This window comes from Toxorhynchites rutilus, chromosome 2, assembly GCF_029784135.1.
Source record: "Toxorhynchites rutilus septentrionalis strain SRP chromosome 2, ASM2978413v1, whole genome shotgun sequence".
Classification (NCBI taxonomy): Eukaryota; Metazoa; Arthropoda; class Insecta; order Diptera; family Culicidae; genus Toxorhynchites; species Toxorhynchites rutilus.
The window spans coordinates 195,702,385-195,990,742 of record NC_073745.1 but is presented as its reverse complement, the minus strand read 5'-3'; the positions used below and the strand labels follow the sequence as shown (position 1 = coordinate 195,990,742).

Sequence of the window (288,358 nt, the reverse complement as noted above, 5' to 3'; positions counted from 1 at the left end):
GAAAACATATTAACTTTGAAGAATCATATCTCAAAAACAGAAAAAAATCTCTGATATGGAGATATGTTATGTAAAAATCCTCAGCTTTTAAGAAAAATAATTAAAAAAATATATAACGCCCTCTAGGCCAAAGCCATGAAAACAATAAAAAACGACTACAATCAATAATTACGTGAATAAAATCAATTGTATTTGTAGGTTCAATATTTTTTAATAAAAGGCTAGCTCAATGCCGTCAATTTTATATGTCGTTCATTTGAATCGGTCCAGTGGTTCAAAATTTATTATTTAAAAAAAAAAGTCATTTTTGGGAAAAAACGGAAAACCGGACCACCTTAAAATGGAAATAGACACTCTAATAAAAAAAATCAAATGTATGGGTCTAATGTTTTGCGATAAAGAACAGAATTACCACATTTAACGAAAATCTGAGAACCACTATATCGGTTTCACATGAAATGGCTGTATATTAAAATGTATTTCTGTCTGTCTTTCTGATTCTTATGGATCCGGAAACTACTGAACCGATCGACATGAAAATTGGTATGTAGGGGTTTTTGGGGCCGGGGAAAGTTCTTACGACAGTTCGAGACCTCTTCTCTCTCTCCAAGGGAGGGCTGTTATACAAATGAAACACAAATTTCTGCATAACTCGAGAACTATGCGTACAAACGGTGCCAAATTCGGCATATAGAGGTTTTAGTGGGTAAAAAATGTTTTTTATGATTCAACACTCTTTCCTCCTCTTTAAGAGGGAACTGTCATACAAATGAAACACAAACTTCTACATAACTCGAGAACCAAGCAAGCAAACAAAACCAAATTGGACATTTGGAGGTTTTAGAGGGTAAGAAATGCTTTTATTGCGATACGACACTCCTTCTCCCTCTTTAAGGGAAGGCTGTCGTACAAATGAAACACAAATTTATGCATATCTCAAGAACTAATCAAGCAAACGGAATCAAATATGTCATGTGGACGTTTTAGAGAGCTAGGGTGCACAACTCGAAACTAATCAAGCAAATGGAACCAAATTTGGCATGTGATGGTTTCAAGGGCAATAAATGTTTCTCTGGTTGTTCGACACTCTTCCCCCTCTGTAAAGTAGGGGGGTTGGGTCTGCCATTCAAATGAAATACAATTTCCTGCCTATCCCGAGAACTGTTCAAGCAAAGAGGTAAGCGCCAAACTCGAGGAAGGAATCGTCCGATTTGAGATGTCATCATTTTATTATATTTTCTGTATCAAACATGTATTCCATGTTAGGGAGAACATGTTATTTGCAAGTGGTTGAAAAGTCTTGAACGAGAATCGTGCCTGAAAATAATTTGATGTTATAATGCCGAGTTTTGGTTGAAGTACTAAGAATTGTATAGTAAAAGTTAATTTTAGAAGATCAATCAATGAACAGTTCTGCGATTGGACCCATGAACGTGCGCTTAGTAATGAAATGTCAATGTTTGAAGATATTGATAGCAAAAAATAAATTTTGGGCGAGACGAAGTTTGCTGGGTCAGTCAGTGTTGTATACTCATAGTTAAAAAAAAACATCATTCATTTTTAATAAAATTTAGAAACTCTCGAATTAGATGGGCTGTTTCCACAATTTCTGGAAACGCCAAAGGTCCGACGGGTAACCCGCAGAGATGAATCCAGCTGTTGCTTGATGAAAAGCATAGGGGAAGTGGGGGGCAAAGTAGTAACCCTAGTGTCCACATAACACTACAATTCTCGTTTTTCGGAGAATATTGTAATTCAACTTATTGTTGTTCAAGATAGCAAGCGGTTTTCATTATAAAAATTAAAAATAGTACATTTTTAATTATTAGAAAAATTATAAAAGTTTGTATCTAGGACACGACCGCATATTTTCGACGTAGAACTACGCAATTATATTATGCTTATTTACCACTTCGAATATTATTTTAGAATGTATCGATACTTTTGTAATAGATTATGTTCTTCGTTACAAATAAATTTTTACGTACGTCCGTATTTGTACGTACGTCCTTTTAAGTTTGATATGATGCTTAGGACTACCAAAATATTTGAACGGGAAAATTGTCAAACGATCATTGTATTTTAATTTCCCTCTGAAATTATTGCACATCTCATGTTTACGTAGTTCTCGAACCGCGAAGGTTCATTCACCTCTAGTATCTGAAATGACGATTTTCCCAGGCTTCTCAGTTTAAAAGTACGTTTTAGGGAAACATATTCCGGTCTGCACAACGACAAGCGAGTATAAAAGTACTCAACATCAAAATTACCCCCGACTAGCATGTTTTGACAAAGCGGATTCCCCCATTCACATTGATTTTGAAGTCCGTGTTAGGGAAACACAGCTCAGTGGGAACAAAAATACCCCCGACTAGCATGTATATTTGCGAAGCGGATTTCCACAGATACATCGATTTTGAAGTCTGGTTGGGGAATCCGTAAATCGGGCCAATCAAAACATGGCAGTTAGGGCGTTTAGATAACGCTTGACATTTTACAGTTATTCAATTGTTCATCTCATGAAAAATAAAATTTTATTAATTGTGATAGACGCGTAGAAATATTTCCTGTCAATTGATGCAAACACCTTTTCGATCTGTTAAGAAGTGTTCGAGTTATAAGCATTCGAAATACGAGTAGGGTTAGCACGCAAATCGACAGAACAAATGTATGGGAAAAAAGGGAGTTCTTCCAGTTTTCATGAATTCAAACCGTTTAGAGATTGGCGAAATGTAATGAGGAGGCGATCTGGTGTAGTGGTTACATCCATATCTCTCACGCAGAGATCACGAGTTCAATTCTCACTCCCGACATTCTTCCGAAAATTGAAGTAAAAGTGACGAACCAGCCAAAATGTGTAGAAAGTCACTATAATAGAGAAAAAAAAAGAAATGTAATGTATAGCACAAATCATAGAGAATTTCCGACTCGTTTGATATGCAATTCATGAGTATTCGTTCACAGTGAAAATAGTTATTAAGGTTAACTTTATTTCATAAAAACGTGACCTGTTTTCTGATTTGGCACCAGTTTCCTGAAAGACGTAGTTCTACGTAAAAAAAGTTGAAGAATCGAACACTTTTTAAGTGAGGAGGTAAAGTGGTCACCTCTTTGGGGGCAAAGTGGTCACTCGCACATATCATGCTAAAAAGGATAGATTTATGCGTGGTTTCTTGTCCAAATATGTTCAAATCATTATTTAAATAGTAGGTACATGTATGATTTTTCTTTTTATCTGTATTATAGTGACTTTCAACTCATTTGGCTGATTCGTCACTTTTACTTCGATTTTTGGAAGAATGTCGGGAGTGAGAATTAAACTCGTGACCTTTAGCGTGAGAGGCATGGATGTTACCACTACGCCAGATCGCCTCCTCTACATGTATGAAATGAGCTAGGCCTTTTCACCTAGAGCCGTAATTGAAATTTTATCATACGTACAAAAACGTAGTAGGAAACACATATCGTTTTTCATAATGAGACTAGGTTTTGGTTGAGGTGGCATATTTTTCCTGGGTCAAAGACACAAAAGGGACCCCCTTGAAGAGGGGAAAGTGATAAGGTACATTAGTTTCTGAAAAAGGAACATTGTCAGTCATGAGCGTCCACTGCCCACTTTGCCCCCAAACAACAAAGTAATTTCTTTGCGAAATAATAGCTGAAATTGAACAAAATATGTGTTCACCTCTCCTAGAATATGTGAATAGTCGTCCAAACTGTTGATTTGTCGAAAATATCAGGTCAAATAAACTTAATTTCACGAGAAATTCCTTAAATTCGAAATGCACAAAACTACGTCCGAATGGCTACCGTGAAAGCGATTTTTGTTTTTTTTTATATTTTGACATGCGACAGCTCCACTGAAGTACAAGGTGACTCAAAAGTCATGAAATTCTTCAAACATAAGGTGACTATCAATACGGTGTCAATAGTCAATAAATATACTACCAAACAAGCAAGTGACCACTTCACCCCACGTGACCACTTTGCCCCCTCTATCCCTATGTCTGGCGGACGTTGACAAGTGTAGAGGTCTGATCTCGTCACTCCTATCCCATCTCTTCCTATCGCTTTAGAGCCGTCCGAGTAACGAATGATGTGGTCTGCGTATAAAGTGTATGGCATTGAATTTATCCTGAATTATTCTGAACATCGTTTTTCAGCCGTTCCTAATCCGTGAGCCCCTGATTCCATTCCAGTGAATTCCGGACATCAGTGGGAGCCCCTATCCGACGGTTTCGTCAAGGAGGTGGTTAGCCTGGACAATAGTAGACGTTCCGGTAATGTCCAGAGCCCCTTGTGCGTTATGAACGCTTTCCGTCCTTGCCTTATCCAGAGCATTGTACAGAGTACCTAAGTAAATATGTGTTGGTACAGCTTCCTGGACAAAACCTATGTTGCGGTAAGTCCAGTCGGTTGTCGGCTAAATACTGAGTCAGTCGTTGGTTTACTATGTCTTAAGCAATAATGTCGAGATAGAACGAGCTCAAATAAAATTTATTTGAATATCATTAGATCAAATACCTTCGAACTATTTCTGCGCTGCAAATTTATAAACATTCACGCGCTAGCGATAAGACGCAGGTTTCTTTAAAGATATTTTGGAAGGCAATACCAAATTTCTTCTACAGAACATTAATCTAAATGTCCATCACCTTAGCATTTAAGGTGGGTTTCCATTATTGGTCCACTGCACAAATTATATTTATAACACAAATTATATTTATAATATTAGGTAGTCAAAAAAGTCCTGCGGTATTTTTTTGTTTGAATTTTCATTTCTTCGTAAAATTAGTTACAATCATCTGTTTTAAGTCAAATATCCGCCGTTTTGTTCGATGACTTGTTCCCAACGAGATGCCAACTTCATAATACCCCTGTTATAGAAGCTCGCTTCCTTATTGGCAAAAAACTCGGATAGCCAATTTTCACAGGCCTCTTTTGTGGCTAACTTTTGACTACCTAGCTCGTTCACCATGGACAAAAACAGGTGGTAGTCACTTGGTGCAAGGTCCGGACTATACGGCGGATGCAAAAGAACCTCCCATCCGAGCTCCCGGAGCTTCTGGCGCGTCACCAAAGAAGTGTGTGGCCTGGCGTTGTCCTGATGGAAGACAATGCGGCCTCTGTTTATCAAAGATGGCCTCTTCTTCATGAGTGCTACCTTCAAGCGGTCCAGTTGTTGGCAGTACAGGTCCGAATTGAGCGTTTGGCCATAGGGAAGCAGCTCATAATAGATTATTCCTTGATAATCCCACCAAACACACAGCAGAACCTTCCTGGCCGTTAATGAGGGCTTGGCCACCGTCTGAGACGCTTCAGCGGGCTTCGACCACGACCGTTTGCGCTTCACGTTGTCGTAAGTGACCCACTTTTCATCGCCAGTCACCATCCGCTTCAGAAACGGGTCGATTTTGTTGCGATTCAGCAGCGATTCAAATGCGTTGATACGGTCAAAGATGTTTTTTTGCGTCAACGTGTGTGGCACCCATACATCGAGCTTCTTTGTGAATCCAAGCTTCTTCAAATGGTTAATAACGGTTTGATGACTTATCCCCAGCTCTTGGCCGATGCTACGGCTGCTACAATGCCGGTCTTTCTCGGCTAATTCAGCGTGGCGCATCTTCGAAGACCTCTACACCAGAACGAAAACGTTGAAACCATCATTGTGCGGTGGAAATGGAAACTGTATCGGGTCCATAAACTGCACAAATTTTATTGGCAGCTTGAGATGCATTTTTGCCTTTGTCATAGGAGTACTGTAAAATATGTTGGATTTTCTCTTTATTTTGCTCCATATTTGCGACACTATAACTCACGAACGACTTAACCAAACAAAACACTGTCAAGGACTATATTTGTAACTAAGGGCTTGCTACGCCCAGCTGCCTGCATGTACTTCTTCTTTTCCCTCCCACGGTCGGCTCAATTCCAGCAAAATTAGGTTTCTCAGAAAAGGGAAAACACCGATTATAGTTTCCTAAAGAGACGGTCTTTATTCGATTTATCGATCAGGGCCCGCCGCTGATACTACCTCGTTCCTGCGTTGACTCCACTTTCGGCGTAGATTGTGACTGCCGCTGATACTCCCTCGTTCCTGCGTTGGTTCTCCTGTTTGGCGGAGATTCGGATCGTCGCCGCCTTGTCCTCTCGTTCGTCGTTCAGGGTGCCGGTACGGATCCCCGGCCACGCCACACCGCGCTCTGGTTATATGACGGTAATCACCGATCTTGTAGTTCACTTCACGTTACTGCGCGACCGCTACAACCCACTGGATGGGTTTTGTACGGAAGGTGACTCCTTCTTCGACTTCGTAAAAGAATGTATTTTCGTTCCAATTTAACTCGATATTATATTATTCGCTCCAATCGACAACACGTCTAGTCTCTGAAACGTGGCTCGGACAAGTCCCGACTCGCTCCAACCGGAACCTCTACGACCCGCTAAATCCGGGTTGGTTTTCATCGCCTTCAGCACTACCAACCGCAGCGATGTTTTAATGTGTTGTGTAATGTTGTTTGTGCTGTATATAATCCTTAATTCGTTTTGTGTATGACTATGTGCCGTCTTTCTTTTAATTCTTAAATAGCTATTTTTTAATCTGTCATTTCAATTTTATTTTAGGTTTTATTTATCGAAATATAGTTTAGGAAATAATATGTTTTTTTAATTTTATGCGAAATAATAGCTGAAATTGAACAAAATATGTGTTCACCTCTCCTAGAATATGTGAATAGTCGTCCAAACTGTTGATTTGTCGAAAATATCAGGTCAAATAAACTTAATTTCACGAGAAATTCCTTAAATTCGAAATGCACAAAACTACGTCCGAATGGCTACCGTGAAAGCGATTTTTGTTTTTTTTTATATTTTGACATGCGACAGCTCCACTGAAGTACAAGGTGACTCAAAAGTCATGAAATTCTTCAAACATAAGGTGACTATCAATACGGTGTCAATAGTCAATAAATATACTACCAAACAAGCAAGTGACCACTTCACCCCACGTGACCACTTTGCCCCCTCTATCCCTATGTCTGGCGGACGTTGACAAGTGTAGAGGTCTGATCTCGTCACTCCTATCCCATCTCTTCCTATCGCTTTAGAGCCGTCCGAGTAACGAATGATGTGGTCTGCGTATAAAGTGTATGGCATTGAATTTATCCTGAATTATTCTGAACATCGTTTTTCAGCCGTTCCTAATCCGTGAGCCCCTGATTCCATTCCAGTGAATTCCGGACATCAGTGGGAGCCCCTATCCGACGGTTTCGTCAAGGAGGTGGTTAGCCTGGACAAAAGTAGACGTTCCGGTAATGTCCAGAGCCCCTTGTGCGTTATGAACGCTTTCCGTCCTTGCCTTATCCAGAGCATTGTACAGAGTACCTAAGTAAATATGTGTTGGTACAGCTTCCTGGACAAAACCTATGTTTCGGTAAGTCCAGTCGGTTGTCGGCTAAATACTGAGTCAGTCGTTGGTTTACTATGTCTTAAGCAATAATGTCGAGATAGAACGAGCTCAAATAAAATTTATTTGAATATCATTAGATCAAATACCTTCGAACTATTTCTGCGCTGCAAATTTATAAACATTCACGCGCTAGCGATAAGACGCAGGTTTCTTTAAAGATATTTTGGAAGGCAATACCAAATTTCTTCTACAGAACATTAATCTAAATGTCCATCACCTTAGCATTTAAGGTGGGTTTCCATTATTGGTCCACTGCACAAATTATATTTATAACACAAATTATATTTATAATATTAGGTAGTCAAAAAAGTCCTGCGGTATTTTTTTGTTTGAATTTTCATTTCTTCCTAAAATTAGTTACAATCATCTGTTTTAAGTCAAATATCCGCCGTTTTGTTCGATGACTTGTTCCCAACGAGATGCCAACTTCATAATACCCCTGTTATAGAAGCTCGCTTCCTTATTGGCAAAAAACTCGGATAGCCAATTTTCACAGGCCTCTTTTGTGGCTAACTTCTGACTACCTAGCTCGTTCGCCATGGACAAAAACAGGTGGTAGTCACTTGGTGCAAGGTCCGGACTATACGGCGGATGCAAAAGAACCTCCCATCCGAGCTCCCGGAGCTTCTGGCGCGTCACCAAAGAAGTGTGTGGCCTGGCGTTGTCCTGATGGAAGACAATGCGGCCTCTGTTTATCAAAGATGGCCTCTTCTTCATGAGTGCTACCTTCAAGCGGTCCAGTTGTTGGCAGTACAGGTCCGAATTGAGCGTTTGGCCATAGGGAAGCAGCTCATAATAGATTATTCCTTGATAATCCCACCAAACACACAGCAGAACCTTCCTGGCCGTTAATGAGGGCTTGGCCACCGTCTGAGACGCTTCAGCGGGCTTCGACCACGACCGTTTGCGCTTCACGTTGTCGTAAGTGACCCACTTTTCATCGCCAGTCACCATCCGCTTCAGAAACGGGTCGATTTTGTTGCGATTCAGCAGCGATTCAAATGCGTTGATACGGTCAAAGATGTTTTTTTGCGTCAACGTGTGTGGCACCCATACATCGAGCTTCTTTGTGAATCCAAGCTTCTTCAAATGGTTAATAACGGTTTGATGACTTATCCCCAGCTCTTGGCCGATGCTACGGCTGCTACAATGCCGGTCTTTCTCGGCTAATTCAGCGTGGCGCATCTTCGAAGACCTCTACACCAGAACGAAAACGTTGAAACCATCATTGTGCGGTGGAAATGGAAACTGTATCGGGTCCATAAACTGCACAAATTTTATTGGCAGCTTGAGATGCATTTTTGCCTTTGTCATAGGAGTACTGTAAAATATGTTGGATTTTCTCTTTATTTTGCTCCATATTTGCGACACTATAACTCACGAACGACTTAACCAAACAAAACACTGTCAAGGACTATATTTGTAACTAAGGGCTTGCTACGCCCAGCTGCCTGCATGTACTTCTTCTTTTCCCTCCCACGGTCGGCTCAATTCCAGCAAAATTAGGTTTCTCAGAAAAGGGAAAACACCGATTATAGTTTCCTAAAGAGACGGTCTTTATTCGATTTATCGATCAGGGCCCGCCGCTGATACTACCTCGTTCCTGCGTTGACTCCACTTTCGGCGTAGATTGTGACTGCCGCTGATACTCCCTCGTTCCTGCGTTGGTTCTCCTGTTTGGCGGAGATTCGGATCGTCGCCGCCTTGTCCTCTCGTTCGTCGTTCAGGGTGCCGGTACGGATCCCCGGCCACGCCACACCGCGCTCTGGTTATATGACGGTAATCACCGATCTTGTAGTTCACTTCACGTTACTGCGCGACCGCTACAACCCACTGGATGGGTTTTGTACGGAAGGTGACTCCTTCTTCGACTTCGTAAAAGAATGTATTTTCGTTCCAATTTAACTCGATATTATATTATTCGCTCCAATCGACAACACGTCTAGTCTCTGAAACGTGGCTCGGACAAGTCCCGACTCGCTCCAACCGGAACCTCTACGACCCGCTAAATCCGGGTTGGTTTTCATCGCCTTCAGCACTACCAACCGCAGCGATGTTTTAATGTGTTGTGTAATGTTGTTTGTGCTGTATATAATCCTTAATTCGTTTTGTGTATGACTATGTGCCGTCTTTCTTTTAATTCTTAAATAGCTATTTTTTAATCTGTCATTTCAATTTTATTTTAGGTTTTATTTATCGAAATATAGTTTAGGAAATAATATGTTTTTTTAATTTTATTCGAAGGACCCTATTCAGCAATTTTTTCTATTAATGTGTGTTTTCTCCTTTTTTTTTTGTTCTTAATAAATACCAAGGGCGGGGCAAACTTCAACAGGCAGCAAGACCCAACAAGTGACTTGTCACATATTATAGCGCGCAAAAATACCTTTCCAACAAGCTATAGTATGACTCGATACAATGAATACAACTAGAACTACGCGCTTACAACGACACCTCGCGAAAATACCGCAGGACTTTTTTGACAGCCTAATATATTTTTTATATTGATCTAGTCCGATTAGGCGTCGTGCACAAATTACGTAACGCGAGAAGGGAGGTCGAGGTTGCGTTACTTACTGTGTATTAGAGATAGGAAATTGCGTTACGTAGGGGGAGGGAGGGAGGTGGTCCAAAATACGGATTTTTAGCGTTACGTAATTTGTGCACGACGCCTTATGACAAGTATAAAAAAGTCTAAGTTTAGAAAACACATTTTTCAGAGTACGAATTCTGATAACATAATTCAGTCATTTGAAGTGTTGCTCTGGTTTTCGGTGACCAATGATGAAACAAACTGTGAATTCATCACATAGACTTTTTCATGAAGCTGACAGGAATAAATGTTCAACAAACGAACGTCCAAAAAAAATACACCCTATGTAATCTTCACAAAAAAATTGGAATTACATTTTCTCCCAATTCGGAAATTCGAAGCCTCAGTGGACACAATGATATTATTGCCTCATCGTGCTAACTATCCACAGCTGTGAGAGGTACTATCGAACACTAACGACTTTGATCATTAATTTTTCCAATTCAACCGTTCCAGTGCGGGAGCCATCCAATTCAAGAACTCTCGAGCAATGGCGGTGCAGTGGTTTGAAAATTTCCATATCATCGAACAAACCGGCTCCCCGGATATCGACGGTGAAGTAGAGTGAAGATGACGGCGGAAAACGCTTTTTAATTAATATGTAAATTTTAAATCTATTTCCGAGTTTGACGCTAACTTTACGTTCCACACAATTGGTTTCAAGATGAACAAAAACGATAACAGCCGACATCGGAACAGGGATGGGTGCTCGGGGAAGGTAAAGGGCTGATGAAGGAAGACTTTCAGCGGTACGTTTTTCCATAGCCTTAATTCGCGGAAGTTAATTGATGTCGAAAGATAGCTTTTGAGCTTAATGGTTGGTGTCGTTCTACATCACAGCTGTCCTTCTCTGTTGGAAAAAGATAATAACTTGAAAGAGTAAAGCGCGGATGTACCCGGAAAACAAATATTTGTACCGTAAAGGCCAACGCCCTCTAGAATTGTTCACATAACAATCAAATGATCGACTCCTATTTTTCTTTGTTGGTGCACAAATCTAAGCTACTGACAACGATCAGTTCTAAAGCACATTTGACGATCAGACAATAAGCACTTTGAATCATTGTAAGTTTATGTTTCAGACAAAACTACGAATGAGATCAATATCGAGATATACATGAAGAGAAAAGTATCTCGAACATCCGAACATCACGCATCGAAAATAAACATGAGACATACCTATATAGACTGCATCTGTTTGCTCTCCTATCATATCCGTACTACATCTATCGTGTGTATACAACTTTACTCACCAAACATGCGCCGACTAATTCAATCGGTTCGGTATATTCTCCCGCATCCCCTCCTTTCGCACCTTAATCGATGTCCTGTTTCGTAATATTACTCGTACCGGCACAGCAGCAGCTTCCGGCTACTGAAACGGTTCATCATTGTCCTGCACCCCGAACGCTTCAAAGCGCCCCCAAGGGGGTGGTGTCGGTGGGAGAACGATTAAATTTTACAACCGTGACATGATTCGTAAAATACTACTTCGCCGTTGCTGCTGCTGCGTGAAAATGGGATTGCAATTTGATCAATCATTAAAGGGAAAATCGGCGAGCGTGCGTAAATGCACAAACACGAAAACGGCATGTTGGACGTAAGCGGCCATGCATGAGGGTGCATTCGTGCGTTCCATTGTGTTATGATTCGGGCAGCTGTAGTAGTGGATAGTTTACGCATACGTAACGTTTGCATACCATGACGTGGACAAAATTCGATTCCATTCCGGGCTGGAATATTGAATATTCGGTTCGGTTACAGGGTTGAATCGAAAACATTCCTCATAGTATTCTCTAAGATCCTTGTTTCGTTTGCTTCAACATATCGCTGCGGACTTTAAATTTACTCTAGGAGAGATCCCGATCCTCGAAATCACCGACTTTCGCACCAAAGGACGACAGCAGTTCTCTATCGGGAATTATACTATCGTTGCCTAACGTATTTATTCCACACGGTCTCCTCCTTCAATTGTTTATAACTACTTCCTATAAAATTCCAAAATTTTAGTTTCCAAAAATCAATTCGATCTTTTGCTTCAAACAAACATTATTTATGAAAAAAAACTATGGTAAAAGAAATCATGAATCCGATAAAAAAAAACAATCCGAAAGCTTTCTTAGCCTTTGCAGGTTTATTTTTTCCAATAAGTGCTAACTCCTAAGTATGGCGTCCCTCTTAAAGGGTGTCCCGCATCAAATTATACCACGGAAAAAACGCAGTACAAAATTATAACCCATTAGTAAGCTTTCGACATATTTATTTCATTCAACTTCAATATCATAACCGTATGCTCGCACCTTACGCTTAACTCCACTCATAAGGTTTTGTACAACATCTGGCTACGGCTTCTTCTGTACCGAAACCCAGTTATTCTTCATGTCTTCCTCAGAATTGAGAATGCTTCCGTAGTGCCTGCTCCAGATAGCCCAGTATTTTCCGATGGGTCTTGGTTCCGGTGCGTTGGGGGGGGAGAGGGATGTGTCACGAAACTAGATCCAGCCAGATGATCATATGACCCTCGTGTTGCTTCAACAGAGGAAGCAGACGCTTCTGTAGACGCTCCTTGAGGTAGATCTACCCGTTTACAGGCCCGCTAGTCACGAACGGAGTACTACGTTTGCCACATGAGCAGATCGTTTTCCAAATCATGTATTTCTTGGCAAACTTTGAAAGTTTCTGCTTCCTTAAAGGGCGAACACGAAATTATTGCGACACCGAAAATGTCATGCCAATTTTGTTATAATGTTTAGAATCAAACCAAAATTTTAGGGTAGTTTTATACATATATTTACTTCAAAAATCAAAAGAAAAGTTAATCGATGGAGCCTTGCGTGTAAAATTGAACGCCTTTTTGCTTGATGCCCCCTTTCAAAGTCTTTACAGTGTCATCCGGTACCAGTTTCTCAGCCTTTTTTTCCATTTTCTTAACATGTCCTTCTCATCTTTGAACTGTCTTCTTGCTCTTCCGAAGTTCCCGCTTCATTATTGCCCAGTACTGCTCCACCGGGCGCAGCTCCGGACAGTTTGGCGGGTTCATGTCCTTTGGAACAAAATGGGCAGAATTGGCCTCATACCACTTCAGGACACTTTTAGAATAGTGGCATGATGCCAAATCTGGCCAAAATAGCGGAGCTTCGTCGTGCTGCTGCAAGAACGGCAAAAGGCGCTTCTCGAGGCAGATTTGTAGATCTCGCCATTTACTGTGCCCTTTGTCACGAAAGGCTCACTCCTCAGTCCGCAAGAGCAGAAGGCCTGCCAAACGAGATATTTGGAGGCGAACTTCGACATTTCCTTCTTCTTAAATTTGTCGTCCACATCGAACTTGCTCTTGCCGGTGAAAAACTCCAACCACGGGATTTGCTTAAAATCGGCTTTTATATACGCTTCGTCTTCCATCACACGGCAGCCATATTTTGTCAGCATCTTCTCGTAGAGCTTCCGTGCCCGAGTTTTAGCCGTCGATTGTTGCCGCTCATCGCGGTTTGGGAAGTTCTGTACCTTGTATGTATGTAGTCCAGCTCTCTTCTTTGCATTCTGGACGTAGCTCTGCGACATGCCGATCTTTTTAGCCAAATCACGGCTTGAGACGTTGGGATTTGCTTTAATCATCCGCTTCACCTTTCCCTCCGTCTTTTTGTTCTCCGGCCCCGGGTTTTCTTCCAGCTCCTTTGCCGTGGTCCAACGTCAACCGCTCCTGGAACCGCTTCAACACTCTGGAGACGGTTGAATGGTGAATGTTCAACATTTTTCCCAACTGCCGGTGCGATAGGTCAGGAAATTCCAGATTTTTGGAAACAATTTGTTCTCTCGACTCGCGTTGGTTCACCTCCATTTTCGTTGAATCGAAAAACACGACTTCGAGTTTGACAGCATGTAGACAATACACATCAATGAGAAAGTGTGCAAAATTTGGTTGATTTTTACCCAATGGTAAAAAAGTTATGCCCTGTTGAATGTGTCGCATTAATTTCGTGTTCGCCCTTTACTTCCTCCGGAACATCGGTAACAGTTCGGCTGGAAAGTTCATGAGGTTGACGTCTAGATGGCGCCTCGTGCAAAAATCTACTTGACTATCACAAAGCACCAACTTTGACACGTATCCATGTCAGAATTTGATAGCAATCGGTCGATTGGTTCGTGAGTTACAGCATTGAGAATAAAGCAACTTTTATTATTGTGAAAAAAAAACGAAAAATCCAAATTTCGTGTACTGATTGTAAAATTGCATGAATTGGGGTTCGAATTGCTTCCGCATCCACCGTATTCTTTCAATATGGCCCACAGGGACTATTTTCTGTTCGCAGACCTGAAGAGAATGCTCGCAGGCAAGAAATTGAAGACCGATGATGTAGTAATCACCGAAAATGAGGCCTATTTTGAGGAAAAACCGAAAGACTACTATAAAAATGGTATCGAAAAGTTGCATGATCGCTATAATCGCTGTATCGCCCTCAAAGGCAATAATGTTGAATAATAAAATTGAATTTTGCATAGATCAATATATCAGAGAGAAAAATCGGAAAATTTTCGGAAAATCCTGGAAGGCAAGAAAATTCGAAAAATTGAATTTTCACATGTTCGAAAATTACATCATAATAAGCGTTGTTAGTCCATTCGATATTTGCGCTATCGACATTGATCTTTGTTCGTAAGTGGAAATGGATTTTCAGGCGAAATAACGCATTTCCATATCTTATATCTATAAATAAAAATGGAAGGCCAAATGTGTTGGTAAGCGCAAAACCCGAGGAAGGAATGGTTCAATTTGAGTGTCTTCCCGTAGACCAATATAGCGGAAAGAAAAATCGGAAAATTGAATTTCCATATGTTCTTCAATTAACTAAGCGTTGTTAGTCCATTTGATGTTGGCGCTAACGAAATTGATTCTTGTTCATAAATGGAAAAGGATTTTCAGACGGAATAACGCATTCCTATATCTTCTATCTATATAAACAAAGATGAAAGGCCAAATGTGTTGGTGTGCTCTAAACCCGAGGAAGGAATGGTTCGATTTGAGCTGTCTTTATTTTGTAATATTCTCTGTATCAAACATGTATTTTATGTAACGGAGAAACATGTTATTTCCAAATTCTTGAAGAATCTTAAACGAGAATTGTGTCTGAAAATAATTTTATATTATAAGGACGAATTTTTGTTTTTGAAGTACTAGACAATTTATAGTAGCAGGAAATTGTAAAGGATCAAAGGGTAATCAATCAATGAAGATTTCAGTGGTTGGACTCACTAACGTTCACTTAGTAAGAAATTGTGGATGTTTGAAAGTATTCAAATCAAAAAATCTATTTTGGGCGGGACGAAGTTAGTCGGGTCAGCTAGTTATGAATAAAAATGCAACAAAACCTCCCATTCTAGCTCCTGAAGATTTTGACATTTGCCCGGTTAATTTTTGCACTGAAATATAAATGATATATTTCAAAGCAAAACTAAACCGAGCAAACGAATGCCTTCCGACGCTCGCTAACGCTCGGTCGGACCTAACTAAGGCTGATGTCACATTAGGCGGATTCACCGCCGCGGATTCCGCGAGTAAAACCGCCTAAAGGATCCATCTCCTATGTTTCAAACTCACCGGGCAATCTATGGAACACAGGTTTGTTTGCGAAAGGCCGTCGCTTCCGACGGCGGGTTGGCGGCCGACTCGGATTGTGTCACCTCGGCAGCTTAGGGCCGCCTCTGTTCCTCGATTGATGGAGACTACGTTCCCATTACATTGATCTGTATTGTATTTTTATGTGTATTTTTAGTGAAATCGTATTATTCGATCAACCGAAGCCTTAATGAAACTTTGTCCTCTTATGATAAGAATTCAACATTTCTCGTCGTCGAGTGGAAGTATGGGGGTACGTGAAGGACCGTTGCTATGTTAATAAGCCAAAAAATTTGGAGGAACTTAAAGAAGAAATAACTTGGATTTTCAACAGCATCGAAGTCGTAATGTTAGAGTTGTGCATGAAGAATCTTGTTCACCGTTTAAAACGCGTTATCGAAAAAAGGGATGGTCACATCGAAAATTTCTTAAAATAAGCTTTATTCTCATTTAAAAAAAAAGTTCACTTTTGTAGATGTTTTAAAAGTTTGTTGCGTGAGCGTTGAATCTGAAATGCCCTGTATTTGCGAGTGCTGACCACTTCGGGAAGATTACTTTCCTTCAGACGAACCCATTAATAGCAACACAAGTCAGAATTTGGAATTTAGTATTATTAAAACGGTGCAAAGTAGATGTTTCAATGCCAATTCCACCAAACCCACAACAAAAAACAATTCTAACGGCAATCTTGGTTTGACCAACGTTCTCGAGTCTGGCTTGTGTTTTAGGTTTTATCGAAGTTAAACTGAACAATAAGTCGTATTTTCTTTTTGTTGGTGTCCATCATAAAAAATGGCGAACAATCGATTAGTATTTCTGTAGGGACGGTTTTATTAATTGTGAATTTTATTTACGTTTGTGCCCATCGATACGAGAAAACCAGAGGATGTTGAGTATTTCGTGTTAATGTAGAAACATTAATTATTTTTTTCAACAGTTTACTATTGAACAGATAGCAATAATATTGTATGGTTCCGGATTATTTTTACCACTGCAACTCTCACAACCCGTTTGATATTCAGTTCAATTTAAATAACAAATGGTGTTTGCTGGGCCAAAATGTTACAAAAACTCAATTACACAGCAATTGTCCCAGATGCTCAAAGTTCTACGTCAAGCTTCCACTCATGCTACCATACCAAATTGATGTGAATTTGGATTCTTAGTGAGTCAGCTGTAGTAGAATATCCAGAAAATATTCCAAAATCCAATCACCTCAGGTCACTTCTTATATGAATTTTAAATGTATACAATCATCCTTTTTCCAACACATTCACTAGTCAACAACCATAGAATTCAACCTATGGTTCAATTGAAATTGAGGAAACCTATTCGACCCATTGCTAGCAATGGCTATCTACTCGTCCGTTCTTCCGGTATAGTTGAATAAATGTTGGATCTGTCTCGACACCACCGGACACACAAATACCGACGATGAATGCAAATCGCTGACCAATGCTACGTTCTCATACCAACACAGACGCTATCATCACATTTGATTATTGCGAGTTATTGAACGCCCAAATACTATTCACATCGACAATACACTTGCATGCGAGAGTTTGCACTTCGCCAGAATCCGTCCCGTTCACATATCCGCCGACGCACAGGGCATATGCGAAGACTTCACGATGCGGATGTGTACACATGATTCATTTTTGCACCTTGCCGGGACAGAGAAGTTTAGATTTACCTCTTTCATGCCTGAAAAGGTTGTTCAACTATTGTTGCAATTGTAAATAATATTTTTTTGGTGTCAAAATAATCTTCATCTTGTATACTTGATCAGAGCACTAACCACATCATGATGCAACGAAATGTTGAACACTAATAAAAACTGCAGCAAGGGCTGACAATCATCGTAAATACGGGGTTATCCACTTCGTTCGAAAATATAACCATATATTTTGAGTGCCCTCCAACTTGTGATTTTTATGCACTCGACAGCGCACAGGGTACTATCGACATTTTATGTAATTTTATAAGCTCTGTGACTTTTTCAAAAAATAATGCATGAAGATAAGGTATACGTTATTTAAAAACTGTCGCTACTTTTATACTATCGTATCGTACTAAGTGTTCGAAAAATTTAACAGCAACTTTGATCATCTGATAGCTTAGTTTATTAGCTACCACTTATCATCAATATCATTCAATGTTGTCAATGTAGTCAAAATTTTATCACCGGGCCTGGTTTAGATAGCTTACCGTCAACAGTAATGAACAGTTAGAAGTGCAACGAGGTGCGTCGTCTTTCAACAGGGCGGCGCCATTCGAATTTGGTTGTGAAAATTGCAATTAAATTCAAAAATTATGGACTATTGTTGATAGACCTGGCCATGGAAGGGGCACAAAACGTACATTTTTGTCACATACAAAAGAAACACATATTTCAACCAAACATGACAACTGAAAAATTTCCGGAAAACTGTGGAAGAAAATGGGAAAATTCTAAAAATTGAATTCCCATATGCTCTACAATTACATCGTGATCAGTGTTCTTAGTCTATTTGATCTTTGCGCTAACGAAATACAGGATGTTCAAAAAGTTCGAATACAACTTTTCATCGTTGTGTAGGTGCGCACCGTGTGCGTTAAGGTGGGACCAGAATACCGCGCTATGTGTCGCGTTGCGACAATTGTGATTTGACACTTCATTTTAAATATGTGTGTTTCCATTTAGTCGAACACAATAATGCGTTGCGTTATTAGCATCGTTGTACTAAACGCTAACATTTGTTCTAAACTGCTTGCGCCGAATTCGCGATGACAGTGGCATGGTGTCGACGTCTGGTGACAACTTCAAATTAGGGCCATAATTTGGGTCCAAAACTCATTAGTGTAATCTCTATCAGATTAGAAGACACGAAGCCGGTTTTTAAATTCTAAAATTTGAATGAAAATTTTCACATCATGTTATTTGACTACTTGAAACACGTGTTTCTGACTTTCATTGAACCATATGGCTAAACAAATCCAACATTGTTGCTGAATTTTTTCATCATAATATAGACTTGTCTTCATAAAAAAATCGCATGAGACTTTTTCACCACCTGCAAACAAAAATGTTTTTCATTCAACTAGAATACTATTTTGATATAGAAAAGCTAATTTTCATTCATAATTTTAATTTTGAAAACGTGTTCATTCCGACTGAAAATCATCTATTCTTTCACTCTCCCCTAAACTAATAAACGAAGCTCAATGCCGCCAGCGCGGATATGTCAATGTGTTGTTTTTAAAAACATTCAACTGATCCGTGGACACAACAAGAATAAGATTTTCATACGAATATTATTTTGTTTTTGTTTACATGAAAAGTGAACAAGATTTTCATACGAATTTTATTTTGTTTTTGTTTACATGAAAAGTGGTGACGCGAATGCTAGATTGTGACTGCAAATCGACTGCGTCAGGCGAATGATTTAGTACAAAACGCAAGCAATGACAGCTGATGAGAAGCAACGCACAACGCGGCATTCTGTTTCCACCTTTATGTGTGTCATTATTGGTTATTGGTGTCAGCTTAGGGCTATGCGAGATCCGAGCGGCCGCGTTCGGCGTGGACGACAGCAGCCATCAAGGTGGTGAGGGAGCGGATTCGTTGAAAAATTAATCGCTCGATCCTGGATGTGTCGATCGGGACTGCCCACACCATCATGACAACGGACCTGGGATACGAGCCGTACAAGAAACGCAAAGTTCACGGGATAACGAAGGCTACAACGATGAAGAGGCTGGACAGAGCCAAACCGATACTTTCGCGGTACACAGGTTAGAAGTTTGTATTTTCTGATGAGAAACTCTTTGTGTTGCAACAGCCGCACAATGTCCAAAATGATCGGCGGTTCCAGAGCGCCGCGTCGGTGATGGTTTGGGGGGCCGTGAAAAGCTCCCACTAGTGTTTATCGAGAAAAACATGAAATTCAACGCCGCGTAGACCGAGGTTCTGGAAAACACACGGCGAATATCGTCCAAGCGTGGTGTCGAGAGAATTTGACTGATTTTCTCGTTAAGACTATGTGCACTCCCAGCTCCCCGGACCATAACCCCTGGACTTTTATGTATGATCGTAAATGCTGTCCAAATAGAGCGAACATAAAGTTAGTACTATGGACCAATTCAAGAAGCTCATTTCCAAGATCTGGGACGAGATGTCGATGGACCGTTCGTGTCGCGTGCGATTCTTTTGAAAAACGTCTCATGCTCAAGATGCGCCTCCAAGAGTGAGGGGTAGGTTCGCTTAAAAAAAATAAGGACATCTAAAAATCCACTTAAGAATCGTGATTGCCTGGGGCTCTAATTTCCATCATAAGCACCTATTTCCGTGCTCTAATCCGCGATTAGGGACCGCTTTCATCAATCCCACACCCAAAATTAATTTTTAGCACATGTTTTGGCATCTTGATTTATTACATTAAATGAGCCTAAAAATAACAGAAAATGTGCTCCTCTCCCATACTGGTATATCATTTGTATAATATTGGGTTGGGGAAAAAGAAATGTCGTATTTCTGATCGAAATTTGACGCTTTTTTTAACATACTTAAAATTATCCAATTTAAGTCAAATATGCACCGTTTTGTTCGCAAACTTGTTGCCATTTAGAAGGCAACTTCATTATCCCCTCCTTATTTGCAAAAAATCAGACAGCCAGTTTTCGCAAGCCTCTTTTGAGACCAACTTAGTATCACCAAGAGCGTTTTGCATGGACCGGAAGAGATGATAATCACTTGGAGCCAGGTCCGGACTATACGGTGGGTGCAGTAGGCCATCCCATCCGAGCTCCCGTAGCTTCTGGCGGGTGAGGCCAAGCGTTGTCCTGGTGGAAAACAACACCATTCCTATTGATCATTTCTAGCCGCTTCTGATCAATCGCCTGCTTCAAACGGTCAAGCTGCTCACAGGAGAGAACCGAGTTAAGGGTCTGGACATAGTTGAGCAGCCCATAGTGGATGATTCCCTTCCAATCCCACCAAACACACAGGAAAACCTTCCTGGCCGTCAATCCGGGCTTGACGATGGTTTGGGTCGGCTGACCGCGCGTTTTTGCGTCAACTCGTGTGGCACCCATACATCCAGCTTTTTTTTGGAACCCAATCTTCTGCAAATGGTTCCAAACGGTTTTATGGTCTATACCCAGTTCCTGGCCAATCGAGCGAGTGCTCACATGCCGGTCTACTTGGATGATTTCAACGATTTTATCGGTTTCCACGACGATTGGCCTACCAGTACGGGGTGTCATCTTCGATAGCCACTACACCAGAACGAAATCGATCAAACCAACGCTGTGCTGTGCGAATCGTTACAGTATCAGGTCCATAAACTACACGATTTTTTTCGGCCGCCTTCATTGCAGTTTTACATCGCAGGTAGTAAAGACGTAAAATATGGCGAATTTCTTGCTTGATGGACTCCATCTTTGACGCGCTATAACTTTAGACTGAAAAGGACTATCACAACACTATCAAAACGACACTTGTAGCACAGATTGTCGTCTTTAAATAGCCGTATAGTATGACCCGATGCGATAAGTACAACCCAAGGTATGTTTAAGTGTTGCCATATATTGACAATATACGACATTTCTTTTTCCCCAACCCAATATTAGGCAGATTTGTATTCATTAGTCGAGTCAGTTAAAATAACCACTGACTGGACTAGGTCACCAGTCATCCTCGCTAGTCAACGCTAGTCAATTCATTTTCTAGTCAAGTCACTTTTTGTTGGCGGCGACTGCCGAAGCAGTTCTAGTCGAAGCGAAGCTGATGAGAGTAGAGTCGGTCCTCATTTTTGACTTCGGAGATTTCGGGCCCTGATCTTTACAGCCGGTGATGTATATAGAGTATTATATGGCCATGAGTGTAGTTGCTGTAGTGAATTGATCTCATTGGGTGTTAAGTTCTGCTTATGTATAGGAAAGGGAAAAGATAATGGGCATGTACTTTCGAGGAAGCGAAGCGGGTTTCTTAGGAAGACACATACAGAGAGCATATTATTAAGATCGCGGCTACTCAAGCTGTATATATACGTGAGTATACCCTTTCGTAAGGGTACTTTATAAAGGAAGTCATACCTTCGTGGGGGGATATGCAAAGTCCTGGTGCGACTATCACTTATTCCCTGAGTGATAGAACGAACTGACACTGCATACATTACAAACTGGAGTGCACTACAATAGATAATCTTTTAAATCAGCGACCAGATAAATTCATTAATTGCATTTTATACATAAGCAAACAACATGCTTGATATTATGACATCCTGGAACAAAATTACTTAAATTGTTAGTAGCAAGACCTACACGACCTACACCTACACAATAACTGATAAATGCCTATTATCGGTAAATGGAGAATAATTCATTATATGCATCAACTCATATTGTAAGCTAACGCCCTAATTTAGGTAAACAGATTGCTCGTTGCGTCGGGGAGGAAAGCGAGTGGTTTGTGAAATCGAAAAAAACATACCCATTTTAATCGTTAAATTGTTAACTTTTTTACTGATATATAACACAACATATGTCGCAATAACGATATTGAGTAATATGCGTTTGAAAACTCTTAATAACCCGTTACATGTTTCGTAGAGTGACCCCCTATATAGAAATCAAAGACAAAGTCCTATGTCAAAAGTGATTCATTATTTTTTAGAGAATTTTTATAGAGAATTTTTGTCATTTTTCATAAATAACCGTGTTCTACTAGTCAAGCCCTTTCATTTGATACCCATATTAATGAGATTTTGAGAAAATATGTAGTCCGCCATTTTGTAGTGGCAACCATCTTGGATTTACATTTATCATAAATAACCATATTCTACTGGTCAAGCCCTTTCATTTGATACCCATATTAATGAAGTTTTGAGAAAATATGTAGTCCGCCACTTTGTAGTGGCAGCCATCATGGATTTGAATTTTTCTCAAATAACCGTATTCTACTAGTCAAGCCCTTTCATTTGATACCCATATTGATGGGGTTTTGGAAAACCCATATTGATGAGGTTTTGAGAAAATATGTGGTCCGCCATTTTGTAGCGGCCGCCATCTTGGATTTTCAAGATTATGAAATACGCAGTTTTATAATGACTACAAAGATAAAGGTGTGTTCCAAATTTCTGATCAATCGGTCAACCGGAAGGGGGTCAAATTTCTATTAATGTGGGTCAGCGCTTCAGACAAACATGTTACAAACATACAAACATAAAAACATACAAACGTACAAACAGATAACAGGGCAAGCTAAATAAAACCGTTTGAAAATGCATGCAGATTAGCCCTCTTAGCGCGCTTCTATACTTCATGGCAGCCTTTTGGCTGTCTTACTTAAAATATCACGACGACATCTGATCCCAGGAGCTGTCCGAAAATTTGTTAAAGAATCGGAGTTGTCTTCTTATGGTTCGCTTTGGTTGAATGCAATTTGTTTTTTTTACAATCTGCTATAGAGAATTTTTGTTTTGGAGCTGTTGCCAATTGCTCGAATGACATGGTCAATTTACAGTCGATAGATTATTATTTTCTGCATCCAGTGGTGTAAAAACTCAATCACTCTGTTGTACCACTGATGGAGTGCTCCAACATTACCCAACAATCAAACTAAACGGTCCTTTTCAGGGCCACCAAAAATCAACAAAGAAATCAATAATGGAGTTTTACAAACATATCCAACATCAATATGCAACAAATCGCCTAAAGTAATCCTACGTCATGTGCGGTCGTGTCTCGAACACAACCTTCCTGTAACTTTTTCAACAATAGTAATACTACACTCTGTCCAACATCTATAAGACCAGCTAATGATCTTGCTGCTTTGTGTCATTGCGAACAAACAATTCTTCAACTTATATTCTAGTGTATTGGTATTTGTGACTACCATACACTGCATGATTTTCATATGTGTGTGTGCAAGTGCTGAGCGTAAGCCAAAGGTTTTGTATTTTTCAAGTGTCAAGTTTCTATAAGACCAGTTACATTTTTCTGTTGTTTTTGTTGTTTGGTCAATAAATCTGGAAAATGCCGAAGGGAAAAATGCTCGCGGAGAGAAAAGAAAGACAAATCGATGCATTTCACCAAGAAAATGTTGGTATCAGAAAAATTTCTCGTCGGGTTAGACGATCCCATCAAGTAGTGCTCATTTTTTTGACGAATCCTCAAGGATACGGTAAGAAGAAGAGAGCTCCGCGTAAATTGAAGCTCTCTGAATGGTATAAGCGGGAAGTAGCTAGAACGGCTTCGAATACCTAAGAATCACTTATGCAAATAGAGCAATATTTCAATTTAAATGTTACTCACATAAAGAGGGTTAAAAAGGTTAAAGCTTCTCGTTTTACACCATCTCACATCGGAAGACGTCTGAGTTTTGCCAAAGCTCACATGAACCGACAGTGGAACATGGTATGTTATGATAAAGAATGTTTCCAAAAGAATACATTTTGCTATATACCATAACGAAAAGCTCCTCAAGGTATATGTAACTTTCACTGTCGAAAAAAAGTTCCATTTGGATGGTCCTGATGGTTTCAACGGGTACTGGCGTGATTTACGGAAGAAGGAACAGTATTTTTCAACCAGGAATTTTGGTGGAGGCTCGTGCATGGTTTGGGCGGGATTCTGTGTAACCGAAAAGCTCAAGATAGCTTTCACATAGTTCAAGGATTACATACATGTTCTAGAATCCTCTCTCCTACCGTTTTTGCGTGGATATCGCCACAAAAAATCACATTCCAGCAAAACAATGCTACTACTCATATCAGCAAGGAAACTAAGCAATGGATTAAGGTCCAAAAACTTAATTTTTTGGACTGGTCGGCTTGCTGTACAGACTTCAATCTTGTTGAAAATCTCAGGGAGATCGTTGTACGCAGAATCTACATTGAGGAAAAACGGTACACCACGATTGGAGAGCTCAAGGTCGCAATTTCGGAAACATGGAAAAATATCGAGAAATTCGCTCAGCAGCATTTGGTAAATAGTATTCCAACATGAATTTTCCAGGTTATTAGCCGAAATGGCAAGGTTGCCAATTATTGACATGTAAATCAGCCGATCGTTTTGAATTTTTCATTGATAATACTTATGAATTTTGAATTGATCTTATAGATCTTATAGAAACTGGACAGCTGAAATTATCATATTCAAGCACAATAAATAAATAAACAACTCTTTTAACGAAACTGACGTTCAATATACTTTATTTTAAGCATTCAACAATGTATGAATGTATCATGTTGAAATTCTAACTGTTTGTGTTGCAACGAAATAGAATCAAGGTGGTCTTATAGAAGTTGGACAGAGTGTACACGTTATTTTTCGATTAACTCTTTCCTCATTAAAGATTTAGAAGTGTTTCGCCCTCTAACCGCGTTAATTCGAAAATCCGCGTGAAAATCGTAGCAAACCTGGTTGTATTTTGGAAAGGCACTCGTGAACGTGGTTGAATTGGTTCTAACTTGCTGATTTTGATATAGAAAAATTCCGAGATGCTTCATTCAAAGCAATTGATCAACAAATACCAAGATATCCAATAACGAGTTTAGAAATACCCAGCATGCTGTTGCTAAATTGACATCTATGATATAATTTTCTGTATCGAATATAATAATGGACTGATCCAGTTGTTGATCATCAACCAACCGCAAAATGCAATCATCTGATGAAGAATACTGCTCCGTATACTAAGTGGATTCAGCTGGGTATAAATTTTTATGATGAGTTCAAACCGAACAAACAAAACCATCTAGCGCAATTGATGTATGAACTCTAATAATTTCGATTATAATCTCATTAACGCATAGTCAAAAAAAGAAAAACTCTAGTAAAAGTGAATATAATCAAGCGGAATATTTCGCAATGTTTTCAACCATTGTTGCCTTTCATTGCATTTTTTCAATTTATGTTTTTCGGCGCCCACAATGAGAGTGTGAGCGGTTCGAAGAGATCAGGAAAAACTATTGATTTCTCGTACGTCAACATTCGCTATATTACTATACCTGCTGTTGCCGCTTCACCAGTATACGGCATTCGAACACTGCACTCACTGCACTCCGGCTCGACTATTGCACCAACACATTTGAATGCATTATCACAATCACCATCATCACTATCATCAGCCTATGACAGAAGCGAAAATCCTGAAGCAGCCATTCCATATACTTACACTGATAGCTAGCAAAAATCCGGAACGTGAGTTATTAAAAATTCATTTTCTGTCTGCGACAATGATTGTTTTTCCATTTTTGCTTAGTTTATCCTTAGGTAAATTTTTCGAATTATTGGTTGGGTGCTAACCAATTATTTCACTTTACACTATTGATAGAGACGTTGGCCACAAAAGTTCAACTCGTCTCTCGATTCAGTGGCATTAAACTGTTTCTGAACTGATAACGATTGTCTCTATGAAAAATTTGATTTCATAATCTCTCGAAAAACTATAAATCATCAATTTATGCACTGTTCAACAATTTAATCCGTTTATTTTTATCTCTAAACCCAAGAACACGCACTCGATTCGCAGAGCATGCCACCCACCACCCACATCTTTTTGGGAAAGTTCAATCTTACAACTCAGACAAATTCCTTCCAACGTAACATCTTCATTCCACTTCTCCTTCCCTTCTCCGAACACTTTTTCTCAAACAAATCCCTTCGTTATTTTTTCTTCTTCCGGTTTTTCCTTTCAAGCGACCCAAAATTCCTCACGATCACTTCGAACCGCGGTACCACGTCACGATTTTCCAAGACAGAAAACGATGGAAATACCGAAAAGGGGTTGCAATTTATCCGTGCAGCACAGCGCCGGCACCAATTCACACGGTTTGCCGCAAAACTTCGGCAATAGAAGTAAATTATGAGGTTTTAATCCATTTTTCTTCCACAGACGGTCGGCACTGATTTCTGACCCATCTTTTCGGCCATTTTTCTCTTCACAGGTGAGAGGGCCGGACTATTGATAGATCACCGATAAGATGCCGGAGGAAAACTTGCCACTTGCCGCTGGTGTAGTGCTTGGTCCAGGAATGAGGCTCAGCTTTTCACTCAGACTGTTTCTTGCTGTTCCTATCAATTGTCCGAACGAAGCTCGCCTCACGGCAGCCGAAGCAGCAGCGGCAGCAGCAGCAGCATCCAGCGATGGAAGTAGTTCAACCGCACACATCTGCCCAACATGCAGCATCCTTGCTCGCGCGAAAGGGTTGTAGTTCAGCCGGGTTTTTGATGCATTTTTTCAATTTTATTTTTGGTTGAATTGAATCAGAAACTTGTATTAACGTTTGACTTCAGAGGCCTAATGCAAGTATGTCTACAGTATAAAAATATCAGGAAGTAAAAAATAATAATAAAAGTTTTGTTCTGCTCCATGCCCACTTCAGAGGATTAAACTGGACGACTCATTCAATAGTTGATAGTTCATTTTTATACTCAAAATACAGTTGAAATGAACATCTCACAATAGGCTAAAAAAAAAGACATCCAAAATGTGTATTGTTGATGGAAAAACATTGCCATCGGCTTGATTTTTGAAAGAATGCAGTTTTATTTAAGCTATGCCACCAACGCCAGTTTGTTGTGGAAACAGCAAATTTAAATCGCTGTTTCCACAACCGATTGGCGTTCATCCATCAAAGTATGTGAGAATCTGTATCCAATTATTTTCTCCAACATGATGCGTTGAGCGAAGCATCAGGGAGAAGAATTCACATATTTTCCCAACTTTGTAGCATAAGTCGAGCAGGTTAACGTAGTTGAGAACCCGATTGTAATAATTATGGACAGCACTGATTTTTTCGAAATTAAAATGCAATTGAAACCATCCGTGTTAAATAATATAATGCCGTCCGAAATTATCCGAAGTAAAACAGATACAGTTTACGCGAGGATGTTTTGAGTTTTGTTACAAGATGTGTTTCGTTTCGTTTAGAAGTGTGCAGCTGTTCACCAAACCCGACATTTATCCTTCAACAACACTCAGCTTCAATTTATCCGAAAGAGAAATTGAACAGGCGAAGAACGTAAACATCGTCAAGAAGCTTTATCTCTTGATGCCTGAAGGAAAAAGACACTAAATATCCTTGGAATCCTTGTAATCAACAATTAAATTGATGAGTTTGAACTATTTAGTTTTAATCTTTATGAGCTATATGTGAGAACAGCAATACACTTCAATCTAGGATAACTCTACTTTAAGATGAGCTTGATTTCATGAATTTAAAGTACATGGTTTTGTGAGCTTCTTTGTATATGATTTGTAATTCTGAAACAAAATTGCTATTATAAAAGTAACATTACATGGGGATGGACTGTTTTTGATAAAAATACTTGGCATGACTAACTTTTCGGAAAAGTGTTTTTTTACAAGAAAGAAGGCATGTGACTTTTATTATGCTAAACGTTCATTACGGAAGAAGTTGTTATGTGAATATTGCTGTCCCTGCTCGTTCATCGTACTCTATCAGAACAGATAAAAAAATCACATCGCATCACTATGGAATTACGTCACAACATAAGGAAAATGGCGCTTGCGCCCCATCACAGTGGAAATGGCGCTTGCGCCACTCCGTTTTCAAGCTTTCACGTGGTAATTTTTTCACATTTCTGTAAATTTTCACAGTTGTTTGGAAGGATTTGGTATTCTTTATCGATCTATAATGGGGGCCTCCGTAGCCACATTGGTTGCGCGTTCGCTTAGTAAGCGATCGATCGTGAGTTCGAAACTCAGGGCCCTCATTGACCATCTTTGTGTTGTTACAGAATAACTACGTCCACGCAACAATCATCAGCGATGGAGATCGATCCACGGTCGAAATATGATCGATTCATCCATACAACTGCTCTGCTCTGCAAGACACATCGGGCTGCTGTTCTATAAATAACTGAACAATGATCAATCAACTGTCTCCGCTGTCCGGTCTAACTGGATAATGGAAAAACAGATAGAAAACTCTTACGCCTAAATGGCTGCTACTGTGTAAATGTGTTTACCATATGGAATGGTATAGAAGGGAATACTCTAACGCCGAAAAATGGCAACTGTGTAATGTGCTAATTATAGATATGATAAATATGTGACATGTACACGATTAAAATTGGGCTCTGTTACAGCTAAAATGCCAATGAGCCTGAAATAAATAAATGGGACAAAAAAAATCGATCTATAACAAAAAACGTAAAATGTCAATGTTGGCGCTTGCGTCACTGCGAGATTACGGCAGTAATAATGTGAGTCTGCACTGCCGTGATCTTGCAAAGTGACGCAAGCGCCAAAATTGACATTTTTCTTTTTATGTTATACAGGGTTTTCCATTTCGGGCTTCCGAAAGTATACAGCCCTGCGCTGACAACCGTTTGACATAGCTGTCAACCAAAGCGTTATATCGTTAGTTGAATGTCTGCCATTTTACAATATGGATCGTTTTAGCATCGCACAACGTTGTAATTTTGTTAAATTATACTATAAAAATGATGAAAAACCGGCAAATGTTTTTCGAGCATTACGGACGGATTTTGATCGTCATGGACGGCCTACAGAGCACACAATCGCTAATGTAGTGCGTAAATTCGAACAAACTGGATCTGTAGCGGATATTGTGAAACCTGTGCATCATCGTAATGTTCGTTCGGCCGAAAATATTGCTGCCGTTGCTGCCAGTGTGGAGGATGACCCGAATGTTTCGATTCCATGGCGTGCTCAGCAATTGGGCTTGTCAAACACATCATTGTGGCGAATTTTGCATTTGGACTTGCACCTACATCCATATAAAGTCCAACTGGTACAAAAATTAGAGCGTGGTGACCATGGAATGCGTCGGGCATACGTCGATTGGGTGAACGAGCAACAGCAGCAAAATGCTGAATTTTCGCTTCAGCGATGAGGCACATTTCGAGCTCGGTGGCTATGTGAACACCCAAAATTTCCGTATATGGGACTCAGAAAACCACACGTGATTGTTGAGATCCGTTGAGGGCCGTATTTCTTTGAAAATGAGGACGGCGAGACGGTAATTGTGAATAGTGAGCGCTATGGCCCCATGTTAACCGATTTTTTTTGTCACAAATTGAAGATATGGATACGGATGACATGTGGTTTCAGCAGGACGGCGCCACGTGCCACACAACACGAACATGACCATATTGCGAACGAAATTTGAGGGACGCATAATTTCGCGTTTTGGTGATGACAATTGGCCGTCCAGATCATGCGATTTGAACCCGCTAGTCTTTTTTTTGTGGGGTTATGCGGAAGACCCTCTCCGCAAACTCTTGAACATTTGAAAGACAGCATTCGTGAAGTTATGACCGAGATACCGCCCCATATGTGCCGAAAAGTCATCGAAAATTACCTGTTCCGGATCAAGGCGAGAGAAATAATTCCGCTCTCTCTCAGTGTTTGTGCGTCCAGTTACTGAAATAGAACAGAAAGAGAAAGCGATATAAAAAAAGAGTTCAATATTATTCCCTTCACTTTCCATCATGCATTGGATAGGATTATGGATGTGACTGTCCATTTCAATCCCACTAGTGTAATTATTTCAATAATTTCAATTTACCACATACGAAAGAATTTACTTTTTCGTACATACCTAATGTCGCTTCTCTGTCAACTCACAAACCGAAATATAACCATCAGCAAATTCAATTTTGCATTGAATAACTCAAAATGCTTAATATCGAAGCCGCAAAAATTACATCCATACGCGGAATCATCTTTGATTTTCGGTTTTTGTTTCCCTATTTCACTTTTGATCAGTATTCATTGTCATAGGATGGTTTAAATATTCTAGAATAGCATGTAGAAGGGGTTCCCATCAACAGAAATTTGAAATTCATAATGCAACTATACAAATCAACCACCTGTCCATCATACTCACACTGTCCGTCTTACTTCCCGGCTCCCCTATATGTCAGCATCTTCAACAAAGTACTAATGGAGAGAATCGTCCAAAGCTCACTTTACGATTGAACTGCACTGTCAACTCGCACCAGACTTTCTTCTTCCCACTCAGATTTCGATCACAAAAATGGAAGAAGGGGAAGAAGTGCTGAGAGGGACCCTTGTGGAAAGAAACCCTACTCCATACTCCTCCTTCGTAGAAAAAATTCCCGCTTCCCGCCATTTCCGATCGATGCTCGCGGGCAACGATGTTGTTCCGATGACCACCAAACGAGAAGTGGTGCATTTTCAAATCGCGGATGGCTTATTTATACCAAATAAGTTAAAAACAGGCAGAAACAAATGTATTAGTTGCTTGTTTCTGATGGTACGGGATGGAAAGCATACAAATCGGCAGAACAAATGTATGGGAAAATTGCAATGCTTCCAGTTTTCATTAACCCTTTGCGGTCGTATTAAATTTGGGGATGGGTATCGTACTGGTCGGAATTATTTTTCCTTGAAAAAGCAGTAATATATGCGGGATTATGAAAAAAAAAATTTTCATTTATTTTATGAACTATATATATAAGTATTAACCTAACAATGTATTTCAAAGTGATGTTTTAAAATAAAACATATATTTTTTAAATCGTTTCATGCAATTTTTTTCGAAATAGTCTCCATTAGTAAATCATATGAAGTTTAGTCAACACATAATTTTATTTTTATTATCCGTTGAATATGAGACACTTTTGCCATTAATGCAATAAATGTGTAATTAATGCTAGCAATGTGAATGCGAAAAAATCAGCACTTTTCAATTTAAACAAAGATTTTTTTACTGATTATTCAGATGACATAAAACACTTATGCAAACAATTATTCTGCTCTTCAAAAACAACTACTCCAACATAATTCAAACCAGTAGTTACTCATTCAACGCACTGTGCGTTATTTTGTGTGGGTGACTACTTTGTTTGGTACTGAGTACCGTTATCTATTACTCATAGGAGCACCGTATTGATTCGTGAACAGGTTCATTAGACATCAAACTTCGTTTAGGGAAAACATAAACTGATACTTGGTTGGGTAAAATATAAGATTAGCATGGTTTCTTGCTGTGGTGGCTGAGAGCAGACAAACGACCAAAAAGAGTTAATTTGAACCATTTAGGAATTAGGGAATTGTAATGTAGGGGAAGACGGGGTAAGACCGTCCCCCTAAGAAAACCAATTTTCATTAAAACGTCCTTCAGGATTTCCCCTATTTGTTGTACTACATATCATTGAGTATCTAATAATTTACTACTAAAAATGTGTAACTGTTGATTGTATAACTTGTTTCGCGTTTTTTAATCAATTTTTGAAACGATAAAAAATTGCTTTATATTTCGCTGGCGGGGTAAGAAGGACCACCCGCGAGGTAAAACGGACCATGACGGGATAAGACGGAGCGATGCTATTTTAGGCGATGCAGTTTAGTCTAGTAAAAATAACAGGAACAGGGTACTAAATATTTAGTGTTGTTCATAAACTACACACAAACTTCTGAGCAGACCATCAATATTCCACGTGCAGTGTTTGGCAAATATTCGTGAAAAATTTACCAAACTATCGGAATCTATAAGGACGATTATTCGACGACTTCCTTATGTATTTTCAGGGCATTTGTGTGTAAAGAGACGAGCAAAAAGATGGTATTGTATTTGATATGAAAGTCATTCAATATCACGATGTATGGCTCTTTTACCCCGTCGAAAGTGGACCGTCTTCCCCCCAGAGCACCTTTTGAACTATTTTGCATTTTCCACGCATTTTATATTACATTTTACATTCCTTTTAAGGGGGTTTTCTAGTGTAGAGAAACGAATTTCGGGCGTATTTTCGAGCTCCGCAAAAATAAAACGAAGAATTATTTTATATTAATCTTAAATCTAATATAAATATTAATCTTAAACGAGATTTGTGTCTGAAAATAATCTTATTTTATGATGACGAGTTTTGGTAGAATTACTAGGAATTTTATAGTAAAAGATAATTTTAAAGGGTTGATTAACAGATCAATCAATGAACAGTTTTGCGATTGGACCCATTAACGTGCGCTTGATAAGAAAACGTGGATATGATAACGAAAAATAAATTTTGGGCGAGACGAAGTTTGCCGCGTCAGCTAGTTTCTTATAAAACTTGAAGTGGTCCGTCTTACCCCGCCGGGCGGTCTTACCCCATCTTCCCCTATAGCATATCAAACAAATCTTAGAGATTTTTCGATTCGATTGGTATGCAAATCATCAGAATTTGTTCGCTGTAAAAATAGCTATTAACATTAACTTTATTTCAGAAAAACATCACCTGTTGATTTGGCACCCTTCCTGAAAGACGCAGTTCTACATCAAAAAAAGGAAAATCAACATTTTTTTTTAATTTTTTTTTAATTAATCCGTTTATTTTACAGGCTCAGTTACATAGGCTTGAAGGAGCCAGACTCTTAACTATATTTTTACTAAAATATATTAGGCTGTCAAAAAAGTCCTGCGGTATTTCCGCGAGATATCGTTGTAAGCGCGTAGTTCTAGTTGTATTCATTGTATCGAGTCATACTATAGCTTGTTGGAAAGGTATTTTTGCGCGCTATAATATAGTCCTTGACAGTGTTTTGTTTGGTTAAGTCGCTCGTGAGTTATAGTTAAAAACATCTTTGACCGTATCGACGCATGTGAATCGCTGCTGAATCGCAACAAAATCGACCCGTTTCTGAAGCGGATGGTGACTGGCGATGAAAAGTGGGTCACTTACAACAACGTGAAGCGCAAACGGTCGTGGTCGAAGCCCGTTGAAGCGGCTCAGACGGTGGCCAAGCCCTCATTAACGGCCAGGAAGGTTCTGCTGTGTGTTTGGTGGGATTGTCAAGGAATAATCTATTATGAGCTGCTTCCCTATGGCCAAACGCTCAATTCGGACCTGTACTGCCATCAAGTGGACCGCTTGAAGGTAGCACTCATGAAGAAGAGGCCATCTTTGATAAACAGAGGCCGCATTGTCTTCCATCAGGACAACGCCAGGCCACACACTTCTTTGGTGACGCGCCAGAAGCTCCGGGAGCTCGGATGGGAGGTTCTTTTGCATCCGCCGTATAGTCCGGACCTTGCACCAAGTGACTACCACCTGTTTTTGTCCATGGCGAACGAGCTAGGTAGTCAGAAGTTAGCCACAAAAGAGGCCTGTGAAAATTGGCTATCCGAGTTTTTTGCCAATAAGGAAGCGAGCTTCTATAACAGGGGTATTATGAAGTTGACATCTCGTTGGGAACAAGTCATCGAACAAACGCCTGTGATTAACTCCCGCCCACCGGCGGCGTCGTGGGCGTGTTATGACATGGTTCTGGTTCTGGTTCTGGTTCTGGTTCTGGTTCTGGTTCTGGTTCTGGTTCTGGTTCTGGTTTCTGATGAGAAAAGTGGTTCTTGTTTGTACTATAATCTAACAGCTATCGTGGCGGTTTTTCCCCACAGTCCCCACAACATGAGTTTTGAATTATAGAGGATTAAAACTGTTTCATTTCCCGCTAGCCTTGAAAAACCTAATCTTAGCTGAAAAAGGCCATTTGGAAGCCTAGCTGCCGCTGTCGACTGGTCGCTAGCTCAAGTACAGCTGAATCGTGAATGCATCGACAGCTTGGTTGATTTTTTCTACCGAAGAAGCTTTAATTTTCAAAATTCATTCATCAATATCGATTTCGTCAGTGTTAGGGAAATACCCTATGGTCAGAAAGTACCGGGAATTTTAAAATAAAACAAAATAGAGTTCATGCAAATTTATTTTATCTCCTTCAAAATTTGATCCATCTGAAGCAACACTTATTCATTAAGACTATTTCTGTCAGATGAATCAAATAATAATATAATAAAGAATAAAGAATAAAGAACACAAATGTGCGAACGCTTGACCCACTCGTCCATGCATCCCTGGTAGGCCGACGAAGGAATGACCTTTAGTTCCCTCGTCACATTCTCTTTGATCTCCTCGATCGAAGTTTCCACAAAGTGGCAAAGTGGTAAACGTATAACTGTTGTTCGGAAGGAACAGAGGAAGTGGCATAGTGAAACTTACATTTGGAAGCTGAGGTTGAAGTTATTGAGAACAATGGTACTTCAGTTATACCGTATACTCAATCCTCCCAATTGCCGCCCAATCGAAAAATATTGGGGAATTGTCAAGCGGAAATTGGAGAAGGATGTCATAATGACTCGGGATGCTGCAGACATGAAGAAATCGTGGAATGAAATGGCCGCGTAAGCGTAGTTCTACATCTAAAATCCATCAGTCATAGCGGGAATCGAATGATGATGCGTGGAACGTTAACCACTCGGTAACGGAAGCCACAAACAAAGATACCAGTGAACCTATCGGAGATAGTCAAACCTTATTCACCCACTCAAAACAACAGACCAACATAATTTAAAATGCTATTCAGCTTCAACCCTTTTGCAGCATTGTCAGTAGAGGCAAATTGCGAGATTGTCGTGGTAACGAAACCGTCCCAAAGTTTCACGATAGCAGCAATCCTTTGATTGTCATGGTGCACTTGCGGTTTATTCCCTTCTGCAGCTTCTCTGTAGTGCATCTGCCTGAGAGCCGAAATGCATCAACTCCACGTGTTGTGAGAATACTCTCTCTCTATGCAAAAATCGAAGCACTGATAAGTTCTCGTCCGCGTGCTTGTTCGTTATCTCACATTTTGTGTGTGAAGCAACGCGGTCGACGCAAACAGGAGCCACACACTGATCGATTACACGAGATTCTTAATACCTTTCCCGGGTCCACTGCGCATGTCCACTCTTTATTGATGGAGTACTCACCATGTTCGTGCTTCATCACGACTGTGTTGTGCAAGGATACCAGCCATCATCACGTCGTCATCGTCATCATTTGCTTCCAGTACTACGCACAGCCTATCAATGATCCGCAGCATCCGTGGATATAACCAAAAACTGCGGCGGCAACGTAAGCAGAAAAGCTCGTGGACAGCTGGGTTCCTTCAGCCAAATGTGTCCACCGTACCACCGTGCGAACGGTGCTCGTATTCGATGAGACATGTGGCATTCTAAATCGTGAAGAATGTGGTTTGAATTGAAACTAGTAGAATAATTTCAACCGAATGGTGAATTTTATGGAAATTGCACAAAACTGTATGAAACTTAAACATTGATTACAACTTTGAAGTTGTTTTCATTTATCAGGTTATATCTGCGCTGTACAGAATCCAACTTTATGGTTTTCGCTGATTGCTAGCAGCGGTGACAGGAACAACAAATAAGTTCAGCAGACAGCAGCAGCTCAAATTTGAGTTTTCCCAAATACCCGGAAAACTATACAGAGAATGGACTTGCTATAAATAATTAATTATTCTTCATTATTCCTGTATGCACTGGAGAGCGTTACTAATGTCGTTCCTAGCTTTCAAAAGTTTTCATCTTTCTCTGTTTTACTGTAGAAAAACCAATAATTGAATATTAAAAATTATTTTAGAAAATCTACAAATCTACGCTAGGTTTGGGAAACATTTATTGAAATTTAAATAACGCTATAATGTTTGCTCCCGGGATCTGTGGGGGAGTTGATCCTTACATATGTTTTATCGTCCATTAAAAAACATCCTCAGAGTTTTTCAGCACCTTCGAGTCTGTATTTTGACCACACGTTTTGTTTGAGATTCCGATTGGGTTGTTTACTTGTTCGGTTTGACTAGTTACTCTCTCGAAGACGACCCTTCGCACAGTTCAGCGACCAGCATCCAGTTTTTTCGTCAGCATCACCATCCAGTGTTGGCCAAATAGTAATATGGAACAAAACACTATCGAAAGGTTCCAATTCTGACGCCAAAAAAACGATTCCAATCGCCAAAAATAGGTGAAGAATTTCTAAATAATCAAATATTTAGGATCAGTTCTCTATTGAGATCCTCATTTTGGTTCGACATACTCTGAACAATGTTTGAACAAATTTTATTGATGAATAACTTTCATGCTGCAAAATCCGTCAATATTTGAATATGAAATTGAAAAGTCATAGTGTTTTTATTGTGCTCCCGTGGCCGAGTGATTATCGTCACACATCATCATACTAGGGGGTTCGGTTCGATTTCGGTTTTTCGTCAGAGGAATTTCTTACGGCATGCAAATGACGCAAGTAATACTTTCGTTGAGAAGGCCAAAGTTCCACTGGGAATGTTAGTGCCATCTAATAAGAAAAAGGTAGCTATATTAGGAAAAATAGCGTTCCGTAATTCCTCAAATGTTCTCTGCGGGAAGAAGCCAAAACTTATTTCCAATTGAACACTAAGGCGAATTTCTTCGTAGTCCCCTAACTATCTTCAGTTGGATATTACTTTGCCGAGTCCTAGTGGTTACTATTAAAAACAGAAGAATAACAGAAGAAGTGTTAGGGAATACCAAATCTAGCATATCATCAGCATAAACAACTTTCCAAACCATCAAAGAACCACCTCTTTTGGTAAAATTCCTTCCTTAGATCCCTACAGTAAAAATTGAATCCATCCGGACCATCGATGTGATTATTATGTAACTTGTTTATCCACAATCAGTATTCTTTAATTTTCAGTGGCAAAATTCCGAAAAGTTATCAAGAACTCAATTTAGAGTCTAGCAAGATAAATTCAAGTCAGATTCTTTAAGCTTTCTTTCGACGTAGGACTACGTCTTACATTAAGGGTGCCAAATCGGAAAACAGGTCATGTTTTTATGAAATAAAGTTTATGTTAATAACTATTTTTGCTGCCAGAGGATTTTAACGATTTCCATAACAATCGAATAGGAAATTTTCTAAGATTTGTTTGATATGCTATACATTACAATCATATAGTCTGTATATGGTTTAAATTGATAAAACTTGGAAGCATTCCCATTTCCCCATACATTTGTTCTGTCCATTTGTGTGCTTTCCCGAACAGAGCTGTCAATAACGGGCAACTTATGCAGCAACTAGAATAGAAACAACGAAGGGGGATAGCGAAAAGAGAATATTTGCGAAGTAAACTCCACGCTTGCATAGTGAGTAAGCTGTCGCTAGGGTATAAGTATTGCATCTTTCAGTGCCCGAAACAACAAAGGTCGCTTATTCTGCTCATTTTGTGTTCCATGTTTCCCCTCGAGTTGTGAACGCTAGCGGATATTTCGTGTGCATCGGCTCTGTTCTGATGTAACAAGCTCCTAGCTTTGTTGACGGTTTTAACCGAGAGTCAAGAAACGATTTTTCATAAACGGTCATTCTCGCGATGTTTCATTCTTATCGCTACAACTGTGTGCATCTGTTAGACTCGTGTTTGATGCTTGTTGAATTGCGATGCATGGAAGATGCTTCTCGTTAATTACTTAGTGCAATGCGTGCATTGATATAAAGAAACAAATTATGACATATGCCCAATTAGTGTGTTGTACTCGCAAAAGCCAGAAAGAATCGTTGCTTCTCGAAATGATTCTACAAAACCACGCAAGCCATTAAACCTTTTCAGAGTCCTTGGAGCTTTTTACTAAAGAGTTATATATGAAATTTCGACGTATTCGCAAAGAATATCTAAAATGATAAACCAACAAATTTCGAAAAAAAAGATTGCGTAGTCCTACGTCCTAAGCGGTCGTGTCTCGAATACAACCCCTCAAATTTTTTATCGAATTAGAAGCTTCTGTTTTCTTCCTCCTCTCTTATTGTTATCAAATCTGGGCAATTTCAATGAAATCATCTCAAAAATGCAGATTTTCAAAACATGTATATTCGATTCATTTGAGTTCGAGGAAATATGAATTTTCTACAGCAATTGGGAATTTTCAAGTGATTCAAGTGTAACTTGAGGAAAGGGCGTGTCGATTTTAGTAAGAGAAATCTTTGATAATTTATATCTTAAAAACTATGAGTCGTTCCGAAAATCATCTATATATATATATATATATATATATATATATATATATATATATATATATATATATATATATATATATATATATATATATATATATATATGTATATATATCTATATATATATATATATATATATATATATATATATATATATATATATATATATATGGATTTCTGTCTGTCTGTCTGTCTGTCTGCCTGTCTGTCTGCCTGTCTGTCTGATGATGATTCTTATGGACTCGGAAACTACTGAACCGATCAACAAGAAATTTGGTATGTAGGGTTTTGGGGCCGGGGAAGGTTTTCGTAATAGTTTGAGACCCCTCCCCCTCTCTAAGGGGGGGCTGCCATACAAGTGAAAAACAAATTTCTGCGTTACTCGAGAATTAATCAAGAAAATGAAACCAAATTTGGCTTGTGGAGGGATAAGCGTGCAATATATGATTCTATGGTGGTTAGACACTCCTCCCCCTCTCTTAGGTGGGGCTGTCATACAAATGAAACACAAATTTCTGCATAACTCGAGAATTAATCAAGCAAATGAAACCAAATTTGGCATGCGGAGGTTTGAGGGTGCAATAAATGTTTTTACGGTGGTTAGAAATTCCACCGCCATCTCTAAGGGGGAGCTGCCATACAAAATTAAACGGGGTCGATTAGAAGATCAATCAATGAACAGTTCTGCGATTAGACCCATGAACTTGCTCATAGTAAGAAAACGTGAATTTTTGAAGGTATTGATAACAAAAAACAAATTTTGGGCGGGACGAAGTTTGCTGGGTCATCTAGTGTCTTATAAATATATATAAACTGAGAAAAAATCAGTACTCTTTTTTTATTTAGAAAAAGAAACCTTTAATATGCAATATCTAAAATACGTATTTTTTATTTTTTTATTTTTTAAGAAACTAAAACTATTTTTGACGAACTTTGTGGAACATCGAATTTTTATTAATTTTCGAATCTTCGGATTGTTCTATTTTTTTCATGAATCCGTTTATTTTTACAGGCTCAGTTACATAGGGTTAAAGCAGCCAAACTCTTAACTATATTTTTACTAGAACATATTAACATGTTTCCTTAATTCTATGGTTAATAAAATAGGAAACCGATAACTCCCGGTCGACTCGAGTTTAGAAGGGTGACACATCTTCATAAGGAAAAGGATAGGATGTAAGGAGATCATAACAATGTTCACACTCACACTCCCATTCACATTCTCATCCACACTTCCACATCACACTCAATTCTTAAAACCAGTGTTTGCCAAATGATCCACTCATTGAAAAAATCGCTTTCGTTCGTTCAAATATGATCTTTCAGGAAACATTTCCCCCAGTATTCTTTTGTTGTTATGTGTTGCAAATCACGACACAAAAGAGAACGAGACAACTCTGCATCGGCTCGCACTTTATTGCACACCAGCATGCAAGCAAAGCTATCATATACGCTTTCGGTCAGAAAGCTTATTTTCTTCCTCTAACATTTGCATATCGACCTCTCCATGCATCATGAAACAGCAGGATCGTACGGACTACGCAAAACGAATGATTCATATTCAGCTAATATAGCAGATCCTGATTTTTAAGTCTCAGAGAGTGCAAACTATATGATTATTTAGCTCGATAGAGGCTAAGAGAAGGGTAGATCCATATTTTCCATTTTTAACGCCGCTATCCCTTGAAATGTGTATATTCATATAGACCGCATAGTTTCACTAGCAACACCGCTCCAGTGAGGAGCAAAAACTCTCGCGTTTTATCTCTTTTCCCATTCGCTGCTCTCCGCAAATGGTGACTGAATGAATGAACTTCATTATCCCCCCTTATAAACCCCCCCCCCCTTCTTATTTGCAAAAAACTCAGACAGCCTGTTTTCGCAAGCCTCTTTTGTGGCCAACTTAGTATCACCAAGAGCGTTTTGCATGGACCGGAAGAGATGATAATCACTTGGAGCCATGTCCGGACTATACGGTAGGTGCAATAGGACATCCCATCCGAGCTCCCGTAGCTTCTGGCGGGTCATCAAAGATGTGTGAGGCCGAGCGTTGTCCTGGTGGAAAACAACACCATTCCTATTGATCATTTCTGGCCGCTTCTGGTCAATCGCCTGCTTCAAACGGTCAAGCTGCTCACAGTAGAGAACCGAGTTGAGGGTCTGGCCATAGTTGAGCAGCTCATAGTGGATGATTCCCTTCCAATCCCACCAAACACACAGCAAAACCTTCCTGGCCGTCAATCCGGGCTTGGCGATGGTTTGGGCCGGCTCACCGCGCTTCGACCACGACTTTTTTCGCTTTAGGTTGTCGTACGTGATCCACGTTTCATCACCAGTCACCATCTTCTACAAAAATGGGTCGAGTTCGTTCCGTTTCAGCAGTGCATCGCAGGCGTCGATTCAGTCTAAAAGATTTTTTTTGCGTCAACTCGTGTGGCACCCATACATCCAGCTTTTTTTGGAATCCAATCTAATCTTCCAAACGGTTTTATGGTCTATACCCAGTTCATGGCCAATCGAGCGAGTGCTCACATGCCGGTCTACTTGGATAATGGGGTGTATCTTCGACAGCCACTACACCAGAACGAAATCGATCAAACCAACGCTGTGTTGTGCGAATCGTTACAGTATCGGGTCCATAAACTAAACGAATTTTTTCGACCGCCTTCGTTGCAGTTTTACCTCACAGGTAGTAAAAACGTAAAATATGGCGAATTTCTTGCTTGGTGGACTCCATCTTTGACGCGCTATAACTTGAGACTGAAACGGATAATCACAACACAAGATATGTTTAAATGTTGCCATATATTGACAATATACGACATTTCTTTCTCCCCAACCCAATATATTTGTCGTGTTATACCGTCATGTTCATGAAATTTTATGAATTTACTTATAATTTCCAACAACTTTTCCAAATACATCATTATAATAAAAATATATGTTTAGGAGTTACGTTAAAAATACATATGAAGACATGAAATAATATTAAATAATAAATACAAAACGTAGCGATATAAAAAATCTTTTTTTTTATCTTAATACAAACTTTTAACATATTATTCGTGTTGCACAATGAAAACACGAACAGTTTTGAAGATAGAATTGAAATCACAACAACACAAATTCACCTCGTTGATTCAACCGGAAGTTATGGGTACAAAAATAAACTTGTTTAGGTTATGCCTAGATTGTACCTGAAGTCAGGTATTTCTAAGGTACCTCTGTGCTAGATTCAAACATCGTTCATCAGTCTTCCTTAAGCCGCAATTCGACCTATTCGATTTTCTGGCAACATGTAGCTTGCGGTATAGAAGCACGTCGCACACAGTCTTTACATCGACGCAACACTAAACGACAGAAACAAATCTTCTTGATGCATGCTACGAGTCGATTGTTGTTGCTTTTTGTGGTACATCATTTTTCGACAAAATCGGTTGTGTTGATCAGTGTGGGCATTATCCAACAGCCAGCGGATCGGTGCGACGTTTGTAGAACAACATGGAATGGAATATAGAAAGAACGACGTCATTTATTGACGATTATCATAATTCACCCGAATTATGGAACAACAAAATACTTCAATACAAAGACATCCACATCAAAAAGGATAAGTTGAAGCAGCTTGCAGCTAAATACAACTGTACGGTGGCTGACGTGAAAAACAAAATAAAAAATTTACGCACTGCATTCCATCGCGAGCGCAAAAAGGTGCAACAGAAAAAGAGTGGCTCTTCTCCGGGTAAACAAACTAAATGGTTTGCTTATGAGCCATTGAGTTTTTTACTGGACGTGGACATACCCAAATCAACAATATCAACTGCTGGGAGTGATGAAGAGAACTTTGAGGTGAGTTTTCGTTTGGGTGCAAATAAGTGTGAGTGTGTTTATTCTGAAAAATATATTTGAAAAACATTAAAAGTTATGCGTAATTGTCCTGCCAAGGAACTCGTCCTTCGTCTGATCGAAAATATTTCATGAATTCATTTCTGACTTCTTTAGCTTCAAAAGTTGACTTCCGTGCTCGGTGTGGCAAATCCTGCAAACCAGTATCATCCTGGATAGCTGCTCTCCATGATCCAGGGATAATATTCCCATCTAGTGTTTCGATATCTAATGTTCCTTGAGGACAGTGTAGTGATCGCGATGTTTTACTCCTTCTCAAAAAGTTATGGAGATGAATACATGTTTTCGTGACAAGTTCTGCGTTTTCCAAATTAACCATCAGTGGTTTCCTAAACACACGGAACACACTTGCCAATAGCCCAAATGAATTTTCCACTACTCTTCGAGCGCGTGAGTGCCTATAATTGTATAATCTTTGGCTAGTACCTCTATCGTGATGACCACTGAAGGGTTTCATGATGTGTTCCTGTAGTGGAAATGCATCATCCGTTAACAACACATAAGGTGATAGATTATTGCTACCAGGAAGTGGTTCGGGGTCTGGCAATTTTAGCGTTCCTTTGGCCAATTTCTTATAAAATGATGTTTCTCGAAAAACACCTCCGTCAGATATTCTGCCTTGACAACCAACATTAGCATATATGAAATTATAATTTGCGTCAGCAACCGCCATCAAAACAATGCTAAAAGTTCCTTTGTAGTTAAAAAACATGCTGCCACTGTTTTTTGGGTTTTGTATGACGACGTGTTTTCCGTCACAAGCGCCTATACAATGTGGATAATTCCAGTACATTTCAAAATCTCTTGCTATCTTTCTCCATTCATTTTCAGAAGAAGGCATCTGAAAAAAATATGAACAATATGTGAATTTTTGTTTCGAATTCAAGTCAATTCACAAAAAGAGCGTATTACTCTAATTGTTGCAATAATTGATTTTTTTTCTTGTAGGAAGAACAACATCAACATGATCAAGCGGACCTACAGGAAGTAAACAACAAACGTGAAGAGGAGCGTCAAAAGTATATTGCCCCTAAAAGAAAACGGAAGAATTCACCTATTTCGGATCGCGAAGAGGAGGCATACAGTATTTTGAAAAATGCATGTCAAAGAGATGAGTGCTCAATTTATGGAGAATATGTGGCTAATGAACTGCGAAAGTTAAGCTCTGTAGAGAGAACAATTACTCAGCACAACATAAATAACGCATTATTTGAAGCGGGTATACGCAGACTTGATGAACTTGATCAAGCTAGTACACCTGTTTGCAATTCTGAAAGTAATTGTTTCACTGTTCTATCTTCCGAGACCGAGTATGTACCAACTATTACAAGCGCACCTTTGAGTACACAACTTCACAGCAACTGTAGTTACACTATTGTATCCCCAGAGCCATCTACATCCACATTGTCCCAATCTCAAAAAAATACCAAATAACTGATATGTTGGACGTTCTTGTACATTCTGAGTTCTTAATTATTAGATCGAAAAAAAAACTAAAATTTGTACTAGAACAATAAATCTTGTTATAATTTCAGTATAACCATATTGTATAAATATACGATTTGTAAAAAATAAAACTAGTTTCCTATACCAACACTTTCACTCACCCTGACAAAATCATTCAGAATGTCCATTAAAGCTCTGCATACCTCTGGAATAATTCTAGAAATGCTTGGCTCAGATATCCGGAACAGATACATGAGTGAACAATAGCTATCACCTGTAGCCAAATATCTCAATGTCACTAGCAGCCTCACATCAGGTGGTATTGATTCGCGAAAGTTTGTATCGATTTTTTTAATAATTGGCGAGATTTTTCCAAGTAAATATTGAAAATCCTCCATACTCATGCGAGTAAAGTTTCGGATTAAAGCTTCGTCCTCCACAACCAGTTTGTTGTATAAACTACTTTGAGCATCATGACTATCAAGATAAAGTTCTCTTCTCCACCACCGTGGCTTTTTTCTTTTCTTTTTACGGTTCAAAGCGATCACCAAATAAGCTGCTGCTGCGACTGTTTGTAAAGACATGATGCATTAAACTGCAGTTGCCTCAATGGAATTTCTATTGACGTATGCTACATGCATGAACGACGAGGCGCATTCGACCTAGATAAACAAATTTCGCATGCGACTTTAATTGAATGTTGTACCACACGCCGCAAACCTGTCTTCAACCAACAAAAGGAAACAAGCATCATGTCATATGTCGTACAGTGTTGACTCAATGGAATTGCGGCTTTACAGAGTGAATAATAGTATTCCACAATGGACTGCAACAAAATTTTCACGTGTTAAAGTCCGTCTCCGAAAAAACGGTAAGAAACGTTCATCTGAAAAACGTTTCTTAACCGTGTCAGTGATTTAGAAACTTAAGTTTATGGGATGCAATATCCTTTTAGACACATCTATGGAATTGCGAAGCTCTAACCAGACGCAGACTTCCACACGTTTCTAAGGTTACTAGCTGACCCGGCAAACTTCGTCCTGCCCAAAATGTGTTTTTTGTTATCAATACCTTCAAACATTCACGTTTTCTTACTATGAGCAAGTTCATGGGTCCAATCGCAGAACTGTTCATTGATTGATCTTCTATTCGACCATGTTGAATTTAACTTTTACTATAACATTCCTAGTATTTCTAACAAAACTCATCATTATAATAACAGATTATTTTTAGACACAGTTTTCGTTCAAGATTTTTCAACCACTTCCAAATAACATGTTTCTCCGTTATATGGAATAAATATTTTATACAAAAAATATGATAGAATAAAGACAGCCATAAATCGGACAATTCCTTCCTCGAGTTCTGCTCTTATCAATACATTTTGTTGGTTCTGGCTGCACTGCATTAGCCTTTTTCGATCTTAACTATGGGGCTGGTGCTAGCGGGTGCACTTTAGCCCTGTTCTCCTTCCTCTCAGTAACACCCGATCGAAAGTCCGCACACAACCTTCACACTCAGCTGCTCCCTCTTCACACCTGCTCACCGTCGAGGAGATCAATAAGGCCAAAGCGTATCTGACCCGATTGGCACCAAAATTATGATGGTTCTATTATCCTACGTTGTGTTTCTTCAGCTGTGGTGGGACAGCAACCGGGCAGCAATAATCAGCAGGGCAGAATTTCATGTTTGGTTGGAATAATTTTGGTTGAAATATGTGTAATATTTTTATGGGACCGCTTCTCCATACCATTATAGAAAAATTTCTCATACCCAAAAACCCTCACATCCCAAATTGTGCTTGATTAGTTCTCGAGTTATGCAGAAGTTTGTGTTTCGTTTGTATGGCAGCTTAGAGAAGGTGGGAGGAGAGTCTTACCATCATAGAAACATTTATTGCACCCTAAAACCTGCACTTGGCAAATTCGGTTTTATTTGTTTGTTTAATTTTCGTGTAATGCAGAAATTTGTGTTTCTTTTGTATGGCAGAACATTTATTAGAAACCATTTTTAGAAACATTTATTGCACCCTAAAACCTCAATATGCCTTATTTGGTTTTATTTGCTCGATTAAGTCCCCTAAGAGAGTGGGGAGGGGTCTCAAACTACCCTCAAACCCCTACTACCTATTTTCATGTTGATCGGTTCAGTAGTTTCCGAGTCCATAAGAATCAGACAGACAGACAGACATAAATCCATACATATATATATATATTAGGCTGTCAAAAAAGTCCTGCGGTATGCGGTATTATTTGGTTAAGTCGTTCGTGAGTTATAGTGTCGCAAATATGGAGCAAAATAAAGAGAAAATCCGACATATTTCACAGTACTACTATGACAAAGGCAAAAATGCATCTCAAGCTGCCAATAAAATTAGTTCAGTTTATGGACCCAATACAGTTTCCATTTCCACCGCACAACGATGGTTTCAACGTTTTCGTTCTGGTGTAGAGGTCGTCGAAGATGCGCCACGCTCCGGAAGGCCTGTCGTCGAAAATTGCGACAAAATCGCTGAAGCCGAGAAAGACCGGCATAGTAGCAGCCGTAGCATCGGCCAAGAGCTGGGGATAAGTCATCAAACCGTTATTAACCATTTGAAGAAGCTTGGATTCACAAAGAAGCTCGATGTATAGGTGCCACACACGTTGACGCAAAAAAACATCTTTGACCGTATCGACGCATGTGAATCGCTGCTGAATCGCAACAAAATCGACCCGTTTCTGAAGCGGATGGTGACTGGCGATGAAATGAAAAGTGGGTCACTTACGACAACGTGAAGCGCAAACGGTCGTGGTCGAAGCCCGCTGAAGCGGCTCAGACGGTGGCCAAGCCCTCATTAACGGCCAGGAAGGTTCTGCTGTGTGTTTGGTGGGATTGTCAAGAAATAATCTATTATGAGCTGTTTCCCTATGGCCAAACGTTCAATTCGGACCTGTACTGCCATCAACTGGACCGCTTGAAGGTAGCACTCATGAAGAAGAGGCCATCTTTGATAAACAGAGGCCGCATTGTCTTCCATCAGGACAACGCCAGGCCATACACTTCTTTGGTGACGCGCCAGAAGCTCCGGGAGCTCGGATGGGAGGTTCTTTTGCATCCGCCGTATAGTCCGGACCTTGCACCAAGTGACTACCACCTGTTTTTGTCCATGGCGAACGAGCTAGGTAGTCAGAAGTTAGCCACAAAAGAGGCCTGTGAAAATTGGCTATCCGAGTTTTTTGCCAATAAGGAAGCGAGCTTCTATAACAGGGGTATTATGAAGTTGGCATCTCGTTGGGAACAAGTCATCGAACAAAACGGCGCATATTTGACTTAAAACAGATGATTGTAACTAATTTTATGAACAAATGAAAATTCAGAAAAAAAAACCGCAGGACTTTTTTGACAGCCTAATATATATATAGATTATAAATCCCAAGGAAGTTTGATCTGTGTCGCCGATCAGGGCTATAAATTTCATCAGACAGATTATTTCTGATTGGCACCTATTAAGTTGTAGCTTACAGTCTACTTGTTCATCAATAAGCAGTAGATAAGCTTGAAGCGTAGTAGAAAAAAAAATGGGGCATACCACAACAGTTCAAAATTATGGACGCAATGGTTCACACCCAACAAGGGAAAAAACATTTACCCGAATGTACTATGTACAGATAAATTTAATTAGAAGGTGTTTTTATATTTAACTCGTTAACCCAGCAAACGTTGTTATTTCTAGTGAATATTTTGGTCGGTAAGTAACAATTTCCATGTACATTTGAAGAGAGTTTGTAACCTAAAGAATCTATCTACCTATCTATATATATAAAAATGGAGTGATGTCTGTCTGTCTGTCTGATTCTTATAGACTCGGAAACTACTGAACCGATCGACATGAAAATTGGTATGTAGGGGTTTTTGGGGCCGCGGAAGGTTTTCGTCATATTTTGAGACCCCTCCCCCCTCTCTAAGGGGGGGCTGCCATACAAATGAAACACAAATTTCTGCATTACTCGGACATTAACCAAGCAAACGAAACCAAAGTTGGCATGTGAAAGTTTTAGGGTGCAATAAATGTTTCTATGATGGTTAGACAGTCCTTCCCCCACTCAAAGGGGGGGCTGCCATACAAATGAAACACAAATTTCTGAATTACTCGAGAATTAATCAAGCAAATTAAACCAAATTAGGCATATGGAAACTTTAGGGTGCAATGAATGTTTCTATGGTGGTTAGATACCCCTCCCCCCTCTCTTAGGGGTGGCTGCCATACAAATAAAACACAAATTTCTGCATTACTCGAGAATTAATCAAGTAAATGGGCGGGACGAAGTTTGCCGGGTTAGCTAGTATGCTATAAATATACGAGGTCTGTTCAAAAAGTAACGCGGATATCGAATTTACGCGGGTTACGTATATTCGATTCTAGATTTTTTGTGGCGTTATGTTGGTACTCATGTCTCTCAATTATGCTGACAAGTACGGCTATTTTGAATGTTCAGTTAATTTTTGACAACTGCTTTTCTTACACGTGTTTTGGTTCATCTTCGAATTTTGCCAATTGCAAAAATGTGTTCGTGTTTTTCTATTTACTTTTATATTCTCCAAGGAATTCTATTATTCTAATTTGGGTGGAAACAAACAACGTTATAGATACGACTCAAATCAGATCAGCCGTATTTCAGTAACGAAACACAAATCTGAAGACCATCAAAGTTAATTCCAATTGAAGAAATTAACTCATTTTCAAAATCGATTTTTTCGAACTCACATTTAATTGCAGAATATATGTGTAGTAAATTTTTTCGAATTTTTCTATTTATCTTTAGTACACAAATTTCTGCATTACTCGAGAATTAATCAAGCAAATGAAACCAAATTTGGCATGAGGAGGTTTTAGGGTACAATAAATGTTTTTATGATGATTAGACACTCCACCCCACTCTCTAAGGGGGAGCTGCCATACAACTTATTCTTCTTCTTGAATGGCGTTAACGTTCCCTGTGGAACTTTTGCCGTCTCAACGTATGCATTAATTAGCGTCATTTATTAATACATAGCTGAGATTTCTTAAGCCAAGTAACACGCCTTGAATGTATTCCGAGGGGCAAGCTCTAGAATACGCGTGACCACAGTGCAAGCCGGAAGAAATTTCTTTGACGAAAAATACCCCGATCATAACGGGAATCGAACCCGAACACCCGGCATGATAATGTGATACGCTAACCACTCGGCCACGTGTGCACAAGCTGCCATACAAATGAAAAACAAATTTCTGCATAACTCGAAAACTAATCAAGCAAATGGTTTTAGGGGACACGAAACGTTTCTATGGTGAATAGACACTCCTGGTGGGTGGGTACTGCCATACAAATGAGGCATACATTTTTGCATAATTCAAGAACTAATCAAGCAAACGGAACCAAATTTGGCATATGGAGGTTTTAGGGGGCAATAAATGTTTTATGGTGGTTTGACACTCCTTTCACCTCTCTAAAGAGGGGGAGGGAGAGAGTGCTGAACAACTCGAGAACTAATCAAACAAATGGAATCAAACTTTGCATATAGAGGTTTTAGGGATCGAAAAACGTTTCTATGGTAGTTGGACACTCCTCACCCTCTCTAAGGCAGCCCCCATGGCTGCCATACAAAGGAAACGCAAACTTCTGCATAACTCGAGAATTAATCAAGTAAATGGAGCCAAATTTGGGATTTGAGGGTTTTTGGGTACAAGAAATGTTTCTATGATGGTATGACACCCCTTCCTCCTCTGGAAAGAAGAGGGGTCCCATCAAAATAATGCACATATTCCAACCAAACATATTCCAACCAAACACGACAATTGAAAATTTTCGGAAAACTCTGAAAGAAAATGGGAAAATTCGAAGAATTCAATTCGCATGTGTTCTACAAGTACATATTGACAAGCGTTGTTAGTCCATTTGATGTTTGCGGTAACGAAATTGATCTTCCTTCGAAAGTGGAAATGGGTTATAATGTGATAAAACGCACTCCTATATCTTCTTCTACCTATATTGATAAGAAACTCGAGAAAGGAATTGTCCGATTTAGGGCTGTCTTCATTCTATCATATTTTCTGCATCAAACATTTATTCCATGTAACGGAGAAACATGTTTTTTGCAAGTGGATGAAAAATCTTGCACGAGAATTGTGTCTGAAAATAATCTGATATTCTAATGTCGAGTTTTGGTAGAAGTACTGAACTTTTGTAGTAAAAAATAATTGTAAAGGGTAGATTAGAAGATCAATCAATTAACAGTTCTGCGATTGGACCCTTAGTTAGAGCTTAGTAAGAAAACGTGGATGGTATAGCGAAAAATAAATTTTGGGCGGGACGAAGCTTGCCGGGTCAGCTAGTTCATGTATAAATATAAGCGTTCCAATGAATATTATTTATCAGACACACTTATCACAGTTGTTTTTTTTTCAATTCGTAAAAAGGTAGGAAGGCAAAGTTCCTCGGGTTACGTTGCCAATGGAGAAGAAAAATATAATATGTTGAATAATTTCAGGTCGGCCATCCATCGCTCACAATTTCAAAAATTTAAATTGAAACACTTATAATAACCACTCAAATATGAGTTTCAATTGCAACTTCTTGTTTTGAACCAATCCGAGAGGGCAATTATACTTCGTCACGTTTGAATAAATATCATCATATCAACTATATGCGAGTGCTCTGACGACCGACATTGACGTTAAATATGAGAGAGCCTGTGAGCAAATGTTTTACCATATACCCATGTACAATATTCCACTTTATTCTGACCGCAGCTCGAACTCACCCCTCCGGGACTAACAGAGGATGTTTTTTGGGATGAAGATAGGTAACGACTATGATCCACCCCGTATGCAGACAGCACATCTCCTCCCACCTCCCACCAGTCAATGGGTTTGAAAATTGTGTTTATATTTGTGACTCCCAGTTCCACCAGACAAACTACCAGAGTTTTGTAGTACGTTCACGTGTATCAGAAATACTACTCGCATCTCGACATGACAAGGGTTTTCAATGAATACAAAACATAAAACGGAACTAATGGAAGCGCGTCTGCAGCAGCCCGCTTTAATCCGCTCAGCGTTGTGTGATGTTTAGCAAACAGGAAGAGTCATTGCATTCATGCGCGTATAATGCATGCAATGAAGGTAATAGTTTCGCAAATACAAACAAATTTGCTGGGAGGGGAACAAATCACAAAAAAAAATCAAAGTATCACTATGTCGCGATCAAATAGCTAGCGGAAACATCACGTTGATTTACCAGAATTTAAAAATGTAGTACTAACCTTTCCATATACGATGTCATCATCAAATTGTAGTCAGAGATCAAATTTGATTGTAAGAGTGGTTACCATGGCTAACGTGAATGAATTTATATAACTTCGTGTAAATTATTTAATTATCTGCCTTCAACGTATTTTCATACCATCGGAAGTCTATAAAAACCACAAAATATTTTAGAGATTTTGCAATGAAGGGTGTCTCACACTGTAGAAACTGTAGAACTGTAGAAAATTATGTAGAAAATTACCCATTAAGTATTTTCTCTTGAAAATTTGGGTAGAAGTAGTGTATAGTGTATTATTTAAACTGTATTTTTATCACTGTCAGTTTTACGAAAATTGGAAAAAAATGACGTCACCCGAAAAGCAACGTCGCGAATTGATTTGCGCAAGCACCTGAAAAATCCTCAACTCTCTCATCGGGACATCGGGAATCAACTCGGAATCTTACAACTAACGATGAGCCGTGTGATTAATCGTTACTAATAATAGTACCGGTAAGTTTCATCGTTTCTTTCAAAAATTAATGCTTTATTCTGCAAAAATGGTTACAAATTTAATATTCAAAGTATTGCTCATCCTAGTCACAACTTTTTCCCATCTTTCTGGCAATTCACGGATTTCTTTGCGGAAATAATCGGCCAGTTTGTCGGCTAACCATGAATCGATCCAATTTTTGACTTCATCAAAATTGACTTCTTAAAAATTGGAGAAGTGCTGGTCAACCAGGCCATGTTGCATCGATCGAAAAAGGTAGTAATCGAACAGAGCAATGTCTGGAGAATACGGCAAGTGGGATAGGACCTCCCATTTCAGCGTTTCCAAGTATGTTTTAACCGGTTTCGCAACATGCGGCCGAGTATTGTCGTGCTGCAAAATAACTTTATCATGCCTTTGCTCGTATTGTTGCCATTTTTTCTCAAACGCATCAATTGTCATTGGTAGAGGTACCCCGTAATGGTTTCATTCGGTTTTAGCAGCTCATAATACACCACACCCAGCTGGTCCCACCAAATAGGCAGCATAACCTTCTTGCCGTGAATATTCCGCGCGGCCGTCGATGTTGATGCATGGTCGGGGTATCCATACGTTGCCCGACGTTTAGTATTGTCGTTATGGACCCACTTTTCATCGTCAGTAACGATTCAATGCAAAAAACATTTTCTTTTATGTCGTTGGAGCAGTTGTTCGAACGTGAAAAACAGCGTTCGACGTCGCGTGGCTTCAATTCATACGGCACCCAATGTCCTATCTTTCGGATCATTCCCATTGCTTTTAAACGATCGGATATGGTTTGCTGAGCTACTCCAAGTGTATCTGCAAGTTCTTGTTGCGTTTGTGACGGATCTTGATAGAGTAAAGCCTCCAATCAAGCCTTCAAACTTTTTTGGCGGTCCGGAACGTTCTTCGTCTTCCCAGTCAAAATTACCACTTTTAAACCGTGCAAACCACGTCTGACACGTTCGCTCAGTTGGAGCAATGAAGTACCACTCCCCTCAAAAAATCTCTCGTTGGTACGAAATTCGACATATTCTAAGTAGTAAAAAACTATGTTGTTTACGCTTCAACTTTTTGACATATACTGAAAAAGACGCACAATGACATAAGCTTTCCAACGAATGTCTGGAAATTTGATTCACTGGAATAATAATCAAGTTACTCCATCTGTTGTAAAACCGAAGAAACTTACCGATAAACCTTATAGACGGACGGATGCAAGACAAGTCTATGGTACAAGGTGCAACTGTTTGGATAGTAAGTTGATTCGAGGAGCGGTATACGAAAACAGAATGGCGAAAAACGGAAAAGGGAATATTTACCTGAATGAGAGTGAGAGAAAAGTTGATTACAAACGTCTAAAATATTGCATTTCTCGAAAAATTTTATGGTATTCGAGAATCTGCAGCTACATGACCGCAGAGTGGTTTTCACGTACTGACTCACCTGATATTACATTTCTTCTTGCCTTGCTTTCTGTGCACTTTTCAAAAGAGCATGAACACTAACCGAAAGAACCACGCCCGGCTAAGATGATTTGATTCGCGAATAAAGGTGTGCTGCAAATTTAGCTGTTATTGCCAAACCTATCAAACTACTCGGTGAATTCATAGCAGATCTATAGAACAAGGTGCGCCCATTCGCTAACTAAGAAATGAATTGAAAAGAATCGTCGAATATTTTTCAAATAAAAGGATAGGTCATTTGATATGTCGATCATCTAAATCGGTTCAATGATTCAAAAGTTATGAATTTTTGAAAAAAGTCATTTTTGGTAAAAAGTGGAAAGAACTGATTTTTCCGACCACCCTAAAATTGAAATGGGCACCCTAATGCAAAATAAAAAAACGGGTCTAATGTTTAGCTATAAAGATCAAAATTACCACTTTTGACGAAAATCTGAGAACCACTATATCGGTTTGGCATGGAATGGCGTGTTGATTCACTTTTGTATAGTTTTTAGATGGCTGCATTTTCATCCACCTGGCAGTATGTTAAGCGCTTTGATTTACACCAGCTTGAGAGTTTGGCAGTTTTCGCGAGTGACATTGGTCGCAAATTTTGCAATGACAGGCCACCGCGAGGGATCGATAAGGGTATGTAAATGATTTTTTTATTTTTCGTTATCACATTTACGTTCTCTTACTAAGCGTACATTCACGGGTCCAATCGCAGAACTGCTCATTGATTGATCTTCTAATCTACCCCTTAAAATCACCTTTTCCACCACTATCACAAAACCTTCCCCGGCCCCAAAAAGCCCTACATACAAATGTCGATCGGTTCAGTAATTTCCGAGTCCATGAGAATCAGAAAGACGGAAAGACAGACAGAAATCCATTTTTATAAACAGTAGAACCCCGATTATCCGCGGAACAGTCTGGCTAGCTCACCGCGAATAACGCAGTAAAGGACTAAAAATGAGTTCTAAACACGAAAAAATATATTTCAGCATGAAAACTATGTTTTATCAATACAGAAATCATCAAACTATCTATTTATAAAGTCGTGTACACCAGTGGACAAATAATGTGAAAGCCATGATCAAAACCAAGACTCCTAGAAGTATATCTTAAGGTGGGCCAACTTGCTAAAACCGTTCCATTGTCTGGAGGAAAGGTAGCGTCGTTGTAGCACGGAGAAGCGCGTCTTTTTGTCGATAGACAGCAAAACACCACTAAAGAGGTTAGCAGGAAAATCCACCAATCAGCAAATGCCGCCAAAACCAGCGAAAGCGCTAAGGTACGACCTTCTCGGTTCGATATCCAAAGCACAATGAATGGAATCCTTCTTGTTCGTCTTCGTCTTCGTCTATAAGGGGCTTAAAATTGAAATTCACGAATAGTACCTCCTTTTGTACTAACTCAACTTGCTTGTACTAACAGCGAGCGAGTGGAGCTAGCGATGCAAAAATTTGGCTTGTCGGTGAAGGAATAGTCGAATCAGGCACGAACAAGTGCACATTCACTAAGAGCACATATTGTCGCCACAGCTTGATTGGATTGTCATAAATGATGATGTGTTACGCAGGTTTTGGAATCAATAATTAAGCATTTCTCGATTCTCAGAAACATGTGGCATATGCGACGCATATCAGCAGAAAATGATGTATATCAAACTCATATTTCATTACACAGTCCCTACAGAGTGCAGATGCACTGGATGTGAGGGAATAGATTACTTTTGCGAATCGAAGAATCACAACGTGGAACTTCCGTTTAGATAATGCTTGAGATTTTTCAATAATATTTCATGTTAGATACTACATTATTCAATGTAATAAATTGTTATGGTGTGCCCAAATCGATTGTCGCGGTCGATTTTCGTTTTTCAATTTTTTTCCCCAATATGATTCCAAAAGACATAATCCTACGTCAAAAAACAGGGTACACATTGGGAAGTGATATGTTTACGCATTCACCTACACAAAACTATTTCACATCCTACAGTTTATTTTGATCACATAATATAGACTATTCCATACTGTTGTTAGATACCAACTACAAAGGAAGAATACCTTCTTCAAAAATCTGCCAAGCTATTTAAAGCCATCTGCAAAGCTGGCAAAATAAAACAAACCATCGTCGTGCGATGACGGTCCTTCGTAGTAACCGATATGTGCAACCTGAGCTTGAATACTTTCTGTTTCCGTTAACCCTAGCGAGGCGATCTCTAGCCCATTCCTGTATAATTGTCGATCATGACCTTCATTCAGATGATAGCTATAAGTAGGAAGTACATCGTCATACTCCTGACCGTTATAAGGCAAAGCATCTTTTTTATGTTGCTGAACAGCTCGGGAAGTGATTGGTTGCAAGCTAGGGTAGTCAATCTCGGTGGGTGGGGAATAATTGAACGGATAATAGGTTTGCGATGTGACGAAAGCCTTATCCACGCGGTAGACATCCTGTACAGTTGCAGGATTTGGGTTGAATGGAGATGACGGCACCTCCACAATTTGAGAAGTCCGCGCAGCGTTAGGAGGTCTCCGACTGTGGAACGATACCGGTGACGACGGAAGGACGCCTGACGGAGGTAGTATTGGTTGCACAACTTGTACCGCAGGGGTCGGTATCTTTGCTATACCGGATCTAGCCCACGAGGTCAGCACATCCGTCAAAAACGGTTCGTATTCGGCGCTACCAATCGGAGGTGTCAGGAAGATCTGAAATATTGCAATGATTAGTCCGTAAATAGGATGATAACTGGAAAATTTTGCGATGAAATGGTATGAGAGTGTTTGCATCTCTCTCAATATGGAATTATAAAATGTATTGAAGTAATTGAAAATAAATAAATTTCTGGGAAAATATAATATAATAAACTTTTTGTAGAATAACATTATCACGAAATGTTTGTTCTTGCAAAAACAGAATTATGTGAAACACGGATGACAGGATAACAAAATATGCAATGATTGAAAAAGTTTTGACGTGGGACTACGTCTAACCGGAATATATGGGGGGGGGCGTTAAATGAAAACCTAAACACAGAACTTATAACTCGAACATTTCTTACTGGATCGGATAGATGTTTGCATCAATTGATAGGGAATATTTCTACGCATCTATCGCAACTGATAAAATGTTATTTTACATTAGATAAACAATTGAATAACTGTAAAATGTCAAGCGTTATCTAAGCGCCCTAACTGCCTCGTTTTTGTTGGCCCGACTTACGGTTTCCCCAACACAGCCATCAAAACTAAGCAGCCTTAGGGAGATCGGCATTGCAAACACATGAAAGTAGGGTGACTTTTGTTCTCACCGAAATGTGTTCCCTAACACAGACTTCAAAACCAAGTTGCCTGGAGGAAATCGGCTTTGCAAATAAATGCAAACAGCAAGTACTTGTGTACTCGCTTGTCTTTGTGCAGACTAGAATACGTTTCCGTAACACGGACACACTAACACTTAGAAACCTGGGAAAATCGTGCAGACACTAGAGGCGAATGAACTTCCAAGTCTCAAGCAAATTCGCGGTTCGAGAAGTACGTACACTTGAGAGATGCAAACTTCAGAGGGAAATCTATATATATAAAAATGGATTTCTGTCTGTCTGTCTGTCTGTCTGTCTGTCTGTCTGATTCTTATGGACTCGGAAACTACTGAACCGATCGACATGAAAATTGGTATGTAGGGGTTTTTGGGGTCGGGGAAGATTCTTATGATATTTCCAGACCCCTTCTTCTTCTTCAATGGCACTAACGTTCCTAGAGGAACTACGCCGTCTCAACGTAGTATTACTTGCGTCATTTTTATTAGTACTTAGTTGCGATTTCTATGCCAAATAACACGCCTTGAATGCATTCTGAGTGGCAAGCTCTAGAATACGCGTGAACACAGTGCAAGTCGGAGGAAATTTCTTTGACGAAAAATTCCCCCGACCAGAACGGGAATCGAACCCGAACACCCGGCATGTTAGTTATGACGCTAACCACTCGGCCAAGGGAGCACACCAGACCCCTCTCTAATGGGGGGCTGTAATACAAATGAAACACAAATTTCTTCATTATTCGAGAGTTAAACAAGCAAATGAAACCAAATTTGGCATGTGGAGATTTTAGGGTGCAATAAATGTTTTTACGGTGGTTAGACACTCCACCCCCTCTCTAAGGGGGGGCTGCCATACAAATGAAACACAAATTTCTGTATAACTCGGGAATTAATCAAGCAAATGAAACGAAATTTGACATATGAAAGTTTTAGGGTGTACTAAATGTTTCTATGGTGGTTAGACACTCCACCCACCTCTATAAAGGGGGGGCTGCCATACAAATGAAACGCAAATTTCTGCATTATTTGAGAATTAATCAAGCAAATGAAACGAAATTTGACATGTGGAGGTTATAGACTGCAATGAATGTTTTTACGGTGGTTAGACACTCCTCCTCCCTCTGTTAGAGTGGGCTGTAATACAAATGAAAAACAAATTTCCGCATAACTCGAAAACCAATCAAGCAAATGGAACCAAATTTGGCACGAAACGTTTCTATGGTGAATAGACACTCCACCCCCCTCTCTAAGGGGAGAGAAGAGAAAGGGGTCTGTCTTTATTCTATCATATTTTTTCTGTGTCAAACATTTATTCCATGTAACGGAGAAACATGTTATTTGCAAGTGGTTGAACAATCTTGAACAAGAATTGTGTCTGAAAATAATCTGATATTATAATGATGAGTTCTGGTAGAAGTACTAGGATTTTTTTAGTAAAAGGTAAATTCAACGGGGTTGATTAGAAGATCAATCAAAGAACAGTTCTGCGATTGGACTCATGAATTTGCGCTTAGTAAGAAAACGTGAATGTTTGAAGGTATTGATAACAAAAAACCATTTTTTGGCGGAACGGTATGTGCCGGGTCAGCTAGTGTAAAATAAAATGATCGTTGGATAATTCTTCCGTTCTCATAATACAAACGTCTCTGAAAAACAGGAAGTGGGTTATATCTATGGTATAACCGCAAGGGTGACGTAGGACTATCGTTGATTTAGAGATCATTTGTTTGAAGTTGAATCTAAATCCATCCTGAATGAATGAATAAATAAATATTTGGGTGACTTCAAAAACGAGAGCGTTACGTTGGAGGCTCAAGGTTTTTCTTGTTATGCATCCAATATTGGATACGAAAATTTTATACTGATGGGGAAGAATAATTTTCAGAAGCTTTCCTGTTAATTGCGATTGATTGAAAAATCACAAAACCAAATGTATTTGATTGCATATGGATAGAAAACATTAGAATAAACTATTTCGTTTCAATGTATTTTTCAATTCCCAGTGGAACTGGCAGAGTATTTTTCAGCAACGATTAATTCTTCTCAGATTTTCCTCGATACTCGAAGCCCACCAGTGGCTAATACTAACTCGATAACCACCTGTTAGTAGCATTTGATTGAAAAATATTTGGTCGCAGTGTTACACGGATAGAAAACATTAAAATAAACTCTTTCACATGAATGTATTTTTCAATTCCCAGGGGAACTGGCAGATTGTTTTTCAGCAATGATTAGTTCTTTCCAGCCCTCCAGTGGTTATTGCTAACTCGATAACCACCTGTTAATAGCACTTGATTGAAAAATATTTGGTCGCTGTGTTATATGGTTAGAAAACATTAAAATAAACTCTTTCACATGAATGTATTTTTCAATTCCCAGGGAACTGGCAGATTATTTTTCAGCAACGATTAGATCTTTCCGGAATTTTCTCGATGCTGAATGGCATCCAAACGAAAATATTCCTTTAAGTTTGGTCTGTAAAAAACTTTTCTGAACTCTTATCCATCAAATTTGGAGCCCTGAAAAGGGCAGTTGATTTTATGCTAAGCTAATAGCACGCTCTCCTCGGATACGATGGGCCAGCTGGATGTCCTTGGGCATGATGTGACGTGTTTTGCATGGACAGCACACAAATTGTTATTTTCGAATAGGCCTCCTGCAGCATCATAACCGCGGAACTTTGGAAGCGCAAATCGGTTTTGAAGTCCTGAGCAATTCCACGAATCAAATGCTGCAAAGGTAGATTGCGGATCAGCAATTCGGTCGACTTCTGATAGCGACGAATTTCACGCAAAGTTCCCGGTCGATAGCGATGTGGTCACACTCCCCGCGGCTGGTGTACTTATCCGAGCTGCTTTCGTGGTGCCTTACCACCGAAAGACTAACGAGCTGTGTGCTTGGTCCCACACAAACGAGTCCACAAGACGAGTCCTCACGGTGCGAGAGTAGAGTAAGAAATGAACGAAAGCAAAGGAAGCGTCATTTTATAAACCATAAAAGTATAAAATGTAAACCCCACCCTTATTATATTCGTAGCTTACTCTGAGAGAGAAACGAATAACATCGAAGTAAGTATGCAATAAGCTTATATAATAAAGAGGGTGGGGTTTACATTCTGGACTTTTATGGCTTATAATAAGTTGCTTCCTTTGCTTTCGTTCCAAGGTGCTACTGACATTCAACCGATTCGGACGTGTTTTTAGCGCCCTTGTGAAAGAGTACGGAAAAATAGGAGTTTTCTCGCACAACTAATCAAATGCTTAAAGCAGCCTTTCTGAAGGCTTGATTAGTCCTAAATACAAATTGATTTTCAGCATCGCAACCCGAGGATAGCAGAAGAGGATATCAGCAAACGTTCACTGCGGTGGCGGTGCTCACCGGTTCGCCGGAAAAAGCGCGCGCTTTTTCGGCATCACGCCCCTTTCTGGAACGGCGGAAGCCGTTCGAAAGGCATAAGCTGTGTGATAGTGACTAGTTTTGGTAGTGATAATTATCAATAATATTTTAAAATATATCCGCATACTGACGGTGAAGTGAAGAAAAATCCTAAAACGAAAATTTTACAGTGAATCGCTCGCATTCTTTCGAGCACATTGGTGGTTCTTATAAGTGCTTTCAAAAACATAGTGCGAATTTCTTGGTACATATCCGCAAGTGATTAGCCCAATATTAAATTTTTTCATAAAGTGCTCTGCAAAAGAAAAATCTTTTCTCCGGCTACACATAAGGTGTAGCCGACAATCAACATGGCTTCCAGTAGCTCAGGACCTCCGAGAGGCCGGGCTACAAACCTCTATGAAGGTAAGCCAACCGAAGCCACCGCTCCACTTTGGGCGGACCCATCGAATGGCAACCTGCAGATACTGCTCTTGAGGGCTACAGGAGACAAGGCTCTCCCATCCAACCCCTTCGTAGTCAGCAAGACTATAACGTCGGCAATCAAAAACTTCAACAGTGCCAAACCACAGAGAGACGAAAAAAAAGAATCTTCAATACATACTTACCACCAGGGATGAGGAATCAGTAGGTAAGCTTCTCCAAATTAATAAACTTATCGACAACACACCTGTAGAGATTATCTTTCACCCCACCTTAAACCAACGCAAATGCGTAGTTACATGCAGAGACGCGATTGATATAACCGAAACCGAATTGCTGAAAGAGCTTTCCGATCAGAAAGTGATCGATGTCAAGCGAATCACCAGAAAGGAAGGAGAAGAGATTATCCCCACAGCTACACTTATCATAACGCTTCGTGGAACCGTTGTTCCCGAATTCATTTATTTCGGTTTCATTCGCGCTGGGACTCGGAATTACTATCCAAATCCAATGCAGTGCTTCAAATGTTTTAATTTCGGACACACCAGCAAAAGATGCAAGCGTGAGAATCCGCTTTGCAGAAATTGCAGCAAAGAACACCCCAAAGATTTCAATTTTAAATTGTGTAATACCCCAGCACTATGCATTAATTGCCAAGGGAACCACTCCTCTTCCAGCAGGAAGTGCCCCGTATGGCTAAAAGAAAATGAAATCACAAAAATAAGAATCGATCGTGGTATCTCTTACAAAGAAGCAAAAATCATTTCCAACACCCAAAATGGTCCAACTTATTCGAGCGTCTTGCAAGACAGGCTCAACATTCGGGAACCAGTAGCTGGCTGCAAGTGCAAATGCAGCTGCGCCTCGGCCGTTTCGGCCGCTTCTAGTCGCGAAAGCACCCCCTCAATCATAGACACAACCATGACAGAATCGTCTACTGAAAGTTCAACAACCGAATCCGATAGTGAATCGGTAATTTCTATGGATACCTCTGAAGGCCCGAAAAAAAAACAAAAGAAAAATTTCAAAAGGTTCATCCTCAGATTCAGATCCAAAATCTGAAGATGAAACCCAAACTAACAAAGACAAGAAAAGAACAAAAAACGATCTAAGAACTACACCACCAACAAATAACAACTTAACAACACCAACAAGAAACAACAACACCAACAACAACACACATCAAACAAAAAACAACAACAACAAGGCACATTCCACAAAAAACAACACACACACAACAAACTCTCCAAATACCTCTACACCAAACAAGAACGACATCAATACCTCGAAGAAAGCTTCTCTTTCCAAGGGTAAAGGACAATCGAACTAATCCTCTTTGGATAGTCCAAACACAACACAACTAAGACTTAGGAATTAGAGTTAAAAACACCAACACATTCACTCCAATACAGAAATTCGGGATACAATGGAACATCAGAAGTATCCGACAGAAGATCTCAGAACTAAAAATGCTTATTTCGAACTTTAATCCTACAGTCATAGCCCTTCAGGAAACTATGACTCCAAACAATTTCGATGATTATTTCATACCAAAGTACATCACATACTTCAAAGAGGGTCCCAACCCCTCAAAGCACGGAGTCGCAATCGCAATCAAGGATAGCACTCCACATGATCTTCTCCTCATTACCACCGACCTTCAGGCAGTGGTAGTGCGCATTAAACACCCCTTTCAAATCACAGTTGTCAGCATCTACATTACTCCAAATTCTGATCCGGCTATTCTTCGCGGCCAGCTGGACCATCTGTTTAGCCAACTTCCCGCCCCAATCATGCTTATGGGTGATTTCAACGCCCACTCATACGCCTGGGGAGGCGCATACCTCGACCAAAAAGGATCCATCACTGAGGATTTTATCTCCGACCATTCCCTACTCCTTCTAAACAACGGCCAACACACCAGAATTCACCATTCTGGTACTACTCGGCCATTGATCTCACTATGGTATCACACAAACTCTCTTCAAAACTTTCTTGGAACATTCACGATGATACCTGCGGCAGCGATCATTTTCCAATTCTCATCTCCTTCGGCCAATCTTCTCCAGAGTTTCCGACAAGGCCAAGATGGAAATTTGAATACGCTGATTGGGCTGGCTATCAATTTGATATTGAAAACCGCCTTTCCGCTAAACAAGACTGGACAGCAGAGGAGTTCTCCAAAGCTGTCCTTGAGGTTGCAATGTTGCACATCCCTAGAACCAGTGGCATCCCTGGCAGGAAGTGTGTTCCATGGTGGTCGCCTGAGGTGAAGGCAGCGATCAAAGGTCGACGTAAGGCCTTACGCAAACTAAGAAAGGCCCATCCGGATAACCCCCATAAGCCCACTCTGCTCACAGAGTTCCAAAGGGCTCGCAACGAAGCTAAGACTGTCATCAACACAGCCAAGCACAACAGTTGGGTTAAATTCGTCAGCGAAATTAATCCCAACGCGTCAACAAAGGAGTTATGGAATAAGATTGGCAGGCTTCACGGCAAAAAAAGGAACAAAGAATATAATCTCCTTATAAACGGTCAATACACCAATGACCGGAAAATCATCGCCGAGGCGCTTGGAGATTTCTTTGCATCCGCCTCCTCCAATCAAAACTACGACCTAACCTTCCAAACCCACAAAACGGAATGCGAAAAAATTCCCATCGATTTTCACACCGATGTGGAATTTGACTTCAACAAAAACCTCTCCCTCAAAGAGCTCGATTGGGTACTGAACAAAGTCAAACAAGGATCCACAGGACCCGACGACATCAGCTACCCTATGCTGAAGAATCTACCCCATTTCGGGAAAAAAGCACTTCTGAAGCTCCTCACAAAGTTTGGGACAGTGGAACCCTCCCCAGCTGCTGGAAAGAGGGTTTAATGATCTGTATTCCAAAACCAGACAAAAAAAACCACCTTCTTGACAACTTCCGCCCCATCACTCTTCTTAGTTGTGTTGGGAAAGTCATGGAAAAAATGATCAATCGACGCTTAACGACGTTTCTAGAGTCAAACAAGCTGATTGATCCCCGACAATTCGCCTTCCGTGCGGGAAAAGGTACAGAGGATTGCCTAGTAGCAATTGAAAAAATTCTAGACGACGCAACCGAAAGTCTACATCAAATAGATATCGTTTCACTTGATTTATCCAAGGCCTTCGACCGGGCATGGAGGTACCCTGTGCTGAAAAGTCTCTTCGACTGGGGAATCCGTGGGAGGTTGGGCCTCTTCATTAAAAGTTTCCTCGAAAACCGGTCTTTCAAAACCATCATCAACAACCAAAGGTCTTCTCTAAAAATCCCAGAAAACGGTTTCCCCCAAGGCTCAGCACTTTCACCTACCCTTTTCAACATTGCTATGCAATCCATCTTCGAACACATTCCCGACCACATTAAAATTGTAGTCTATGCAGATGACATCACTCTTATCTCTACGAGCTGCTTCGGCTTAAATCAGAGAAAGAGGCTTCAAAAAACCTTAGACTCCATCCAAAACTGGGCTCTAAAAACAGGTTTCAAAATTTCCCCGGAGAAATCCAAACACTTGCACATAGGAAAGGCTCTCACAAGGAGAACCCATCTTCAGCTCAACAATATCCCGATCCCTACAATGAGGACATTGAGAATACTAGGGGTTACTTTCGACAAGAAACCCAACTTCCTATCACATTCCCAAAAGACCAAAATAGCCACCAGAAAGAAACTGAACATCATCAAGGTTATCGCAGGCAACCTAGCCTCTGGTCATAGAAAGACGCTGCTAAATGTTGTTTGGTTGGTCCCATAAATCCTCTACGGAATAGGCACCTTCAGCCGTGGCGGGGACAGGGTGTTAAACACCAATCTACAACAAAGCAATTAGGCTCGCAATTGGCGTTTTTCCCTCTAGCCCTACTCTCGCTGTAATGGCAGAAAGTGGGCATCTTCCCTTCACCCACCTGGTGACAAAAGCCATCACAAACAAAGCCATCCGTCACTTGTCACTCCCCGAAAGCGACCACAATGTCCCATTGATACATAGGGCCAAAACATGGTTGAAAAATCTCACGAACAAAGATCTCCCCGATATATGTGAACGCCCATCTGCTACGGGAAGAAATTGGAACGTCAAACCGCCGAACATTAACCTTGATCTTCTCAAGGCGGTTCGTGCGGGAGACCCTTCTCCAAAAATCAAAGCCTCCTTCAATAACTTCATTGCAACCAATTTTCAAACCAACCACCAGGTATACACAGATGGTTCAGTCAGTGCCGATGGAGTTGGCTGTGGAATTTTTGAGAGTAGATACATAGGTAGCTTTTCTCTTCCACCGCAATGCTCCATCTTCAGTGCGGAAGCTTTCGCTCTTTTAATAGCTACCAAAGAATGCACTCATGATTTCCTTCCTACCACAATATTTTCCGACTCAGCTAGCTGTCTCCATGACCTTCTAAGTGGAAACAGCAAACACCCATGGATAATACAAACAGAAGAGGCTGCTTCAGATAAAAACATCTCCTTCTTCTGGGTTCCTGGTCACTCAGCAATCCGCGGAAACACAGCCGCCGACATACTGGCCGGCAAGGGCAGCAAAATGGAACCCCCAGACATGCCCTGTCCTCCATCTGACATTGTCCGCTGGGTAAAACAGCAAGTCCGTGAAAGTTGGGACATAGGCTGGATAAACAGCCGTCCCACTCATCTTCATAAAATCAAAAGCTCCACTCTCCCTTGGGAGGACCGCCTCAATAGTAGGGAAAGGCGAGTCCTTACCCGTCTTCGAATTGGGCACACTAACTTCACCCACTCACACTTGTTCGACAAAGCCGAAAAACCCCAATGTGCTTGCAACGAAGCACCCGTTTCCGTTAGCCATCTTTTACTAGAATGTCAACATACCAAAGATGCTCGAGTCCGACACAATCTAGGTCAAAGTCTCCGAGATATCCTCAGTAGAGACGAGACCCAAGAAACCAATCTAATTGCGTTTCTGAAAGAAACCGACTTCTTTGGTAAAATCTAAATCGAAATACTAAGTACTTTTGAAATTGTTTATTTATAACAGCTTGCCACTTCACAGTCATGTATGCGTGTTTATGTGTGTATACACATGCATGTACGGGTCGGAAGGAAGGAAATCATACATGTGTATACACGCATTTAATAATAATAAATAGCAAAAAATACAATATATACTTACATACTCACATCTATCTTCTATCCATTACATTATACTTTAATCAACTCCCTATTCCTACAGCCACACACACCAAGGAGGATAAATCCATTAAATAAACCTCTCCATTTTTCAGCTCTACTATACACCATTAAATTCAAATCCACTATATTTTATCATCTATTCAAACTGTATTTCATTTCATTTCACCCCACCCCACACCCCACTCCTCCCCTCTTTCCTTCCCATACCACTCCCACCCCCTTCCACTCCTTTAATCCCACCCAAATCCTTTCCACTCCTTTCCTTCCCATCCTCCTGAGAGGGGCCTTTTTTTGTTTTTGGAGCACGCCCTGCACTTGGAGTCTAGGTCATTTGTGCTTCGTCACTGCGTCGGTCCTCGGATCAGTAAATATTTACTTTTCTTTACAGCATATATTAAATATCTTATGAAGCATAGGATCCCTTCCTACCTTCTTTTTTAACCGAGGGTCGAGCGGACAGATCTGATGAGTGATTTTTTGGTTTCCTTTTCGCCAGTCCCCTCTGGACTGGTTTTATTGTGGCCCTTCACTGGGCTAGAGGCGAATGAACTGCAAAGTTTAAAGCCTCTTAAAAACAAAGAAGAAGAAGAAGATGCTTTCGTTCATTTCTTACTCTACTCTCGCACCGTGAGGACTCGTTTGTGTGGGACCAAGCACACAGCTCGTTAGTCTTTCGGTGGTAAGGTACCACGAAAGCAGCTCGGATAAGTGCACCAACCGCGGGGAGTGTGACCACATCGCTATCGACCGGGAACTTTGCGTGAAATTCGTCGCTATCAGAAGTCAACCGAATTGCTGATCCGCAATCTACATTTGCAGCATTTGATTCGTGGAATTGCTCAGGACTTCAAAACCGATTTGCGCTTCCAAAGTTCCGCGGTTATGATGCTGCAGGAGGCCTATTCGAAAATAACAATTTGTGTGCTGTCCATGCAAAACACGTCACATCATGCCCAAGGACATCCAGCTGGCCCATCGTATCCGAGGAGAGCGTGCTATTAGCTTAGCATAAAATCAACGGCCCTTTTCAGGGCTACAAATTTGATGGATAAGAGTTCAGAAAAGTTTTTTGCAGGCCGGCCGAACTGAAGAAGCATTTAACGAAAATCTTTGTGTCGATGATAATTCGATACCGAGAAGTGCCATGGATATGGATTTGATAATGAAAAATATGAAATATATAACATGATGTAGTGAATATATCCCCATATCAAAGAAATCTCTTTGATGAAACTGTTTGCCGTTTGTTGTTTTTAATTGTTGGCACGAGGGGATTATTTTTGCTGAGTAAATTCCAAGAAAAAATCCATCCCTTCTTTAAGCGTGATTCATTCTGCTTCGGATCATTTCATACAAATTTCATACAAAAGATAAAGTGTCCAAGAGTTATATGATTGCTATCTATTGACTTGAAAAATTGTTGCAATAGCTTAATAATAGCTTCGAAAACAGGTTATTGAAATCATTCGTATCCGTATGTAGCGCGCCCTCTTGGAAACCCATTAATCTTATTGGAATGTGAGATGGGGAAGCTCATACTCACGTTTATGCATTATGCTGTACTCTTCCAATTAATTTCGTTTTTGCAGGCCGAACTGAAAAATTTTCAGTCGAGTTAACTCTCTTTTACAGTAATGTTTTTGAATCCGGACGCTTTTTAATCCGGACACTTTGCATTACATTCAATATCATATCACAGCCATAACATTTTTTTCATGTTGAATTTATGCGATTAATAGTTACTAACATAGTTACTGATAGTTACTAATCAATCGTATTAATTCAACATGCATAAAATGTTGTGGCTGCGGTATGATATTAAATGTAACGCAAAGTGTCCGGATTCAAATACATTACTGTATACTTACTTCGATGTTATTCGTTTCTCTCTCAGGCTAAGCTACGAATATAATAAAGAGGGTTGGGTTTACATTTTATACTTTTATGGTTTATAATATGATGCTTCCTTTGCTTTCGTTCATTTCTTACTCTACTCTCGCACCGTGAGGACTCGTTTCATCGGGACCAAGCTGACAGCTCGTTAGTCTTTCGGTGGTAAAGGACCACGAAAGCAGCTCGGATAAATGCAGCAGCGGGAAGTGTGACCACATCGCTATCGACCGGGAACCGGGAATTAGTCGCTATCAGAAGTCGACCGAATTGCTGATCCGCAATCTACCTTTGCAGCATTTGATTCGTGGAATTGCTCAGGACTTGCGCTTGCGCAGGAACCGACTTGCGCTTTCAAAGTTCCGCGGTTATGACGCTGCAGCTATCCATGCAAAACACGTCACATCATGCCCAAGGACATCCAGCTGGCTCATTGTATCCGTGGAGAGCGTGCTATATTAGCTTAGCATATAATCAACGGCCCTTTTCAGGGCTCCAAATTTGATGGATTAGAGTTCAGAAAAGTTTTTTACAGGCCGAACTGAAATGAGCATTTAGCGAAAATCGTGGTGTCAATGATAATTCGATACCGATAGGGGCCATGGATATGGATTTGATAATGAAGAATATGAAATACATGACATTATGTAGTGAATATTTCCCCATATCGAAGAAATCACTTTGATGAAACTGCATTATAAAATTATTTGCGTACGAATGCCGCAATCGATAGTCGACTCTAATTTGCGCTGGGTTATTTCCTCGGAGGACTCGATTCCTCCTTTGAGCAATAATAATCTCTTTCTGGCAAAACGAAGTGGTATGAATCACATTATTCGAAAGATAAAATGAAGATATTTTATGCCAATTTTCTTCAACCTCCAAACATCTTCTCTCCCGTTTGTCGTTTTTGCGTTCGCTAATCCTTTCTCACTTGAGAAATTGTTGAGTAAACATCGTTTGCCAGTGCGCGTAGAGCGGGAATTCCTCAAGATTCATTGCACCTCTAATAAATTGCCGAAAGACGTGGTCTTACTTTGATCGCACTTGATTGAAAAATCCAAAACGAAATGTATTTGGTCGCAGCATTATATGAGTAGGAAGCAAATGATTACTCGAAAATTACATGTTTTTCATGTTATGCATCCAATATTGGATACGAAAATTATCTACTGATGGGGAAAAATAATAGAAGCTTTCCTGTCAATTGCGATTGATTGAAAAATCACAAAACCAAATGTATTTGGTTGCAGTGTTGTATGGATAGAAAACATTAAAATAAACTCTTTCGCATGAATATATTTTTTCAATTCCCAGGGGAACTGGTAGATTATTTTTCAGCAACGATGATAGCAACGAGGGTTCCGCGCGTGTATGTGTGTGTGTGGCGGCTGCTCCGATGTTTCAAGCGGAACCGTGGCATCACTCTCCTCCTGATGGATTCCCTTCTGGCCTAAGGTGTACAAACAGGCACTTGGTAACACCGTTCATCAGCGCTTTCATGATAAACGAAGTGATCTTCATCACAACAGCGACAACATGCTTCAGTCGCTGTTTAATTATAACTGAGTGGGTTTACGAGCGGCGCTCGCTTATATACCGATTGGTGATTTCAATAGCCTATTTTGAAAGCAATTTTAAGGCTATTGAAACAAGTTTTTGGATGAAAAAGTAACAAGTATATAACGCGTAGACATTTTATCTTTCGAATGAAGTGTTTATCATACCATTTCGTTCATTTGTTTAGGAGCTATTAAAGCTCAAAATCTCGGTCTCCGGCGTAACGCTTTCGTTTTCGAAACTTTGATTTTACACCCCGGTATAGAAATGAAAGACGTAGTCCTACGTCAAAAAATCCGTCAACTTTTCGTCGCGTGTGAGAACGTCGAGTTTCGATGTAACGCAGGTGAAAACTGCGATTACCACCCAAAATCTTTCGTGAGGCACGTGGGAGACCAACATCCTGTTGAATATAACATCCTCAATTTGTGGAAGATGATACCAGATGGGGAAATCCAGACTATTTCAAAAAAGAAAAGGGTAAAGTTGGTTAAGGCTCAGGACGATTCAGCTTTAATTCGAGGTTATCACCAGAAGTTGGTTGAGCCGTGCATATTTGCCCTTCCTGCACCATGGCGTGGGAAGGTTTATGCGATATAATAGACCATATGCTCAAAGTGTTAAAACCTAAATATAATCAGCATTAAATGCGTAATGTGCGGGGAGTATATCCTGAATTAGAGTAAATCGCGCTAATGAAAATTCAGACGAAGAGTTGAAATCCGTAACAAAGATGGTGAAATCATACCGTAAAAACACCTATAAGCAAAGATTCAAGTACTCTGTTATCGCGATGCCACCAATTCCTAGCAAAACAAGGTGAGAGCACTACTTCCTGAAGTTTTTGCTGGATTGAGCTGCTTAAGCATGCCGAATTAGGTAAGAATGTATAGTAATCGTAATTCGCTTTCGATTTTAATTTCGAGACCTAGAGCGAGAAGTGTGTAAGCTTGATCAATTTTATTATTTGAATTTTTTAACCTCTTTCATAATCCATCTAGTAGTTGGAATGTCATCGATAAATACCACGAGGCGTCTGTACCGTTATATAATGCAACAGTATCCGCTCAAAAACACCAATGTTCCATTAGTCAATTCCTCCTCGAATGGATGAGAGCTCATGAACGTGTTTCCAAAATTGTAGGAAATCGACTTAAAGTACCTATTTGGCAATTCATGCACATACGACAATAAACTATGGGAGGGGTTTACTTCTGATATAACCGCAGATTGACGTGGGACCGCCGTTGGCTCACTAATCATTTGTTTGTGTTGATTAAACTAGTGATAGGATGAAGTTCAGTGAACTGAAGACATAAATGGGATATCTTCCAATGCAGCATTGAATAACCGAGTCAAAGTCTGTGTTAGTGAAACGCATTCCGGTAATCGTACACCGATATCCACTCGCTTCCTCCCCGACGCAACGAGCAATCTTTTTGCCTAAATTCGGGCGTTAGCTCATAATGTGAGTTGATGCGTAAAATGAATTATTCTCCATTTACCGATAATAAGCTTTAATTATATTATATTGTATGTTGTCCAATCAATTTGTGCTCAATTCATATTTTTATCGTGTAAGTCTCACTACTAACAATCTGTGTAATTGTGGTGTCATGATATCGTAATAATATCGAGTATGTTGTTTGGTTATGTGAAAAGGCAATAAATGAATTTAAATGACTGCTGATTTAGAAGATCGAAAGGGTATACCCACGTTAATCAGATTATGATAGCTTGAGTAGTCGCGATCTTACAGAGCTATAAAGTTATTACAAACAATGTTCCGGAAACGAAATGAAATGATCATTGAAACATTGTCCATCGACCATTATTTTATTTTTTCAGACAGTCTCAGCTCAATAGAGGTAATCCGCTCAATGAAAGTTGATAAACGTTCATCTTATTTCCTAACAAGAATAAGACATCTATTGAGTGTTTTGGTCGAAAAATTATTCAAGATTACCTTAGCATGGGTTCCCTCTCATTGCTCGATTCCGGGGAATGAGAAAGCGGACTCGCTAGCTGAGGTGGGCGCTTCAGAAGGCACACTTTTTGAAAGGCAAATTGCTTATAAAGAATTTTTTCACATTCCTCGTCAGGACACACTCGTTAGTTGGCAGCGCATGTGGAGTGAAGATGAGTTCGGTCGTTGGTTACACACGATTATCCCTAAGGTTTCGACGAAAGCTTGGTTTAAGGGATTGAATGTCGGTCGTGATTTCATTCGCTTGATATCTCGGCTTATGTCCAATCACTACAACCTAAACGCGCATCTCTATCGCATTGGGCTCGCAGCAAACAATCTTTGTGATTGTGGCGATGGCTACCACGACATCGAGCATATTGTCTGGTCGTGTATCCGGTTCCATGCTGCTCGCTCTCAGCTCTCTAGAGCACTGAGAGCAAAAGGCAGACAATTGGATATCCCCGTCCGGGATATCTTAGGTAGCCGTGATCCTGATCTTCTGCTTCATCTATACCTGTTCCTCAGAAACGCCGATGTCAACGTTTAATGATGTTTCCTTCGTTGTGTCCCTGTTTCATATCCCTCCTATCCGATCTATAAACTTTTACTTAGTCGCGGCAATACATACACACACTCTTTACAGATACACGGGCCAAAGGTTGTGCAGTCCACTGATGATTCAACAAAAGCCAAAGGTTGTACCGCTCATGACAACTCTACACGAACTGATGATTGCGCCGGCTAGTGACCATTCTATCCTGGATTCCTCGAGTCGAGAAAGACGCACCACGCTAGATATGGGGTACAGACTAGGGGGGCGTTGCTGATTAATGGTCAGCTGCATCCCAATAGGAAGTATCCCATGTCGGGCACAGGTACAGATCATTGAAGACAGCAACATCACAATTACGAAAACACTTGTAATACTAACCTCGAGCCAACCGCGAGTAATCGGTTACAACATAGTTATAAGGCAAACATTGTCAAAATATTGAACTCCCGGCCCCGTCAGGTTGACGCCATATGAGCCTTAATAAAAATATATATTTTGGATAAAAAAAAAAAAAAAACGTGGTAACGAAGGAGATAATGTTATTTTTATCTTTAATATATTTTTGTAGTCATATATTGATTTGACTCAGGCTTATATTTATGTATGTCTGTTTAAAAGATACAAGTACATACAGGAAACGGTTTTTCCAGGGCATCCATTGAAAAACTCAATTTAAATGCAATTACTACACACAATCACAATCCTATGTCAAGATCCCGTCCGTGCCCCTAGACCCAGACCCATCAACTTTTTTTTAAACTTTTCGATGTTCCAGTCAATACTACGTAAAAGTAGATAATTTGTAGACCATTTGACATTTTAGTATCGTTGATTTATTTTTAAGAAAAACATAAAATGACTTTTTGTTCCAAAATGGGCACTTTTAGGGTATGACATAAACAAAACCACTTCATAGTTTATTTAAAAAAATAATAATAAAAACAAATAATCAAAAGCCTGTATAACCCCCTTTGACGTCGGCTGGGGGTCCAGATCGTACCAAGCCGTCTTCAACGCATGAAAGTAGTTTTGCTTGTTCGTAACGTCAATTTTGTCCACCTTGTTGTCCATTCTTGCATCAGTCTTACGTTTCGGTCCTCTTCACGGTCGATAGGCCGGATGACCAGTTGGACCGCACAACGGCTTACCCCATACTTCCCAGCAATGTTTCGTTGAGACTCCTTACGCTGGAAGTCACGCACAATGAACTCATTTTCCGGAAGCTTCCTCAGCTTCAAAAACACGTCACTACGGACGAAAAGTTGACTAAACTGCTGCGAAAATTATGTTTGTTGGTGTAAACAACCATCTGTCGAAACCGAGGGGTGCATCGACGAACAAAACACGGTAAAACAAATTTACGCAAGTTGATTTGCTTTATGTCATACTCTAAAAGTACCCGTTTAGGAACATTTTTTTTTAAAAATAATTCAACGATATTGAAATAGCACAAAATTACTATTACTATTACTATTACTATTACTATTACAATTACAATTACAATTACAATTACAATTACAATTACAATTACAATTACAATTACAATTACAATTACTATTACTACTACTATTAATATTACTATTACTATTACTATTACTATTACTATTACTATTACTATTACTATTACTATTACTATTACTATTACTATTACTATTACTATTACTATTACTATTACTATTACTATTACTATTACTATTACTATTACTATTACTATTACTATTACTATTACTATTACTATTACTATTACTATTACTATTACTATTACTATTACTATTACTATTACTATTACTATTACTATTACTATTACTATTACTATTATGATCTCGGAAGCTCTCGTGTCGTCAGTTCACTGCTTGTTTTCGTCGCATTTTTTCTCGCTAAATACGAAGGTTTTTCCGTGTCGTATATTATCAGACGTGTTCGGACGCATGATAACAAGTCAACAATATCACATTCCTGTGTTTATTTATTGTGCTGTATTGTTGTGTATGAGTGTTTTTGTGCCTTGTGTTTTGCATATTCTTATAATTTGTCATCGCCATCGCTTATCTCTACCCGTTCGAAATCTCTGATCGTCTCGAAGTGCCACCTGGTAGCAAATCGTGGTAGTGCTGAAAGCTTGGAAGCTTGTCTCTCTGTGACAGCATAACTGTAGGCGCTTCGAACAACTGTTGTCACCGTCGTCCAGTGAGACATTGTAATTCAACTGACATTGTGATCTTCAAATTTGCTCTGTAATATGGATACGTGCCAAGTTTGTTCACGACCATTGAGTTCCGGAAAGGTGATAACGTGCAGTGGTTCGTGTGGCCTTATTTTTCACCACACTTGTGTGGGATTAACTAAGCACCACTACTCAGCATGGTCAGCAAAAGTCGGACTACTCTGGTTTTGCGACTCCTGTCGACTGCATTTCAACCCTGCTACTTACAATCGAGAGAAAGTTATCATCAAAGCGTTACGTGAGCTGTTAATACGCACGGACTCCATGGACACACGTTTAGGCAACTACGGCGACAATCTCCGCACTATCAACAAAACACTCTTTGGATCACAACAGCAACACAGACAAACCAGCCAATCGTTCGAAAAGTCAACGTTTCTCAACAACATCGATCAGCTCAACCTAGATGACACCATTGATCCTATTAACCGCTCGCGATCATGTGACGAATCATCGTTTTTCGAAGTTCTGGACGAAGTCAACAGCTCAGTTGCACAACCTGACAAACTCGTTGTGGGAAATAGACGTGTGAAAATTTTGTCCAATCATCATTCCAGGTCCACTTCTCAGGCGACTGCATCCACACCGGCAGCACCAATCGAAAAGCCCTGTGAATTATCCGGCAACGAACTTCCACCTCACGCTCAGAACGGAGGAAACAGTAACCGGTCTATTTCAGTTATCTCCGGTCATACCCTACCCATCAACGACAATCAAAACACTGACAATGTTAATCGGCACAGAACTGGAACTCTAAGCGTTGCCAAAGTTAGGCAGACTACTGACGATATAATAGATTACTACGTGACACCATTCACCCCAGACCAGAAAGAAAGTGACATCAAACAACACATTCATGACATCACAAACGTGGACTCAACGCTGGTCAAGGTGGTCAAGCTGGTTCCTCGTGGAAAATGTTTGGATGATCTATCGTTTGTATCATTCAAAGTGACCGTTAATAAAGCTATATCCAACGTGGTCGGCGATGGTTGGTACTGGCCAGAAGGAGTTAACATTCGTGTTTTCGATCACGACCAAAAAAACGGTCATATTTCATCTCGTCAAAACTCGACTTAGAACTTGTAAAGAACGATCAACCAGCACGTAAATCTGTCAATGTGGTCAACCCGGGACGCGCACAAACAGGCTCTATGGACAGCCCTTATCCTTTCAGCACAGTCGAGCCATATTTCATCGGTTCCTGCCGCAGTCGTCCCGGCCCTGTGTTCGAACATGGTGATGGGGCTGTCCAGCCTGTCTCATCAGGCAAGTACGTTAATTCACCGATCAGTACAACCCCTGATTCGTTGTTTGGTTTCAGTACTATTCCGTTTAATCGTCAACCCTCGAGTTTCTCTACAAAACGTGTTTCAACTCCAGGACGCAACAAACCTGCAGTTCCCGGCAACGTTATGTCCAACTGCCACGCCGGTGGGTTCGATTGTTCACGTACCATGACAACAATCAGCGTCAGCAACGGAGTGCCTCAACCTGATCACAGCTCTTTATCTATATACTATCAGAACGTCAGAGGCCTTCGCACTAAAACGACACAACTAAAGCTGAAACTATCGTGCTGTGACTACGATATAATCGTGTTTACCGAAACGTGGCTCAAATCCGATATCTGCAACACAGAGCTTACATCGGACTACACCGTATTCCGGTGCGATCGCAACGAGGCTACTAGTAACCACTCGAGAGGAGGTGGCGTCCTTGTTGCTGTGAAACCGACACTGCACTGCACGGCGGTGTCCATAGTTGATTGCAATCAGCTAGAACAAGTTGCTGTAAAAATATTACTTCCTCACCGATCGCTGTTTATCTCTGCTGTCTATATTCCTCCGGGCTCAGATGTTGGGCTATATTCAGCTCACGCCGTGACTGCTCAATATTTATTGGATCGTTCATCACCGAACGACGTTATCGTGCTTATTGGTGATTATAATCTTCCTCATCTACAATGGTGTTTCGAGGAGGACATCAACGGATACTTACCATCAAACGCGTCCAGTGAACAAGAGACAAATCTAGCTGATCCCATCTCGTCGTGTGGCTTGGTTCAAGTGAATTCGCATGTCAATTCGAACAACAGGCTTCTGGATTTAGCCTTCACGAGTTCTCCGGATATCACTGAGGTATTTCAGCCACCACTACCACTGCTGCCCATTGACGCACATCACCCTCCATTCATCCTGCTCGTGGACTTACAAAGCTCGGTCACTTGCCACCAAATCTTCCCAGCTTCGAATGAGAACGACATGGACTTCAGACGATGCAATTTTGATTCGCTGAACGTCGCGTTTTCGTCCATCGACTGGCAGCATTTTCTTAACAAACGGTCTGTTGACGCAAATGTTTTTCTGTTCTACGACAAACTTAACGAAATTATTCGCTCAAATGTCCCGCGCCGTCGTCGTAACTTAAGCAGCGTTAGCAGGAAACCTTGGTGGACAGCTGAGCTGCGCAACTTGCGTAACCGACTAAGGAAAGCACGTAAACGATTCTTTGCTCTCAGATCAGATGTGAATAGAGACTGGTTGCGTCAAATTGAATCATCATACAACGAATTACACACTTCCAGTTATCAACAATATATATGCAGACTGGAATCTAACTTGAAACAAAACCCATCGATGTTCTGGAGGTACGTTAAAGGACAAAGGACTACCAACCTCGTGCCAATCAATGTGGTCTACAATGACTCCACAGCCAGTACAGCTGACGAAGCCGCCAATCTTTTTTCTGACTTCTTCCAAAGTGTGTTTTGTTCTACTTCACCTGTACCTCGGCCGGGATGTTTCAACAACGTACCAACTCATAATATCCACCTTCCGATCTTCAGCTTTTCCAACGAAGAAGTACTCGGTGCACTGGTTAAACTGGATGCTTCAAAAGGAGCCGGGGTGGATGCTCTGCCGCCGTTGTTAGTTAAAAAATGTGCGACATCGTTGGCGGTTCCTTTGACGATGCTATTCAACAGCTCAATTGAACAGAGATGCTTCCCGAGTTTATGGAAAACCGCTTCTATGATTCCAGTTCACAAATCTGGCAGTTTGTACAATGTCGTCAACTATCGTGGAATTTCGATTCTCAGTTGCTTGGGAAAGGTTTTTGAATCTCTGATGCATAACGTCATACTAAACGCAACACTGCCGTTTATCTCAGATCATCAACACGGATTCATACCACATCGTTCCACTGTGTCCAACTTAATGTGCTACTCCAAGTTTCTGTTTCGTGAGATCGAACGGCGAAATCAAGTAGACTCTGTTTATATCGACTTTTCGAAAGCCTTCGACACGGTACCACACGCTTACGCAGTGCATAAATTGCAACACATAGGTTTTCCGACTTGGATTGCGGACTGGCTATTGTCGTATCTAACGGATCGAAAGGCATTTGTACAGCTCAACTCATCACGATCCAGCACATTCAACATACCGTCTGGAGTACCGCAAGGGAGTGTGCTGGGCCCTTTGATATTTGTCCACTTCATCAACGATGTCTGTCTTCGTATATCCTCCGAAAAGCTGCTTTTTGCCGATGACCTCAAGATTTTTCGTGTCATCGCATCTCCAATTGACTCTTTTTTATTGCAAACCGACATCAACATCGTCCTGAACTGGTGCAACGAGAATGGTATGAGTGTGAACATAAATAAATGCAAAGCGATCACTTTTAGCCGCAGTCGATCTTCATCCTCACACCAATATCGGATCGACAGTGCTTCTGTGGAACGCGTACAGTCTATTCGCGACTTGGGAGTGATAATGGATTGTAAACTTCGATCTCACGAGCACGTTTCCATTACTACGGCAAAAGCCTTCTCCGTGCTTGGTTTTATTCGCCGTAATGCTGCTCAGCTAACTGATGTGTATGCACTCAAATCGCTGTTTTGCGCATTAGTACGTAGCATCTTAGAATACGCTGTTCCGGTTTGGGCACCTTACCACGCGTACCAGATAATACGAATCGAGCGTATCCAAAAGCTGTTTTTACGATTCGCACTTCGGAACCTGCCATGGAATGATCCCTTAAACCTTCCTGATTACCAAGATCGTTGCCGTCTGATCAATCTTGAGCTCCTGTCGGTAAGAAGGTTGAGACTACAGCGGCTCTTCATATTTGACGTCCTGACGAATAACATTGACTGTCCTGATCTTCTACAAGAAATATCATTTACCGTACCCCCGCGACAGCTGCGACACTCTGCTTTGATCGCCATTCCTAGACACAGGACTAATTATGGATTCAACAGCTCTTTCTGTTCCTGTCTTAAGGCCTTTAGTGTTGTTTGTGATCAATTCGATTTTCATATCACCCGACAATGTTTTATATGTAGACTTAAATTATTAGCTTAAGTTATGATTAGTCTGTACGAGTCCATCGAAGACTGAACACAAAATAAATAAATAAATTACTATTACTATTACTATTACTATTACTATTACTATTACTATTACTATTACTATTACTATTACTATTACTATTACTATTACTATTACTATTACTATTACTATTACTATTACTATTACTATTACTATTACTATTACTATTACTATTACTATTACTATTACTATTACTATTACTATTACTATTACTATTACTATTACTATTACTATTACTATTACTATTACTATTACTATTACTATTACTATTACTATTACTATTACTATTACTATTACTATTACTATTACTATTACTATTACTATTACTATTACTATTACTATTACTATTACTATTACTATTACTATTACTATTACTATTACTATTACTATTATTACGGTTGTAAAAATTATGATACCACATGTTACAAATGTACTTCAACGTCACGATTGTTGTCACGTTGACGGCTGTTTTAAAAAAATAGGTTTGTTCAATTTTGATACGAGTTTTATTGATAAAGGAGTAAATCTCTGGGAGTGGAAGTGCTTCAATTATCTTTTATCCGCTAGGCACAAACCTCTTCGCCTTATCTTCTTAACAGCTGTTCAATTTGGTAACAGAGTACGATTTCACCAAATAATTTCCCGCCTTTCATCTCCTCAATGCAATCTTCCGCAGCTTAGAACAAGATTGCTTGGACGCAAAAGTCTATTCTCAAGGGTATATTCTTGAATGTCCAAACTTCAGAAATATAGAGAAATAAATTGGTTTTTCCATATTTCTAGACTAGAATACCTCCTAAATGATACATTTCATACCATTCTGGAAACGCTGGAATCATTATCAGAGCGACTAAACGACCGACGGGAAGTCACGAACGTCAGCTCAATATTTCCAAAATTAATGGAAGCATTAAACGTCATCAACTGCGCTGATAAAAATTTTGTGGTCGTCAGCGGACATATCTTTTAATCCTTTGCGGTCGTTTGTCTGCTCTCAGCCACCACAGCAAAGAGTCACACTAAATACTTTATTCATCGATGTAATAGTTTACATTTTGACGTAGGACTACGTCTTTGATTTCTATATAGGGGGGTCACTCTACGAAAAATGTAACGTTTATTAAGAGTTTTCAAATGCATACTACGCAGAATCGTTCTTATGATATATGTTATAATATATACCATTAGACGGCAAATTTATCCAGCATTTTTTTTCGCCTGAAACATCAGCAGTGGAAATAATAAAACAAGTGGGCAATTTAACAAACAAAAGAGGTATGTTATGCGAGCGGATGCGAAGGTAAATCATTCTTTCAACTTCGTTCCCATGAATGTTGTATGCAACACAAAATTGTGTGCAATAATTCAATCCAATGAGGTACATATAGAGGTGAAGCAGTAGGCGAAGTATACTTGTATTCGCATGCAAAATTTCGTGTCGTAATTATTTGCGTTCTCTATGAAATGTATATGGAAGAAACAAAACAATGTTCAAAATACTCACGTTTTCATGATGATTTGAGCCCAATTTCTCATGAAATCTTGCAACGGTTTGTTTTTTAACAGATGGTAATTGTATTGTTACTTATTTCCATTATTTTTATGGTAAAAAGGTCAAGAGAGCAGTCATATACTTATTATTTTTAATTGCTGTGCAACGTAAGAACTTCACGACACTCATAAGAGCAGTCATATTCTTAGTCCTCGGAAGCATTTACATTTTCGGTGGAAAGCTGCTTAATTGAACACTATTTTCTCACGTCACACACACCGACACTGAGACCCATAGTAATATCTATATGGTACGGTAAAACTAACGAAACTTCGTTCGTTTCTATGGCCGTGGGGGAGTGAACATGTTGTACTGAAATATCACTTTCATTCGTCTTTTTCAACGTAATTTCACAAATATGTGTAGTGGATATTTATGTCACATTATATTCATAATTCGCGAGAACTTCAATAAAATGTATGTTTTTCATTGATAAAACACATACTGAAAATAGCATTTTCACATGGATGTGGTAGGCAATCGAATATAAACACAACGACTGACGTCACTATTTAAGAAATAGTTATGGTAGCGCATGCTATGTCGCTCGAAAAATCACCATCTTCATTACCCTTTTTCCAGGACATTGAATTCAATCTATCAAATAAATTAGCAAGACCTTTTTCGAATGTTGAAGTAATCAGATGCAAGATTTCATGCATCAATCAAATGTCATGCAAGATTTCATCAAAGCAACGAGGAAAGTGGACGGCGCCAGTGGTTGTATGGTTAGCGTAACAGCCTCACAATCCGATCGGCCTGGGTTCAATCCCAGCTGGCGTCGTTGGGATTTTCTGAGGCGAAAAATCTCTGGTTACGTCTTCCTTCGGAGCGGAAGTAAAAGAAGTTGGCCCGGCTCATGAGTTGTTGAGTCTGATAGGTAGGAACAGGTGGAGTCGCCTCCCTGATGTCGGTGATTGGCACTAAAGTGGCGGAAATAGGCCGACGAAAAATAAGCGAAGATAAAAAAAAAAAAAAAAACGAGGAAAGTGTCACCCATCCATATATGAAGGGATGACGAACATTTTAAGCCAGTGTCTTCCGGGCTGCGAAAACATGGGCAATTGTACAGCGAAAAATGATAGCAATACTAGAAGGATGGCATCGATTATAATGTGAGGACTTATTGAGATCGGCATTACGTCGCATCACAAAAATGAAACGAAATAAAATATTAATAATCTTCATGACTCATATTCATGATTCTCAATGACTTTATTCCTTCTATGATAGATTGAGCAGTAGAACCAATACGATGTGATTGTGATAGTCTGCAAACGAAATTTGTTTCACCGAAAGTTTCTGCCAATAATAAGAATAACAATAAATAACAATATCACCATTTAAAATAAAGCAACTTCATGATTTCATATGTATTTTACCTCAAAATATCACGAAATCGTAAGTATTTTCAACTTGTTTTTTTGTTTTCTTCCCCATAAACTTCATATTCAATGTAATCAATGGCGATATATATATTTTTTCGTTTACCGATCCTCAGATTCTCCATCTACCATTCCACCCTGTTATGTGTCAGACTGATATTCAATAATCATTTTCAGTTAGACAGTTCCTACCAGAAGCTGAGTTTCTTTTTTTGTTCGTTACAAACTGTTTGACGGTTATGAGCACATAAAAGAACGACCTATTCCAGGGCTTCTATTTGAAGTTTCAAAAGAGTTGAACTAACAGATTTCTGAACAATGAAAAGAACTAAATTAAAACAAAACAACTGTTCTGAACAATCACAGTCCTACGTCAAACTTCTGTCCGTGCCCCTAGGCTCAGACCCTTATACTTTTTTCCAAATGAATTTTAATTTCTAGTGAACTTTTTTTTTCAGAGGCGAATGAACTGCAAAGTTTACAGCCTCTAAAAAGAAAAAAGTGAAGTAGTGAACTTTTTCACGAATATATATGGAGGCAATGGTACTCGGTGTAAACAAAATATTATTTGCGTGGAATTTTGCAATTTACCAGTGTTCTGACGTTTCATAACACGGTTAATTGCATTGATTATACGTTGAAAACGAACAAAAACATCCTTGCAGTTCTACAAGCAGTTCAATCTGGTAAGGCCGAGGTCTCTAGGAAAGAAATCATTTTAAAATGTTCTTAGTTTTGTTATAGCAGGTTATTATTTCAGTCCTATAATTATTCCTCTCCAAAAACTGTGAAGATATAACTTAGCCAACACATCCCACGCGGGATTGGATTGTTCCCTTTGGCCCTAAAGCCCTCAAGGAGTTTTCGGAATTCGAAAAAACATTTTTCTGAATTCCCAACTTCAGAATCGTTCAGCAGAGCAGCAGAGTAGCTATCCAAATTGACTCTCGTGTGACATCCATATAGGAACTCTATCCTCGTCATATATGCGCATAACAATCGAGATTCATGAATCGTTTAGTGAAATCTCGAACAGAACGAACAGTAACCACTATATAAACCGTATTCAACATTTATAATGCCAGCAATAATATTGGTTTACGCTATCAAAGCAAACTCCCAAAACTACTCGATAACTCAACCTCCCGTCAATAGTTGAACACGCCAAAAAATAATCAGTAGATAAACTTTCACGCGGTATATAACAATCATGTAGTGATAGTAAGGAACACGTAAGACAATCAAGTTCAGCGGAGTTCGTTGAAAGGAAGGAATCTACAGTGTCATGACAAACGAGCGCATCGTATAGCCAGCCACCCACCCACTCGAATCGACCAAGCCAACTAGCAAGACGACTCTTCGAATAGTAGTAGGTAGCTAGTGGCACCGGGAGTGGAAGTAAATTAGTTCGTAGGATGAGCAAATTTGCTTCGTTTCCGTCGCCGGCAACGACAAACTTTCGAGGAACAATTCTTATAAATGTGTACGTGTGAATGAGTGTGCACTCGCTAGTCGGGAAATTGTTTCAAGGCAAAGTTTATCGTCGTTTCCATACCAAGGATAAGGAACATAAATATTTGCCCAGATGACAACGAACATTTGACTGTTTTAGTTTAGTCCTGAGTGAGAAGCAATCGGGTTTTCTTACCTCTTCGATAAAATGATGCTGATTCAACGATAAGAAATGTCTGTCATCTTTCCACATGTGCTGCGACAGGTTTTCTTCGGTTTGCGGTGTGAGAATGGTGGATTTTTCTGGATCAAAACCCGACTGCGGGTCGGTGGAAAGTGTTCCTAAGCTGGATACATACACTTGCTGCGGTAATGGTTGTTCTTTGAACACAGCTGGCAAATTAGCCATTGAATGAGAATTGTAATTTTCCTCTCTCGGTGAATCATTTATCCGTTCTCCATCCCCGTCCTTCGTTACAACAGATTGAAGTAACATTTCCCGTTCTTCAGCGTTGGCGTTATTCTTCCGATGAGCTTGGAAATTTGAGAACTCTGTCTTTCCAAAGCTGAAACCACCATTTGCCAGCAAGGTTGACATCATTGGGAAACTAACCATTGACATTACCGTCATCATCATTTTACTGAAGCTGGAGACTGTTTTACCTATCCTCTCATTGATTTTGTAATAGTTCGCAGTCTCCTCGCAGCGAACATTCGTATACCAATCACAGACCAAGTATTTTTGGTTGAACAATGTTCCATTAGGGCAAAGAAAGGCGAAACCGCTTCCAGTGTCATCTGTATTGGCACATACTCGGAATACCTGACAGCGTGTCTTCTCGTCAGCATAATATCCTGAAACGGTGTTGATTTTTATTATTGGGAAAACAAAATATTATATTTTACGAGATTTGTGTAATTTTTTTTTGACGTAGGACTACGTCTTTCATTTCTATACCGGGGTGTAAAATCAAAGTTTCGAAAACGAAAGCGTTACGCCGGAGACAGAGATTTTGAGCGTTAATAGCTCCTAAACAACTGAACGAAATGGTATGATAAACACTTCATTCGAAAGATAAAATGTCTACGCGTTCTATACTTGTTACTTTCTGATCCAAAAACTTGTTTCAATAGTCTTAAAATTGCTTTCAAAACAGGCTATTGAAATCACCAATCGGTATATAAGCGAGCGCCGCTCGGAAATCCACTCAGTTCAAATTGAACAGCGATTGGAGCATGTTGTCGCTGTTGTGGTGAAGCTCTTCGTTTATCATGAAAGCGCGGATGAACGGTGTCACCAAGAGCCTGTTTGTGCACCTTAGGCCAGAAGGGAATCCATCAGGAGGAGAGTGATGCCACAAGCGGTTCCCCGGGAAGATCTCAAAGCAGCCGCTACACACACACATACACGCGCGGAATTCTTTCCGTTTGGATGCCATTCAGCACCGAGAAAGATCCAGAAAATAATCTGCCAGTTCCTCTGGGAATTTCAAAATACATTCATGTGAAAGAGTTTATTTGAATGTTTTCTATCCATGTAACACTGTGACCAAATATGTTTCAATCAAGTGCTATTAACAGAAGGTTATCGAGTTAGCATTAACAACTGGTGGGCTTCCAGTATCGAGGAAAATGTGGAAATATCTAATCGTTACTGAAAATAATCTGCAAGTTCCTCTGGGAATTTAAAATTACATTCATGTGAAAGAGTTTATTTTAATGTTTTCTATCCATGTAACACTGTGACCAAATACATTTGGTTTTGTGATTTTTCAATCAATCGCAATTAACAGGATAGCTTCTGAAGATTATTCTTCCCCATCAATAGGATATTTCCGTATCCAATATTGGATGCATAAAACCTTGTGCCTCCAACGTAACGCTCTCGTTTTCGAAGTCCCCCAAATATTCATTCATTCAGAATGAATTCAGATTCAACTTCAAACAAATGATCTCTAAATCAACGATAGTCCTACGTCACCCTTGCGGTTATACCATAGATATAACCCATTTCCTGTTTTTTATTTGGGGAACGGGAATTTTGAAATGTGATTTGGGTGTTTTTTTAATTATATTGGTATACACACCCCTAATGTATTGCAATGATTCAAAGAAAAGTACAGTTAGAGCTTACTGTTCCCATTTCCAATCTTTACGATCAGTATGATTCCTCATATACAACATATGAAACATTACTTCGACGATTCAATTACAAAGATCAAATGTTGCAAAGCATGTATACAGCCATTCCATGCCAAACCGATATAGTGGTTCTCAGATTTTCGTGAAAAGTGGTAGTTTTGTTCTTTATCGCAAAACATTATACCCGTATTTTTTTATTTTTTCAGTAGTGTGACCATTTCCATTTTTGGCCAAAAAAATCAAAAAAATCTCTTTTTTCCAAAAATGATTTTTTTGAAAAAATTATGCCAAAATAATTGCCAATTAATTGGATTCTAGTCGCATACATCCAGTCTAGTCGCATAGATATTTTGAACGAAGACAGAAAACATGTTAACTTTGAAAAATCATAATTTAAAAACGAAAAATAACACATCTCTGATTTTTGGATATGTTATGTAAAAAAGCTTTCAAAAAAAAAAATATAGCATCCTTGGTCCCAAAACCATGTAAACTATAAACAACTAATACAATCAATAATTACAAAATCAAAACCTTTTTTTTTCGCAAGTCTAATATTTTTCAAAAAAGACTATCTAATTGGCTTTAATTTTACGTGTCGATCATGTGAATCGGTCCAGTAAATCAAAAGTTATGAATTTTTGTGTTGGAAAAAATAGGAATTTTTTTTTTCTTCGAACCATCGGTTAACTATGAAAAATCATAACTCAAAAACGAAAAAAACGCCTCTCTTGTTTCAACATATGTTATGTAAAAAATCCTCAACTTTCCAGAAAAAATATAAAAACAGATAGCGCCTTTGGTCCCGAGACTATGAAAATAATAAAAAACGAGTAGAATCAATAATAACGAGAGCAGAATTCAAATTTTCTGCAGGTATAGTATTTTATCAAAAAGACAAGGTGACTGACTTTGATTTGATATGTCGATCATCTGAATCGGTCTAGTAGTTCAAAAGTTATGAGTTTTTAAAAAAAGTCCTTTTTGGAAAAAGAGGCAAAAGTTGGTTTTTCGGACAACCCTAAAATAGAAATGATCACCCTAATGAAAAAATAAAAAATAATACGGGTCAAATGTTTTGCGATAAAGAACAAAACTACACCAATTTTCACGAAAATCTGAGAACCGCTATATCGGTTTTTGCATGGAATGGCTGTACGAATAACTAGCTGATCCGGTGAACTTCGTCCCGCCCAAAATTTTCACGTTTTCTTACTAATAGAACGTACGTGGAAAATTGGTACTACAGAGAGAATATGGAGAAAAAGGGGTAAATACAGAAGATATTTTAAAATAAAGACAGCCCAAATCGAACCATTCCTTCAAGTTCAATTTCTTTAGCGCAAACAACAAATAGACTAAAATTTTACGATATTTCCGCTATATTGATCTATGGGAAGAAACGAGTACAACAAAATAAAGACCGCTCAAATCGGACCGCTCCCTCTTAGAGGCGAATGAACTGAAAAGTTTTAAGCCTCCTAAAAAGTCACAGGAGGGTTGTGTTCAAGACACGACCGCAGAGTTGACGAAGGATTCCGTTAGGCTATCTTTGCATGTTGATATTGGATATGTTTGAAGAATTACATTGTTAAACTCTTCGATAATGATTTGAGTCTGCTTGGTCTGGTTGTTAGGTATTATTTGTTCACTCCACCAGTGTCCATAACCGAGTGATAGTGATAGAAGGATGGTGAATAGTCATTAGATGGTGCGTATCACGTACCAAAGCCGCCCTCTGTTGTTCTGGACGAGATGGCTCTTGTGTTATGTATGGATGAAATAAAGAAAAAAAAGCTCATCAATGTAATATAAGATAATTATCATTATCGAACACAGGTTTTCTCACCAGAAAAAAAGTGGTAATTTCATTTATAATTTTTTATTTTCTGGATGTTTATGTAAATAATTTTCTGGATGTAGACTATGAAAATAATAAAAAACGAGTAGAATCAATAATAACGAGAGCAGAATTCAAATTTTCTGCAGGTATAGTATTTTATCAAAAAGACAAGGTGACTGACTTTGATTTGATATGTCGATCATCTGAATCGGTCTAGTAGTTCAAAAGTTATGAGTTTTTAAAAAAAGTCCTTTTTGGAAAAAGAGGCAAAAGTTGGTTTTTCGGACAACCCTAAAATAGAAATGATCACCCTAATGAAAAAGACGGGTGGGTAATGTCGGGGACATAACCGGAGTGACGTAGGACTATACAAAGGGGACAGCTTTTGTTAAATATATATTTTAAATATATTGTTTCATTTTCATCTCCTACGTGAATATCTACCTATCTACCTGAAAAATGGATTAGTTCACTGTTTACTCTTTATGAATATGTTGATGGTTCTGAAAAGAACCTTTGATGTTGTGTTTTTGTTTTCACTCGATATTCCCATCTTGTTCGGTTAAACCTTCCTGTTTAGCTATTGCATTTGCCACTCGCCACAGCTTTCACAGTTGGAAAATTTCTTCCCATCCAGCTTGTGACATGTTGTTCAGTAAATTACATTTAATGCGACGTGCCGGAGAAACACTTTGCCACTCACTGAAACTAATTGTTGCCTTGATGAGCGTCGAACCGAAGCTGCTCTGTTCTTGATGCGGGTTTTCTGATTGTCGTGAGTAGCTTTGCAAGCCAACTCGAGCACTCCGATGGCCGAAACTCTATAATCGCTGTTAGGTATACTGGTGCTCCGGCCTAGTTACCCTTGCGGAGCAATCAGTGAATGCGACCAACAGGGAACTGGAGACCTGCACGGTTCGAGTGAGACTTTGCCTTTCCCTTAACTTGTCCTCCTTTGTTACGTCCACGATGCCGATGCCGATATTTTTTTGTGGTCCGCGTGTTTTATACTCTAGCGGTACACACTCACAGGATAGAGACAAATCGGCAGACTCAGCCAGAGGGGCGAGTCCAACGAGACGAACGAATGAGCGTTAAAAGGGAGCGATGGCAAAAAAATACATTCATTACGATTCGTTCGCTCGTTGGATTCACATGCAGGCTAAAAAGGGTCCTTTTCAGGATCACAAAATTATCTTCAATGTAAAGAGTTTATTGTTTTGTTATCACTCGATATTCCCATCTTGTTCGGCTAAACCTTCCTGTTTAGCGATTTGTTGCCACTCGCCACAACTTTCACAGTTGGAAAATTTCTTCCCATCCAGCTTTGTGACATGTTGTACAGTAAATTACATTCAATGCGACGTGCCGGAGCGCCACTCAGTGTCGCATTGGAGGCGATTTTAACCTGTAATTGAACATTTGCGAATACAGTGGTACAGTGTCGACTTTCAATGTGGGGTCATAATTTGGATCTCTATGTTTACAAAAATGTCCATCTAAATAAGTCGCATTACATGTCCGTCCAATTAGCTAAATGTCGAACTAATTGTAAATTACTGTACTTTCAATCTGGAAACAATTTAAGAATTGGTGAAAATTGAATAATCAGGAAAGTCCCCAACTATCAATAAGCTCAGAACAACTGCCAAATTCACATACTCATCAGATCCTGGCAAACAAATTATGAAAAAATCAATTTGTGTTTCATTATTATTTTGGATAATGTTTTAGAAAGCATTGAACTGTATTTCCTAAATTCTTTTGACGTAGGACTACGTCTTTCATTTCTATACCGGGGTGTAAAATCAAAGTTTCGAAAACGAAAGCGTTACGCCGGAGACCGAGATTTTGAGCGTTAATAGCTCCTAAACAACTGAACGAAATGGTATGATAAACACTTCATTCGAAAGATAAAATGTCTACGCGTTCTATACTTGTCACTTTCTGATCCAAAAACTTGTTTCAATAGTCTTAAAATTGTTTTCAAAACAGGCTATTGAAATCACCAATCGGTATATAAGCGAGCGCCGCTCGGAAATTCACTCAGTTCAAATTGAACAGCGATTGGAGCATGTTGTCGCTGTTATGGTGAAGCTCTTCGTTTATAATGAAAGCGCGGATGAACGGTGTCACCAAGAGCCTGTTTGTGTACCTTAGGCCAGAAGGGAATCCATCAGGAGGAGAGTGATGCCACATACGGTTCCCCGGGAAGATCTCGAAGCAGCCGCTACACACACACACACATACACGCGCGGAATTCTTTCCGTTTGGATGCCATTCAGCATCGAGAAAGATCCGGAAAATAATCTCTGGGAATTTAAAAATACATTCATGTGAAAGAGTTTATTTGAATGTTTTCTATCCATGTAGTAACACTGTGACCAAATACATTTGGTTTTGTGATTTTTCAATCAATCTCAATTAACAGGATAGCTTCTGAAGATTATTCTTCCCCATCAGTAGGATATTTTCGTATCCAATATTGGATGCATAAAACCTTGTGCCTCCAACGTAACGCTCTCGTTTTCGAAGTCCCCCAAATATTCATTCATTTAGAATGAATTCAGATTCAACTTCAAACAAATGATCTCTAAATCAACGATAGTCCTACGTCACCCTTGCGGTTATACCATAGATATAACCCACTTCCTGTTTTTTGGAAGGTTTAATGGCCCTGAAAAGCGCATTGTTTTATTGAATGGTTCCAATTTAGAAAACTTAGTACTCGTGGTTTTGAAAAAAAACCATTTCGAACGCCCTCGATGCCGCCTTGTTCTGGATATGCCACCAAAGCAGTTTGTATAAAGAACAAACATTTTTCTTCTGCTACCTGATGCCGTTTTGCGATTGCGTTTGCTACTCGCCACTCGCTGCAACTGCCTGTTGTCTTGATGTCCACCGAACCGAATGTGTTCTGTTCCGAATGCGGGTTTTCTTATCGTCGCGAGCAGCTTTGCCAGCTAACTCGATCACTTCGGCGGCCGAAACTATATAACGCCGGCTAGGTGGACTGGTGCACTGGTACTAACGCGCTCGGCCTAGCTACCCTTGCGGGGAACTCCAGATCAACACGGTTCGAGCGGGATTTTGCCTTTCCCTTCACTTTTCCTCCTTTGCCATATCCAACCATGGCTGCTTGTGTTGGTTTGTTGATATGTTGTGATGCGAACCGATGTGGTGTACGGTTTGAATGAGAATGATCGTTACGGCAGCGGAGCGGGGATTTTTAAGCTGACTGGCTGGCTCGAGAATTACGCATGTGTGAGACTGCGACCAATGTTTCGTTCATTTTTTTTTCTTTTTCCTTTCCAATCGTGCTTCATTCTATTTCGCTGCTGCTCTGGTTGCCCGTTTTGGTCGGTACGATTTGAGGAGCACAAAATGGACCAATCAAAAATGGGCACATAGTGCATTTGGACAATGCTTGATATTTCACAATTATTCAATTATTTATCTCAAGAAAAATGAAATGGTATTCGTTATGATAGATGCGTAGATATATTTCCTATCAATTGATGCAAAAACCTTTGCGATCTATTGAGAAATGCTCGAATTATAAGCGTTCCAAATCTTGCATTTTTTCCTACTTGTTCAGTGCCTAGATTTCCATTTCACCCTCTATATCTTCCGGTTAGACGTAGTCCTACGTCAAAAATAAAAAAAAATACGGGTCAAATGTTTTGCGATAAAGAACAAAACTACACCAATTTTCACGAAAATCTGAGAACTGCTATATCGGTTTGGCATGGAATGGCTGTACGAATAACTAGCTGATCCGGTGAACTTCGTCCCGCCCAAAATTTTCACGATTTTTTACTAATAGAACGTACGTGGAAAATTACTACTACAGTACTACAGAGAGAATATGGAGAAAAAGGGGTAAATACAGAGGATATTTTAAAATAAAGACAGCCCAAATCGAACCATTCCTCCAAGTTCAATTTCTTTAGCGCAAACAACAAATAGACTAAAATTTTACGATATTTCCGCTATATTGATCTATGGGAAGAAACGAGTACAACAAAATAAAGACCGCTCAAATCGGACCGCTACCTCTTAGAGGCGAATGAACTGAAAAGTTTAAAGCCTCTTAAAAAGTCACAGGTGGGTTGTGTTCAAGACACGACCGCAGAGTTGACGTAGGATTCCGTTAGGCTATCTCTGCATGCTGATTTTGGATATGTTTGAAGGATTACATTGTTAAACTCTTCGATAATGATTTGAGTCTGCTTGGTCTGGTTGTTAGGTATTGTTTGTTCACTCCACCAGTGTCCATAACCGAGTGATAGTGATAGAAGGATGGTGAATAGTCATTAGATGGTGCGTATCACGTACCAAAGCCGCCCTCTGTTGTTCTGGACGAGATGGCTCTTGTGTTATGTATGGATGAAATAAAGAAAAAAAAATGAGTGGGTTATATCTATGATATAACCGCAAGGTTCACGTGGAACTACCTTAGCTTAGCAATCATTCGTTTGTATTGATTAAATTCTTGATTGAATAAAACAGTTTCCAAATTCAATTGAGTTCAATATATTTGCTCTGTGAGTGAAAAAAATGAACAAATGCCGTGTAAAGTCAATTCATTTATTGTGATTGATTGTTCTTCGTTACAAGTAAATTTAATGACGGACCTTTTACGTTTGGTATGATGACTAGAACAAAATATATGTACGGAAGAATTATCAAACGTTTGATGAACCAGCCTAAGGCTGAAAATCTTTCCAATAAAGACAAAAAAAAATTATCAAACGATTATTTTATTTTACATTTCCCTCTGAAGTTTACATCCCAAAAGTGTACATACTTCTCGAATCTCGAATTTGCTTGAAACTGGGAAGTTCATTCGCTTCTAGTGGCTGCACGATTTTCCCAGGTTCCTAAGTTTAGAATATCATGTTAGGACAGACATATTCCACTCTGCACAAAGGCAAGCGAGGACAAAAGTACTCGCAGTTTGCATTTATTTGCAGAGCCGATTTCCCCAGAAACCTCGGTTTTGAAGTCTGTGTTAGGGAAACACATTTCAATCGGAACAAAAATACCCCCGATTTGCATGAATTCGCAATGCCGATTTCCCCACGCTTCATGGATTTGAAGTCTGTGTTAGGGAAACACATTCCAGTCGGAACAAAAATACCGCCGACTTGCATGAATTTGAAATACCGATTTCTCCAGGCACCTTGGTTTAGAAATCTCTATTAGGGAACACATTTCGGTGGGAACAAAAGCTCCCCCTACTTTCGTGTGTTCTTTTTCTTCTTTTTGGCTTTAAGAGGGTTTAAACTTTCCAGTTCACTCGCCTCTAGGCTCTTTCGTGTGTTTGCAATGCCGATTTCGCTGCTTGGTTTTAAAGTCTGTGTTAGGGAACATTTTTCGATGAGAACAAAAGTCCCCTACTTTCATGTATTTGTAATGCCGATTTCCCCAAGGCTGCTTGGTTTTGATGGCTGTGTTAGGGAAACCGTAAATCGGGCCAATCAAAACGATGCAGTTAGGGCGTTTAGATAACGCCTAATATTTTACAGTTATTCAATTGTTTATCTAATGAAAAACAACATTTTGTTAGTTGCGATAGATGCGTAGAAATATTCCCTATCAAGTGATGCAAACATCTCTCCTATCCAGTACGAAATGTTCGAGCTATAAGCATTCGAAATCTTTCATTTTTTCCTGCATGTTCTGTGTTTAGGTTTTCATTTTACGCTCCATATATTCCGGTTAGACGTAGTCCCACGTCAAAAAGCTCATCAATGTAATATATGATAATTATCATTATCGAACACAAGTTTTCTCACCAGAAAAAAAAAGTGGTAATTTCAATGCGATTTTCAATTGGGCTAACAGCACCAAATACGATATGTAGAGCATATGTGAAATCACTTTTTCGAATACTCCTTCATTTTTCCAATTTTTCTCATCGCATGAATTTTCCTTGGGGAAAAAATATCGTTTCATATTTCAAGTCATGTTAACACAATATCTACCATATACAATTTTACACTTACAGTTGTGCTAAAAGTTTCACAATACATGATCGGTCATTGATATGAAATTTCACGAAGCTACCAACATAAAAGTTCCAAATTCAAATTTTATTTATATTCTATCAAGCATAAGTTCTATTCAGTTCATTGAAACATCATTCTTCAATCAACCCATAGAAAGATTCTTTTTGGAACGAAAATAACAAATAAAACACTCGTTCATCGCTCCCAACTTATTCGCCAGCACGTATGCAATCAGCAATGTCCACGCTAGATACAATGAGCGTGGACATTGCTGATTGCCTATTGTGTGCGTCGTTAGTTAAACTATCGACCGCGAGGGTATTTACATGCGGATTTCCCCCAAACACCTTGGATTTGAAATCTCTGTTAGGGAATACATGTCGGTGGGAAAAAAAGCTCCCCCTTCATTCATGTATCTGCTATGCCGATTTCCCTCAGGCAGCTTGGTTTTGATGTCTCTGTTTGGGACCCGCCGCATGTGTCGTCAATTTGACCAATCATAAGCGGGTATTTCCGTTAGGATAGGGGTTGAGATTTTTCAATTGTTCGATAGTTATTTTCATGACATATATTATTTTATTCAATCTGAAAAATTGTTATGGAACGCCGAAATTGATTGGCGCAAAAATCTCATCAATCCATCATGAAATGACTTAGCAATAAGCATTTGAAATTGGACAATTTTCTCGGTGCGCTCGATTTTCGATTTTCAATTTGTACCTCAATATGTTCCCAAAAGACGCAATCCTACGTCAAAACAAAGAACCGAACCATTCCTTCATCGGGTTTTGCGCTTACCAACACATCTGGCGTTCCATTTTTATTTTTAAAGAATGTAATTGTTCGAAAAGCTACTAACTTGATTCCAAATCAGTTCAAATATAAAGATATCGAATGTAAGAAAACCTCTTGAGAAATCAAAGACACGAAAGAAAATGTTTGTTTTATCGCGGTGGTGGCGACAGCAACCGATTCGGGGTAGATTTTCATCTTCAATTTTTTTCTCCTAAATACCCACTACAGCCACAGGCGATACTATATATATTTCGCATAGAATCAACAATTCTGAAGTGTGATTCAATCATACACAAACACCCTCAGTCTAACAGTATAAAACCTGACGCGGAACGTCGTATTTAAGATTTCTCTTCTGCTTTGCTTTTGCGCGTCAGTGCAAGCTCTGCATAATGAATGAGTTCCCCTCACAGCCCTGAGTTAGATAACGGAGATAGGGCAGTCCAACCTGTCCTGTCAGACAAGTACGATTCTATTCCGACCATAACAGTCCCTGATTAGTTGCACGGTTTCAGTACTACACAGTTCGGTCTTCAATCTTTAAGAATCTCTACGCAATTCGTTTCGACTCCGAGATGCAACAAAACTAGGCACATGGAAACCCCTAATTTTATTTATATATCACCGTTTTCGTTTTTTTTTTTTTTTTAACCAGTTCATTTATTTGTAATCGCATCAATCGCTCAATCGCATAAGCTTTGCGGAGCCGCTAATTAAACCGTTTTCGTTCTAGACTGAAGAATATAAAATATACTAAAGTATACAATATTTCATATCCTAATTAGAAAGGATGCTTATTGTGACAGATTATGATCGAAATCGTTACTCGCTCACTCATAAAATGCACAAAGACATGATTTATTCATTTATTTACAACTAGCTGGCGCGACGAGCTTCGTCCCGCCCAAAATAGATTTTTTGATTTGAATACTTTCAAACATCCACGTTTTCTTACTAAGTGAACGTTAGTGAGTCCAATCACTGAACTCTTCATTGATTAATTACCCTTTGACCCTTTACAATTTCCTTTTACTATAAATTGTCTAGTGCTTCTACAAAAAATCGTCCTTATAATATAAAATTATTTTCAGACACAATTCTCGTTCAAGATTCTTCAAGCATTTGGAAATAACATGTTTCTCCGTTGCATGGAATACATGTTTGATACAGAGAATATTACAAAATAAAGACAGTTCAAATCGGACCATTCCTTCATCGGGTTTAGAGCACACCAACACATTTGGCCTTTCATCTTTGTTTATATAGATGGAAGATATAGGAATGCGTTATTCCGTCTGAAAATCCTTTTCATCTTTCGAACAAAAATCAATTTCGTTAGCGCCAACATCAAATGGACTAACAACGCTTAGCTAATTGTAGAAAATATGGGAATTAAATTTTCCGAATTTTTCGATTTTTCTCTCCGCTTTATTGATCTACGGGAAGAGACGAATACAACAAAATAAAGAAGGCTATAATCGGACCATCCCTTCTTCGGGGTTTCCGCTTACCAATAGATTTTGCCTCACATTTTGATTTATATAGATGACGCTACATCCCTTTAAGAGATTGGATCTGCAAGGCTGCTGATTGCCAATCATGCAACAGCCAGCCTTGGCGATTTTCTGGGGGCTGGGTTCGTCGTAGAGTTGCGCCAGTTCGTGGTTCTTTCTGCTTCTTCCGTTTTCCTGTACATCACAGTACATTGCTCTGAGCACCACGGCGTTCGAAAACACCAAGTGCTTGTAAGTCCTCTTCGAACATTGTCCATGCTTCGTGCCCATAGAGAATAATCGGTCGAATGAAGGGTTTGTACATGGTACACTTTGTACGGGATCTGAGTTTGTTTTACCTCAAGGATTTGCGAAGCCACGACTTTCATTGACTATGCGTCTTCGAATTTCACGGCTGTTGTTGTTGTCAGTTGTTATCAACGAGCCAAGATAGACAAATTCCTCTACCACCTCGATCTCGTCACCGTCGATCACAATACTACTATAAAGAAGAATTCTGTTGTGATCAGTCCCTCCTGCCAGTGTTGCCACATTATAATCTGTACCAGAGGGGGTAAAAATCTTTCTCATCTGTACTTTTTCTTCCCAAAATCGGTACCAAAAATAGTTCCCGGAATAAAACACTGCAGAAAACGACTGCAACAGAAACGACCACTCAGAAAAAGTGTAGTAGGCTGGAAACATTGTGGTACGGCAATGTATTTCAAAACAAAAATTTCGTCCTCATTACAGGAGGTGCATTTAAGTGGAAATTAGCATTTGGAGTTCGACAGTTATTCTCTAGACAAAAACTGTCTTCGCCAAAGTTGTTACATATGATATGTCCTATTTTTGAGAACATAAAAATGAGGATTCTATCATATTATATGTAACAACTTTGTCGAACACAGTTCTTGTGTAGAGAATAAATATCTCCAGCAAAGTTGTTTTTAGCGCTTTTAATCTATGCTGCATTAGGGTAACCATGAAAAATCAATGTTTTTTACTCAAACTTTTATATTTAACATTCTACTTCAAAACTGTCTTCGTACGACTTTTAGAGCTTATCAAGACCAACAAGCGATGCAGAACTTGTCAATACAGGTCAGACTCGATTATATGTGATTCGATTATATACAGTTTGGATTTTCTGTTATATATTTAAAATATGACTTATTTCAAGAAGAAACGTACCCTTTCAACGTTGAGATGTAATTTAAGTGGCTATTAGATGTAAAAATCGTGATTTTTGAAGATTTTGCTTGAATTTCAGACCCTGAATTGTTTACATCGATATTGCAGCCAAATTAAGAAAGATAGAAGCTTGATATCAAAGAACAAATTGTAGAGAGGTTTGCGAGCTTCAATTTTATTGATAGAAATAATCTAGTTTAACATAAATTTTTTGGATGAAATTAATAATAACACATTAAAAATTATTAACTTTTAAGTTTTCCAAATGTTATTTAAATCCACTAATTTAGATGTTCCGCTACTAGAAATTTGGGAAGAAATTTTCCAACTGTGAAAGCTGTGGCGAGTGGCAACAAATCGCTAAACAGGAAGGTTTAGCCGAACAAGATGGGGATATCGAGTGATAACAAAACAATAAACTCTTTAGAATGAAGATAATTTTGTGATCCTGAAAAGGACCCTTTTTAGCCTGCATGTGAATCCAACGAGCGAACAAATCGTAATGAATGTATTTTTTTGCCATCGCTGCCTTTTAACGCTCATTCGTTCGTCTCGTTGGACTCGTCCCTTTGGCTGAGTCTGCCGATTTGTCTCTATCCTGTGAGCGTGTACCGCTAGAGTATAAAGTGCGTGGATCCAAAAAAATATCTCATTTTCTTTCAAACCGTAAACCAGTGTGGTTGTACGGCATCGTTTAGCATCGCATCGCATCACATCATAAAAAGAAAACAAGCAGCAACGTGGACGTGTTGACGTAACAAAGGAGGACAAGTTAAGGGAAAGGCAAAGTCTCACTCGAACCGTGCATGTTTCCAGTTCCCTGTTGGTCGCATTCATTGATTGCTCCGCAAGGGTAACTAGGCCGAACGGATTGGTGCCGGAGCACCAGTATACCTAACAGCGGTTATAGAGTTTCGACCGTCGGAGTGCTCGAGTTGGCTTGCAAAGCTGCTCACGACAATCAGAAAACATGATCAAGAACAGAGCAGCTTCGGTTCGGCGCTCGTCAAGGCAACAACTAGTTTCAGCGAGTGGCAAACGCAATCGCAAAACGGCAGCAGGTAGAAGAAAGACAAAGTTTGTTTATACAGACCGCTTTGGTGGCAAAACCAGCCACCGTAAAACACGGCGCTTTACAGGGCCATTAAACCATTCAAAAAAGAGTTATTAAAAGTTTTTCACAATACCAATGCATTCTAAAGTGACATAATATGACATATAATATAAACTGTTTTGTTTTGTTTATGCTTGTTCTTGAACAGGTTGGGGTTTTTTAAATTGATTATTCAGTTTTCACAAACCCATGTATAGTTTCCGAATTAAAAGTGGCTTCAAATTACAACACATTGTATGCAGGATGGCATTAACGAATTTTCTCGGTAGCAAGAACTGCTTTCTTTGGTTGACTGACTGACGTTACATCTGCATTGTATAGGAAAATAACTAAGGAGCAACATGATGAGCTATGTATTTCCTGCTGCTCTGTTCTTATTTTAAGTTCTTATAGTTCGTTTATTTTTCAACAGATCGTCTCCAAAACCTCAGTTCTTTTTTATTTTTATTTACTTTGTTTACGGATACTACAAATCTTACAATTCATTCGTCTCCGAAACCACAGTTTAAGGTACGGTAATGTGCTCAATAATGAAATATATGATAGTGAATGAGTTGATGACTACTTATGCATTCCCTATCACAGCCATCATTTTGATTGTACGATATATGCATACGCCGAAAGATGCCCGGCGTTGAGCATTTAATAAGTACAAAGCCTTTAGAAAAAAATCAAGAATCAAGTTTGTAAAAAAAACGCAAAAACACAACACCAAAGGTTCTTTTCAGAACCCCCAACATGTTCATAAAAAGTAAACAGTAAAGTAATTCATTTTTCAGGTAGATAGGTAGGTAGAAGAAAATAAAACAATATAATTAAAATATATATTTAGCAAAAGCTGTCCCCTTTGTATAGTCCTACGTCACTCCGGTTATGTCCCCGACATTACCCACCCGTCTTTTTTATCCCATTTAATTTTTTTAGGCTCATTAGCACTTTAGCTGTAACACAGTCGAATTTTAATCGTGTACATGTCACATGGTTATCATATCTATAATTAGCACATTACACAGTTGCCATTTGCCAGTATTCCTTCTATATCATTGCATATGGTACATTTACACAGTAGCCATCTAGGCGTAAGAGTTTTCCTTCTGTTCTTCCATTATCCAGTTAGACCGGACAGCGGAGATAGTTGACTGATCTTTTTTGAGTTATTTATAGAACAGCAGCCCGATGTGTCTTGCAGAGCAGATCAGTTGTATGGATGAATCGATCTTATTTCGACCGCGTATTGATCTCCATCGCTTATGATTGTTGCGTGGACGTAGTTATTCTGTAACAACACAAAGATGGTCAATGAAAGCCCTGAGTTTTGAACTCACGATCGATCGCTTGCTAAGCGAACGCGCAACCAATGTCGCTACGGAGACCCCCGTGCAAGCATGATGTTAACAATATTTGTAAGTGTTATAATCCAAAAAAGGTCTGAATGCGTGCCAAATAATCATCTGGTGATTGATTAAAAGTTAGCTCAAGTGAGGGGCGCATAGACACCAATAGAATGTGGATTTTATAATCCTTTAAAACATGTGAATCCGTAAAAATCTATATTTATAAAAATGGATTTCTGTCTGTCTGTCTGTCTGATTCTTATGGGCTCGGAAACCACTGATCGACATGGAGATTCGTATGTAGGGGTTTTTAGGGTCGGGGAAGGTTCTTATGACAGTTCGAGACCCCTCCCTCTTCTATAAGAGAGGGGCTGCCATAGAAATGAAACATAAAGCCGGGTAAGGGAGTAAAAAGTGCTCCCAAACCAAATCACTGTATGGCAAATATTGTAAAGGATATTAAATAAGAAATTTTGGCGGTTTATTTGTACCCCTATGTAGTTTGATGTAGGATCTATAGTGAAAAACGTACTTTTTCGTTTATTTCACGCCATCCTCAAAACGTTCGAGATCAAAATTTGAAAAAAATACTGAATGCATCTTACTACGGTGTATCAAGAAAAATTATCAAAAAAAAATTCATCAAAAATTTTAGTACTAAAAAAAATATTGAAACAATATTTGCCAAACAGCTAGTGATTTAGTTTGGGGGCACTTTTTACTCCCTTACCCGGCCAGGCCCTTTTTGCGTTACTCGAAAATTAATCAACCAAACGAAACCAAATTTGGCATGTGGAGGTTTTAGGGTGCAATAAATGTTTTTACGGTGGTTAGACACCCCTCCCCCCTCTCTAAGGGGGAGCTGCCATACAAATGAAAAACAATTTCTGAATAACTCGATTACTAATCAAGCGAATGGAGCCAAATTTGGTATGCGAAGGTTTTAGGGGACAAGAAACATTTCTAAGGTGGATCAACACTCCTCCCATCTTTTAAAGGGGTAGGGGACTGTCATAGAAATGCAACACAAATTTCTGCATAACTCGAGAACTAATCGAGCAAATGGAACCAAATTTGGCATATGGAGATTTTGGGGAGAAATAAATGTTTTTATTGTGGTTTGACACTCCTTTACCCTCTCTAAAAGGGGGGGGTGTGGTGAGGTTGCTAAACAACTCGAGAACTAATCAAACAAATGAAATCAAACTTGGCATATAGAGGTTTTAGGGATCGATAAACATTTCTATTGTAGTTCGACACTCCCCCTTTAGCCAAATTTTGGATGTGAGGGTTTTTGAGTACGAGAAATGTTTCTATGATGGTATGACATCCCTTCCTCCTCTGGAAAGGAGAGGAGGTCCTATAAAAATAATGTACAAATTTCAACCAAACACATTCCAACCAAACATAACAATTGAAAATTTTCGGAAAGCTCTGAAGTAAAATGGGTAAATTCGAAAAATTCAATTCGCATGTGTTCTACAATTACATATTGACAAGCGTTGTTAGTCTATTTGATGTTTGCGGCTGCGGAATTGATCTTCGTTCGAAAGTAAAAATGAATTTTAATGTGATGAAACGCACTCCTATATCGTCTTCTATCTATATAAATAAAAATGGATCGCCGGATGTGTTGATAAGAGCAAAACTCGAGAAAAGAATTGTCCCATTTAGGGCTGTCTTCATTCTATCATATTTTCTGTATCAAACATTTATTCCTTGTAACGGAGAAACATGTTATTTGCAAGTGGATGAAAAATCTTACACAAGAATTGTGTCTGAAAATAATCTGATATTTTAATGTCGAGTTTTGGTAATAGTACCGAAATTTTATAGTAAAAAATAATTTTGGAGGATAGATTAGAAGATCAATTAATGAACAGTTCTGCGATTGAGCCCATGAACGTGCGCTTAGTAAGAAATCGTGGATGTAATAACGAAAAATAAATTTTGGGCGGGACGAAGATTGCCGGGTCAGCTAGTATACTATAAAACTACTGTTAATCATGAAGAAGACAATATAATTTATATGTTTTGAAATATTCGAATACCTAATTTGACACAGATGCGCTGAACTAGAGCATTCAAAAAAGTGGACAAACCATGATCATATTTTTGACTGGACAAACCAAAATCATTTACCTTAGATAAAAATGGAATTTTGTTCGTGGGATCGTTAACTAAAATATAATCTTCTGTGAAATTAAGATCAGATCAGATCACACTTGTGTTGCAGATAGTCGGGTAAGGGGAAAAAATTTATTTTGACTGATCAGCAAAAACTTATAATAGTATGCAGTCAAGGTGGACCAAATGCAGACGACATAGCGATTAGAGAGCGAATATTGGATTTCTTCGCATCATGAAATTCTTCCCTTTGTCCTCCAATGAACACGGAACAGTAACTCGTATTGAAATACATTGTATATGCTTTTCAGACAATTCATAGTTATTGAAAAGTTGATTGGATATATTATTATATCTTGTTCAGACAGAATGAAACAAGTACCAGTGAGTAAAAAATTATAATTACTAAACTTTTCATGGTCGATATAAAATTCAACCATGATCTTTCATTGACTGCAAGTACCCTTTTTTCAAAATCACGCTATCTCGTTTTTCGTTGGAACTATTTTTTTCAGAAAATCGAGAATTGTACTTGATATAACATACTAATCAATTATTTGTGGTAAGTAAAATACCATAGTTTAAAATCCACGTCGATTACGCACTGAAAAAATTATATGATATCATTATCAATTTGTTTAATCATAGTGGACCAAGTACACATAGCAAGTCGTAAAACACAATTTACTTTACAGAGGTTTTTTTTTGTAATAATGTATTTACACGACCTTGTTAAAGAGTAACTAAGAGCTGTAGAAAAATAATTGGAGAGAATGATTCAAAGCTACTAAAACTATCATTTGTGTACATAACACATACAAATGCATAGTAAAACTGGATCTTGTATATATAGCCTACTAAACGAACAGTTTTCACGAAGGCCCAAAATGTCCGAGGTGATCAAACACAAACAAACAAAAAAACATCAGCGCATCATTACACTTCTATTATCACCCAACTTACCATCCTGCCTTTGGTGGCACTTGAAGCCGGTTTCTGGAATCCGCCCGAGAATCGGATAGTCAACATCTGGCTCTCCAGGCAGTGCCGAGCGAAGGTTGTAGGATATTGTAGATCCATCCGTACTGTCCGAGAGCATGGATAAAGGAAGAGCAAAAATTAATACCGTCAGGACATAGTTATCGAGGAGTTGCACCTCTCGCGTATTGATGGATGTGTAAGTAAGATGAAAAAGATTTAATTAAATTTCCGGCTATGAAGCTACGTACCGTTTGCTGGGGTTGTGTCTCTCACTCGCAGTCTGATCTGCTGCGATTGACGCGAATGGCGCCCGAGCAGAATCAGAAGGTGCTAACGACGACGGTAAGGACGATTTGAAATTTATTGCAGATTTTTTCTCTAATACTTCGCTTCCTTTTTTGCGATTTCCGACCTCGCCATCAGAATACGAAATTGAGTTGGGTCGTGAGGGCTGTGAGGTGGTGGCTGTGGGTGGCTGCGTGAATCTCGATGGCGATGATGTTGATGGTTTACGGTTAAAAAGGCCGTCATCGTAAACTAACTCCATCCAACGTTTAAGATTTTTGCCAAAATCCTCTTCAGAAATTCCATCGTGCGGCCCACCGCCGAAGGCACTCGGGGAGTAAAATTTTGGTGGTAGAAAAATACGCGAAGGTTGGCGCGTATCGGAGCCACCGTTTTCCAACATTTGAATCAAATCGCGGTTCAGCATTATGGGGTTACTTATTTCTTTTGCATGCGATATGCAGAATACGGATAGTATTGTTGTTAGTATACAACCTAGGAATAAAAAATATATGTTTGGGAATAACATTAATTTTAAGTCATTAAATCTAAGGTCGAGGATTGGAATTAGTACGCGATGTTCTGTAGTTATCGTCGCCATTGACTATCATCAGATTCACTACCGATATCTGGAACCACCTTTCATAAGCATATCATGGCAATAATTGGAACAAAACGGTGCACATACTGTTCAAAAAATCTATATCTTTCACAAACATTATGCTTTTGATTTGTCCTAATAATCAACAGAATCTTTTCGGACAACCGACCGTTTATTTGAAAATATTGCCAGAAACTGATCCACGAGAATGGAATGCCTTCTTGAATCCTGAACTATTTATCTTGATATAACTTACATCCAATATAGTTAATACGTTTCCGATACATGATGCAACGTCTTCAGTTTTTACTGTTCTGCAACTTTTCAATAGTGTGGATAGGTCTCGACGTTTGTACGTTTCGCTTTCCACGGTCAATGTCACCCGAATATACAAATTTTGGGTAACGATCATCAACATACGATGATAAACCTGATCACTGTAACATATCTAAAGACACAAACGAAAGCACATCTTGCACAGATCACTCAATAATCCATATTTATCATTCAATATCTTCTGTGAATGAAATCATCCGGTCAGCTGTGTTCAGAAGTTCAGATTTTGTTTCTGAAGAAGGCTCGACTCTGTGATATGTTGCTTCCCGCAATTGTTATCTCACCGGTTCTAACCATTCAGTGTTTCTATTCCTCAAATAACACATTTATTCCTGTTCCATGCTTACACATTCCCAACACATCGCACATCCCTAGCGTCGGTTGAACTTTATGCATATTTGCATTTTCCCCAAATCGGGAATTTAATTTTAAACTCACGCAGCATCACTACTGGCTACTGACTCAAAGGCTATTTTCGACTGAGTGTTGTATCGAACAGTCTTTTTGATTTTGTGTTATCTTCCTCTCGTTTTGCAGCCACATTTTGGCGAAACTTGTCTACTTGCGAAGGTGTTTCTCGAAAACAAGTTTTTTTTGATAGTGTTTCATCAACAGCTGGCGCGAAGATACAATAAATTAGCTAGGAGAAATATGTGTCAATCGACCGCTAAAATGGTGAATTAAGTATACCCATGCTGTATAAAAATCAACCGAAACCAAAACCCTGATATGTTTTTGCTTATTCATCTCTACAGATTTATGTTTCTAGAATGCCAGTATGCTAATTACGCCGGCTACATCCATAGAAAAAGCAACACTATGGATGTGGCGTTTTAGTAAATAATAAGTCATTCGGGATGAAATGAATGGTTTCTCTACTCAGCGATCATAAAATGTGGAAGCATTTAAAATAAAATAAATTATGTTCAATGGCTCAACGAAACAAATCTAATGAAAACCTCAAAAGCCGTGTATCGCTTTCATTAGGTACCACATGGCGCTAAGTCACCTACAGAGGCGAATAAACTGGGACAGAAATATTAAGCTTCGATACAGATTAGCAACAGTAGTTCAGCAACAAAACTATGCAAATTTCTGTGAGAATTCCTTGAAAATATAACAGAGCATCCAAACGGCAGTACGATTGCAAAACAACCAAAGAGCAATAATATTTTGTGAAACTGTGCCACTGAATAACGCCGATTGCGGCGAGGTCAAATTGCGACGAATTATTTCATAAACTATTGCGAAATTATCTGTCCTATGAAATATAGTGGAATGTTGCCCTATTCCGACCGGTGATCCTGAACCGATCACCTCTTGGATCTCGAAAAGGGCGCTACCTACCGAATTTTTAGTAGTGTCAAATGAAAGGTGTCCCTACGCTGACAATTTGGTTGTATGATTACTTTTTTCCAGCTTCCTTCATTCTAGCGTTTGGCGTCGCTTAGTATTTTCACTGCTTAAAAAAAGAAAGAAAAGGATTTTTGGACTGTACGGAAAATGCGTTGAGCGTTGAGATTTGAATCCAAGAACCACCGTTGTCGCAGCATTTATTTCCGTTTCCGTTTCCGCTTCTGTTTTCGCTTCCGTTTCTGTTTCCGTTTCAGTTTCCGTTTGTACATGTATTCTTTTACTACCGCCATTTCAATCTAAAACATTATTTGTCTCGCTTTAACACGTTCGTCGTCCCGTCGTCCCAGATATAGGTGACACTTTCCTCGTTCAAATTGAATAGGATTTTTAAAAGGAATTTGATAGAATAAGCAACTACATGTAACTATATGATATGTGGAAAAATAATAAAATCATAACCATATTGTTATAATGTTAATTGGTAATATTTATAACACAACAATGGAAGCCTCATATCAACAGTACCGTTGTGTATATAGTCCAACTGTTAACATTCGAACAATAGGAATATTCTTACGCCGAAAAAGGCGACATGTGTTCTGTATCGATAGAATAGGAATACCCTTATGCCTAAATGGCTATTGTGTAATAGATAAAAATGTGTATCGATAAGATTTAAATACTCTTAGGCCTAAACGGCTATTGTGTAATATACAACATGAGAAAGAAAGAAAAATGTACTCGATAAATTCGGCTCTGCTACAGCTGAATGGCTAAATGATGTAGATAAACAGATGGGATAAAAAAAATAGTAAAAAAGGGAAATTAGTATATCTATTAGTTCATGCGATAGAGAGATGTATAAAGATTTATTCACATTTATTCACAAATTCGGAACGAATTGGATCAGTAGAACTTGAGATATTGTGCCGCCAATTTGAAAAAACAAGTTCCGAGTAGCACGCGGTGGATGTTTAGTATCAGAGCCGTTTTAGATTACATACCGCATCACTGAAATGGCTGTATCACGAATACTAATGGGACTTTCAAAAAATTCTTCCCAGGGTACATTTTTGAATGTCGAAACTTCAGCAATATGAAGAAAAAAATCGTTTTTGACGTAGGATTACGTCTTTCGGGAACATATTGGGGTACAAATTGAAAATCGTGAATCGAGCACATCGCGAAAATTGTCCAATTTCAAACGCTTATTGATCAGTCATTTCATGATGGATTGATGAAATTGCGTCAATCGATTTCGGCACTCCATAACAATTTTGACGTGGGACTACGTCTAACCGGAATATATGGTAAAATGAAAACCTAAACACAGAACATGCAGGAAAAAAATGAAAGATTTCGAATGCTTATAGCTCGAACATTTCGTACTGGATAGGAGAGATGTTTGCATCACTTGATAGGGAATATTTCTACGCATCTATCGCAACTAACAAAATGTTGTTTTCCATTAGATAAACAATTGAATAACTGTAAAATATTAGGCGTTATCTAAACGCCCTAACTGCATCGTTTTGATTGGCCCGATTTACGGTTTCCCTAACACAGCCATCAAACCGAAATGTGTTCCCTAATAGAGATTTCTAAACCAAGGTGCCTGGAGAAATCGGTATTTCAAATTCATGCAAGTCGGGGGTATTTTTGTTCCGACTGGAATGTGTTTCCCTAACACAGACTTCAAATCCATGGAGCGTGGGGAACGTCAACGTCAACCTTGCGGTTATATCATAGATATAACCCACTCATTTTTTTATATTGAATAAAATAATATATATCATTAAACTAACTATCAAACAATTGAAAAATCTCAACCCCCATCCTAACGGAAATACCCACTTCTGATTGGTCGAAATTGACGACACATGTGGTGGTTCCCTAACAGAGACATCAAAACCAAGCTGCCTAGAGGAAATCGGCATTGCAAATACATGAAAGTAGGGGGAGCTTTTGCTCCCACCGAGATGTGTTCCCAAACAGAGACATCAAAACCAAGCTGCCTGATGGAAATCTGCATTGCAAATACATGAAAGTCGGGAGCATTTTTATATTGCAAGTAAGAAGAGTGATACGAATAATTCTAGCAAATAAAATTTAAATTTTTTTGTTGGTTGCTTCATGAAACTACATATCAATGTCCGATCGTGTATTGTGAAAAATTTAGCACAAGGGTAGGTGTAAATTGTATACGATAGCCGTTGTGTTAACCCTTTCCCGTACAACATAGAGTCTCACTACATATAGTACATATAGTATTAGGTATTGTTAGTCCAATTAAAATTCGCATTGGGTTGAATAAACAATCAGAAAGTAAAAATTATAAAAGCAAATTACCTTTCCCATTTCAAATATATTTTCGCTATACATGTTTTTAACATGTATAGCGAAAATATATTTGTAACATGTTTTTACTGATAAGAAAAATTGATAATTGTGTTCGGTATTAATAATTATCTTATATTACATTGGTGATTTTTTTTTTCTTTATTTTGCAACCCGACACGCCTTCTAGGCGTGTGAGTCCTTCCTAACCGGGACTCTGCGCAGTCAAGCAGTTGGCTTAAGCGCCACTCCCGTAAGGGAGGCCAACCGCCATGTTTTTGGTTGCCCGGCCAATGACAATCGAACTCCCAGGGCGGGTTTTTCTTTCTTCCCCCAAAACCCGGTTTGTTTCTCAATTTGATCTGCGTTGTAAAGTGAACCCGAACACCGCTTGTCCAGAGGACAAGATTAAAGCCCGAGAGTGCGTGGGCCGATCCCCAGACCACAAATTCCGGCAAATTTTCCTCACTGGACCAATTAGCGAAAATATTGTCCACAACGAAGCTCGCTTCGGAGCGTAGGAGTGGATGTTCAACGAACTGCAACAAAAAGGAGTCTCTTTGCAGACTAAAAACCTTTACAACAACAAAAAAATCAGTTGCCGGTACTTAGGGCACACCGCTAGCCAGTAAATAACTCAGACTATAAAATATTCAACTCAACATTTATTACAGGAAAACAGCGTGACGACAAAAAAACTAATTCAACTCATTTATATCATAACAGAAAAATTTAATCTAACTCCAGAATCGAACATCAAAACATTTTTGCAGACATAGCAATTAGCTCGCTACACTAAAGGCACATTTAAATAGATTTGGTAATGGCGGTTGACTTCCTAGTCATACTGCTATGGCTTCTCCATTCACTCACATTCAATGGCTATTGTGTGTGTACTTTTGTGTGGTGTTGCTTCTGTTCTTGCGCTCTATAGCGCACCTCTCATTTATTAGCGTGTTGTGTATTATTTCCCTACATGCGCATGTTAAAAGGAAAATAAAAATGGGTACTCACTACCATGGATTTACGTGGTACGGCGGCGAAGAGCGATGAACTTCCGCTGATGACGAGCCGCCGGGAGCGCGAGAATTTTGCTGGGGCCCTCGTGTTGACGGAGAGGGCCAATTCCAACGTAGCCGTGGGGTCAGAAGAGGTGCCACCTAGAAACAACACATAAAAAAGCGCACACACAAGCCATTTACCATAAAGCCACATTTTGCAAAAAAAAAGCCAATGCTTACCTCCAATTAAATTTTAACTTTTACGCACTGGAGGAGTAAATTTTAAATTTAAAATTGAGCTAACTGCGCTCACTAAAAAACAAAAGAAAAAGAACAAACAAAGAAAAAAAAAACACAAATGAGCTACACTAACTATGGCGTGAAAAGTACCAACTACCTTTTGAACTACTCGCGATTTCAAAAACGGAACTACACACTGCTGCCTCTTCCACGGGCCAAGTTGAAATGGAAGAATATTTCTTCGAAGTCCTCAGATCAGCGCAATGATCAAAAGGACCGAAACTACGCAATTATTAACGATATTAATAATACGTAGTCTTACCCTCAACCCCCTTGCCTACATCTGTCCACTTTTCAAACATTTTCGGGCGATTATCTTTAATCTCCCGAGCGCAGATTAAATCGAGTCGCTCGCCGGATTCCGAATTCAAATACCAAGAAAACCCGCCAAAAACTCTCCCGGTTAAGGAAACGTGAATTTCTTAGAAAAAACTCACACGAGTGTCTAAGACATTTTTCTGAGACGTGTCTTGGCTAAATTGAGCCGTCGAGTTACATCTGGCACTCAATTATAACTAGCAGTGAAATCGGAAAGGGGAAAAGCATTCGCTTTGCAGTTCATCCGAAACATACACATATGAAAAGACACTCAGATTCTACACACGGGAGTTGTGTTGAAACTGACGTTCATACTCGTAGAAACGAGGGGCTCAACAATACTAAAATCAGTGCAGCGCTACATCATTCCCTGCTAAATTTTCGAAGGCGAAACTGAAGTCTTCCTTCTACTAAATTGTTCACGAACATTATCGGGGTCATATGTTGTCATCGTCAGAATCTGACTCTTCCTCTATTTCCAGTATCAGATCTGTGGATCTTTCTGTAACTGACCATCAACGCTTCACCGCTCCGGTCTCCAGCGAAATGTTGTGTGAATATTCAGCAAAAGTAGACTCCTAACGCCCACCGAAAAAAAGTGGTATTATGGAGATTTACTGAACTGAACAACTGAAGAATACAATTCGTTTAATCTTTTAAGAACTACTATTAGTTGGCAAACTTATTCACATCTGAATGAAGAAAAACATACTTAGATTTAACCAAACTATAAATAAACTATACATCTTCCACTTCTCATTGGTAGAAGTTACACTGAGGATGTACAAATAACTTGACTATCGACCTCCGTCGAAAAAGTAACCTGGTGAGTATCGTCATTCCGACCCCAGAACTATATCCGAGAAATTAAGGAATGAAACAATAATCACCTTAAATTAAACCGATTTTTCTTCGCACACGGACGCTACCTCGGACATAACCAAAGATTGCAAGCATCCGGTCGAAGAAAAATCTTAAATTCTTTTCCCGGTCATTTTCTACCGATGGCTCATGCCAACGCTAAAATGACACAAAAAAAAACAAATAAAAATTCCAAAAAAATCACCAAATATATCAATCAATCAATTAAACATTCACTCACCCCTTGCATAAAAGCGACAAAAATTCATTCGTTCATTCAATACACTCACACAATTCACTCACTCCATTGCCAACTAATCAGTATTTGAAATGTAAACAAACCAGTGCGTTGATTTTGCAGTGTCGTGAGTATTTATTTTATAATTTCCCCACGGATGATTCCGTAAAACGGATATTTGGAATGCGGCGAGGACTGGAAGCATCACCGAAAACAAGGGAAGTATAAATTACATATCGTTCCAATTATTGGATGTGAAGTTTTGACGTAGGACTACGTCTAACCGGAAGATATAGGGGGTGAAATGGAAATCTAGGCACTGAACAAGTAGGAGAAAATGCAAGATTTGGAGCGCTTATAACTCGAGCATTTCTCAATAGATCGCAAAAGTTTTTGCATCAATTGATAGGAAATATATCTACGCATCTATCATAACGAATAACATTTCATTTTTCTTGAGATAAATAATTGAATAACTGTGAAATATCAAGCATTGTCCAAATGCACTATGTGCCCATTTTTGATTGGTCCATTTTGTGCTCCTCAAATCGTACCGACCAAAAGGGGCAACCAGAGCAGCAGCGAAATAGAATGAAGCACGATTGGAAAGGAAAAAGAAAAAAATGAACGAAACATTGGTCGCAGTCTCACACATGCGTAATTCTCTACCAGCCAGTCAGCTTAAAAATCCCCGCTCCGCTGCCGTAACGATCATTCTCATTCAAACCGTACACCACATCGGTTCGTATCACAACACATCAACAAACCAACCCAAGCAGCCATGTCTGGACATGGTAAAGGAGGAAAAGTGAAGGGAAAGGCAAAATCCCGCTCCAACCGTGTTGATCTGGAGTTCCCCGCAAGGGTAGCTAGGCCGAGCGCGTTAGTACCAGTGCACCAGTCCACCTAGCCGGCGTTATATAGTTTCGGCCGCCGAAGTGATCGAGTTAGCTGGCAAAGCTGCTCGCGACGATAAGAAAACCCGCATTCGGAACAGAACACATTCGGTTCGGTGGACATCAAAACAACAGGCAGTTGCAGCGAGTGGCGAGTGGCAAACGCAATCGCAACACGGCATCAGGGAGCAGAAAAAAAAAGTTTGTTCTTTATACAAACTGCTTTGGTGGCAAATCCAGAACAAGGCGGCATCGAGGGCGTTCGAAATGGTTTTTTTTTCAAAACCACGAGTACTAAGTTTTCTAAATTGGAACCATTCCATAAAACAAGGCGCTTTTCAGGGCCATTAAACCTTTCAAAAAAGAGTTTAGTTCAATGCTTTCTAAAACGTTATCCAAAATAATAATAAAACACAAATTGATTTTTTCATCATTTGTTTGCCAGGATCTGATGAGTATGTGAATTTGGCAGTTGTTCTGAGCTTATTGATAGTTGGGGACTTTCCTGATTATTCAATTTTCACCAATTCTTAAATTGTTTCCAGATTGAAAGAACAGTAATTTACAATTAGTTCGACATTTAGCTAATTGGACGGACCTGTAATGCGACTTATTTAGTTGGACATTTTTGTAAACATAGAGATCCAAATTATGACCCCACATTGAAAGTCGACACTGTACCACTGTCATCGCAAATATTTAATTACAGGTTAAAATCGCCTCCAATGCGACACTGAGTGGCGCTTCGGCACGTCGCATTGAATGTAATTTACTGTACAACATGTCACTAAGCTTGATGGGATGAAATTTTCCAACTGTGAAAGCTGTGGCGAGTGGCAACAAATCGCTAAACAGGAAGGTTTAGCCGAACAAGATGGGAATATCGAGTGATAACAAAACAATAAACTCTTTAGATTGAAGATAATTTTGTGATCCTGAAAAGGACCCTTTTTAGCCTGCATGTGAATCCAACGAGCGAACTAATCGTAATGAATGTATTTTTTTGCCATCGCTCCCTTTTAACGCTCATTCGTTCGTCTCGTTGGTCTCGCCCCTCTGGCTGAGTCTGCCGATTTGTCTCTATCCTGTGAGTGTGTACCGCTAGAGTATAAAACACGCGGACCCCAAAAAATATTTTATTTTATTTCAAACCGTAAACCCGTGTGGTTGTACGGCATCGGCATCGTGGACGTAAAAAGGAGGACAAGTTAAGGGAAAGGCAAAGTCTCACTCGAACCGTGCAGGTCTCCAGTTCCCTGTTGGTCGCATTCACTGATTGCTCCGCAAGGATAACCAGGCCGAACGGATTGTTGCCGGAGCACCAGTATACCTAACAGCGATTATAGAGTTTCGGCCGTCGGAGTGCTCGAGTTGGCTTGCAAAGCTGCTCACGACAATCAGAAACCCCGCATCAAGAACAGAGCAGCTTCGGTTCGGCGCTCATCAAGACAACAATTAGTTTAAGTGAGTGGCAAAGTGTTTCTCCGACACGTCGCATTAAATGTAATTTTCTGAACAACATGTCACAAGCTGGATGGGAAGAAATTTTCCAACTGTGAAAGCTGTGGCGAGTGGCAAACGCAATAGCTAAACAGGAAGGTTTAACCGAACAAGATGGGAATATCGAGTGATAACAAAAACACAACACCAAAGGTTCTTTTCAGAACCATCAACATATTCATAAAGAGTAAACAGTAAACTAATCCATTTTTCAGGTAGATAGGTAGGTATTCACGTAGGAGAAGAAAATAAAACAATATATTTAAAATATATATTTAACAAAAGCTGTCCCCTTTGTACAGTCCTACGTCACTCCGGTTATGTCCCCGACATTACCCACCCGTCTTTTTTTTTCTCTTTGTTTCTTCCCCAGGTTTGGTTCGACAACAAGCAGCATCACCGACCGAACGCGATAAACAATCCAATTAATAAGCAGACTCAGACGAAAGGATAAAACCCATTCGAATCTGACAAAGATGGAGCAGGATCGGGAGGACAATCACTAGACGAACACTAATACTAGAATCAGGAATCAGGACAACCGATGGAACAGTAATCGCAGCAAAAACAAGGAAACTACAAATAAATCGGACATGATGATTGCTGATGACACACTGGAAAAACAATACAGGAAAGAAAAAAAATACAGGAAGCGGATACAATATTTGACTAAATACGAGGATTGTGCGGATTGGATAGGATGGCTGGAAGGACATAAGTAAGAACACGGAATAATCTCAAGGGAAGGAACTGGATAGGATACGAGCTGGAGGACTACTGACAAAACCGGACGGAGGAATCACAACGATAACTATGAAACATTAAGTATAAAATTTATAACTAAATACTAATTTCTGCCATTATTTTAGGAACTAGAGATGACTACCAAAATAGTTGAACCCTTAATAAACTACGAATTTCTTCGAAAACAACAACACTACAGAAACAACAACTACAAAGAACGGAATCGAGTATAAATTAAAAGATGAACAAAGGAAAAATCGTGAGTGATTAAAATTATTTAATTAACAAACTAACCTAACTATATTTAATACTAATACTAGAAACTAAGTGATAGGGAACTAGGATTTACTAAACTACTAATCTAATACTAATATTTACAATTTTATCTACAATCCGAGTTGATTTTTCCCATTCTCGGTTCCGAAGGTCAAACTCGACTCGTTCTTTTCTCGTTTCTCGTTGGGATTTCTTCGTCACTTCGGTTTCATAGCTTGTTTTCTGGAATCAACCAACCGAACGGGACTCTAGTCGCTTCTCCTTCAGACTGCTCTAAGTGCTAAGGCGCTCCCTTCCTCTTTTCTTTACGGTGCTCACTACTGATGTTCAAGAAGTCATCATCGGGGCTCGCTTTAGGCTTCGCGGTGACATGACCACTACTTTGTACAGGTCATAGCTCCGATTCATTCATTTTCTTCATGAACTCCGCTACTTAATTTGAAGTCATCGCGAGCTCTCAACCTAGCATTTCAGGCAATCGTCTAAAAAATTGACGATTCCTCAATCGTTGGGATTCAATGTTAATTTCCCCGTAGGTATTTTTTGTTATTTTTTTTGTCTCTTCAAAAAAAGATACATAGCTTGAAAACCTATTGCAGAACTCAGGTTTTTGACCAATCTGAAGAAACGTTCAATTTCTTAAGCTGGTTTGCGAAAAATACACCAATGCGTTTCCCAGCGTGATCCTCTAGCTCGTAGGAGTGGGAACCAAGGACTTTCCTCACAACGCAAGGTTCATACTTAGGAGCAAGTTTCTTACAGAATCCTTTGCCTTTGTCAGATAAATCGAACGTTTTCTTCAAAATCTTTTCTCCGACAACATATCGTGGACAGTTTATGTTTGAGCGAAGATTGTAGCATTTTTCGTGCCTGGTGTATGCTTTTGCCAAGTTATCCTTCACCTCTTTGAACAGTTCTTTACGTTTTTCCGACAAATCTTGATTGTCGTCTTTCGTTTGGTGGTTATCTCGAATAATTGAATATTCTCGCCCATCTGAGATTTGGTTTCGTCCAAACACGATGAAGTAGGGACTATATTTCGTAGAATCATGTACTGCATTTCTTATTGCACTGGCAATTTCCTGTAAATTATCAGTCCAATGTTTATGATCTTTTTTCAGCGTGGCTCGTATCGCTGTGGTCACCACTCGGTTGACTCTTTCGGTGTTATTGACTTGGGGGTGGTAGGCCGGTGTTAACCAATGATTAACATTGTACTTGGCTAGTAGCTGGCGGAATATTTTTGAAAGGAATTGTGTACCGTTATCCGTGAGTACAATTTCTGGAACTCCGAACAGTCGAAAAATCATATTTTCCACAAACTCTACAAGCGATTCTGCCTTTGCTTCCCGGAAGGGTTGCACGAATACGAATTTGCTAAATACATCCGTGGCCACAAGAAGACAGGTGCTACGATTTCTTCCCGAAGCTGGCAGTGGTCCAATGTAATCCAATGTGATGAACTGCCACGGGTATTCCACCGGTTTCTGAGACCCCATCGGAGGTGTAGTATTCACATTCACCGCCTTGCTCGTTTGGCATTGTAGGCATTCTTTGCAAAATTTCTTGATTTCTCTTGCCATACCAGGCCAAAAATGTCTTTCCTTAATTGCCTCCAGCGTTTTCTCAAACCCGAAATGAGCCTTTCCGTGTTCCGTTCGGATCACATCAGCCCGCATCGATTCTGGAGCAACCCATTTCCACGCGAATCGGGGGTCGGATTGTGTGTTGTTGGACTTACAATACTTATACACTTTCCCATCTATGATTTTATAATCTTTGAACCGAATAGGGTCCGTCTCGATTCGAGATATTAGCTCGCCGTATTGTGGATCGAGTGGCATTACAGCTATTGCCTCTATTGAGCGTGATAGACAATCCGCTGTGATGTTATTTTTTCCTTTCCGGTAGACGAGTTCCACGTCATACGACTGTATGCGTAGAGCCCATCGCAGTAATTTGGAATTCCCTGATTCAGTCCCTATTTTAAATAGCCATAGAAGGCTTCGAGCATCCGTTACTATTTTAAATCTAGTTCCTTCTACATAATGGCGGAAGTGGTCTATCGCTAACAGAACCGCTAAGCATTCCTTTTCGACCGCTGCGTATTTCCTTTGGGTAGTACTTAACTTTTTGCTAAAGTAACTGATTATTCTGGTTTCCCCCTCTTGCTCTTGTACTAAGGCGGCACCGATCGCGTTGTCGGAGGCATCGGATTCTATTGTAAACTGTTTCGAAAAATCGGGATTGCCCAGGATTGGGGCTGAGATGAGTGCAGCTTTTAACTTATTGAATGCATCTTCGGCCTCTTCATTCCACAATATTTTTTTCTTGTCCTTCTTGAGAAGGTTCGTTATTGGTGCAGTTATCTCACTATAGTTATTTATAAATTTGTGATAGAACCCCGCTAGTCCCATTAGACGGCGGACATCTTTCGCCGTTTTTGGCCTCGCATAATCTAAAATAGGTTGTATTCGTGATTCATCGATGGACACTCCGTGCTCCGACAGCAAGTACCCTAAATACATCACTTTCTTCTGACAAAACTTCGATTTTTCCAATGAAATCGTCAGTTCTGCTCTTTTCAACCGTTCCGCTATTACTCGGAGTAACCTGAGGTGTTCCCTAAGTGTTCTAGTCGCAACTACCAAATCATCGAGGTAACAAAAAACGTTGGGCTGAAGATCGAACCCGATCACTTTGTTCATTAACCGACACATTGTGAATGGTGCGTTAGTGAGTCCGAAGGGGCACACTTTAAATCGGAAAAGGCCCTTCGACGTCCGGAAAGCCGTGTAGTTTCTACAATCTTTTTTTAATGGGATTTGAAAGTATGCGTCTTTTAGATCGATTACTGAGTAGAATTTAGCATTCTCCAGTCGATGGAAGATGTCCTGCATGTTTTGCATCGGGTATGCATCCTTCACTGTCATTGCATTAATCCTTCTTGAATCCAAGCAGACTCGAATTTTTCCGTTTGCTTTCCGTACCGCAACCAAAGGGTTTGTCCACTCACTATAGCACTCCTCTATTGCATCTAAGCTTTTGAATCTTTCTATTTCCTCATCGATTTCCTTTTGAATGTATGGAGAACATTTGTACACTGGTTGGTTTCGTGGTTGAGCGCCTTCTTTCAATATTATTTCATGTTCTATTAATTTTGTACGGCCAAGTTTTCCTGGAGCTGTAAATGCAAACTCCTTCACCGTCTCCACCAGTTTCTTCCGCTCCTCTGTAGTCAGATTATGTTCCGTTTGAATCTCTTCTGGTATCGGTTCTGTAGGAGGATCGAATGATGGAAAATCCAGCGTATCATCCTCTTTTTCCATTATTTTTGGAATCTCTACTGTTGGTTCCACCGTGAAACAGATTTGCGAAGTCTGTTTAATCTCGAGGGTTTCAATCTTTTCTGGACCATTCCCCACATCAATCATTGGTTGTATCCCGAAACTTTCCCAGAAATTTGTCCCCAAAATTAACTCCCTGCTTATTTGTGGTACTATTATTGTCGGGATGACCCGAGTAATATTTTTATAAGTATACGGTACGTTAAAATACCCTAAACATTTATATTCCGTACCATCGGCTGTGCTAACCCGTACCGCTGCTGGAAGTATTTTCAGTCCATATTTCCGTGAAAATTCTGATGAATTCACCACACTTACGCCTGCTCCTGAGTCCAACAGGGCCTCCATTTCTGTATTAAATATTTTCACTCTTATGTGTGGACATTTTCTTGCGTTTATTACTATGTGATGAACTGCTGTTAGTGGGTCAAAATTATTGAATCGGTCATTGGGAATCTCAGACTCACCAAGGACGAAAGGATTCCCTTTCATACATCCTGTTCTTAGTTTCCCGATTCATTCACTCTGTTCCGAAATGCATTCGTCGAGGAACATCGCTCGCATGATCGGATTGTCCGACCTAGACTCCCACACCCATAGCAAAATATTGCTTTGGGCCTCGGACATTCTCGCCATGTATGCCCGGGCTGTTGGCAATTCCAACAGTTTCTTATTGATCCCGTAGCTGTTCCCTGTTGCTCCACTTGCCTGTTATGGTTTTGATTCTCTCTGTTATTTCCCATTCCTGTTCGGCTAGGTTAACGTTCTCGGTTTTGTCGAATTTGTACCATTTGAATAGACTCCGCTTCATCACTTGTGTATTCGGTTTCGTTGATTTGTAAATTATTTACCGATCTTCTTGCCGGTTCTTGGAAGCCTATTTGTAGACTCGGATCTGCCGCATCGATACGGTAGTTGAGCATCAGTAGATGCCGCAAGTCTTTGACCTCTATCGTCGCGAGTCTCGAGCGGTAGTGTTGGCGCATGTTATCCCACACTACTTCAAACTTCCTGCTCTCGGATAGGGGTTTGGAGAGCATTTTTATCAACTTCTCAATATCCGTTATAAACGCTATAAACGTCTCGCCTCTTTGTTGTTTCCGCTCATGAATCCGCTGTCGTATGCCCTGATCCTGATTAGGGTTACAACATCATGGCGTGACACATATCACAAGAGGCATCTCGTCTAGGATCATAGAGGGCGGTTCTCATCATATCTCGTTCCACTTCGGTATCCTTTATATGATACGCACCATCCAACGACTGTTTATCATCCTTCTGTCATCATCACCCGTTAAACACTGGTGGAATGAACAAACAATACCCAACAACCAAACAAAACGGCCCTTTTCAGGTCCACCTAATCATTATCGAAGAATTTAACGATGTAATTATTCAAAATCAACAGATAACCTAACGGTATCTTACGTCAATTATGCGGTCGTGTCTCGGACACAACCCTCCTGTGACTGAATCCGTAGCGGATATTGTGAAACCTGTGCATCATCGTAATGTGCGTTCGGCCGAAAATATTGCTGCTGTTGCTGCCAGTGTGGATGACCCGAATGTTTCGATTCCATGGCGTGCTCAGCAATTGGGCTTGTCAAACACATCATTGTGGCGAATTTTGCATTTGGACTTGCACCTACATCCATATAAAGTCCAACTGGTACAAAAATTAGAGCGTGGTGACCATGGAATGCGTCGGGCATACGTCGATTGGGTGAACGAACAACAGCAGCAAAATGCTGAATTTTCGCGTCAAATTTTCTTCAGCGACGAGGCACATTTCGAGCTCGGTGGCTATGTGAACACCCAAAATTTCCGTATATGGGGCTCAGAAAATCCACACGTGATTGTTGAGAGGCCATTGCATCCACCAAGTCACTGTTTGGTGCGCATTATGGTCTGGTGGAGTCATCGGGCCGTATTTCTTTGAAAATGAGGATGGCGAGACGGTAACTGTGAAAGGTGAGCGCTATAGCCGCATGTTAACCGATTTTTTTTGCCACAAATTGATACGGATACGGATGATATGTGGTTTCAGCAGGACGGCGCCACGTGCCACACAACACGACCGAACATGGCCACATTGCGAACGAAATTTGAGGGACGCATAATTTCGCGTTTTCGTGATGCCAATTGGACATCCAGATCATGCGATTTGAACTCGCTAGACTTTTTTTTGTGGAGTTATGCGAAAGACCGTGTCTATGCCAACTCTCCGCAAACTCTTGAACATTTGAAAGACAACATTCGTGAAGTTATGACCGAGATACCGCCCCATATGTGCCGAAAAGTCATCGAAAATTACCTGTTCCGGATCAAGGTGTGCGAGGAAGCCCTAGGTGGACATTTGAATGATGTTGTATTTCACACATAATGGCATAAACCAAACAAAATAAAAGTTTCATCGAAATTCGAATTCTAAGTGTGTTTTATTTCAATTTACTTTCGGAATTTAAAGTTGGAAAACCCTGTACATATCGCTCCATACCGATTAATGTGCGATTCACATAGAACATTACGGAAAAGAACGTCTACGTTCCGTCAACGTCTCCACCAATTCACACATGCAGTCAATGCTTGCACCAGCACCGTCACGTCAAATGTCAAACGAATGATCTATTCAATGTTATTCATGGTGTCGCCATCTACAACAATTTTGAATTGCAACGCCCTCTTTCAAATCAGTATGCCTAGAATCAGTCCTAAATTTAGAAAAATTCAGTGAAAATCATTGAACTATATTATTTAAATGCCTAAAACCTGTAGTCCCGACCCTTTTTTAACAATAATAATATATAGACAGTTTTTCTCAGATAGTCGTGAATTGATTTTGATTGAGAAATTTGAAACTGGGAGATATGTTGGGATAAAAAATGCAGCAAAAATCAAAACAAAAGCCGAGACCAGGGCTTGGAAATATTGAGCTTATTAAATAATATTGAAAATAAATTTTTATCAGTGTAACGCGCTCATTTCTCTTGTCGATACTGCTGTCATTCATCCGACGTCAAACAAATTTACTACTGTGTTCATTCATATTCATTCTGTTGTATCTGAGCTTTCTTTAAAGCTCGAGTCATGTGACTTCATTTTTTTTCATTCATTGCCATTGAATTGTCAGGAATTTTGTGACCGTTCATTCTCAATATCCTGACAAGTTTGTGATTTTTTCATTGAGATAGTGTTTATTGATTATTTAGTGACATATTCTGTTAATTTATACCGTTATTTCTGAAGTTACTCCGAAATGGCAACCAAAATCAGTGGTTCAAATGGAAATGCCAACAAGAGAGCGAGATCTGCACGCACATTTACAGAAATCGCTAAAGACTACATTGGCTTGGACGGGGAGGAAGCATTTTGCAAAATCGATCCGACTAGCGAATGCAAACTTCGTCAACCAAAGCTGGATGTTGGCAATTTCATCCGCCATTTCCGATCGCAACACCCGGAATTATCTACCGAATACGGCTTGCTGAAGGAGTTCGATTCGTCTGCGAAGAAAGCTCGACTTATCCCCAAGCGTCTGGTTCCAGTTGATCATCAACTATTAGTTGAGTATGTGATCAAAATGATCGCTAACCGGAATCTTCCCATTTCGTTCGTCGATTGGGATGAAACAAAACTACTTCTGGATCGATTGTCCGAGGCTGTTGGACCAGGAATTTCATTCAATGGGAAGATAGCTAAGAATCATCTGCAAGCAGCTGCGGGAAAAGTGAAAAGTGCGATAGCTGACGAGATGAAAAATAAGCTTATCTCGATTAAGCTCGACTCCGCAAGTCGCCATAACCGCCACGTATTGTGCATAAATGCTCAATATTGCATACGCGACGAGATTGTCATTCGGACGTTGGGTAAGATTTAGTTTGAGTAGCTATGTAAAACCGTTAATGAAAAGTTTCATATTATAGGTATACTTGAAATCAAAGAGAGTCAGACTGCCAACTTACTGAAACAAAAAATAATGAATACGTTGACAAGCTACGGAATGACCCTCGACCAAGTATTTTCAATGGTAGTAGATAACGGTGCTAATATGTTGGCAGCCGTCAGAAAACTGAAGGAGGAATTGGTCATGTTGTCTTTGCGAGAAGATGATGATAGCGAAAAAAATTTCGAGTCAAACGACACACTTACGGCCAGCCTGTGCGAGGTGTTCAGAGAGCGATTAAATCTCATCAGATATGCGGCACACACGTTGCAGCTAGCTGTTTTGGACGTAGTAAATAAAAGCAATGAATCTATTAAGGAAATAACGGAAATAGCGAAAAAATGCAAAAACGTCAAATACACGACAAATTTCGGTCATCACAATGCCACTTACCCGCCAACTTGGTGCCAGACGCGGTGGGGCGGTTTTATATAATGGTAAGCAGCTTCCTGAAGCAGAAACAGTTTTTCGAACAGTTGGCTGAACAATTTGCAGAACTAGGTACTATCAGGTTTTCTGATGAAATATAATATTTTTGATTTACCAGCAATATTTTATTCGTTACAGATCTCTCAAGCCACTGGGAGTTTATTGAAAGTTATGCAGAAGCATTCAAGCCAGTGTACATATGCTCTCAAAATCTGCAGAGTTCACACGTATCGCTTTCAGATTTTTATATAGCATGATTGATTGCTATAGGCGAAGTTCGTCGATTACATAAAAATCCCGTTGTCCCGTATGCCAAATTGAAAAATAAATTATTTCCAAAATTGTACTGATGCATTCGATTATTCTAGGGTTTCATCACAGAAACTTGGAACCACATATGTCGACTCAATAATACTGACGATAATGCTGCCTCTTCAACTACTACGTCTTCATCATCTGATGCCATGGATGCAAGCGATGGCTACATCACCGAGCTTTTCGGGGGTTCAATTGCTGCTGAAATAGACACAAATCAATCAGCATTCAAACTTCAGCTCAAAGCGCTGGATATCGAGCCTCGCCAGAAGCATAACTTCGAAGTTTGGAAACATTGGATCAAAAGAAAGAGTTCGCATCCTGAACTTTACGCAGTGGCCAAGGTTGTATTTGCTACTCCTTCTAGTCAGTATCAGTGGAACTGGTGCTCTCTAACCAGAGAACATGCTTGAAGGAAGAGACTCTGGCCAATATTATGATCATCAAACTGAATAAAGACGCCTTCGATCAGATACTGCCAATACTATATAAATGGAAGGATGTCGCCACCTTGGTGGCAACTGAGCCATTGTAGAATCGAATGCTTCGATTTTTCCTACGTAAAATGAAAATAAAATAAATTTATATTTTTTTAGCCATTTCTCAAATATTTTTATTTCAACTGTAGCTGAATCCACTTTTTGTTGACGTGGGACTACGTCTAACCGGAATATATGGAGGGTAAAATGAAAACCTAAACACAGAACATGCAGGAAAAAATGAAAGATTTCGAATGCTTATAGCTCGAACATTTCGTACTGGATAGGAGAGATATTTGCATCACTTGATAGGGAATATTTCTACGCATCTATCGCAACTAACAAAATGTTGTTTTTCATTAGATAAACAATTGAATAACTGTAAAATATTAGGCGTTATCTAAACGCCCTAACTGCATCGTTTTGATTGGCCCGATTTACAGTTTCCCTAACACAGCCATCAAAACCAAGCAGCCTTGGGGAAATCGGCATTGCAAATACATGAAAGTAGGGGGACTTTTGTTCTCATCGAAAAATGTTCCCTAACACAGACTTTAAAACCAAGCAGCGAAATCGGCATTGCAAACACACGAAAGAGCCTAGAGGCGAGTGAACTGAAAAGTTTAAACCCTCTTAAAGCCAAAAAGAAGAAAAAGAAAGGGGGAGCTTTTGTTCCCACCGAAATGTGTTCCCTAATAGAGATTTCTAAACCAAGGTGCCTGGAGAAATCGGTATTTCAAATTCATACAAATTGGGGGTATTTTTGTTCCGATTGAAATGTGTTTCCCTAACACAGACTTCAAAACCGAGGTTTCTGGGGAAATCGGCTCTGCAAATAAATGCAAACTGCGAGTACTTTTGTCCTCGCTTGCCTTTGTGCAGAGTGGAATATGTCTGTCCTAACATGATCTTCTAAACTTAGGAACCTGGGAAAATCGTGCAGCCACTAGAAGCGAATGAACTTCCCAGTTTCAAGCAAATTCGAGATTCGAGAAGTATGTACACTTTTGGGATGTAAACTTCAGAGGGAAATGTAAAATAAAATAATCGTTTGATAATTTTTTTTTTTTGTCTTTATTGGAAAGATTTTCAGCCTTAGGCTGGTTCATCAAACGTTTGATAATTCTTCCGTACATATATTTTGTTCTAGTCATCATACCAAACGTAAAAGGTCCGTCATTAAATTTACTTGTAACGAAGAACAATCAATCACAATAAATGAATTGACTTTACACGGCATTTGTTCATTTTTTTCACTCACAGAGCAAATATATTGAACTCAATTGAATTTGGAAACTGTTTCATTCAATCAAGAATTTAATCAATACAAACTAATGATTGCTAAGCTAAGGTAGTTCCACGTGAACCTTGCGGTTATATCATAGATATAACCCACTCATTTTTAGTTACGCAATCTTGCACCTCTTGTCTTTCTTAATTTAATTTGAATCCAAATCCAGGAGTACCGTTCCTAATACATATTGTTAAAAATATTCCCCACGGATGACGTTCGCTTCATGTTGGGAAATGCTCTCACGAAATCTTCCATCTGAACAATCGTCTTATCGATGAACCTATCGAACGGGAAACCCATATGTCAGCAGACGTGAGCCGACGATTCACTGCCACTCTCCCATTGGTAACTTGCACCGAAACGTCTCCAATTGTTACACCAGGGAATCCCAGTTCTTGCTTAGTATCGAGTGTAAGCCCTTTTTTGTATTGCTCGAATAGATCATCGATAAACTGATGTAGTCGATAGAAAATGGGATCACGAATCGCTGTCGATAATTCACCGATCCCCCCAGGTTCTTCCAGGTACAAAATGTCTGGATCTTGAGCGAATCCTAACAAATTATGCAACATCGAATGGATATTTCCATAGTATGGTATATTCACAGATAGAATAGAGTAGACTAGATTTTCCATTAGATTTCCGAGGATGTCTATACCGTTACTATCTTCGAGAGGGAGGCGCTCACCATCCGGCTGAAATGAGAAATACTGAAACATATATCCAAATTAACGATTAACGTTTAATACCTCAACTACTGTTCGTGATTGGACTGCATCCATAAATTAATTTTCAATTTCCAAAATTGTTTAAACTGCATCAGCTGGTCTATTACGTGCAGTAATCAATTTTTTTATAGAACATTTTTTATCAAAAATATCGAAATTCTTACGCTTAGCGATGTATTTCTATTCCTCGATGCATAGGTCTTGTTTGTGGCACTGTTCAAAATTTTAGGGAAGTAGGGCTCCGGAACAGGTTTAAGATTCACCCCGATATATTCCCGGAAGTAAGCCATTCGTTGTTCTACATCCGCCTGTGAAGCCGTATAATTCAACGGAATATCAATGGCCATTCGTTGTGACTGCTCCACCACAAATTCTTCCTCTCGCACTCTGGGAGACAGAGCGGTTCCCGCGGACGGGCCATCAAACACAGGAATCCTGTTCTCCAATCGGACATGATGAATGAATGTAGATTATTGTTTGCAAATCAATCGCATATATAGAAAGACAAAACTGAATGTTAACTGCTGCGAAGCATCGCTTTTATAGTTTGCAATTTGCATACCTGGTTAGGTGAATAAACTTCTTTAACAGTATGACAGTGTCCGAGAACGATGTTGATATTGAATGAACTGGTGCATTAATATCAATGAATGGCAAAACTTGAGATATTTCTTTTTGTTTACATTCCGTGAACGCAGAGCAGAGCGAAAGAGGAAATGAACGAAAGTGAATGAATCAACTGTCAGTGGCTTGCTGTTATTGTGAGGCTTGGCGTTGGTTCATTTTCGATATCCCGAATACAATAGTATAATGATCAAAGGTGGTCTTAAATTTCAGCTGAAAAAATTGATGTGAAACTGATATTTCCAAGCACTGGCCAAGACACAAAGCCCAGACAAAAACCCAACGAGCCATCCGTCTCCGTCAATGATTCTTTTCTACAAATCCTGCCGGTAGTTTTCGTTGAACGTATGCTGACGGGTCGTTACGTTGCCGGTGTATGTGAATGTTTTCATATAAATTGCATGGTAGAATAACTGACGTAACGTGACGTGACGGAACGTGGACGTGACGTGGATGTTGTATGTGAATCGCACTTAAGTCGTTCGACCGATCTATCGGCTGACAAAATTCTGCAGTCTGCGGGGGCTCTTATAGCTGGCAGTGCTGTTAATATGCATTCTGTAGTCCACACAGTACATAACGCAACATATGTCGCAATGACGATTTTGAGTAATATGCGTTTGAAAATTCTTAATGAACCGTTACATTTTTCGTAGAGTGATCCCCTATATAGAAATCAAAGACATAGGCCTATGACAAAAGTATACTTTTTGAAAACAAACAAATGTATATATTATGATGGGGAAAAAGTTATTCATTATTTTCTCGTCCAGACCTGGCACCAAGCGATTACTATCTTTTTCTCGCATTGCAAAATTGCCGGAGAGATAAGATATTGAGATCAAGAGAAGATTGTAAAAATCTATTGCTAGAGTTTTCCGCTAATAAGGACCAAGAACTCTATGATAGAGACATTATGAATAAAGTGACCAGATGGTCAGAGGTCTAACGCGGGACACAAAAAACAAAACGTTATGTATATATGTTATGTGAACATAAACCATAGTTTAGCGAGTCTAAACTGATCTGTTTTGACGTGGGACTACGTCTAACCGGAGTATATGGGGGGTAAAATGAAAACCTAAACACAGAACATGCAGGAAAAAATGAAAGATTCCGAATGCTTATAACTCGTACATTTCTTACTGGATCGGAAAGATGTTTGCATCAATTGATAGGGAATATGTCTACGCTTCTATCGCAATTAATAAAATGTTATTTTTCATTAGATAAACAATTGAATAACTGTAAAATGTTAAGCGTTATCTAAAGTCCCTAACTAACTCGTTTTGATTGGCCCGATTGACGGTTTCCCCAACACAGCCATCAAAACCAAGCAGCGTTAGAGAAATCGGCATTGCAAATACTTTAAAGTCGGGGGTATTTTTTGTTCCGATTGAAATGTGTTTCCCCAACACAGACTTCAAATCCAAGGAGCGTGAGGAAATCGGCATTGCGAATACATGTAAGTCGGGAGCATTTTTGTTCCGACTGGAATGTGCTTCCCTAACACAGACTTCTGATCCATGAAGCGTGGGGAAATTGGCATTACGATTACATGTAAGTCGGGGGCATTTTTGTTCCGATTGAAATGTGTTTACCTAATACAGACTTCTAAACCGAGGTGTCTGGGGAAATCGGCATTGCAAATACATGCAAATCGGGGGCATTTTTGTTCCGACTGAAATGTGTTTGCCTAACACAGACTTCTAAACAACGATGTCATCATAACAAACGTAAAAGGACTGTCATTAAATTTACTTGTAACGAAGAACATAATCTATCACAATGCTTGAATTGTCCTTATATGTCATTATACAATCTTTTTACTCTCAAAGCAAATATATTGAATTCTATTGAATTCGGAAATTGTTTCATTTGTGGAGGCGATCATGCATACCTCTAACGCTAAAGATCACGAGTTAAATTCTCACTTCCGACATTCTTCCAAAAATGGAAGTAAAAGTGACGAACCAGCTAAAATGTGTTGAATGTCACTATAATATAGAAAAAAAAGTTGTTTCATTCAATCAAAAATTTAATCAATACAAATTAAAAAAATATTGCTAAGTTAAGGTAGTTCCACGTCAACCTTGCGGTTATATCATAGATATAAACCCACCCATTTTTTATTTCTTTCTAAGTATCGACACTCGATTGTGATTTTTCGGTGGTTTAGATTTTTCTTACACCTGAAAATCACTCGCTCAATCAGAGTATTAACGCCTGGCAAGCACGATCCAAATTCTACAATTTTCTTCAAATTACCGAATGGAATGCTCGAAAATTCCAATTCATTTTTCTTCAATTTTAGTGTTAACGTATGCATTCAAAAAAAGGACTAATTTCGGAAGGCGATGAAAGATAATTTAATGGAACAAATTTTCCTTAAATCTTACGTTTATTAAGCCTACAACAAAAATGATTCAAGGCTGTTGATTCACAGCAGCAGCAACTTAATGATTTTTTCATACTGCAAGCTTCACCCCACAGCGAAGGATTTGGACATTCTGAGACATTTTGTTTCCGCCACATATAGCCGATCCGGTGTTTACAACGTCATCTCCCTGCCGCTCCTTAATCCGGGAGATTGAAGCAACCGGCCAAACGGTGAAGTAGAATCAGGCTAAAATGGACATTTTTATGCGGTAGCGTCAGACGAGACCGGCCGTATCTGAGCAGCAGCCAATCACACAGAAGGAGTAGCTTGAGGTGCTGGTGAAAAACTTCATTTTCACTGGTGAAAAACTTCTTTTCGTACTCATAATGGAAGACGAGACGTACTTGATGCTAGAATTCAACGGGTACATTACGTTCACCAGGTGAGCGATGACGTCGATTATATCATCTACATCAAGTTCTCGAAGAAGGCTCTTCTCTGACAGACGTGAAGGGAATGTCCAAGCCGCTCTTCTTTCGAGTCATATGGTGAACGGGGAGACATATAGTATGAAGTGTATAGTGGAAGTTGCGAAGGTGATGTGGTCTTGATACCGAACCTGGGATCAGCCAATTATGTCAAAAGATCATTGGAGGATGGATCGGCTGGAGATAAACATTGTCGCAAAGACCGCCAACCTTCCCAACATTACCCAGCTGCGACCGATAGAAAACTTTTGGGCGAATGGCCAAAATGGAGAAACAGTCGACCACCAAAGTCACGAAAAGGTAAGTAAAAGAACACTCCGACATACATCTTTTCATCGGTCATGGTTGAGGTTCCGGCCAACTTCCGTAAGACCGCTCAGCATTTCACTTACGATACTTCATCAAACAACCCTGCCTCTTCCTGTCGAGTATTCTCTTTGCAAATTTCTTTCAGGAAGTATATACCACATTTTCCAAAGAAAATCACGATCGGAACTACTTTTCATTTTTACCGGAATATCCAAATGACATATCGGTAAACTATCTTTCACAACAAGAAATATGCCATGCGCAAAAAAAATTAGACGGAACAAAAGAACCAGGACCTGTCGGAATAGCACCTATATTCCTAAAGAACCTGGCTGAGGAACTCACCCTTCCCTTACATTGCATTTTCAATATGTCACCATTCCCAGAAAAATGGAAACAATCTTTTTTGGTACCTATCTTTAAATCAGGCGCTAAATCTGACGTACGTAATTATCGTGGAATTGCCATTATCTCTTGCATTCCTAAACTATTCGAAGCAATAGTCAACGAAAAAGTCTTCCAACAAGTAAAGAATAGAATTACGTGTATGCAACATGGCTTCTTCAAAGGCCGTTCAACTGCAACTAATCTGTTGGCTTTTGTGACTTTTATTTTGAATGCAATGGAAAATGGCAAACACGTAGAAGCTCTTTACACTGACTTCAGTAAAGCATTTGACCACATCGACATTGCATTACTACTCTTCAAATTGCAGAAAATTGGAATGGAACAAAGACTCTTAAACTGGCTCAATTCTTATCTAACAAACCGTGAACAAATTGTTCATTTTCAGAATTCTCTTTCAAATCCAGTAAAAGTCACTTCGGGGGTCCCACAAGGCTCTCATCTTGGTCCTCTTCTTTTTATTCTGTACGTTAATGACATCTCCTTCGTTCTCGAGCGTATCAATGTACTTGTCTATGCCGACGACATGAAGCTTTTCGCGGAAATTGGAAATGAAAACGACATCGAAGCATTTCGAAACGAAATACATGTATTCCATACTTGGTGTGATAAAAATCTACTAAAACTGAATGCGAAAAAGTGCAACTCTATAACATTTAGCAGAAAAAAACATGTACCAAATATTGTAATATGTCTTGGAAATCAAAATGTAGAAAAATGTGAAATAGTTAGAGATCTAGGCGTCGTCCTGGACTGTAAACTCACATTCATAGAACACTACAACTCTGTAATAAATAAGGCGAATAGTGTGTTAAGTTTTGTCAAACGCTTCTCACATAACTTCCAGGACCATACACAATAAAACTTTTATATATTACATATGTAAGGCCTATTCTGGAATACTGTAACATCGTTTGGAACCCGTATATGGTCGTACATGAAGAACGCATTGGATCAGTCCAGAAAAGGTTTCTTTTATTTGCACTTCGTAAACTCAACTGGACCTCATTTCTACTTCCTTCATATGAAGCTGCATGCTCATAAACATCCAAACACTAAAAGAATGCCGTGAATTTGCAATGCTTTCTTTTGTTAATGACCTAATTTCGCAACGAGTACAGTCAGCTGAATTACTAGAAAAACTAAATTTCTATGTACCTGGGCGTCAACTAGGGATTGTTAACCGGTTTTACCGGTAATACCGTGTCATTTTCCATTACCGAATTACCGGTAATTTAACAATCATTAACCGGTAATTTCGGTAATTTTCATTTTTACACCATAAATAATATTTGTCTTTATGCCGCTTTGAAATATGACTCGAGAATCAAAATAGGATCGGAAAATCACAACCGACAGTGTTCCGCCGATTCTACGACCTCCGAACTTCAGTTCAAAAATCGCTGCTCGATCTGAAAACGAAACACACGATAAGTTCCAGCGATGAAGAACTGACAGCGATAAAGGAATAGGTTGATGCCCTGGAATCAGTTCTGGTCGCTGTTAAACTGCTGTTGCGGAAGAAATGCAGCTTTATGAAGCTTACGTCAGATTGCAATTTGTACTAGAACAGCTATCGGAGCAACCATCAGAAATTTCGAAGCAGCTGCTTGAACCCCTGATTGGAAGGATTGCAGAAAGACGTTTCGTATACCCAGATTTATTCCCATATATGAATAATCATTTTACTCGAGGTCGTGACACAGTTAATGATGACTTTGATGTCTTCTATCAAACCTCGCGGACTGCATTGATCAAACAGGCATTTGAAACAGGGTTTCGAAATCTACTAAAAAATCTGTCTTATACAGATTTTTTTAGACTTTTTAAAACCCAGAATCTGTAGATACAGATTACAGATTTTCAGGATTTCATACAGAATTTACAGATTTTTAAAGATAAGGTTCCAATTTTATACAACAATTATTTTTATTCAATGAATTTGAATAATTTTGTCCGATCACTTCACGAAAATTCTCCATTTCGAGAGCTCATTTCTTGATGAATTTACGAGATGTCGATATATATAATGCAATCGATTTGAACACTCCCTAATCATCTAATACTGTATAGATAATTATAAAATTGCCAAATGTTCTTAAATGGCGTTGCAGTGAGAACTTATAATGTTTCAAACATTTGTTCAGATTGCCAGGCGTTTCTTTAACTCGGAACAATCGGTATAGTCAATGTTAGAAACAGGCATTGCGGTCTACACAAATGAGGCAGCCAACGTGGTTAGGGATTCTAACAATCCGAACATTGAAAACTATTCCTTTAGAGAAAATTGAAAATTCGGACTCTTCAATCATAATTGATGAGTCTACCGAACTGGGAATCTTGAAAATTTTAGCTATTGTTGTTTGAAGTTTTGATGAAAATAAGTTTCAGATGAAAGATACATTCCATAGATCTATCGAGTTGCATTGAGTTCAACTCAATTCAACAAATAGTAGAGCTCAAATCATTGAATATTCTGAATTTATCTGCAACAAGCTTGCTTTCACTGGAATCCGTCATTGAACGCAGTCTGCGGATGTTCAACGAACTGAACCTGTTCTTTAATTTTCAAGTTAAATACGAAACCAAACAGCGAATCGAATTTTACACCATTTGAACGACTCGATGAGCAAGTCTATTTCACTTATTTTGAACTAAATTTTGTTATTGAATTTATTCAGATCAACTAGGAAACCAGAACTTTTTATTTTACTCTTTGGATGATATATGCCCAGAACAATACATCAAATCTAAGGACACAGGATTAGACTTTGGAAATTTTGAGTAGAATCTATAGAACCCACAAAATCTTCGTGTGAGTTGAAGCTGTTGGAACAGGTATTGAACTGGATAAGAGTAGACAAATAACTACTGCTGAAATGATTGGTAAACGGTTGAACAATAAAAGTTCAAAAAATGTTAATATAAATGAAAACATACCGATTAATTTATGTAGCATAAAAGTTTCTATCAGAACCTGTCCTTATCCTGAACACATGGTTTCATGCCAATTAAATGTCCCCTTTTCATTCGTTGGCAGTTATCCAGTTTTTGAATCTGCAAGCTACCATTGCAAGCCTTACATTTTTGTGTGTGCTCTAGAATATGTTATAATAAGAGTATTTACGTTGCGCAATGCAAACAAGCATGAAAAAATGCAACTTTTTAAACTTTCATTACACCTCAATGAAGCATTGTGTTTTACTACAATGTATATGTTTACTAGCGCTACGTGGTTACCTTAAACATCGTATAATAACTAAAGCTCAAATTATGGCTAAAAATTAGACTTATAAATACAATACAGATATCCATACAGATTTTCTGGAAAAGAACTAAGATAAAAAGATTTTTTCAGGTCGAAAACACAGATTTTATTATGGCAACCCTGATTGGAAATTGATCCTGACATGATCAAATTTGATGATGATGATATTCATTCTGTAGCTCGACAACAGGAGGAATAAAAATTCGATGCGGAACCTGCAGAACAGTTGAGCATCAAGGGAAAATTTGAACGACAATTGCAACAAACAAAGGTAACAACGTCCAGCCCAAACTGAACGTCTATAAACGGATAGATGAAAACCCTCGAATTAGAGTTTTCGTAAAAGGGATCAGAGACAAATACATGACAATGGTACTGGACTTTGAACGGGCGTTTTCCTCTTCTGGAAACTTTGTTAATGAGATCCGATCGAGATTAGAAGGCGGCAAAATTAACATTCTCTGTGACCTTAAGTATTACTTTAACCAAATTTTTGTAAAACAAACATTATCAATAAAAACCATTTCTTCAAGATAATGGTTTATTTTTTTGAAGTATTTGTTTACCGGTAATTTACCGGTTTTACCGGTAATGAAATTTTCATTACCGAATAACCGGTTATTGAAAAATTTGGCACGGTAATGCAATCCCTAGCGTCAACTAAGAACACGAAATTTGTTTCTAACCAAAACATCCAGAACAGATTATGCAAATAACGCCCCTATCAATCGCATGATGCGTACAGTGACTCAAATCCGTAATCGTACCCCACCATGTAGATTTATTTTCCCTTCTGTTGAAAATCGCAAACAAGCTTTCGGAACATTCTATTTAGATAAAATCATAGTGTCATATGAGAATTAATAGGTTTGCTATCTGTTTTCAGAATAATAGTTTTTATTTCTCTAAAAATGGCGAATGTGTGTGCTAATGTATGAAAATTGACTCAAACTCATAATCGTACGCTGGTTGAAATCTCAACTCGATTTCGAAGGCGTTGGCCAATTTCCTAATTCCATCATTAGTATGCTATCCCTTATTCATTGCAACTATCTTTAGTTGTTTTTAGCCTTATCTACGAGTTTTCTGGTGTATTCGGAAGGAATATTTATAATTTTTTTCATTAAGTGGTTTTAAAAACAATAATTTCCAGAAATTTAATGGTTTCTGAATTTCCTACACAGATAACTTCTTTAGTTTTTTACTGGGATTGATTTCGGAAGATTGTGGAGGAATATCAATAACTTATGAGCAATTGTAATGTAACCATGTGCGAACTTCATATGTCTTGAGCTCTGGGCCATTGGCAAAACTTGAATCCTCGATTCCATCACATTTTGTTGACAATTTGCTTCATATTTTCCTTCAGGATGTTCACGTAAACATTCTGATCCAATACACCATTGATGATAATCAAATGCTCATACATACACCCTCATACCATCCCTCCACCACTACCATGTTTAAATGTTGCTTTCAGATTTATTCACGTTTAATTCATCGTTTGCCTCCTTCATACGAAACGATAACCATCGGAGCCAAAAATATCAAATTAGGACCCATCTATGGAAATAACATCTTACCAGTAAGACATTGATGTGTTCCATGCTGTTTGGAATAATCAAATTGGAGTTACTGATTTTTTTTTTTTTTTTTTTTTGCTGAGAAACGGTTTGTCCCTCTGTGCTCGGGCATTCAAGCTGCCCTTCCTAGGTACATTACAAACTTTTTGTTTGCTCAATTTGGTTTTTATCGATGGTGTAATGGATCAAAATGTTTACTTGACCATCCTGAAGGAAAATATGAAGCAAAGTGTCAACAAAATGTGATGGAATCGTGGATTCAAGTTATTCCAAGACAATGACCCAGAGCTCAAGACATATAAAGTTCGTACATGGTTACATTACAATTGCTCAAAAGTTATTGATATTCCTCCACAATCTTCCGACATCAATCTCAGTGAAAAACTGAGGAAGTTATCTGTGTAGGAAATTTAGAAACCATTAAATTTCTAAAAGTAACGTTTTTAAAAACCGCTCGATGCAAAATTGATGAATATTCCTTCCAAATACACAAAAAAACTCGTAGATTCGGCTAAAGACAGCTAAAAATAGTTGCAATGAACAAGGAATACCACGCTAATGATGGAATTCGGAAATTGGCCAACCCTTTCGAAATCGATTTGAGATTTCAACCAGCGTACGATTATGAGTTTGAGTCAATTTTCATACATTAGCACAGACATTCGCCATTTTTAGAGAAATAAAAACCATTATTATGAAAACAGATAGCAAACCTTTTAACTCTCATATGACACTATGATTTTATCTAAACAGAATGTTCCGAAAATTTGTTTTCGATTTTCAAAAGAAGGGAAAAGAGATCTGCATGGTGGGGTACGATTACGGATTTGAGTCACTGTATATACAATCAGCACTGCGAAATAATTGACACAACAATGAATAAAAAACAGCTAAAAAGAAACATGTACCTCAAAAATAATATATAACCTAAGAAAACATTGTAACATTAGTGAATAAGTGTGTAGTCTACATTTGTTTGACGAAATGAATAAATAAATAAATAAATAAATAAAGTATACACTAGCTCTTCGGATTTATTTAAAACGTTAAGCCCTGACCGAGCTAGGGGCAAAAGATGAACTTTTCGTCTGACTCACGTTGGTCCCTGCCGATCAATAGGGGGCTTTTATAAAAATCATTTTCCAATTTTGTTGCTGTCGCTCCCAGTTGACACTCTCTAAAAAAACGCCCACTGCCGGTGCGATGAAACCAGCTCAATGTATTAATCTTTGGATGCGCTCTTGAACAGTCTGCCAAATAAAAGTTTTTTTTTGAGGTTCATCCATTTAAGAAAATCAACATAATCAAGTTGTAATATTGAAATATGTTGATATTGGGACATTTTCGTTTCTTTTGCCAAATGCGGGACGTAATCTTATACCAGGGACAGACATACAGCTGTACTTGCGTTGTACGTGTACAGCGTTGTACAGGTACCATCGTACCATGACAGACATACTTTGGTTGTACATTGTACCGTATGTCAAACTGACAATCAGATATTTTTCCAATTTCCACCACATATTTCAATGAAAAAGGTTTTTATTTAGTGTCTAAACTATCAAACACAACAAAAAAGTTTCCAATCTGAGTTATTAACTTAAAAGAAAGTCAATGAAAAGAACGTTTATCAAGTGATTTGATTCTGCTTGTTCATGCTACCCACCACTAACCGTCTATGGCGCTGCGCACAGTACAACTGTAGCCATGTACAGCGGTAAAACAGGTCGGTACAGGTACAGCGATTGTACCGAGTTGCTTGCATGGTTCTAGCCAGCCGGGTGCTATGATTGATGCTAGGATCGTTAGCAAAATCTCAAGCAGAACTGTCAGTGGGATACCCAATTCAAATGAAAACAAAGGGAAAATGTCAGTGGGATACCCAATATGTTGGCTCCTGTCAGTTCAAAGGGGGTTCTCTAAAGACGTCACCCGGCTGGTTCTAGCGCTGTACATGGTGACAGACATATAATTTTCGAAGTACAACGCAAGTACAGCTGTATGTCTGTCATAAGTATTACGCGGGACATTTTGTTGAAATGCGGGACGTCTGGTCAGTTTATTATGAAGCTACCTTTAGAATGGCAACAAATTTTACAACAAAACAGTGCACATTTGACCCACATCGGACAATCCGAAGCATTTTAAAAATAGTTTTGAATTTCACCCAAAAATAATGGATTACTTTTTCCTCAACCAAATATTTTTTCATACAAGGAACTGAAACATAACTGCAAAGTAATGAGAAGCGCATGTTTCCAATGTGCCCATTGGAAATTGCGTTTGCGTTCTCATTTCAGTTGCTTCGTGTGCCGTTTGCCGGAACTTTTGTCGGAACAAGTCATGTAACAGATTATAATACGTGCATTGCATTTCAATTTTCTAAAATAAAACTGGAAAGCAATGAATAATTTAAATACAACACGGAAATGTGCATACTATCTGTGCGAATGGAATAATGAGTATAGTAAACACCATCCTTGCGTTCTAAGTTCCAGACGGAATAAATATGATGATCGATCAAATAACACATTTTCATTTATTCTTTCAGAATCATAACTTAATTCTTCCCGCAGCTTCCTGTTTTCTGTGACCCAAAAATTTAAAGTGATTCATCTGTTCACTAAATGTCTATGGTTCAAGGCGCCTGCCTTTCCGTTATGACAATCTACAACATCGACATCTGGTGGACACATTCATGATTAAGAAGCAAATTAGTGATGACCAAGGCGCTTATATCAATGTATAACAGGTGAAGCAACATCATCACTTCATTAAGAAGGGGATTACGGTTTGTGGAGCGGGGGTTGTTTGTTTTGTTATTGCTAGGATACGCCATTTTTGCATTTTCACATGCGAGAGTAGTGGAAATGAGAATGAAATTCTACAAAACATCTCTTCTTTTTCATATAAATTCGCGAAAGCCGAACATAGTAGGCATCGTTCGAATAAGCGTCGCAGCAGTTTGTAGAGAGCCGCCTGCAGCGTTCTGATGCTGTTTGTAAATAATACCGACAGCAATTCCAATATGACTGAAAGTGCATTTCATATGAAGGAAGGAAGGAAGGTATTGAATTAGAGAGACTTTAAACTCTGAGAGTTCATTCGTCTCTTGCATTTCATATGATTGTTTCACCTGGTATATATAGAGGCGCCTTGGTGATGACTCATGTACGGTGTCGACGTCTGGTGGCAACATGCTCGTGGCAATGTACTTGTGAGCAGAGATGCCAGGTTTGAAGATATTTGACTCAAGATGGTGGAGTTAACAGGTGGCTCGTAATTTACACTATTTAGAAAAGACGTTTGAGGAATGGCAAGACGAAAAGTTTGGATTTGTTTATGTTATTACTTACGTTGGTATGGTTACATTTGATTTCGTCGAAGGTATTTGAAGCAGTATAATAAATAAACAGTTGTCGTTGAAAATAGTAACCTAGTAACCTTTATGCATATGCTTCCGCCAGCTGGCTCGGCTAATGTGATTCAGGGAGTGCTTTGATCGTGGTATCGCCACTGGCGCATAATTTGCAGCTTTGTTTTTTGTGCTGGTTCATAAAGACAATCAACCGTGCCGGCGAAACTGTAGTCAATGTTTAGTGTTGTTTGGATACCATCTATGTAAATAAGTTCAAACTTACGGGATACGTCCGAACGGCAATTCTGACATTACGTTTTACCTTCCACTCTACTTTCCTTGATTTGACTTAGGCTAAGGTTACTTTGGATAGGAGTACGCACGAAAATTTGATTGTACGAATAGAAACAAACAATTTTGTTCGATAGAAACAGACGAATTCGAACGAAGCAAGGGGGAAGCAATGTAACCACACCAATACAACTCAATGTGGTTGTTTACTTTCACTATAGCATACAATTCGTACGATCACTTCTCTGCATCCAGTGTCACCGCCGCCTTATACTTATGACAGACATACAACAGTACTTGCGTTGTACTTCGCAAATTGTATGTCTGTCACCATGTACAGCGCTAGAACCATGCAAGCAACTCGGTACAATCGCTGTACCTGTACCGACCTGTTTTACCGCTGTACATGGCTACAGTTGTACTGTGCGCAGCGCCATAGACGGTTAGTGGTGGGTAGCGTGAACAAACCGAATCAAAGCACTTGGTAAACGTTCTTTTCATTTGACGAATTTACGCAAAGTTGAATCAGCTCATGCGACACCTACATTAGAGCTCAGAGCCACAAAAGTGAGGGTGTTTGTTTATTCTACGCACTGAAAAGCAAGATTCGGTGGTGATTATTCATTTTATTCCAATTTAGATTCATTTCAGCCATTGAATGTCATCAGTATATTGTAAGAAAGTTGAAGTTTTGTATGTTTACGATGGTTTCAACACGCGATTTGACCAAAGTCATAGATAATCTTCGAAAACTTTAAGTTTGATAATGCATACCGGTTATTGATACTATGGATAATTGCGATGAAATCGATATCATATCAAATTGGCTGATATCATTGATTATGTAGGGGCCGATACGAGAAGGATTTGCAGTATTTTAAGCGCAAAACACCCTATTCATCGTTTACTTAGTTGAAAAAAATTAAAGTTACAATACTTATAACAAGCCATTCCTCGTAATACACATAGCACATTGTAAAATGATGATTTTCTAACCTTTTCAGCGTGGAAAGAATACATGAAACCGGGAAATTTGAAGATAAATTCTGATTTTTCTAGAAAATTTGAACGAATTTCTTACCAAAAAACAGGAAGTGGGTTATATCTATGGTATAACCGCAAGGGTGACGTAGGACTATCGTTGATTTAGAGATCATTTGTTTGAAGTTGAATCTGAATTCATTCTGAATGAATGAATATTTGGGGAACTTCGAAAAAAAGAGCGTTACGTTGTAGGCACAAGGTTTTATGCATCCAATATTGGATACGGAAATATCCTACTGATGGGGAAGAATAATCTTCAGAAGCTATCCTGTTAATTGCGATTGATTGAAAAATCACAAAACCAAATGTATTTGGTCACAGTGTTACATGGATAGAAAACATTAAAATAAACTTTTTCACACGAATGTATTTTTAAATTCCCAGAGGAACTGGCAGATTATATTCAGTAACGATTAGATATTTCCACATTTTCCTCGATACTGGAATTAGAGGGGAATGAACTCTCTGAGCTCGGAACTTTCGGCGACTGAGCAATAATCGATTGCGGGCGCATACAATATTGGATACGGAAATATCCTACTGATGGGGAAGAATAATCTTCAGAAGCTATTCTGTTAATTGCGCTTGATTGAAAAATCATAAAACCAAATGTATTTGGTCACAGTGTTACATGGATAGAAAACATTAAAATAAACTCTTTCACATGAATGTAATTTTAAATTCCCAGAGGAACTGGCAGATTATTTTCAGTAACGATTGGATATTTCCACATTTTCCTCGATACTGGAAGCCCATCAGTGGTTTATGCTAACTCGATAACCACCTGTTAATAGCACTTGATTGAAACATATTTGGTCACAGTGTTACATGGATAGAAAACATTCAAATAAACTCTTTTACATGAATGTATTTTTAAATTCCTAGAGGAACTGGCAGATTATTTTCTGGATCTTTCTCGATGCTGAATGGCATCCAAACGGAAAGAATTCCGCGCGTGTATGTGTGTGTGTGTGTGTGTGTGTGTGTGTGTAGCGGCTGCTTCGAGATCTTCCAGGGGAACCGTTTGTGGCATCACTTTCCTCCTGATGGATTCTCTTCTGGCCTAAGGTGCACAAACAGGCTCTTGGTGACACCGTTCATCCGCGCTTATGATAAATGAAGAGCTTCACCACAACAGCGACAACATGCTCCAATCGCTGTTCAATTAGAACTGAGTGGATTTCCGAGCGGCGCTCGCTTATATACCGATTGGTGATCTCAATAGCTTGTTTTGAAAGCAAATTTAAGACTATTGAAACAAGTTTTTGGATCAGAAAGTAACAAGTATAGAACGCGTAGACATTTTATCTTTCGAATGAAGTGTTTATCATACCATTTCGTTCAGTTGTTTAAGAGCTATTAACACTCAAAATCTCGGTCTCCGGCGTAACGCTTTCGTTTTCGAAACTTTGATTTTACACCCCGGTATAGAAATGAAAGACGTAGTCCTACGTCAAAAAACAAAACATCCTCATTTTACTCGCTGCGCCATCTGGTTGTAAATCCAACGTAAATTCATCAATTGACTTTCTCTTAAGTTAATAACTCAGATTGTAATCTTGTTTGTTGTGTTTGATAGTTTAGACGTTAAATAAAAACCTTTTTCATTGAAATATGTGGTGAAAATTGGGAAAATTTCTGATTGTCAGTTTGAAATACGGTACAATGTACAACCAAAGTATGTCTGTCATGGTACGATGGTACCTGAACAACACTGTACACTTACAACACAAGTACAGCTGTATGTCCCTGGTATTACTGTGAAAACATTTGATTTTGTGAAGACATTTTAAAGACATTATGAAATATATGAAGACATTTCAGTAAGATAGCGAGCCAAATGCCAAAGCTTTAATGAGTCACGCATCGAGTAATTTCACTACTATTTCACTACTTCACAATTTGCAAAAAAATGCCTTACTCTATTATATTAGGCTGTTAAAAAAGTCCTGCGGTATTTTTTTTTTGAATTTTCATTTGTTCATAAAATTAGTTACAATCATCTGTTTTAAGTCAAATATGTGCCGTTTTGTTCGATGACTTGTTCCCAACGAGATGCCAACTTCATAATACCCCTGTTATAGAAGCTCGCTTCCTTATTGGCAAAAAACTCGGATAGCCAATTTTCACAGGCCTCTTTTGTGGCTAACTTCTGACTACCTAGCTCGTTCGCCATGAACAAAAACAGGTGGTAGTCACTTGGTGCAAGGTCCGGACTATACGGCGGATGCAAAAGAACCTCCCATCCGAGCTCCCGGAGCTTCTGGCGCGTCACCAAAGAAGTGTGTGGCCTGGCGTTGTCCTGATGGAAGACAATGCGGCCTCTGTTTATCAAAGATGGCCTCTTCTTCATGAGTGCTACCTTCAAGCGGTCCAGTTGTTGGCAGTACAGGTCCGAATTGAGCGTTTGGCCATAGGGAAGCAGCTCATAATAGATTATTCCTTGACAATCCCACCAAACACACAGCAGAACCTTCCTGGCCGTTAATGAGGGCTTGGCCACCGTCTGAGCCGCTTCAGCGGGCTTCGACCACGACCGTTTGCGCTTCACGTTGTCGTAAGTGACCCACTTTTCATCGCCAGGTCACCATCCGCTTCAGAAACGGGTCGATTTTGTTGCGATTCAGCAGCGATTCACATGCGTCGATACGGTCATAGATGTTTTTTGCGTCAACGTGTGTGGCACCCATACATCGAGCTTCTTTGTGAATCCAAGCTTCTTCAAATGATTAATAACGGTTTGATGACTTATCCCCAGCTCTTGGCCGATGCTACGGCTGCTACTATGCTGGTCTTTCTCGGCTAATTCAGCGATTTTGTCGCAATTTTCGACGACAGGCCTTCCGGAGCGTGGCGCATCTTCGACGACCTCTACACCAGAACGAAAACGTTGAAACCATCGTTGTGCGGTGGAAATGGAAACTGTATCGGGTCCATAAACTGCACAAATTTTATTGGCAGCTTGAGATGCATTTTTGCCTTTGTCATAGTAGTACTGTAAAATATGTCGGATTTTCTCTTTATTTTGCTCCATATTTGCGACACTATAACTCACGAACGACTTAACCAAACAAAACACTGTCAAGGACTATATTATAGCGCGCAAAAATACCAAGCTATAGTATGACTCGATACAATGAATACAACTAGAACTACGCGCTTACAACGACACCTCGCGGAAATACCGCAGGACTTTTTTGACAGCCTAATACAATTGAAGCTAATGAGCTAGTCTTTCTTGAACAAATATTACACTTACGAAGAAATTGGATTCTAATCGCACAGGTCTAGTCTAATTGCATAGAAATATTGAACGAATACTGAAAACAAGTTAAATTTGAAAAATCATAACGTAAAAACTGAAAAAGACACATCTTCGGTTTCAGGACATATAGGGTTGGGGAAAAATAAATGTCGTATTTCTGATCGAAATTTGACGTTTTATTTAACATACTTAAAATTATCAAATTTTAGTCAAATATGCGCCGTTTTGTTCGCAAACTAGTTGCCATTTAGAAGGCAACTTCATTATCCCCACCTTATGAACCCCCCCCCCTCACCTTCTTATTTGCAAAAAACTCAGACAGCCAGTTTTCGCAAGCCTCTTTTGAGGCCAACTTAGTATCACCAAGAGCGTTTTGCATGGAACGGAAGAGATGATAATCACTTGGAGCCAGGTTCGGACTATACGGTGGGTACAATAGGACACCCCCTTCCGTAGCTTCTGGCGGGTCATCAAAGATGTGTGAGGCCGAGCGTTGTCCTAGTGGAAAACAACACCATTCCTATTGATCATTTCTGGCCACTTCTGGTCAATCGCCTGCTTCAAACGGTCAAGCTGCTGAAAGTAGAGAACCGAGTTGAGGGTCTGGTCATAGTTGAGCAGCTCATAGTGGATGATTCACACAGCAAAACTTTTCTGGCCGTCAATCCGGGCTTGGCGATGGTTTGGGCCGGCTCACCGCGCTTCGGCCACGACTTTTTTCGCTTGTCGTACGTGTCGTACGTGTCGTTGTCGCTGTCGTAGGTTGTCGTACGTGATCCACTTTTCATCACCAGACACCATCTTCTTCAAAAATGGGTCGAGTTCGTTCCGTTTCAACAGTACATCCTAGGCGTTGATTCGGTCTAAAAATTTTTTTGCGTCAACTCGTGTGGCACCCATTTATCCAGTTTTTTTTTGGAATCCAGTCTTCTGCAAATGGTTCCAAACGATGTTATGGTCTATACCCAGTTCCTGGCCAATCGAGCGAGTGCTCCCATGCCGGTACTACCAGTACGGGGTGTATCTTCGACAGGCACTACACCAGAACAAAATCGATCAAACCGACACTGTGTTGTGCGAATCGTTACAGTATCGGGACCATAAACTACACGAATTTTTTCGGCCTTCTTCATTGCAGTTTTACCTCGCAAGTAGTAAAAACGTAATATATGGCGAATTTCTTGCTTGGTGGCCTCCATCTTTGACGCGCTATAACTTGAGACTGAAAAGGACAATCACAACACTGTCAAAACGACACTTGTAGCGCAGATTGTCGTCTTTAAATAGCTGTATAGTATGACCCGATGCGATAAGTACAACACAAGATATGTTTAAGTGTTTCCATATATTGACAATATACGACTTTTTTTTCCCCAACCCAATATTATGTAAAAAAAAACTCAGTCTCCAGTAGCGTAGCGTGACATTGATTTTGTACGAATAATTTTATTTTCATACCACTCCCGGTAGAGAGATAATAACGCTCAAACCCTTGTACTTCGAACGTAACCCCCTCGTTTTCGAAACTTCGTATTTACACCCCAGGACAGATATGAAAGATGTAGTATGACGAAATAATGAACATGAAAAACTAAGAAAGATTCTACAGGGTCTTTCAGATTAAACGCTCACGCAAAAAAAATCGAATAGCTCCTTATAAAATTTGTTTTTCGCTCCGTCGATGATAACACTGTATTTCCCACTTCGGAACGGTAATATTCGGCTACTCGTTCAGTCTGATCGGATGGTTTTTAGTGACAAGATGTACAACTTACAAGAACGTGTATTTTTAGTGAAATCGTATTACTCGAGAAACCGAAGATCGCCCCCTCCCCTTCATTACGCCACTGTAAGGGAATATTCTATTGTAGACGAATGAATTTCGGACATTTTTTCGAGCTCCGATAAAATCCATTATATCATTTTTTGTTTATAACAATAAAACAAAAATTGAAAGGAAAAAACAAATCATAATTAGAATAGTTACAAGCTGATGAAGTGAGGGAATTCATAAAAAAGTTGTGCCATGGCGTACACGATTCCTGCCCTACTGATTATCTGAAAACAAACAATCGAACAGATTCAGAATCAGTAAAGATGCCGCTATCGCATGAACTTCGGACAAGTCAAAAAATGTTTTTTGACAAAATGGATGCCGTTTGAAGGAAAAATACTGTTTAAAACGTTTTTTTACGTTTCCCGATTTTTTTAAAATAGTCAAATTCAAAAAATATCGTTTTTCATTGGTTCATGCTATACAACACACTGATTGTATTCATATGAATTCGACATAAATCGATTCAGTAGTACTTGAGATATCGCCAGTTTGAAGTTAATTATTATGGCAGTAATAGATTAGATACCGCATCACTAAAATGGCTATACCTCGGTAAACAATGGGATTTTCGAAAAGTCCTTTTTAAGGTATATTCTTGAATACTCAAACTCCAGAAATACGAAAAAAAATATGATTTGCTTTCAAATTTCTAGACTAGAATATTGTGTTAAATATCAGCAACCACTTCTGTAGAAAATAACTTTATCAAGTATTGAAAAATATTGTAGAATGGCAATCCTGATATGAACAAAGCATAAGGACATCTAAGTTTGACAGCTGGTAGATTACAGGGATATATATGATCGTTGATTATGAGAAAAACATGAATGGAGTAACGTTCTCGTGATATCAAGATGACCCTAATTAACATAAATTTGATAATGGCTGAGATTGTCTAGAATCTGAACAATAAAACATTCTTGATCATCCATGGAATGTAAATAAAGTCATAACTCATGCGTCGGTAGGCTTAACAGGAAATGCACTCGAAACGGAGATATTTCAACTTTGAAATATAAGGGAAAATTGAAGAAATCAAAATCAGATCCGGTAATTACTGATTGGTGATAAAACGACTTTCAAAACATTTTTTTGTCGTATATGTTATTGAAAAAAACGCCCTCAAAAACATTGCTATCCCTATGTTGAAAAAATACACACCGTTTCACTTACGCAAAACCGGATACATGTTGGGAAAATCCCAATGCTCGATTCATTCAAAGTCACACGATAGCATACTTTCGTAGAGCGATGACGGGGACTCGTGCGTGTTCAGCTCAGCCAGGTAAAGAAAAAACAACTAACTTTTCTTCGTATTCGTTTTCCGGCACTTGTCGGGAATGAGCGGCAAGGAAAAAAATAACACCCGAGCAGGAATGTGGAAGACAAGTTCGAACGTGAGATGACGAAAACACGACCATTGAATACGTATCGTATGAATCATCAGTGACGTCAATGTTTAAAGCAGTCACTGCCGAAGTGGAAGCTTTTGTTGAGTAGGTAAATACGACGCGCTTCATACACAGGCTAGACTGAAGGCTGTTATCTAACTTCTTGTTTTGTTCTGTCCTGGGTCCGGTTTGTGTGCCATAATGATCGAGGATAACTTGAAATCTAATGTGGTTTGGCGCCATAAAACTAATTAGTGTTTGCTTGAGCCTTCTCGTTTCAACTTTAATTTACCCGTTTCTGAGGTGTTTGTGATGATGAAAAATGAAACCCTAGAACAAATGAACAAGCTTTAAAAAATAAAATTATTGAGATTTGGTATACATAGGGGTTGAAGGTCAATTTTTAACCACTTACGATGGGAAGACATACCAGGCACGCCGGAATGCATCTGTTACCGGAAGGCCTGCGGCACACGTCGTTCAGAAAAATGACGAGCGCGACACGTGGCCTTTTATGAAAATTTTACCGAGGCACAGTTTCTACTTGCATTTCATAATGTAAAGTCTTCAATATTGACCATAATCTGTAAAATGGAATGTGATACCAAAAGTTGTCATGAAAACATCAGAAGAATGTTGTTGGGATTTGTTACATTATCACTCGTTCCGGAAATACAAAAATGAGTTATCAGTTTTTATTATACCCACTATGGTGGGCAGGAAGTTTGTAATCACCATAGACATTATCACAACTAATGAGAAATCAGTGTTGTATACGGATTAGGCAAAAAAATCAGCATAGGCAACATTTTGTCGATGTTCAAATAGTCAATAGCTTTTCGGAAAATTGACCTATTTAGATGCAACTGACCCATGAGGTTATGTACCAAAAAACCAAATTTCAGAGTTTGAATAATTATTGGTGGGGCCCTTGGAAGGTAAAGGGAGAACTCAGAGGAAAGTGAGACGTATTCAGGATTTTTTTTATTAAATCGTTTATTTTCACAGGCTCACCCAGCAAACATTAAATCGTATAATTTTGCATGTGCCAAGTCTTACAAGAAATCCGAGCAAATCATAATCGCATATAATATCAATCAAAGTATGTATCGTGTATATTTGAAATAGCATAAAATGTAAAAACTCGATTTTATATACCACTAGCTAACCCGGCAAACTTCTTCCCGCCCATTTACTTGATTAATTCTCGAGTAATGCAGAAATTTGTGTTTTATTTGTATGGCAGCCACCCCTAAGAGAGGGGGGAGGGGTATCTAACCACCATAGAAACATTCATTGCACCCTAAAGTTTCCATATGCCTAATTTGGTTTAATTTGCTTGATTAATTCTCGGGTAATGCAAAAATTTGTGTTTCATTTGTACGGCAGCCCCCTCTAAGAGAGGGGGAAGGAGTATCTTAACACCATAGAAACATTTATTGCATCCTAAAACCTCCACATGCCAAATTTGGTTTCATTTGCTTGATTAATTCTCGAGTAATGCAGAAATTTGTGTTTCATTTGTATGGCAGCCCCCCCTTTGAGTGGGGGAAGGACTGTCTAACCATCATAGAAACATTTATTGCACCCTAAAACTTTCACATGCCAACTTTGGTTTCGTTTGATTGATTAATTTCCGAGTAATGCAAAAAATTGTGTTTCATTTGTATAGCAGCCCCCTCTAAGAGAGGGGGAAGGAGTATCTTATCACCATAGAAACATTTATTGCATCCTAAAACCTCCACATGCCAAATTTGGTTTCATTTGCTTGATTAATTCTCGAGTAATGCAGAAATTTGTGTTTCATTTGTATGGCAGCCCCCCCTTAGAGAGGGGGGAGGGGTCTCAAAATATCACGAAAACCTTCCCCGGCCCCAAAAACCCCTACATACCAATTTTCATGTCGATCGGTTCAGTAGTTTCCGAGTCTATAAGAATTAGACAGACAGACAGACATCACTCCATTTTTATATATATAGAAGATTATTAAATTAAGTATAATAATCGGTATAATAAACATCAATTTTATGATGTACATTATCGTAAAATATATTTAGTCTGCATCATATGCGTATATTACGCTGAAGCAGTTTGTGTGTCGTATAAGCGTATAATTTAAATCGATTCAGTACTGTAGTAAATCGTGTTGCATGCTGAAGAAATTCATGAAACAGAAAATTATATTAGATCCTAACAAAGAACAAATTCAACATAATTATATCATATTGAAATGTCAATGAAATGCTGATGCACTCGAAAGTTTCAACTGCTGTTGAATTAAATTTCAGAGAGCCGCGCGAGATAGCTGGTGGATGATAATCCAGATGACCGGAGTTCGAACCCACATCGCAGCAGTTTTCACCAAACATCAGTCTGTGCCATTTAAAACATTTATATTCCACTCCCAACACAAGTCAATCAAACAATTATTATTTCTAAAGGGTGTGTCACATCAAATTGCATCACGGAAAAAACGCTGTAGAAATTTATTTTTTAGGAATTATATCTTCAGCTTCCGCTTTAAAATTAGATAAGAGTGTATAGATCACGTTGGCTATGCTTCACTGTCAATTTTTCGTAAATTTGGAAAAATGTCGTCGAACGAAAAAGAGCGTCGTGAATTAATCCTGTGCACTCATTTCGAGAATCCGGAGTTGTCACATCGGGACATCGGTAAGATGCTGGGAATCGTCCAATCCACGGTCAGCAGAGTACTAAAACGATACTTCGAGAACCTAACCATCGACCGGAAGGTGAAGAACGGCAAAAATGGATGCTTTGTCAGTGAAAAAGATCACAAGCGCGTAGTTAAGCAGTTTAGACGTGATCCGAGAAGTTCGGTCCGGGATGTCGCCAATAAGCTGAATTTATCAAGTTCATTCGTCCAGCGGACCAAGCAACGGGAGGGCCTGCGTACATACAAGGTTCAGAAGGCTCCTAACCGCGACGAAAGGCAAAACATGGTGGGGAAGACGCGAGCCCGGAAGCTGTACACCGAAATGCTGACGAAGCCGCATTGCCTGGTAATGGACGACGAAACCTACGTCAAAGCGGACTTTCGTCAGCTGCCGGGCCTGTTGTTCTTCTCCGCAGAGGACGAATTCAGCGTTCCGGAGGAGATTCGCAAGCAGAAACTATCCAAGTTTGCCAAAAAGTACATGGTGTGGCAAGCGATCTGCTCTTGCGGAAAGCGGAGCGCCCCGTTCGTGATGACCGGCACGGTAAACGGACAGGTTTACCTTAAGGAGTGCCTACAGAAGCGCTTACTGCCACTATTGAAGCAGCACGAGAGCCCGACCATCTTCTGGCCGGATCTCGCTTCGTGCCACTATTCAAAGGACGTGTTGGAGTGGTACGAAGCCAACGGGGTCACCTTCGTGCCAAAGGAAATGAACCCGCCCAACGCGCCGGAGCTTCGCCCAATAGAGAAATATTGGGCGATTATGAAGCAGGCCCTCCGGAAGAACCCAAAAGTTGTCAAATCGGAGGCGGACTTCAACAGAAAATGGATTTCTGTTCAAAAAAAAACTACAACCTGACGTTGTACAGAACCTTATGGACGGGGTAAAGAGGAAGGTACGAGCATACGGGCTTGGGCTCGAAGTATGAAAAATGGAAAATGCCAAAAGTTGTTTAATAGTTTTTATTTTACTGTCTAAAATTTTCAAAAGGATCGGTCTACTGGGCGAATTTCTACAGCGTTTTTTCCGTAATGCAATTTGATGTGACACACCCTTTACAAACATAAATACTCATATATAAAAATGGCGATTCGTGAGGCTATAATAAACATTTCACGAAAATATTTTGCGCCATTTGTTTTTTTCTATGTCTGTAATAAATCGTATGTGAGTATGGCAAAAGTCGTATTTGGTGCTTTGACAACTCATGAATATATTCATATTAGATCGCAATTCAATTCAACATAATCGCTATTATAGCCGGTCAAAGTTGCATATTCATCCAAACAAAATCGGTAAGCATTTGCCATGCATGTATATGGCCTCCACTTTTGCATGCATATGCCAGTTAGGCGCATTATATGCCAACCAAATTTTAGGGCATATGATGTTATAAAGGGTGTGTCACATCAAATTGCATCACGGAAAAAACGCTGTAGAAATTTAATTTTTAGGAATTATAACTTCAGCTTTCGCTTATAATCAGATAAGAGTGTATAGATCACGTTGGCCATGCTTCACTGTCAATTTTTCGTAAATTTGGAAAAATGTCGTCGAACGAAAAAGAGCGTAGTGAATTAATCCTGTGCACTCATTTCGAGAATCCGGAGTTGTCACATCGGGACATCGGTAAGATGTTGGGAATCGTCCAATCCACGGTCAGCAGAGTACTAAAACGATACTTCGAGAACCTAACCATCGACCGGAAGGTGAAGAACGGCAAAAATGGATGCTCCGTCAGTGAAAAAGATCCCAAGCGCGTAGTTAAGCAGTTTAGACGTGATCCGAGAAGTTCGGTCCGGGATGTCGCCAATAAGCTGAATTTGTCAAGTTCATTCGTCCAGCGGACCAAGCAGCGGGAGGGCCTGCGTACATACAAGGTTCAGAAGGCTCCTAACCGCGACGAAAGGCAAAACATGGTGGGGAAGACGCGAGCCCGGAAGCTGTACACCGAAATGCTGACGAAGCCGCATTGCCTGGTAATGGACGACGAAACCTACGTCAAAGCGGACTTTCGTCAGCTGCCGGGCCTGTTGTTCTTCTCCGCAGAGGACAAATTCAGCGTTCCGGAGGAGATTCGCAAGCAGAAACTATCCAAGTTTGCCAAAAAGTACATGGTGTGGCAAGCGATTTGCTCTTGCGAAAGCGGAGCGCCCCCTTCGTGATGACCGGCACGGTAAACGGGCAGGTTTACCTTAAGGAGTGCCTACAGAAGCGCTTACTACCACTATTGAAGCAGCACGAGGGCCCGACCATCTTCTGGCCGGATCTCGCTTCGTGCCACTATTCAAAGGACATGTTGGAGTGGTACGAAGCCAGCGGGGTCACCTTCCTGCCAAAGGAAATGAACCCGCCCAACGCGCCGGAGCTTCGCCCAATAGAGAAATATTGGGCGATTATGAAGCAGGCCCTCCGGAAGAACCCAAAAGTTGTCAAATCGGAGGCGGACTTCAAGAGAAAATGGATTTCTGTTCAAAAAAAACTACAACCTGACTTGTACAGAACCTTATGGACGGGGTAAAGAGGAAGGTACGAGCATACGGGCTTGGACTCGAAGTATGAATAAAAAGAAAATGCCAAAAGTTGTTTAATAGTTTTTATTTTACTGTCTAAAATTTTCAAAAGGATCGGTCTACTGGGCGAATTTCTACAGCGTTTTTTCCGTGATGCAATTTGATGTGACACACCCTTTATATATGCCTGTTATGCGATTTAATGTTTGCTGGGCAGTAACATAAGTTAAAAAGAGCCAAACTCCCAACTATATTTTAACTAGAGTATATTAACATGTTTCCTTAATTCTATGGTTAATGAAATAGGAAACCGATTACTCGCGGTCGACTCAAGTTTAGAAGGGAAATGTGTCACCCTTCTAAACTTGAGTGTTAGGAAAAGGATGGGATGTAAGGAGATTGTATCAATGTTCGCACTCAAACTCACATTCTCATTCACACTCACACTTCAAACTCAATTCTTAAAAACTATCCCTACATCTAATATGTATTACAATTCAACTTATTCTAATGGCAGGGAACCGATAGCTCGCAAAGGACGAAAAGGAGGGGAAAAGGGTGTAAGAACAATCACACTCGAAGATCGATAGTTTTAAGGAAACCATATACTTGGGACATGTGATCAAGATCTCTCACCGGCACATTGGGCTGCCTTCCTCTGTCCCGAAGAGAGTTTTCAAAATTCGATCTGGCAATAACATACCCCTCGCACGACCAAACAACGTTTATTTATTTTTTTTTATCTGTGTTATAGTGATTTTCAACTCATTTGGCTGGTTCGTCACTTGTACTTCCATTTTTGGAAGAATGTCGGGAGTGAGAATTGAACTCGTGACCTTCAGCGTGAGAGGAATGGATGTTACCACTACGTCAGATCGCCTCCGACCAAACAACGTGTTCGATGTCGTGTTAACCTTGGCCACAAACACAGATATTGCTATTCGCAAGATTAATACGAAAGAGTAGCGCATCTAACAAACAGTCATTGGACATGAGCCGAGAGAAGGTGCGAATTAAGTCCAGACTTTTGAGCCATGGTTTAATGCTAACCTTAGGGATAATCGAGTGAAATCACCGGCCCATTTCATCTCCGTTCCACTTGCGTTGCCAGTTAGTATTTCTACGTACTAAAGAATAAAATTCATTGAAGGTGATTTGACGCTGATAAGGGGCTGTCCACATACCACGTGGACAGAAAAAGCACGATTTTGGACTCCCCCCTCCCCCTCCGTGGACAAGCGTGGACATTTTCATACCCCTCCCCCAGTTGTCCACGTGGACAGTTTTTCCTTTTTTATTTGAGGAAATAGCTGAATTGCGCAAAAGTTAAATTTTAAGTTCATTTGAGTTTATGTTGTTTCAAATTTCACTAGCTGTACCATGCCACACTTTGCTGTGACACATTGAGGCTTTATTGCAAAACAAAACATATGTTTCATATGAGTTTAATTTTGAAATACTTGTAATACTTTGTTTTTTTCTATTATCTGCGAAGATATAAAGACTATCTGGTTTCCCAACACGGAAAAGGGAGGCGATCTGGCGTAGTGGTAACATCCATATCTCTCACGCAGAGATCAACGAGTTCAATTCTCACTCCCGACATTCTTCCAAAAATGGAACTAAAACCACCAGCCAAAGCCACCAACGGAACTAAACGAACCAGCCGAAATGTGTTGAATGTAAAATAATAAAATCATAACCATAATATTATACTGTTTATACTATACTTTTTATTAATTTATAGAACGGATGGTTTGTACTGCAGTTTTTTGCAAGACCCCTAGAATATGACTTTGGCATGTGTTATTGTTATAGAGATAATAGAGAAGAAAAAAAAACAACACGGAAACGCGTAATATATAGTTGAACAATCCGCATCCGAATATAAAACACATAATTCCAAAGATACATATTCAATATTAGAAAGTTAATTTACGTTCACAGCTTTATCTCAGAAGTGTGTTTCTTCTATCTGGAAATCTTAAAGCTTCCTGAGGTATTGGCAGTAGCAACAACAATCCTTGTAGTGGATTGTATATTGTATATGAGCCTCATCAGTGCCGAATTTTTCGAGTTTTTGAAGCGCGCCAAAACGAACAGAACATTTTATATGCATAGATTTTTTTTATCAATTGAAAGAATTTCAGGAAAGAAAAGATGAAGTAGGAAGCATGTACTGATATTTATATATCTTCACTTGACAAAGGATTGAGGAGTAACGGGTCGAAACTGTTTTTTCGGAACACCTGTAGCTTCGATATAATTGATTATATGAAAATAAAAAATACAGTTGTAGGCAAGACATTGCAACAAAAATAAAGTGTTTTTGGTTTGCTTTTGAAGTTTCTATTGATTTCTAAAATATATTCCCAATAACAATCTAATCAACCTGATTATTTCGCTTCCATTTGATCCATAGAAAGTTTCAGTAGGACTATTTACTACAGGGTGGGCCATTTAAAGTGGAAGGATTTGTTTTTGCAATAGCAAAGTAAAGAAGTGGAATTTTAATTTTTTTTTTGAAATTCATTTATTTTGGTCCAAGGAGATTTGTTCTAACTACTTTTTGATTATGATATCTCGTAAATGACCGCCTCTGGCCTTGACCGCAAAATGTGCCCTTTTTTCGGCATTTTTCATCACTTTGCCCAATGTTTCGGCCGATATGGCAGCAATTTCTTGTCGGATATTGTCTTTCAGCGCAGCCAGGGTCCTTGGTTTACCAGTGTATACCTTGGATTTTAAATATCCCCATAAAAAAAAGTCAGGAGGCGTCAAATCAGGTGATCCGGTGGCCAGTCATAATCGCTGTTTTTCGATGTAAATCTTCCGGGGAACATTTCGCGCAATAATTTGGTCGTGGCAGCCGCTGTATGGCATGTAGCGCCGTCCTGTTGGAACCAGTAATTGTCCAATTAATTTTCACGAACAAATGGCAATAAAAAATCGGTTATCATTGTCCGATAACGCTCCCCATTCACGGTTACCGTTGCTCCATTTTCGTTTTCAAAGAAGTACGGGCCGATGACTTTATCGGCATAAATGCCACACCACACAGTAACTTTTTGGTCGTAAAGAGGTTGCGTTTCGATGAATTGAGGGTTTTCAGTAGCATAAAACCGACAATTTTGTTTATTCACTCCTCCATTCAAGTTGAAATGCGCCTCATCAGACATTATGATTTTTTGCCAAAAGCCACAATTGAGAAGTTATTTTGAATGTACAGCTGAACAATTTCAGCGCGTTGTTTAGGTGTGTATTGTTCCATGGTTTTGGTTGTAGTGATTGGACATAAGCCGAGATATCACGCGAATGAAATCACGACCTACATTCAATCCCTTGAACCATGCACTCGTCGAGACCTTAGGGATAATCGTGTGTAACCAACGACCGAACTCATCTCCACTCCACATGCGCTGCCAACTTACGAGCGTGTACTGACGAGGAATGAGGAAAAATTCATTATAAGCAATAACGGTATGACATTTGTTAATCTGACATCTCTGTCAAAAGTTATGGGGTTGCCAGATGCTTCCACTTTAAATGGCCCACCCTGTACAAAGGTATTCTCTATGAAAAATTATGGTTTAATTTTGAATTAAGAATATTTCATGAAATAATGAACGCACAGCAAATCGATGGTCAAAACTGCCCACTGCAAACTTGACAATATTCTATACAAGGTCCAGTTGTTACTTTGACGAATGCATTATTTTATAACAGAGTTAAAGCGTTTCAAAAATCACTCAAAATTTTCGATGTGGCATTTTGCTCCTCTTTTTTTGTTGAGTGTAGTTCTTTGCCCCCTCCGGAATACGATTGGTCACAGGAAATGTCGGTTCATTTACACACTCGATTCACTTTTAGTTGTCAACACAATACGAAACCTTTACCGCAATAGTTCGGGGAATTTTCAGAGGGCTCTAATAGCATATTAAAAATATTTTCAATGCATATTTTCTTATTTTTCATCTGCTTATTGACCGTTCTTCATTAAGTGTCTAGATGGCTTCCAAAGAGCTCGTGGGGAAAACTTACATAAAAAAACTCACGACTCATTGATTTTTTACTAACCATGCCCAAAAGTTATTTGTATTGCTCTTTAGTTTTTCCCGTTTATGTTGTTTTGATTTTCCTCCACTTGAATCCTTATCAAAAAATCACTTATGAAATTCCAACAGTTTACTAGAGAGTAATTCGACGCCAAATAAATCAGCCACAGCCCCTCCTCACCTATTATTTTAAATTTGTTCATTTTTTTCAAAAAAAAAAATAACTCTTCCCGATTGAAATAAGTTTTCGAGAGATCAATCAACTTTCTATTAAAATTCAAAGAAATTTTCTTATACAGGTTGTTAGGTAGTCGAGCCGGAATATTCCAGGTGATAGAGGATCATGTTTGATGATAAAAATCTTCCACACTTATTGTAAGATATGTATGACCAGCAGCTTAGCAACACTGTTACCGACAAGCTACCAACCTCTAAGCACAGAATAAAGGTGAAAAAAGGCTTTCAGCCATTCAAGTATAAGATCGTAACGAGGAAACATCCATGTATTACCGTTATACAATAAATGTACAATTAAACTATAATTGAGTTGCTATTGCCTTCGTTTAGTCACAACACTACACTTATGGTCAAATCTCAACTACGGAAGAATTATTGAACATTTCTTTTTTTGCCTTAAACTGATTTTGATTCAAAAAGTACGCTGCTTAGCACGATTCAATTGCTTCCATTTGAGGGAAATTGCATAAAATTCTGTTGCGAAACATTTAAATTAGGGGAAGATAACAAGAAGGAAAACAGTGTGGCATCAAGGAAAGAATTGTAGAGTGGTTGGAGAGCTTCAATTTGGTTGATAAAAACAATCCAGTTTATCATGCATTTTTGGAAAATTAATAAAAACCCATAAAAGACACTACATTTTAAAGTTCTTCTTTACTTGTTAAGGTTTCTTAATTACATTAAATTGAATGTTTTCTAAATTAGAGTTAGTTCAAGACATGAAATTAGGCTCAAGAAAAGTTCTACAACGGTGTCCTACTTGAGAATTGACCATATGCGTAGAAGAATCTTTTTCATCAAATATGATCCTCTATCACCTCCTGAAATATTCCGAATCAGCTACCTAATTCCATGTATATTCTTATCAGAATACTGGCTCAATTGTTTTAAGTTTGACGACTAGTGGTGCATGGACAATCTCACGCGAATGTAAATATTGTTTCCTAGAAATTGACGAAATTAAAACACTTTGGAAGAATGATTTTACGCGCTATTCTGTATGAAAAACTATACAGACATTAGTATCCTATGACTAACTGTTCTTGAAATATAATAAAATGTATAGGAAATTATATTAGATAAAAAAAACCATTTACGCATTTCATAAAACATCAACAATTATGAAATCGTTTATTTTTATAGCATACTCCGTTACTATAAAAAAGTTCGATCATAGGAAATATCTTGGTCATTCACAGTTTACGTGAGATAAAATATATGGAACCGGATACACGACCAGACAACATGCTCGATGTCGTGGTAGCCATCGCCACAATCACAAAGATTGTTTGCTGCGAGCCCAATGCGATAGAGATGCGCGTTTAGGTTGTAGTGATTGGACATAAGCCGAGATATCACGCGAATGAAATCACGACCTACATTCAATCCCTTGAACCATGCACTCGTCGAGACCTTAGGGATAATCGTGTGTAACCAACGACCGAACTCATCTCCACTCCACATGCGATGCCAACTTACGAGCGTGTACTGACGAGGAATGTGGAAAAATTCATTATAAGCAATAACGGTAGATAAACAACTGATAAATATGGCGAGTTTTGAAATTCTTGAACATGTATTATTTAATTTGATTTTGAATGTATAGATGATTGTGTTTAAACAAAATAATCTTCCTGTCCACGTGGACTCAGTATATACCCCCTCCCCCCTCTCCGTGGACAAGCGTGGACATGTTATCACCCCCTACCCCCCCTAAAGTTGTCCACGTGGTATGTGGACAGCCCCTAAATGTCGTCTTCAATTGCACCTACCTTTGCTAATGAGTCAGACCTCTTATTACCCGAAATTGAGCAATGTGAAGGGACCCAGACAAAGGTAATGACATAACAGCGTCTGTATAAAGCACTCAAAATTTCTCTTATTCTCTCAAGAAAGTACGGCGGGTGCTTTTCTGGCCTCACTGAACGGATAACTTCGACAGAGGTAAGACTATCCGTTACAATGCAATAGTGTTCAACAGGTCGTGAAACTTCAGGAAAATAACCAATATGAAAGTTAGTATGTAGGTTTCTAAAATATGCCAAAACTCATATTTAATACACTTTTTTCAATTTTATGACGTAACAGCGCTTGTGAATTCTATTTTTCACGCAGAGCTTGTTGTTACGTCACAAAATGCATCCCGAAAGTCACGTCACGTCACAAAAGAATTTGACTGGCGACATGCAAATTCAACTATAAAATAATCTCCAAATGATGATTCTTGTAGGAAATTCTCTCAATTTTACTTTGATATTGTTTACTTCCGTGGAAATCGTGTGACTTACACATGAAAAGGTGAAAAGGTGAGTCTAAACGTTGTCGCGTATGCTGGAATGGGTCGACTGGATTTTCAAGGATCACAGTTAGGAAAAAGCCAGAAACATCACGTCTCCTGAAAACAACAATCAACGATGGACGCGCCAGCGACGAACGGCTTCAGCTGAACAGACAATTTAGGGTAGCAAAAGGAACATGGCGCGCCAGCTTTTCTCGTTCGCCCGTTGCAATCAGGTAGTCCCATATTATAGATAAAGTGTTTATCTTCAGAAAACAAACTTGTTCCGAATTGAATCCTTCTTGGCGTAGCTATGAATTGCGTCCCTCTGTTTAATAATGACGGCCTTGGTAACAGTCATCAAGAGTTTAGGGGTCAGAATTTCAAATAATGGATCGCCAATTCCATCTAACAGTTTGTGACTGTAAGCTGTTAAAAGATAATGTTGGGACTTGACCTCAGCTTCGTGTTAATTTTTTTGATTTTAATTGTAAAGTTTGTTATGCCCAAGAAAAGGCAATAATCAGAAGGAAGCCTAAATTATGAATGGATCAATATGAGGACAGTAAACTCAAGCAATGAGAAATGCAACATCTACTTTAAAATTCGAGTTTTTTCATTCAAAAATAGTGATTTCCAAAACTGAACAAACCATGATCATTTTTTTCGGACAAACCAGGCCATGTTTCATCGATCGGAAAATGTAGTAATCGGACGGAGCAATGCCTGGAGCATACGGCGGGTGGGATAGGACCTCCCATTTCAGCGTTTCTAAGTATGTTTAGACCGGTTTCGCAACATGCGACCGAGTATTGTTGGTCCGGCATATAACTTCATCGTGTATTTGCTCGTATTGTGGCCGTTTTTCCTTCAGTGCACGGCCCAAACGCATCAATTGTCGTCCGTAGAGGTCCCCCGTAATGGTTTCATTCGGTTTTAGCAGCTCATAGTACACCACACCCAGCTGGTCCCACCAAATAGACAGCATAACCTTCTGGCCGTAAATATTCCGAACAGCCGTCGATGTTGATGCATTGCCGGGGTATCCATACGTTGCCCGACGTTTGGGATTGTCGTAATAAACCCACTTTTCATCGCCATGCTTGTTTTTTACGGAATTTGCTAACACAAACATTTTGTCATTGGTTTCGACTGTCACTTTTTTTCAAATGACTAATATTATAAATTATAGGCTCTATCGATACCTGTAAATGATGTCAAAATGAAGCCTATACCTCAAAAAATGTCTTTGTTTCCATTATTCAATTATTTATAACATAAAAGTTTGATAAATTTACTGTTTAAAATGAAGTGCTCGGAATTTGAGACTCTTCGGAATATAAGACAAACGGTATTTTTTATTAAAACGTAACGGTTGTTCTTCAAAAAAAGTCAGTGAATGTTGGCAAAGGGGCCGTGCTCAGCCGTACGGCGCAACTTGGTGGAGATACTCTCACAAAAGCGCTGGACGGCACTGACATTCATCTTCCGGATGCAAGTGGCCCGCCAATTATTCTTGTACACCAGGGCACTGAGGGAGCCGCAAAAATCCTCGAGCGGACGGCACTGGGACAAGTGGGTCAGGTTCCGTTCCTTGGGTACGTACGGTACGGTTGTGCCCTCCCAGCTCCCCGGACCATAATCCCCTGGACTTTTATGTATGGTCGTAAATGATAAGAAAGCAGAGCGAACATAGAGTGAGAACTATGGACCAATTTCAAAAGCTCATTTCCAAGATCTGGGACGAGGTGCCGATAGACCAGGTGCGGTACCGCGTGCGATTCTTTTGAGAAACGTCTCAAGCTCATCATACAGCACAAAGGAAGGTGCTCCCAGCTAATATGTCGTAAAGGCTCTCAATAAACATTGCCTAAATCAAAATTAACGCAGAAAACAATATCTTGTATTTTCTTTTCTTAACACATTTTCAAAGTGTATTCGAAGTTATTTAACACTCTGTATAAAATTAATAATATATAGAATTTCACCTGAAATTGCGATCAAATTGACCTGGTTTTTCAAATTTATTCAGATTTAGAATTAATTACAGTAGCACCCCGATTATCCGCGCGCGGATGGTCCGCGGTGTGTAAGTGGTAGGCGCTTGCTCTTTTTTTTTTTTGGTCATGGCTCTCACATTATCTGACCGCTGGTGTCCACGATTTCACAGAAGAATAGTTTAATGATTTTTATACTGATAAAACATAGTTTTCATGCTGAAATATCTTTCTTCGCGTTTGCACCTTTTTCAGGCCTTCATGGAATTATCCGCGATTTTCGATATACGCGAAGCCCTTGCCAGACTATTTCGCGGATAATCAGGGTTCCACTGTATTGATAAATTTAGAAAACATCTTCTGATTCCAGTCTTCGCGATGCAGCTAAATAAGTTATCAAAAGTAACGTAGAGGAATTGAACGAAGAGTATGGCGAAAAGCAATTCGCTGGCTGGTTGCACTGGTGAATATGTTCGCATTACGAGTAAATACCCACTTTATTGACATCCGCCACGTTCACGAGTTTGTTCATTTCACCATACCCTCGATATATCGTAAATAAGAATGAACTCAAAATCTCATTCATCGCGATTCACATTCATGAGAGGTTGTTCGCATAGTTCGATTCACGAAGAAAGCAAGCAGTAAAATATGGGATGCGATATATCGCGGAGTATGTTGTGAATAACTCAATCTGCAATTATCCCCACTAAATGAATCCGTTTCACTTGGATTGATCATGTTTCCGAAGATATTTGACAAAACCAGACCGTATCTTTTCTACCAAGTTTTTTTACCAGGCATATACCGAATTATTTCAGAGCATTCTCATACTACATGGCATACTATGGAATTATGTCAAATGAACTGATTTGAGTAACGACACCCCTCATTAAAGGGGTATTCTAGTGTAGAGGCTCGAATTTCGAGCTCTTTTGGGGTATTGGGGTACAAATTGAAAATCGAGCACACCGTGAAAATTGTCCAATTTTCGCGTCAATCGATTTCGGCACTCCATAACAATTTTTTATATTGAAGAAAATAATATATGCCATGAAACTAACTATCGAACAATTGAAACATATCAACCCCTCTCCTAACGGAATTACCCATTTCTGATTGGTCTAAATTGACGATACATGCGGCCGGTCCCTAACAGAGACATCAAAACCAAGCAGCCTGGGGGAAACCGTCATTGCATATACATGAAAGTAGGGAGTACTTTTGTTCCTACCGAAATGTGTTCCCTAACAGAGACATCAAAACCAAACTGTCTGGGGAAAATCGGTATTGCAAACACATGAAGTAAGGGGGAACTTTTGTTCCTACCGAAATGTGTTCCCTAACAGAGACATTTAAATCAAGCTGCCTGGGGGAAATCGACATTGTAAATAAATGCAAGTCGGGGGCATTTTTATATTGCAAGTAAGGTGAGTGATACGATTAATTCTAGCTAATAAAATTTAAATTTGGAATTTTCATGCTAGTTGCTTCGTGAAATTTCATATCAATGACCGATCATGCATTGTGAAAAATTTAGCACAAGTTTAGGTGTAAAATTGTATATGGTAACAGTTGTGTTAAAAATGACTTGATATATGAAACGATTTATTTCAATTTTTCATACATAAAAACCAAGATGTGTTCCCGCTTGAGAACGGGTCGTTTGGTTTAAGCTGTCTGTTATTTTGTGTTCATTTTCACCCAAGGAAAGTTTATACGAAGAGAAAAATTAGAAAAGTGAAGAAATATTAGAAGTTTGATTTCCCATATGCTCTATATATAGCATTAGGTATTGTTAGTCCAATTAAAATTCGGATTGGGCTGAATATACACCTAGACAGTATAAATTATAAAAGAAAATTACCTTTTTCATTTTAAATATGTTTTCTCTATATTAAAGTACCATTTTTATACAAATGAGAAAAATTGATATTTGTGTTCGGTATTGGTAATTATCTTATATTACATTGGTGAGTTTTTTTCCTTTATTTCATCCATACATAACACAGGAGGCATCTCGGATCATAGGATCATAGAGGGCGGTTTTTTCAATCTCGTGCCACTTCGGTATCTTTTATTTGATTCGCACCGTCCAGCGACTGTTTACCATCTTTCTGTCATCATCACTCGGTAAACACTGGTGGAGTGAACAAACAATACCCAACAACCAAACAAAACGGCCCTTTTCATGGTCACCAAATCATTATCAAAGAGTTTGACAATGTAATTCTTCAAACATATCCAAAATCAACACATAGCCTAACGTAATGCTACGTCAATTATGCGGTCGTGTCTCGGACACAACCCTCCTGTGACTTTTTTATGTTTTAACAGTACAACAAGAAATAAACGGTAAAAATATTCAAAATTGAAATAGTCACAAGCTGGTGAAGTGATTCCAACCCTTCTGGTTCTCTGAAACGAAAAAGATCGAACAAATCAATAAAGATGCCGCTTTCGTATGAGCCTCGGATAAGTGAAAAATCACTGAAATGACTTGGTAAACGATGGAATTTACGAAAAGTCCTTTCTGGGGTATATTCGCGAATGTCGAAACTTCAGGCATATGAAGGAAAAAATCGTGTTTTTTTTCAAATTTCTATACTACAACACATACTCCCTTAAATGGAGAGTGATGGTTCAGTTTTCATGAAGTGCCGTTCTCGATTTTCGGCAACGCTCCAACCATGTCAGGAGGAGTTCAGGTTTTGTAGAGAAAGCAAAACCAAAAAGCTGTTTTCAAGGGTTTGTAAACCACTCTTCGAATTTATGAGGATAACATGCTGGTTATTTTGCTTGTTGCAGAAAAGAGCATTGATCGTTTTCATTGAGAATTACAATAGCGGTCAAAATCGCCAAAGAAATAGCCGTAATTCAAGCAAGATACACGTTAGCAGTATCTGTCAGCGAATTGAAAACGTTGATTCCCAAATTTGCAAAATTTTACGACAAAGTTTCGGAAAGCGAGTAGTTACTAGAGATTTCAAGATTCCGTGGACATCAAAAGGCCGCTGGAATTAACCTAGACGATGACAATCATTAGTGTACATTGGAAGTGGTACAGTTCATCATGAAATGGAATTTATAAGAAACGCTTCCAAATCTTACAGCGAGTTTGAAGCTGTTACTAACGATTTGCGTTTTTATAGCACCTAGTGGAAGAGGCTTTTCAAAGTTGAAATTAATTAATTATCATTATTTGCGGTCAACGATGGGACCGGCATTATTAAATGGCTTGGCTTTGTTGTGAATCGAAAGTAAATTGACTAACTCTTTTGACTTTTACGATATGTTCAGACAATTTGCTGCTGTAAAGTTGAGACATGCAATGATTTTACGATTTGTTATTCGTGATTTTTTTCTGTTTAGTTTTTCATCGCACTGTTTTGACAGTTCACAAGTCATTCGTGTCTTGTGTCAAAACTAAAATTGCAAGTGTTCATTAACATTTCATTATTAGACTTACAAATAATTAAATTTTGTTATCAAAATAAATGCTCTGTTAAAAATGCTTCAGCGAGGAATCATATTTTTGGTTGAACGGATATGTTGGTAAACAAAATTGTCGCCAATGCCAATGCATCTCGAAAAATGATTTCCAATTTTTGTTAATTAAAAACCGAACGCTTAAAAAATCACCCGTTTTATTAATTATAATGAACCTCAAATTTAGATTTCTTGGATCAGTAAATTTTATTTTTCATGGGATTCCTCAAGACATGGCCTGGGGCCGTTGGTTTTCCTCCTGTACTTCAACGACGTTAATTTTAAGCTGAATCTTCCCCGTTCATCATTCGCCGACGATGCGAAAATTTACTTCCTCATCAATTCGACTGCCGCTGCCTGCCTACTTCAACAACAGTAGGACAGCTTTGTCGAATGGTGTAGTGCTAATCGCATGAAAGTGAACCCAAGTAAATGTGTCATTATTACTAATTCGAGAAAAAAGGAGCCGATCTTGTTCGACTACAAACTCTTGGGTACTTCCATCGAGGGAACTAACTGTATCAAAGATCTAGGTGTGTTTCTAGACAGCAAACTATCGTTCCAGCAGCACATGACGTATATTGTTAGCAAAGCTTCTAGAAGCCTTGGCTTTTTGATCCGAATCGGTAGAGATTTCAATAATATCTATTGCTTGAAGTCTTTATACTGCTCGCTGGTGCGTTCGACTCTTGAGTACGGTTGTCAAGTTTGGATCCCATACTACATAAATGGTGTCGACAGAATTGCAGCTGTACAGCGCAGGTTTGTGCGCTTTTCTCTTCGTCGTATGGGATCCGTTCCGGCTACCCAGCTATGAAAGTAGATGCCGCATAATCAATTTAGTCACCTTAGCTGTTCGCCGCAATGTCGCCAATCTGATGTTCTGACGGCGAGAACTGAGTGTCCCGCATTGCTTAGCTCATTCCACCTGCAAGTGCCTCCAAGAAGTCTACGGAACCAAAATTTCCTGCGTATACCGGTCCGGCGTACCGGGGAGGTTATTAGCGTTATTTTAGGATCATTTTCACAAATTTAAGTATCACTAGGGCCTAGATCCAGCCTGTTGATTATTATTGTTGAATAAAAAATAAAAATAAAAATAAGTTAATGTCATTGGATATCGTATTCAAACCAGTGCCACAAATTATCAAAATCTGTTCACGAATGAAGACATTAGCTTTTTCCCAGTGTCGGATGAATTCTCTTCTGTTGAAACTCAACACAATAACTGTCAGAATGAGTATAACACAAGAGTCGAGACGCGTGAGCTTTGTCAAGTATATTGATCGAATAGAGCATGAACGAATTTCGGAAAGCCTTCCATTACTGTCAATAATTTCAGGTGATTATCACGAACGTTAAGTTGATCTTCACCACTTGCAGTGAACTTCTATTGAAAACGTGTTTGATTTCCATATTTAGAAACAAAGAAATCCGGAGAAGGCAACATTAGCTTTCGTTGAGAATTGAACTCGCGATCTTTAACGTGAAGGGTACGATCCGTTCCCGTTTCCGTTTTCGCTTTATATGATCTTTTACTATCGCCATTTCGCTCTGACACGATCTTAGTTTCTAACACTTTCTTCATCTAACTCCACTTCACTAACTCCATTTTCGGTCCCTTAGGGCGGCTTTCAATGAACCGGAAGCCACTATCTCTTTCTCCAAAATAGCATCGGAATACGATACTCGACTTCCGCTGTTTAAGCCCTTCCATCCATTACCCATATCGTAGGGGTTTTATATGATTGCTAGTCATTCATAGCCAGTATCATTAAACCGGAAATCAAAACAAGATTATGTTCGTTTTTCGCTCGTCTGTTATTATCACCCATTGCCCATATAATTGGGGTGTATGCCATTTCTGGCCAATCGGTAGTAGATTCATAAAATATAGCTAGAGTTATACCATATTCCATTGCCGAAGTCGCCAAAAACAAGAATTTTTTATAATAAATGGCTATCCTTTACCATTAATCGATTTCACTCTCAATTAATTGACGCTGAATTTTACGCTTTGATTTTCACTAACACGCAATGATATTCAATTTCGACGTTACGAATATCATGGCGAAAATAAATATGCAAATGAGAAATGAACTTTATGGGAAGCTGATGTTGATGTTCATTGCACTGGTGTTCATTGATAGTGATGTTCCATATTTATCGACTCTCGCTTGAGCAGTAGGTTGTCAATACAAGGCAGCCTGAAATTCGCCGTAATTGAATGCCGTGAACGTGAATATTTTCGGCACTGATTCAAACAAATTCATGGCGTAACGTTTGATGTAAAGAAGAAAGTAAGTTGAAGTCTTACCGAAAAGACGATTGAAGTCGTAAATTTACTATACGATGTTGAAAAACTGTTTTCCAGAACACGCTTATACATCCTAATCGAAAATCTTACCGGTAATTTTGAAAAAGGCTACGAAAAAAAAAGAAAAATCAAAGTGATGTTTGTTTACATGGTGATGACATCATCAGGGATGTGTCATTTTCGGAAATACATCAAAAATATAGTTTTGTGATTCAGTGTAATGGAAGGGAGGCGTTAACGTGATACGCCCTCCTTTTTGGGTTATGCCCTCCTTATCAACAGGTAGTTCCCATACTGACAATAACATATTTTGTTTTTCAAAACAAACTTCGTCCGAACTGAATGCTACTGAATTTACGAACTGAATTTATAAATAATCCATTGGAATTGACATGTCATATCATAATTCAGGTTTTACTTGCTCATATCGGTTTAGTATCGATCATCCCTTAAAACGACCACGGAGTGATCCTTAAAAATTGCTCTGGAGACATCACTTGGAAAAAGAATGATCGGGATACGGGATACGGGATTTGTGTTAAACTCGTATTATCGCGATTCGATAGATAAACAATACTAACACATTCTTCGGGACAGATATGATGAAAATGTCAATGTCTCCATTATTTCTAATCGGATCTTGGCTACTCGACCAGCCTTAAACTCGAACTTAACACTAGGCTCTGGAAATAACAAAACAATTCAGAGATTCGTAGATTTCTTCTTCTTCTCAAATGGCACTAATGTTCCTAGAGGAACTTCGCTGTCTCAACGTAGTATTACTTGCGTCATTTTCATTAGAACTTAGTTGAGATTCCTGAATGCATTCCGAATGGGAAGCTTTAGAATACGCGTGACCACAGTGCAAGGCGGAGGAAATTTATTTGACGAAACATTCCACCGACCAGAACAGGAATCGAACCCCCGACAAGTCAGATTTGACGCTAACCACTCGACCACGGGCGCACAAAGATTGCTAAATTTGTGGACAGAAAAAATATAAACAATGGCAAGATGCAGATTTTGACATATCCCATGAAAATCCGAAACATCTCCGGTGTCCGCAGGCACCCCAAACTCAAAAGCAGGCTACCAAAACTTGATAAATAAATTCATCTAACTGAATATACTGTTGAGCGATTTATGACATTGACAAATTTTTGCTAAGCTCATTCATTCTGAACATCGTCTGTAGAGTAGATATATTAGTTTTTTCTCTTAAATTGCAATCTGTCACATCTGAATGAGCATATTTTTCGAAAGGTTACGAATATTCAAATTATGACTAACCCGATTGTTTGTCTATTCCATGAGAATTTCATTCTGTGTATTATCACGTATAACTGAATGCTAAAAAATATCGAAAAAAATTAGATAGGGTAAATGATCTTGGTTTGTCCGATTTGGGGTGTTTTTACGGAACTAGTAAATACAAATCGAATTTTCTTCATGAAAATCACATATAATCGATACGAGTTTGGGTTTGTTGAAAAGCCCCAAGTCTCTAGTTGCTAATATTACCATAAGGCGTTGAAATTATTCAAATTTATACGTTTTTTAACGATTTTCCTCAAAGAGGAATTATGATCATGGTTTGACCACCTCTGATCATGGTTTGTCCGGCTTTAGAAATCACAATTTTTGAATGAAAACATTCGAATTCTCAAGTAGATGTTGCATTTATCATTGCTTGAGTTTACTGTAATCATATTGATCCATTCATAATTTAGGCTTTCTTCAGAATATTGCCCTTTCTTGGGCATTTTAAAAATATTCACCTCAAGACACGCAACATAGAGAAACTTTATTTCTGCTATACGCGATGCATACGATAAACAAACTGCAGCGCGCCAAGCGGTTGCCATAGAAATCATGTGGACAAAACATGATTATTGAATTGGACAACTCATGATCAGAATTGAGTTCATTAAAATGCGTTAATTTAATGGTTTAGCTATGTAAATCAGATACAAATGGTTTGCAAGAATGATGTTTACAATATTTGTAAGTGTTATAATCCGGAAAAGGTCTGATTACGTGCGAAATAATCATCTGCTGAACGATTAAAAGTTAGCTCGAATGAGGGGCGCATTGACACCAATGGATGTTGTATTTTATAATCCTTTAAAACATTCCGTAAAAATATACTATAAAACTACTGTAAATCATGAAAAAGACAGTTTTATCTATATGTTTTGAAACATTCCAATACCTGATTTGACGAAGATGTGCTGAATTAGAGCATTCAAAAAAGTGGACAAACCATGATCATATTTGCGACTGGACAAGCCAAAATCATTTACCTTATATAGAAAGCCATCATCCAAACATGAAAATACTTCCCGACAAAACAAGCGTATAAACATTGTAATCTAAAATGTTCCATTTCCTGTAGCAATTATACATTGATTTGTATCTAATGGGGCATTTGAAAAGTGTACGCGAATATTTGTTAAGTTATAGTTATATGTTAAGGCAATATGATTATGAACTAGATAAATTTTCACGTCAATTGAAACCATTCGCATCCGAATTAGACTATTTTTCTGAGACTATTAGTACAATGACAAAATTTTACCTATCCACACTTTTCGTTTATCCACTGGCGAATTGCATGCCAACTCGTCTTAGGAGTTGGCAGCACCATCTCATATAGTATTGAAACGTTGTGGGTGTAAAGACATGGGTCATTTAAGCAACTTTGCATACTTGAAATATTCGAAAAACAATTAGACTACTTTTTGGATGAAGCCAAATTTGTTTTCTTAATTTTTTACAAAAATTTATGACTTAAAAACTATGATACCTACAAAATTCATGTCAAAGAATGAAATGTAGGAAATTGTTTAAATTTTTACGAAAAAATACCAACAAATTTAAAAAAAAAATTTCGCTGACAAAAGAGTTGTTTTAAAATTTAATATTCATTTTTCTTAAAAAAGTATTTTTTAAAATTCCCAAATATATCTCCTCCGAAACGGCTCGACCGATTTTGATGAAATTATACTCAAAATACTTGGTAGGTATGAGAATAGGTTGTAAACTATATATGATACCGGTAGAATACCGGTAACTATACATTTTATACCGAATAGGGTGGTTCTATGCAGAAAAAAAGATCTGGATATTTTTTTCAAAAATTTGACTTCATACCATACATATAACCTTAAATTTTGACCCCAAATCCCTATTTTTAATTGCGATTTTATTATTTTTGTGTCAAAAATATTCTAATAATTTAACCGTTGTTCGTTTTTTCAACAGAACGAATTTATTTAAGTTGTTCAATGACTGATGGCGTAACGCCCGCTTCATTGAACATCCATCTACAAATACACAAGTAACATCAATTCATCTAAAGCAGGGAGCATCTCCGACGAGCTGGAAGCCTTTTTGAATGAGCACAATGAATTATCGAAATTCTTCAAATCACATTTGCTCGGATTACAAAATGACAATCACGCTATTGCCATGAACCCTGATAAATTAGCGGTGCGAGGAATAATACATTCACTTGCGAGACACTATCATGAGCAACGCCGACACAGCTTTAGTTATAGCCAGGCCAAAGCGCAATGCATTGTCATGACATTGCGCATGTGTTCAAACACAAAATGAAGTTCGATCGTATTCGTCCCCACATATTATTGGTTGTATTCTGTTGAATGGAAAAAGCGCAATTTTGCATTCTGTTCAAGCTCAAGTCCAATCGAGTTGAGCAAATATGACAACCTTGCCACGCAATTCGACGTAAACAACATTGGTCTCCATGTTCCATTTCTATGAAGCAAAAATAGTAATGGTTGGTGTGGAATAAACACGCAAAATTTAGCATTCAAACACATTCAAAACAAATTTAGCATCCAAACGAAATCGAATAATAATTTTCATTCAAATTTCAACAATTTAGAATTATTTCCGGAATTATGCTGATCGGCATGCTGATAGAGAGTGAATTGAACCACAAATACGGATGACTTATTTTGACCATTGTTTCGCGACAAGGCGAACGAATTTAAGAGTGTAAAAGTCGATTTCGATCGAATTGTAAAATCCGATCACTCATATGCATATATGAATATTGAGTTCTACAAATCGGTGAAGAGTAATAAAAACAGCCATGAATAAAGGAAGCAATATGGCTGTGTTTCAAACTTAGATTACCGATGTGAATACTCCTCGACTGAATGACAACGATAAAATAACGCGATTCCAAACAGGCCGATTAATCAGCTCCATTGAAGTTAGCTGGCGTATCGCTGTTTTCCAATTTATGAACGAGACCAAGCTGTTATAAACTAAGCCATGTTGAAAATCACATGCACGTATTTTCTAACAAGGAGACATCAATAAATATTGATTTTCTATATTTCATTTTTTCTACTCTACGACAAACTTATATTACTTTTTTCAGTTGACGTTTAACTTTTAAGAGATCAAACATGTCAGTAACGTTAATGAAATACACCAAGAAACATCATATACCCTTTCGTTCATCATTTAATTCGTTTTTTTTTATCGGTCACATTTGATTTATTTTAAAGATCGTTAAAATATTCAAACACACTTACAATTAGTGTGTTTTATTCAACACATATATATATATATATATATATATATATATATATATATATATATATATATATATATATATATATATATATATATAAGACATCAACTTTCTATCTTTTATAGTTTTTGGAATATATGTCATTTTTATATGGAGACTCCTGAAAAAAATAATGTTTTGCTCGTTACGTTTTTGTGTGTAAATTCTCACATTTGACATGTTCTTGGCATGTTTCTAAATAGAGAAAAGTTAGCAGAGCATTTAAAATGCGATAATCTATATATATAAAAATGGAGTGATGTCTGTCTGTCTGTCTGATTCTTATAGACTCGGAACCTACTGAACCGATCGACATGAAAATTGGTATGTAGGGGTTTTGGGGCCGGGGAAGGTTTTCGTGATATTTTGAGACCCCTCCCCCCTCTCTAAGGGGGGGCTGCCATACAAATGAAACACAAATTTCTGCATTACTCGGAAATTAATCAATCAAACGAAACCAAAGTTGGCATGTGAAAGTTTTAGGGTGCAATAAATGTTTCTATGATGGTTAGACAGTCCTTCCCCCACTCAAAGGGGGGGCTGCCATACAAATGAAACACAAATTTCTGCATTACTCGAGAATTAATCAAGCAAATGAAACCAAATTTGGCATGTGGAGGTTTTAGGATGCAATAAATGTTTCTATGGTGTTAAGATACTCCTTCCCCCTCTCTTAGAGGGGGCTGCCGTACAAATGAAACACAAATTTTTGCATTACCCGAGAATTAATCAAGCAAATTAAACCAAATTAGGCATATGGAAACTTTAGGGTGCAATGAATGTTTCTATGGTGGTTAGATACCCCTCCCCCCTCTCTTAGGGGTGGCTGCCATACAAATAAAACACAAATTTCTGCATTACTCGAGAATTAATCAAGTAAATGGGCGGGACGAAGTTTGCCGGGTTAGCTAGTTTATACATAAAAATGTAACGAATTGAACATTAATAGCATTTTTCAAAGAAAAACATGAACTAGTTGTTGTTCGATAAACTTTTTCCATGTAAAGGGTGTGTCACATCAAATTGCATCACGGAAAAAACGCTGTAGAAATTTAATTTTTAGGAATTATATCTTCAGTTTTCGCTTATAATCAGATAAGAGTGTATGGATCACGTTGGCCATGCTTCACTGTCAATTTTTCGTAAATTTGGAAAAATGTCGTCGAACGAAAAAGAGCGTCGTGAATTAATCCTGCGCACTCATTTCGAGAATCCGGAGTTGTCACATCGGGACATCGGTAAGATGCTGGGAATCGTCCAATCCACGGTCAGCAGAGTACTAAAACGATACTTCGAGAACCTAACCATCGACCGGAAGGTGAAGAACGGCAAAAATGGATGCTCCGTCAGTGAAAAAGATCACAAACGCGTAGTTAAGCAGTTTAGACGTGATCCGAGAAGTTCGGTCCGGGATGTCGCCAATAATCTGAATTTGTCAAGTTCATTCGTCCAGCGGACCAAGCAGCGAGAGGGCCTGCGTACATACAAGGTTCAGAAGGCTCCTAACCGCGACGAAAGGCAAAACATGGTGGGGAAGACGCGAGCCCGGAAGCTGTACACCGAAATGCTGACGAAGCCGCATTGCCTGGTAATGGACGACGAAACCTAATTCAAAGCGGACTTTCGTCAGCTGCCGGGCCTGTTGTTCTTCTCCGCAGAGGACAAATTCAGCGTTCCGGAGGAGATTCGCAAGCAGAAACTATCCAAGTTTGCCAAAAAGTACATGGTGTGGCAAGCGATCTGCTCTTGCGGAAAGCGGAGCGCCCCCTTCGTGATGACCAGCACGGTAAACGGGCAGGTTTACCTTAAGGAGTGCCTACAGAAGGGCTTACTACCACTATTGAAGAAGCACGAGGGCCCGACCATCTTCTGGCCGGATCTCGCTTCGTGCCACTATTCAAAGGACGTGTTGGAGTGGTACGAAGTCAACGGGGTCACATTCGTGCCAAAGGAAATGAACCCGCCCAACGCGCCGGAGCTTCGCCCAATAGAGAAATATTGGGCGATTATGAAGCAGGCCCTCCGGAACAACCCAAAAGTTGTCAAATCGGAGGCGGACTTCAAGAGAAAATGGATTTCTGTTCAAAAAAAACTACAACCTGACATTGTACAGAACCTTATGGACGGGGTAAAGAGGAAGGTGCGAGCATACGGGCTTGGGCTCGAAGTATGAATAAAAAGAAAATGCCAAAAGTTGTTTAATAGTTTTTATTTTACTGTCTAAAATTTTCAAAAGGATCGGTCTACTGGGCGAATTTCTACAGCGTTTTTTCCGTGATGCAATTTGATGTGACACACCCTTTAAATGTGCCTATCGTCCGATGTATGAAAAATATGTTGGAAATTTTAAAGGCTATTTATATCTATTTTCTTCAGAATTTTAAAAGCATACGTTTTCGAGAAAAATGGATTTTAATTTTCAAAATATTTTTTTTCAATGAAATTTTTTTCCAAAAAATTCTTTGATAATTTTAAATGAAAACCAAAATAATTTTCTACATTCCATCCTTTGACTAAAATTTTGTAGGTCTGATAGATTTTTTGTAGGTTTTTTCTTAATTTAAAGTTTTATCAACTTTTTTTCGAAAAATCTTAATTTAAAAATAATAAAATCTACAAAAAGTTGGCCAGAGAATAATATGTAGGAAATTACTTAGGTTTTCATTATTAAATTATAATTATAAATTTTTGGAAAAAAAATTCATTGAAAATTAAAATTAATTTTTCTCGAAAACATGTGTCTTTAAAAATCTGAAAAAATATATATAAATAGCCCTTTAAATTTACAACAAGTCACCTATACATCGGAAGATGGGCACATTTACATGGAAAAAGTTTTTCGAACAACAACTTTTTCATTTTTTGTTTGAAAAAATATTACTCACGTTTAATTCGTAACATTTTTATGTATGAATTATCGCAATTTACATGCTCTACTAACTTTTCTCTATTTAGAAACATGTGAAGAACATGTCAAACGTGAGAATTTACACATGAAAAAGACAACAAACTTAGGATTACTTGTATTTTTTTTCAAAGAAAATATAAAAAAATTGTTGTTTGAAAAACTTTTTCCCTGTAAAAGTGCCTATCTTCCGATATATGGACGACTTGTTGGGAATTGTAAGGGCTATTGATATATATATATATAAATATATATATATATATATATATATATATATATATAGCCAAAAAAAATTTAAAAAAAAAACGTTTTTGAGAAAAATTAATTTTAATTTTTAAAGAAACTTAAAAAATATAAAATAACATTTTGTCAGCGAAATTTTTTTCCAAAAAATTTTAAGTGTTTTTTGTAAAAATTTAAACACTTTCCTACATTTCATCCTTTGACATGAATTTTGTAGGTATCATAGTTTCATAGTATCAAAAAATTAAGAAAAAAATTGGCATTTTCCAAAAAGCAGTCTAATTGTTTTTCGAATATTTCAAGTAGGCAAAGTTGCTTGAATGACCCATGTCTTTACACCCACAACGTTCCACTGCTATCTGAGATGGTGCTGCCAACGGCCAATCGAGTTGGCATGAAATTCGTCCCCTATAAGTTTCATTCAGTAAATAATTACGCGTGGCATAATAGAATCCTGAACGGATTGTAGATCATTATCAACATTTGAAGACAATGTACATGTGTATTAACTTTGTGATCGTAAATATTCCACTTTTTGCAACAACCAAACAGTACATCTATTTTCTTGTTCGTTTCGTGCGAATAAATACTGTAGGAGAATACATCAGTTTACACTGTAACAAAAATATATTCTCGTACAAACTTCCCGTGAAATACATGAATGACTCACAATTGAACATTTCTTTTTCATATTTTAGCTTCATAATATTACAACCGAAATTTGCGGTAACATTTCCCAAGCGCTTCCACGCATATCAAAGTATTTATTTATCCATCAGATTGTACTTAAAATTCGAACGATTTGAGGCACCCAAAGCGAATGAACGAACTTTGTTGCCTTCTCATGCACACACGAACACATACACACGCGCCACGGGACAGGCCAACGAATCAACGCCCAGCCCGATGACGTCTCGTGCTATTTATAGAATCATGATTCATGAAAACCAACCAGTAGTACTACAATCGCTTCATTCGTATGTCGAACGTCAAACAGTGCGCTTCGTGTGTTCCCATCGGTCGTGTATTTCATTCTCTCTCCCTCGTCGTCTCGGCTACGATATTGTGTCGTTGATGATATTGCTATTATTCCGAGCTTCGAGCTTCGGGGGGACACATTCAGCAGTACCTACTGTGTCGCGAACCATTTCGCAATCTCGTTTTCTAGAAAATAAATTCGTTTCGGTGTGTGTTTGCTAAAACTTTTGGCTAAACGAGTGTTAATTGTGAAACTTTTTGCGAGTGAATTTTATTGTTTACACACAGTTTCCCGTGACAAAGAATATACCAAATCGTGTGCGTTCGTGTTGGTAGTCATAAAGCAGAAAAAAAATCGTCGTTTACAACGTAGTGCGAAGTAATCAATTCTTCACTTATGGAGTGTTAACTTATTGATAAAATCATACACCGACGTAACACATTGCAATGGAATATCGTGATAAGAAGTGTGTATGTTGAAGGAGCGAACAGCAGCATAGGAGAAAAAAAACAAGCCAAGTGACCTTAGTCCGGAAAGGAGAAGCACAAAGTTGCTGAATGAATTTCATTAATGTCTTTGCCTTGAAACCCATTACATCGATTTTTATACGGCAAATCATACGAGTGACTTACGTGTGCAATAGTGTTAGTTTATGTGAAGTTCTGCGGGGCGTCGAGCAGTGAACAAAAGCAAACAAAAAGAACAAGTGTCTGTGCCACACATTCGTCGTCACAATGAGGAATAACATCAGCAACAATAACATGGAATCATTTTACGAGGATAACAACACCCCGCAATTTGTGCCCTCGTCGAATCAGGCACCAACGAGGAATGGCCTGAAGCGACCGGCGACGCTCGAGCTGAATCCGGGCAAATCCCGCAAGGCACGCTTCAACGCCTCGGTGACGGCACCTCCGGTGTTGACCTCGCCAGACCTGCAAGTGCTGAAACTCGTCTCGCCGGAACTAGAGAAGATAATAATCAACAACGCCGCCCTGCCCACGCCTACACCGAGCAGTATTCTCTACCCGACGAAGGTAAGTCAACCTAATTAATGGGTTTTTATTTGGGCCTTCAGAGCAAACATGTATTTTGCGATTTTTTTTTTCTATTTCGTCTGTTCCCCGTCAAACATATGCAGCCGAATCACTTATAGAAATGTTCAACAACTTTGCATGTGTGAATCTCCTAGCACATGTTTCCGTCGCATATTTGTATCTTCACTTTAGTTGTCCATTGACGCATCAAGGTGTGACTCCTCGAAGTGTGGAAAGCTATGTACTCGATTCGGATGAAGCATGTAAATTCACCTGAATTGTATACCTATGGCAGATTGGATAGTGATGAGCGCGTGGTATCGAACTTTTAACCTTTCCGGCCCTTTTGATTGCAATAACGTTTGTTATGCGGCCCCCTGAAGAAATCTCAGATGAATTACACTGAGGTAAACAACCCGTTGTTGCCAAACACATGTTTTTCAACATCAACAAGACTACGTTTCCACGGTCCAATTTGTTTCCTACCTTGGTCTTGATTTAAAAGAGGAGCCGAAAGTCCGCCAGGATACGTGGAAACAAACGGAATGATGATCCTTGAGCCGAGATATCATTTCTCATTTCCAATTACCCATGCTGTATTTCGTCGGGTAAATCCCGCCCAAACGCTTATACAAGAAGTCCAAATGAGTCATAATTTCCGATTTGAGATTGAAGTCCAGCTTGTCCGCTGCTTTTTAGGATTTTTCGCGCCAGATCTTCGCTTGTAGCAAGATCAATGAGACGTTTTTATCAACCTTCCTCACTAAATTTTGTGATGGAATATTCATGTTTAACATTCATTTTTATCATGTAGACCGTGTCGTCAGACGATTATGTTGATAAATAATTTTAATGTCGTCCTATAATACAAAAAGCAGGGATGTGTTGTGGATGTGTCCATTGCATAGTTCCTTGATTAAACGAGTATTCAAATCTAAAGATTGGATGAACAATCTGTCGAATATATACCGAGAATTCGTGTTTTTAAAGAAAATATTTGATTTATCACCTAAATTTATGTTTTATGTCGCCTTCAAAATGAAGCAATACGTTTCCAACAAACATCGAACCACTTTTTATAACTGTACTCAGAAAATGCTTTCAGTCACACAGCGAAACCTTATTATGTCTTCAATACTGTCAGAACGAGCCTCAGGAAGCGATAATTTGAGTTTCGGGAATAGGAAAAAGTCACACGGGGCCATAACTGGAGACTTGGATGAACGTGGGATCAGAATTCGATCTTTTTTTTTTTTTTTTTTTATCTGTATTATAGTGATTTTCAGCTCATTTAGCTGGTTCGTCACTTTTTACTTCCATTTTTGGAAGAATGTCGGGAGTGAGAATTGAACTCGTGACCTTTAGCGTGAGAGGCATGGATGTTACCACTACGCCAGATCGCCTCCAGAATTCGATCTTTCAAGCATGTCTTCAGCCACTTTTTTTTTTATCCAAAATATATATTTTTATCAAGGCTCATATGGCGTCAACCTGACGGGGCCGGGAGTTCAATATTTCGACAATGTTTGCCTTATAACTATGTTAGTAATATGTAACCGATTACTCGCGGTTGGCTCGAGGTTAGTATTACAAGTGTTTTCGTAATTGTGATGTTGCTGTCTCCAATGCTCTGTACCTGTGCCCGACACGGGATACTTCCTTTTGGGATGCAGCTGACCATTAATCAGCAACGCCCCCTAGTCTGTACCCCATATCTAGCGTGGTGCGTCTTCTCGACTCGAGGAATCCAGGATAGAATGGTCACTAGCCGGCGCAAACATCAGCTCGTGTAGAGTTGTCATGAGCGGTACAACCTTTGGCTCTTGTTGAATGATCAGTGGACTGCACAACCTTCGGCCCGTGCATCTGTAAAGAGTGTGTGTATGTATTGCCGCGACTAAGTAAAAATGTATAGATCGGATAGGAGGGATATGAAACAGGGACACAACGAAGGAAACATCATTAAACGTTGACATCGGCGTTTCTGAGGAACAGGTATAGATGAAGCAGAAGATCAGGATCACGGCTACCTAAGATATCCCGGACGGGGATATCCGATTGTCTGCCTTTTGCTCTCAGTGCTCTAGAGAGCTGAGAGCGAGCAGCATGGAACCGGATACACGACCAGACAATATGCTCGATGTCGTGGTAGCTATCGCCACAATCACAAAGATTGTTTGCTGCGAGCCCAATGCGATAGAGATGCGCGTTTAGGTTGTAGTGATTGGACATAAGCCGAGATATCACGCGAAAGAAATCACGACCTACATTCAATCCCTTAAACCAAGCTTTCGTCGAAACCTTAGGAATAATCGTGTGTAAGCAGCGACCGAACTCATCTTCACCCACATGCGCTGCCAACTAACGAGTGTGTCCTGACGAGGAATGTGAAAAAATTCATTATAGGCAATTTGCCTTTCAAAAAGTGTGCCTTTTGAAGCGCCCACCTTAGCTAGCGAGTCCGCTTTCTCATTCCCCGGAATCGAGCAATGAGAGGGAACCCATGCTAAGGTAATCTTGAATAAGTTTTCGACCAAAACACTCAATAGATGTCTTATTCTTGTTAGGAAATAAGATGAGCGTTTATCAACTTTCATTGAACGAATTGCCTCTATTGAGCTGAGACTGTCTGAAAAAATAAAATAATGGTCGATGGGCAGTGTTTCAATGATCCCTAGTGCGTAGTATATCGCACCCAGTTCAGCGACATACACGGAACAAGGATCTTTCAGTTTGAAAGAGGCACTGGAATTTTCATTGAAGATGCCGAAGCCAGTGGACCCGTTTATGAGTGAACCGTCAGTAAAGAACATTTTATCAGATCTAACTTTCCCATATTCTGCCGAAAATATCGGCGGAATAGAATCGGAGCGTAGATGATCTGGGATTCCATGGATTTTTTGTCGCATGGACAGATCAAAATTGACAGAGGAATTGCAAAAGTATGGGAAGCAAACTTGGTTGGAGATGCCCGGTGAAGGGTGCACTTCATGGGTAAGGAAATCATGGTACAAAGACATAAAACTTAATTGAGGAGTCAGTTGGAGTAGATTTTCGAAGTTATCAATCACCAATGGATTCATGATCTTGCAACGGATGAGAAATCTGTAGGATAATTCTGTGAACCGAAGAGTAAGCGGGGGAATCGGAGCGTAGATGATCTGGGATTCCATGGATTTTTTGTCGCATGGACAGATCAAAATTGACAGAGGAATCGCAAAAGTATGGGAAGCAAACTTGGTTGGAGATGCCCGGCAAACTTGGTTGGAGATGAAGGAAACTTCAGCCACTTAATTGCGATGAAATTTTTGAATTTATTTGAGATCTTTTGGCACTTTTGGTGTGCTGCGACTTTTCTTCTGCCCAAAACATAAACCAAAATATGAACAGTCTCATAAAAGATATTTAAACCGCGTGTTGGCTCTATCAAGAGTGCACCCGTGGCCGAGTGGTTAGCGTCTCACATTGTCATGCCGGGTGTTCGGGTTCGATTCCCGTTCTTGCCGGAGGATTTTTCGTCAAAGAAATTTCCTTCGACTTGCACTGTGGTCACGCGTATTCAAGAGCTTGCCCCTCGGAATACATTCAAGGCGTGTTATTTGGCTTAAGAAATCTCAACTAAGTATTAATAAATGACGCTAATTAATTAATGCATACGTTAAGACGGCAAAAGTTCCACAGGGAACGTTAACGCCATTCAAGAAGAAAGAAGAAGTTGGCTCTATCAAACTTGAATGACCGAGCACCATTCCTTCAATTTTGTTGATGTTTTCATCAGTCGAAGAAGTGGATGGTTGCTTTTCACGAAGCATATCATTCATCTCTTCTCGGCCGTCTTTGAATGCCTTATGCCATTCATACACCCGTGTTTTCGACATACAATCTATCGCAAAATTGAGTGTACGAATGCTACTTGACGATACCTTCCATTTATTTAGTATAAAAAAATTACAATACATTGATTCTTTTGATGCATCTTTATTACTCACACATTTAACTAGCTGTACGTGCAAGAAAATTCCGAGAAAAGTTTTCTGCTAATTGTTTATTCCTAAAAATTGAAAACAATCTCTATTCTAGGCATCGCAAAATTGAGTGTACACTAGAGTGACAATGAAAATGGCCATCTCGAATTTTCAAAGCGAACTTGATTAAAAATGCTACCTACCCTTTGCTCAATATCAGCTCAATCCAATGTCCTGGAAAAAAGGTAATGAAGATGGTCGAGTTTTGAGCGACACAGCATGCGCTGCCATAACTATTTCGCAAATAGTGACGTCAGTCGTTGTGTTTATCTTTGATTGCCCATCGCATCCATGTGAAAATGCTATTTTCAGGAAGTAATTCATCAATTAAAAACGTTAATTTTTGTACAGCTCCCGCTGACTATGAGACTAAAGTGATAGCGTGGAGTGAATATTAGTGAAATCTCGTCAAAAAAGACGGATAAAAGTGATATTTCCATGCGGCATTTTCACTCTCCCACGTTCATAGAAACAACCGAAGTTTCATTATTTTACCGTAATGAAATTGATTTTTCGAAGGCTCTCAGTTTCGGTGTGTATGTTGTGAGATAATAATCGCCAACTAATCATAATTTCACCGAAAATATTACTGTTTTCCAGAACTAAGCATACGACTGCTCTCTGGACCTTTTGTCACATGAATAATCGAAATAAGCTACGATATAATTGTCATCTGTTAAAAAACAACCAGTTGAATGATTTCATGCGAATTTTGGCTCAATTTATTATTTTATTTTTTTTTTCATACATACATTTATTGAATCTTTCATAATGTGGAAATAACAATAATTGGTTATACATTTAGTTCTAACATAATAAAGTATTACGTTTGTTGTCAATTCTTACAGTTAAAATTTCGCATGTGTGCTGGAGCACAACACTAACGTTTGACCACGTTCAAATAATTAAGGTTTTTTTCTTCAGACGTGTTACCATAGGTTGACCGAGTCGCCTTGTTAGTGGATTTGGATGATTCTTTCCCTTTTCCGCATATTTCCTCCTCGTTTTATGAAGTTCTTCTTTAACCGTCGCCATCCCTAAGTCTCGATGTATGACACTATTGCGGATGTACCAAGGGGCGCCAGTAATTTGTCTTAGCAGTTTATTTTGTACTCTTTCGATGATTTCGATATTACTTGCTGAAGCTGTTTGCCATAGTTGACAGCCGTAATGCCAAATAGGTTTCAGCATGGATTTGTATAGAAGTAGTTTGAACTCTAGTTTTAATTTCGACTTCCTCCCGATTAGCCAATGTATATGTTTTGCTCGCATCTTCAATTGCGTTTTCTTCGCATCTATGTGTTTCTTCCAGGTTAGACGACGATCTAGATGTACACCAAGATATTTAATTTCATTCGATTGAGGTACTGCAGATCTATTGAACTTAATTTGTGGGCATGTGTTCTTATTAAGCGTGAACGTAACGTGGACACATTTTGTTTCATTTACTTTAATTCTCCATTTTTGAAGCCACTTTTCCACGACCGTTATGTGTTCCTGGAGATCCCGTGAAGCAATCGTTCGGTTTTTGTGACTGCTGAGAATAGCTGTGTCATCTGCGAATGTTGTAGTCATTAAGCTACGCGCGGTCGGGAGATCAGCTGTGTAGATGAGATAGAGAACTGGTCCAAGAACACTGCCCTGAGGAACGCCAGCACAAATTTCTTGCTCTGGTGATAGAGTTTGGTTATACCGAACATGAAACTTTCTTCCCAGTAGATAAGAACGCATAATTTCATATACTTGTGGTAGCATATTTTTAATTTTATAGAGCAGTCCTTCGTGCCAGACTTTATCGAAAGCTTGAGCTACATCAAGAAAAAGCGCTGAGCAGTATCCGCGGCCTTCATATACTTTACGAATTTCTTCTATCAATCGGTGCACTTGTTCAATAGTGCCATGTTTTACTCTGATTGGAAGGATGCTGATAGGTCTATAAGATTCCACTTTCTGTGCGTCTTTCCCTGGCTTAGGAATCATAATGATGGTCGAAATTTTCCATGCCTGTGGGAAATATCCTTTATGGGTCATTACGTTGAAAATTCTCGTGAGATGTTTAATTGCTAGGTCAGGTAGTTCCTTGATCATATATCCGTTGATGTGGTCGATACCGGGTGGCTTTTTCACATTGATATGATTATTGATAACATGTCTCACCAGCCGATGTTTCATTTTCATTTCGTTTTGGTTTATAGCACCAGAAAATTCGAGCGTTTCTTGATTAGGTCTGGATTGATTCGGAGTGAAAACTTTTTGAAGATGGTTTGCAAAAGTTGCTGCTTTTTCATCGTCACTTCTGGCCCAATTACCAGAGGGCATTCTAAATGGCAGTACCTGCAACTGAGGTCGTTTTAGATTCTTAGTTGCCTTCCATAGTGAGTAATTATTATTTTGATTTGGCGATAATTCAGTTAAGTAATTATGGAATTTTTCATCTTTCTCGTCTTGTAATAGCTTTCTTAGTTTACGTTGTGCCATATTGAATTGGTTTTTAGATTCTGGCGATCGTTTGTTTTGCCAGATACGTCTTAGTCGTCGCTTTTCTGCAACTGCTGCTTTTATGTGGGAGGCAGTAACAATTTTTGACGTGGGACTACGTCTAACCGGAATATATGGGGGGTAAAATGAAAACCTAAACACAGAACATGCAGGAAAAAATGAAAGATTTCGAATGCTTATAGCTCGAACATTTCGTACTGGATAGGAGAGATGTTTGCATCACTTGATAGGGAATATTTCTACGCATCTATCGCAACTAACAAAATGTTGTTTTTCATTAGATAAACAATTGAATAACTGTAAAATATTAGGCGTTATCTAAACGCCCTAACTGCATCGTTTTGATTGGCCCGATTTACGGTTTCCCTAACACAGCCATCAAAACCAAGCAGCCTTGGGGAGATCGGCATTGCAAATACATGAAAGTAGGGGGACTTTTGTTCTCATCGAAAAATGTTCCCTAACACAGACTTTAAAACCAAGCAGCGAAATCGGCATTGCAAACACACGAAAGAGCCTAGAGGCGAGTGAACTGAAAAGTTTAAACCCTCTTAAAGCCAAAAAGGTGCTGTTTACTGAAATAAATGGGTGGGTTATATCTAAGATATAACCGCAAGGTTGACGTGGAACTACCTTAGCTTAGCAATCATTCGTTTGTATTGACTAAATTCTTGATTGAATGAAACAGTTTCCAAATTCAATTGAGTTCAATATATTTGCTCTGTGAGTGAAAAAAATGAACAAATGCCATGTAAAGTCAATTCATTTATTGTGATTGATTGTTCTTCGTTTCAAGTAAATTTAATGACGGACCTTTTACGTTTGGTATGATGACTAGAACAAAATATATGTACGGAAGAATTATCAAACGTTTGATGAACCAGCCTAAGGCTGAAAATCTTTCCAATAAAGACAAAAAAAAATTATCAAACGATTATTTTATTTTACATTTCCCTCTGAAGTTTACATCCCAAAAGTGTACATACTTCTCGAATCTCGAATTTGCTTGAAAATGGGATGTTCATTCGCTTCTAGTGTCTGCACGATTTTCCCAGGTTCCTAAGTTTAGAAGATCATGTTAGGACAGACATATTCCACTCTGCACAAAGGCAAGCGAGGACAAAAGTACTCGCAGTTTGCATTTATTTGCAGAGCCGATTTCCCCAGAAACCTCGGTTTTGAAGTCTGTGTTAGGGAAACACATTTCAATCGGAACAAAAATACCCCCGATTTGTATGAATTCGCAATGCCGATTTCTCCACGCCCCATGGATTTGAAGTCTGTGTTAGGGAAACACATTCCAGTCGGAACAAAAATACCCCCGACTTGCATGAATTTGAAATACCGATTTCTCCAGGCACCTTGGTTTAGAAATCTCTATTAGGGAACACATTTCGGTGGGAACAAAAGCTCCCCCTACTTTCGTGTGTTTGCAATGCCGATTTCGCTGCTTGGTTTTAAAGTCTGTGTTAGGGAACATTTTTCGATGAGAACAAAAGTCCCCCTTCTTTCATGTATTTGCAATGCCGATTTCCCCAAGGCTGCTTGGTTTTGATGACTGTGTTAGGGAAACCGTAAATCGGGCCAATCAAAACGATGCAGTTAGGGCGTTTAGATAACGCCTAATATTTTACAGTTATTCAATTGTTTATCTAATGAAAAACAACATTTTGTTAGTTGCGATAGATGCGTAGAAATATTCTCTATCAATTGATGCAAACATCTCTCCTATCCAGTACGAAATGTTCGAGCTATAAGCATTCGAAATCTTTCATTTTTTCCTGCATGTTCTGTGTTTAGGTTTTCATTTTACCCTCCATATATTCCGGTTAGACGTAGTCCCACGTCAAAAGAAGAAGAAGAACACACGAAAGTAGGGGGAGCTTTTGTTCCCACCGAAATGTGTTCCCTAATAGAGATTTCTAAACCAAGGTGCCTGGAGAAATCGGTATTTCAAATTCATGCAAGTCGGGGGTATTTTTGTTCCGACTGGAATGTGTTTCCCTAACACAGACTTCAAATCCATGAAGCGTGGGGAAATCGGCATTGCGAATTCATACAAATCGGGGGTATTTTTGTTCCGATTGAAATGTGTTTCCCTAACACAGACTTCAAATCCGAGGTTTCTGGGGAAATCGGCTCTGCAAATAAATGCAAACTGCGAGTACTTTTGTCCTCGCTTGCCTTTGTGCAGAGTGGAATATGTCTGTCCTAACATGATCTTCTAAACTGAGGAACCTGGGAAAATCGTGCAGCCACTAGAAGCGAATGAACTTCCCAGTTTCAAGCAAATTCGAGATTCGAGAAGTATGTACACTTTTGGGATGTAAACTTCAGAGGGAAATGTAAAATAAAATAATCGTTTGATAATTTTTTTTTGTCTTTATTGGAAAGATTTTCAGCCTTAGGCTGGTTCATCAAACGTTTGATAATTCTTCCGTACATATATTTTGTTCTTGTCATCATACCAAACGTAAAAGGTCCGTCATTAAATTTACTTGTAACGAAGAACAATCAATCACAATAAATGAATTGACTTTACACGGCATTTGTTCATTTTTTTCACTCACAGAGCAAATATATTGAACTCAATTGAATTTGGAAACTGTTTCATTCAATCAAGAATTTAATCAATACAAACGAATGATTGCTAAGCTAAGGTAGTTCCACGTCAACCTTGCGGTTATATCATAGATATAACCCACTCATTTTTTTTTTGTGTTTCTGAGGCTTCATAGGTGGGGTAGCTATCTTCGCAGCGTTCTTCATGAGTACACTGAGCTGGTTAACTGCTTCCTCGATATGATGTTCGTTATCCAGAGGTAGATCGAGAATGTTAGAGGAGATATATGTCTTATATTTTGTCCAATTCGTTGAAAATTTAGTGAGATTAGATGACGTCTGCTTCACTTCCTTTTCAATGAAGTATTCCAGGAGTATTGGTGAGTGATTAGATGATAAGTCCAGAAGAAGCTTCGATCGAATTCGTTTACTATTAATATTTTTTTGTGACAGCGAAATCTAGCAGGTCCGGAAGTCGTGCGAGGTCCTCTGGCCAGTGTGTCGGTTCACCGCATGATGCAATGTCATAGCCAGAGTCAGTGATAACGTTGTATAATACGCGACCACGAGTGGTAATCAGCCTTGATCCCCAAAAGGTGTGTTTTGCGTTAAAGTCACCAGCGACGATAAATCGGTGCCCTTGGAGTGAGAAGAAGTCTTTCAGTTCCTCTTCCGAAGGGTGGTGGTTCGGTGAAGAGTAGAGTGCTGTTAGTACTATTTTCCCAGATTTATTCTCGATGCACACAGCCGCTGCTTGGATATTTAGAGTACTGTGACGGTGCCATAAATAGTGTGGAATATCTCGTTTGATGAGGACCGCAGCCCCACCTCTTGCTGACCCGTGCGGGTGATTTGTACCATAGAAATCATATCCCGTAACTCTGATGTTGTAGTTTCATTGATAAGAAAAACGTCAATGTCGTGTTGGTTCAAGAATAGTTTAATTTCATTCAAATGGTTATGTATCCCGTTTGCATTCCAATAGCAGATTTTCAAAAAAATTATTTTGAACATTGCAATTTTTGGATGAGAAGTTGCTGGCTACGCAACATTTCTTGCATCATTGTTTGCATTGATGTAATAATTGAACCCATAAATACTTGTAATTGGTCCGCGGGAGGAATTATTGGTGTTGGAGGTTGGGAGAGTAGAGCATCCCTATACGATGTGCTAGGTGTAGGCGTGAAACCAGGAGGTTGGGGTTTCGGGTGTGTGGCTGAATTTACCGTTGGTTGCAGGGTTGGCTGATAGTTTGCAGGCCTGCTAGTTGCAGCTTTTTGTCGAGATTCATGCGGTTTTTTCATTAATATTGTATGTACAGGGCACCCCCTGTAGTTTGCAGTGTGGTTGCCACCGCAGTTGCTGCATTTTTTTGCTTTTGTTGCTGTTCTTGAGACTGGGCATTTTTTTGTCTCATGAATGCCACTGCAGACTACACAGACTGCTGGAAGGTTGCAATAACCTTTGGTATGCCCGTATTCTTGGCAGTTGTGACACTGCACCGGGCCAGTCCGTTTGTGCGGCTCTTCGAACGTCACTACACGATTTAAAAGTCGGGTGACTTTATAAATTAGATGCCTTCACCCGGTTTCAATTTCCTCATTGATGGCTCTAGTTCTACTCTATAGAGCGGCTGTAGTTTTTTTAGTCGGTTCAACATATTAGTAACCGAAGCCACTTCAAAACCTTTATCGGTTAGAACGTCTTTTATATCATCGGGTGAAACACCCTGTTCTATGCCTTTCAGCACCACAGTTAGACCTTTCCAAGCTTTTAAGCGGTAGGTGTAATAGAGAGTTTTTTCCTTCTCTAACGCCTTGACAATTTTGCGATAATCGTCAATCGTATTGCACTGCACTTTTAGTTCACTAATGTTTCCGCGTTGCACATTGCGGCACAGAAAATTGTTGCTACCGATAGCTTTTTTAACTAGGTCAATCGCGTTTCTAGTTACCACCTGACGCAGGTAAATCGGTGCGGGCTTTGGTTCTACAGTTTTTTGCTGTGCACTTTCGTCGTTCACCGGAGCAAGGGCATCGAACCTATTGCTCAGAGAGATAACTGTGTTGGCTGTAGTGCTTGTTTTTTTGGCTGCGTTGCCAGTGTTTGCACTATTGGGACTCATTTTTCTTTTAAAATAGCGATCTATCCCTGTTTGCACTTTTTTATCGTCTTCACATTTAAGATGAAATTACTATTTTCCGGCGATTTGTTCAAAGCGGGCTCACTTTCAGCGCAGGTTAACGAGTTCTCTACCGCATCACTTTTTTTCGTCGGCGTCCTGGAAAGGCAAGATTTTACAAACGGATTGACTTGTTCTCCGTTCATTTCACTACGAGGATACTTCGTCCTTCTCACTCTCTACTAACACTCTTGAAGGAGCGCAAAATAAAGTGCGAACGCGTACACTATCGCAACGAACGAACTTGCCACGGGCTTGAGGGGTGAAAGAAAGACTGGACTGCTCAGCTCAATAGCCAAGCAGCGAATGCTCAAATTATCATGCAACCGTGAGTACTTTCAACATTATTTTGTTTCTTCCATATACATTCCATATTGAATGCAAATAATAACGACATGATATTTTGTTTGCCAATACAGATACACTTCGCCTACTGCCCCACCTCTATATGTACCTCATTGAGCTCAATCGGACTTCATTTAGGGGAAGACGGGGTAAGACGGCCACCCTAAGCGTAGAGTAAAATTAAACACAATGCATACAAAATTGAGACATTTCATTATGTCAACATCGATCTTCAGGATGTTTTCCGCAATCACGATGAATTCCAAAAGTTTTTCTGTTTATTTCATAATTTTCTATGATTCTATGATAAATTAAAAAAGGTAAGGGAGTAAAAAGTGCCCCCAAACCGAATCACCAGCTGTATGGCAAATATTGGATAGGATATTAAATAAGAAATTTTGGCGGTTTATTTGAATCCCTATGTGATTTAACATAGGATCTAAAGTGAAAAACGTACTTTTTAGATTATTTCAGATTATGTATCAAGAAAAATTATCAAAAAAAAAATATTGAAATTTTGAATTTTTTTTTTTTTTGATTTAGAGGTTCAGTACTACCCTTATTCATATTTTAATGTGTTCCTATTTTTAATATGTGTGATTTTTTTCAGATATTTTTCAGTGTTGCGCGGTACAAAATTTTTTTTTTATATTAGACTGTCAAAAAAGTTCTGCGGTATATCCGCGAGGTGTCGTTGTAAGCGCGTAGTTCTAGTTGTATTCATTATATCGAGTCATACTATAGCTTGTTGGAAAGGTATTTTTGCGCGCTATAATATAGTCCTTGACAGTGTTTTGTTTGGTTAAGTCGTTCGTGAGTTGTAGTGTCGTAAATATGGAGCAAAATAAAGAGAAAATCCGACATATTTTACAGTACTCCTATGACAAAGGCAAAAATGCATCTCAAGCTGCCAATAAAATTTGTGCAGTTTATGAACCCGATACAGTTTCCATTTCCACCGCACAACGATGGTTTCAACGTTTTCGTTCTGGTGTAGAGGTCGTCGAAGATGCGCCACGCTCCGGAAGGCCTGTCGTCGAAAATTACGACAAAATCGCTAAATTAGCCGAGAAAGACCGGCATAGTAGCAGCCGTAGCATCGGCCAAGAGCTGGGGATAAGTCATCAAACCGTTATTAACCATTTGAAGAAGCTTGGATTCACAAAGAAGCTCGATGTATGGGTGCCACACACGTTGACGCAAAAAAACATCTTTGACCGTATCGACGCATGTGAATCGCTGCTGAATCGCAACAAAATCGACCCGTTTCTGAAGCGGATGGTGACTGGCGATGAAAAGTGAGTCACTTACGACAACGTGAAGCGCAAACGGTCGTGGTCGAAACCTGCTGAAGCGGCTCAGACGGTGGCCAAGCCCTCATTAACGGCCAGGAAGGTTCTGCTGTGTGTTTGGTGGGATTGTCAAGGAATAATCTATTATGAGCTGCTTCCCTATGGCCAAACGCTCAATTCGGTATTGTACTGCCAACAACTGGACCGCTTGAAGGTAGCACTCATGAAGAAGAGGCCATCTTTGATAAACAGAGGCCGCATTGTCTTCCATCAGGACAACGCCAGGCCACACACTTCTTTGGTGACGCGCCAGAAGCTCCGGGAACTCGGATGGGAGGTTCTTTTGCATCCGCCGTATAGTCCGGACCTTGCACCAAGTGACTACCACCTGTTTTTGTCCATGGCGAACGAGCTAGGTAGTCAGAAGTTAGCCACAAAAGAGGCCTGTGAAAATTGGCTATCCGAGTTTTTTGCCAATAAGGAAGCGAGCTTCTATAACAGGGGTATTATGAAGTTGGCATCTCGTTGGGAACAAGTCATCGAACAAAACGGCGCATATTTGACTTAAAACAGATGATTGTAACTAATTTTATGAACAAATGAAAATTCAAAAAAAATACCGCAGGACTTTTTTGACAGCCTAATATATATATTCGTATGTGTTGTTTTTTCCACATGTAGCTTAATTTTCTCTTAAATTTTCAAGAGAATCGCGCAGAAAAAATTTTTTTTTTGGGTTTTGGGCATTTTTTATTTATTTTGAATATAGAAACCCATTACTGCTCTATCATTTTTTGAATTTTGTTTTCCATATGTCTAAATTTTGTCGGTATATTTAGAGCATTGCATTGTACAAAGGTATGTTTTCTCGTATCTTAAAATATATGAGATTATCTTTACATTGAATTTAGATGGTTTATCAAATTCATAGGAGTCAGCAGTACGACGGAGCTCTGTGAGAAAAAAAAGTCCTTGTAGAAAGATCATTCGGATTAATGAGAAGAACACTTAAAAAAAATCGAATTATTTTAATTTTTTTTATTTTGATCTGTAAGATTGGAAACCACGAATACAATAAAATAATCGATTTCAAGAAAATAAAAATAATAATGCAGACGATGAAGAAAATTATTTTTGTGTCTCGCAATTCTCTCGGAAATTCAGGAAAAATTACGCCAAATGTAGAAAATAGAACGCCACATACGAACGCATTCAAATAAAAATTAGAGCAGAAGTGGGTCTCACAGTTATTTTTTTTTTTTAATTTCGAAATGGCAGAAAATATATAAAAATTGTTTATACTGCGTATTTAATTTTTTTTTATTATTAGATTTTTTGATGAAAACAGGAAGTGGGTTATATCTATGGTATAACCGCAAGGGTGACGTAGGACACGTTGATTTAGAGATCATTTGTATGAAGTTGAATCTGATGAATATTTGGAGAACTTCGAAAACGAGAGCGTTACGTTGGAGGCACAAGGTTTTATGCATCCAATATTGGATACGGAAATATCCTACTGATGGTGAAGAATAATCTTCAGAAGCTATCCTGTTGATTGCGATTGATTGAAAAACCACAAAACCAAATGTATTTGGTCACAGTGTTACATGGATAGAAAACATTCAATTAAACTCTTTCACATGAATATATTTTGAAAATTCTCAAAGGAACTGGCAGATTATTTTCAGTAACGATTAGATATTTCCACATTTTCCTCGATACTGGAAGCCCACCAGTGGTTAATGCCAACTCGATAACCACCTGTTAATAGCACTTGATTGAAACATATTTGGTCACAGTGTTACATGGATAGAAAACATTCAATTAAACTCTTTCACATGAATATATTTTGAAAATTCCCAGAGGAACTGCCAGATTATTTTCAGTAACGATTAGTTATTTCCACATTTTCCTCGATACTGGAAGCCCACCAGTGGTTAATACCAACTCGATAACCACCTGTTAATAGCACTTGATTGAAACATATTTGGTCACAGTGTTACATGGATAGAAAACATTCAATTAAATTCTTTCACATGAATATATTTTGAAAATTCCCAAAGGAACTGGCAGATTATTTTCAGTAACGATTAGATATTTCCACATTTTCCTCGATACTGGAAGCCCACCAGTGGTTAATGCCAACTCGATAACCACCTGTTAATAGCACTTGATTGAAACATATTTGGTCACAGTGTTACATGGATAGAAAACATTCAATTAAACTCTTTCACATGAATATATTTTGAAAATTCCCAGAGGAACTGGCAGATTATTTTCAGTAACGATTAGTTATTTCCACATTTTCCTCGATACTGGAAGCCCACCAGTGGTTAATACCAACTCGATAACCACCTGTTAATAGCACTTGATTGAAACATATTTGGTCACAGTATTACATGGATAGAAAACATTCAATTAAACTCTTTCACATGAATATATTTTGAAAATTCCCAAAGGAACTGGCAGATTATTTTCCAGCAATGATTAGATCTTTCCGGAACTTTCTCGATGCTGAATGGCATCCTAACGGAAAAAGTTCTGCGCGTGTATGTCCACCTCCTCCAGCACGTTAGGCAACGATGTTGTCTTGTCGATGTCCTCACGAAAAATGAATGTGTCTCACCACCAGAATATCGCTTAAGTATGCTTTTTGTGTGTGATTGAATCGAGAGAAGGTGTGGTTTACGATGGCAATTTGGAAGGCAAACTAGAGGGGAATGAACTCTCTGAGCTCGGAACTTTCGGCGACTGAGCAATAATCGATTGCGGGCGTATACAATATTGGATACGGAAATATCCTACTGACGGAGAAGAATAATCTTCAGAAGCTATCCTGTGAATTGCGATTGATTGAAAAATCACAAAACTAAATGTATTTGGTCAGTGTTACATGGATAGAAAACATTCAAATAAACTCTTTCACATGAATGAATTTTTAAATTCCCAGAGGAACTGGCAGATTATGTTCAGTAACGATTAGATATTTCCACATTTTCCTCGATACTGGAAGCCCACCAGTGGTTAATACTAATTCGATAAACATCTGTTAATAGCACTTGATTGAAACATATTTGGTCACAGTGTTACATGGATAGAAAACATTCAATTAAACTCTTTCACATGAATATATTTTGAAAATTCCCAAAGGAACTGGCAGATTATTTTCCAGCAATGATTAGATCTTTCCGAAACTTTCTCGATGCTGAATGGCATCCTAACGGAAAGAGTTCTGCGCGTGTATGTTTCGATCCCTCGCCGTCCAGCTCGTCCAGCAACGATGTTGTCCAGTCGGTGTCCACACAAAGAATGATCGTTACTGCAGCGGAGCGGGGATTTTTAAGCTGGCTGGCTGGCTCGAGAATTACGCATGTGTGGTACTGTTTCGTTCATTTTTTTTCTTTTTCCTTTCCAATCGAGCTTCATTCTATTTCGCTGCTGCTCTGGTTGCCCGTTTTAGTCGGTACGATTTGAGGAGCACAAAATGGACCAATCAAAAATGGGCACATAGGGCATTTGGACAATGCTTGATATTTAACAATTATTCAATTATTTATCTCAAGAAAAATGAAATGTTATTCGTTATGATAGATGCGTAGATATATTTCCTATCAATTGATGCAAAAACCTTCGCGATCTATTGAGAAATGCTCGAGTTATAAGCGTTCCAAATCTTGCATTTTTTCCTACTTGTTCAGTGCCTAGATTTCCATTTCACCCCCTATATCTTCCGGTTAGACGTAGTCCTACGTCAAAAAAGTTTGAAGATATTTATCAATACACCTTAGTAAGATGTACTTTCAGTATTTTTTCATATTTTTGTCTCAAAGCTATTGAGAATGGCGTGAAAAAAAAACGAAAAGGTGTATTTTTCATCATAGATCCCATGGTGTACCATATAAGGACTCAAATATATGGTACTACTGCCAAAATGTTTGATTTAGTCCCCAAACAATATTTTCCATACAGCTGACGGTTTGGTTTGGGAAACTCTTTACTCCCTTTTACCCAGCCAGACCCTTTGGAAATATAAAAAAAAAATTGTTTGTACCGCGCAACACTGAAAAATATCTGAAAAAATCACACATATCTAGAAAAGGCGTAGGAACACATTTAAATATGAATAAGAGTAGTACTGAATCTCTGAATCACAAAAAAATTTCAAAAATTCAATATTTTTCTTCAATTTTTGATGAATTTTTTTTAATAATTTTTCTTGATACACCGTAGTAAGATGCACATTCAGTATTTTTAAAAAATTTTTATCTCGAAGCTTTTGGCGTGAAATAATTGAAAAAGTACGTTTTTCACTATAGATCCTATGTTAAACCACATAGGGGTTCGAATAAACTGTCAAAATTTCTAATTCAATATCCTATACAATATTTGCCATACAGTTGGTGATTTGGTTTTGAGGCACTTTTTACTCCCTTACCCGGCCAGGCTCTTTGCTGTCTATGGTTATAGAAATGATCCATTAGACCATTTTTTGGTGAGGATTGCTATCGAATGATAAGTTTGCGGAGGTTTTTACCATCATAAAAATGATCTGCTGTCTCGCATGGAAACCCAAACGTTAAGAAGAGCTTTCATTAATGCCTAATAGCGAATTCGTTTTTGTTCAGTTTCAACCCCAGTGCCGCACTAACTGCTGTCAAAACGTTTTTTTTATTTACTCAGTTTCGCACTCAGTGTCGCGCTAGTTCACCCCGAAAGCTGTTAAGGCTGATTTAGACGATGCCAGTCAGCGCTCTAGTTGAAGTATCCAGTGAACAGAGAACAGACACTCTGTTCAAGTTCAAGGCCAATTACTTGTTCGATACTGGTACAAGTAACTCGAACAGAGTGTCTGTTCTCTGTTCACTGGATACTTCAACTAGAGCGCTGACTGGCATCGTCTAAATCAGCCTTTAGTTTCGCACTGAGATGTTTCACGGGTTGGCACTCGGGTTCACCAATACAACTATACTGAACTATCAAGTTCCGAGTATTGTTCTGGGAAATCTAAAAATAAAGACTATGAAAATGAGAAACCTGCTGCTTTTGCTTTTGTATTATTGGAATCGTAATCCAATTCGGATTCTGATTTTGAAGATATATTCGAGTAGACGGCATTAAGCTCCGTGTGCTCTCATTGGGAGGCTAAAATAATGATGGATATCCAGGTGGAATAAACCTGCTTTCAAAATCAAAATTATGATTGAAAATTTACTTCAACGTATCGAATATTTCTTTATGTGATGAAATAAGAGTTTTTTTACGACATCGCAGAAACATATTGAGCAAAAACTGTGTCTAGTGATGATTTTATATTATAATAATAATTATTTGTGGAACAAACAGGAAATTCATCGACAACTTTCATTATTTTACACTCCATTTGGCCCTTCTGATCTGATAGAGAATAATTTACCTCCCAAGCACTAATATCGCCACCAGACGTCGACACTGTACATTTGTCGTCGCAAATATAAACAAATCAGACTATATAACGCACACCAACAAACCACCGCATTCGTGAAACTGAAAACGTTTTTTTTATTACAGAGTCAGTTTGGCACTGACTCAGTTTTAAAAACGAATTCGAATAATTCGTTATTTAATTATTGCTGTGTTTCACGCTAGAGCGATAACACCAATATACATTTCGAACACAATAATTCAACGAGCTATGGAAATACTATGGTTTGGGGTTGTTTCTCATTGTTTGACGTGGGGAATTCGGTCCAAATTAATGGAACTATAAAGGTAGAGGGGGATATTGACATTCTATGCGAAAACCTGGAAGATTTTATGCTGAAAATGGGACTGGAAGATTGACGCTCCAACTGGGTAACGATCCAAAACGTACGGCGAAAAAACACAAACATTCTTCCGATCGAACCTTATCAAACCCCATGGAGTAGCCATTCCAGAGTCCCAATTGAATTTCTTTGGACTGCCCTCGACAACAAGATGCACAACAATGTACGGTCCCGCTATGTACGGAATATTCGAACAATAGGAATATTCTTACGCCGAAAAGGCTTCTGTGTAATTTACAACATTATCGATAAAGATAAAAAACGTACACGAATAAAATCGGCTCTGTTACAGCTGAAGTGCTGAATGCGTTCAATAAAATAAACAGATTAGATAAAAAAAATGTGTACAAAACGGGTGTGACAAACAAGTAGCTCTGCAAAGTATTGGGACGAATTGGACCCACATCACCTCCGAAACCTCGTCGAAAACATGCCAAAATCTCTGTAAGTGAGGTTAAAAAAGGTCTCATTATTTTTGTTGCAAACATGAAGCATGTCATACCGTACTATGTATTACATTGGTTACTTTAATGCAGCGGGTTTTTATTAAAGACTTGTAATTTTTTTTTTAAACTCAAGTTCTTAAGATATTTAGTTCAAATTTATTCTAGTTGTAGTTCAACTCTTAGAGCCCCCGCAGACTGCAGACTTTTGTTGGCCGACAGTTTTTGGTCGGCCGACTTAATCAGTACGGAGCGATATACACATGCGCACACTACACCGATTCAGTACCGGACGATACCCGATTGCATTCAAACTATTCGGTCGGTCAACTATCAACCGTCCGTTTAATCAGTACTGGCTAGCATCTATCTACGCACACACGACGATTGTTTATCGACCGATAGTACAATTCACTCTCGGTTCGCTCTCAATTTTGGCATCTAACTTACGTGCCGTGCGAATCACTAAGAATGGGATACATCCAATGCTCTCTGAATCTTTCCGATTTTCCTTCTCCGTTGTCAAAAACAAATTAAATACACAGTCGTTCGAGAATATTCGGTCGACAGTTGGTTAGTGTGCGAACTAGCAACCCAACCCGACCAAACTATCGGCTGAAAAAAAATCTGCAGCGCACGTTTTAAGAATGAAATTCGATTTCGGTCATATGACCACCACGGGCACGTTAACAACGATCGATCCGTTGGAACCAATTTTCCACAACTCGGCAACATATTTCGCTGAGCTTTTTTCTAAAGTGGCTGGCTTTTTGGCATAGACTAGTGACTTGACATAGCCTCATAAAAAGAAATTCAATGGCGCCAAATCGAATGAACGAGGCAGCCAATTGACAGGTTCGTTTCTCGAAATAACATATTCATAAAATTTACTTTTCAATACACCCAGGTTTTTTTTACGCGGGGGATACGTACTTCGTAAAGAAAACCGCGTTAATTGGAAAATCCGCGTAAAAAAACCGCATTAATTCGAAAATCCGCGATAATTGGAAAGTCCACGTAAAAAAACCGCGCTAATTGGAAAATCCGTGTAAAAAACCGCATTAATTCGACAATTCGCGTTAATTGGAAAATCCGTGTAAAAAAAACCGCATTGATTCGAAAATCCGCGATAAAAAGCGTTAATTGGAAAATCCGCGTTAAAAAAACCACGCTAATTGTAAAAACCGCGCTAATTGGAAAATCCGCATAATAAAACCGCGCTAATTGGAAAATCCGCATAATAAAACCGCGTAAAAAAAGTCTTGGTGTACATCCATTGTATCGTGCGCCGTGTGGCAAGTGGCACTATCTTGTTGAAACCGCATATAATTGTGCATTGATGTTATGATTTTCCAATTCTGGCCAAAAATAGTCTTCCAACATTTCGCGATAGCGCTCTCCATTGACGGTAACTTCTTCTTCTTCTTCTTCTTCTTCAATGGCACTAACGTTCCTAGAGGAACTTCGCCGTCTCAACGTAGTATTACTTGCGTCATTTTTATTAGTACTTAGTTGAGATTTCTATGCCAAATAACACGCCTTGAATGCATTCTGAGTGGCAAGCTCTAGAATACGCGTGATCACAGTGCAAGTCGGAGGAAATTTCTTTGACGAAAAATTCCCCCGACCAGAACGGGAATCGAACCCGAACACCCGGCATGTTAGTTATGACGCTAACCACTCGGCCAAGGCACGAGCACGATTGACGGTAACATGACTGTCATTCTCATCGACGAAGTAATACGGCCCAATCACTCCTCCGACACGAAAACCACACCGAACAGATTTTTTTTGCAGATGCAATGGTGTTTCTTGAAGCACATGTAGGTTCGCATCTGACCAATAACGCATATTTGGCTTGTTGACAAAGCCTTTTATCCAGAAATAAACCTCATCGCTGAAGATAATTTTGTGATGAAAATCATCATTTTCTTCAAGATTCGTCAGATCTCAATCGGAGAAGTTTTGGCGCTTCATATGTGGTCAAGTGGCATTAGGTCTTGAGTCAATTTGATCTTGATAGGATGTAGCCCAAGATGTTTTCGCAAAGTAAGCCTCAATGAGGTTTGGGAGATGCCCAATTCTTGAGAACGCCGTGCAATTGACTGATTTGGGTCGTTTCGGATGGATTCACTTGTGGGTGTGATATTTTCGTTGCTTCATTCTGGGGTGCTTCTTGTTGGAACGGTAAGAACCAACAGCGAAAATGTAAACTCAAATTTGGTCTCTAAACTATGCACAGTCTGCCAGATGGGACGATTATTGAGACCGAAAATTAGAGTAAGTGCTCTTAATGTTGCAACCACCGACTCCAAATTTCGGTAGTAATTTTTGATGATAAAAGTGTTTATTTTGACTAACGTTTTGACATTGACAGATCATTAAAATGTTCTAAGGGTTCGTTCACACAAAACTGTAAATTCTGTAAAGAAGTTACGCTGGTAACTTCAGTTCAAATTCGGCCCTTGAATATATCATTTGGATGGTTCGTGAGTTTTTGAATACCACTAATAAACACATCTTTTTATATCATTTCCAGGCGACCACCGAACAGGAACAATTTGCCAAAGGATTCGATGAAGCGCTGCTCTCGATGCATGAGAAAGACAACATCAATAAGATGATCATCAACAACAATAACAACAACAATAACAGCAATAACAATAATAACAACACCACGGCTGCGAATACAAACAGCACGACTTCCGTCGCAGCAGCAGCAGCAGCAGCATCAACTGTCGCAACCGTGACTACATCCTCTCACAATACGATGAGTGGTGGTGACATCACGTACACTGACCTCGGTATGTAACATGTTTATTGTTGTCGACCTTTAGACCTAATGAGTCTCTTTCCTTTCGCTTTGCAGACAACTACCCGGGAGTGATAAAGGAAGAGCCTCAGATAGTCCCCCAATCGCCTCCGGTCAGCCCGATCGATATGGAGAATCAGGAACGCATCAAGCTGGAACGCAAACGGCTACGGAATCGGGTGGCAGCTTCAAAGTGCCGCAAACGGAAGTTGGAACGTATTTCGAAGCTCGAGGACAAAGTGAAAGAACTCAAATCCCAGAACACCGAACTGTGCAGTATCGTTTTCAACCTAAAACAGCATGTTATCCAGCTTAAGCAGCAAGTGATAGAGCATCACAACTCGGGATGCACTATCACGCTGACAGGGAAATTCTAATCGTTCCAAGCAAGGAACCTTCTTCACTTACTCTGATCAGTATCGATCGCACACAGGAATTATTTATTTACATATGAACCCTTTGAAAGCCCAACACCCCCTGTATTTCTCTCTCCCTATTTAAGATACTTAGTGAACATACATAAGTTATCGATAGCTTACCGCTTATATTATGACGAACAGAAATGCCTTACTAGTTGAAACGAGCGTTAGTGTTAACCATTAGATCGTAAGTAAATTACCTACGAGCGGATATAAAAAAACATTTAGATTTGTGTTGCAAGATGATCAATTACAATTACAAACAAGCAAACAAGATAATTCTAGTCTTCATGCAAACAATGAAATTGTAAGCGTTTTGTTTGTTTTTTTTTATTTCTTTTTTTGTTTTCACGTAAATGATGAAATTCGAATGTGTCATAAACATCGAAGCGAGTTTTGTACCAAATATTGTGGTTGTTTGGTTTCAAAGTATTAGCATGTAAGCAGTATATATGTATAGAAATCAAATTGTTATTTTTTTAGTTGCATGGATTGCAATAAAGTCATAATTATGAAATGCAATATGTACAACAAACTCTTTGTTTCAGATTATAACTTTATAATAAGTACATTTAGGAATTTTTATTACGATCGATCCATGCGAAAGAACGAAAGTTAGGTATCGCTAAAACTGCAATTGTACAGATTTAAAATTTATTTACAATAAAAAATTAGCCGTATTTTTCTGTTTTTTTTTTTTCGATATAGGGCCCTATTATAGAAATCGAGGCGATAAGAATTTTGCTCGTTAGACCTATTTTACTATTATAGAAATCGAGCAATTCGATAGCACCGAGCGAGTGATAGCTATCGATGCAAGTGTCAGAACTTTTCGAGTTGTTTGGTTCACTTGTTGCATATCTTCAGAGAATTATTTTGTTTTGGTTTGCGTCCCTGATATTTTCCTTTAGGAAACATTTCAGAAACGCTTGAATATATGTAATTTTCAACACATGTTCGTTTTTTTTATCAGTATTTGTTTTACGGTGTTGCCAGAATAGTCTATACAAGGTAATTGTTCAATCCAACATTATTCATATAAATTAAGCTATAATTTACAATGCAGAACTTACTTCCAGCACATATTTCAGTGGCTGAAAACGAGTGGACAGACAAATCACCAGCAGTTTGAACGACTCGTTGAACCAATAAAAGCGAATGAAAACATTGCTCGAGGTATTTGTGGAGGAAGTTCAAATAAAATCCAGGTTAAGGTAACGTTGGAGGAATTTTGTGAGAAGCTTAATGTGCTGAGACCATCAATGCGTCTTGGTTTAGAATGCCAGAAAGTAAGTGTTTCTTCTACGATACATACAACTTCATAAGTAAATTTTATCATATTATTTGAATTACTATCAAACGAATTTCCTACCTAATAATGTCTTATTCCTGCTAGCGTATGTTAGTACGTGTTACTTTTGTCAGCAATTTTCTTTTTTATTGCTATACTATACCGAACTTTCTATACCATATGCTAAAGCTGAAATGCCTTGCAAAACAATAATGATTTTTTTTAAATTACAGATTTGGATTGACATGAGGTGAAAAGTAAATAAACACTAGCACACAACAAGCGAGAATTCAGGGCCAAAGGTGGTGACCTAATACAATAATGCTGTTGACGCCGCTACAACAAGAAATCGACACTAAAAGAGAATTACATAAAAAAAATGTTTTCCTTAAAAAAGTGGAATTTATGTGTAACTCCTTACGGAATTACATAGATTGCTGTTGTTAAAATAAATGAAAAGATTCATTTTCTAATAATTATATTTTTGTAAAGCAAATTGTTCCATGATATCGTTTTTATTACACATCCATGCATGCATTATGCCTATTAAGCTTCATTCGTTGAGGGAATATCAGTTTTCTCCAAAACATAACCATATTAACACTTTTGGAAATACATTTTCATAGCAGATACCTCAAAAAAAGATTTGGCATCCTTTCTATAGTGCTTCGTGAAACATTTCAAGCTTGTTTCAAAATATTTCATCACAACCGCTGACATTCGAGCTTGCTAACGAATCGAGCAGTTTTCCTCGATTTCTATAATTCCAGATTTTACTCGGTGTGATAGTGATTGTATCGAATCCTCGATTCGATTTCTATAATAGGGCCCATAATCAAAGTTGTTCGATATGTGTGCTTTCCAATAAAGGAGGTGAAGTTTGGGTTGCCAATACTAGGGGCACTATCCGTCCTGATTTTGTGATCCTTTGGGGGCGTCCTGATTTATTTTTCATATTCTTGCATTTGTCCTGATTTTCATAAATAAAATAATTTTTTTAACATGTTCGCGACCGAATCAAGAATAGTTGCCTCATGAAATAATAGGCCCTATTATAGAAATCGATGCGACAAGAATTTTGCTCGTTAGCTCTGTTTTACTATTATAGAAATCGAGCAATTCGATAGCACCGAGCGAGTGATAGCTATCGATGCAAGGGCCCTATTATAGAAATCGAGGCGATAAGAATTTTGCTCGTTAGACCTATTTTACTATTATAGAAATCGAGCAATTCGATAGCACCGAGCAAGTGATAACTATCGATGCAAGTGTCAGAACTTTTCGAGTTGTTTGGTTCACTTGTTGCATATCTTCAGAGCATTATTTTGGGAAACATTTCAGAAACGCTTCAATATATGCAATTTGCAACACATGTTCGTTTATTTTGATCAGCATTTGTTTTACGGTGCTGCCAGAATAGTCTATACAAGGTAAGTGTTCAATCCAGCATTATTTATATTAATTATGTTATAACTTACAATGCAGAATTTACTTCCAGCGCACATTTCAGTGGCTGAAAATGAGTGGTGGAAGAAAAAAACCAAATCACCACCAGTTTGAACGGCTTCTTGAAACAATGGAAGCGAACGTAGACATTGCTCGAGATCTTTGTGGAGGCAGTTCTAATATAATCCCGGTGTAGGAAAAGTTGGAAGAATCCAGAGAGGAACTTAATGCACTGAGACCACCAATGCATCTAGGTTCAGAATGGCAGAAAGTATTTCTTTTACGATACACATAACTTTCATAAGTAAATTTTATCATATTCTTTGTATTTCTTTCAACCGAATTTCCTACCTAAAAATTGCTTACTTCTACTAGCATACATTAGTACGTTATTTTTGGCAGCAATTTTCTTTTTCATTCCTATACTATGCCAAACTATACCACTTTTACTACAATAGATCAAACTAATGGTCGGAGTGGTATAATGTTCTATACCATATGCTAAAGCTATCCTGCAAAACAATAATGATTTTATTCAAATTACAGATTTGGATTGACATGAGTGGAAAGGTAAAGAAAACTCTAGCACACAACAAGCGAGAATTTAGAGCAACAGGTGGTGGCCCCAATACAATAAAGCTATCGACGCTAAAAGAGAATTACATGTTGCATTACATGAATAACAAAAATTGTTTTGCTAAAAGAAAAGTGAAATTCGTGCATGACTCTTCACGGAATTCCATAGATTTTTTAATAATTATATTTTTTGTACAGTAAATTGTTCCATGCTGTCGTTTTTATTACACATGCATGCGTGCCTTACGCCTATTAAGCTTTATTCTTTGAGGGAATATCAATTTACTCCAAAACATAACCATATTAACACTTTGGAAATACATTTTCATAGCAGATGCCTCAAAAAAAGATTTGGCATCCTTTTTATAGTGCTTCATGAAACATTTCAAACTTGTTTCAAAATATTTCATCACAACCGCTGACATTCGAGCTTGCTAACGAATCAAGCAGTTTTCCTCGATTTCTATAATTCCAGATTTTACTCGGTGTGATAGTGATAGTGATTGTATCGAATCCTCGATTCGATTTCTATAATAGGGCCCCAAGTGTCAGAACTTTTCGAGTTGTTGATTCGCTTGTTGCATATCTTCAGAGAATTATTTTGTTTTGGTTTGCGTCCTTGATATTTCCCTTTGGGAAACATTTCAGAAACGCTAAGATATATGCAATTTTCAACACATGTTCGTTTGATTTGATCAGTTTTTGTTTTACGGTACTGCCAGAATACTTTATACAAGTGCAATCCAGCATTATTTATATAAATCATGTTACTATTTACAATGCAGAACTTACTTCCAGCGTGTATTTCAGTGGCTGAAAATGAATGGACAGACAAATCACCAGCAGTTTGAACGACTCGTTGAACCAATAAAAGCGAATGAAAACATTGCTCGAGGTTTTCGTGGAGGCAGTTCAAATAGAATCCCGGTTAAGGAAAAGTGGGAGAAATTCAGTGAGGAGCTTAATGCACTGAGACCATCAATGCATCTTGGTTCAGAATGGCAGAAAGTAAGCGTTTCTTCTACGATACATATAACTTCATAAGTAAATTTTATCATATTCTATACTATACCAAACTTTCTATACCATATGCTAAAGCTGAAATGCCTTGCAAAACGATGGTTTTTTTTTTAATTTAAGATTTGGATTGACATGATGTGAAGGGTAAAGGAAACACTAGCACACAATAAGCTAGAATTTAGGGTCACAGGTGGTGGCCCAATACAATAAAGCTATTGACGCCGCTGAGAAGATTCGGCAGAGTGATAGCGGAGTAAATACACGTTAGGCTCGTTTGACGTACTGAATTGGAATGTTTATTCCAAGATGACAGATATGCTATACAATTCAGGGTATATACAAAGTTAGAGGAACGCAGTTACACACTCATTAGAAAGTTATCTTCTTCTTTCTTTGTTTTTAAGAGGCTTTAAACTTTGCAGTTCATTCGCCTCTAGGGGATTAGAAAGTTATCAGATTGATCCTTAACACCCCTTCTCAAGCTCATCACTTTCAGCTCACCAATCCTTATTGTGGGAACCTACTGTGTTTTTGATAATATCGGGTTATTTTACGACGAAACATAAACCTGAATTCGACTGGCTTCCGCCCATCTAGGAGGTCTACCTGATGCTAAGTCTCGTTTTCGACCTTTAGTTCTAATTTCTTCATCGGCTGCCACTACATTACACCTCACTTTTGTAACTCGTCCACTGTAGCTGCAATACAACTCCGCGCACCCAGAGCATAATGAACATACGAATAATTGTTCAATTTCGTTGGCAGGTTGCGTGTTCGCCCACTCCGACGGATTTCCATAGGATCTTTCTCTTCCAATGTACCTTCTGCTTCACAGTCTTCGAATTTTTTATATCACTGACCTCAAGCTGCTCACACAGATGATTCGCACTGTCATCCTCCCCAGCAATCTTTAGATTCACACCATTCAATGTAGGTACAGTATTCAAATTCAACACAGAAACTGCAGCATCCATTGTCGACATCCGCGATGGCCTAGCTAACTCAACAATTGCGGAGTCCTTCTTCTCAACAGAAGTGTCCCCTCCTTCAGCTAACATCTTAGCAAATTCGTAAATAACAATATCACGAGCAACAATTATTTTCCGCCCGTCCCCCAACCGATAGCCATTCACTCCGTATCCGACAAAAACACCTGACTTCTTGCGCGGTTCCACCTTGCTTCGCTTTCCCTTCGGTATAAAACAAAAGGCTCTACTACCAAAAATCCGGAACATGGAAACATCGGGTTTGTGGCCGTACCACATCTCATATGGTGTTTTTCCACACGGCAACGCTGCTGTCGGGCTTCGGTTGTTAATAAAAAACAGCTGTCAAAACTGCTTCACACCACATTTGCTTATCCATCCATGCATCTTCTACCATCGCCCTCGCCTTACTCACAATGGCCAGATTAAGCTGCTCGCTCACACTATTCTGCTGGATCGTGTATTCCAGTTGTATGCCCTTCAGACGACAAAAATCGCGAAGTCTATCTCCTGCATATTAGCCCGTATTGCCGCATATGAGGCGCGAAATGCTGCTATCAAAGTGTGATTCTGCCATGGCTACAAACATCGCGAAAGCATCGTATATCTCATCTTTGTTATTCAAGACATATACCGCCGAGAAACGCGTATAATCATCAGTAAATGTAATGAAGTATCGTTTACCGTTCCACGCAACTGGTTTAATATTTCCACACAAGTCGCTGTGAATCAGTTCCAACGGACGTGAACTTCTAGGCAAAGGCACCCCCATGAACGACCGTGCCTGCTTACCATCCATGCAGGTTTCACACAGCGCACTTCCTGCCATTTCATTTTTCTTCAAAAAAGGCCTTTTACCATATTATCGTTCACCAACTTTATTAATTCAATTTTTTCCTATGTGGCCATACCGTCGATGCCACAGCTCTAAGTCATTTTTTTGACGTAGGACTACGTCTAACCGGAAGATATAGGGTGTGAAATGAAAATCTAGGCACTGAACAAGTAGGAAAAAATGCAAGATTTGGAACGCTTATAACTCGAGCATTTCTCAATAGATCGCAAAGGTTTTTGCATCAATTGATAGGAAATATATCTACGCATCTATCATAACGAATAACATTTCATTTTTCTTGAGATAAATAATTGAATAATTGTGAAATAACAAGCCTTGTCCAAATGCACTATGTGCCCATTTTTGATTGGTCCATTTTGTGCCCCTCAAACCTTACCGACCAAAACGGGCAACCAGAGCAACAGCGAAATACAATGAAGCACGATTGGAAAGGAAAAAGAAAAAATATGAACGAAACATTGGTCGCAGTCTCACACATGCGTAATTCTCGAGCCAGCCAGTCAGCTTAAAAATCCCCGCTCCGCTGCCGTAACGATCATTCTCATTCAAACCGTACACCACATCGGTTCGCATCACGACACATCAACAAACCAACACAAGCAGCCATGTCTGGACATGGTAAAGGAGGAAAAGTGAAGGGAAAGGCAAAATCCCGCTCGAACAGTGTTGGTCTCCAGTTTCCCGTATATGTATCCGCCAATTGCTCCGCAACGGTGGACATCAAGACAACAACAGGCAGTTGCAGCGAGTGGCGAGTGGCAAACGCAATCGCAAAACGACAGCAAGTAGCGGAAGAAAAAAGTTTGTTCTTTATACAAACTGCTTTGGTGGCAAATCCAGAACAAGGCGGCATCGAGGGCGTTCGAAATGGTTTTTTTTTTCAAAACCACGAGTACTAAGTTTTCTAAATTGGAACCATTCCATAAAACACGGCGCTTATCAGGGCCATTAAACCTTTCAAAAGAGAGTTTACGAAATACAGTTCAATGCATTCTAAAATATTATCCAAAATAATAATCAGACACAAATTGATTTTTTCATAATTTGTTTACCACAATATGATGAGTTTGAGAATTTGGCAGTTGTGCTGAGCTTATTGATGGTTGGAGACTTTCTCGATTATTCAATTTTCACCAATTCTTAAATTGCTTCCAGATTGAAAGTACATTAATTTACATTTAGTTCGACATTTAGCTAATTGGACGGACCTGTGATGTTGTTGAACATTTTTGTAAACATGTAAACATGGAGTTCGGGGTCCAAGTTATGACCCAACATGTCCCAAGCTGGATGGGAAGAAATTTTCCAACTGTGAATCCTGTGGCGAGTGGCAAACGCAATCGCTAAACAGGAAGGTTTAGCCGAACAAGATGGGTATATCGAGTGATAACAAAACAATAAACTCTTTAGATTAAAGATGATTTTGTGGTCCTGAAAAGGACCCTTTTTAGTGTTTGCTTCCGAATCAGCAGTCGGAAAACGCTCTTTATTTGGAGCTGGTATACTTCTTCACCGCTTTGGTACCTTCGGAAACCGCATGCAAGTTCACCGGGCAGCAACAGACTGATTGCAATCTGAATTTCCCACGCCGTAATGGTTGACCGCTTATTGTAGTGCGTCAGACCCGGGGCTTCCGCTACGATACGCTCAAAGATGCATTGACGAAGCTCATGACGCTCATCGCCTTCGATGAGAAACCGGTGTCGGAATGATCCTGATTCAGCACCTTATGATATAGATAGCATATGATTTCTTCTCCTCCCTCCTGTCGGTTTCCGAGATATTCTTCTGCGCCGTGCCGAACTTTTTGGCGGCTTTTCCATTATTCCACTAGTCTTCGGTACCTTCGTGTTTATTAGAAACAACTGCATGTGCATCCAACGAGCGAACAAATCGTAATGAATGTATTTTTTCTTTCTTTCTTTCTTTGTTTTTAAGAGGCTTTAAACTTTGCAGTTCATTCGCCTCCAACGTATTTTTTTACCATCGCTGCCTTTTAACGCTCATTCGTTCATCTCGTTGGACTTGCCCCTTTGGCTGAGTCTGCTGATTTATCTCTATCCTGTGAGCGTGTACCGCCAAAGTACAAAACGCGCGGAACCGCTGAAAAATATATCATTCTCTTTCAAACCGTAAATCAGTGTGGTTGTATGGCATCGTTTCACATCACATCGCATCAACGGATTGGTGCCGGAGCACCAGTATACCTAATAGCGGTTATAGAATTTCGGCCGCCGGAGTGCTCGAGTTGGCTTGCAAAGCTGCTCACGACAATAAGAAAACCCGCCTACAGAACAGAGCACATTCGGTTCGGTCGCAACAACTAGTTTCAGCGAGTGGCAAACGCAATTGCAAAACGGCAGCAGGTAGATGAAGGAAAAAGTTTGTTTATACAGACTGCTTTGGTGGCAAAACCAGCCACCGTAAAACACGGCGCTTTTCAGGGCCATTAAACCTTTCAAAGAAGAGTTATTAAAAGTTTTTCACAATACATTTCACAATGCATTCTAAAGTGACATAATATGACATATAATATAAACCGATTTATTTTGTTTATGCTTGTTCTTGAGCTTATTGGTGGCTGAGGTCTTTTAAATTGATCATTCAGTTTTCACAAACCCATACATGGTTTTCGAATTAAAAGTGGCTTCAAATTACAACACATTTTATGCAGGATGGCATTAACGAAATTTCTCGGTAGCAAGAACTGCTTTCTTTGGTTGATAACTGATGTTGAAAATTGACGGACGTTACATCTGCATTGTATAGAAAAATAACTAAGGAGCAACATGATGAGCTATGTATTTCCTGCTGCTCTGTTCTTATTTTAAAGGACTTTAATCCGAAGGTCATCCGTCCCTGTATTTACTGTTGGCTTTTCAGAACGCTTATAGCTCGTTTATTTCTCGACAGATCGTAGAGTTCGTCTCCAAAACCTCAGTTCTGTTTCATTTTTATTTATTTTGTTTGCGGAGACTACAAATCTTACAATTCATTCGTCTCCGAAACCACAGTTTAAGGTACGATAATATGCTCAATAGTGAAATATATGATAGTGAATGAGCTGATGACCACCTATGCATTCCCTATCACAGCCATCATTTTGATTGTACGATATGTGCATACGCCGAAAGATGCCCGGCCTTGAACATTTAATAAGTACAAAGCCTTCAGAAAAAAATCAAGAATCAAGTTTGTACAAAAAAAACGCAAAAACACAACACCAAAGGTTCTTTTCAGAACCCCCAACATGTTCATAAAGAGTAAACAGTAAACTAATCCATTTTTCAGGTAGATAGGTAGGTATTCACGAAGGAGAAGAAAATAAAACAATATATTTGAAATATATATTTAGCAAAAGCTGTCCCCTTTGTATAGTCCTACGTCACTCCGGTTATGTCCCCGACATTACCCACCCGTCTTTTTTCTTTCCGCTTAACAACGCTTTCTGTCTTTTCACTTTCCACATTATCGCGTTCATTTCATAGAGACTGTCCTTCCGTTTGGCCGTGCAAACGACTTCGCCATCTCGTTTTATCACTGCACGGTTCTTCCCAAACACAACTTCCATTCCCGACCGACTCGTCGTATTGAAAACAAATTATATGGCAATCTCGGGACTAAAAGAACATAATTCACAACGCACTTTCGTTTCTTCTTGCCAATGTTTACCGTCATATCCACTGTTCCGGTGTTTTTACACTCAAGCACTTGTCCGGACGCAACTTTTATAATCACTGGTTCATTCAGTTGCTTCACATCACGCAAACATTCCGTCGTCCCGACCATATGATCCGACGCACCCGAATCCAGAATCCATGTTACGTTACTGTCCCGCGAGTCATTCACACCACCACCGGTCAGACTGCTAACGAAAGCGACGTCTTTTTCGCCGACATGAGCTTCTCCCTTATGAACATTCTTCTTGCTTTCTGTTTCCGCTAAGTCTTCTCTCCTATTCGGGCACTCCGCTCGTTTGTGTCCGAACTTCCCACAAGAAAAACATTTTAACTTGTTCTTTCCTCGATTACCACTGAACGATTTACCGGTAAACGCAGTGGAATCCTTTTCTTCTTCCACATCATCACTGTTCGCTCGCTTCACACTTTCGTTCAACAATCGCGCTCGTACGAAATCCAAAGTAATCAGTGTACTTTGGATTTAGAGCGTCTCGAGTACCGTCACGAGTGATCCGTAGGACCGCGGCATCGTTTGGAGCAAGTGGAATACAATCAAACGCTCGTCCATTCTTATGCCCGCCGATTCCAAATCAAGCACTATTCTGTCAAACACAACTAAATGCTCCTGCATTTTTCCACCATCATCGAACTTCATCGCCGATAGCTTCTTAAGCAAGAACTGGCCTAAAACACCTTTCCTAGCGAATGCACCTTGCAAGGCCCTCCAGATTTCCACCGGCGTTCGCTTCTGCTTGGCATACTCTAGCTGCGAATCCGCAATATTTCGGATCAAGACCGACTTGCTCTTCAAATCATTCGCTCTTCTTTCTGCCAGCTTTTTCTCCTTTTCCAGCTTAACCTCTGCACTATCCGCGTCATGAACACGAAATTCTGGCACATCATCCGCTGCCTGTTCGATGCACGAAAAGAGCCCCAGCTCCTCCAAGTGTACTTCCATCCGGAAGCTCCAATTAGCAAAATTGCTCCCGTCAAACATATACACTTTCTTTTCTACTTCCATCTCGGAAAACACCTTCGCTATTCCAGAAAAACACAAACTGAAACCGGCCGAAAAATCACGTTTTCGTCAACCACGTTCATTCACGGTGTTTTCACTAACTTGCAGGGTAGGGCGTAGCGCTGGGCCCAGAACCTGAGAAGATTCGGCAGAGTGATAGCGGAGTAAATACACGTTAGGCTCGTTTGACGTACTGATTTGGAATGTTTATTTCAAGATGACAGATATGCTATACAGTTCAGGGTATATACAAATTTAGAGGAACGCAGCTACACACTCATTAGAAAGTGATCAGATTGATCCTTAACAGCCGCTACAACAAGAAATCGACGCTAAAAGAGAATTACATGCAAAAAAAATGTTTGCTAAAAAAGTGGAATTCATGCGTGACTCTTTACGGATTCCATAGATTGCAGTTGTGAGAATATATGAAAAAGTTCATTTACTAATAATTGTATTTTTTGTAAAGTAAATTGTTCCATGATGTCGTTTTTATTACACATCCATGTATGCATTACGCCTATTAAGCTTCATTCGTTGAGGGAATGTTAGTTTTCGCCAAAACATAACCATATTAACACTTTTGGAAATATAGATATTTATAATTTTCATAGCATATGTCTCAAAAAAAATTGGCATCCTTTCTATAGTGCTTTGTGAAACATTTCAAACTCGTTTCAAAGTATTTCAGCACCGCCACTGACATTCGAGCAGAGTATCGAATCGAGCTGTTTTCCTCGATTTCTATAATTCCGGATTTTACTCGGTGTGATAGTGATAGTGATTGTATCGAATCCTCGATTCGATTTCTATAATAGGGCCCAATGTCCCATTTCCATCCCTATCCTTTCCCCCCTTCCAAGCCACTCCCTTCCTATCAAAAGCATTGTGTACGACACATCCATAACCAACACAATCACCCGATACACAGCAGAAAAGCAGCCGAACGCATACAAACGAATAAGTGCATATAGGGCTCTTGCTACACATACATGCAGAGCATGTGTTGGGCACACACGCTTGCTTACATTCGTAATTTCTATGCAGCAGAAGCGGATTTTTTATCAGTCGGCGTTCTTGTAGATGATTCAAATATTGTTGCAGTCTTTCTACTAGAGCGAAATTTTTCATAGAACTAACATGAACTTTGTGAAACAGTTAGGTTAGATTTTGTGTGACGCATATTATTTAATTTACTAGCACCTATTTCGCGATGTTCATTGAGCGAATTTCCCACTAGATTTGAATAAAAAAAATGGCAGAAAATGATTATCAACATTTTCGCATCTAGATCAAAGTCGCAGATCGATCTCACGTTCGAATGCTTCCTTGTATTTTCCATGAATTGGTTGATCGATGGATTTTCTCCGTTTCCGATCAATTTTATTATAAACATATTTAACTTCTCCGCAGATCATTCAAGTATCTTAAAATCATATCTGAAAGCTGGTTGATCTTTCTGGCTGAATATGTCCTTAATTTCAACATAATCAACTGCTTTTTCGGCGGATATCTGCACACGGATGTTCATTATAGCTCATTATAGTTCTCGAGACCAACATTCCAGGCAAAAAAGCACAAAGCCTAAATGGGAACACACTTCGCCTAATCCTGTTATACAACCGCAATGTGCAGTTTGCACTGTTTCTGTGAAAATTTTTGAATAACCAATCTGCTTCCATTGATATGGATCAAAGCCGTAACAGAAATTTCTATTTTTTTCCGTGTATATGGATTTGACGCTAAAAGTAAATAGTAAATAGTAAATTTTTATGGGAAAAAACACATATTCGCATGTTATTAATATGGAATAGCACGTAATTTCTGTAACTATTCCGGAAAAATAATCATTTAAATAAAGCTCAATCTTGTCGATCCATATAAATCCTATGCAGCGATCTCTTTTGCCTGTCCAACAGATCACTAATACATATGCACGCTGCAAGCGCCCTATTGCTTCCCCCTTGCTTCATTCGAATTCGCTAGCTTCTATTGAACAAAATTGTTTGTTTCTATTCGTACAATCAAATTTTCGTGCGTACTCCGAGCCAATGTCACCTTACCCTAAGTCTTCGCATGATAATCGCTACTTCTTCCTAATTAATGAAAGATCACTGTATGGGTGACACTCTCCTCGTTACTTTGATGAAATCTTGCATGAAGTTTGAGTGATACATGAAATCTTGCATCTGATTACCTCAACATCTAGGGGGCTGTCCACATACCACGTGGATAGAAAAAGTACGATTTCAGACACCTCTTCCGTGGACAAGCATGGACATTTTCTATACCCCTACCGTGTTGTCCGTCACGTGGACATTTCTCCATTTCATGAAAAAAATATGTATATGCATTTGAAAAAAATCGTAAAAATAGTTGAATTGCGCCTAAATTGAAGTTTATGTTTGTTTCTATTCTCTATTCTATGTTTGTACATTATAAACATGTGACCATAATTAATAGAGGCGATTCCTTCTCAATTCTTTGAACAGCTTTGGGGAACAACTCGTGAAGCTATTCATATTGCCGTTTGTATTCTTCCAAATTTCATTTACCATGTGATCACGTTATAAAACATAATATTTAAGTTATAACAAAACATCACATGTAAATCTAAACCGACGCAAGCTGGCTGAACTGTGAGTTTTTAGGAGAATCAGACAATGAAATCAAGTGTTTCGTAATTGGAATACAGTGATTGAAAATCATAACATGTATAAGGATATAAACATGTAGTGTTGTGCTATGTAGTTTTGGCGAGTTCAACTCCAAAATTGCCGATCAAACTAATAGATGTAAGTCAGTGCCTAATAACTGAAGCCGTTCACTTAGCTGATCCAGTTTACTATTGCAAAGGCTTTCCTCGCCTGATCTTCCATAATAAGTCCCCGCGATTCATCTACCAATGCTTTTTCTTCGTTCAACTTAATAAATATTGGGTATTATTGAGTTGTTTGGAATAATCCAAAATGTGTAGAATAAAGGTGTGACCGTGTGGTCAATAAGTGCGCGAGGGGAAACGGTATAAATATACAGAGGATTGTGGGAAGGGATTTGACTGCAAATAGAGATGTCTAAATTTTTCGTTTATTCGATTGTCGATTAATCGTGGGGTGATTTTTATATATTCGATTGATTCGAATAATTGTCTTTCAGTATTCAATTAATCGAGCGAATATTTATTTCTTGTAATCAAAACAAACAGACATTTATGATAAAAAAAAATATGTCATAATTTTGAAGTTCATGATTTTTTGAGGATGATTGAAAAAAGAGCACACCATGAAAATGATGCACAATACAGGGCGGACTCTATTATATATAGTTTCTGATTCCTTTTCACTGTTTATAATCGAGTCAGAAAAAAGTTTTTAATCGTTTTTTGTATGTTTTTTTCATTTCTTGAATATAAAAGAGGAATTTGATTTTTGATTCACCCCCTCAAAGTCAGAAAATACCTTTCTCGCATGAAAAAAAATAAATTTATCCAGATTCTTTCAGGAGGTAATAGACGAGCATATTTGATGAATAAAAATCCTTCTACGCATATGTTCGAATTTCAACAATGAAATAGTTATAGAACTATTTTTTTTTGTTTCGGACTTGTTGCCTCAAACTGGCTCTACTTTAAAAACTACTGTTGCTTTCATTTGAAATATGAGAAATTTTGTACAGGATATAGTAGTGGAACATCTAAATTAGTGGATTTTAACATTTTGGAAGTGGAAAACTTGAAAGTTAATAATATTTAATGTGTTATTATTAATTTTATCCTGAAAATTTATATTGAACTAGATCATTTCTATCAATTAAATTAAAGCTCTCTAAAATTTGTTTTTTGACACCCAACTTCGGCTTTTTTAATTTGGCTGCAATAACTATATAACGATATAACTGGTGAAAACTCAAGCAAAATCTTCAAAAATGACGATTTTCACCCCACTGTACATGTAATAGCCACTTAAATTTCACCTTATCGTTAAAAGGTTACCTTCCTTCTTGAAATAAGTCATACTTAAAATATAAAAAAAAAATATTTTTTTCCAAACTGTATATAATCAAGTTCAAAATTGTATATAATCGAATCACATATTATCGAGTCTGTCGATATTAGTCTAGTCCGACATGCAATTTATTTGCACCAACCAAAATTTTGGCTGTTCAAAATTATCTGTTCTTCGAATGTTGTTTGTTGAAATAGCTGATTTGTTTGAATATCTCTGCTTGGTCATAGAATTATTGATCACTAGTATGGTATTTTTTCCTCGGCGCTCTGAATTTGAATACTACTATTTTAGAACGGGAGCTGAGACCACCTTCTTCAAGTCCGCATTTTACTCCTGCAGACCCTGAATTCTTCTTCCCAGTCTCCTCCACCACCTAGGAATCAAGCTTCTACCGTAAATGATTTAGCATATTCTATGAATTTCGACGAAACACCATGACGGTTAAACAAATTTTGCACTGTATTTTCTGAAAAAAATGGTTCCCTTTTTCATTAATCGCGATTACTTTGATAATTATTCGATATATTCATACCTTGATTTTTCATTATTTGGTATAAAATTACTGTTACAGATATTCGATTATTTGAATTAATCGAACGATTAACCGACGTCTCTAGCTGCAAAACGCGGGTAAAATATCTGCATCACCAACCGACACTGAGAGTCGATTTATTCTCTTGAGCTGAAACATATAATGCGATAGAGTATATTACAAACCTAACTTTAACCGTAAAAGACTTACCTTTCAACTTTTCAATGCTCTTATTCCCACCAATACAATTCCACACACAAAGAGCAAAAAAAAGATATTGCAAAATATTGCAGATTGTTAACATACAAATTCCAAGATGGCTGAAAGGCCTTTTTCATAAGTTGCGCTACCGTATTGTATCTATCGTGGGAATAATCATGCCGATTTTTAAGAAAAAAAAAATTATCGTGTACATGTCAAATGTTTTTGTCGAATCTATAAATAGCGCATTACACAGTTGCCATATTATGGCGGGTTTACATTAGGGAGATCTATAGCTATAGATGGATTTATTCACGTGAAAATAGGTGTAAACGGGTGAGAATAAATATGATACACTTATTCGAGGTATATATAACTTGAATAAATTCAGCATATGTAAACGCTTGTGAATTTCTCACTGGTGAGAAATCACTAAAGTTGGATGCAGTTCTACTTTAGGTGAATAAATTCACCGAAAATATGAATATATTCATTATAGAAGTTCACGCTAGTGTAAACGGTTGATGCGATTTCTATAAATCTCATCATATTTCTTCACATGAATATATCCCTAGTCTAAACCCACCCTTAGGCGTAAGAGTTTTTCTTTTATACCATTGCATATGGTACATTACACAATAGCCATTAAGGCGTAAGAGTATTCTATCTGTTCTTCCATTGTCCAGCTAGACCACCGGACAGCGGAGACAGTTGATATGATCATTGTTATGTTTTTAACAGAACAACAGCCCGATGTTTTATGCAGAGCAGAGCAGTTGTAAGGATGAATCGATCTTATTTCGACCGTGGATCGATCTCCATCGCTGATAATTGTTGCGTGGACGTAGTTATTCTGTTACAACACAAAGATGGTCAATTGAGGACCCCGAGTTTTGAACTCACGATCGATCGCTTATTAAGCGAACGCGCAACCAATGTAGCTACGGAGTCGAAATTTTTGACCTTCAATATTTTTTATTGGGGGTCTAAACAAGTGATAAACAAAAAATGCAATATCTGATGATAGCGGGTAGACTATCACATCCTAGTCAAACTCTAAAAATTTTTGGTGGGCTTTCAAAGAAACATGAGGTTTGGCATTATTCTGAAATAGGACGCCTTGGTCAATTCTGAACGTTTGTTCTAGATTGACGATTTCGATCCGTTTAGTTACTTATAGTGCTTGTTGAAATTTATCGATTGGCTGTTTGGTAGAAGCTTATAATGCAGAATTTTTCTCCTACCTCACTAGACACAAAGAATGACTTTCTGCAGGTGAAGATCGGCTTTGGAAATATCTAATGATGGTTCATTTCGCTCACCTCAAAGATTTTTTTTCGCTCAATATTGTTGTAAAGGACAATATTTTTCTTCGCCTGACACTATTGCTTCAAACTGCGAGTTTTCATTGCATTTATGAAGCGAGTTGTTGATGGACATACGGTCCATTTAATGTTTTCGGTCAAAAGGTGTAGAACTCATACATTGTAACGTTTTGTAATCAAGTTTCACCAGGTGCTCATGAACAAAGATACTTGTAAGGAACCTGCTAATTGATGTGTCGTATACCGAAGATTATTCTTCATCAGCGTCTCGATTCGATTATCATCTGTTGCACACACAAACTTGCTGGACTAGCCAATAACTAGAAGCGTATTTCAGAGAATATTACAATTCAACGAAGAAAAGCATCGCTACTAGGTAGAATTCTCTAAAGATAGGTTCCCGTGAATTTTGCTGTTCCAGTTCTTGAATAACATAAACGAAGCTGTTTTTACATTGAGAGCGGAAACTGAATCGAAACATCGAAAACAATGTCGTGTATTTTTAATATTACAACATTCAAACATGCTTTGGTGGCATCTGAATCCTGCCGATAATAGCGTCCCAATTCTGATCGATAATGATAACACAACATTCTTTAAAAATAATGAAAATAAATCGATCGCTCTCAGCTCACGTGCGATACTTTCTGAATACAAATTTCAGCAAACAATTTCAATGATATGATGAAATATGGAATTTCCACCGCGCAGTACTATCAGACAGCAGAAATACGAATAAATTTTCTTGCAATGCAGAATATTTTTCATATATTGTTGAATACAGATATTATATATATTTGTTTTTCAAAATATTTATTAGTATCCACGTGGATGTAATCTATACCCCCTCCCCCCTCACCGTGGACAATCGTGGACATTTTCGTAACCCCTACCCCCCAAAGTTGTCCGCGTGGTATGTGGACAGCCCCTAGCTAATTTGTTAGATAGAACGCATGAATTGCACGCAAATTTGTGTTAAATACAACATTCATGGAAGAAAGAATGCATAAGACATGATTTACTTTCGCATCCGCTTGTAAAACATACCTCTTTTGTTTGTTAAATTGCTCGCTTGTTTTATTATTTCCACTGTTGATGTCTTAGGCAAAAATATGCTGGATAAATTTGCCGTTTAATGGTATATGTTATAACATATATCGTAAGAACGATTCTGCGTGATATGCGTTTGAAAACTCTTAATGAACGTTACATTTTTCGTAGAGTGACTACCTATATTTAAATCAAAAACGTCAAAAAATCATGAGTTCGGATTTCAAACAGTACGCGATCGTTGATTATTGATTGTATTAATTTCTCAAGGTGAGACTCCACTGAGGCAAACCACCCCGATCCGGTGGCTGTCGGATAGAGAACGTCACTTTTCGACACTACAATTATCTAGGATGGTTCGATAGTTGCATCATGTTACGTAGACTTCGAGATTCTGCTAGGAGAATGCCGAGCGATTTTTTTCTGTATGATAGTGACTTTCAATATTTTTGGCTGGTTCGTCACTTTCACTCTCATTTTTGGAAGAATGTCCGGAGTGAGAATTGAACTCGCGACCTTCAACGTGAGAGATGTCGGGAGATAGCTCAAGTCACAGTACACCCTAGGACGAACGGCATGATCATAGGGCCCTATAAAAAAATCGAATCGAATCGACCATCATCATCACTATCACATTGAGCAAAATTTCGTATTCTACATATCGAGACAATCTTATTATGTGTGGCAATTTGCATATATTTAAGCGTTTCTGGAATATTTCCCAAGGCAAAATATTAGGGACGCAAGCCAAAAAGACTAATTCTCCAAAGGTATGCAACAAGTTATCCAAACAACTCGAAAAATTATGACACTTGCACCGATAGCTTCCACTCGGTCGATGCTATCGGTCTTTGCTCGGTATCTCTGATAGCAGTAGAGAGCTAAGGAGCAACATTCTTATCGATTCGAATTACATAGTAGGGTCTAGTGATCCCCGATAATCGTTCGATTAATCGATTAATCGAATACTTCCTACAGAAATCGATTATTAATCGAACGAATACTGCGTAACCAATAATCGAAGCGAACGAATAATTTACGTCGATTAATCGATTCAAACCCAGAGAAAAAAAAACGTACCACCGCTGCAGTTTTATCCTGACAGTCAATCATTATCATTGACGCTCCCTTAAACTCGTAAACGAAACTCATTGCCATCTACGCGAATTGAGCTTCGTTTACAAGTTCAGGGGAGCGTAAACGATATTAATTGAATTTCTGGCGGAATGAACACTTTTTTGATTCCAGATGGCTTTTTAGCAAATGAGGAATATTAGTCTAACGAATTATTCCTCTCAGTATGACGATTAATCGATTAATCGAATATTTGGAGCGATTAATCGTATCGAATAACAAACTGCTAAAATGTATTCGATTAGCTGATGAACGATTAATTTCAAAAATCGGGGATCACTAGTAGGGTCCACAGCTATCAGCAGAATGAGATTTTTTTGCTTTGCTTCGATGATAGTCATTCATTTTTCTCCAGCCAACATAAACATTTATTGGGCCAACAAAGATGTATAGGAAGAAAATTATGGTTTATACTTTTTGTTTCCTTTATTTGAAGTGCTGAATATTACACTGATAACAAACAATGATAAACGTCCATACCAAACCAAGTTGAACTCACATTGAAGTGGTTTGAAGAAATAAAATCAATATGAAATAGGCTTATTGAATTTATACACTTCATCCATAGAATAATATAAATAAGGAATGGGTAGCGTTTCATATGTACTGCTCTTCTTGATGTTTTCGGGATTAGCATGTAAGTTGTATTACCGAGGATTCGAATAATACTATACATGAATCTGATCTGCTGTATTACGGAACAATAGTTGTTGGATGGTTAACATATTTACATCGATTCTCTACATCACTTAATGACGAACCAATAGTGATGGTGATTCATTCAAACTTAAGCAACAGTTGAACGGCTATTGGCGTAGAATTGCTGGCCGGAGATGACTAAAGTCAGAACATAAATACAGGCGGCGATCCAGCAGTTATATGCATTCTGGAAAAACAAAAAGGTGAGATTTATCAGAATAAGACAAAAGAAGTTCCGATGACTGACGTAATTGATACTCGTTTGTAAATATGTGTAAAATCAATTAATCACCTGACTATATGCCCGATCTGCATCTGCATAGAAGTCCAGGGGAGTTTTATAATGCTCTTGCAGTGGAAGATCCTCAATCAGAGCGACACTATGAATGTAATAGAATACACCCATTAGCAGCTAAAAATTGGAAGAAAAATTAATTGAGATAAAGAATGCAAACAAATTTGGATTTACCTACCAGCTGGATGATGCCCCAAACGGAGATTATCAATCCGCAAAGCGATAATTTTGGCCCACAAATCGGCATTGTCACGAATTAAGATGGTCTCGTTCGATTACTCCTAAAAGTACCAGTTTTCGACGGAACCTCGACAAATTTGCGAACCAGCACGAAATTGATCACAAGACTCCTTCAAGTTTCCAAATTGGTGATAAAGATGTCAAATTCATATCATGTGACAATTTATTGGCCTGTTCTAAAATCGTGGAACAGGGTTGCCAGATGGTAAGATATGTCTTATGGTTGAAAAAATTGACAAATTGTGAAAACCTTTTTTTTCTCAAAAATACTAGTCACTGACAAAAAATCTCGTAAATGAGTTAGGGGCTGTCCAAATACCACGTGGACAGAAAAAGCACAATTTTAGACTCCCCCCTCCCCCTCCATGGACAAGCATGGACATTTTCATACCTCTACCCTCCCTTTGTCCACGTGGACATTTTTCCTTTTCAAATTGAAATAATTATGGAAATAACTGATTTGCACCTAAATTTCATTTTAATTCCATTTAAGTTGTTTTTATTTCAAATTTTACTTGCTGTACCCTGTACCTGCTTTGTTGTGGCCCATTGTTCTTGTATGGTAAAGAAATGAGTGGCATAACAACGCACATGCTTCTTGTGAGTTTAATTTTGAAACAGTTATGAGTTATCACTTGCTTATAGATATCAGGCGCCAGTAATAATCTAGTTAACTTGATTATTTCGCTTTCATTTGATTCATATGGAATTCCAGTAGAACTTTTACTACAGAGATATTCTCGATCGAATGAAAAGTTCTCCTCTCATTTTGGATTATTTATATAATATTTAATGACATAACGATCGCACAGCAAATCGAAAGGCAATTATGGAAACTTGAAAATGTTCAATACAAGATCCAGTTATTGCTTTGACAAATGCATTGTTTTATAACAGAGTTACAGCGTTACAGTGTTACTTGAAATTTTAGATGAAACAAATCTTTGCCCACTCCGGAATATGATCGATAACTGTAAACACAGTAAATGCCGATTCATATTCAATCTGGATTTCCTATCACCTTTAGTCGGTAGCGCAAGTCAAAACCTTTTCCGCCATAGTTCGGAGAATTTTCAGAGGGTATTAAAGGCGTTTTAAAATATTTTATATCCTTATATCCATTCTGCATTGAGTGTCTAGATGACTTTCAAAGTGCTTGCGGGGAATAATGATCAGACAACTCACGATACATTGATTCCCAACTATGGAATGAAGCTCAAATCTCAACTATAAAAGTTGATTTTTTCTTGAGACTCATTTTTTGCTCTAAATTGACCCCAATTCAAAATTACGCTACTTAGAAGAATTTAATTGCCTTCATTTGAAAGATGAGAAAATTTTCTGTTGTGGAACATTTCAAATAGTGAAAGATAACAATAGGAATAACATTGTGGTGTCGAGGAAGGAATTGTAGAAGGGTTGGAGAGCTTTAATTTTATTGATAGAAACAATCAAGTTTATTTTTATAATATTTATAAAAAAATAAAAAATAAAACCCTTGAAATACCACAAATTTTAAGTATTTTTTAACTTCTAAAAGGTACTTCAATCCATCAATTCAAATGTTTTACAACTGCATTATACGCGAAATTTTTTGAAAAAAAAATAATATTGAGTCAACTGATTCAAGTTTGAAGACTAGTGGTGCATGGATCATTTCACGCAAATGTAAATATTGTTTCCTAGAAATTGACGGAATTCCAATACTTTGAAAAATTCTACCTTTTCGAGAAAAGTAATGCGAAAAAATAATTTTACACGAAATTCTGCATGAAAAATTATACAGATATTATTATCCTAAGACTAACTGTTCTCGAGATAGAACAAAATCTATAGAAAATTATATTTGATGAAAAAACCATATGTGTAATATCATGAAAACCTAACCATTATGGAATCGTTTATTTTTTATAGGTTTGGACTATGTACGTCTATGCATAGCCCGAAACTATGAAATTATAGGATCATACAAAATAGTTCAGTCGCTCGTAGTTTACATGAGTTATTTGCAGAATATAGATTTCAGTGAAAAAGTTCAATGATATTAGTAAAAATATATGAAGCACTCTCAGACAGCTCAGACAGCAGTTTATTAATAAATATGGAATACTCAGGATGGGTGTAAAGTTTTAAAATTCTTGAATATGGATCAGTTTCTATTTTATTTAGAATGTATCGGTCTATATTTGAAAAAATATTTTTTTTCGTGTCCACGTGGACATAGTCTATACCCCCTCCCTCCTATCCGTGGACAAGCGTGGACATTTTCATACCCCCTACCCCCCTAAAATAATAAAAAATCTACTGATGGGATTTCGTGAAAAATAAGCACATTTTTTGGAAATTACTCCGCATGAATGAAATATCTTTGTTATGAGATGGTGGTGCAAATATCGTGAATATCATATTGTGGTGAGAATATTGTGCCCAACAATAAGTTCAAATGATAATAAATTTAATTTTTACATTTTTTTTGTTAACAGCTAGGTACTATGTTTGACACTAAAATAAATTGACACAATTGTAACTATAAGTCACATTTATTCAACATGCGAAAAATGTCATGGTTTTGGCATGATATTGAATGTAATGAAAAAGTGTCCGAATTAAAAAGCGTCGGGATGCAGATACATCACTGAACACCAATTTTCGATGAGGCGAATAACATCAAATAACACGTTCGTTGACATTTGACGTGATGTTGCTACTGCAAGTGTGATTTGGTGGCGACGTTGAAGTTACGTGTACGTGACGTTGACGTTCCTTTTCTGATTCTATGTGAATCCCACTTTAAACATTCAAATCTATATGATTGTGAACTCATTTTCGTGCCATCTGAAGATATTTTAAAAAATCATATGACATCCCTATTTTGTACTAAAATACTAGGCGCCTAGAAGTATAAGCAAGGTGTTTATATAAATGTATAACAGGTGAAGCACATCATCACTCCAATAAGAAGGGGATTACGGTTTGTAGAGCGGGGGTTGTTTGTTTTGTTATTGCTATGATACACCATTTTCGCATTTTCACATGCGAGAGTAGTGGATGAACTAGATGAGAATGAAATTCTACAAAATCATCCCTTCTTTCTCACATAAATTCGCGAAAGCCGAACATAGTAGGTATCGTTTGAATAAGCGTCGTAGCAGTTTGTATAGAGCCGCCGGCAGCTGTTTGTAAACAATACCGACAGCAATTCCAATATGGCTGAAAGTGCATTTCATATGATTGTTTCACCTGGTATATATAGAGGCGCCTTGATCCTAAGGTGGGCCAACTTACTAAAAGCAAGGTGCCTAGAAGTATATCCCAAGGTGAGGCTGTTTTGTCACTAAGTTGGTTAGGGGAGCGGTATATGAAAACAGTACGGAAGAAAGCAGAAGGGGAATTATTTGCTTGAAGCGTGAAAGAGACAGACTGATCATGAGCGAGCTTCGGCACTAGCGTATAGTGTTTTGTTTACAAACAAAACACAGTAGACTTCCAAGATGGCTGAAGAGTGCTTTTAGCAAGTTGGCCCACCTTAGGATATACTTCTAGGCGCCTTGGCTAAAAGCACTCTTCAGCCATCTTGGAAGTCTACAGTCCGTCCGTAGTCCGTCATGTGCTGTCCGATAACAGAAAAGTTGTAACAAATCCTACGATTTATTCGTTTTGACAAAATAACAAAAAAAAATATATATATATTATATACGAAAGCTGCTCTGCTAATTGTAACAAGAACTCTTTCCGTTTGATTAAACATATACTATGTGGTTTACATGCATCTGACTTGTGACAGAAATAATTGTTCATCAACCAGTAAACCAGTTTTATTTTTTTGCCTTGTAAGTTCCACGACCAAATAAAACCACAATGTATTTCCGGTATCGTTCCTCAAAATTCGACAGCCTTCTTTTAGTGTGCATTTTTAATATGTTTGATAATATGGTTATCTATTATCAACAAGAATACACTGACGAGATTATCTGAGATAATGATCTTTTTTGCGTAGCCTGACGACCCTTTCACATACTTGCAAGTAGATCGTAGCATTCCAGGAATATTACCTTCGTATAATTTTGACCACACAATACCATCGGCATCTGTTTCGATGTGGGAAAAAAAACGGGTGGGTAATGTCGGGGACATAACCGGAGTGACGTAGGACTATACAAAGGGGACAGCTTTTGTTAAATATATATTTTAAATATATTGTTTTATTTTCTTCTCCTACGTGAATACCTACCTATCTACCTGAAAAATGGATTAGTTTACTGTTTACTCTTTATGAACATGTTGATGGTTCTGAAAAGAACCTTTGGTGTTGTGTTTTTGTTATCACTCGATATTCCTATCTTGTTCGGTTAAACCTTCCTGTTTAGCTATTGCGTTTGCCACTCGCCACAGCTTTCACAGTTGGAAAATTTCTTCCCATCCAGTTTGTGACATGTTATTCAGTAAATTACATTTAATGCGACGTGCCGGAGAAACACTTTGCCACTTACTGAAACTAATTGTTGCCTTGATGAGCGCCGAACCGAAGCACTCCGACAGCCGAAACTCTATAATCGCTGTTAGGTATACTGGTGCTCCGGCACCAATCCGTTCGGCCTAGTTACCCTTGCGGAGCAATCAGTGAGTGCGACAAACAGGGAACTGGAGACCTGTACGGTTCGAGTGAAACTTTGCCTTTCCCTTCACTTGTCCTCCTTTGTTACGTCCACGATGCCGATGCCGTACAACCACACGGGTTTACGGTTTGAAAGAAAATAAGATATTTTTTTGGGGTTCGCGTGTTTTATACTCTAGCGGTACACACTCACAGGATAGAGACAAATCGGCAGACTCAACCAGAGGGGCGAGTCCAACGAGACGAACGAATGAGCGTTAAAAGGGAGCGATGGCAAAAAAATACATTCATTACGATTTGTTCGCTCGTTGGATTCACATGCAGGCTAAAAAGGGTCCTTTTCAGGATCACAAAATTATCTTCAATCTAAAGAGTTTATTGTTTTGTTATCACTCGATATCCCCATCTTGTTCGGCTAAACCTTTCTGTTTAGCGATTGCGTTTGCCACTCGCCACAGCTTTCACAGTTGGAAAATTTCTTCCCATCCAGCTTTGTGACATGTTGTACAGTAAATTACATTCAATGCGACGTGCCGAAACGCCACTCAGTGTCGCATTGGAGGCGATTTTAACCTGTAATTGAACATTTGCGATGATAGTGGTACAGTGTCGACTTTCAATGTGGGGTCATAATTTGGATCTCTATGTTTACAAAAATGTCCAACTAAATAAGTCGCATTACATGTCTGTCCAATTAGCTAAATGTCGAACTAATTGTAAATTACTGTACTTTAAATCTGGAAACAATTAATAATTGGTGAAAATTGAATAATTAGTTAAGTCCCCAACTATCAATAAGCTCAGAACAACTGCCAAATTCACATACTCATCAGATCCTGGCAAACAAATTATGAAAAAATCAATTTGTGTTTTATTATTATTTTGGATAATGTTTTAGAAAGCATTGAACTGTATTTCCTAAACTCTTTTTTGAAAGGTTTAATGGCCCTGAAAAGCGCCTTGTTTTATGGAATGGTTCCAATTTAGAAACTTAGTACTCGTGGTTTTGAAAAAAAACCATTTCGAACGCCCTCGATGCCGCCTTGTTCTGGATTTACCACCAAAGCAGTTTGTATAAAGAACAAACTTTTTTCTTCTGCTACCTGATGCCGTTTTACGATTGCGTTTGCCACTCGCCACTCGCTGCAACTGCCTGTTGTCTTGATGTCCACCGAACCGAATGTGTTCTGTTCCGAATGCGGGTTTTCTTATCGTCGCGAGCAGCTTTACCAGCTAACTCGATCACTTCGGCGGCCGAAACTATATAACGCCGGCTAGGTGGACTGGTGCACTGGTACTAACGCGCTCGGCCTAGCTACCCTTGCGGGGAACTTCAGATCAACACGGTTCGAGCGGGATTTTGCCTTTCCCTTCACTTTTCCTCCTTTACCATGTCCAGACATGGCTGCTTGTGTTGGTTTGTTGATGTGTTGTGATGCGAACCGATGTGGTGTACGGTATGAATGAGAATGATCGTTACGGCAGCGGAACGGGTATTTTTAAGCTGACTGGCTGGCTCGAGAATTACGCATGTGTGAGACTGCGACCAATGTTTCGTTCATTTTTTTCTTTTTCCTTTCCAATCGTGCTTCATTCTATTTCGCTGCTGCTCTGGTTGCCCGTTTTGGTCGGTACGATTTGAGGAGCACAAAATGGACCAATCAAAAATGGGCACATAGTGCATTTTGACAATGCTTGATATTTCAGAATTATTCAATTATTTATCTCAAGAAAAATTAAATGTTATTCGTAATGATAGATGCGTAGATATATTTCCTATCAATTGATGCAAAAACCTTTGCGATCTATTGAGAAATGCTCGAGTTATAAGCGTTCCAAATCTTGCATTTTTTCCTACTTGTTCAGTGCCTAGATTTCCATTTCACCCCCTGTATCTATAAATAAGGAATCTGTCATTTCAAAACAACGCCGAACTGGTCATATAAGAAATTTAATCAATTCAATAATAAGAGTCATTTGAGTATTTAAAAATCCCAAGCAGTCAAAATGACTGTTTCTGGCCAACATAGGTATAACATATGAGGGGCATAAGTATAACATATAGGTCAGGTTCTGACCTATCTTCCACATTGTCAAATACAGCTGGGAATGTATTTGCAGCTAAGGTATGACCAAAAGAGAGAGTCGATGTAGAAAAATCGATCAAATCACTTACACCCCTTTCATTCTAAGCCCCTCATATATATATGTACCGGAGATGAAAGGGGGAAGGTAACTGCAAATATTAATAAACCTATTTATATATTGTACAAAAAGTCACAACCTTCAAAAAAACTTGTGTCATTATATACATAGTCGTTTTTCTATATGAAATTGCAAAGCAGTCAAGATGACTTCCTTGAGCAATCTAGTGTTAACGAAATATCGTGTTTTTTCGTGCAAACATTAAAATCAACAAAAGTGATTTTCATTACAGGAAAACCTGTTTTTGTGCGGTTGCTTTTTGTGTGATTTTTCATTTGTGTGACTGTTTAGGTGCGATATTATTATTTGTGCGATTAGTTTGTGTTATTCAAGCCCCGATGTCATAATAAAATCGCACAAAAAGAGTCACACAAACGAGGAATCACGCGAAAAGGGATCGCACAAAAACAGGTTTGCCTGTATATGCATTATGTAAATCAAAATATAGTTATATGATTCATCCAACAAAACGAAAATAATAATTTAACAACCCAATTTTTATTTTCGTTCGATAAGTTCGATTGTAAAGATGAAAATTGTCTGGCAACCAGCACTTGCGTTCACTCGCGGCAAAACACTCCACAGTTTCGCCGCATTGAAATCCGCATCGCATCGCGTTTACTATGGCTGATGTCACATTAGGCGGATTCGCCGCCGCGGATTCCGCGAGTAAACCGTAGCGGAGGATCTACAATGTATTGTGAATGAGCCATGTCACACAGAGCGGGTCGGTTTTGGAAGCGATTTAAAATCCGCGGCGGAGGCTCGATGAAATGAAGCTCCGCAGCGGTTTTCATTGCGGAGTGTGTATGAGTGTTCGTGTATTATGAATCAATATTGTCAAACGAACACACTTGAACTCTACTGTCATTTTTCAACAAGAAATAACACGATCCCGATTTACTCGCAGGAGTATTATTTTATCGATTTTCAAGAAATAAATGTTTTTTGTCTTGCTTTCCCACCGGTAATACAGTTGGGAAACCAGAAGCACTTTCTCAGCATTCATTGCACTAATGATGGATGATATGATATACGCAACACTCAAAAACAAAGCAAATGAAACTGACAGTTGTCTGGTACAATAATGAAATAATAGTGTGTGTCAGCTGAGAAAAAAACCGCCGCGATATCCGCGACGGCGAATCCGCCTAATATGACATCAGCCTATATCAGATCCGGGCGGTTTGCATCGCATCGCATTCACTATGTCCTCGGCCTTACTGTATATAAAAAAGCAATTGACGATCTAACGTACAAATCTACACCTAGGCAGCGCTGCGGTGAAAGTGAGGATGGTTTTAAATTTTGCAATGTGAGCTTATGGAAGGTTTGTAGGTTTTTCCATAAATTCAATGTTACAATCATAAAAGATTATTTGATTGCGATGAATTTGGAAGAAATTTAATTCTATGCAATTTTATTTATAACATGTCATTTTCTTTCCTCTTTGAGTAGTGAAAACTGTATAAATGTTAACAATGGTTGAATCAAAAAAGGAAATTCGAGAGCACAATCAAAAACAAGTTGAAAAATGCATGGTTCCTGCATGTGAGACCCAGCAAACATTAAATCGCATAACAAGCGTATATATAACATCATATGCCCTAAAATTTGGTTGGCATATAATGCGCCTAACTGGCATATGCATGCAAAAGTGGAGGCCATATACATACATGGCAAATGCATACCGAATTAGTTTGGATGAATATGCAACTTTGACTGGCCATGATAGCGATTATGTTGAAATGCAATGCGATCTAATATGAATATATTCATGAATTGTCAACGCACCTAATACGACTTTTGCCATACTCATATACGATTTATTACAGACATAGAAAAAAAACAAATGGCGCAAAATATTTTCGAAAAATGTTTGTTATAGTCTCACGAATCGCCATTTTTATATATGAGTATTTATGTTTGTAGATATAATAATTATTTAATTGACTTATGTTGGGAGTGGAATATGAATGTTTAAAATGGCACAGATTGGTGTTTGGTGAAAACTGCTCCGTTGTGGGTTCGAACTCCGGTCGTCTGGATTATCATCCACCAGCTATCTCGCGCGGCTATCTGAAATATAATTCAACAGCGGTTAAAACTCATACATATGATTCGATATGATATAACCTAATACATTTTATGCAGTAGGATCAGTCATTCCTGGTTGCCGATTTTATTATTTAACTATGTTGCAAAGATAAGAGGATCTTTGATTTCCCTATCATAGAAACCAAATATATAATATCATTGAACTGGAATAATGAAAAATAAATGACTATCAATTAAACTATCTCAATTTTAGATTATTTTTATTACAATTTTCACTGTACAATTTGTTTTCTCAATCATATCCAACTAAGTTCTGATTACTATTATAATAAATATAATAAATCAATCTGGCAACCTTGCAAAGCGGTGCGATGCAATGTGTCAAATTCGATGTCGTATATATCAAAGATTCGTTTTGCTGCATATTTCATTAGAAGGAATGTTCACCGTTGTTACTTTGATCGAACATCAGCAATTTCGAGTGCTGACAGTTCCGACGTCCTGGATTAAAGATGGACTATTAATGTGGCCAACGAAACTGCCGAATAAAAAAATTAATAAAATGAGACGAGAGGGTACAGAGTATCATGGATCTGTCAAATCAATACCAATAATAATAAACCGCAAGTTCCGTAATTTTAAGTCGGCTGAAGTGGAGGCCGATATAATTTTAAAAAGTGAATCGCTTAAGAAAAACAGCAACAATGAACGTTCCGAATATCCGGAAAGAGAGAAAAAGTATAACACGATTTGCCAAGGTAAAATAATCTCTAATTAGAATTTCTAGTTCTGTAAATGTTTTCATTTCAGATATTATAAATTCTCGTGGCCCAAAATCGTGCCTTCTGCAGCATAATATTTACTCCTCGTCTCAAGAACCATTATCCACAATTAACCATGAAGAAATTGCCTCGGATTTACCAGGTAACCACACGAAATATCAAATATTTACATCCTTTGTAACCTTATTTTTTTGTTATCATTCTAGGAACATCTAAAATGACGGAAGCGTCGCAACCAAGGGATTGCTAAGATGGCCGCCTTTTTGTAGCCAGCATAGAAACTCAAGAGCATAGAAATCATAACCTGAAATTAAAAATGAAGTGCTCCGCGCGGTCCTGTAGCAGTGATTTTGATTGCAAATCGACAAGAAAGCTTCCAGATGGGTATCCAAACATCGCTTGCCAAAGGAAACTATCCAACTTAATCAAATATTAACATATATGACTCCAAACAGTAAACAATAGGTGAGCCCCCTGAGCGTGAGCCCTGTTTTATGCTGCCTACGCTCAATTTGCATTGGTTGGGATAGGGTTGTCAGAGCCCCGGTCGCAACAGATAACATCATTTTTCAATAACGAATCGTTTTGCAAATCATTCCTAACACCACCCTCCTCAAAATCTTTCCAACAAAATGATTCCAGTGAGTAGAAATATTCATCATTGTATAACACATTTTAACATTCCGTACCTTAATATACCTGTAATTTAAGATGATTCAAGTGATTTAACGAAATTGGAACATGTAATAGACGGATTTGAGAAAAAACAAAGAACAATTATCTTCTGTAGAAGCAGCTGTTACAAAATGTTTCGAACAAAATTTTGCACGCTTGGCATCTTTAATGGAGATTAATAAGAAGACTGAACAAACTAAGCCTAATATAAAAATAGGCTTGGAAAAATGGAACTTGGTAACAAACGAAGAAGAACTTATAGAGTTGAACGATAAACTAGATGATTATGAGCTCCGTACAAATTATGTATGTACCTTTTAATATAAATAATTCCCTTTCTATTATAAGACATTTTCTAATATTTTCAGCTTGAATATTTCTCAAAAGTTGTTTTGCCAAACTCCTATGCAGGTAAAGGAGACGACGCATGCTATATCATCGTTGATTGCCTTTTTTCACGTGAATTTTGGAATTGTTTTACGTGGACCGGAATAAATCGCGGGCAAAAGAAATCCAGTCGAGGATTCCGTCAATTTGGAAATGTTACAAAACTATTATTGGATATTGTTCAAATTGGAGATCCTCTGTACACGTTTCAAAAATTATAAGTTTTCTGTAAAACGCGATTGTTCCGCACGATCTTCAAATAAACAACTTCGAAGGTCAGCTTGTCGTCGTAGAAAAAACACAACAGAGAAGGTTAACTGTAAAAGTTATAACACTTCAGATGAACGAATCCACGGAAACTCTGCTATCGAAGATGAACAAACAGAGAATGATGAATTCATAGATGAACATTACGAAACCATATCATTACTGAATGAAGATATGTATGAAGCTGTGAACAATGAAATATTTGTGCCAACAAACAATGGAGAAAATTCGAACGAAGAAGAATATTTGGATGAAAACTATGACTTATGCTACTGACCTCAACGTTCGGTTCGGTACGGCATACTCGTTGGAATAGTATAAAAAAGGCCATATTAGCAAAAATCGTTTTGTTATGGATAAATTATAATTTATTGTTTAATGATCTCTAATAATTATAAGATTTATTCTAATGTATGTAAAAGAGGAATAAATACAGTGTCATCTTCATCAGCTATTGTAAGTAATTTACACATGATCAAGCCTACATCATAGTATCTAACGTCTGACATATTCTCTGTGTGTATCTTAGCGACATATATATCTAGAAAAGAAGATTTCATTGGGTTTTGCAAAAAATCACGTTTTAGTTTCAAACATTTGCCTTTGATTAACCAAGATGATTTGTTCTTTTCAGCTCCAACTACACTAATAATGTTTGAATCGTTAGTCATAAACCAGTTATCTTTGAAATCAGTACTGAGAATGAATGTAGAAAATATTATTTTACATTTGCTTTCACAGTGTTCTACTGAAATGACTTGATTTTTTTTAGTTTTATTCGAATTCATAGTAATAGATACGTCATGTTTCATTGATTCTGATAGTCGATTTGCCACTTGGATAAGAGAATTTACTCCGGGGTGTACTAATTTTTTCAAAAAGTGTAAAGAATTTTCGAAAGGATAAGCTGATAATGTTGATAACATTCCAAATTTTTCCACTTCATCAACGATATGGCATAAGTTATGCATATTACTTGTTATATATTGAATACCGTACAGCAATTTGAAATTATTTATGAAGTCGATGAATAATTCACGGGCGACAGGTAGAAAATGCTTGTATCTTGTGGCAGAACATATACGGGTTGCACAAAATAATGTCGAAAAGTGATTATAGGAAACTCTTGGTAAATACTTTTTTAATAGAACTATGCCAACGTAGTTTAAAATATATCTATATTCAAGACCTTTCCAAAGAGAAATAAATTCTTAAGAACGCATACGACGATGCAATTCTGATGGGAACGTTATGCTACACAAGAACTTCGAGATCTCATTTTTTTCAAATGTACTCCATTTTAGTTTACTAGTTAGAGATCCCGTGCGCCATCCATTGAGAAGCCTACGCATCACCCCCAATTCTAACAGATGTAAAGAATCGGCTACAATGACATCTTCTATTATATCAATTGGTAGTTTTGCAAGAGGAGTATCAAGAACTTGATGACATTGATATTTTTTTCGCGAAACATCTCGTCCATTCGTTTAGGAGCATTGAGATCTGGATAAATCATTGTGCGGGATGTATGACAGTATTGTCCCTCTGTAGTACATTTAATACAACCAAATTTACCGTTAAAATTCACAACCCCTTTGATGAATGATCTTGCTGGGGTATCACATATAAAACAACGGATCTTAACTGTTAAAATGTGACCATTTACTACTAATCCTGATTTCAATATTGGCAATATTTCATCCACGAAGGGTGAAAGATATTCAAACACACATTTCGGTTTACCAATTCCATGAAAAATACCAATTACCACAGGAGGAATATCTGGCTGTTCATATATGTTGCATACAATAGGCCAGAAGTTATGCATTGAATTTCTGAACAGTGGTAAACCATCTATGTTGATATTAAGCGATATTGTCATGGCATAGTAAGATTATTGAAAGAACGTTTAAGGCATAATTCCAATCCTTGATGCCAATATTGTCCATTCCCTTTCATATTGAGTATGGTTACACTTTTTGGTATCTGCATCAGAGTCCTTGGATCACGTGGCATATTCAATTCCAGGTTCGTTTTCAAAATAGTAATCAGTGATTTCAGTGCAGTTTGAGATATCCGATATTCAGAAGTCCATTTTTGTAAATCCATAAAAAATCTATGGTTTCCTGTAATAGATTGAAATTGAACACGTTTTATGAAGTCATTAAAAATTAAAATTAAATTACCATCATCAATTAAGTCATTGAATTGCTCCATTCCTGGAATCAAATTAAAATCCAAATTGTTTTGTTTTGTGGATTCGTTCAACATTCCATTTTCATCTGTTAATTGATTATGAGTTTCGCTCATATTTGTTTCGATCCGTTTAGCTTCTCTCCAGCGATTGCGATGTTTTGTGAGTAATCGACTATAAGAGCCACTTTTTTTAAATGTAATTATTTTGTTCTTCCGCATGTGATCAGACATTGCTGTTATGAAATGAAACTTGTCAATATTAAAGCATTTCATTGACATTTCAATGAGATGTAATATGTTTTTATTAGGATCTAATATGATTTACTGTTTCATGATTTTCTTCAGCATGCAACACGATTTACTGCAGTACTGAATCGATTTAAACTATACGCTTATACGACACACAAACTGCATCAGCGTGATATACGCATATGATGCAGATTAAATCTATTTTACGACAATGTACATCATAAAACTGATGTTTATTATACCGAAATGCGACTTATTTTGATAATGATATATAAAATCGAGTTTTTACATATCAATCAAAGTATGTATCGTGTATATTTGAAATCGCATAAAATGTAAAAACTCGATTTTATATATCATTATCAAATTAAGTCGCAATTCGGTATAATAAACATCAGTATTATGATGTACATTGTCATAAAATATATTTAATCCACATCATATGCGTATATTACGCTGATGCAGTTTGTGTGTCGTATAAGTGTATAATTTAAATCGATTCAGTACTGCAGTAAATCGTGTTGCATGCTGAAGAAAATCATGAAACAGTAAATCATATTAGCTCCTAATAAAGAACATATTACATCATATTGAAATGTCAATGAAATGCTCTAACATTGACAAGTTTCATTTCATAACAGCAATGTCTGAACACATACGAAAGAATAAAATAATTAAATTTAAAAAAAGTGGCTCTTATATGGCTCGGAAACCAGGAATGACTGATCCTACTGCATAGAATGTATTAGGTTATATCATATCGAATCATATGTATGAGTTTTAACCGCTGTTGAATTAAATTTCAGATAGCCGCGCGAGATAGCTGGTGGATGATAATCCAGACGACAGGAGTTCGAGCCCACATCGGATCAGTTTTCACCAAACATCAATCTGTGCCATTTTGAACATTTATAATCCACTCCCAACACAAGTAAATTTAATAATTATTATTTCTACAAATATAAATACTCATATATAAAATTGGCGATTCGTGAGGCTATAATAAAAGATTTACAAAAATATTTTGCTCCATTTGGTTTTTTTTCTATGTCTGTAATAAATTGTATATGAGTATGGCAAAAGTCATATTAGGTGCGTTGACAATTCATGAATATATTCATATTAGATCGAAATTCAATTTGAACATAATCGCTATTATAGTCGGTCAAAGTTGCATATTCATCCAAACTAATTCGGTAAGCATTTGCCATGTATGTATATGGCCTCCACTTTTGCATGCATATGCCAGTTAGGTGCATTATATGCCAACCAAAATTTAGGGCATATGATGTTATATATACGCTTGTTATGCGATTTAATGTTTGCTGGGGAACTACCTTGGAAAGCCCGGAAGTAAAATATACGTGATTTATTTTTCAGTTTTAGGGTACTTTATCATCATTTTAGTAGTTCAAAAACAAAATTCAGATGTCTCACCGATCGTTTACGTTTTACGTTAGATCGTCAATAGGTTTTTTGCAAATGGTGAAGAAACCTGAACGAACGATTGTAACGGATAATGATTTTATATATAATAATATGATTTAAGTCTATTAAGATATTAGGAAGTTTATATAAAAATGAATAAATAAAGATTAGTATTACGCGTTCTACGTAATCAAATAACATGAGGTAACGATTTTCATTCAAATGTTAACAGTTTTAACCCTTTGCGGTCGAAATCATTTTCCCTTGGAGGAGATTATCATCTCTTTCCATGCTAATAATATTACTTTTATACCAAGTACCGTTACCTATCATTCATAGAAACTCCGTATACATTCGTGAGAAAGTTCACTAAACATTAAAATTCGTTTAGGCAAAAATGTAAACTATTACATCGATGAATGAAGTATTTAGTATGATTCCTTACTGTGGTGGCTGAGAGCAGACAAACGACCGCAAAGAGTTAGGCTATGCGCAAATTGAGAAGCGTATAGCGCTCGTAAGCGAACACGAGACTACCAACACGATTCATGCGTGCCACAAATGTAGCGTGGTGGTGCGCATATTGAGTCGCAGTTTGGTGTAAATAACGTGCCACTCGCATACAATGTCTGATTCACACGGAGTTCCGCGATATATTTATTTACTAACACAATCACCCGACCGGCACAACCATATAGTGTCAGACTCCCGGCGCTACATGATTGTTCACCAACACAACCACCACAACCAGCACGACCAGCACGAGAAACTGTGGTTTAACCACAGCGTCACGCGATTCGTGTCTCACGAGCGCTGCACCATTTCGCGTCACCTGGCCAATTTGCGCCGTTCTATCTGTTTTCATTAGCCACAAAAACAGGCGCTATATCGCGCCAAGTTACTCGCGCTATACGCGTCTCAATTTGCGCCTGGCCTTAATGTGCCTTCCAGCCTGATGATCTGATCTGATTCGTAAGAGCAGATGTCACACCAGATGTAGACACTGTACATACATTATCGTGGATATTTCTACATACCTTGGCTGAAATATAGCATGTGAAGTGAGCACCTCTAGCATATCTCTATCGTTTCTCACTGACAATGCCAATGTCAACATAGGCTAATGTCTCACAAATGAGAAAATTTCATTATTCTTGTTCGTCCGCCGCGTAGTTTAAATGAACTTCAATGTGTTTTCGTTGCTCAACATATCCAAGCTGTTATCGGATTATTTGAGTTACTTTCAAATATCCCCATCGTCTACCTCCGGACCTGAGGAACAACAAACAATCGACGACGGAGCAGAGACTTTGGACACCGATTACTCAGCCCAGCTGCATCCCACACAGGAACTAAATTTTAGCATCCTTGCAGATGTGTGTTGTCTCCTGAAGGATACGTTCAAACTATGGACCGATTCTATCGGCAGTCCATTGGAATTTACTGAATTTCAGCTGCATATCTGCAAGACTTTTCTGATTATCCTTTTGGTCAATTTAATTTTGATAGCAATTTATTGGAGAAAGTACGGCACTATAATTACCGATCGGTTCATTCGCCCAAGTGAGTATTGATTTTTTTTCGAATTATCGCACATTTCGGTCTTTGTTGTTCGTCATAAGCAGATGATTCAGCACATAAAATAATGTGCAGAAGAATAACAGTTTCATTCACAATATTGCACAATATAAAGTAATAAAGTCTAAACAAATCCTTGTGAAACGAGCGATAAAATATGTTTCGTTTAATCTTCAAGAACCGTCTTCGAGGAGTTCATTGAGCAGAGGAAAATAAATGTCCATTTTATTTTAGGCACAGCAAAAGAAATCGAAGAGCTGAAGCTATCTGTCGCTCGTCTCAAGCTACCCAAAGAACACAGTCCACGTATTTGAATAATCTAGTTGTGAAGATGTCCAGCAAGTTGAAAAAATTCATTGCTAAACAAAAGCTGAAGTTCGGTGCGGCTGGTCCTGGTCGGAAACTCAACTCCGAAACATCACAATCAAGTTCATCCCACAAGCAAAGCTCTTCTTCAAAAGATGTTTATATCCCTCCAAAGCGGAATGAACTTTCCGTCGAGGCTAAGGCTGCTGCCAATGCTGCGTTGGCTCGCGTCCAGGGCAAAGATAAGAAAGAATTCAACACATCGCTAGCGGCCATTCAGGCTCAAGTTCGTCGAGAACTCGAAGCCGAAAGAAAAGCCAAAGCACAGGAAAACGCTGCCGACGAACAATCCTCCGGTCTTTCTGACAACGAAAAGAAAGATTTAGCAGTGCAGGGTGTATTTTTCCGATGCCCTTTGATCAGTGAAGAGGTGTTACCACGCAAGGATTGGAAGGTGAAGATCAAAGAATTCTTGTACGAACAACTTGAAAGTGAGAAAGGACTTTCAGCTTGCCTAATAATATACAACTGTAATCCGAAGGAGAAGTATGATGTTTGTATAGAAACATTGATAAAATGTCTAGAAAACATTATGAACAATCCGAACGAGGAAAAGTACAAGAAAATACGAATGACCAACAGAATGTTCTGCGACAAAATAAAGGTTTGCGAAGGTGCATTAGACTTTTTGCATGCAGCCGGCTTTGCTGAAATAACAATAGATGACGAACCTTACCTGATCTGGTCGGAAGACAATATGGAACCAGAAACAGCGCTGGATGGTCTCATCGAAGCCCTGAAGTGCTCCGAACCATTCCATCTGGAACTAGATCGCAATATTCAAGTGCTGCTCCCATCCCAGGTTCGCAAAACTACGCTACCGCCGGACTTTTTCCGCGTGTCACTGGAAGAAATAAAACGTGAACAACAGCTACGATCGGATGCCCTGGAGCAGGCACAAATCCTTAAAACCAAAGCTATGCGAGAAAAGGAGGAACTGCGTGTTATAGGTCGATATAAATTTTCCCTAATTAGAATACGATTCCCCAACGGGGTTTACCTCCAGGGGACCTTTAACGTGTATGAGAAATTTTCGCAAGTGTGTGAATTCGTTCAATCCTGTCTTATGCACGAAGCATCAGAATTTGTCCTTGTTTCACCAACGGGCCAACGGTACACAGAAGCGGAAATGGACAAATCACTCTATGATTTGAGACTGGTGCCAACGATCGTTTTGAACTTCAGCTATGAGAACGAATCCCACCAGTTAACCGATTACTTGAAGGAAGAGTTGATGCTGCTAATCCAATCTTTATAATTGTGTTGATTTCACTGTTATATATTTGTAACAATTATTCTTTCGTTATTGGTGTTCTATTTCATATTTATGTAGCTTCGAAACACAAATAGCGATATAATAAAATTTACATGCATACTTTTTACCCCCACAATGGAGATGAAAACATTTTGCTTGTTTATAATATATCACGGCTATGAGAAATCAAGAGTTGTGAATGTTCCCTTTGTAAATACAGACACATTCTGATTTTCCAATTCATTACAAACCAGAAATAGAACCAATATAGGGTATAACAATAATCCGATAATTACTCAAATAACAGATATGAATCAAACCGATAAAAGATATGAGCAAGTCTGAAAATAGTCCTCTTGAGGTTTATGAACTTTGCGGAAAATATTATAATATTTTATATCGTTAATATTCCTGGTAATAAACATTTTTTATTATAATTCAATAATTTTATTATTTCCTGTAGAATAATAGTTCGAATATTCTCGGAAATCTTTTGTAAGTAATCAAATCATGGTCATCACATTTGGAACATTTGTTTCTTAAAGGAAAATATCAGGGACGCAAACCAAAACAAACAAATTCTCTGAAGGTATGCAACAAGCAAACCAAACAACTCGAAAATAATGACAATTGTACCGATAGCCTTCACTCGGCCGATGCCCAATTAACCATAAGCAATAACTTATAGCCCTATTATAGCACTAATTCAACATCTCGATAACCAAATGGCAGTATAGGGTAGATATGGGCAATATGACCAGGCGGGACGGAATAGACCACCCTTCCTTTAAACTTATTATTGAGCCAATAACACTTATTTTCCAACAATTGTGTTAGAAATACTCTTATTGAGCATCTCCGTGAAAACCGTATTCAAATTCAATTGTTTTATAAATATATTGAAAGAAATCTCACACTGTCTATCACGAAACCCATATAAGAAAAGCAGTCAACAAAATAAGCTCTGTAGGTTGCATAATGAATTTTATGACTCTGCTCTTTATATAAATTCGTACTGGCATTATTTCTGAACATTTTCACTGATTTATTGCGCTGCTTTGCCGTTTCATGTGAAAGATCAGTTCATTTTCATTGAACGCAAATGTACGGGGCGGAATGGGCATACCTTCTTGGGGCAGTATGATCAGGTATTTTTTCAACATAACCTGTAAATACAGCTGTCAAAATTTGTAAACATAAGGCTGATTTAGACGATGCCAGTCAGCGCTCTAGTTGAGGTATCCAGTGAACAGAGAACAGACACTCTGTCCAAGTTACTTGTACCTGTATCGAACAAGTAATTGGCCTCTAACTTGAACAGAGTGTCTGTTCTCTATTCACTGGATACTTCAACTGGAGCGCTGACTGGCATCGTCTAAATCAACCTATAGTTGGAAAGTCTCAGGTTGGAAATAGCTAGATGTGGAATCATACGGAATTATACCAAAACATTCGATCGTAAAATGTGGTCACAGACCAGGGGTGGCATTGCGCATTTCGAAACGAGTAACTCGTTTCGAGAAAATTCGAACCCAAATCGAAATGGTTTTAGTATTATGTATATTTTTCAAGTTCATATTTTCGGTGTAGGGTAACACGGGGTGAGTTGGACATACGGGGTGATTAGGACCATCCCTTTATCTCAAAAAGTACGGCTCAACTTGGATTTTTTATAATGTCATCTCCTTCTATTGTTGAACCGTATGTACCTAACGTAAAAAAACTTTGGTAAAATTCGACAGGTGGAAGGAAACGGTGGCATGAACACAACAAGCACTTCGATTGTCAAAAAATGTGAGTTTTCCGATCGTTGTTTTAAGGTTTTTCTCGCTGATTAAACAAACTTTCCGTGTATTGTGCAGTAAAGATCTGTTCGTCTACAGAAGCGGAACAATTTGATGCAGCGAAAATATCAGTTTGATAACAATATATGGAATTAATTGCATTTTAAATTTTGCATGTTGTGTGGGATGACATGGACACGTTTCTGTGGGGTGAATTGGTCCTTCAGGTTTGAGACTTTTCTTTGGTCTAATTGATTCCAGATGCCGCTGAATTTCAAAAAAAAAAAGGATGGGCAGACAACTTTGGAAGAAGGGAGAACTTGAAAGAGCAACACAGGCCATCAAGAACAGATTTTCTTTGACCAAGCATCGAAAGTGTTTGAAAATGCTCGAAAAGCAGTGAAAATATCCATGCAGAATTCAAGATAGTCTCAATCCATTTTTTCTGGTCTGGAATCTGGCCAAGACACCTGGTATCGATATCAGAACACTGTTACTGATTGTAACATTATTCATAAATACTTTACATAAACATAAGTATGTTTTTTTCCGATGAAACACAAACTGGACCAAATCACCCCACAGACGGTCCAAATCACTCCGCATCAAATTTTAATGTCCAAAAATCATCTCTTTTATTTTATGATATATTTGGTAATTTAAAGTTTGATATAATGATTAAACATTATTGATTGAGAGAAAACAAGTGTAGCTCAGTATACAATGTGACATTTTTTGATTAGCTTAGGTGGTCCAAATTCCCCCCTTCTCCCCTACTAGATTTAGAGCAATAGCAGAGAAATGTAAAGTATTTGGGTTCGTAAACAAAGCTGGTCAAAGGCATGTCAAAATGGTCGAAACGAACAAAAATCACTCGTTTCGAAATGCGCAATACCCACAATCTAATCGACGTAAATAACATCGACCTAACATGGAACAACATTCCCGTCTTGCCTCCCCTTGTCTATCGTTCGTTGATCGAAAATACGGAATGATTAGCGAAACGAATCAGCATCACTGGTAGTTGCTTTTTCTTCAACGGTAAACTGTCATCTTATACAAAACAAATGGAACATACAACTGGTGAGTATGAAAACTATTTATGTTTTCAGTTTATAATTTATTTATTTATATTTCAGATAGTCTTTGGCAAATTTATCTATCTATTACATATCATTGCAAGCAGAAGAGAATCCGCTGCAAGTCAATTCCAACCTGCGAACACTATTCGAAAACTTGATTCCCCTTCAGCGTCAGCGCCAGAAGAAAATACGAAAGGTGAATTTTGGATTGATATTTTTCGGAGAAGGAGTATGTATATCACATTTTCATAATGCTCAAAAACATCCCCATCGAATTAATTCCAGGCTTGCAAGAAGTTGATTAGAGACTACAGTTTCGGACTCAACATGTTTCTCGGCCGTTAGCGGAGCCCGTAGACCATGACAAACAAGTTGGCAAACACATGAACTCGTGTGTTACAATCGGTTCGAAAACATACCGCCGTCTAGCTATTCGGTGAAACCGGCTGAGATTCCTGATTATTATAATTATATCAAATACCCGATGGATTTGAAAACGATGGGGGAAGGACTGAAAAATAGGCGAGCTTGACAGTAAAAAATTGTCTATATTTTTCCATTCATTGCCGCTTGATACTCATTCTAGATATTACGTAGCATGAAGATTGTTCGTGGCAGATATTGCGCGTATTTTCTGAACTGTCGATCACCAGAATCTGAATATTATCGGTAGGCCAATAAATATCACATGTTCCTCTTAGATGTATCATATTGCAATTATTTAGGTGCGGGAACACGCGTTACTATCACACCAAGATGATAGAGATCTGCCTTTGGGATAAATGATGTTGGCTACTCCCATCCGTGGCTCCGATGGCTACACCTACCGATTCATGTGCAAGCTGATGCAAAAGACCTGCGAACTTCGTGTTGTTTTGATATTGCCGAGGAACTGCTAAGACATCTAATTGTGAAAAGATTCTTACATACTATGTTTGTGGATCGAACAACAAACTCTACCGGAACGAGTGCCACATGAGGAAAGAGAATTGTGGTTAGCGCATGTTCGTAGTGCCGATGCAGTATTGTCCGGCCACATTCTTCTTCGAGGTATGCTCAAGAATGGTTGAGTGTGCATGTATTTTTATTTCCGTTTTCGATAATAATAAAATTACAAAAATTATTCATAAATGTATTTTCCTTTTGATGCTTCATTTCTTCTCAATAACAAACCAAGGCAAACAAGAAGCAGGCAGTGCTGGAAGCAGCGCTGCAAGCAGGTCGACGCCTTGCACATGTTGGCAAAAAAGTGGCGTCAAGTTGTTCGATGAATGCATATAAAAGGTCGATAAATCGATTGCAAGGTGGCAGCATTTGAGGTCGATTGTTGACATTTCATCGACCCAATCTTGGCAGGCAAAACGGAATATGGGTATCAGCCGCCCACAATCCAATCGACGAAAAAAACATCGACCTAAGCGTGGAAACACACTAGACGGCTCTACCGCGCGATTTTCACAATGACAAGTCGCAGCAGGAGCTCGATGTAAAACACATTCAGCGGCTTTCGACGGTTTCACTATCTGCCGTTATTATATGTTTATAGACGGATGCAAGACGATGCTATGGTACAAGGTACAACTGTTTGGACAGTAAGCGGGTTAGAGGGGCGGTATATAAAGACAGAATGATGGGAAACGGAAGAGGGGATGTTTACCTGAGCGAGAGGGAGAGAGAACTTGATCACAAACGTCTGAAATATTGCATTTCTCGTCAATTTGGATGGAATACGATTATCCGCAGCTACATGACCGCAGAGTGGATTTCACGTATTGGCTCACCTGAGAGTACATTTATTATTGGCTTGCTTTATTTTCACCTTTCAAAAGCGCATAAACACTAATACTCTCAAAAAACCGTTGCGGCGCATCATCTCCATCGAGCCACCGCAGCGAATGGGGAACCGTACAACAGTGATTTTGGAACCGTACACACCCGCCCCGCCTTGTGTGTTTTATATCATACACATTCCATTATCGAGGCTCCGCGGCGGTCTGTCATTGCAAAATCCGCGCGGGAGAGCCGTCCAGTGTGTTCCTACGCTAACAACGACCGTAACGCTGTTACCTATTCACGATGATGACGATTAGGTATCGACATCTAGATACGGCATTAGTTTGTATGAGGCAAACTATTCTCTATCATACTAGTCGACCCGAATTAGTTTATATTTGCTAAAATTTGTATGAAATTTTTTTCTTGGCATAATTTTTTCTACTTAAAGTACGTTGTCATGACCCTAATTTGAATTATTTTCCATAGACGTTCAGATATTCTCAAAAAAACTTGTCATTATAATATAAAATTATCTCAAAACATATTTTTTATGACGTTTTTTCACCACTTGCAGGCAATGGTGATTTTCACTTACATAGAGTACTAATTTGATTAAGGAAAAATCATGTTCATTCATAATTTTCATTTTAAAAGTGTATTGATTCCTTCTGCAAATCCATACTGTCATGCCTATTCCCCAAAATCGTCAACGCGGATAGTTCGTTAGTCGAAAATACTGAATAATTAAACAAACCAAATGGAATCACTGGTGGTTATTTTTTCCACTCCGCTAAACTGTCATCTCAAACAAAAACAAATGGATCATACAACTGGTGAGTATGAACTATATTTCGGCTTTTTAATTATTAATTATTTTATCTTGTCTTATCAGCTATGAATACATTCGACTCGTTTGCTTCCATAAATCGGTAAGTGAGAAAGATGATTTCTCCCATCACCACAGTGCGGATTTCCACTTCTATCACAGCAGCCAACAACATCCGTTTTCCTGCAGCAGTAACCTCCAACCCCTGTTGGCAATGCCGGGGGACAGCATCAACAGCAGCAGCAGCAGAATTTGACCATGGTATGGTATTGCGAAGAACTTTCCCCATTAGAGGTTCCGTGCTTCGCGCACATTCAAAAATCCTCTTCAGACACGAAAACTCAACGACAAGGAGGTATTTATCAACTTGCTCAGCTGAATTACCACCCGGAGGAACCCGAATGCACTTATTCCGTTGTATAGTAGAATGAAAATAGGCGAGGTAAGCGAACGTAATCGCATGATATTTTAATGTTCGCATTTTGATCCGGATCATACAACTGGTGAGTAGGGAATTCATTTCTGCTTTTCACTTACTAATCATTTTATTTTGTTTCAGCTATGAACACATCCGACTCAATTAATCGGCGAGTGAGAAAGATGATTTCCCTCATCACCACATTGCTTATTTCCACATCTGTCACGCCAGCCAACAGCATCAGCTTTCTCGCAGCAGTATCCTTTAAGTCCAGGGTGCTATTCCGGGGAACAGCATCAACAGTAACAGCAGCAGGACCTGGCCATCGATAGTATTTCGAGCAATTTTCCCCATCGGAGATCCCGTGCTTCACGCACATTGAAGAATCCTCCTCAGCCACATATCTGTGTCATCAAGGGCAAGGAGGTATTCATCAATGTACTCAGTCGGATTTGAATCGTCAATCCAGACAACCCGGGTGCACCGATTCCATTATATACCTTATTTTTATTATACATGGATTTTTATTTTTTTTTTTTTCAATAAAATGATTAAAATCGATCAATGTATTTCCTTTTCATTTTCAATAACAAACCAATACAAACAAGCAGCAAGCAGTGCTGAAAGCAGCGCTGAAAGCAGCGCTGCAAGCAGGTCGACGCCTTGCACATGTTGGCGAAAAAGTGGTGTCAAGTTGTTCGATGAATGCATATGAAAGGTCGATAACTCGATTGCAAGGTGGCAGCATTTGAGGTCGATTGTTGACATTTCATCGACCCGATCTTGGCAGGCAAAACGGAATGTGGGCGGTTTGAAAGCGGCAATCGTAGCAGTGAAGAGTGGTACGTCAGTGCGACATGCAGCCTTAGTGCATTGTGTCCCGCGAGCAACACTTAAACGTTATTTACGTTGTACAGATCCTTAGCAGCTCCAGCTGTTCGGAACATTTAGTAATGTTTTTTTTACTGCGGAGCAAGAGAACTAGCTTGTAGATTATATTCTCTATATGGAACAACGGTTCTACGGTGTTACGACGAAAGAAATACGGAATCTGGCGTATCATTTGGCCGAAAAAAATGGTATTTATCACTCTTTCAATAGCCAAAAGCAATTAGCAGGATAGATTAGTTGGCTGGTTTTGGAAAGCGCTACCCATAACTCTCACTTAGGACACCAGAAGCAACTTCCGCCGCCAGGGCACAAGAATTCAATCGCGTTGCAGTTGGGAAATTTTTCGATTTACTGGAGGACGTACAGCAGAAATACACGCTGAGCACGCAATAACGATTATAGAATCTTCCACAGGTCACCTTATGTTGATACTGTGGGACACAATTCAGTTCCTCTGCGGACGGCGATGGATGGAACCAATGCTATCAATGCCACTTACTGCACAGATATTCTCTGTTCCTGCTTTGAGCATCGTAAAATTGCAGTCCAATCAATTTGATCACATTGTTATCCATTGTGCATGCAAACTGGATGAAATCCAATGAAATATACGTGATAGTTGCAAAATAGATTCAACTATCCTTTTATGAACTTGTTTCGTTATATCCTAGAGAAAACATGCTTAAAAGATTGAATCAACTAACATGGTCATATTGCCCCGCAATGTGGCCCATTTTACCCCGTACTGCTTACGATCGACAGAAATGGAATACATTTCTAAAAGTGTAGATTTTCCACATAAATCTTTTTTAAAGCTTATTCATACAATACATGTACATCGATCAATAAGGTTTCAAATTGTGAGGTTTTAACATGTAGTATAATTTAAAAATGTTCCTACAGGATTAAGGCCGTTTCGTTCTTATGTGGTCCATATTCCACATAAGAACGAAACGTCCTGAATCTACCCTATAAGTTTTTTAGTGTTTATATGCTTTATATCAACATTATTAATGCATATAATCATCAATGAAAATAAGCATTAATGAAAGTCCTATATGCGCATTTAATGCTACCATATAATGCTTACAAGCATTAGGATAAAACATTTATACATTGTGATTTGGGGAGCTGCAAGTGTTTGTCTCGAAATATAACATAACGAAACATAACATAACGCTTTGGTTTATTATTGGAAAGGACTATTCTCAATTCATTTATATGAACTAACAGTGGTCCAGATAACAAAGGCACAACAGAGAAACACACATGTTGCAGCAGTACCTCGGTTCGAATCTCATAAGGTAATTTTCATATAACAATTGTTTCTCATTCCAAACAGTGCATCGTAAATCTGAATAATGATAAGATAGATACACCGGGGCCAAGATGAAACAATTTTCCCATAGTTCAACTTGAAATTTATCTTAAAAAATCACTAAATCTCCAAATTGAAATCTGTTTGCAGCATATATACAAGGTATAAGGGTATAGGAAAAATAGGGATTAACACTGAATGTTTCGAAAAATATCAATTTTGAAAATGTTTAGTTTTCATATGCATTTTTTCAACTCATCGCGTAGAGCGGGGTAAGTCGAAACGCGGAACTATCATAAGTTTAGTGTATGGTTTTGCTTCTCTAAACTATCTAGTACTGATTCATGAAACGCTAAATTAAAAGAATCGAAATGGGTTTGGTACACGTGAGATGTTGGGGAGTAGTCTGATTCACACAAAATGGACTAGGAATTAATATACGAAACGATAACATCAAGAATACTATTTTAAACGCGGCCACTAATGAGGTTTATGGGATCATTCAAATATTACGTAACGTACTCAAAAAGGGAGGAGGGGATGGCTTGTGGAGACTTGCTCAGAAATAAATCCAACTAAATCTAAACATTTTTATGCAAATGACCAGTTGCTACATGTTATGTAATGTAAAATATGTAAAATTTAAAACGCGTTTTTCTCGAAACCATGTTTTGTAAACTGGTGGGAGTTCTACCTCCGGAACGGTCCATCCGATTCCGATGGAATAGGTTTTCCCAGATTCTCCACTAAATTTCCTGTCATCGTAGGATTTTTACGATATTTTTGAAAATAAAATTTGGTGAATGTTTTTGTATCGATTTTTGAAGCAAAAACGCATTTTTTTTACAAAAAATGTCACCATTTTGTCGTAAATCAATATTTTTAAAAAATCCTACGTACGATGACAGGAAATATATCAAAGATAACGAAATAAAATCATTGGTTGAAATCGGTCCATTAGGAAAATTTGTAGAACACCCACCAGTCTACAAGGATTTGGCTGCAAGGGTTCAACAAACCGGTCGCGGCTATTCAGGGGACATTTCAATTGGCACCAATGTTCTTTTGTTTGTTAAGTGACATATACCTAATAAAACTGTGATATCAGATTAATCATAGTAATTTATTTTCCCGTTGGGAAAAATTCGCGAAAATCACATACTTTTTATGGTAGTTCATAGTGTACTACCCTCTTAATACTTAGTTGAGATTTCTTAAGCCAAATAACACGCCTCGAATGTATTCCAAGGGGCAAGCTCTAGAATACGCGTGACCACAGTGCAAGTCGAAAAATTTCGCTGACGAGAAATACCCCGGCCAGAACGGGAATCGAACCCGTACAACCGGCATGATAATTTGAGACGCTAACCACTCGGCCACGGGTGCATCCGTTAAATGAATACCAATAGCGCCCTAAAAAGTACACAATAGCAATAGACATGCACGGTCCGTGATACCGTGCGCGTGTAAACGAGTTATGATTTTGCGCGCGAATACAGGAGGGTTGACCTAACATTTCCAAAAATAGCTAAATGTCCAAACCAAAATACCTATGATTGTGGAAGTTTCATAAAAATGTGGCACAATAGTTTTGAATTGTAATGAATTACATATTTCAAAACAGAAATTAACCGGGCAAACATAATGCACCAGGCAAATGTATGCCATCCTTACTAAAGGATCGTATCCTATGTTTCAAACTAACCGGGCAATCAGTGGAACACAGGTTTGCTTGCGAGAGACTGCCGCATATGACGGCGGGTCGACGGCCGACCCGGCTCACGTCATCTCGGCGGCTGGGGCCGCCTCGATTCCGTATCCTCGTTTATAATGAAGGATAAGATTTTTTTCTGTGTGGCAGATAACGCAAAAAAGACATGGGTAAACCCATGATGTTTTTCCCGTGTCAGAATATTTCTAGCTTACTTGTGATATGTCGCTTTTTTCTCTCGGGTTATTTCTGTTGCTTTTATTTCCCTCTTGTTTTTTCCCGGACACTCTGCTAAACATAAGCTTAATTCGTTTGTTTTCGCAGGATACAAAATAAAGAGCACCCTGGGGCGCCCTGGTCATGTTGAAGCAGCTAAATACAGTGGTCCAATGTACGTTGCAGTTCGTTCATTTTTATTCCATGGGCTCGATTTCAAAAGGGTGTGCGAGCTGTCTGAATTCGGGATTATTGAGCATCACGGAATAATTAATAGCTAGTTCATAATACAGGGTCTTTCAGATTAAACGCTTACGCAACAAATTTTAATAACTTCTACAAAAGTGAACCGATTTTTATGTATAAAAAACGAAAATAAAGTTTATTTTAAGACATTTTCGATGTGACCACCCTTTTTTTCGGTAATGCGTTTCAACCCTTTCAGGACCATAAGATGTCCAAGACTAAATATGCCAATACCACACAATATTTTAGCTATTGTGGGTGTAAAGTAAGAGAATCTCACTAGAAAATCAGAGCAGGGTGTATAGGTTTCCTATAATTTCATGGGAAATATTTTTCTCTATGGACCATAAAAGTAAATAAACGAAGAGTTAGGTTTATTATAACGATATTTTATTTATTGCTTTGTAATACAAAAAAAAACATAATAAAATTTATCAGAAAAGTAAAATAAATAGTTAGTTATGGTATTCTACGAAACAATTTCTTGTGAAGCACAGGCCGAAGTCAGAAGTCAGACCGAACCATGTTTAAGGCTTCGGCTTCGGTTGCTCGAGTAATACCATTTCACTAAAAATACACGTTCTTGTGAATTGACACTAAATACCACCCGATCAGACTGAACGAGTAGCCAAATATTATCGTCCCGAAGTGAGGAATGCAGTGTTACCATCGAAGGAGTGAAAAAAAAATTGTATAAGGAGACATTCGATTTTTTTGCGTGAGCGTTTAATTTGAAAGACCCCTGTACATAATTAATGTGAATGAAGGACCAGACGAGACAGGCGAGATTTATAAAAAAACATAGATATTTTCGATTTATCATTCTAATCAATTAAATTGTGATGCAATATTAGTTGACAAAAATGATCCAAGGAAAGATCTATCTTAGGATGGAATTAATTCCAGGGTCTTATTTTGGTTCTGGGTAATGTAGAAAGAAGGTTGAAGTTGATCAAGGAATGTAGTAATTGGTTTGCACTCATTACCTGGGATACATCTTAGCGGCCTATGAGGCTAAGCCATCGCACAACCTCAGTAACAGCACAAATCGTCAAATAGTGCTTGAAAGGTGGCTGGCTACATTCGGCCATTACTACAGATGTAGGACGATAGACCGACACGGATATTGCGCAATGATGTGGACAGAATGAAAAGCGTTACAATTCGGGGCTTAAGGGGGGACCCAGGTCTGGAAAATCGAAAAAATGAGTTTTTGTTTTTCGCATTTTTAGGAAACTTATGTCTTATGACCAGAAATGTTGCCCTAAAAGGATTCTTCGATATTTGATTTCGTTGGAAAGTTACAGCCAAAAGTATGAGGTCACTTCCAGGGATATAGTATTGCTGTACGAATTTTCAAACGCGTTTTTCTCGAAACCATGTTATTTCAATTGGTGGTATCGATATCTCAGGATCTATTCGACCGATTTGGCTGAAATTTTTTTATCAGCATGTAAAAATGAATTATCTAAGGCGTTACATAGCCGTTTTTTGATATTTCATTTTTTCGATTTATTAAAAATCGCTATTTAGAGATTTTTCATAGAAATATCTCATTCATTTTTTCATTTTTTTTATCTCACTTCACTTTATTCGTAACATCCGAAAAAATCCACGAAAATTCATTATTTTCCGACCTTCCAGACAAGGGTACCCCCTTAACGTGTTAATAATTCCTCCTGAAGAGTTATTTCAAAAATTCCGTTTCATTCTAAAATAGTACCCGAAGTGATAAAATGTTGACTTATGGTTGGATTCCAAGGCATTCAGATTTTGTCAGATTTTATTAAGCACTTCTGTAGAGGCAATTACAATTTCGTTCTTCGAGAAACCAATGAAACAATTAATCCCTTCACCTACAACATCGAGTTTTACTCGTGGTGCACTTGCATATCAAAGAGCGCTAGGACGCTTAGCAGAGTAGTTAAATCACTCGATGCGTGACCGAATGAAATCATGGTCTAAGGACTTAATATTTTATCTTTTTTTAAGAAAATGATATCAATACATACATTTATAAGTCTTACTTCAAAGCATCCTGAATAGTTCTACCGCATTTTGGCATATTTGTAACACAATCATTTCAGCACAGCAGAGAGATACTGGTGACAAGGATACTCAAGTGAAAAGCACCCCCAACGGAGGCTGGAATCCGAATGGCCTACGTGATTACATAACAAAACAGAAATGGAGGAAATGACAATCTTCTCTCATTGCTCTCCGCTCGTGGAAAGAACGTCTCTCGCATGACGCTAAAGAATAACGTAAACATGCTTAACTTCAAATAAATAGGGGAATGTTTATCCAGAACAAATGTGTATCAAAGACATAAAGCACACTCATACATTTGTGGTGTGAGAAAAAAACATCTGATTGAAACGCAAGTATTTTTATTTGGTATCCTTCATCATTCAATATAACGTTGTTTTGCCGCTACGTCTCATGATTGTGTAGTAATCTGTGTTAACACTTCATCTCCTCCACATACTCATATGTGGGAGTAAATTCTTTTCATATGCGAATACAGGGTGGTTCGTTGTTTATTTTGTAGAGTGAAGGAGATGATAGGGAATGTTGGACAACGAATTAGGATAGGGCGATCTTTATAAAAAACTCGATCTTGACTAATCGATTTTCAAAACGGCGCAGCGATCGATTCACTGATTGAATCGGGACCAAAGAATCGATCTTTGAAAAATCGAATGCCTTTTTTCCAATTTATTTACTTGTTCTATATAAGTGTTGTCTTTTCTTTAAACATGGAATAAACATTTCACATTTCAATTTTTTTATTCAAACACCAAAGACATTTTATTTTGATCCTCAGAATGAAGGTCATCAAAAACTTGAAACCTTCAGCGTGAGAGGTATGGATCTTACCACTACGTCAGATCGCCTCCACGAATATCCAGTTGCTGTTGCAGAAACTATCCATCCAATGTAACTCACTAGGAAGAAAAATTTGAGCTTATCGAGCTTAAGTGCCCCCGTGGTCGAGTGATTAACGTCCCACATTATCATGTCGAGGGTTCAGGCTCGATTCCGGAAATTCTCTCGTCAAATATTTTTTCCGACTTGCAATGTGATCACGCGTATTCTAGAGCTTGCCATTCCAGAATACATCCAAGGCGTGTTATTCGACATAGGAATCTCAACTAAGTACTACTAATAAAAATGACGCAGGTAATGCCTACGTTGAGAAGGCAACAATTCCACTGGGAATGTTAGTGCCATCCAAAAAGAAAATAAGCTTGAAGTGATTCAAGTTCAAAAACTGCTTAAAGTCTAAGAAATTCGATAATTGCTAGATATATTGTCACTGACCTAACGTGATCGGAAAGGTAGTTTAGGAGAGGATGATTGGATTTAAGTCCTACGACATGTCACTTGACGATTGAATACCAGATCACACACCGAAACTGCATTCTAGCGATCAACATAGTCCCAGTCGATTCCATGGCTTAGCTCCGTAATGAGCAGCCACACTTGGTTTGTTGGGTCGCTTATTGTCCACGGTGTTCCTATGCTCACACATTTAAGCTTTTGACGAGTTTGTCCAATGAAAACCGTCGGGCAGGATTGATACGGAATCTTATAAATACCAGACATTTCGTCCAGCAGGGCCTTGTCCGTGAGAGAACACAGAAGTATTTCATACGGTCTACAAACAGCTTCCGTAAGCTTAATCTCAATTTTATTAAATTTGTTTGAAATTATTCAATGTAAACTTAGATAATTTCCTATATTTCATTCTCTAACCAACATTTTGTTGGTTTTTATATTTTTGAGTGATTTTTTTTTTAAATTTTGTGTTTTTTTTAATTTGTTTTCGAAAAATTTAACTCGAAATGTTGGTTAGATAAAGAAATGCAGGGAATTATTTATGCTTCCATTAAAAAATATCAAACAAATTTTGAAAAAAAAAATATTTTGAAAATCAAAATTCATTTTTCTCAAACATGTTTTTTTTTAAATTATGAAAAAATAGTTATGAATAGCCTTTACAATTTCCAACAAGTCATCCATACATCGAAAGATGGGTACATTTATAGGGAGAATTTTTCCAACAACTTTTTTATGTTTTTTAATAACTATTAGTGTTTAACTCGTAACATTTTATGTATAAATTATCGCGATTTACATGTTCTACAAACTTTTTTTCCATTTAGAAACGTGAGAATTTACACACCAAAGTGTTGCGAGTGAAACATTATTTTTGGAGTCTCCATACAAAAATTCCTTGTATTCCAGAAACTATAAAAATAGAAAGTTGATGTCTTCGACTTTGTCGAACACGCTATATCACTATTATGACTTTGAACAAAATTAGGATTAGTATTATGTTTTTCAAAGAAAACATGAAAAAGTTGTTGTTAAGAAAAAAAATCCCTGCAAAAGTGCCCATCCTCCGATGTATGAGTGACTTGATGGAAATTGTAAGGACTATTAATTGAGAATTTAAAAAAATACGTTTTTGGGTTAAGTGAATTGAAAATTTAAAAATAATTTTTTAACGTAATTTTTCTTCAAAAGAATTTTGGCATTTTTTTATGCTATGCTTTTTCGAAGATTTCAAGTATGCAACGTTGCTTGAATGACCAATATATTGACACCCACAATGTTCACTGCAGTCTGAGATATTGCTGCCAATGGCCAGTCGAGTTGGCATGAAATTCGTCAACTGGAACATGCTTAAAAACCTTTTTTCAGAGGATGTTTTTCTTCCTTCCGTTCGCTCTTAAATTCTCGGGAATGTTTGATAATGCCACGCTATCACCCGAGGAAGTATCAACAGCCGCCAAGAATGTTCCGGCACATTCGTACTGAAAAAGAGCGCCCAAACACTGCTCGCCCCGCTATAATTTCCAATTTCCGGCCTAAAACAAAAAGCTATGAAAAATAATACAAATCACGATTGCGATCACGATTTTTTTTTTCAGAGAAGGCTACCTAATTGGCTTTAATTTGATATATCAATCATCTGATTCGGCTCAGTAGTTCAGAAGTTATAATTTTTTAAAAAAGGTATACTTCATTTTTCGGATCACCCTAAAATTGAAATGGTGACGCTAATGAAAAAATAAAAAAAAATACGGGTCTATTATTTTCGACGCTCGCTCGCACCTTCACAAAAACTCAAACTCTTTACAATATTTTTCGTTACCGAACTAACAAAAACAAATCGCCAATAATTGCTACGGCTTCCATGGGCCACTTGTCCCCATCCTCCCCAGAGGTAAACAGTCTCTTTGTTTATTCGCTGTTTTCTTCATTCGTGTGGAGCAAAATAAGACCGCTGCCGATCGTTTGTCACAAGCGCAGTTGTTTTCAACTCATCCAATCGAACAGACATACTTTCTACTGCGAGTTGCTGCATTTGCTCAACCATTATTTTCCGGAGAAGAGAAGTGTTAACACAAAAAGTCAATCACGGCCATCATAGCAATTACTGTCTCCGAAGTGAAATCTATACGAACCTCAATATTGTCAATTCAGTTGATTTGCTCTGCGTTCAAATCAGTCACGAATACCCAATCATTCGATCCATTGATCCCACAGGAACATCCGGAAGAGCATGAGTGAAAAACATTAATGTCTACAGAAACGGAAAGAGTGTGAAATAGCTTAAGGCCGAGTTATATATCCAAGCCGATCGCGTTTTGAGAAAGTTTATTTGTTGCGTAAAGGGTTGCAAAAAAACATGTTGTCTACAATGATAAAAGCTGCTGGCCGTCAGCTGATTCGTGCCTCCGAAAAGCAAAATATGCAACAAATTCGGGTCATCTCCAAGAGCAGTGAAGTGAATAACTCAGACTACATGACTCTGCGAGAAGATCAAAATCGGAAAGGAAGCCGAATTCATCACAAGATGCAGTTAAGACAGAAAAGAGTGTCCAGGTAATGGTTTATTGGGTATATATTGTTTATGCGTATTTCCTACGTCGTCACTAAGTTTTATATTTTTGTTTCGATAATCGAAAAACTTGTGCTTTCTCAAATGAAAGTTCGAATTATACATATACTGTGATAACGTACGATGAGAGTGGGAATGTTTACAATTTCTGTGATGGAACGAAAAGCGAGCCATTACTGGCTGCCGAATGGTCACGTCCCATTGCATACATGCAATGGACGCGGTTGCGCAATGCGCATCGGCTCCCCATATCCTATAGTCTCAGGCGTGGTGCATCCGTTTCATTCTGTGTTTATTCTGATCGAGATATGTTGGCGAGCAATTGAAACATTCTATGTTGTCAACATTGCGGGTATGTTCAAATATTAATGATCATTTTGCCATGAGCACGCCATTTGCACAAGATGGAACTCTGTCACGAGGAAGTTGTGCAAAAATCGTGTTTGGTGTTTACCGATTAACTGAAACTGTAATCTTGCGAAAACAACGCACCGCTTGTTATCAAGTATTTCGTTGCAAACAAAAATAATCATGAGTATGCATCGGTGATTGACCTCAGTTGACTATTTTGGGAGAGTGTGTATTTCTTTAAACTTTGTGCGCCGTTAAAATTACGCGTGTATCATACGCGACAGTTGAATTGAACTGGGATGAGAGTAAGCTATGAGATGTATACCATAGTTTCGATTATTTGAAAAGAATTTAATCGAAATTGGCAAAACGAATTACGAAATACTTTTTTTTTCAAGTGATCAACATTACAACTCCCGAAAATCTATCCATGAAGTTGTCAATACATCTTATGGTGGAAGCTTCCCAAAAACACAATTTTCTTTATTCTATGACCAATTGAAATTACGACTGGTTTTTGAATAGGGTGTAATCGAAATCAAAAAAAATCATAGCTCATAATCCAGATGTCTGATTAAAATACGATGTTCGACAAAGTTGTTGGAAAATCAAAGAACTATTTAGGAAAAATAACATTTCAATAACATTAAAAAATCTTACTCAAAAATTGAATTTAATATTAACAACTTTTATAGCTCAAAACACCCCTCCCCCCTCCGATATGTTTCTGTATGTTTTTATTAGAAAGCCCTTCCAATTTAACACAGTTTGATGTAAAGTGGTGCCGTGGTAAACTCTCCTAAATGAAGATACGAATTTTTGAAAATTTATGTAATTTCAGTACTTTGTGAAATTTTAGCTTTACAAGAAAAGTAACACAATAAGCCGATTCTACACGCAATTTTGCATGAAAAACTACACAAAGTTTACTGTCATAAGACTGACCGTTTTCGACATACACTGGACAAAAAATAGAGGAACAGGGGCGAAGTCGGAAATTTGAGGTGATTTTTGACATACTGTAACTTCGTGAAAAATCAATGCATATTGATGGGATTTACATCATGTTGAAGTTAAAAATTTCAGCGATTAGAATATTTTACGTACATATCATTACGTACCATCATTAAAAAAACATTCAAGTTCAATTAAAAAAAACAGGAAGTGGGTTATATCTATTGTATAACCGCAAGAGTGACGTAGAACTATCGTTGATTTAGAGATCATTTGTTTGAAGTTGAATCTGAATTCATTCTGAATGAATGAATATTTGGGGGACTTCGAAAACGAGAGCGTTACGTTGGAGGCACAAGGTTTTATGCATCCAATATTGGATACGGAAATATCCTACTGATGGGGAAGAATAATCTTCAGAAGCTATCCTGTTAATTGCGATTGATTGAAAAATCACAAAACCCAATGTATTTGGTCACAGTGTTACATGGATAGAAAACATTAAAATAAACTTTTTCACATGAATGTAATTTTAAATTTCCAGAGGAACTGGCAGATTATTTTCAGTAACGATTAGATATTTCCACATTTTCCTCGATACTGGAAGCCCACCAATGGTTTATGCTAACTCGATAACCATCTGTTAATAGCACTTGATTGAAACATATTTGGTCACAGTGTAACATGGATAGAAAACATTCAAATAAACTCTTTCACATGAATGTATTTTTAAATTCCCAGAGGAACTGGTAGATTATTTTCCGGATCTTTCTCGATGCTGAATGGCATCCAAACAGAAAGAATTCCGTGCGTGTATGTGTGTGTGTAGCGGCTACTTCGATGGTCACCTTCTCTTCTCCTGAAGGATCGGCTTCTCTGTGCTCCCTCACAGTTTCAAACAAACTGCTTGCGTTTCAGGGCAGATCTCGATCCTTCGCCGTCCAGCACCCTCAGCAACGATGTTGTCTTGTCGATGTCCTCGCGAAAAATGAATGCATCTCACCACCAAAATATCGCTTAAGTATGCTTTTTGTGCGTATTGAATCGAGAGAAGGCGTGGTTTACGATGACAATTTGGAAGGCAAACTAGAGGGGAATGGACTCTCTGAGCTCGGAACTTTCTGAGCAATAATCGATTGCGGGCGCATACAATATTGGATACGGAAATATCCTACTGATGGGGAAGAATAATCTTCAGAAGCTATCTTGTTAATTGCGATTGATTGAAAAATCACAAAACCAAATGTATTTGGTCACAGTGTTACATGGATAGAAAACATTCAAATAAACTCTTTCACATGAATGTATTTTTAAATTCCCAGAGGAACTGGCAGATTCTTTTCCGGATCTTTCTCGATGTTGAATGGCATCCAAACGGAAAGAATTCCGCGCGTGTATGTGTGTGTGTGTAGCGGCTGCTTCGAGATCTTCCCGGGGAACCGTTTGTGGCATCACTCTCCTCCTGATGGATTCCCTTCTGGCCTAAGGTGCACAAACAGGCTCTTGGTGACATCGTTCATCCGCGCTTTCATGATAAACGAAGAGCTTCACCACAACAGCGACAACATGTTCCAATCGCTGTTCAATTCGAACTGAGTGGATTTCCGAGCGGCGCTCATATACCGATTGGTGATTTCAATAGCCTGTTTTGAAAGCAATGTTAAAGGCTATTGAAACAAGTTTTTGGATCAGAAAGTAACAAGTATAGAACGCGTAGATATTTTATCTTTCGAGTGAAGTGTTTATCATACCATTTCGTTCAGTTGTTTAGAAGCTATTAACGCTCAAAATCTCGGTCTCCGGCGTAACGCTTTCGTTTTTGAAACTATGATTTTACACCCCGGTATAGAAATGAAAGACGTAGTCCTACGTCAAAAAAAGTGATATATTGGTGGTTTTTGTGCAGTGGGTGTCAACTGATAGATGTAAAATTGAATTGAATAAAACGTCTTCAGAAGAATTTTGCTCATGTTTTGTGAAGAAAATTGATAAATCTATACTTCACGATTTCATTAAAAATGAACAAGCAAGATTTTCAAAAACAAGAAAACAATGTTTGGTAGAAGGAGAAGTTATAATAATATCTGATTTTTCCGGAGATTATACTATCGTTTTACAAGAAGAGGTTCAGATCTATCATTGGAATAATTCCCAGTGCACAACACACCCGTTTTTAGTTTATTGCAATGATAATCGTACACTACAGAACATGAACTTTATTGTTATTGTTATGATTGGGCCAATGATTGTAAGCAGAATTTTAAAACTAGAAAATCCTTCTGTTATGAAGATGATTGTAGATTAGCTGAAGAAAAACTTGAATAGACTTCTAAGAAAACGAGATTAATTCCTGATACTCACAAATATGATTCATTTATACCTATTTCTGGTGATAAGAAAGCAGCTAAGATATATTCTAATTCCAAAGAAGAACCAGAAATATTTCCTGTATATATATAATCATAGTTGAAATAAATAAAAGTCGAAAAATATTATTCTTTTGTATCTATTGCTTTTATCTTCACAAATATGAATGGTATGTGAAAGAATTTTCGATGGAAATAACAATAAATAAAATAACAACAAATAAATGTTACGACATCGTATAGAAATTTCACTGGCATCATTTTCACTATAAAAATGGCTATATCTCGAGAACGGTTGGTCCCAAAATAAAACATTATATGTAAGTTTTCATGTTGAATCGTATGTAGATTTAATTTTTTATATCACTTTTCTTAAATTGTTACGATTTTACAAAGTATTGAAATTTCATATATTTTCTAAAATTCATATCTCCACCCGACCGATATAACCGATACAGTAGTTCTCAGATTTTCGTGAAAAGTGGTAATTTTGTTCTTTTATTAGACCCATATTTTTTTATTTTTTCGTAAGGGTGAAGATGATCGACGTATCAAATTGAAGCCATTGAGGTAGCCTTTTAAAAAATAGCAAAAGCAAAAATGAATTTTGTTTTCGAAATTATTAATTGTAGTCGTTTTTTGTTGTTTTCATGGCTTTGGATTCTTTTCTTGAAAGCTCAGGATTTTTTACATAAAATTTCTCGATATCTGAGATTCTAAAAAACAATTTTTTCACCTTTTTTCAATTACAAAAATTCATAACTTCTGAACTACTGGACCGATTCAGATGATCGACGTATCAAACTGAAGCTTATGATTTAGAAAAATTTTGATTTTCGTTTTTGTAATTATTGATTGAGTCAGTTTTTCATAGTTATCTCGGTTAATGATTTTTTCCATTTTTACGGTCAATGAAGACATATTACTAATTCCTTGGTAAACCAAAGAGCAACCGCTGCGAATACAAGTAATTGTAATTGAAAAAAAAATCTAGAAAATAAGAATGTTAGTCCAACTAATTATTTCTCTAAGTGTGGCAATTATTCGATTATTTTGAGGCGTTTAATCGTATCGAATAAACGACTGAAGAACATTCGGTCAGTTGATGAACCGATAATTTCAAAAATCGAACATCACTAAGTTCAGCACCAAAAAAATCTATTTGCGACGTGATTTCTCCTTCCTTTCAACGTACAGCACTTTCATCGTGCCCAAGAAGCTCACTCAGCTCCATACCGTCTGTATTCCACCCATTTTTCAAGAACTGTACGCCGAACACTTGTGCCATTATGCCTGTCCTCTTTCTCAATCTTTCTTCAGCATGTTATCTTTCTTTTGTATGATTCGTAACAATACGAAAGCATTCCGTAAAAAAAGAGAGAATGTAACGAAACGCTTATTTATGTCTAGTCTATCCAGCCTTCATCACGTTGTGCACTTTGTGTATGAGTGCCACACAGAGATCATCCGAATGTCGCGTGATCTGTGACCAGTATGCAAATAGTCAACACTGGTTCTGCTCAATAATGGGGTAACAACAGCCCTTCAGACGAGGTAGTGAATTTCTCCGGCAATGTGCCGAAAAACCGGTCAACATATTTTGTCCCACAAATAAGTCTCGTTGGATAGGTAAATCTACTTTTCAGTTCTATGAAACTGGACACCTGCGCCTTACAACTAATAGGCTCCAGTGTGATTGACCGGTTGTGCGTCGTAATCTCCAAAAGAGGTGTGACCGGTGGACGCAAACATCGTTTCTTCGTTTAGGAGACGAATAAGTCGAAAGCAGGAATACCGGTCTCGGAATTATTGCGTTCTGCGCTAGCTGGAACATCCAGAGCTCCGAAGAATGAAATACAAAACACATCGATGCAATGTGTTAACTACAATACATGCTCGATTTGCATTCTCAATGGAGTGAATGGTTCGTGTGGGGTGGGTGTGGAACTGATTGTACTGCGCAGTTAGAATGTTATTTTCATATGTCGGACGAGCAAACGTAAACAGAGTAATTTTATATAGAAGTATAATCCATATCGGGAATGCGTGTTTTTGTCTGTTGATAAGCTTCAGAAAATAGATATCATTGTGTAGCATAGAATGTTAATTTTAATTTATTTTGATTTCAAAGAAATTTTTCGAGATTTTCCCACATGAGGTATACATGCGTATCGTAAGCGTTAACTATCAGAGAAACTGTTCTCTGCACATTCATAACGATACATAAACTGAATCAGTTTCGTTTCGATCAACTTTCAACAGCTACAATTAGAAAAGCTGCATTTGAAGGGCTTATGCTGATTCGTTAGAGAAGTTGAAGTTGATTTTTCATTGAATCTACAAATACTTTTGCCTTTGGATGATTTGACCATAACGTCAGAGTGACACGTGTGTAGAGATGCTTTCAAAGAGATGCCGGTTACTGTGATAACGAGTCTGATAGGTAAGATCCTGTTAATTCGTTGGTGTCGATCACGTTCCCACGTTTAGCAAATCTTAGAGCGAATAAAACTACTGTCAGTCTTATAACTGAACAAATATGTTTCTACCGATAGAAAGAGGTCACACATGAATGCAAACTAAGCAATATAAGAAATGATTTATCCTTCATTCTGTGCATATGATAACGAAATAAATTGTATAGCGGTAATATATAATTTTTTATAATTATTCATCCTACGCACGCTCACGTTTGATAGAAATAGTAAAGCTCAACGTTTCGTTATCCGTTCAAGAAAATGTTGTACAAAGAATTAGAATAATTTCATAAAAGTGTTACAAAATGTCATAGACATTTTTATCAAAATAGAGCGCAAATCAATTGCACTTTGCGTTCAAAAAACAAGGAATAAATTGGTGTCCAGATATGACCGCACCTGTAAAAGTACGAATTTATTTCATCCAATTCGTAACAACTTGCAGATGATGAAGTGGTGTCTAACGTAGGATCAGAATAATCTGAACTGCAAATACGCTTACAAAATATTTAGAATAATTTTTCATCCAGGACCGTTGAGTTGGGGTTTGAATTATCCACGGAGAAAACAGACATGATCGTTTGGGGTAAACCGTTCAATCATTCCAGATATTGGAGTACATCGGTGTCTGGTAAGACGAAATGAGAATAATCTAAGAAATGTGTTACAAAATAGCATATATAATTTCTTCAAAATAGTGTGCAAATCATTTGGGCATTGACATTGAGGTTCATAAAGCTATAGAGGTGACCTCTGTGGCCGCGAATATGATACATTCATTCCCTTGCACTTGCACAATGAGGATGGCTTGCCACTCCTAAGTGCCGTTCAGTGTGTTATTTGTGTAATTTCGCTGGTTCAGGTCAATCACGGAGAGCAATTACGAAGAAAATAAGCAACATTTCGGTATAGTAAATTATAATCTTTCAGGAATATAGCTTCGCTAATTTTAGAGTATAAATTACAATTATAACTAATCAAAATTCTGCTACATCTCAGCTACAGGTTTGAAAGTGAAATGTACGTTATATCGAAGTTACCCAGTACTCAGTTCCAAGATATGTTGCCAGTGAAAATATTTTTTTTTCAGTTTTGAGTCAGTTTGAAGCTGTAAAGTTATATTAGGTTGGGGAAAAAGGTATCCATTATTTTCTCGGTAGCTGGATTCCGTGATCAATTTCTTGGGTAATATCGATCATACAATTTTATATTTAGGCTCGTTGTAAAGTTTTCACACTAAAAAAAACTTGCTATTTTGACGTAGGACTACGTCTTTCATTTCTGTACCGGGGTGTAAGTTCAAAGTTTCGAAAACGAGAGAGTGTCGCTGAACTGCAAGGGTTCGAACGTTAATACCTCTTTTCCGATAATCATTTCATTCGAAAGACAAAATATCCACGTGTTATATGATTGTTAATTATTGACCCTAAAAGTTGTTTGAATAGCTTTAAAATTGCTTAGAAAACAGGTTACTGAAACCGTATATAAACTCGCAAACGATCTGGAAATCCATTCATTTGCTGCGGTGATGTGAGATGAGGACGGTCGCACTTAGATGCCTTTGCATTATGGTCTTCTTTTCCAATTCCATTTCTCTTCTTCAGTTGAACCGTACGGATGAGTATAAAACATGACGCTTCCTTTGCTTTCGTCCACTACTACCTCTACTCTCGTACCGTGACAACTCGCTTCATTGAGACCAAGCAGACAGCTCCGAAATCTACCGGTGGTAAGGCTCCACGAAAGCAGCCGTCGCTTTGCGTGAAATTCGTCGCTATCAGGAGTCGACCGAATTACTGATCCGCAAGCTACCCTTCCAGCGTTTGGTTCGTGAAGTTGCCCAGGACTTCAAAACCGACTTGCGCTTCCAAAGCTCTGCCATTATGGCACTGCAGGAGGCAAGCGAGGCATATTTAGAAGCCTATTCGAAGATACCAATTTGTGTGCTATCCACGCGTCACATCGTGCCCAAGGACATCCAGCTGGCCCGTCGTATCCGAGGAGAGCGTGCTATTACCTTAGCCTATAATTAACGGCCCTTTTCGGGGATACCAAATTTGATGGATTAGAGTTCAGAAAAGTTTCTAAAGGCCGAACTGAAAGGAGAATTTAGCGAAAATCGTGGTATCGATGATAATTCGATACCGATGGGTGCCCCTGACTTTGGATTTGATAATGAAAAATACGAAATACAGTAGAACCCCGATTATCCGCTAAATAGTCGGGCTAGATCACCGTGTATAACGAAAATCGCGGATAACGCAATAAAGGGCTAAAAATGGGGAGCAAACAGAAAAAAATATATACGAATTTCAAGATTGTGACAAACGGCAGCGATGTTTGAAATGAAACTGGGTGAAAATTATGTTTTATCACTCCAGAAATTATTTAACTATTCATCTGTAAGATCGTGTACATATAATGTGAAAGCCATGACCAAAACAAAAGAGCAAGACTCTACCACTCACTGACAAATGATCTAATCGCTAATCTCTAAACGGTTTGAATTCATGAAAACTGTGTTAACCCTACCCGTATTTTGAATGCTTATAACTCGAACATTTCTCAACAGATCGGAAAGATGTTTGCATCAATTGATAAGAAATATTTCTAGGCGTCTATCACAATAAATAAAATGTTATTTTCCATGAGATGAACAAACGAATAACTGTAAAATGTCAAGCGTTATCTAAACGCCCTAACTGCCAAGTATTGATTGGCCCGATTTACGGTTTCCCCAACACAGACTTATTTTGGGTATTTTTGTGCCCACCGAGCTGTGTTTTCCTAACACGGACTTCAACATCAATGTGCCGGGGGGAATCCGTTATATCAAAACATGCAATTCGGGGTATTTTTTCCCACTGAGCTGCGTTTCCCTAACACGGACTTCAGAATTAATGCGCCTGGGGGAATCCGCTTTGCAAATACATGCAAGTCGGGGATTTTTTTTGGTGTTGAGTACTTTTGTACTCGCTTGTCGTTGAGCAGACCGGAATGTTTCCCTAAAGCCTGCGAAAGTCGTCATTTCAGATACTAGAGGTGACTGAACTTTCACGGTTCGAGAACTACGTAAACATGAGATGTGCAATAATTGCAGAGAGAAATGTAAAATACAATGATCGTTTGACAATTCTTCCGTTCACATATTTTGGTATTCCTAGGCATCACATAAAAGGACGTTCATCAAATTCATTCGTAACGAAGAACATAATCTATTACAAAAATTTCAATGCATTCTAAAATAATATTCGAAGTGGTAAACAAGTGGTTGCATAAAATAATTGCGTAGTTCTACGTCGAAAATATGCGGTCGTGTCCTAGATACAACCCCTTACAATTTTCCTTCAATGAGGACCAAGACTTCTATGAGAGAGGCATTATGAAGCTATCTTTAGAATGACAACAAATTTTCCCACAAAACGGTGCCTATTTAAACAAGATTTTGAATTTCACCCAAAAATAATGGAAAAAGGGCTCTACCACAATCCATCTAATTGCAATATTTTATTATAGAATCATATTTTGAATCACATAACCACCATACTCTTCGGATCCCTGTTTTTAGCCCTAAAATGCTCTAGGAAAAGAGATTACAAGAGATATACTAAAAAATGATGGTCAAAAACCTATTTTGCCAAACAGCAAAAAAAAAACTTTAACATGTGTATTTTTCATTTCCAGTTTGAAAATCTCGCACGTACTATTTATCACATTTTGCCAAAAGCCTAAAATGGAATTGAAGCAGAAAGGGACATATAGAATCATATCGTACTGATTTTGGATTGACTTTAAAAGATTTCGCCATTTTTCGGACTGACCTTTTAGAATCTCGATCCTAAGACGGTTCTAGCCGTGTTCAACTACAGCAATACGCAGCTGAATGGACTCAATTGTGACACTATCCGCGAAATGTTTCACACGAAATTGTATACGTTTTTTTACTATTACTCAAGGTTTATATTGATACAGAAATTCAGCATCTGTCAAATACGAGCTATGCACTGAGGAAAAAAACACGGATAATTTCTTCTCACCCTGTACACTTTGAACAGAATTATTTCTTCCGCGAAAAATTCATCATATCGCAGCTTCTCCAAATTTGAATTCACACAATACCACAATGCGAGATTACCTAACCATTACTATGACTCAACGCTCTGGAGAACGAAGTCTTCATCAACTGGGACGTGAACCGTTCAATGCTATGGAAGACTTTGAGCCGCTGAGCATGGTTGCTCAAACATTAGGCCCTTATAGACCGATTTTCTGTAGAGCTACAGTATTGCAGGTCTCCTGCAACTAGATAGTGTTATCAACATGAACTCCCAAATGATCGACCTATCCTCTCAGTCGACAGCCAATTTCCAACAGCTCGATTTATGAGAAGCCTGAATTCACTATTTTTGTAGCATTTCATGTAACTACTGGAATGCTGAGTTCGATGAAATGATGGCATTTTTGGAGAACATTTTGAGGGATGATGCTCTGAACGTATTTTGATGGGCTGAATAAAATTGGAAGGATACAGATTTTCCTATCTTGTTTCCGTTGCCGATTATATGTCAGCGAAGTACAATATATAAATATCATTCGCGATTCTAATTACAGAACTCACAATTCATCAGTCATCTAGCTACCGATCGGACACTCCGTTGCTTCAGAATCGATTCCACCAGTAAGGTATCGATTTTTAGACAGCATCTACGCATCCAACTGTCAACAGCGTAATAATCATTATTCGTGCACTAAAAAAATGGAAAATATATACCTTAAACAATAACTAAAATACCGAACACTTCACTTCATTCCTAACATTCGAAAAAAAAATCACGAAAATTCATTATTTTTCGACCTTCCAGACATGGGTCCCCCCTTAAGAGTTATTCTAGAAATTTCTATACATTCTAAAAATATATCTTATACTTATTTTGTCTGAAGGAAACTTTAGTGAATTCAAGAGTGTGTTTGGATTTATTGATGTAATGTGATGTTTTTTTTTATTATAGATGCTTTAAGCTTTCTCAGCTTACACGCGCTTAGCCTTGAAAAAGACAATTTTGAAAAACTAACCTAAACAAATCGACCTTGAGCCGTCCGGTCGCTAGCTGGATGACTGATGAATCGTGAATGACTTATTTGTGATTTTTTCAATCTACCATTCAATTTTCGTGATTCCATTTATTGTTTCCGGGTTAAAAATGGTGTAAGGTATTTTCAGCGTTGAGAGTTGTGTTCTGTGGTGGAAAACGGAAGGTGAAAATTTGTTTCGACGCTATTGCTTTCGCCTCCGCCGCCACAACACAAAAGATTTGGTTCAGATTTTCTGTTGCCGTTCTGCGTCTTCTGAGATGTTTAGTTCTATGCTGGAGATAGTATTTTGCGAGGAAATACTGAAAAACTACTTAGATATTCAAGCAGTTCAGTATTTCTCCAGTATTTCTGGTCGATATTGTTCAGCCCATATAATATAAAAATATTTTTTTCTCGGAACCGTAACTGTAAAAAATAACCATAAGTCATCGATTAGTTTATGGTTTACAGTTTACAATTCTTCCACAAGTGCACGTCTTTCACAAGTCTATTTATGTGTGACCATTGTATTAAGCGAATAACTATACGGAAGTTAGACATTTGTATTTTTCTTTTGAACGTATGAATCTTACGACGAATATATCGACGAATAATATATGAATCCGTTCAATCCTGTGACAAAAAGAAGTAAAATCAAATAAGAATAGTTCGGTAATGACTCTATGATTTTTAATATTCAATAAATATCTCACGGCACTAGCACTGATTTATACATTTCATTGCACAATGTTCTAAAATAGGCAAAGAAGTCACTTGTCCAAAACGAGGCTAAACGATGACGAACCACGAATAACGAAGCTAGAGTGTTGATATTTTCTGAAAAAATTCACGAATTATTGATTTCTCGGTCTCACGGACCTATGCGCGAGTATAGGAGGGTTAATAATGCAGTAAATCGAATTGTAGAGAAGATTTGTCCACTTTAATTGGTTACCCAGGAAAGATGTCTCAACTATAAAAGTCGATGCAATTTCAGCAACTCCTAAATGCTCACCGAGAACTACCCAGGTAATGTTCATCGCTGATTTTTTACAATCCGATATTGACAGCACATAAATCAAAATGTGAATAAAAAATCTGACCAAGAAATTTACGATCCCACTATTTTTTTATAATCCGACCTCTTGTACAAACGTTTTTTGAAAAAAAGAATTGGGAAAATTGTGTAAAATTTTCACTTATTCCCGAGTTAGCCTCAAGTGTCCGTGTCGGATTATTTTATCATCCAAACGATTGAAATGAACACCCTGATCAAGTGTAATTTCATTAGTGTTATGATTTACTAAAATGATAAAAGAGATGGATTTGTCCCTGCATGGTACGGTTCGATCCGTTCCATGTGGGCTTCACTGTCTGAAATAAAAAAATAAACGTTTAAAGAACAAAGTAGTTAACTTTTAATCTCATATGAGTATCAGTGATAAACGCATTCAAAAATACGAAAAAAATTGTGTGTTATTCATCAATTCCCAATTTCAAAAACATTATTCAAAACCGAGAATGCCTTCAACTTTCACTATGTGATATTCAGAATAAGAAGGTAAAACGGGTATTATCATCGCGGTATACAAACTGCTTCGCGTAGAAAATGTGTTATCGTTATCATTGAACATTAACACTATTTGAAAACAAAATCTTTCCAGCGATAAGCATTCACCATCGTAATAACACACAAACTTGACGGGGGGGCAACCCAAGGACAAACATTTGTTCGTCATTCTTTACTACGCATCTTCCCTTTCTCTTTTCTTCGGAGGATGTCGAAAATATCGCTCCTTTCGATAGAAACAGCGATGAATGATTTTAAACGTCTGCTTTTGCAAAATGAACTGGAACACGGAATACCATGAGGAGTTGGGCTTGTTTGATTAATGGAATAGGCCGGCATTTCAACCTTCAAAAGCCGGTAGATAATTTTCAATTTCTAACTAGGTTAGTTAGTCCGGCCAAAGTACTTGAACAAGACTGAGAATATTAATACAACATCTAATCTCTAAATAATTCTTCTTCATAACATGAATTATTGGCAATAATAAACGGCAATCATGAAGGTCAGAAGCCAATTCTTCATCAAGGAATAATTTAACATCACGCTTCAATCACATGGGTCTGATGGAATGCCGAATGAACAGCGTGTGATATTGATAGTTTAGGTATCTGTTTACTCTCGACTGCATCTCTGTTGCGAGTATTGCAAAGGAGTGTGCGATGTATTGGTTTACGTAACGTGACTGTGCATAGAAATTGTTGTTCTGGAATGGATCTTTCTGCTCATCAAAGATGTTGTTTTATTTTATACTAGTTTTATCCTTGAACCAATGGCAGTACACAAATTTGAATAAAAATTTGATTTCTGGGTTTGTTCCTTATCTTTTGAACACCATCACGAATGTGCGTTGGATTACGGAAGAGATAGGCAATCTTATCTTCATCCCTATTTCCAGATAAAGCTGGTTGTACTGGATTTCCTGAGTATTACGCCTTGAAGATATCGGTATCATTTATCCTACTGATTTATGAAACTTCGATAAGGTTATTTTTATTGAAAGCAAAGTCTTTCAAGTGGAGTGGCAAGCGTTATTGGCCACAAAGTTAAACTCGCTGATAAGAGAACATTGCAAATCGAAGATAAGTTGGCAAGGTCGTGGCTCATCAACTCGTGATTACTTCTATAAATGTCAGTAAGAGTAAATTTATCTAAAGCATCAAATGTTATCATAACCTGCATTGAATTCACACAGATTATTGTATCAGTATCAGAAAAGATGAATTCTCAAACTACGCGTTTCATGTTTCATGACTAACCTGAAGATATTTTATAAAAAACCCTTCCATGACAATTCAATAGATGCATTTATTTCAAATAACAAAAAATATCTCGATTACTATTTTCAGAACCCTTTCAACACTCAACTACTCGGTGCCGGAGGCGGCTACGCACACCGCTGTTTCGAAGAGCGAGAGTCGCGAGTTTATGTGCGTTTTCCCCGATCTAGTCCGTGATTTGACTGAATACGCTAAGAAGTACGACGGTAAGGTCGCATCCAAATGGTTCGCCCGAGCCCTGCAGTACAACGTTCCCCAAGGGAAGAAAAACCGCGGGCTGGCCGCCGTGCTCGCCTACCGCATGCTGGCCAAAAGCGAAGATCAAACCCCAGAGAATATCCGGCGGGCCCACTATCTGGGCTGGTGTATCGAAATGGTATGTGTTAATTGGTAACGAAAATTATGCAAAATCGTCAACGCAAAGTAAACCCTGCATTTGGTAACAGCGTCTTTATTTTTATTGAGGTGGGAGTTGGCTAAAAATACAGCTGCTAATCCGAATAAGTGGGTTTGATTTGCACCCCTTTTGAGATGCGTCAAGATTTTAACTAGATATGTAAATTGATTCATATGTTGACAACGAAGATTGTTACTAACCTAGTATGTAAATACAAACAACATCAGGCGATATGGATTTCCTTTTGTTTGTTTGCCAGCTCAGCTCTATCAGTTCTCCAGATCACCCGAGTTTGTGTTGACCCAGTGAGGTCGTAGCAGGGAATCTGTGAATTGTTCCATTTCAGTTGAATGACGTCAATGAGCGCTCTCATTGTTTGTTTGTTGTCGATATGTTTGTCAACCTCCAGTTTTGCATCCTCCCTCTAATTTTAGTTCCAATCGATGTTTCTCATTTGCGACGACGTAATGGACGGTTCGCAGACACGACGTGGTCAACCGTGTTGGTACAAGGTGGACGATGTGAAATTGACGGCCATCAACGATGCTCTGATGATTGAGTCAGCAATTTTCTACGTGTTGAAGAAGCAGTTCGGTACCGAGCCATATTACACTAAGCTGGTGGAAATGTTCAACGAGATCAAGTTCATCACCACCATCGGCCAATCGCTCGATCTTCAGTCGGCCAGAATGGATGTCACCAAATACACCATGGATATGTACAAATCAATCGTTTCCCATAAGACTGCCTATTATACATTCTACCTGCCGGTGGCTCTAGCCATGCACATGACTGGGTAAGTTCAATTGGGAGTGTTATTATGATTTTAGATTTGAATTTTCAATTGTTGAGTATCTTTTTATCTTGATAAACTACTACGTCTGGCATGCTTATCAATACCCGGAGCAATGGCCAACGCACTCTCCAAAGCCCTGAATGCTCATTAAAACCTTCTACCCCTACTTTCATATGTACAAATACACTACGTTTCACAACTATAGAACCACTCATATTTTATGAGTTTCCAGAGATATTTAAGAAGTCGGTTGAATTTAAGGGACTGTCCACATACTACGTGTACAACTTTAGAAGGGGTAGGGTGTACGCGAATGTCCACGCTTGTCAACGGTGAGAGGGGTAGGGGGTATGAATAATGTCCATGTGGAGAAGCTTAATAGGTATAGTATAAGTGAAGTCTGAAATTTGTTCAGAATTTTCAAAGATTTATTAAACTGTCCACCCTTTGTACTTCGTATTTTTTAAATTGAAGAATTGAGCTGCCTCAGAGTGTTGCCCGGTCGAATATCCATCTTTTTTTCATATTGTTGAATGTCTTCACTGTAATGTATATTTTGAGTGTAACTCACATAAAAGTCACTGATATCTCGGGGATCAAATGAGTTAGATACGCAAAAGTACGCATTACGCATTTCTCTTCATTTCTGATATATCTGCTTACTTTCCTTGTGATACCCGCAATTCTATATTGCACAGCTGTAGTATCAATCATCTGTGCAGTGTTCTTAGCTATTTTTCCAATCTTCTTTATCCTCCACTTCAAGATTACCTAATGTTTTTCTTTTGAGCGGATTTGAGGACAATTGGGTGGATCTAGGTTCTTGTCAAATAAATTCAAATCAAAACAACCAAAAGTTCATCAAACAAACAAGATTGCCACAAATATCTTAAGGTGAAGGTGGAAGCTAGCCACAAATGGCTGCCACAATGGCGCTCATTTCTTTCATCTCCGTCCCTCACCCCTCGCCCGAAAATCAATAATTGCGCGAAACTATGTGAAGAAAATGATCGTTTTCGCACACTTCCCATGAAGTAATATCAACCAAAATCTAATCGATTACTCACAAGATATTAAATTTTCATCTGCTGTCGCACTGTATAGTGAAAAACGTCGGAAAACTCGAGCAAGTGCTCTGAAAGTTAAATTTTCATTTTTCAATCTTCGGCAATGGTTTTGTTTGTATTGGTGAAAGCATCGTTATTTTTTCGACACTGATGCCAGACAACATCATCGAAACAGCTATCAAAACCACTCAATAAAATGTTATTCCTGAGTCATAGTCTTTCATGTCATGAAAATCAATAGAATAAAATAGTGTTGATATCAATACAATCATTATTTTTACGTTTAATGGGTCTATAATGTAAGTTTTAGCAACTTTAATATTGGGTAAGAAAATTGTATTGCAGAGCTCGGAACACTGCCACGGCTGCCTATGCTTTCAAAAACAATAAACGGAAAAGTATTACATTCAATCAAAATGTCTCAGCCAACGAAGAGAAGGGTTAAGGTTCTCCAACGTGAATATGTGAAAACAATACGACCAACGAAGGAAAATATTGAGGAATTATCAGCATCGAGTTACTATGCGGTAGAACTTGTTAATATCAAAAGAGCCCCAATTCGCATGTGTTATAAATTTGCACATGTTACGCTCGCGTATAATCAGAATTTTACTTCATATGCAAAAATACCCCTTCTATATATTTATGTTTGCAATTGGCATGGTTCATCGGAACATATCGTTCATACATTTAACTTCAGTATTGAATTGTTTTTTTTTTTTTTTCAAATGTATTCAAAGACTCGTGTCAATGAAGCGCCACACAGTCTGATAAGTGAATTGATCTATTTACATGTGCTTTGCTCTTCTCTCACAAACACTATTACCCCATTTTTACACGTGGTTTTACCTATACTACTACAATGGCTAGCTTCCACCTTCACCTTAATTTTCGTTCACGAACTAACCAGCAAATTTATCCATGAATGTGAATTTGAATCTGCCAGAGACACCATCTAGGTAAGATTTTTTTGCAAGTAAGTAAGTCAAGTAAGCAAGCAAGTAAGTCATCAGTTAGCAAGTATTCTTAGTTGTTCTTCATGGACGTTTGCACATTTGGTTTGACAAGACGTATAAAAAAGCAAAAAATATAATCCCACGCCAGGAAAAGACATCTTCTGAAGGGAATTCTTTCGAAAAAGAATCCTGGTTTATTGTTGCAGGAGTTACGACAGTTTCATTTTTCAGTTTCCTGGAATTTGACAATTTTTTATTTTGTGTTTTCTGGGCGCTTTGCAGATCTAACGTGGTTTTATGTTTTTACCAGTAGTCTTTAAGGATCCAACGGCCTTATAGTTCATTCCATCATCCATAACGACGCAACCGTATTTCATCAGCAAATTCTTGGAGAGCATCCTTGCATCCTTCCAGATTTTACGCATTACGGTTCGATACAACTTGTGTCTCGACATTCCTCAAACCACTATTTGTTTTTTGAATTTAGGATTGCGAAGCTCGTGCCATTTTCTCCGTGTCTGTCTAATTTGACAAATTTGGGGTCCGTTTGAAAAGAGCAACCACTTTCGAGTGAGTTTTGAGATCAGTTACCTTTAGTTCGATCTCCTGGTTTCCTGTCGATGGTCAGACCTTCTTCAAATTGGATTTGAAATACCGTGAAGTTTGGACAGCTGAACAGTTCAGCCGCCTCATGAGAGGATAGTCCGAATCTTTATTGCGCACGTGCAGGATAGATTTGCGATGCACTAGTTCCGGGACGACATGATATATGCAAATGAACTTATCTTGACACTTAAAATAAAAAATTTGTATTCTCATTGAATTTTGAAATTTTTGATTTTAAAAATTCACTGGAAGCCCAGTTATGATTCTCTAAGAATCAGTTACTATTAGAATTATTATTCTTACAATAATTAGTTCGAAACCTATAAGTGATGTTTTGATGCGGAAATCGACAACGGAAAAATCAAAACTACATAAATGGAGTTTGTGAGAAACCGAAGAGCGATACGAATTAATTATGTGATAATGTTAGTGAAAAACTCGAAGGACAGAAAAATACGTCTTCTAATAAAGCCAATTCAGTTTATTTGTTACAAGGCCGATCGTTTGAAATAATATTACAATCAGGATAAAACAAGATTAACGTTACAGTTCCGGTAATTTAAAATTAGCTTTAAATATAGGCGCAATTTAATTATTTCCTTGTTCCGAAAAAATACAAAAAACGTCCACGTGGACAAGAGGGGAAAGGTTCAGTAAATGTCCACGCTTGGTCACGGTGGGGAAGGGGGAGTCTAAGATCATGCTTTTTCTGTCCACGTGGTATGTGGTATAACATCCGGAAAGTCAAGGCATGGTTTATTGAATGGGGGCTCCAGATTCTAGACTGGTCAGCTTGTTTACCAGATCAAAACCCTATCAAGAACTTATGAGGAGGGATCGTACGAATAGCAGATGCAGCTTACAAGCAGTATGAGTTATTTGAAGGGCTTAAACGAGCAATGTCCTCTGCGTAGAACGAGATACACACTACAACATGGCGCAACTTGATCAAAACCACCCCAAATGAGATATTTGAACTGATTGAGAACTAAAGATGACCTACGAATTAGAAACTTATTTTTCTTATTGTAATTCACGTGAAAATGACGTTGATTTTATATTGAAGTGAGAGTTTTTCCATATGGTTCTATAGTTATGGAACACTGGAATTTTAGTTTTTTTATTATTTCGCGCCTGAATACAACAATAAAGTTCAAATGGCCAGTCTTTTAAATGAAGATAGTTATTATATTCTACACTTTATACTTCAATACAACCGACTTCTTACGAATCTCTGGAAACTCAGAAAAAATTAGTGGTTCTATAGTTGTGAAACGCAGTGTAGTTCAGGAATAAAAACGGGACATGTATACCCAAAAGACAAAAAAATTTTTTCAAGGATTTTAATGAGTAAATAAAACGAAGGATAAAATCAATCAACCAAACATTCTAAGATGTTTCACAAATTCCTTAAATTAAAAAAAAAAATCTTTCCGGAAATACACGACGATTTGCAACTGTTCCAACTTTGTTATCTTATCGATTATAATTCCTGTAATCTGTTTTTTTTACCACTTCGAATCTCTGCCAATTCCGAAATGAACTTTAATATGATACTGTTATATTTCTCCTAGACTAGTCTTCCATTTTTCAATGTATTCCAACGCAGTATCATAAAGATTTTCCACAGTTTTGATCAATTTAGCCTCCCGTTTTTCACCTGAATCAGCTAGTTCTGAGCCAACACTACGTCCTTCAGTAAGGTAGCCAAATCAGAAAACGTGTTTCGTTTTTATGAAATAGTTTTAACGTTGATAACTATTTCTGTTGCCAACGGAAGTTGATGATTTGCATACCAATCGAATAGAAACACATCCTTAATCCATTTTTGAAATTAACAAAAATTGAAAACACGCCCATCCTTCCATATTTTTGTTCTGTGCGTTTCCGTGCTTACCTACCTGTGTTTTCTATCCGATCACTACGAATTAGTTTATGTAAACAATTACTCAGTCTCGTTCAAACTAGCAAACAGTTTGTAGTCTCTTCTAATGCTGATGTCACTCAAAATTGTTTTGCTCCATACAAAGTTCAAGAGCAAAATCACTTCAGAGGATCAAAAAAATCTTTTTTGAAAAATATGCTCAGCAGTGCCGAAAATATTCACGTTCACGACATTCAAATACGGCGAATTTCAGCCTGCCTTGTATTGGTAGTCTACTGCTCAAGCGCGAGTCGATAAATATGAAGTAACACTATAGATGAACACCAGTGAAATGAACATCAACATCAGCTTGCCATGAAGTTAATTCTTCATTTGCATCTTCATTTTGGTCATTATATTCGTAACGTCGAAATTGAAGATCATTGCGTGTTAGTGAAAATCAAAGCATAAAATTCAACGTCAACCAATTGAGAGTAAAATCGATTAACGGTAAAGAATGGCTATTCATCACACAAAATTCTTGTTTTTATCGACTTTGACAATGGAATGTATAATATAGCTCTTGCTATATTTTATTAATCAACTCCCGATTAGACGGAAATGGCATGCACCGCCAATTATATGGGCAATGGGTGGCAATAACAAGCGAGCGGAGAACGAACATAATCTTGTTTTGATTTCTTGTTTGATGATACTGGATCTAAACGACCAGCAATGATATAACGGTATGGGTATTGGATGAAAGGGCTTCAACAGCAGAAGTCGAATATCGTATTTCGATGCCATTTTGAAATAGGAGATGATGACTCCCGGTTCATTGAAAACATTGAACGAAATTGCGGTAATAAAAGAGCTTAGAAAGCGGAAACGGAAATGGACCGTGCCTCTCACGATAGACTCCACGAGTTCAATTCTCACTCCCGACATTCTTCCAAAACTGGAAGTGACGAACCAGCCAAAAAGTGTTGAAACTACTAACATAGCACTACAATACAGCTTGAAAAAAAAAACAAAACGCTAAACATCGCTCAGCCGCTCAACACCGCACAACGGTCAACGCTCAACGAAAACTAATGCCTTTTCCGGATTCCTGGTTATTTCTTTTTTTTTTTTCCAAATATGGGAATGAAACACGTTTTCAATAAAAATTCACTGCAAGCGATGAAGATCAACTTTACATTCGTGATAATGGATGGTTTCGGGGGGTCTTCGTAGCCTAATTGGTTGCGTGTCCGCTACTAAGCGAACGATCATGAGCTAATAACTCAGGGCCCCTCAACTGACCATCTTTGTGTGTTATTCTAGCTACTACGTCCACGCAACAATCATCATGTGTCGGTAATCCCAGTCCTTTACCGCTCACATTACGATCTGCTGCATCGGCAATTGGTGCTAATTCTAACACAGCAATGGAAGCCTCATATCAGCAGTCCCGTTGTGAACAGTCCAACTGTGAACATTCGAACAATAGGAATATTCTAACGCCGAAAAAAGGCGGCATGTGTTGTGTATCGATAGAAATGGAATACTCGGCATGTGTTGTGTATCGATAGAATTGGAATATTCTTAGGCCTAAACAGCTACTGTGTTATACATAAAAAAACAAATGTTTATCGATGGATAGGAATCTTAAGCCTAAATAATATACAACAATAGTTATCTTAACATAAAAAATGTATACGAATAAATTCGGCTCTGTGACAGCTGAATTGCTAAATGAGCCTGATAAACGGATGGGATAAAAAAAAATCACCTGAAATTATTGACAGTAATGAAAGTGCCTGAATGCACTTTTCGATATTCGTTTATGCTGTTTTCGTTCAATATACCAGATAAAGTTCACGCGTCTCGACTCTTGTGTTATACTCATTATAACAGATATGGTGTTGAGTTTCAACAAGAGAGAATTCATCCGACACTGGGAAAAAGCTAATTTCTTCATTCGTGAATATATTTTGATAATTTGTGGCACTGATCAGTGCTTGGAAATATCTGTATCACATAAATCTTTTCAGCTGAATTTCCGGCCACATTCGATCATTATACCATTGCATTCGGGATACCGGAAATGAACCAACGCCAAACCTCACAATCACAGCAAGCCACTCCCAGTTGATTCATCCAGTTTTTTTCATTCTGTTTTTCGTTCTGTTCTGCGTTCACGGAATGTGAGCAAAACAAAATATCCCTAGTTTTGTCATTCATTGATATTAACATACCAGTTCATTCACTATCAGCATCGTTCTCGGACACTGACGAAACGGAGAAATTTGTTGAGGAAGATAAGAAAGTACAGAATGCTCATAATAGTGACAATAAATTAAATTGTTCAAGCATGCAAGGTTTCCGTCTCAGTTAAATTGCTTTCATTTTACAGTGAATATGCAGTTCCAAATCCACTTGTCAGAAATGCTTCAAAAGAAGAATTCCGATGTAATAAATACCGTCTTGACTCAAATTTCAAACATTTAATTTTTTTTTAATTCTGAACACACGAACATAAAATGGTGGTGTCCAAGACACGACCGCAATGGGAATATTTCGAGCTTCCTTTTGCAAACGGATCAAACTATGCTATAGGATTAGCGGATGAAATTGCCAACATCCAGCTTTGGCTGACATAGTTTGCATTCGCTGCTTGGATCGATTCTGCAGAATGCCCCCTCGCCCTTGTCCTTTCGTTGCCCTTTCGGAGTAACTTCAGAAGCAACTGAATAAGCTAGGCACTGACTCAATGAGAAAATCACACACATATCGGGATATTGAAAATGAACAGTCACAACATTCCTGACAATTCAATGGCAATGAATAAATGTGAATGAATTCTCATGACTCGAGCTTTTAGGAAAGCTCAGAGAGCACAGAATGAATATGAATGAACACAGTTGTAAATTTGTTTGCCGTCGAATGAATGACAGTAGCATCGACAAGCAAAATAAACGCGTTACACTGATAAAAATATATTTTCAATGCTGCTTAACAAGCTCAATATTTCCAAGCTCTGGCACTGATACTCAGTGATGCGACAGAGAGCTTTTTGTCGCCATTTTAACATTCTGTCCGCGCCACGGACTCCTCTTCAAGGGGACGTCTGAACGCCTGAACAGACGGAGTGGACTGATAAGAAACTCTGTTAACTCTTTTTAAGTCTTGTAAAAGAGTATTGTTTTTGGTGGATGGAAAACTAGCTACTCCCTTTCGTTCGTTTATTGGTGACGTTTTACAAGAACTGAGATGAGACGCTGTGTCGGTGACCGGTATTTATACTGCTAGTGGGATTTTTCGTGTGTGATGTCTTCTTCTTCTTCAATGACACTAACGTTCCTAGAGGAACTTCGCCGTCTCAACGTAGTATTACTTGCGTCATTTTCATTAGTACTTAGGTAAGATTTCTATGCCAAATAACACGCCTTGAATGCATTCTGAGTGGCAAGCTCTAGAATACGCGTGATCACAGTGCAAGTCGGAGGAAATTTCTTTGACGAGGAAATTCCCCCGACCAGAACGGGAATCGAACCCGAACACCCGGCATGTTAGTTATGACGCTAACCACCTGGCCATGGGTGTACAATGTGTGTGATGTCTATTGTGTACAATATTTCGTTTGTGTTATCTCGTCTGTTGGGTGTAATCTCAGACTACTCTAAATTCACTCGCGTTGTACGTGACGCATTTCATGCGCTGAAACGGTTAAAAATATGTATGCTGTGACCTTTGGAGAGTGTAAATAAAGTACATTGGGTTCCCTTAGATTGGCAGCCATCCAATACCGAAAGTTCTATTTGTTTTCAACCTTTTTTCAATTTGCTATTACAACCCCATCCCTGTGGAAGCGTTCCTTTTCATTACTCACGAAAAACCCACGCAGCGGGATTGCCTGAAGCATTTTCTTCGCATTGCCTTTTGCGACAGACGTACATTTAATTCCTAAGTTAATATGATTTTGTAAAGATGGAATTTCAAATCGAAGCGAAGCAACAATATATTTGTGCACACACCGTTTCGGTGACTGCTCAATTGAAAATCTTTTTATTACATCCTCAGGAGTTTTTCAACTCCTATACCTTTGACCCTTAAAATTGTGTTTCCTGTGACAGTCACACGAATCAAAAATGTTTGCATTGCTTTAGGCATTAAGCACCGATTCTGAGCGAGGAATGTTACAATGTCTACTGAAGCCTCTTTGTTTCGCAATCGCGAACCTTCGCTTGTTCTCATAAATGACGTGGATGAAGAAGTTTCGACATTCACTCTTATGGTCATTGCAAATGGGATACACAGAGCGGCATGGCACTGGTGCTCCAGCCGAAGTGGTTGACAAGCGAAATAATCCCTCAGTCCTGCGTCAACAATGCGGTCTTGTCTTGGACATAAGCCTCTATATATTTTTAGAACATTTTGCACCTCACTAGTCAAAAATACTACTTCCTTTGAAAGTTTTTTGATTTTTGAAAGATCACTAATAGTAGTACAACATGACAGTATTTATTTTTTTCTTTATACTCAAAATGCGGTACAAATTGATAAAAATATGGGACAATTAAAAATGGTCGAAAATACGGTACTGCCCCGTTAAATCTTAGGCTTAAACATAAAAGGCTTAGAAACATTTTCAAGGAGATCTCAATGGACATTTACAAATCCTGAAAGCCCCGAAATATACTGAGAAACAGATTTCGATGCTGAAGTCCCAACGCCGCTGGTCGATGAAAAATATTTCGGTAAATACTTTTTTTACGTAGCACTACGTGTTTCATGAAGGGTGACAAATAAAAAAAACAGATCACGTTTTATGCAGGGCTGTAGAGTCGGAGAAAAATTTCCCAACTCTGACTCCGACTCCCTACTATTATTAGGAATATTCATTATTTATTTATTTATGTATTCTTATCAACGGGTACAATTATGCCCTAATGACGATCACTTACTGAACTGAACTTACATTTTACTTATATATATATATATATATATATATATATATATATATATATATATATATATATATATATATATATATATATATATATATATATATATGAGCGTGAAAAAAAAATTAATCGCTAATAGCAGTGGCTGTAATTGCGGAGGTGTATCGTTTTTTAAGTAATGCGCGAGACAATCCGAAATCGAAGAAACGACTGTAGCAATTGAACTCACGGCACATGCTCGACAAAGGCTCATTGTAGCCATAGTTTGTGTTAAAAAACGGTATTTGAAGGAAACTGTGAGACCTCAGGTTTCTTGTTTGCACGTTGAAATTAACCTTCTGCAGAAGCTCTGGACAATCAATATGTCACAATATCAAATCTGATATGAAGCAGGTTTTGGCAATCCTTCGACGATCATGCAGTGTTTCTATTCCGATTAGTTTGCAGCGATTTTCATAGCTGGGGAGATTATGAGGATTACTCCACGGTAGACGGCGCAATGCAAACCTCATGAACTTCCGCTGGACAGCTTCCACACGTAGAATACCGTTTTGGTAGTAGGGTGCCCAAACAATAGAGCCGTACTCCAATAATGAGCGGACCAGGGCACAGTATAAAGCTTTTATGCAATAAATGTCCCTAAAATGTTTGGTCGAGCGAAATATAAAGCCAAGTGCTTTAAATGCTTTAGAAATTATGTATGCGCTATGCTCGCGAAACGTAAGCCTTGAGTCCAGTATGATTCCTAAGTCTTTAACACAGTCAACACGCTGTAGAGTTATGCCTTTAAGCTTATAAACATAATAAGCTGTTGAACGTTTACGAGAAAAGGATATTATCGAACATTTGTTTGGGTTCAAAATCATCCTGTTCGCGTCACACCATGCAGCAAAGGTGTTTATTTGTGTCTGAAGAAACTTAGCATCAGCTTCACATTCAATCTGATGGTACAGTTTGAAGTCATCCGCATACGATAATTTCTGGCACTCAAGAGAGAAATTGATGTCGTTGAGGTAAAGTAAGAAAATATATGGACCGAGATGACTTCCTTGAGGAACTCCTGAAGTAACCCGAAAGGGCTTCGAGATAGTGTCACCAATTTTCACTGAAATTTTTCGGCCTGTCAGATATGATTGCATCCAACCCAGAAAGGAGCCACTGAAGCCAAGACATTGAAGTTTGGCGATTGTTATCTGGTGATTTATGGAATCGAAAGCTGCTGAAAAATCAGTGTATATCGCATCGATTTGTTGACGCGACTGTAGAGCCCGTGTTATTGAAGATGTAGCTTTTACAGTAATGAGAAATGCAATCCAGTACAATTATTTCGAACAATTTCGAAACCACGCATAAGCAAGCAATTCCTCGATAGTTTTTTACATCCTTTTTGCAACCCTTCTTGAAAACAGGGAATATGAAAGAATTCTTCCATGTTTTCGGAAAGATGCCACATTGGATGGAGCAGTTGAATATGATGCTTAGTGTTTGAGACAAACTTTTCGAGCACTTCTTCAGAATAATGGCGGGAATGCCATCAGGTCCAGGATTTGTAGACTGTTTCAGCTTACTGCATGCTGCGTCCACGATATTGGGACTGATCATGAAGGGAGGTGTTACAGGCGAGTTAAACTGGGGTGTGTTATTAACTGCAGCGGTGATTTGATCATGATCAAGGTACTCTTCCACTAAAACGCTATTGAACTGAACTCGGAACAGTTCGCAGATATCTTCTCTAGTCGAAGCTTCAATGTTGTCGCGCACCATTACAGTCGGTAGTCCGGACTCTCCTTTGGTCATTAACAAATGACCAGAAACGTTTCGGGTTGCTTTTCAATGAAGATTGGATGCGGTCTTGATATTTGCCGAATAATGAACTGTTTAGGCGTTTATAATTGTTGTTAGCTATTGTATAACGTGCTTTCCACGAAATACATCTATTTTTAGAATATTTCTTTAAAACGAATCGTTTAGTTGAGGTAATTTTGAGGCGAGTTAAGGCATTCCTATCTATATGAATTAGAAAAGGAGGGCAAAATGATTTGCGATTAGGCCCCTTCTTTCCGAAGAAAGAAAGATCCCTTTTGAGCCGTCTTCATTTTGTTGTATTTGATATATTCTGCCCATAGAACAATGTTATGATGAGAACAAGTTTAGAAATTTATTCTCAAGAATTCATATTAAAACAATAATTTTGAGTGGGACGAAGTTCGCCGGGTCAGCTAGTCTATATATATAAAAATGGATTTCTGTCCGTCTGTCTGATTCTTATGGACACTGAAACACAAATTTCTGCATTACCCGAGAACTAATCAAGCAAATGGAGCCAAATTTGGCATGTGAAGGTTTTAGGGGACAAGAATGGTTTCTATGGTGAATAGACACTCTTCCCCCTTTGCCCAGGCATAGAAAGATTCTGAGAATTTTTCTCAGAGGAGATGCAATATTTATAAGCTAGCGACAGCTTACTTACTATGTAAGGGGGAGTTTACTTCTCAAATATTGTCTTTTCGCTATCGTTGTTTCTATTCTAGCGGCTAAGTTGCCCGTTATTAACACAAATGGACAGAACAAATGTATGGGGAAATGGGAATGCTTCCAATTTTCATCAATTTAAACCATATACAGACTATGGGATTGTAATGTATAACACATAAAACAAATCTTAGAAAATTTCCGATTCGATTGGTATGCAAAACGTCAAAATCCGTTCGAAGCAAAAATAGTTATTAACGTTAACTTTATTTCATAAAAACGTGACCTGTTTTCTGATTGTGTACCCTTAATGTAAGATGTAGTCCTACGTCAAAATGTATGCAAAATATTAGAGTACGTGAAATTGAGGGCTTAAAAAAAATCATGCAATTTTATGATATTTATGCCTTTTTGTTTTGAAAATCCAGATTCAGGGTGATTTTTCGGTTTTCAAAACACTCAAATTTTGACGTTTGCGACACTAACAAATGAAGTGCATTTGAGCTGATTTTGCATAGGATAGTTGTTCGTGCGAATCAACATTTTTAAAATTCGAGATGACCATGACACATGAAAATTGACACTCTAGTGAACAGATCAATTACCACATCAAATCTGTTTACACTGAATTCACTTTTTACGCGGTAGATACGTGCCGCGTAAATTCACAGCGATTAAATCGCCAAGATATTACTTTGATATTTTGGGGGCAGGGTGGTCAATCTTATTTCATACATGTACCTACTTTTTCAATAATAATGATATATGCGAGTGACCACTTTGCCCCCATCAAATAACTACTTTACCTTCAGGCCAAAAAACATTCTTTAGGGTGACCACTCTGTCTCTACTTCTGCTATAGGTGACACTGCTGTTGGAATGGACACGTATAGTTTTGGTTTTTTTAATTTTTATTTTTTCTTTCAAATATTTTATGCAATGTTTGATAAATGGTAAATACAAATGTCTTTATATACACTGGAGTCGCTTTTAACGCGGAGGATACGTGCTGCATTAAAAAAAACCGCGTGAATTCCAAAATCTGCGTAAAAATAAACCGCATAAATTTCAAATTCCGTGTAAAAACCAAACAAACATTGAATTTTTAGTTTGAAATGCAACCCATATTTTAACAATTGATATTGCATGTTGCAATCATGATATCTGTTCCTCCTTCTATTTCTCAGTTACTTATCAGTGATACAATACAAACTTATTTCGTGAAAAGTCAAATCAATTACCACATCAAATCTGTTTACACTGAATTCACTTTTTACGCGGTAGATACGTGCCGCGTAAATTTTGAAATCTGCGTAAAAAAAACGCGTAAATTCCGAAATCCGTGTAAAAATAAACCTTTCGGAAAGATGCCACATTGGATGGAGCAGTTGAATATGATGCTTAGTGTTTGAGACAAACTTTTCGAGCACTTCTTCAGAATAATGGCGGGAATGCCATCAGGTCCAGGATTTGTAGACTGTTTCAGCTTACTGCATGCTGCGTCCACGATATTGGGACTGATCATGAAGGGAGGTGTTACAGGCGAGTTAAACTGGGGTGTGTTATTAACTGCAGCGGTGATTTGATCATGATCAAGGTACTCTTCCACTAAAACGCTATTGAACTGAACTCGGAACAGTTCGCAGATATCTTCTCTAGTCGAAGCTTCAATGTTGTCGCGCACCATTACAGTCGGTAGTCCGGACTCTCCTTTGGTCATTAACAAATGACCAGAAACGTTTCGGGTTGCTTTTCAATGAAGATTGGATGCGGTCTTGATATTTGCCGAATAATGAACTGTTTAGGCGTTTATAATTGTTGTTAGCTATTGTATAACGTGCTTTCCACGAAATACATCTATTTTTAGAATATTTCTTTAAAACGAATCGTTTAGTTGAGGTAATTTTGAGGCGAGTTAAGGCATTCCTATCTATATGAATTAGAAAAGGAGGGCAAAATGATTTGCGATTAGGCCCCTTCTTTCCGAAGAAAGAAAGATCCCTTTTGAGCCGTCTTCATTTTGTTGTATTTGATATATTCTGCCCATAGAACAATGTTATGATGAGAACAAGTTTAGAAATTTATTCTCAAGAATTCATATTAAAACAATAATTTTGAGTGGGACGAAGTTCGCCGGGTCAGCTAGTCTATATATATAAAAATGGATTTCTGTCCGTCTGTCTGATTCTTATGGACACTGAAACACAAATTTCTGCATTACCCGAGAACTAATCAAGCAAATGGAGCCAAATTTGGCATGTGAAGGTTTTAGGGGACAAGAATGGTTTCTATGGTGAATAGACACTCTTCCCCCTTTGCCCAGGCATAGAAAGATTCTGAGAATTTTTCTCAGAGGAGATGCAATATTTATAAGCTAGCGACAGCTTACTTACTATGTAAGGGGGAGTTTACTTCTCAAATATTGTCTTTTCGCTATCGTTGTTTCTATTCTAGCGGCTAAGTTGCCCGTTATTAACACAAATGGACAGAACAAATGTATGGGGAAATGGGAATGCTTCCAATTTTCATCAATTTAAACCATATACAGACTATGGGATTGTAATGTATAACACATAAAACAAATCTTAGAAAATTTCCGATTCGATTGGTATGCAAAACGTCAAAATCCGTTCGAAGCAAAAATAGTTATTAACGTTAACTTTATTTCATAAAAACGTGACCTGTTTTCTGATTGTGTACCCTTAATGTAAGATGTAGTCCTACGTCAAAATGTATGCAAAATATTAGAGTACGTGAAATTGAGGGCTTAAAAAAAATCATGCAATTTTATGATATTTATGCCTTTTTGTTTTGAAAATCCAGATTCAGGGTGATTTTTCGGTTTTCAAAACACTCAAATTTTGACGTTTGCGACACTAACAAATGAAGTGCATTTGAGCTGATTTTGCATAGGATAGTTGTTCGTGCGAATCAACATTTTTAAAATTCGAGATGACCATGACACATGAAAATTGACACTCTAGTGAACAGATCAATTACCACATCAAATCTGTTTACACTGAATTCACTTTTTACGCGGTAGATACGTGCCGCGTAAATTCACAGCGATTAAATCGCCAAGATATTACTTTGATATTTTGGGGGCAGGGTGGTCAATCTTATTTCATACATGTACCTACTTTTTCAATAATAATGATATATGCGAGTGACCACTTTGCCCCCATCAAATAACTACTTTACCTTCAGGCCAAAAAACATTCTTTAGGGTGACCACTCTGTCTCTACTTCTGCTATAGGTGACACTGCTGTTGGAATGGACACGTATAGTTTTGGTTTTTTTAATTTTTATTTTTTCTTTCAAATATTTTATGCAATGTTTGATAAATGGTAAATACAAATGTCTTTATATACACTGGAGTCGCTTTTAACGCGGAGGATACGTGCTGCATTAAAAAAAACCGCGTGAATTCCAAAATCTGCGTAAAAATAAACCGCATAAATTTCAAATTCCGTGTAAAAACCAAACAAACATTGAATTTTTAGTTTGAAATGCAACCCATATTTTAACAATTGATATTGCATGTTGCAATCATGATATCTGTTCCTCCTTCTATTTCTCAGTTACTTATCAGTGATACAATACAAACTTATTTCGTGAAAAGTCAAATCAATTACCACATCAAATCTGTTTACACTGAATTCACTTTTTACGCGGTAGATACGTGCCGCGTAAATTTTGAAATCTGCGTAAAAAAAACGCGTAAATTCCGAAATCCGTGTAAAAATAAACCACGTAAATTCCTAAAACAGTCTCCAGAATGATTTCACGAAATGATGTATCTTCACAATAAATAAAAAGTGCTCAAAATGAAGACATGTCTTCACTCTTGGCATCTGTTCAAGTGCTGAAAACAAAGAGAAAAAAGAGTACACTCCATGCACACATGTTATCGGATTGTTGGCATTATGATAATGAAGCATTGATTTCTGCATAACTCAAGAACTAGTCAAGCAAATAGAGCCAAATTTGGACAGACCACGATCATATTTTCGACTGGACAAACCAACCTTAGTCACTTTCACACTTATGGTTGGTTCGTCACTCGGACCACAGCTTTACTTCATTCCGAAGGAAGTATATCGGGAGCAAAAATTGAACTCGTCACTCTTAGCATGAGAGGTACCGATTGTAAACACTAAGCCAGATCGCCTTCTCCCATCATAAGGTGTTCCGATTATTATTAGGATAAAGATAATTCTCTGTTGGCATTTCTGTTTCAAATACACAATGTAACATTCCCAGTCGCATTTAGAATCGAAGTGCACCTCATGGTATTTAAAAACCATAGATTACATGATAGTTTTGCTGTGTTAGCGAGAGGTTCGCATTTCTTATTTTTTCCACTGTGTATAGTCAAAATGTGCGCTGCAACAGAAAATCCTACCATTTGTGGAGTGCGTTCAGTGAATAGTGAGTAGAATTCATTGCCATTGATATGTGTACGACAAACGACAACTTCAATGAATGTCCAGCTCCTCGTTGATCTATCTGTTTGAGCCAACGATATGCGCATTTGACATACATGCTGTGCACAGCGCTTGTACACCCAGCCTTGTGCGTTCTTATCTCAAATACTTTGCAGTTTTAATTTTATGATATTTCGATTCGACGAAACGAAACACAAACTTAAACTTATGGCTTATTTCTTTGATTTCAGCTTCACAGACCCTGAAGTTTTCCGCCAAACGAAAACTATTCTGCTCGAGATTGGTCAATTTTTCCAGGCTCAGGATGATTTCCTCGATTGTTACGGCGACCCGGCGATAACGGGCAAGATCGGTACCGACATCGAGGAGGGCAAGTGCACCTGGTTGGCGGTTGTATGCATGCAACGTGCCTCCGAGGAGCAAAAAGAAATCATGAAAGAGTGTTACGGATCCAGCGGTATGTTCTGCAGTTAATTCCAAAATACATTAAACCGACATACGTTCATAATCGTTCTACTTCCACAGATCCCGAGAAAGTTTCTCGCGTGAAACGGTTGTACGAAGAACTGGGTCTGCCCACGACTTATTCCATCTACGAAGAAGAGTCGTACAACATGATCAAGACTCACATTCAACAAATATCGCGCGGCCTTCCACATGAGCTGTTTTTCAAGATCATGGAGAAAATTTATCGACGGGACTGCTAAATAAATACCTCTCAATTTCATAATCGCAATCGAAGTTGTAGCAACACAAAACAATAATATCTAGCGCATTAAGGGATTGTACTACTGCTATGTAGTTATTTGTAGAATTGGCTAAGTTTCCATCACTATAATATAGTAATGAAGTTTTGTCGAGGTTTTCAGAAAATCTCTGCCTTTGTTTAGAATACTTAATCGTTTATTGTGGGAGAATAGATTGTGATAGTTTATTGGATCTTTTCCGAATGGTTTTGCATTTTGAAATGAACATCTGGTAGATTGTGTTACATTTCACATTATTTCATCAAAGTTCAAGCGAGTTTGTTAGTCGTGAATGGGAACTTGTGTAGCACAATTCCAGCATTTCCACCTTTCTCAATTCTATCATTATATTTCTTTTCCATGTTCTATATGTAACGGACAAACTACGAAACAATAACAAAAGATTAGTAAATAAGATTGAACACTAAATATTTTATAGAGATACATGTTTTAAGCGTTTTGAATATAAATGAGGAACGAACAGAGGAGATTATTTTCATTATTGAGAAATCACATTCAGATAATCACCTCTATTTCGCGAGGCGAATGATGGAAGATAGCAATGTTTCTCGCTTTATTGTGGAAACCTTTTTAGCTCCTTTTTGATACCCGAGTCGATAACATATAAGGACACGACTTCTTCAGGAACATCGTTACTTGAACCATCTCATGTCATTCGCCGCCCGGAATAAAGGGGAACCACGGAGTAGAACTAAATCGTACCACGCCAAGCTAAACTATGCGCGTACACACAAACCACTTACCTTCCCTTCTATTTTCACTCACTGGCTGCTTCACTCTTTGCTACTGAACCGGAACCTCCTTTCCTCCTGTCGCACTTTCTTTTCAGGATCTTCTTTCTGTCAGCCCTATTCAGCAAATCGGCCATATTGCATGTACCGATCGTGAATCATTTCACATCACAAAAGTATCACTATTATGAGAACGCGTAGCTAAACTTAATCAATCAACTCTTTTCTTTCGAAGTTCCTTTCTATATGATTTCATCGCTTATCGCTCTTCCATAAACAAAGCCACACATTTAACTTTTATCATATCTTTTCCATGACCGAAAATGGCCATTGTGCTCCTAACTTCCACGAACACTATCATTTTACGCAACCATTCTTTGTCGACGGAGGCTGAACGTGAACTGTCATCCTCACTCATCGAGATGGTGATCTTTGCTCACTACCTACTTCCTCACAGGGCCTTGCTCCTACGCTGGCATTCGTCAATTTTCGCTCGACTCCGACATTTGAGTATGCTTGTGCTTGTTACTTTTCCACTCTTTCAACGGTCGCCACGTTATATGTGATCGCCTCAAGCTTTCGCTCTTGCGGGGTTCCTATTGCCGGTTTATACAGGGTTTTCCAACTTTAAATTCCGAAAGTAAATTGAAATAAAACACACTTAGAATTCGATTTTCGATGAAACTTTTATTTCAAAGTTTGGTTTATGCCATTATGTGTGAAATACAACATCATTCAAATGTCCACCTAGGGCTTCCTCGCACACCTTGATCCGGAACAGGTAATTTTCGATGACTTTTCGGCACATATGGGGCGGTATCTCGGTCATAACTTCACGAATGTTGTCTTTCAAATGTTCAAGAGTTTGCGGAGAGTTGGCATAGGTGGAGGCGAATGAACTGCAAAGTTTAAAGCCTCTTAAAAACAAAGAAACGTGAAACGTTGGCATAGACACGGTCTTTCGCATAACCCCACAAAAAAGTCTAGCGGGTTCAAATCGCATGATCTGGACGGCCAATTGGCATCACCAAAACGCCGAAATTATGCGTCCCTCAAATTTCGTTCGCAATATGGCCATGTTCGGTCGTGTTGTGTGGCACGTGGCGCCGTCCTGCTGAAACCACATGTCATCCGTATCCATATCTTCAATTTGTGGCAAAAACAATCGGTTAACATGCGGCCATAGCGCTCACCATTCACAGTTACCGTCTCGTCGTCCTCATTTTCAAAGAAATACGGCCCGATGACTCCACCAGACCATAATGCGCACCAAACAGTGACTTTTGGCGGATGCAATGGCCTCTCAACAATCACGTGTGAATTTTCTGAGCCCCATATACGGAAATTTTGGGTGTTCACATAGCCACCGAGCTCGAAATGTGCCTCATCGCTGAAGAAAATTTGATGCGAAAATTCAGCATTTTGCTGCTGTTGTTCGTTCACCCAATCGACGTATGCCCGACGCATTCCATGCTCACCACGCTCTAATTTTTGTACCAGTTGGACTTTATATGGATGTAGGTGCAAGTCCAAATGCAAAATTCGCCACAATGATGTGTTTGACAAGCCCAATTGCTGAGCACGCCGTGGAATCGAAACATTCGGGTCATCCTCCACATTGGCAGCAACAGCAGCAATATTTTCGGCCGAAAGCACATTACGATGATGCACAGGTTTCACAATATCCGCTACGGATCCAGTTTGTTCGAATTTACGCACTACATTAGCGATTGTGTGCTCTGTAGGCCGTCCATGACGACCAAAATCCGTCCGTAATGCTCGAAAAACATTTGCCGGTTTTTCATCATTTTTATAGTATAATTTAACAAAATTAACACGTTTTGCGATGCTAAAACGATTCATATTGTAAAATGGCAGACATTCAACTAACGATATGACGCTTTGATTGACAGCTATGTCAAACGGTTGTCAGCGCAGGGCTGTATACTTTCGGAAGCCCGAAATGGAAAACCCTGTACAATATGGCGCAATCCACATACCACGTGGACAGAAAAAAACACGTTTTGAGATACCTCCCTTCCCCTCAGTGAACAAGCGTGGACATTTCATCCCCTCGTTGTTCACGTGGACATTTTTACGTTACCCTGAAAAAGAAAATAATTGAATTAAACTCATTTAGAGTTTTTTTTTTGGGTTTTTATATTAATATTAATTATATATTTATTATTATAAATTATTTAGAATATCCGCGGAATTGAGTGGCAATATCATCACTGATAACTAAAATTACGGACAACGCCTTAAGGTGAAGGTGGAAGGAAGCCACAAATGACTGCCACAATGGCGCTCATTTCTTTTGTCCTCCCTCACTCCTCGCCCAAAAATCAATAATTTTGCGAAACAGTGTGAAGAAAATTATCGGTTTTGCACACTTCCCATCATGTAATATCAACTAAACTCTAGTCGATTACTCTCATAATATTAAATTTTTCATTTGCCGTCGCAATGTATATTGAAAAATGTCGGAAAACTCGAGCTAGTGCTCTGAAAGTTAAATTTTCAATTTTCCGCTATGATTTTGTTTGTATTGGTGAAAGCGAAGCGTAGAGAGAATTAGAGAACGTTAAAAACGTAGGACTCCTTTTGGTCGGAACCATTTGAGGAGCACAAATTGGACCAGTCAAAACGAGGCACATAGTGCGTCTGGACAATGCTTGATAAATCTCACTCATCCACAATTTCCAAATGAAAGAGAGAAACGAGTTCAGTCTGAGAGTGGGGTTATTCAATATGCCGTGAAGTTCTATTGACAGTGGAAAAGGAAATAATCACGGACCATCGTACAGAAGATAGCAATGAAAACGCCCGAACGAGTTTTGATTTATGTTGACAGAGAAACGCACGCGAAGACCAATGACACCACAGTCTCCTGATGATCCTCAGTTGAGTATGACGTTGTCGAGCCCTGGATGACGCCGACGAAATAACAACGACCATTTCATGTCGATCGTATTTTCCATTATTTGCTACAACGTACCTCCACCTAGTCTTTTTTTTTTTTTATAAATTCGTTTATTTTTACAGGCTCAGTTACATAAGTTTAAAGGAGCCGAAATCTTAAATATATTTTTAAAACTATATATATATGAACAATTTTCTTAAATCTATGGTTAGTAATGTGGGAAACCGATTACTCGTGGTGGACTCGAGATTAAAAGGGTGACATTTTCTCAGGAAAAGGATGGGGTATAAGGAAATTATTACAATGTTGATAATCACACACACTCAATTCTTAAATCTATTCGTACATCTGTTGTGAATTTACATTTCATTCTTCTGTTTATAGCAAGCGGACCAATTACTCACAAAGGAAGAAATGGAGGGTATAAGGATATAAGGATAATCACACACGAACATCGATAGATTTAAGGAAAACATATATTTGGGACATGTAATCAAGGTCTAACCGAGCCAACACATCTCTCACCGGCACATTGGGCTGCCTTCCTCTAGCCCGAAGGGAGTTCTCTAAATTCGATCTGGCAACAAGATACACCTCACACGACCAAACAACGTGTTCGATGTCGTGGTAACTTCGGCCACAAACGCAGATATTGCTGCCGGCCAGATTGAAACGAAAGAGTAGCGCGTCTAACGAACAGTGATTGGACATGAGTCGGGAGAAGGTGCGAATAAAGTCCCGACTCAAGTCCAGACTTTTGAACCATGGTTTGAGGCTAACCTTAGGGATAATGGAGTGAAGCCACCGGCCCAATTCATCTTCGTTCCATTTGCGTTGCCAGTTAGCGATGGTATTTTTACGGACTAAAGAGTAAAATTCATTGAAGGCGATTTGACGCTGATAAATATCGCCTTCAATCGCACCTACCTTTGCTAATGAGTCAGCCCTCTCATTACCCGGAATTGAGCAATGAGAAGGGACCCACACAAAGGTAATGACATAACAGCGTCTGGATAAAGCACTCAAAATTTTTCGTATTCTCTCAAGGAAGTACGGCGAGTGCTTTTCCGGCCTCACTGAACGGATAGCTTCGACAGAGCTAAGACTATCCGTTACAATGTAATAGTGTTCAACAGGTCGTGAGGCGACGCTGTCCAGCGCCCAGTGTATTGCTGCCAACTCAGCAATATACACTGAGCAAGGATTCTGAAGACTGTGTGAGGTGCTTAAAAAATTCGTTGAACACTCCAAATCCTGTGGACTCATTTATAGTGGACCCATCAGTAAAGTACATATTATCACAATTGATACCCCTATATTTTTCATCGAAGATCGTTGGAGCGATCCTCGATCGTTGGTAATCTGAATATCCATGGATATCTTGCTTCATGGACAGATCAAAATGCACAGAGGAATTGATGTAGTCAGGGAAACAAACACGGTTGGGAATATACGAAGAAGAATCAACCTGCATGGAGATGAATTCATGATATGAACTCATGAATCCGGAATGAAAATTTAGCTCGATCAGCCGCTCAAAATTTCCGATCACCAATAGGTTCATGACCTTACACCGGATGAAGAACCGAAGAGATAATAAATTGAAGCGATCTTTTAGTGGGAGTAGGCCTGCCAAAACCTCGAGACTCATGGTATGCGTTGAGGGCATACATCCCAACGCAATACGGAGACAAAGATACTGAATTCGCTCGAGTTTAATTAAGTGTGTTTTGGCAGCTGATTGAAAACAGAAACTGCCATACTCCATCACTGAGAGAATAGTTGTTCTATACAACATTATAAGATCTTCGGGTGGGCTCCCCACCAGGTGCCGGTCATTGTACGGAGAAAATTTATTCTTTGTTGGCATTTTTTACTCAGATACCTAATATGGACCCCCCAAGTACATTTGGAGTCGAACCAGACCCCAAGATACTTGAATGACATAGCATGAGTGATCGGTTTACCCAAAAGTTGAAGCTTTGGTTTTGCTGGTCTATGCTTCCTAGAAAAAACCACCATCTCTGTTTTCTCCGTGGAGAATTCGATCCCTAGCCCAATGGCCCAGGTTGAAAAATTGTTCAAAGTATCTTGTAAGGGTTCTTGTAGGTCGGATTCTGTTGATCCTACGACAGAGACCACTCCATCATCTGCAAGTTGTCTTAGGCTGCAATTTTGTGTAAGGCAATTGTCGATGTCGCTTACATAGAAGTTGTACAAAAGGGGGCTTAAACATGAGCCCTGGGGGAGGCCCATGTAAGAGACCCGACTTACTGCCGAATCTCCGTGAGAAAAGTTCAAATGCAAGTTATATAACATATTATTCAATAGAGGCGGCAGACCCCGAGAGTGTAATTTGTCTGTCAAAACCTCTATTGAAACAGAATCAAAGGCCCCCTTTATGTCCAAGAATACTGAAGCCATTTGTTTTTTTCCGGCGTAAGCCATTTGAATTTCTGAAGAAAGCAACGCAAGACAATCATTCGTCCCCTTGCCCCTGCGGAACCCATATTGTGTATCTGAGAGTAGGCCATTTGTTTCAACCCATCGATCAAGGCGAAACAAGATCATTTTCTCCAACAATTTCCGTATACAAGACAGCATTGCTATTGGGCGGTACGAATTGAAGTCGGACGCGGGTTTTCCGGGTTTTTGAATAGCTATAACTCGTACTTGTCTCCAATCATCTGGAACAATATTATTCTCCAGAAATCGATTGAATAAATTCAACAAGCGATGTTTCGCCACATCA

At 38.6% G+C, this 288,358-nt stretch overlaps 10 protein-coding genes and 1 long non-coding RNA gene across 20 annotated transcripts in view; 7 read left to right on the top strand and 4 right to left on the bottom strand.

Moving 5' to 3' along the window:
- Positions 1 to 26,799, bottom strand: part of LOC129770824 (cell adhesion molecule Dscam2) — a 388,958-nt gene extending 362,159 nt beyond the window's left edge. For 4 of the 5 annotated variants that reach the window (XM_055773919.1, XM_055773924.1, XM_055773923.1 and 1 more), the window contains exon 1: positions 25,665 to 26,799. The gene's annotated coding sequence lies outside the window, so the exon portion shown is untranslated. The remainder of the gene's footprint in view (positions 1 to 25,664) is intronic. The other variant, XM_055773921.1, reaches the window with a different exon arrangement.
- A 14,955-nt stretch (positions 26,800 to 41,754) lies between these two features.
- Positions 41,755 to 43,963, top strand: LOC129768983 (uncharacterized). Its single transcript, XM_055770945.1, has 2 exons — positions 41,755 to 42,318; positions 43,324 to 43,963. The coding sequence occupies exons 1-2, from the start codon at positions 41,971 to 41,973 to the stop codon at positions 43,807 to 43,809; spliced, it is 834 nt and encodes a 277-aa protein (XP_055626920.1). The 5' UTR covers positions 41,755 to 41,970; the 3' UTR covers positions 43,810 to 43,963.
- Positions 43,964 to 55,058: 11,095 nt separating this feature from the next.
- Positions 55,059 to 283,024, bottom strand: LOC129770923 (uncharacterized). Of its 2 annotated transcripts, none has more exons than XM_055774123.1 (5): positions 282,696 to 283,024; positions 101,658 to 102,189; positions 101,392 to 101,513; positions 82,569 to 83,227; positions 55,059 to 55,765 (listed from the first exon to the last, which is right to left on the bottom strand). In XM_055774123.1, exons 2-5 carry the CDS (start codon positions 102,119 to 102,121, stop codon positions 55,139 to 55,141), a joined length of 1,872 nt encoding a protein of 623 aa, XP_055630098.1. In that variant the 5' UTR covers positions 102,122 to 102,189; positions 282,696 to 283,024; the 3' UTR covers positions 55,059 to 55,138. The 2 variants fall into 2 exon arrangements, with proteins under 2 accessions (XP_055630098.1, XP_055630097.1); XM_055774122.1 differs by lacking the exon at positions 282,696 to 283,024 and adding an exon at positions 102,552 to 103,087.
- On the top strand, positions 118,857 to 120,025 carry LOC129766573 (uncharacterized). The gene is made up of 3 exons (XM_055767147.1): positions 118,857 to 119,671; positions 119,729 to 119,963; positions 120,022 to 120,025. The coding sequence occupies exons 1-3, from the start codon at positions 119,062 to 119,064 to the stop codon at positions 120,023 to 120,025; spliced, it is 849 nt and encodes a 282-aa protein (XP_055623122.1). The 5' UTR covers positions 118,857 to 119,061.
- On the bottom strand, positions 122,050 to 123,676 carry LOC129770928 (phenoloxidase 8-like). Its single transcript, XM_055774127.1, has 3 exons — positions 123,556 to 123,676; positions 123,158 to 123,428; positions 122,050 to 122,975 (listed from the first exon to the last, which is right to left on the bottom strand). Exons 2-3 carry the CDS (start codon positions 123,338 to 123,340, stop codon positions 122,505 to 122,507), a joined length of 654 nt encoding a protein of 217 aa, XP_055630102.1. The 5' UTR covers positions 123,341 to 123,428; positions 123,556 to 123,676; the 3' UTR covers positions 122,050 to 122,504.
- On the top strand, positions 171,526 to 195,655 carry LOC129770927 (transcription factor Jra). Its single transcript, XM_055774126.1, has 3 exons — positions 171,526 to 172,576; positions 194,271 to 194,535; positions 194,601 to 195,655. The coding sequence occupies exons 1-3, from the start codon at positions 172,274 to 172,276 to the stop codon at positions 194,918 to 194,920; spliced, it is 888 nt and encodes a 295-aa protein (XP_055630101.1). The 5' UTR covers positions 171,526 to 172,273; the 3' UTR covers positions 194,921 to 195,655.
- Positions 214,492 to 215,461, bottom strand: LOC129770930 (ribonuclease kappa). The gene is made up of 3 exons (XM_055774130.1): positions 215,257 to 215,461; positions 215,076 to 215,195; positions 214,492 to 214,970 (listed from the first exon to the last, which is right to left on the bottom strand). The coding sequence occupies exons 1-3, from the start codon at positions 215,323 to 215,325 to the stop codon at positions 214,872 to 214,874; spliced, it is 288 nt and encodes a 95-aa protein (XP_055630105.1). The 5' UTR covers positions 215,326 to 215,461; the 3' UTR covers positions 214,492 to 214,871.
- On the top strand, positions 224,574 to 226,739 carry LOC129770929 (uncharacterized). 3 transcript variants are annotated; one of them, XR_008742238.1, is made up of 6 exons: positions 224,577 to 224,954; positions 225,007 to 225,120; positions 225,185 to 225,619; positions 225,690 to 225,959; positions 226,022 to 226,315; positions 226,381 to 226,739. XR_008742238.1 is itself a non-coding variant. In XM_055774128.1 (3 exons), exons 1-3 carry the CDS (start codon positions 224,636 to 224,638, stop codon positions 225,226 to 225,228), a joined length of 477 nt encoding a protein of 158 aa, XP_055630103.1. In that variant the 5' UTR covers positions 224,574 to 224,635; the 3' UTR covers positions 225,229 to 225,443. The 3 variants fall into 3 exon arrangements, 1 of the variants encoding a protein (XP_055630103.1); XR_008742237.1 differs by having other exon boundaries at positions 224,578 to 224,954; positions 226,022 to 226,739; XM_055774128.1 differs by lacking the exons at positions 225,690 to 225,959; positions 226,022 to 226,315; positions 226,381 to 226,739 and having other exon boundaries at positions 224,574 to 224,954; positions 225,185 to 225,443.
- Positions 231,605 to 233,525, top strand: LOC129770924 (UBX domain-containing protein 6). Its single transcript, XM_055774124.1, has 2 exons — positions 231,605 to 231,743; positions 231,993 to 233,525. The coding sequence occupies exon 2, from the start codon at positions 232,090 to 232,092 to the stop codon at positions 233,380 to 233,382; it is 1,293 nt and encodes a 430-aa protein (XP_055630099.1). The 5' UTR covers positions 231,605 to 231,743; positions 231,993 to 232,089; the 3' UTR covers positions 233,383 to 233,525.
- On the top strand, positions 236,043 to 239,776 carry LOC129770931 (uncharacterized). 3 transcript variants are annotated; one of them, XR_008742239.1, is made up of 4 exons: positions 236,043 to 236,246; positions 236,303 to 236,441; positions 236,531 to 236,914; positions 236,971 to 237,284. It is a non-coding gene; the product is annotated as an uncharacterized LOC129770931 (long non-coding RNA). The 3 variants fall into 3 exon arrangements; XR_008742240.1 differs by having other exon boundaries at positions 236,303 to 236,474; XR_008742241.1 differs by lacking the exons at positions 236,303 to 236,441; positions 236,531 to 236,914; positions 236,971 to 237,284 and adding exons at positions 238,914 to 239,350; positions 239,407 to 239,776 and having other exon boundaries at positions 236,063 to 236,246.
- On the top strand, positions 248,955 to 282,414 carry LOC129770925 (farnesyl pyrophosphate synthase). Its single transcript, XM_055774125.1, has 5 exons — positions 248,955 to 249,545; positions 263,699 to 264,005; positions 264,461 to 264,822; positions 281,416 to 281,642; positions 281,711 to 282,414. The coding sequence occupies exons 1-5, from the start codon at positions 249,349 to 249,351 to the stop codon at positions 281,890 to 281,892; spliced, it is 1,275 nt and encodes a 424-aa protein (XP_055630100.1). The 5' UTR covers positions 248,955 to 249,348; the 3' UTR covers positions 281,893 to 282,414.
- Positions 283,025 to 288,358: the final 5,334 nt, after the last annotated feature.

What these genes read in the sequence shown, in the direction of transcription:
- LOC129770927 (XM_055774126.1), top strand. Translation starts at nt 172,274, where the DNA reads ATGAGGAATAACATCAGCAACAATAACATGGAATCATTTTACGAGGAT. An exon ending in GTATTCTCTACCCGACGAAG is followed by an intron (nt 172,577 to 194,270) that starts GTAAGTCAACCT and finishes TATCATTTCCAG; the next exon opens with GCGACCACCGAACAGGAACA. An exon ending in CATCACGTACACTGACCTCG is followed by an intron (nt 194,536 to 194,600) that starts GTATGTAACATG and finishes TTCGCTTTGCAG; the next exon opens with ACAACTACCCGGGAGTGATA.
- LOC129766573 (XM_055767147.1), top strand. Translation starts at nt 119,062, where the DNA reads ATGGCAACCAAAATCAGTGGTTCAAATGGAAATGCCAACAAGAGAGCG. An exon ending in GATTGTCATTCGGACGTTGG is followed by an intron (nt 119,672 to 119,728) that starts GTAAGATTTAGT and finishes TTCATATTATAG; the next exon opens with GTATACTTGAAATCAAAGAG.
- LOC129770929 (XM_055774128.1), top strand. Translation starts at nt 224,636, where the DNA reads ATGTTCACCGTTGTTACTTTGATCGAACATCAGCAATTTCGAGTGCTG. An exon ending in GTATAACACGATTTGCCAAG is followed by an intron (nt 224,955 to 225,006) that starts GTAAAATAATCT and finishes TTTTCATTTCAG; the next exon opens with ATATTATAAATTCTCGTGGC. An exon ending in AATTGCCTCGGATTTACCAG is followed by an intron (nt 225,121 to 225,184) that starts GTAACCACACGA and finishes TTATCATTCTAG; the next exon opens with GAACATCTAAAATGACGGAA.
- LOC129770924 (XM_055774124.1), top strand. Translation starts at nt 232,090, where the DNA reads ATGTCCAGCAAGTTGAAAAAATTCATTGCTAAACAAAAGCTGAAGTTC.
- LOC129770928 (XM_055774127.1), bottom strand. Translation starts at nt 123,340, where the DNA reads ATGGCCATTGATATTCCGTTGAATTATACGGCTTCACAGGCGGATGTA. An exon ending in ATAGAAATACATCGCTAAGC is followed by an intron (nt 122,976 to 123,157) that starts GTAAGAATTTCG and finishes TATATGTTTCAG; the next exon opens with TATTTCTCATTTCAGCCGGA.
- LOC129770923 (XM_055774122.1), bottom strand. Translation starts at nt 102,582, where the DNA reads ATGTATCGGAAACGTATTAACTATATTGGAT. An exon ending in ACGTATTAACTATATTGGAT is followed by an intron (nt 102,190 to 102,551) that starts GTAAGTTATATC and finishes TTTTATTCCTAG; the next exon opens with GTTGTATACTAACAACAATA. An exon ending in AGCATCATTTTATCGAAGAG is followed by an intron (nt 55,766 to 82,568) that starts GTAAGAAAACCC and finishes GCAATATTTCAG; the next exon opens with ATCTTCCTGACACCTCCGAT.
- LOC129770930 (XM_055774130.1), bottom strand. Translation starts at nt 215,325, where the DNA reads ATGCCGATTTGTGGGCCAAAATTATCGCTTTGCGGATTGATAATCTCC. An exon ending in TTTGGGGCATCATCCAGCTG is followed by an intron (nt 215,196 to 215,256) that starts GTAGGTAAATCC and finishes TCCAATTTTTAG; the next exon opens with CTGCTAATGGGTGTATTCTA. An exon ending in CAGATCGGGCATATAGTCAG is followed by an intron (nt 214,971 to 215,075) that starts GTGATTAATTGA and finishes TTGTTTTTCCAG; the next exon opens with AATGCATATAACTGCTGGAT.
- LOC129768983 (XM_055770945.1), top strand. Translation starts at nt 41,971, where the DNA reads ATGGAATGGAATATAGAAAGAACGACGTCATTTATTGACGATTATCAT. An exon ending in GTGATGAAGAGAACTTTGAG is followed by an intron (nt 42,319 to 43,323) that starts GTGAGTTTTCGT and finishes TTTTTCTTGTAG; the next exon opens with GAAGAACAACATCAACATGA.
- LOC129770925 (XM_055774125.1), top strand. Translation starts at nt 249,349, where the DNA reads ATGTTGTCTACAATGATAAAAGCTGCTGGCCGTCAGCTGATTCGTGCC. An exon ending in AGACAGAAAAGAGTGTCCAG is followed by an intron (nt 249,546 to 263,698) that starts GTAATGGTTTAT and finishes TACTATTTTCAG; the next exon opens with AACCCTTTCAACACTCAACT. An exon ending in TGGGCTGGTGTATCGAAATG is followed by an intron (nt 264,006 to 264,460) that starts GTATGTGTTAAT and finishes CTCTAATTTTAG; the next exon opens with TTCCAATCGATGTTTCTCAT.